Genomic DNA, 288,358 nt, shown 5'->3' with positions numbered 1-288,358 from the left:
GTGTTCATACGGGATGGATCCCCAGGTAGGGCAGTCTCTGGATGGCCTTTCCTTCAGTTTCTGCTCCACACTTTGTCCCTGTATTTCCTATAGACAAGAGTCATTCTGGGTTAAAATTTTGGAGATGGGTGGGTGGTTCTATCCTTCAACTGGGGCTTTGCCTAACCTCTAAATATGGTCTCTACAGGTTCTCCCTATCCTTTGTTGGACATTTCAGCTAATCTTATCCCATTTGGGTCCTGGGAGCCTCTTGCTTCCCTGGTATCTGGGACTTTCTGGTTGATATCTCTAGTTCCTGATTCCCCATTGCTACGCACTGTTTAATTTCCTGACCCTCTGTATATCATCCATGTCTCCTCTCACACCTAATCTTTCCTCCCCTTTCCCCTACCTCTTCCTCCCAAGCCCCTCCCACCCTGTATTTTGTTCCCCCTTCTAAGAAAGACTGAAACTTTGGTGTTCCTTCTTTTTGAGTTTCATATGTTCTGTGAGGTGATAGCCTCTTTATATCTTATTTTAATTGTTACACACTCACACACACACACACACACACACACACACACATACTCATGCACAAATATATAGATATATCTTACTAAATACATTTTTGTTGTTTATGATTATAGGAATCATTACTCTGTACTGGATAATCAATTAGGGGGTTCATCCCAGAGAGGCTAATTCTGCCTATCATAGGTTGTCTCTATTCCTTTGTTTAGGGACTGGACGCCATGGGAATTTCCTCCTTCAGTGTTAGCCTGTTCATTGATACTAGTATTATTCAGGTCTTGTTTAAAGAGCATTACTAGAAACACTATCTCACAACAGAGTTCCTTGTCATCTTGCTCTTATAGTCTTTCTTCTCCTCTTTCATAATTTTACCTGGGCCTTAGATATAGGGGTTCCATTGTAGATGTAATCATTTCCCCCACTATCAATCTCTGCATTGTATCAAGTTGTAGATTTCTGCTATAATATCCTGTATAGGGATTTAAATCCAGCAACATGACTATCCTGACAAGGAAACACAATCAAAGCCCTAGGCCTGTATGATCTGGCTGGAATACTGAATGCCAGGAACCAACCCAGCACCAGGTACTGAGGAAAAACTAGCATTGGGTAGTATCATCAGATTTCAGGGGCAAAAATGTAGTTTTTCCAGTGCTAAAATTGCTTACCTGTAATAGTATTTACCTTTCTTAACCCTTTGCTATTCAAAGACCAAAAGCAGTGGGTTTCTGGTAATAAACTCTTGCTGGCAGCAGCGGGGAGTTGAGAAGAGAAAAGGCTTCACGGCCAGTGCTCTTTTTTCTTGTCTTATAATCCTGACTTCCTCACTGGCCAGGTTAAAGGCTTGGAACTTCTTAATCATTTGAGAACCAGAGAGCAAAGAAAACGAGAATTCAAGCGCACACATAAACACATGCAAGCTTACACCCTGGTTGGGTCCAACATAGAGCCTCCCAAGCCACACTTTATTTCTTCTCTCTGTCCTTCTTATACCTTTTAAGACAAAAGTTCTTTAGAAAATTACCTCGTAGAAAAATGTTACACAAAGGGGGGTGTTACAGAAGGATGTTGATATTAAGTTCAAAGCATTGTTTTATTCTATAAACTCATTATATGTTCAAAGCAACAGTGTTAACATGACCTCCCGTTATCATGGTGCACAGCTGTGGCTTTATCCTTGGACATGACCTAGAATGAATGTGTTTTCTTGGTAGTAAATCTTTTTCAAGCCTGCTTTCTTATCCTAGAGCAATTAGTCCATGACACATAAAAGTTATAGATTCCTATTTGCAGCTTTCCCAAGAGCTGGAAATTACTTTCATAAATTTAGGAACTCTATGAAATCATTATCAGGAATTATGATATTATCAATTTTTCTACACAGCATTACTACATGATACTTCATCTTCATGGATCTGCAAAGAATCTTCCCAATAGGGTGTGGTAATGTCCAGAAATCATTAGACTATGTAAAAGTGACAAGAAAGACATATCAGTAGCAAGAAGCATTCCTGGCATAAAAAAATAGTCTCCTAAGGCTCTGCAATTAAGAGCTTTCCCGTGGAAAGTCATGCAAAGCAGTGGGTCATCTCCAGAAAACTTACTTGCATGCCTTTAGTCTTTCCTAGATGGCTCCTGACAACAGACACATCCTTAGTACTCACTTTTATTCCCAAACAATAAAAGCAAAGTTAGTTTGTAGAAGAAAGCACTCATGTTTGAAAGTAATGTCTATCTGAGGGCCAGAGAAAGTGATGAACCAGAGAAAGATTTGACAGAATGAGTCAGAAATAGGTTATGCCCAACTCTCATGAGCACCGACAGAAAAAAAGAGAAGCTATTTAAGAGAGCAGTGCAGGGAAAGGGAAAGGAATGGGGGGAGGGGTTGGGAAAGGGGGAAGAGGGAAAGGGAAGGAGGGAGGGAGGGAGGGATGAAGAGGAAGAGGAGAGGAGGAGGGATTTTACTTGGACAGTTTTACAGAGACAGGTTGCAGTTGAAGACAGAACAAGCCAGAGAATAAGGAGTCAGAATATTACAACAGATTGTCAGAGATAGCTTGAGGCCAGACATAGAAATTTAGTCAGAAGCCAAAAGAAGCCAGTTTGAATCAGACAGCTTGAAGAGGAAGTATGTACTGAGGGTGTGTCTGTTGTCCAGATTTATCTAGGAAAGACTATAGGCATGGAGGTATGTTTTCTGGAGATGGTTCACTGCTTTACATGGCTTGCAGTGGGTAAGCTCTGAATTGTAGCAGCTTCTGAGATTTTTATTCAGAGAGGAGTTTGGGCCAGAACATCTGAATTGAACCAGTAAGCCAGAGTTCAAAAAGAGCTAAAAAGTGAATTAATTCAGCAGTAAGCCTCTGAAATGATTATTAGATCTGACAAATAAAAGTTACTTTTATATCCCTGCCCCATTGCTACACAGAGATGCTTCTTTGATAAGGAGTAAGAGCTATACTTACATGTGAGTATAATGATACATTTTGGAATATAGTTAGGAATTATGCCCAAGTACTGAACTGGCAGTAATAGTTTGTGTTTTAAGGTTCATGGCTTCATTTGTAACAGGTAGTTGGCTAGGTTTTAGTACCAGGCATGCTTTCTTTTCTGTTGAGGGTGTCATATGTTCAGTTAGAAAGTTGTTGGTTACCACCAAAGTAGGAATTGTACCTTTGGAATCTCTTGCCATGGTGGTCATTGTTGTGGTTCATAGGCATCAGAGGTAGATATATAGGACTATTGATTGCATCTCTCCCTTGGCAACTCAAAGAGAGACCACATGAATGAGGATTTCAGGTTAGGTCTACTTTGAATCATCTTTGAGTCCTTTGTCTTAAGTGTACAATGTCTTCAGCAGTATGGGCTTCCATTCAACCTTTGAGAGAGAACCAAAGTCAGCAGCAACAGCCTGTATGACTTTGGAAGTCAGCTGGATTACCCTAAATGACAACTTGAATGGAGGTTCCTTACATTTAGTACTAGGAGTTTTGTTAGATTATCTATAGCTCTTGTGGGAAGTGTTTTCAGCCCAAGAGGCATAACTGTATAGTGTGTGTGTGTGTGAGTGCGCGTGCACAAGCACACATGTGTGGTGTGTGTGTACTTATGTTAAGCTCTTCTATTTATTCCATTGTTCTACATATTTGTTTTTGTGCCAACGTGTTATTAATTCTAAGTACCATAGGTCTATAATATATCTTGAGATCTGGGATGTTACTTACTCCAGTTTTCTTTATCTTAAGAATAGCTTTGGTTCTCTGGAGTCTCTTCTGCTTCCATATAAACTTTAAATTTTTTTTTCTTATTTCTGTGTGGAATGTTGAAGATATTTAGATTAGGATCACATTGACTTTGTAAATTACTTTTGGTAAGGTGGTCATTTTTGCAATAGTAATTCTACTGATCCATGAACATGGCATCTGTTTTCTAGTGCTTTCTTGATTTTGCTCCAGAGATTTTGAATTTTCATTGTAAAGATCTTTCATCTTTTTAGCTAGGCTTATTCCAGAATATTTATATATTTATTGTCTTTGTGTCTTCTATTGAAAGGAAAGTGTCTATGATCTTAGGCTGCTAAATGTTGTAAGTTGGTTTGTATACTCCCATGAACTTGTTGGCCATTTCTAGGGGTTTTCTGGTGATATCTTGGGTATCTTTTATGCCTGCAAATAGGAATAATTTGACTTTTTCTTTTCCTATTTGTATCCCATTAATTTCCTTCTTGCCTCATTGTTCCAGCTGGTGCTTTGAATACTGTATTAAAGAAGAATGAGGACTTGGGCAGTCCTATCTTGTTTCTGATTGAACTGGATTTCCTCAAGACTCTTGTCATTTAGGATAATGTTGGTTGTGAGTTTATCATAAACAATCTCTATTATGTTAATGTCTATTCTCCTATGTCAAACAATCTCTAGGACCTTTATCAGGAGAAGATGTTAGTTTGTCAAAAGCCCTTTCTGCATATCTTGAGTAACCATGTGGCTTTTTTTCTTTAGGTCCATTTCTAACACTCATTATATTTATTGACTAATGTATGTTGCATCATCTCTGCTTTTGAGATAAAATTTAATCTTCTTGGGATGTATACTAGGAATATTAGTCTAGACTTTTTTGGAATATGTATTTACCTGATTTTTTTGTAGTAGAGTAATACTGATTTCATAGAATGAGTTTAGAAGTGACTCTCTTATTTTTATTTTTGAATAATTTAAGAAGTGTTGGTTGTAGATTTTTAAAAGCCTGGTAGAATTTCGTTCTGAATACATCTATGCCTGTTTTGTTTTGTTTTGCATTTTTGTTTTGTTTGTGTTTTGTTGTTTTGGTTGCTGTTAGAAGAATTCTTATTACTGTTTTAATGTCTTTGTTATAAGTCTATTTAGGTTATTTATCTCATCTTGTTGCTTATGGATTTAATGTTGTAAATGAAGCATCTCTACCTAGAAAGGAGAGGGAAGGCAAGTGAGGAATGTATGGATCCCAGATAAGTCTCAGGAGAAGGTGGTGTTATAGGTATGGGCCAAGTCCTCCTCCTTGGAGAGGGGTTCTCCTCAAGAGTAGGGATGAATGTAGTTAATAGGCAAGTCTCATGTCTTCTAGAGTAGGGACCAAATGCATAAAGTAGGGATTGGTGGAGTTGGAGGGCATACCTAGATACCCAGACTAGGAATGGTATGAAGCAACTGTTCTCAACAGGATGGATGGAGTTAGCTTTGTGAGTTGGAGTTCCGTACACAAAGGAAGACTGCAGATACAGGATAGGCTATGTTATTCTTTTAAATTACAAGTATCTTAAATATTGCATAGTCACTGTTGAAAAGATGGGGTAAGAATGGTCTTCAGTTGATGAATTGGTTACAGATTTCATACATGGCTATGCTTCATATCCTTTTCTCATTCTACTCCTCAGATATGGATGGAAGAACAAAGGCTCAGGACTGCCATTGTTTAATGTGTCCAAAAAGCATGGCCTCATCTCACGAGACTGGCGTCCATGCTTCCTATTGGCGGCCTCTCCTTTCATTCTTCCCACTCTTTCCATTTTTTCTTCTTACCTCATGTACACCACCCTGCATAGGTTTCTAATGTAGCATCTTACCAAAAGCCATGGTGTTGGGATGCCATGTTTAACTGCCTGCATCCCTTCTTTCTCAAAGTGCAAGTTGTTACTTTGCTGGGTTCAGTCCTCTTCTCGAAATAACTGTATAAATCCTAAGGACTTCGGAAATGCTAGCAATCAATGGACACAACACTTTCTTTCCAGTAGTTGTGTTATGTCTAAGTACAAAGAACATAAACAAACCCTTTCACCTGAAATATTCATGCCAAAGCTCAATACCAGTTCCTAATCCAATCTCTGTCACCGAGACACTGTTCTATTAGGTCTGTTAGGGGAAAGGGGGAAATCTGAACTAGATATTCTAAATATAGAATATTTAGTATAATATATATGTATATATGTATAATGCAATATTTTCACTTTAAAATGTTAGTCTGAACATTCCTGTGGTAGTGCAAGCATTGGAACCCGAGTTTAGATCCTTAGCATTGAGGTAAAAGGCCAGATGCAGTAGCACATGCTGCTAAGTCCAGCACTGGGGGAGAGATGGACAGATCTTAGGGTCTTGATGACTATCCAGTCTATGCAAACAGCAAGCTCCAGGCTCAGTGAGAGACCCTGCCTTAAAATATAAAGTAGAGAGTAGAGAGGAATACTAAAGATGTTGACACCTCTGGCCTATACATTCATGTGCATACACACAAACATGTGGACATTCAGATATATCCACAAATCTCATAGGAGAGATCATAACATGTACGGCCATGTCCAAGCATACAGTACTTCATTGCTTTTTAGATATGGCATGTGGTTCTCTAGTTTCTCTGAAACAGAATAAAAGGATTGCCACAGCAGAGGGAATAGAGGTTGCTTGTTGATTGTACCATAACAGGAATAAAACCACGAGGCCCTATCCCTGAGCTCTCTTTCCGCATCTCTCCTGTTGAACCCAGCACTGTAGTATGTGTCATAAGGCAAGCAGACACCGGCAGAGAAAGTACTGTTTGATAGCACAGCAATGGAAAGAGACCTGATTTCAAGCATATGGTATGAAGACAGAAAGCAAATGCCAGAGGCAAAGGCAAGCATCACACACTTTGGAAAGTCTCAGGTCCACTTTGCCATTTTGCATTTAGATGCTCTTGTTGGTTTACCCCATTAGCCTTGGTGTTGATGAAACAACATGGCCCTCAGTTCCCTTCTGTGAGGCTCATGTGCTGTTTGTGTGTGAGCAGATTTCAGTGGAGGCTGGCCTCTTTTACCAGCCCGTATTGTTTTGGCTCAGCAGTCTGTGGCATCATAAAAGTCATTACTCAAACAACTGGTAGCTAAACCACAGGAGTGGAGTATTCACATTGCCAGTTGGAAGAGATGGTTGAGAAATTGAGTTGACACGGTTTCTAGAGGAAGTGTACTGGGCAGAATAGGGTGTCTCAGATGTATACCCCCAGTGGCATTGTGGCTGAAAATTATCAGCATCATGCAGAGGCAGTAGTTTCTGAGACAAGTTTGGTGTTCCTTTCTGGTTCCTCTGACATTACTACAGGTTAGTTTTTAGGTAGAAATACAAAGGGAAAAGACTCCAGACACGTGACAGATGCGTCCTTCCTCCAGTCTGTGAGCCACATGTGGCCCAGGATTGATATGAATGCAGACCCAAACAAAAACATAAATGTGCTTTAAATTTTCTGGTATTATTTTTACGTTTTTGTTTGTTTGTTTGTAACTAGATTGGATAGTTCTGGAGCATGAATTTTGTAGATGGAGTCTTTGCAGAACAACATCAAAGGTAGACATGTCCACGTGAGAAGTTTTTGTAACTGTATGTCAGTTTTCCAGCACGTGACTTAGGGGGTCTGTTGATGTTCAATGATGATGCTGTGAGGAAAGCATAGACCACATGAGGGGGAAACGCTTTTTAAAACTGATGGTTTTCTTTAAATTTTTGTCTTTTAATATATGTTTTTTTACAGCTGGCCCTTTTCTTCATGTTTCTGTGTTTTCCCTGATATTTTCAGTTATTAGCTTGTATATTACTACTTTATATTATGGCTGAAGCATGTTCTCTTCAGCATTAGAGACTTCAAGTACTGAATGCAAGCAAAGGCAACAGCAACATGTTATATTGCTGTGGATGTCTTAGACTTCCCTGAACAACAACTTGAAAGGTTGATTATCAGGCCTGGCATGGGGAAATTTGTTAGATAGTCTATGGCTCTTAGAAACAGGATTATCACCCTAAGTGTGTGTGTGTGTGTGTGTGTGTGTGTGTGTGTGTGTGTGTGTGTGTGTGTGTGGTGTAGATATATTTATTATATGCAATTGTAGATAAATATAAAATAATTCCTATGTCTTTTCAAGCACCCCAGTGTTGTCTGTTCTCCGAACCCCTCCTGTTGTACTGAACTCCTCCACACTCTAATTAAAGTCCCTTCCCTAATTTTCCCTTCTCCATATTACTGGTGTTCCACTACTCGGTTTGTAGAGTCCTCTTTCCCACGTGTGCCACCAGCACATGACAGTCCCAATTTTCTTCTCTGGTTTCTGTGCGTATTCCAGGTTATATCGCGTATCTGAAGATTTTGGAGCTGGGAACCACAAATGACAGGGGATGTATGTCATTTCTCTGTCTTGGTCTGGTTTACTCCACTCAATACAATCTTTTAAATCTATTTAATCTATATAATTTATTTATATCACACATATATACGTACATACATGTATATGTACATATAAATACACGCACGCACGCACACACACATCTGTCTCCACTTACTGGAAAATCTCATGGTTTTGTTTTCTTCCACAGTAGGCATGTGCTACGTTTTCATTATCTATTTGTCCGTGAATGAACATGTAGGTTACTCCTATTCCTGTTATGAGCAGAACAGCAATGAACATGGCTGGCCAAGTGTCTGTGGAGTAGGGTGCTGTGTTTTCAGCCAAGGAGTGGTCCAGCTGGATCACAGAGTAGATTTATTTTTAGCTTTTTGAAGGCTCGGATGCCAGAGTAGCCAGAGCAGTGTGCAATCCTATCAACAGAGAAGGAGGGCTTCCCTTTCCCTACATTCTTTTCATCATTTATGGTCTGTCTGTTGACCTTAGTTATTCTGACTAAGGTGAGATTAAATCTCAAAGTCACTGCCATTTGAATTTTCCTAATTGCTAAGAATGGTGAAAACATTTTGAAATGTTTGATTTATCTTTGAAGAACTCTGTGCTTAGAACAATTTTTGAATTATTTAGGTTTTTGGTTTTTTTTTTTTTTAACTTTTCATTCTTTGACTTTTTATACATTTGAATATTAATTCTCTATCAGGTGTCCATCTGGCAAAGATTCTTTCCATACTTGGGGATTCTTCTTCCCTCATTTGATTGTTTCCTTAGCTGTACAGCAGCTTTTTAGCATTATGAACTCTTTCTTGCCCATATCTTTCAGAGGACTGTCTGTTTTCTTCTAACAATTGAATGTTTCAGCTTCCAAACTGAGTTCATTGACCAATGAGGAGTTAATTTTCATGCAGAGTGATAGATATAGATTGAATTTTATTCTGCTATGTGGACATCCAGATTTTACAGAACAATTTTGTTGAAGATTCTATCTTTTCTTCACTGCATGTTCGGGCCTCTTTGTCAAATATCAGACTAAGGAAGTTACATGTAGTTGTCATTGTTCTTCAGTGTTGTCCCACTGTTCTACATATATGTATTACTGTGACCACATTATTATTGCAGCTCTATAATATATTAATATATTTTAAAATATAGCATGCTAATCCCTCCAAATCTCCTCTTTATTAGGAAAGCTTTGTCTATCATGAGTCTTTCTGGTTCCATATGAATTTTTGGAGCTCCTTTTTTTAATGTAGGGTGTTGTGGGTGATTAGGGTTGTGTTGAATATTTAAATGAGCTCCAGTAGGATGGCTATTTTCTCAATGTTAACTTTACCAAGACATCTTCTAGTGTTTTTCTCAATGTCTTTCTTCAGAGATTTGAAGTTTTCATTGTAGAGAGTTTCACCTCCTTAGTTAGGTTTATTTCAAAATATTTTATAGCCTTTGATGCTATTGTCAATGGAGGTAAATCCAGCTCTCTTTTTTAGTGTTTGTTGTTGGTGTACAGAAAGGTTATTGATTTTTATAAGCTGATTTTATATTTTCTCACTTAAGTGAAAGTATTCAGTATTTCTGGACATTTTCTGGTGAGATTTCTGGGATCTTTCTCATATATATGACAGACATATCATCTGCAAAGAGCAATCATTTGCCTTCTTCTTAGATTGTCCTTTGACCATAAGCAAGACCAATTCAGGGTGACCCAATTGTGATGCTAACTGTCCAAGTGTGTGATTGTAAGCAGCAAAGTAAATTGTCTTTCCAGCAAGGCCAAACTTTGTTTCTTGTGGCAGCTCTTTTGACACTGAGATATGAATATGTTAAGATTAAGATGTTAAGATGTAGACCACAGTTTATTAAACTAATCTTGTAGAGACTAGCTCATATAGATTTTATGCCCTTATCACATCTTTTAAAAGCATTACAATTTACAAATTAATAGCCAGAAAAGTTAGGTCACTTGATCATGGAGAAATTGCTAGGTTGGATTGGGTATGAACTTAAATCTTCTAAGGATATTTTCTACCATGTCATAGATACCAGAGGGTGGCAGCACTCAAAGACAAATCAGGCACAGATTGCCCAGAAGTAGAGTCTGGAGGTAAAATTACTGCCCATGACTCTAAAGAGAAGTTGGAAGTAGCATTGAAGAAATTTATACAAGGCACCATGAGAGATGAGGGGCAAAGCTGGCTTCTATTAGGGGTGGAAATGCCTTCACAAAGTACTGAATGAACAAAACTTTCAGGACATTTGGATTATATGGTAAGACAAAGTGAGTGGAGCATATAAACAAAGGCAGGGCTTGGGCTGAGGAGCAGTAAATGGCTTAGCTTGGCACATCGTAAATGGGTGTAGTGCACAAAATGATTGGAAAGGTCAGTTGAGGCCAGATTGTGAAGGAACTGGAATTCCAGACAAAGACATTCAAATTTATTATGGCAACTGTGATTATGGAACATAGAAACTCTTTGAGTGGACCACTGAAATTGCAGAGCCGGGGAATTGATGTGCTTGGACCATGGCCACCGCTGTAGATCCCATTTTTATCACACCAAATATGTGTGCACCTGTTTCTTTGGCTAGTATCAGGAAATCCTTTGATATTTCCCCAGGGCAATATTTTCCTTGTACACCTCAAAAAGGGAAACTGAAGATCCTCTGAGCATTTCCAAGAAATGCGCTGTCTCGGGGCAGAGAGCCATGACTTCTGCCCAACAAAACAACAGGTCTGCCTTGGGCAGAGTTTGCACTGCCCGCGTTCAATTGATACCAATGTGAAAAGCAGATATTCCATCTGTCCAATGATCAAACACATAAAATCACACAGGAATGTACAGTATGCTGGTTTGAACAACATAGGCGTTTACTTGAACCAGTGAGTAGAGACCTGCCTATTTATGTCCGCTGGTAAGGACATTAGTAGGAGAAAGCTTTGAGGTTTAAGCAGTCATATAATTGATCCCACCATTGGAACCTACAATAGAGAGTTGGTTTCAGGAGCGAACACTGAACACTTTTAACGGCACTGTGCATAAATGGGGGCACAAAGTAAGAATGTGACACTTTCTATCTTGGACTAGACAGATTGTGAACTTGGCCTGTTAAAAGACACATTGTCAGTGTTTCGGGGAGTGAGTTTTTCTATGACATCCACTTGGAAATCTTAAAAAAACACAGTTTCTCAGTTGTGCAGAGGATCATGACATTATGTACAGATTTTAATTGGATAGGGAGGGGGGACTGAGACAATTGGGGTGACCACAGGAAGATGCCTGTATTCTAGGATTTTGTAAGGAGAATTAGATCAGTCCGTGGCTCTTTGACGGCACCTTGTATTTTTGATGGATTGGCCTGCCTCCATCCTCCCAACCTTTATAAAAGTACAAACTCATTTATTCCCAGTACCAGCCGACTGTCCTCTTAGGTTGCTGTGTTTTCTGCTTTCAGATTCCTTTTCCTGTGCTCTTCAAAGTATTTCCCCTTTGCCTGCCCAGCCTGCAGCAGCTCTCTCTTTGTTATGGAGCTGCTCGCACTGCCGGCTCGCACCACCCACTGCTCTAGACGGCCATTAGAGGAAATCTTGAACAGCAGGTCCAGTTGGGTACTATCCATACTCAGTAAGTTTCTGAGTTTCTCCCTCCCCTCTTCATCTGTTGACCAATAATACACCCGCTGGCTCTCCTCAATTCCTCCTTAGTAGCTCTTTACAGGATCATTCTCACTCTCTTCGACCTTTACATTTGCAGAATGCCTTTCCTGATTTCCCTCCACCTTCCTGACTTCAACCTTGAGGTCTACACAGTATTGAGTTATATCATTGTGAATCCACCTTAGCTAGGAGTACCGTCTCCCACAGAAATTTTATATGTCCATGGGAGCAAGGGTCATCTGTGGCTCTACTTGTGACCTCGTCAGAATCTGGTAACTGTAACAAGCTATAAAAATAAGTTCTTAAAAATCATTTTAAACTTACAAATAGTTCTGTTAAACCTCACCATGTGGTGCGAAGGGGAAAAAAACGACTGGCCCACCTGGTCTACATTTCAAGGCAAACAAGCAAGAAGAAAGAAGATAGATGCCAAGAAGGGGGTTTTTAGGTAATGAGTGATGTCTTGGGAGCAGGCAACAGTCTAAGAACCAAGTCTATATCATTTAACCTACACCCCATGATGTATCATGGGAAAATTAGCAAAGTGCCCTTTAGAGAGCTCCACCATGCTCTTGGGGATCTACATAACACTTTTCTGTCAGAGATAGGTGGGGTGTGGTCAGGGTTGACTTTCAATGCTCCTTAGGATGCCTATCCCCTTTATCAATGTGCTTTGGGCTGAGACCCTTCTGAAGAAAGCAGGAGGTCGTGAATGTTCAACCTGGGCAGTGAGTTTGAGAGGGCAGACTTTCTGGTACAGCTTTATGACTTAATTCAGATCTGAATAGTTTCAGCACCATTGTCCTCTAGGGGCAGGGGCTCAGGCATAGTGGATAGCCTTGTTTACAGCAGTTTAGATGTCAAGTGCTTTGGAGACAGTACAGAAAGAAAGGGATTAATCATTTACTAGATCACTTAAGCCTCATCACTTCCATGAGACGGGGTCTTGCTACATAGCCCTGGACAGCCTGAAAAGTGCTTTGTAGCTCAGGCTGACCTGAAACAAGTGGCTACCCTCTTAGCTCTTCTTCCAGCTCACAGGACCTACAGGCCTTTGCTTCTATGTGTGGCTTAGACTGCGTCATTCTTTCAGTCTGTATGCTAGGGACAGGGACAGATTATAAAACATGATTATGGAAGTATGTTTCATCCATCAAGAAAGGCAGTACAGTTTCAACAGATAAAGTTTAAAAGACATTTAGAAATTAGACAGGGCATACTGACAAATTAGTTTTTAAAACATACTTGCTAAAAACTCTCTTCCAGCAGGGCGTGGTGGTGTAGACCTTTAATTGGATCTCTGAGTTCAAAAGACAACCAAAGCTACAGAGAGAAATCTTGTCTCAAAAGAACAAAGAAAAAACAACCAACCAAATAAATAAAAATTAAAAACCTCCCCCCATCCACTTTCCAGATTATTTACGGATTTTCCAAGAAGGAAATACGTATTACTATTAATTTATTTCAATATAACCTGAAACAATACAGAAATTACTTATTTATCATTCTCTTCCATATTTCTGACTTTTCATCTTAGGGGTAAGGGATTAACAGCACACAGGTGACATTGATAGTGGGGTGAGCTAACTCTGTGTGAGGCTGGACATAATGGAGAAGTGCTGGGTCTTCTGCTCAGTTTATTGTACTCTTAGTCCTGTCCCCCAAAAACAGAGTCTACAACAGCTTTGGATGGTTCCAGTTTGGCAGCTGTGCACTGAGGTTCTCTGGCATTTGGGTAATGCTTTGACTATAGAGCATCAAGAAAGAGTAAAACACAGATTTAATTACAGGCTTCCTTCTTAAAATAAATCTCTGCTTTCAAACATATGTATTTAGGGAAAAAACATTTTAAGATGTAACTAAAATATTATAAAATATAGATTTCCCTACAACTTCTGTGAAAAGACTACATGCAGGTTTGTTATTTTCTCTCTCTCTCTCAAGTTTTGAGAGATTCAGTTCTAGTCTGTTCATTTCATAAGTAAAACTGGGTTTAAAGGCTGGAAAGTATTTAATGGCTTATAAAAACATTTTCCCTGGGTGGTCTTCTACAACTGATCCTTTCTATTTTCCTTATCATCGATTTCTTTAAATATGATTCAACAACTGCAGGTGGGTTAAGGAAAAAGAATCCCTTAAAGACACGATGTTAAACAGGACAGGATGGCACAAAGGCTAATTAATGGTGGGTTTCCATCTTTCTCCTCAACATGTAATACAAGGGTGACTTTCACTGCTGTCTAATAAAAGAAACCAAGAGTGAAAAGTTCAAATATTACACTTTCCTGTGGAGCTGCTTTGAGGAAGGCTTAAGAGCCAACATTAGCGGCATGATAGAAGAGTGTTCACTTTTCTGTCTAGTCTGTGGTGGCCGGCTCAGATGGGTTCTTGAGGGCAAAAAAAAAATCCCCACACCAAAAGGTAATCTGCCCTTCAGAAGCCCAATGACCTAAGGTTACAAAATTTTGCTTCAAGTTTCCACCAACTTCCCTCGTTTCCCACAACCCCTCTCCCAAAATTGCCCCCTTAAAGCTAAACAAACCCAAAAAGGCAAAAAGCCACTGACTTCTCAACAAAAGACATTTTGTCTGCTACTCAGCCGTTGTGTAGACTCAAAGAAAGTAGCAGTCACTGCGGGAGGAGGAAACTTACATGAAATTAACCTTCCCCCAAACAACTTAAAATCAATGGACGTGTTTTCCTCCAGAGAAATTCATAATTACCTTGGCTTCAGCACAGCAGAAAATAACAGAGTATCACAGAGAGTTTTTTGAGTTGACTATAGTTCAGATCAAGGGCCACATGTGCTGCAAATCTCTGTAATGGCCAATAACTACAGGGGACACGGCAAGCTATGCAGCCATCCAGGCAGCATGCACTGAGATTCCAGACAGACTGAAACAAGTGCTCGCTTCTCGAGTGCCCTGAAATGACCAGCGCACAGAAGGAAAGCAGCAGCTTCATGATTTAAGCCTGTGTCCTGAGACCAGGGTTGCCAGATAAAATACAAGGCCTCCAGTAAACTCTGAGCTCCAAAAAAGTGGTAATGTTTTCAAAGTAAGTATGTTCCGAACATGGCATAGACATACTTATACTAAAAAATTATTTATTGTTCATCTGAATTTCAAATTTTACTGTGTGTTTTATAATTTGAGTTTTTGTTTGCTAAGGCTAAGTCCACCTTGGAAGTACATTTGAATGTTCAGTTTTAAAAGGTGCTGTTATACCAACAGATTGGAAAAGGATCTTTACCAATCCTACATCTGATAATGTCCAAAATATACAAACAACTCAAGAAGTTAAACTTCAGAGAATCAAATAACCCTATTAAAAAATAGGGGACAGAGATAAACAAAGAGTTCTCAGCTGTGAAATATGGAATGGCTGAGAAGCACCTAAAGAAATGCTCAGTATCCCTAGTCATCAGGGAAATACAAATCAAAACAACCCTGAGATTCCACCTCACACCAGTTAGAATGGATAAGATCAAAATCTCAGATGACAGCAGATGCTGGCAAGGATGCAGAGAAAGAGGAACACTTCTCCACTGTTGGTGGGGTTGTAAACTGGTACAACCACTCAGGAAATCAGTCTGGCCGTTCCTCAGAAAATTGGACATAGTACTACCTGAGGACCCAGCTTTACCACTCCTGGGCATATACCCCAAAGATGCTCCAACATATAACAAGGACACATGTTCTACCATGTTAATAGCAGCCTAATTCATAATAGCCAGAAGCTGGGAAGAACCCAGATGTCCTTCAACAGAGGGATGGATACAGAAATTATGGTACATTTACACAATGGATTACTACTCAGCTACTAGAAACAATGACTTCATGAAATTTCTATGCAAATGTGTGGAACTTGAAGCTATCACCCTGAGTGAGGTAACCCAGTCACAAAAGAACACACATGGTATGCACTCACTGATAAGCAGATACTAGCTGAAAAAGCTCAGAGTACCCAAGAAACAATTCATAGAACTTACGAAGCTCAAAGAGAAGGAAGGCCAGAAGGTGGATGCCTCGGTTCTTCTTAGAAGGGAGAACAAAACACTCATGGGAGGAAATAAAGGAACAGAGGAACAGGGATTGGAGAAAATATCATTCAGAGACTGCCTCACCTGGGGATCCATCCCATATGCAGCCACCAAACCCAAACACTATTGCTGATGCCAAGTAGTGCTTACTGGAAAGAGCCTGATATAGATGCCTCCTCAGAGGCTCTGCCAGAGCTATACTGATACAGAGGAGGATGCTTGCAGCCAACCATTGGACTGAACATTGGGACCCCAATGAAGGAGCTAGATAAAGGACTGAAGGAGCTGAAAGGGTTTCAACCCCATGGGAAGAACAAAATGATCAACTAACCAAACCCACCACAGCTCCCAGGGACTAAAACACCAACCAATGAGTTCTTATGGAAAGACCCATGGCTCCAGGTGCATATGCAGCAGAGGATGGCATTGTCTGGCATCAATGGGAGAAGAGGCCTTTGGTCCAGTGAAGGCTCATTTTCCCATTGTAGGGAAATGCCAAGGTACTAAGGTAGGAGAGGGTGGTTGGGAGAGGGAGCACCTTCATGGAAGCAATGGGAGGGGGAGGGGAGAAGAGATTAGGGGAAAGAAATAATATCTAAAATGTAAGTAGAGAGAATACCCATAAAAAGAAAAAATGTTTTTGTAAATATTTAAATTATAAGTTATCAACATACATGTTGATACATATTTAAAGTAACTGTGAATGTAATCTAATTGTTATTTCCTTCTTTTTTTTTTTACAAAAGGTGCTGTTATGAAACACCACAATACTTAATGACACACATATTTTGAAAATATTTAAAAACCATGCAAAAATAAGTAAAATGCAAGGGCTGAAGTGTTTGTTAGTGCAGGAAGAGTCTGCAGCATTGTAACTGAGGAATCAAAGGTAAAGATTTCTCAAGCTGAGACGTACATGTCTTACATAGCGCTCAGTTTGGTCTTATTCATGCATTATTATAACGTTTTGAGTCCTTGATAGCTACATGTTTAGAGGTGATTCAGACAGATCAGTCACTGTGCTCATCTTTGAGGTTCTCACAGGCATCAGGATAAAGTCATTCTGTGCATTCCCAAAAGTCATGGCTTTGTGTTAGGAGAGGTAGGAGATTTTGCCTTAACGACTCAATTGTTTGATTTAGAGCATCTAAGATAAGGGTGCCAGAGATGGCTAAGTTGTTGAGAATGTTTGTCCCACAGCATAAGGATCTCAGTTCAATTTCTCAGCAGCCACATGAAAAGCAGTGTGTGGCTGTATGTGCTTCTTACCCGGGCACTGGGGAACAGATAGATGATGATCATGAAAACCAGTGAACGTTCAGTTCAGTGGGAGATTCTGTCTCCAGACAACAAGATAGAGGAATATACCTGATGTCCTGCTCTGCCCATTACACATGCACACACATGTACTCAGGCACACACACACACACACACACACACACACACACACACACACCTAACTGCTATACCCAGATTTCTGTCTATAAGATGAAAAGAAGAGCCAGACTTACAACCAACTGCTGTTAAGATAAGGTGAAAATGACAGAATCTTTCATTCCTCAGGCTATTTGCTCCCAGACAGCCATATTTACTCTCCTCTGGCCGCATCCTGGCATGATAGTAGAGGAAAATTGACCATAGGTTCTTAAGTCTTTCTAACGTAAAGTAAACGTGCACCCACATCCTAGGAAATATTGTGAGGTCATTCTACATCTGAATGTGGATGGTTCAATTTCCAATGGTTTTGTTCGCTACTGAGAGTTGAATGTACATTTCTTTCTAGATTTTTCCCTTGAAAATATAGAGTAATAACCACATCAATCATGGATTTTGAAGACATTATGGGCATCTCACACGGTGTTGTTTAAAGGTTGGCACCATAAAGCTTGGGAAATATGCTTTTAAGCATTGCTACCATCCTGTGGGGTCCTACAGGTCAGAATGCCAGGTGCTGTGAGTTCCCTAGAACTATGGTTTCTCTGGGAGGCAGTGAAGACTCTTACCTGTGACTATACTTGATGGGGAAGGAAAAGCTTTTGAGGTGTGGAGTATTCCTACCTGGAATTAAAACAAATCTTATTATACATATTTATTTATTTATTTAAGTCTGTTAGAGATGAAATTTGTGCTATTAACAAAAGATGAATGCTGGGTCTCAGAATGGAAGCTGAGACTAAATTACCTTTTGGAAAAACTTCATAGGAAAAATTATGAGCTCATAACTAAAGACAGCCATGATGAGGTCCTAAAGTTAGAGAACATTGAGAGAAGGCCCCATGTATTACAGAGGTCCTAAAGGGAAAGACTCTTCACTTCTGTAAGACAAAGGGGAGTTCTGGATGGAAGGAAATGAGTACCTGTGTAATCTAAGCTATGTGAGAGAAGTCAGGAAGGCACAGCAAAGGGCCTAACTCAAGGGCATCTTTCTAAGCAGTGGGAACCCTAGGGAGTAGGGTCTGGGTGGAGGGAAGGAACTGAGCTCTGTGAGCACACCATGCTTTCTTATCAACTACTGGGAGACATGCAGCAATGGCAAGAGAAAGCAGTTAAGCAGCTAGAGGATCGGTCTGTGGTTTGACAAAGGTTGTTTCTTTTGTCCCTTTCACATTCTATAGTTTTGTGAAATACTGCAGTTATGGACCTAGTCACATTTGGAAAATTAACTAAGGGATCTATGTATGTGTGTGTGTGTGTATATATATATATAGAGGGGGAGAGGGAGGGAGGGAGGGAGGGAGGGAGGGAGAGAGACAGAGAGACAAAGAAACAGACTCAGAAGATGAGATGACATGATGTGCCATGCACGTGGTTTACAATTAGCATTTGCAACCCAGATTGGCTGTAAACACTGAAAAGAGACAGCCAGGTTTCATCAGTAGCCTATCTAAGAAGCACTGAACGGTCCTCTAAAAATCACTTGAGAAGTAGGTAACGACAGACTTCCTGAAACCCTGGAAAACGCTTATTTCATCAAAAACTGGTGGCATCTAGGGACACACCCATTATATTAAGCATCTTGGGAACTGGAAATCTTCAAGCTTTGTTTCTAATTATAATAATGAGATTTCAATCATCCAGACTGTCTGAAGGAGCCATCAGCAAGGTAAGTCTGGGTCAAAGAACTTTTCTCCTCTTAAATAATTTATGATCTCTCTTTAGTCTTTATTGTCAGAATAAACATTTGCTGTGCTGAGATGATCTAGTAGATAAGCTGGGGCTTAGGTACATTGCTGGGTATTTTTATAAACTGAGGGACAGCTTGACAGAAACTGTCAAGGAAAGGAAAGAAACTTGCTCAGGAATGGGTGGGAAGATCTTCCTGGGGAAGATGGAGTTGGTCACAGCCTCACTTAATAATAATGCAAACTTGGGAATATAGTAACCCTGAGGATAATCAGTTTATCATTTATCAAGATGCTTAATCTTGTACTTGATAGGATGAAAGAATGCTCTTGTGGCAGATGAATCTGGGAGCATTCATTTCCAAAGAATTAGCATTTGAATTGGTAATGCAGGAGAAAGGTCAACACTCACTAATATGAGTACCTTCCTGGACTCACTCAAAATTGTATTTGACTATATTGACTCTTCTTTACTAGTAATGCTTCCTTCTCCTTTGTTACTTAATTATTCACTGAATTTAATATTAGGATGTATGTTCTGAAGAGATAGTTTAATGGTTAACAGCACTAGCTGTTTTCCAGAGGTCCTATGGTCAATTTCCAGAACTCACATGGTGGCTCACAACCATATATAAGTGTATTCCAGTGCTATTTGATGCCCTCTTCTGGTGTGCAGACAGACAGGCAGAAATACATCCATTTACATAAAGTAAATAAATAAATGAATCTCAAAATATATATTCTAAAATTCTGTCAAAAGGCAAAAATATTAGGGAAAGGTTAGCAGAGACATCTATCATTTTTCTTGTTCTTGGTTTGTTTATTGTGTGTTTAAGGGTGTTTGGCTACATTTATGTCTATGTACTACACAGATGTTGTGCTTGCAGAGGCTAGAAAAGGATATTAGAGTTCCTAACACTTGAGTTACAGATTGTTGTAAACTGCCACATGGGTGCCAGGAATCAAGCCTGGGTTTCCTGGAAGAGTAGCAAATACTGAGCCATCTCTCCAATCCCTAGTCCCTGTTTCTCAAAGCTAGTTTTGAGAATACCATCAAGCATAGTGATATAGGGTGGCGTAGAGTTACCCAGGGTCAAAACAATGGGTCCTGCCAGATCAGCACAGGAAAACTAGACCAGGGTCCAGTCCACAGTAGAGACCTGGCCAAAGTCACAAACTGGAACATTGTCAGAGACAGAAAGGAAGATGCCACAGGAGCAGCCAAGAGAGCAGTCCAAGGGTAGTACATAGAGGAAGCAGAGAGGTAACAGCAGACAAGGACAGAGCTGGGTGATCACAGCTGCTTCTACAGGGTCTCTGTATGGTGACAGTGCCTTATTTCATTTCCAAGCATGAGCTCACTACAGAGTCTTAAAGGTTCACTTGTATTTCTGATGTCACAAAACCTCAGGGTAATCTACCCCTTAGAATAGAGAGTGTGAATATAGAAATGAAAATACATGGACTTCTGAGCTATCATAGTTGTTAGAAGCCTTCCTGGTTCATTTCATAGACTCACATCTGTCTGTGTTCCTTAGCCACCCATCAGAAGGGCCATCCAGAGCCTCAAAAAAATATGATCATGTCCCTAGTCTATTGTTTTGGAATTTAGAGAAATATAAACTCCAGGGTGTTGGGGAAGTATATCCATCTTGAGTCTGGAAGGATACCTAGAACAACTTTAGTACTGAAATCTCAGAACTCAGGAATGACCAAAGTGCGCTATTTATTTAGTTACTAATTGGCCAAGTAAAGGACTGTTTTATGGGATACCTTCCTTGGCTTATTACTCTGGGAACACAGTCATCTAAAAAATGGGTAGGAAGAAGGTATATAGTGTTGAACAGGTATTTTGAGTTTGTGAGAAATAAGTACCATTATATAAAACCTTGAACTATGCCAGTTGGCCCTAAAGTGGACAATATCCACAGGACATATCTTCACAGGCAATATTTTCAACAAGTAGAGTTTTAGGCTTTACTACTTTTAAGCAATAATAGAAGACCCAAACAGAAAGAAGGAAAAACATAGAAAGAAAATAATGAAAAGGGCAAAGCAAATCACTTGTAACACTTTTTTTTAATTGAACAACTTTATTTAAGAAACAAAGATAAATGTACAGATTTTAAACATTTTTGCACGAAAGTATAAAAACACATTTTTGTCAGTACTTGATTTATTTTAAGGTTTGATAGTATGTATTAAAATCTTACTAGTTACAACAAACATGAAGTACATGTAAAACAAGATGTAACCTGGAATTAGTCAAAGTTTTCTTGGTGAGTAAAGATTAAGCAAAATTGTTTTTCATTTCCACTTTTTTCTTTCTTTCTTTCTTTCTTTCTTTCTTTCTTTTTTTTTTTTTTTTTTTTTTTTTTTTTTTTTTTTTGGCCTTTGTTTTTCTTGAACATCATATAGTCTGTGAGTTGTTTCTGGGGTGTTCAGAGTTTTCTGGAGTTAGTATCCAATTATCAGTAACTGCATATTATGTCTGTTGTTTTGTGATTGGGTTATCTCACTCAGGATGATATTCCCTAGATGCACCAATTTTCTTAAGTATTTCATAAAGTCATTGTTTCTGATAGCTGAGTAGTACTCCACTGTGTAAATATACCACATTTTTTGCATCCATTCATCTACTGAAGAACATCTGGGTTCTTTTCAGCTGCTGGCTATTATAAATAGAGCTACTCTGAACATTGTGGTGCATGTGTCTTTGGTATATGTTGGAGCTTCTCTGGGGTATACGCCCAGAAGTGGAATAACTAGGTCTTCAGCTAGTACTATTTCCAATTTTCTGAGGAATCGCCAGACTGATTTCCAGAGTGTTTGTACCAGTTTACAACCCCACCAACAGTGGTGGAGTGTTCCTCTTTCAGCCAGCATCTGCTGTCATCTGAATTTTTGATCTTAGCCATTCTAATTGATGTGAGGTGTTGAATCTCAGGGTTGTTTTGATTTGAATTTCCCTGATGGCTAATGATGTCGAGCACTTCCTTAGATGCTTCTCAGCCATTTGATATTCCTCAATTGAGAACATTTTTTAAGCTCTGTACCCCATATTTTAATAGGGTTGTTTGATTCTCTGATGTCTAGCTTCTTGAGTTCTTTGTATAACTTGGATATTAGGCCTCTATCTGACGTGGGGTTGGTAAAGATCTTTTCCCACTCTGTTGGCTACCGTTTTCTTTTCTTAAAAGTGTCCTTAGCCTTACAGAAACTTTGCAATCTCATTAAGTCCCATTTGTCGATATTTGACCTCAGAGCACGAGCCATTGGTGTTCTGTTCAGGAAATTTTCTCCTGTGCCTATGTGTTCTAAGGTTTTCCCTACTTTCTCTTCTAATAATTTCAGTGTACCAGGTTTAATGTGGAGATCTTTGATCCACTTGCACTTGAGCTTTGTACAAGGAGATAAGAAAGGGTCTATTTTCATTCTTCTGCATGCTGAGTGCCAGTTGGACCAATACCATGTGTTGAAGAGGCTGTCCTTTTTTCATTGAATGTTTATAGCTCCTTTGTCAAAAATCAAGTGACCATGTATGTAAGGGCTCATTTCTGGATCTTCTATTCTATTCCATTGATCCATGTGCCTATCTTTGTACCAGTACCATGCAGTTTTTAGCACAATTGCCTTGTAATAGGGATGGTGATTTCTGCAGATATTTTCTTGTTGTTGAGGATGGATTTTGATATTCTAGGTCTTTTGTTACTCCAGATGAAATGCACATTGCTCTTTCCAACTCTATGAAGAATTGGGTTGGAATTTTGATGGGGATTGCATTGAATCTGTAGATTGCTTTTGGTAAGATGGCCATTTTTACAATGTTGATCCTTCCAATCCATGAGCATGGGAGATCTTTCCATTTTCTGAGATCTTGCTCGATTTTCTTCTCTAGAGATTTGAAGTTCTTGTCATACAGGTCCTTCACCTGCTTAGTTAGAGCCTCACCAAGGTATTTCATATTGTTTGTGACTATTGTGAAAGGTATCTTTTCCCTAATTTCTTTCTCCACATGTTTGTACTTTGAGTATAGGAAGGCTACTGATTTGAGTTAATTTTATATCCAGCCACTTTGCTGAACTTGTTTATCAGCTGTAGAAGTTCTCTGGTGGAATTTTTGGGGTCACTTACATACGCAATCATGTGATCTGCAAACAGTGATGTTTTTATTTCTTCCTTTTTAATTTGTATCCCTTTGATTTCCTTTTGCTGTCTAATTGCTCCGGCCAAGACTTCCAGTACTATGTTGAATAGGTAGGGGGAGAGTGAGCAGCCTTGTCGAGTCCCTGATTTTACTGGGATTGCTTCAAGTTTCCCACCATTAAGTTTGATATTGGCTATTGGTTTGCAGTATATTACTTTTATTTTGTTTAGGTATGGGCTTTGGATTCCTGTTCTTTCCAAGACTTTTAACATGAAGGGGTGTTGAATTTTGTCAAATGCTTTCTCAGCATCTAGTGAGATGACTACGTGTATTTTTTTTCCTTTGAGTTTGTTTATATGGTGGATTATGTAGATGGATTTTCATATATTAAACCATCCCTGCATCCCAGGGATGAAGCCTACTTCATCATGGTGAATGATCATTTTGATATGTTCTTAGATATGGTTTGCAAGGATTTTCTGGAGTATTTTTGCATCAATGTTCATAAGTGAGATTGGTCTAAAGTTCTTTTCTTGTAGGGTTTTTGTGTGGTTTAGGAACGAGGTGTTATTGTGGCCTGGAAAAAATGAGTTAGGTAGTGTTTCATCTAATTCTATTTTGTGGAATAGTTTGGAGAGTATTGGTATTAGGTCATCAATAAATGTCTGATAGAATTCTGCACTGGACCCATCTGGACTTGGGCATTTTTTTGGTTGGGAGGCTTTTGATGATGGCTTCTATTTCTTTAAGTGTTATGGAATTATTTAGATGGTTTTAGATGCATGGGAGTATTTCAATCTTCTTATATCTATTGAGGCTTGTTTGTGACCGATTATATGGTCAATTTTGGAGAAGGTGCCATGAGGTGCTTAGAAAAAGGTGTATTCTTTCATTTTAGGATGATATGTTCTGTAGATGTCTATTAATTCCAGTTGGTTCATAACCTCTGCTAGTTTTACTGTGTCCTTGTTCAGTTTCTGTTTCCATGATCTTTCCATTGATGAGAGTTGGGTGTTGAGGCCTCCCACTATTATTGTGTGGGGTGCAGTGTATTTTTTGAGCTTTAGTAGGGTTTCTTTTATGAATATGGGAACTCTTGTATTTGGATCATATATGTTGAGGATTGAGAGTTCCTCGAGACAAATGTTCCCTGTAATTAGTAAAAAGTGTTTTTCCTTATCTTTTTTGATAACTTTTGGTTGAAAATCTACTTTATTCGATATTAGAATGGCCACTCCACCTTGCTTCTTGGGGTGTTTGCTTGGAAGGTTTTTTCCCAACCCTTTACTCTGAGATAGTGTCTGCCTTTGTCTCTCAGATGAGTTTCCTGTATGCAGCTAAATGCTGGGTTCTGTTTATTTTTCCAGTCTGATAGCCTATATCTTTTTATTGTGTTATTGAGTCCATTTATGTTAACAGATATTAAAAAACAGTGGTTGCTGTTTCGTGCTATTTTTGCTTTTAGAGGTAGAATTGTGCTTGTGTGTCTTTCTTCTTTTGGTTTTCTTGCTTAGGTATTTTCTTGTTTTTACTAGGATGCAGTTTCGCTCCTTGTATTTGGTTTTTCACCTATAATTCATTGTAGTGCTGGGTTTGTGTTCAGATATTGTGTAAATTTAGTTTTGTCTTGGAATATCTTGGTCTCTCCATCTATGGTGATTGAGAGTTTTGCTGGGTACAGCAGCTTGGGCTGACACTTGTGTTCTCTTAGGGTCTGTATGATGTCTGTTCAGGATCTTCTAGCTTTCATAGTCTCTGTTGAGAAGTCGGGTGTGATTCTGATTGGTCTGCCTTTATATGTTACATGACCTTTTCCCCTGTTGCTTTTAGTATTCTTTATTTACTTTGGGCACTTGGCGTTTTGACTATTATGTGTCAGGAGAAATTTCTTTTCTGGTCCAATCTATTCGGAGTTCTGTAGACTTCTTTTATGCTCGTGGTCATCTCATTCTTAAGGGTAGGGAAGTTTTCTACAATTTTGTTGAAGATATTTACTGTGTCTCTTAGTTGATATTTTTTGCCCTCTTCTATTCCTACTATTTTTAGGTTTGGCCTTCTCATTATGTCCTGGATATCCTGGACATTTTGGGTTAGGAGTCTTTTTGCTTTTGCATCTTCTCTGACTGTTTTGTCTATGTTTTCAATGTTGTCTTTGGCTCCCGAGATTCTCTCTTCCATCTCTTGCTGTCTGTTGGAGATGCAGCTGTGACTCCTGATTTCATTTTTAGACATTCTACCTCTTGGGTTGTTTCTTTTCATGTTTTCTTTGTTGTTTCCATTTCCATTTTTAATTCCTTCTCCAATTCCTTCATCTCTTTGGTTCTGTTTTCCTCTGGTTCTTTGATTTCTTTGGGTGTTTTTCTTGTTTCCTCTTTAAAAACTTCTATTTCTTTATCCTTTTCCTCCCATTCTTGTTTAAGGATCTTTATCATCATCTTGAGGTATGATTTCAGGTCTGAGTCTTCTTTTTCTGGAGTGTTTGGCTTTCTGCTGTTTGCTGTGATTGGAGAGCTGGGTTCTAGTGTTGCCAGGTTGTCTTGGTTTCCCTGGGGTAAGTTCCTTAGCTTTCCTCTTGCCATCTTGTTGTCAGTGATTGGTTCCTGTCTCTCCAGTGTGCCTGGCCTTTTCCCCTGGATCTCCTCTGTTCCTGGTGGCAGATGTCCTGAGTGCCTGTTCTGCATGCACGCGTCCTCCAGTTGGAAACCAAGTCCCTAAGGCAGAGTTTGTTCTCCCCTGAAACAATGGGGGGGCCTTATTTTCTGAACGCTTGGCACAGACCTCTCTGCTCTCAGGCTACTCCCAGTGTAGTCTCACCAGGCCTGTTTCCGTGGATCTCTGCTGTTCCTGGTGGCAGATGGCCTGAGAGCCTATTCTGCATGCATGGGCCGGCCAGGTGGAAACAGAGACCCTAAGGCAGTCTTCCTGCTCCCCTAAACCAATTGGGGGGTGCACACTTTCCGAATGCTCAACACAAACCTCTCTGCTCCCTGGCTACTCACAGTGCAGTCTCACCATGCCTGTGTCCCTGGATCTCCGCTGTTTCTCACTTGTAACTCTTATAATGTGGCAGGGACCCACTGAATCTCTCTTTGAAGGATAAGTTGAGTACAATACAGGTAGACAGGAGGACTGAAAAGCAAAGCCCTGACCATGGTAAGTTGAAGAGTTGTTGGTTTGCTCCTCTCAAGATTCTTCTTCTAGATTCTACTTCTAAAGATGTGCAGGCTGAACCTATAAAATTCATCATGTCCAGTCTCAGGTCTCATGTCATCTATAGAGACTGGAAGAAAGGAATAGAAAACACTGCCAGGTATCCTGGCAAGGGACCCATTTCCCTTTAGAATTGAGTCTGCTCCCCACTGCTGGTGACATTTGCTGAGTCAACAGATGTGAGGAGAGTGGTCCAATATGGAAAATTGCAGTCCGTCTTCAGTATTATGGTAGAAGAAAGAGGAACACATGGTAAAGGACAAAACTGGTAGGTGTAGCTGTGTAGTTGGCATTCTAATGGAGGCAATGGGAGTCTATCTTCTGCATTGCATTTTGGAAAGTATATCTTTATTTAAAAATATAGCATTTCCCCTACTGATGGTCAGCTTCTTTTCGCCATGGTCAATACTGTCAAAATGTGTTAAGTAGAAACCTCACAGAAATAAATAATTCATTGACTTCAAAGTGCACACTATTCAGAATAGTGTGATGGCTCTAGCCATCCTCCTCCATCTTACTGTGATGTGGAGTTGTATACACCACTCACTCATTGGTCACTATGTAGCCTCATAGGAAAGCACAATCACCATGGTGGTGTCTCGGTGTTTGTATTTACGGAATCCATGTCTTATTTAATAATGATGCCAAAGCATGAGAGTAATAACGCTGGTATCTTGGGTATGCCAAAGTTAGATGCCTCGGTTAGGTGGGAAGAAGAAAGCTAATCATCCACCTATGTGTGCATCAAAGCCCATACAGGGGTTTCTGTTATCCAGGATTTCAGGCACCCACCAAGGATCTTGGAAAAATTCCTTGGAGGTAAAGGGTGACCAACTGTATTACAGCAGATACAGCAGAGTATGGCCTCCAATGTGCCACACTGTTGTATAACTATGCACCAGGGGGGTGGGAGAGAGAGAGAGAGAGAGAGAGAGAGAGAGAGAGAGAGAGAGAGAGAGAGAGAGAGAGAGAGAGAGAGAATCACCTAGGCCTTTCTTGAAAGTTAGAAATGACAAGTAATACAGCCTCCATCTTTTTCTCTGTAGCTGGTTTTGAAGGTGTGGTCCACAGTGACTCCACAGTGACTTCTACCAATGACCTGAAGAAGCTTAAAGACCCATTCTTCCTCAGCAGAAGCTGCAAGTGGGATTCCAGGTGCTTGGATGCCACGATTTCAGACTTATTAAACGCCACGTGGAGGAACCAGCCTAGAAGTACTTATACACACAGCTGTGTGCTAGTAATGTTTGCTATTGATACTGCACAGCAGAATTTGATCGAGGGGTAGCAGAGATCCACTGAGGGACAGCAGCCACAATGATGACAAGGACGCAGAAAGCAGGTTAGGAAAGCAATTAGACTCAGTCTGCTACATGGTTCTGTGATCAGACCCTATAACAGATACATATACTTATCAGTATGTGGCAAGATAGTACTTCCTTAACAAGTTGCTCATAATATGATCCCAATGAACCAGTACACGAGTGGAAATGTGTGAGTTCCCTAGTGGCTGTTTAGTTGTATATTCAAATATGAACCACTGGCATTTCTTTAAGTGGGAAATGAAGCATTGGGCAGGCAGTGGATTTATGCTTCAAAATCACAGATGTAAAAGGGCATAGAAACTGTATATTAGAAAAGACTGAGTGACTCAGCCAATCCTGGAACTACTAAACGGATTCCCATCCCCTGTCTTGTCTTCTTCTAAAAATCAGTTTAAAATTTATAATTAACATTCCTAGAGAAGGCGTTTTTCTTCTAAAATGCTGCCTGCAATTTTAGCTGCATTTATAGCATCTCGACCCACACAGCCTGAAAGTGGGTGTGGCCATCTGAACACAATTGCAGGGTGGTCTTCCTCTGCAGAGTGCTTCTTATTAAAGAATGGAGCTTGAGACAATTGTTTGTACAGTACCAAAACCACATTTATTTCAAGGATGACACTATATTCGAAGATAACTAAAAGAAATACTTCTTATGAGCATAATTTAAATCTGTGTTTGAGAGCGTGTCTAGAGTAGGTCCAGCCCTAACATGCTTGTTAGACTCTGAGAGCCCAAAGGGCCCAGGTGAGTTGACTCTGGGTCTTTCTGTGGAGTTCCTACCCCCTTCAGGGCCCTCATTCCTGCCTCCATTCTTCTATAAAAGATCCCAAGCTCCATCCACTGGTTGTATCTGCATCTGTCTGAGTCAGCTACTTGGTGAAGCCTCTCAGAGCACAGCCATGGTAGACTCCTGTCTACAAGCATAACCAAGTATCATTAATAGTGTCAGGAATTGTTGCTTGACCATGGGATGGGCCAGTTACTGGTTGGCCATTCCCTCAGGCTCTGCACCATCTCCTGTTCCTGCATTTCTTGTACACAGGATAAATGTTAGGTTGAAAGTTTGTGGGTGGGTCGGTTTCCCTATAACTCCACTGGGGTTCCTGCCGGTCTTAATTGCCATCCCCTGTGCTAATTAGTTTTAATCACCAGTTTGACACAATCTAAAGTCACCTGGGAAGAGGGATCATCTTGATAAAGTGGTTCATGGGGGTTCGTTGGGGAGCTCTTTGCATTGTGTCAATTGATATGGGAAGACACAGTCCACTGTGGGCGGCACCAGTCCCTAGGTATGCTCCTGGACTTTCTAAGGGGTGAGGAAGGTATGCTGAGAAGCAAACGTGTGGATGCATTTCTCTCTGCTCTTAACTATGGATGTGATATGACTAGTTGTTTAAGTTCCTGCCACCTTTACTTTCCTGCTAGGATGGACTTTAAACTGAATGTGGGAACTAAAATAAACCCTTCTCTTCTAAGTTGCTTTTTGTCAGATACTTTGTATGGAAATGGAAATAAAAAGTAAACAACTCTTTAAATTTTAAACTGCAAGATGAACAGATGTACCATTTCTCCTTTATCTCTCCTTTTTATTCTCAAGATCTTAGTCACCCATAATCAACCCCAACTTCGAAACACTAAACAGAGATTCCAGAAAAGAACAACATATACACTTTAAATAATTCTAGTACAGTCTATTGCTATAGCTGCTGTAACTTGCCATTACAAGTTTCCCACTATGCCTTGTTTGTGTTTCCAACAACACACAATTTATAATTCATGATTTCTTCAGTGTTTTGTTTTGTTGACTTCTGGCTATCGACTTGCCACATACTTTATTATATTTAATATAATATTATGATAATTATTATATATATTGCCAATCAAGAATCATTAAATGCCTTATATTTTTGGTCATGGGGCTTGCTACTACAGGACAGTGAAGGCCATGGCATATACTTGTTTAAAGGGTTTTTCAAATTAGTCTTCAGTTTCTTTACTCAGAAATAGCAATGGGTGAAAGTTTCTACTTACCAATATGGAGTATTGACTGAAGTAGAAAATTTCAATAGAAAGAGAATTCTAAATAAAATTTGAATTTGTCTCTTTTTCTGTTAGGGTTGTTCATTCATTTCCTCTGCTACCATACACGTTGTCCACAGACCTGCTGTCTTCAAGCAACAGAGACTTATTATCTATTGATCTGGAGAAGGGAGTTCTACTTTCTCCAGCTGGTAGACTGTTTCTTCCGGAGGCCCCTTGGTGGTGGCTGTCCTCAGCCTCTTTCCTCAGATTCTTGATTAGTTGGTACAATGATGTCATCCGTATGCCCTCTTCTCAACACCACTGTTGCCTTTCCAGGGATGCACATAATAACTTCTCTAGGGCTACCGGTCATTGTGTAGGTCCCAACTGACTCCATTATTACCCCATCTTAATCAATCACATCTGCAGAAATTCTCCTTTCAAATAGTGTCAGATCTTGATGTTTTGAATGACCATGAATTTGAGGAGGAACAGTACTTGGGACAAGGCATTTGTAACCTTTTCCTATGTCTGTTGGTCTGTATCTTTTGCCCATTGTTGTTGTTGTTGTTGTTGCCATTGGCCTTATTTGCCAACTTTGGGAGTTCTATGTTAATAAATAATATTTTTATAATATTGGTTACCAATATTTTCCCAGTTTGCTCTTTCTCTTTGATTTTTATGATGAACTTGGAGTTAATTCAGGCTCCCAGCGGCTAATATTGCAAACTCATGTGTCTGACTTCTGTTGGAATTCCTGTTGGTGTATGGTTTGAGGAGTGGATCCAGTTTTCCAGGCCGATAGTGTTGCCTATTTCTTTTTGGAAAATTCTCTTTTTCTAGTAATCTGAGGTAACTTTATTGTATGTTAGTTTCATGTGCACCTATGTATGTGAGTCAAATGTTATGTTTGTAGAGTTTTTTTTTTATTTGTCTATTACATCTTGTGTTAATTGTTACTATGCTCACACGTTGATGGGTCTCCCAGCCATTGCTTACCAAACTTTGACATTTCCTCTTTGTTTTTTTCTTGACTATTGTTCCTTATCTACTTTCACACCTGAACACTGAAATCACCTTCCCTAATTCTAAAGAAATGAAATGGATTCTAAAGACTTGGACTTGGTGCATTTAAGGACTTGGGGAGAGTTGAAACTTAAATGACTTTGACTCTTTCTGGTAAGAACATTTGTCTTTCCAAATCTTCTGATAAGCCCGTGGCTCACAGTGTTTCATGGATTCTTCCTGGAGATTTTGCATATTGCCAGGTTTGGGCCTGCTTAGTTTTACCTTTTTTTTTCCTAATGAAAATTGAATTTTCTTTTTTACTATTACCTGAAAACTGATAACTTTTATACATTTGGAAGTTGTTGGTTTTGTGCTGATTTTATTTAACAAAATCTTTTATTATTTGTAGGATGGCTTTTTTTAAATGAGTCTTCTATATATGCAATCATTTCTCCTGTAAACAAAGAGCTTAATTCTTTGCTTTGGATTATGGCTTATATTTAGTGATGTCCTTTGGATTGCTCTTCGTTTTTGTGTGAGTACCACTCAACAAATTAGGTAAGATGCTGACTTTGGCGACAACAAATAGATCTTTATAAAAATAGCAAAAGAGTCTCCGACTTTCAAATTCATATTAATTTATGATTGCCTCTCTGTCACTGATGAACTCTCCTCTGTTTGTTTCTTACTGTGGTAAACCTTATTAATGGATCTCCTAATGTCAAAACACCCACTTGCAGCATTTAGTTACTGGTAGTTTTTATTTGCAAATTATTTTAAGTAAGCTTATTTCATAATATATCCTTACTTAATAATGCACGTGTGTGTGTGTGTGTGTGTGTGTGTGTGTGTGTGTGTGTGTGTTTAACTACAAATTCATGTTTTTTCAATAATTCTGCAAACTCTCTGGCATCTTCTTTTCTACTATTACCATGGGATGGTTTCTATCTAGGACCAGATAAATTTAATACTCAGTCTGGATTTTCCATGAACACATGGGTAATAGAAATTTGAATCCTATACTTCTGTGACAATACTTTTGTGGTCTTCAATCCTCAGGGGAAATTTTTGTTATAACTGTTGCTTTTTCTTCTCTCTTTGAATCCAGAATTTCAGAAACAAGCGGATTTCCTTTGAGTTCCTGGCTGGAAGAACAGTTTTGTTTCTTTGTTTTTCTTCAGTTGGCCTGTTTAGGTAAGGTATAGGCTATTTTTGCTCTTCTTGTCTTTTTCAGTGGTTTCAGATCAGTTGGGGCAATCATTATTTACGGTCTTGCAATTGCAGCCATGGATTTCTGATTATTTCAGCCATGTATTGAAATCTATTTCATTTTCCACTCCCATGTACCCCTCCTTCCAGCTTGTAATTTGTTCATTTGATTGGTTGATTTGGTTTGACTTGATCTCAGGTAAATACTTTCATTTTTTCTATCTAGTGATTCAGGAAATCATTTTACCATAATTTAGACATGACCTCATTGTTTTATCGTTAGAAACTATCATGGAACATGCTTGTCTTAGGGTCTGATGGCTTTAAAGAAATACCATGGCCAAGGCAATTCTTATAAAGGGGCTGGCTTATGGTTTCAAAGGTTTAATCCATTATCCTCATGGCAAGAGACATAGTAGCATACAGAATTGACATGGTGCTAGGGACAGAACCCAGAGTTCTACATCATGATTCACAGGGGAGCAAGGAGAGATTGTGTGCCATGCAGAACATATGTGAGACCTCAAGCCTGCCTCCATATGACACACTTCCTTCAACAAGGCCTAACCGTACAACAAGGCCATGCCCGCTCCAACAAGGCCACACACCACTCCAACAAGGTCATACCTCAGCAATAGCTGAGAGCTCAAGTCTCAGTTTACAAACAGAAGCTAAGAGAGCAAACTCAAAATAAAGTCTTTTGATATCTCCAACCTGCCCCTAGTGGGATGCTTTCTCCAATAGCCAAACCTCTTAATTCTTCCCAACTAAGAACTAAATATTAAAATCCCAGAGACTGATGGGGGATATCTCACCCAAACACTAACTTTTCACCTTATCTGAGACAGGATCTTCTGTCCGGTACACACACTAGGCTAGCTGTTCTACCATCTTCCACTGATCCTCTTGTCTCTGCTACCCAACTCACCCTGAGCACTGGGATCATGAACACTTGCTGCCACACCCAGTTTTACAAAGGTTCCGGGGACTTGATCTCAGATCCTCCGACATATACAGCAAGCCTTCAACCTATTGAGCCATCTCCCCAGACAGCATTTGAAAACTTTCAGGATTGTGCTCTTTTTTTCCTCTCATTGGGCCAAACGTTGAGCCAGGGTTTGATGCGTCCTAGCAGGTACTTTACCACTGAACAATGTCCTAAGCAATTTCTTCATCTTAAAATATTGTGAGAAGGTTGTCATCATGCTTTTTAGGTTAGCCTTGAACATCTGATCCTCCAGATAGCTGGGGTTATAAACCTGCATCTACAGGCCTAGCTTGCTTTTAGTTTTAATCTAGACATGAGGTTCCTTATAGTAAGTAAAATATTTCTTACTTTTTTACCATGGTCATAGTCATGTGGGTTTGGCTAAACCAGTGTTTCTCAAGCTGTGGGTCATAACCCTTTTTGACAAACTTCTATCTCCAAAAACATTTACAATTAACAACAGTAGTGAAATGACAGTTATGAAATAGCAACGAAAGTAATTTTAGAGTTGGGGAGGGGTCACCACCACTCCAGGAACCGTATTAAAGGGCTGCAGCATTAGAAAGGTTGAGAACCACTGGAAACATTTTTTGTAAATGTTTTGCTTGTGTGTGGACTAGAGTTCGTGTATGATGGTAAGAGGAAAACCTGCAAGGGACTGTGTTCTCTTTCTATCACATAGATCCCAGCAATAAAATTCAGGCTGTCAGACTTAGCAGCAAGCACCTGTACCAACTAAGAAATCTTGTCATCCCAAACTTCATTTAAAAATTAAATGCCTATAAACATCTCAGGAAACATATTTAAAGAGCAGCCATCTCAGTCATAAATAGGAAATTTTGGTGAAAGAACAGGGAAGTCTTGATATCTTCTCAGTGTTTAGCAGATCCGGGGCTTCAGCACAGCCAGGCAGGCTATCGGCCAGTAGTCACATTCAGGCTCCCCCTGCCCTGTTAGGCAGGGTCCTGCAGGGTCTTCTGATGAATGTACATCTTTAAGTCGTCAGCTCTCCCCAGCCAGCCTCTGCCCCTTCCATATCCCACAATGCCTTTTTTTTTCTTTTGCCACAACCTTTATTTCTCATGATTATAAGAGTCCAGTGTCTTCATTATATATTGAAGGCAAAGTAACAACCTTTGCCAGATACCAGAAGAAAAACCTTGTCATATCGTGAACTCTGTCAGTAAATCAGCTGTAAGTGACTTTGTGGTCTTTTAACATGTATTCTGTAGACCTTCTATCATTGCAACTAAATGCACTCTTGAAAGATACTGAAATTATCATGTGCATAAGAATATTTTGGGGCTGGGATGGTTAGACTGTCAAGGGATAAAGACACTTGCCTCCAAGCCTGCTGAACTTAGTTTGAGCCCCAGGACCCACACAGTGAAAAGAGAGAACCAGCTCATGAAAGTTGTGCGCTCATGAGTCTACGCATCCGAATGCACACATGCACACAACAAATAAGTGTAATAAATCTTTGAAGGATCATTTGGTACAGAGAAACTGCTCATGTGTCAACTCCTGCTTCCTTCAGGTTGATCTGAAAGTGTTGTTTTATGATGGCACAGGTGAATCCGATGGATGGGAATTGGGGTCATCATCTCAGAAACCTCAGTGAGCACTGATCAAACAACATTGTCGGCTGAGCTTCCTGTTTCTCTTCTATGAGTGTCTGTCTCAATACTTCTGGCTCTAGGACCTGCCAGCACCCTGGTAACATACTGAACTGTGTTGTGTTTGAATTATAACTTGCTTCTCTGCTGATTACTTCCAGGCCTAGAATGATTTTGTTTTATGGTCTACATCTTTAGGATCTTTCTGACTCGGACAGTTTTCATTCTTTTCTTAATATTGAAGTTATAAATTATAGTTTTGATATTTGATAACCTTAGAGATATGGATGCCTCCTGTGCTGAAACAATCCTGCATTTTGTTTGCCAGTTTTGGGTCAGGACATTTTATCTTCCTCCTTTGGCAACCATGATGTCAAGGTCACAGGCACCTGGCATCTTCTTTGTGCCTACCCAGGATACTGGTACATATTTCATTTTGATTTTCTTTAATTACCTGATGATTCTGTGTACTCCTCCCCCACAGTATCCAATTTATAATTCCAGCACTGTCCAAATTTATCATAAGATTTAATGAACAAGATCCATTGTATGTATACTTTTGTAACCATTTTGTTACTTGTGGAGCACAATTTTATAATTTAATAGAAGTCTTTTTTGTTTTCTGTCTTGAAGTCACACTCAAAGTTTACCCTCTGTTACCAAGAAGAAGGGATCATAATTTTATTTCCATGTTTTTTCAAAAATAGAATTGAAATATAGTTTATTGTAGCAATGATGTACGAAGGTATAGGTTGAATGAACACTTGGAATGAGCAAATTATCCCTGACTACAGGCAGAACAATAATACTGCATGTCAGAGTCAGGGGTCATTCTCTTCAGTGGAGCATAGATTGAGGGCAGGTGGGAGTCATTCGTACCTCATGGTTTTATTGTTCAAAATGAAGTGTAGGGTGATGATTTGTTAGAAAAGCTCAACAGACCCTGAGAAAATTAGAGTCGCCTAAGATATTAAATCTACTGGCTTAAGATGTCATCCTGCTGTTGAGAGATGAGACACACACACACACACACACACACACACACACACACACACAAAGCTAAACATAAGCAATATGAAGCAGTGACTGCTTTCTTTGTTACAGACTGCTAGCAAATTTACCTCCTAGTGATAAGGAGAAAGAGGGCTCCCCGGGGCTTTCATGGAGCTGTCTTCGACTCACCAGTGGCCCAGCGAGGTATCCCGGAGACTGAACTGTAGGGCTCAGGCATTTGGGGCAAGATCTCTCCCTCTTGGAAACTTGTGGCTATGTGTTGGGAACCGTAGGAATTAAAGGGAAGCAGCTATGGAATCACCACAGCACAGCAGCGGGGACCGAGACTTAAGTAGAAAGGGGGGATGCATGTGGTCTTTCAGCTTTGTTTTCCTTTAGTCACATTTTCATGTCACTATATCCAATTACGACAATGCCTACTGGTGGGCTTTTTTTTTTTTTTTTTTATCAGAATGCATGATTCTTACAGTGTGTTAATTTTTTAATAAAATTATGCATGACCATTTACTTTTTCGTTCGGGTCCAAAATGTTAAAGAAAGTCATGCTTTAGTTGAATTGCATAGAAGGTATACAGGTGTTCAAGCGCCCATTCATCTTCTAGGAGCACCAGCTACTGAGGTATATCTGGTGCACTGTTCTCCTGTAAGGGAGGGACAACACTGATGACTAATCACAATGGTAGTAATCTTTCCTTCTGTGTCTGCTGTGGTAAAAACAGCACTGTCATGGAGCATCGATAGAGGAAGACGCAGTTAGGTTCATTTTAAAAACCAACATGTTAATGAATAAAATAATGTTCTAGAAGTGAGGTATTTAGGGCTGTATCTTCACCATGGTCCTTGCTAAGTCTGGCCCAATAGCACTGCCTGACACATTTAGAGTGTCTGAAATACTGCCACTTATCCATGGGGTTTCGGTGTGGTTAACAGAGGTGAAGAAGTGGGTCCTAATTTGGCGTTTGCTTTCCAAATTCTTTTCTCATTTTCTGAGATACATGATTCTACTGAGGAAAATTAGACAACACACCAAATTTACCAGTGTCTCAAATTCTGACTTATAATGGGATTCTGAGCATAATATCCAATCAGATTCATTTCTGACATCTCTGCATTATCCACAACGTATTCCCTGGATAAATGATCATTTGAAGGGATCCAGTTTCAGGGCCACAGGAAAAATAAGCAGAATCCCAATATTTCTTTTTTATTCTAGGAAGTTGTGCCTCGTTCGTAGGTAAAAATGATTAAGAGGGGAAGTGCAAAATGCAGTAGATTTTTAAAAGGTAAATTAATATCTCCATTGATTTCATGGGGTTAAGTGAGTGTGGGTCAAGGTTCTGATGGTGTCTTTGTTTTTATGGCTGTGTTTATGTGCACATGGGAGACACGGCTGAGTGAATGTATAGGTTTTCCTAATCTAGCCTCACGAACAGACAGGAGGAAGCAGGCTTCTTGGTCTCACTGTGCTTTGGGAGTTAAGGTTGATAACAGGAGTAGAGTTATCTCAGATGCCTTCACCATAAACATTTCTCTTTCATTTCCTCATTCTCTTTCCTAATGGCAAAGGAGTTGTGCATCTAAGCCTTATGGCTTTATGGATTTTTAGCTTTAGAATGTCAGGTAGTCTCTAAATGTTAATGTGATTTGCACTTTCATAATACATACTGTGGGGTGAAATAAGTATTTGAGATAAATATTTCCAAATGCTAAAATGAATGATATAGAACAACTTGGCAATGAAGTAAAATGATAGGAAATAAGTTACATTTATGGTATGTGTCCGTGTGTGTGCTTGAATGTGCATGTGTGTGTGTGCACTTGTGTGCACATCACTGTGTCTGTGGAAATCAGAGGAGCTTTGCATTGGCAACAGTTGATGTTTTTTCCTTCTGCTATGTTCATCTCAGGGATCAAACTCAGATCACCAACATTTGTGGCAAGTCCCTTTATATGCTGAGCCTTCAATTTCACCATTCCCGAGATAGTCAATTTTTTTAAAAGTAAAAAGAATGTTGAGGAGACATCTAAGGTCCTGCATATAAAATAGTCAAAGCAACCGAAATCTACAGAGAAAGACTCCTTTGAGAAAGCTCTAAGTTTCCATTCATCCCAGATCCAAAAGCATCTATAGCAGGCTCAGCCATCATTTGTGGAGAGGACAGTTATTGAATGCAGAACCAAGTATTTTGGGCTTACCATATTACTATATCAAAAAAAGGTAGGAGCTATGTTTAAGTTAATATACCTCAGTGGTGATGACCATTAAATCCCTTCTGTTAATAGTCAGAATTTCAGGGCCTTGGGGCATAAGTAGCCCATCTAGGTGTGTGAACATGCACATTTGTGCACACACATACATGCATACACACACATGTGCACACAGATGCTCACACAGGAAAACAGACACACACACACACACACACACGTGCTTTTCAGCTGATATTTAGAGGGATATAACCAAAATCAAGACACATATCAGTCTGAATGTGAAATGGGTCTAGGACAGCCCTCTGAGGATGCTGTCCCCTGACTTCAGAAGTCAAATCAGGAGCATTATTCAGGGATTCTTACTGAGCTCAGACATCAGAATTCCAAAACCTTGTGCCAAATTTCGCCCTACTGCAACTTGTTCATAGGCTAATGCGAGTGTGAATCAGTTGATTTTGGTTGTAAAAATTTAAGAATCTTAAATAAAAGCTGTTAGTAGCCTTACATTTTTTGGAGTATTCTGTGACTCTTAAAATGGGTTGTGGTAATGGGATATTTCAGAGTCACAGCTTATTGTGGGCCACAGGTCATCATGGCCTGATCCTGATTATGGTGAGATCTTATCCCTCGATGTTTAAATCAGTTCTTCTCCTATGACACCCTTCATACAAACCCTTGTCCTACAGCTGAAGTGAGTCCTGGCTTATCCCAGGCACCAACTGAAGCCATATGGAGTATTTTTTTTTTTTTAATCAAAGGATGCCACACACAAACTCTGAGAAGCCATCCCCTCTGGAAGTTCTCAAATACCATGTCCAAAACAAATTAGATACCACATGCTGTAGCTTCGGCCATGTATGTCTTAACCTGATGCCAGTGGCGTTCAAAGCAGCTGATACCTATTATCCACTCATTCTCCTGGGCTTGTTTACTGTTAGCCCCAGTAATCATGCCTCAGTTGTCTCCTTTAGAAAATAACAAATTGCCATAGTTCCTCGTAAACTATCGCTGCAAAATAAATACTTGTTTCGGTTTTGTTGCGCAATCCTGTCTACATCTGCTTGGTGGCATAAACTCTGTCAAGAATGCCATTACTCAGAGACTGTTCACTAATTCTTTATGAACTCTTTTTTCTGGTGGGGGGGGGTATTTGTATAACCCTGTAACCATTCTCTGATGGCTAATTTTATATGTCAATTTGACAGGGCTTAGGGATGCCCACATAGTTGGCAAACTGTCATTTTTCCATATGCTTGTGAGCTTTGTCAGCAGACTTAAGAAGTTCACCACCACCAAAATGATGTCATCTAATCACATGGAGAGGAGATAGATTGAGTAGCCTTTCTCTCCTCCTCCCCCTCTCCCCTCCTCCTCTTCCCTGCTCTTCTCCCCTCCCCATTTCCTTCCCCCCCCTCTCCTCCTCCCCTCTCCCCTCCCCTTCCACCCCCTCTCCACCTCTCCTCTCCCCTCCCCTTCTCCCCTTCCCCTTTCCCTTCCCTCTCCCCCTCTCTTCTCCTCCCCTCTCCAGTCTCCCCCCTCTCCTCTCCTCTTTGTATCAAGAGAATCTGGCTCCTTTCAGACTTCAGATCTCCTGCCTCCTGGGCCTTTGGTGACTAGGACCCATGTAGACAAGGCCTTTGGTTCTCAGGCTGTAAAGAGATGTATCTGGGAAAACAAAAGACTTCCATGCCCATCTTTTCTGACTGGCAAGGAAGATGCAGATGAATCTCTGAACAACTCCAAGCCTCAAGCTTTTTCACTTGTAGAAAAATAAGAAGGTGAACCAGCTGGTATCTAAGGTAGATTGAGTTCTGGCGTGAAAATGTGGTTATGATTTTCAATTGTTCCCCATGATAGAATAAAGTTGTCAGAAAGATCAGAACTTGCTAATCAAAATCAAGTTCAGAATATCAAATTGCATGTAATCAAATCAAAGTTTTAATCCAATTAGCCATAATAAAAGCAAAATAAAATGACCTGAATTTTATCAAAATGAAAATACCGAAAGTTTTTTGAAGAATTAAAGTTCCTAATAATCCTCAGATCCTTCATCCCAAGGAGGCAGCTTTGAGCTTTCTGAGGTCAGACTGTTCATAGATTTAAAGCCATCATCTGTTCAGTTCCTAACACTTTCAGATGGAATTCTTCTCAGTTTATGGATTTATTTTTATGCAAATTAAAGAAATTAGTTAGTGTGCCAAATAGTGGACTTCAGTATATTTCTACATAGTCTGTCTTGGTTAATTTAGAGATATGTTGACCAAAAACCCTAAATGCTTATTTTAAAGTAACTCAAAGACTATCTAGAAATTGTTTATTCATTAATTTTTGATACCATATTCAAAATCCAAATAATACAAGAATAATGCATAGCTGTGGCGTGGCCTAAATCCTGGTCCTTGGGAGGCAGAGCCAGGGGCATCTCTGTGAGTAGTGGGCCAGCCACAGCTACATAGTGAGACTCTGTCTTGAAAAAAGACAAAAGAAAAAAATAATAATGCAAATGGTATCCCAACATGCCTGCCAGATCATGGTTTGTGTGGAGAGAAACTTGGGTTGGAAAAACCCAAGAGCTTGAATAACCATCTGCCTGGAAGAGGGGGCAAGAGCTGCTGAAACTCTTACCTGAATAATCAATACATGCTGGTAGTAAGTAAGAGTTGGGAATATCTGAAAGGCTGTTTTCAGTGACTGGGAAAGGGACATTTATTTAAGAGAACAACATGTGAACTTGGCAGAAGACAATAAGTCCCCAAGCAGACTGAGGGACATCAGGAGGAGACAGGTTTCTACTACAGGATTTCGATGGCCTTTTGTCCTTCAACCAAGTCTGGAAATTGTTCCGAAGTACTAAGTGAGAATTTAGGCAAGAAGTGGGGAAGGGGTGTCACTGAGAGCCCCCAGTGACCACAACCGATACCCAGATTCCTTCATTTAGTCTAGATCATTCTTTCTGGTAGTTTCGACTTTTTAGCTTACAAAGAAGGAAACCAAGGCGAGACTCACCAGTGTGAGTTAATTTGCCCTAAGTACCAGAGCTAGTAGGTGGCAGAGCTGGCGCCTGAATCAGTGACTTTAAAGGTCCAAGAGCTCAGCCTTTCACCCTTGAGCCTGCAGCTTCCAGAAGGGGCGGGCATGGTAGTGGTGGGAAAAGCTGTCCTCTCTCTTGGCTCTGAGGCCACCCAACTCTCAAACTCTCCCTTCAAAAGGTTATCCCCCAGGGCACTCTGTGTGCAAGGGGGTGGGAATTTACCTCACTTGAGAATGCTGTGCCCCTCCTTATCAACAATGGCCTCAAGGAGCCTACTCGATTTTCATCCCCCTCCAGCAGGTCTGCCCAAAAGCTCATAGGCCAAAGGGACAAACTTAATTAAATTCAAGTGAGTGTTGTTACCAAGGCCTGACAGGCGCACTTGTGTACGGCTGAATAATTAAGTTGTGCAGGTTTTCCCCCCTCTTTGCCTTCTTGGTGGTAGGCTTTTGGGGGGTTTTGTTTTGTTTTCTCTGGGTTTCTAAAGATGACCCTGGCGCTTTTCATAATGCTGTTTTCTAGCAGGAACGCCCTCCATCAAAGAGATGCAGTTTGGTTGCCAGGCTACCGTGAGAAAGGGGAACTCCAAAGTGACAATGCTGATCTTTCCTTGGGATATCCTAGGTCTGTCCTTGCTCAGTACAAATGTACCTCCCAGAGACCTCACAGCTAGAGCTCCAGAGTCACTACCTGGAGCTCAGACCTGGATGCACAAAGGTTCAGCCAAGCCTGATGTAAGCCCAAGGAGACAGAAGACTGGGAAAATAAAAATATATCAATAGGCAGGAAGGAGAAGAAAAGGTCAAGTGGAACAGCTTAAAAATTCACTCATAATAAGTACAGATGAAACCAATTAACGTTTGCTGTTCTGTGGGGGCACTCCGGAGAGTCAATGCTGCTTTATTGGCAGGGTCTAAGAATATGGCTTTTGTGTACTCTTTCCGTTTTGGAGTGTGATAGATCACTTGTGCTTTACTGCTGGATTATCGCAGACTTTAGTACTTTTGACTTTCACGGGTGTGTGTGTGTGTGTGTGTGTGTGTGTGTCGGGATGGTTTGTTTTGTATTAGATGAGCTTTGTCCTTCTGCTGTGTATAAGTCTTGTAGATTGACTTACAACACTGGGGCTCCTCAGTTGCTGGCTCTCGTGGCGCAGCCAATAATCAATGAGCATTTGAATCATTCCTGTTCCCCCACTTGAAATAACATAGACTGCTCAGGAGTTCTCATCTTCTCACCCATATGTTTCCGTGGGTTTGTAGAGCGAGCATTTGGTTTGACAACGTTTAGGTCATGCTATGACCCAGTCACGGAAGCATTTCCACTAGATGTGCCCCACTCTGCCTGCGGCATCTCCCTCATTACTAAATATTTCAATCTTAGTTTCTTCCTGACAATGTGCTGTCTTTCATACAGGTTGTTTTTATAGTATTAGAGTTTCTCTAATTCCTGCGATTGTAGGTCTTTCATAGGAACTGTTGGGCATAGTTTACATTTGGATAATGGAGATTAAATGAGTATCCATAGTTCTGTATGATGTCTACTGAATGAGCCTCTAAGAGTCTCCTGATCCTTCGCTGTGGTGGTGATGGGAGTGTTTCTGGTCCTCCTAGGTTCAGGTTTGAACTTTCCTCCCTCCCTTCCTTCTTTCCTTCCTTCTTTCCTTCCTTTTCTTCTTCTCTGCTTTCTTTTTTTTTTCTTGCTTTCTTTCTTTTCAGAAATGGTTTCAGAATAGCTCCTTTGCTCCTTCACCTTACTTATGGCCATCTCTTGGAGTTCTAGTGGACTCTAAAATAGCCTATGCTACATCCACTCTATGACATTTTAAGTATCCATTGTAAAAAGTTAATTGATTACTGTGCAAACTCGTCAGGTATTGAGACAAACATACCTTGGGAATGGCAGATGTAATAAGTAGGCGTCCTGTCGAGTTAACTTAGTATATACTGATTGTGAGTTGTGTGCAGGACACTGTTCTTGCAGCTGTGACTAAGACACAGAATGCAGCATCTGCCCTCAGCTCTAAGCAAAGTATCCACCATGACTCTGGAGTCCTACTGATGTCTGAAATATGACAGGGGGCAATCAATGGAAATCAGACAACTTAACTTTCTTCAAACCATTTATAAGATTTTGAGACAAAAAAAATATTTCCTTCATGAACATCATTTGAAAAGAAAGGGTATTGAGAAATTCACAGACTCTAACACCATTTGGATATAAAACCCTGCAGGTGTGTTTCTGGGAAACCTTAAACTGAGGCAATTCTCTGTGGGGAGATGATAGTATTTGCAAGAGGGGACTTAACCTATGGATGATTTACACAGTGTGTGTGTGTGTGTGTGTGTGTGTGTGTGTGTGTGTGTGTGTGTGTGTGTGTGATACGAACCACAGAGGTCAGGAAGCAGAGGATAGCAACACTGTGAAAACTGGCTGCAGGAGACAGTTTAGCAGCCAGAGCCAAACAGCAAAACCAGGAGCAAATCAGTGTATCGAAGCTAGAGACTTGGGTGGACAAGAAACAGTCAATGTACTTGTTCTTCTTCCCCTGTCCTCCAGTATTCTATTAATGCTTCCCACTGGCCAAACGTAAGGAACCTGTAGGTAAAGGGCGTGGGAATCTGACCTCTTAGGGTGGAGAGCAAGGTTCTCAGTGCCCCAATGCTTTGACCCTTTGCTATCCTTCCTCATGCTGTGCTGGCCCCAACCGTAGCATCATTTGATTGTTACTTCAATACGGTAATTGTCCTACCGTTATAAACTATAATCTAAATATCTGCATTTTCCAATGGTCTTAGTTGACCCCTGTGAAAGGTAGTTCAATCCCCCAAAAATTGTGACCCACAGGTTGAAAATCACTCTCTGATGTAGAGGAAGGAAGAGAAGTGAATTTGATAGACATGGATCAAAAACTTTGGGATTTTTATTTTGCAATATTGACTCTGGAACCAAAGTGCTTGGGCTAAAATTCTAGCTTTGCTACTTATTCTGTGGATAATAATTTTTAATTTTTGTCTTCTTTGTCTATGAAATGAGGACCATGTGAGAAAGACACTCTATAGTCTATAGGCTTGGGGGAAGATTAGATGAATTTGTGTTTGTGCAACATTGTTGTTTTTAATGTATAACGAATGGTGGTTTTGGAGATGTGAGGAATATGATTTGACTATCTCCTCTCTCAAACTTGTGTAGTTTATCTGTGGGTGGAAACCCTGAAGAACGAAGGAAGGAATATGCTCTGCCAAGTCAGGAGTGACAACAGTGTCACCCAAACATGGAGCCACTTTGTTCAGCTTTGCAGAGTGAACATGTTGGCACATATGTGGTTACCTCTAGCATGGTTAGAGTTTAAATGTAGGAGACTCGTAGGAGAGAAATTTGCTTATGATTATTTTCCTAATTACAAGAATAATTGTTATTGTATAGAGTAAACTGCAGAAAGTTACAAAGGGGAGAGAAAAAAAACAATTGTTGATATTGTGCCTCTTAAAGGTAGCAACATACATACATCCAGACACTTACTTGTAAAATTTTAAAATGTATAACTGTATACCTATATTTAGTTGTAGTGATGTTTAAGTTATGAAATTCTATATATTGAAAGATGTGTAAGAGTAATTTACAGGACTAAGTTTATTGTTGTATAGAGTTATATATTGGAATTTTAATTCATGTCTCATATTTAGTCTTTGAGAATGGTCAGTATTTCAAGATTAGATATGATGGTGAAGTATATAGCCCTCGACTAGAGAACTCAAGGTGATGTGATGCGAAGGTGAAAGGAAGTCCCCAGAAGGAAGCTCACTGGAATAGTGAAGCTCTGTGATAAATCCTGGGGCATGTGGGACAACACCTGCCAGGGGAGGCTTCCCATCGGAGTTGCAAGCTTGAGATTTCTTGACTTGTATTATTTAAAAGACGACGACAACAACAACAAAAGGCTATAGAGCAGCCATTACAGAAGTACCTGGGGTCCACTCCTTCCTCGGGGGAGATGGTCCACTCCTTCTGGTGCTGTGATACTCCACTCTGGATGGAGCAGGTCTTTTGTCCAGAGTTGCAGGCTGGCCCTGTGATTTTCTAGGGCTCCCGGACCAGGCCATTTTCAATGTGCTAAGCTCCTGAGAGCCAAGCCTAGGTCCAAAGTATTAAATATGTTTGCATCTGGCTTCAGAAGCATATGACACAGAGGGAGAAAAATTTTCAGCATGGTGTTGAGACATCCTCATAAGTGGGAGCTAAGGGCTTCTTTTTTAAACAGCACTAGAGAGATAAAGGTTTTGGCTGCTCAGCAAGGAAAAGCTGTATAAATTTGCCTTGTTCTATTTTTTTCTTTGACCATTTCTTCTAGCATTTTTATGCTTTATTTTCATTTGCATATCTCCTTATATATTAGAGAAAATATTGATTCACTCTTTGAATAAAGCAAGTGCATATTAAACACTGTTCTTCAAATGATCTGGCTGCGTTCCGCAGCTGCTGCCGGCCTTTGGCTCCTCCTGCTCTTCTTCAAAACTCCAGGTGGCCAAATTTGTGATCTCTTCTATTATTTTGTAACTTTTATTTTACTCCTTATTTTAAATTGTGTATTTTTGAGACAGGGCCTCATGACAAGTTGGCCTGGAACTCAGTCTGCAACCCTGGCTGGCCTCAAACTTGTAAGTTGTGCTTTGGCCTCTGGAGTTCCCCTTTTCTTTATTTTAATTAAAATTGTTTTACACAATATATTTTGGTCATGTCCTCCCCTCAAATCCTCCTAGATTCTCCCCATTTTCCTCCCACCCAACTTTATGTTCTTTTTTTCAAAACAAAACAACACCCACCCCAAATGAAAATCAAAACAAGCAGGCCGAAGGTCAAGAAAACACACACACACACACACACACACAGTCTCAGAGCTCGTTTTATGTTGGCACCCAGTCCTGCATGGGTCTGTTCTGGGGTGTGATTAATGTCCCTGTGTCACCTCAGCCCCCTTCCCTGCAGATACCAACTGCAAACAGCTTCTTGGTTAGGGGTGGGAAGCCTGTGTCTATGTCTAACTTTTCAGTGCTGGGGTTCCACATGGCTGGGACCTGTGGAAGTCTGGTGTGTGTTATCATAGTCTCTGATGTCATGTGAGCCCCAGCCATGTTGTACCTGGGAGAATCTTTTCTCCAGCCTCTCACGAACTCTGTGCCTTCTTTGCTCTGTAAAGCACAGAGGGTTACACCTCCTTCTATGTGCTGTGCAGGTCTGCTCTCTAGATCTTTTTTACTTTTATTTACTTTTTAGGACTTCGACTAGTTGGCTCATCTTTTTTTTTTTCCTCTTGGACTTTGTCCTTTTTGGTCACTTCTATTCTTATGCAATATTTAACTTCTATACCCCATAAGTGATCATATATAAAATCAGTTACTTTAAAAGATTTTATTACAATTTCTAAGTTTTTGCATACTTGCTCTAACTATAAAAAAATATTACTTTTTAATTTAATAAAACACAACATTGCTGCTTTTACTCATGGCCTTGGGCTAATTTTGGGACTCAATATTAAATGCCAGTTTTATTCAGTTTAATAGGAAGCTTTTATTGTTCACTCAACAGATTATGAGGACTTTATTGGGATATTGCAATAAAATAGGAAGACTGTAGGAGAGGGAGCCAATGTGATCACAGAGATCTTACGATATAAAATGTTGCAGCAGCTATGAGAGAGATAGCAACAGTCAGAGTTAGAGACTTAAACATGCACAAAATCAAATCCAATTTGAAATATAAAAGGTTCCGGTGATAGGAGCACATTTGAGAGCAGTTTGAAGAACTGTGGTTTTGCCAGTACCAAGTGCTTCAGTTTTGTCTACATTTTTCCTTGTCTCCAGATAAAATGACTCTGATTTTCCTCTAGTGGCAACCTCTCTCCTCCCTCCCCCACGCTGCGTGATTTGCATGGGGCTGACCCATCCCCAGTTCCAACATTTGCACAAAGCCCAAGTCTAGCCAGCCTGGCAGCAACTGTTACCTTGAAGAATCCATGGCCCATGTAGTGGAAAGGAACTTTCTTTTGCTGTGGATAGCTGAATTTCAAAGTATAGTCGTGGAGTACACGGAAAGATCTGGAAGCTAAATAGAATCCACATGAAGAAAGGAGAGGTGAACAGCAAAAAAGAGTGGGAGGAGCTGGCAGGAAGGTAGGCGTGGCTGGGAGGAAGGTAGGCGTGGCTGGGAGGAGGAGGAGCGAAGAGAAAGAGAGGGAAGCCAGACGAAGATGAGGCTACATTTATAACATCATTTCAGCTACCTCGTCATTTTTTTCCAAGTTCATAACTGCATCTTTTCAGCTACCCAAGCCAGCAAAGGCCTTCTTGCTTCAGCTTTCCCAAATTAGAGTTAGGTTAATGGGAACTCAGAGAATCCTGATTGACACACAGAATGAATGACAGCTGCTCCACCAGGAAGGAGCAGTGTATGTAACCTGACAATGGTCAGGAAGAGCGTCTCACAAATAGAAACGAGTGCACAGCCTCACTGAAGTAGTGGAAACGGACTTGGGGAGATACACTGACATCAGAAGATACTACATGGTACTCTGAGGGATGGCTAGCCCAGCAGTGTCCCTAAAAACAGAAAAGGAACAATAAGTGTAATTTCAATTTTAACCTGTCATGGTGTTATAATGTAGGTGTGCCATAGTAGGAAATAAACTTAGTAAACCGAACCTACCATAGTTGGTTACTCAGGAACACAGGAGGTTGAAGGTGCTATAGCTCTCCAAGGGGTGCCCAGTACCATGAAAGACTTCTTCATTTCTTATCCTTACACTGGAAATGCTGAAATCTAAAGTCGTTTCTAATGTACGGAGGTCACTTCTATACCATTAAAGCTAAAAGCTCTTACATGAAATCTTGTAAATCAGGGAGTGTGTCTGATTTCTAAAATAGCCTTTAAATACTACATTTTAATAAGTAGCTTTGAAATGGAGAGTGGATTTTCCCCCTTCTCTTAGAAAAGTCTAGGGTGTGGGAAGAGGGATGGGGTAGCAGGAAGGGAGGCCTGCAATATGCTGAATAAGGAAGGTGTCAATCAAGTGGGATAATCCGAAGCACTGGGAGGCTGAAGAACATTGTGTCCTTGAAGGCTTTATAAAGCAGTCAATACAGCAAATTCAATCAGGAGTCTAGAGTAATATTCGTGAGGATAGTGTACAAAATTGCTTAAATCATCAACATGAAGAATAAAAAAAAGTCTATAGGTGAAAGAAGATCGATGGTTTAAGGTAAACATAACTATGACACTGGTCTGATGTTGAGCAAACCCATTTGACTCGTTAATGCTGACAGGATATCATGGATGCAGCCTCTCCAACAATTCCTTCTTAGATACACAAGGCATCTCACAGACAAGGGCTCCTTAACCAGCAAGGCCCTTGTTCACCTAGCACATTAAATTTCTCATTTGAAGACTTCTACTTTATAAAGGGCAACCTATTTGAGATAATTTATTTCACATCTTGAAGTTTTGACCCTGGCTCTAATGCTAAAGACTAGCCCCACATACTAAGGGCAGAAGGGTGGAGAGACGGAGGAGAGCCAGGTTCCTAGCTATATATCTAAATCTTTAAAAAAAATTCTATGTGTGTGTGTGTGTGTGTGTGTGTGTGTGTGTGTGTGAATATTCATGCACAAGTGCATGTGCCCATGCCTGTGGAAGCCAGAAAATGTTGTATGCCCCAGAGTTGTTGTGAGCTGTTTAGGTGGGTGCTGGGAACTGAAGTCGGGTGCTAGCAAAAGCAGAATGTGCTCTTAGGCACTGAGCCATCTCTCCAGTCCCATGGGGTAATGTTTTGGATCCCTTGCCCTGGTGTAGAGAATTTTCATGTCCATATCCCAAGTAATCTGTGTCAGAGCCACTGGACTGTTTCATCTACCAGAATCATCCTGTACTGGGACGTGCATAAACCTATTGTGTAGCTACAGGGAAGGTTTCTCAGAAAGTGAATGGAGAAGAGATTACTGATTATATCAATTCATAATCAATCAAATATGTCTACATCAAAGATAATTAACATAGACATGACTTCAGCATCTTAGCAGGACCTCAACTTCTAATTTTGGCTGAGAAACCAGTCTGTAAGGGGGGCATCAAATTTCATTGAGTGCCCCAGTTTCCTGGTCATCCTCAAGCCTGAGAGACCCTGTATCATCCGTTTCCTCCAAATGCTCTCTCTTATAATTGTACATGAGAACGTTCCATTCATTCTTTCCTCTTTACATTGGCTTCACTATGAAGAACGTCCATGTCCTTTCTGGTAATGCTATTTAACAGTGTCCCTTTACAGATGCCATGGTACCCTTTGTAAAACAATGAGCCGCTGGAATAATGTGCACTTCATGTGTAAAGTACAGTTCTGTGCATATTGTAGTAGAATGTACTACTGTTAATCTATATAGAGCAAAATGTCTTGTCTGATCCAAAGGCCTAGTGAGACGTCAGCAACACTGGAGAAAAACCACTCTTCGCAGCTGTTTTGGAAGGTTGCTCAGAGATGGCAACATGTGGAGAGGACATATACTTCCATGTGACGTTTCTTCCACTCACGGACCAAAGAGACTCTAGCAGTTTCCCAGATGTCAGTGGACAAACTGACCAGGTTTTTAACTACTGTAGAAACATTACAGCTCGAGATGCACATAAAGCAGGAAACTAAAGACTGTATCCTAGAAGGACACTAGAAGGCATGTTAGCCCTGAAGAAGAGTTATAAAAACACCCTTTATGAGCTGAAAGTGGTTGCAACCTCATGGGAAGAACAACATTATCAACCAACCAAACCCTCCAAAACTCCCATGGACTAAAACACCAACCTTTGAGCACACATTGAAAGACCTATTGATCCAGCTGCATATGTAGCTGAAGATGGCAGTGTCTGGCATCAATGTGAGAAGAGGCCTTTGGCCCAGGGAGGGCATGTTTTCCCAATGTAGGGGAATGCCAAGGCAATGAAGTGGAGAGGGTGACCAAGAGAGAGTGCACCTTTGTGAAGACAAATGGAGGGGGAGGGGGAATGGGAGCAGGGCTAGAGAAAGGGATAACATCTCAAATGTAAATACAGAGTATCTAATGAAAAAAATATGAAAAACAACAACACCCTTCATAATCAAGGGTTATGAAGTCATACCTTAGTCAGCAGGTATGAGAGAAGACAAATGCAGGGAAGAGTAAGGAGTAACTTGGATCTGTTCTATAACCCAAAACAGTGACTTTTCCAAAGGAAGAACTTGGAAGGTTTTCTATTTGCTTGAAAGAACACAATTCATATGAACAAATGGGTGACTGGCCATCTTCTGCATGCAAAGTTCAGGGAGTTTGTGCCAAGATCCTGGCTGGATCTTTTTAAGCCACCAGCTCTTTCTATTTCTCTATCATCCAAAGTCAGGGGTAGAAAGAATGTGGATTCGATGATCTGCTTCTGGGAAGCACCATTCATTTCAGGAAGCTAGGGCAAGTGGAGATGCCCAAGGTGCCATTATTTCTCTGCCTAGATGGCTCACTAGGCATGGTGTGGGGCTCTTCTTTGTGGTTCCTAACAAATACGACTGTGCCAGGCAGAGAATGTGGCCCACTTCCAGCTCATTCCTGGCTGCAGCGTGCTGTCTTTGGCTGCAAATATTTCCTTTTCCTCCCTAGGCCACTGTATGTCTGAACCAGCAAAGTATGATTACAGTAAATCTCAAATTTTCTTATTTACATGTTTGTATGCTACCACGACTTGAACAGAGATCTACACTGTCATTGGTGGCTTCTTACCACTATCATAGCTGGCTGTTGTCTAAAGAAAGTTTAAAGGTGAGTTATAAAGAATAAAAAAATAGAAAAATAAAAACTATGTAAGAGGCGGTGCAGGGAAGAGTGCTTGTCTATTACAGCAAAATTGAATTTTTAAAGTTCCAGATGCTCAGCAGTTTCCCAATTTCCAGATTCCAAATAAAGAGAAACGAAGACAAAGCCATGAACGCTGGGATAACACGGCCCAGAAGCTGGGAGCCAAGCAAACACAGTGTGGGCACCTAACAGCCAGTGACATGATTGACAAGGCAAATCCCACTGAGTTGAAGAAAGTCCGAAACTGACCACCAGACAAAATAAATAAAATAAATAAGGAGAAATTAACAGCACATGTTTAAAGGAAATAAATCAAGTTACATGTAAGCAACTCAAAGGTAAGAGAACACTTCCAGATAGCTTAGAGACTACTCAGAAAAAATCAAATTATTCTAAGTTTCCAGTAAATAACCAGTCATTTCTTTAGAAATTAAGGATCATAGATTTCTATCACTAAACATGAATGGATGAAAATAAGTCTTAAGGGATATCCGCCAAACACTCACGGGTGAGCATTCAAATTTGAGGAAAAGAGACTATAATTTATCAGTACCCAAGATCAAGTGATTTATAATGGGAAAGGACAGTATTTTGCTCAGTTTTAGCTATAGGATGGAAGCCCAGGATCTACCACTACATCTGGTAAAGCTCTTATAAAAAGTTTAGTACAGACAATGCCTGACATATACGGAAAGGAAAAAGATGAGGTGTGGCCTGGCCTTGTAACAGCCTACTCCTACAGTGACTCCAGCAGTCCCCCTCCAGAGAGGCACCCAGTGCTCCCGGACCTAAGCTTGTCGCACAGTTTGTTGTCCCTCACTGTGGCTACACTGGGACAAGATTTAATGCGTTTTGGAGGGGACAAACCACATTCACTTCGCCACATAAACTGCAGACTTAAAGATCTATACACTATCAGAAAAGCTAAAAGATTGTCCTTTAAAAAGTATAAAAGAAACACTAAATGCTAGTAAATCCAGCTAAAAGCAACAAAAAAGAGTTAGAAGACAACGGCTATAATTTTAAAACATAAGCAGTTATTACTTAGCACTACATTAATAGCAGTAAAAATGTCAGTGACGTGCTATCTTAGATGAAATATAAATTAGTAAGGTATATTTAATAACTGAAAAGATTATTTTAGTTGGTGATCAAAGAAACAATTAAAATTACATGTTGTTCTTTAAGACTTCAGTTCAAATTGTTTTGCAGGTGAATTAAAAAAACAAACAAACAAACAAACAAACAAAAACAAGCTTTCATATAAGAAAGAATGGGAAGAGGTAATGAAACCTTCCAGCTCAGTGAACAGAATCTATATAACTGCACTGGACAAGGGCAAAGTATCACACTTCCCCCTCCTGTAGGACAATATGACCATCCTAAATTAGAGACTGGCAAATTTAATACAACAGGATTTTATTGAGAAGGAATTGTACCAGGAAGTGAGAATGACTTAGTGCTGAGAATTTTTGAGGCAGGCTTCTCACTCAACCCTGCACAGGGGAAAGACTGAAATGCCAGTGTTGCCATTGTAAGCACTCCTTCTGGACCAGATGGGATACAGACAAAGGAGTAGAGCCACTGGGATGTAAGATAGAGCCACACCCTGCTCTGGGTTTAACCAGCTAAAAAAAAATAAGAGGAAAATATTGAATTCACAATAACAACAGAACCACAAATGGAATCATAATTTGTAATTGCAACAAAAGTAAAAATAAGGCTTTAAAAGTTGGGCTGGCAAGATGGTTCAGTGGGTAAAGAACTTGATAAGCCCAGAGACCCAGTTTTTACGTGGAACCCATTTAGATTCCATACAGGTGTTCTTTAATGTCCACTGCTCACTACAGAGACCCAGTAAAAACAATTTTAAAAATCAGAAGTGGATCTAGGGCAAAAATGCTCAAAGGTTCCCAAAAATTAGGTAGAAAAAAAAAAAAATCCCATGATAGGATGTAAGTGTGTTCTTGAATTGTGTAGTGATAGAATTCTTTACAAGTAATTGCTACTTTTCTTGTGCTGATGTAGTGAGGGGTGAGGTTCCTACTCTTCCTTTTGTCTTCTCTGCTTGCCTCCCTCATTCTTGTTCTTTTGGTTCATATGTTTGCTCGTTTTGAAGTATTTATAGCTAAGATGGTTTCAAGCTCCCCCGCACAAGTGAATCCTGGAAGGCATCTCAATATTATTTGAATGCTACGGAGATCAAAGCGCAAATGCTAGAAGCTCCCTTCGCCTCTCTCTTGTGTATGTACACACACATTATGTGTCTTGCTGTATTCTTAGGTATGCGATGCTATACTGTGAGGGGATAGCAATGTAAATTACTGTCTATTTAACTTTGGTTATTATAGCACTGGGATTTCTTGAGGTAGGTATTTTTCTTTGATTTTTTTTTTTTTTTTTTTTTTTTTTTTTGCAATTTGACACACCTCAGGGTTACCCTAGAGGAGGGCATTTCAATTGAGAAAGTGTCTTTAAAAAATCAGGTTGTAGGCAAGCTTGTAGGGCATTTTATTAATTGGTGATTAATAATCAATTAATCAGCCTATTGTAAATGGTGTCAGCCCTGGACTGGTGGTCCTGGGTGTTATAAGAAAGCAGGTTGAGCAAGCCACGAGGAGCAAGTCAGTAAACAGCATTTCTCCATGGCCTTTGCACTTTTATCAGCTCCTGCCTACAGGTTCCAGGTGGAGCTGAATCCCCACTTCATCTTCCCTCAATGAATTGTGATCAGGACCTGTAGCAGTGTACTAGTTAAACTGCTTTGGCTCCTGGAGAGTAAAGCAAGTGCTGTACACACACACACACACACACACACACACACACACACACACACACACACACACACACCAGACAGCTAATTTTGGCAATGTAGTGACTAGCTCAATGACTAGCTCAATGGTTGGGCACTTTTAACCCTCACCGTGACTAGCACACACTTCCCTCTGGTAATCCTTGGCTTAACATCTTCCAAATCTATATTTTATCTTTACCTTCTGGGCAGTTCCCCGGCATCCCCATAGGACAGCATTCTCTTTCTCCCCACACTGTAGGATGTTTTCTCTCCTGCAACTCTTAAATCTGATCCCTCTCCCTTTGAGTCATGGCGATTCTTCTCTTCCTTCCTCTCCCCATCCCTTGCCCAAGTAATCTAAAAGTCCCTCCCCATCTCCCTGCACAGCCATTGGCTGTATGGAGATTCTTTTTATCAGTTGAAGCCAGTTGGGGGTGGGGGCTCAGGTCTGGAAGTCCAGCTTTTGGGAACCAAAATAAGGCAAAGCGTTAGAACCAGTTCCCAACTACATGTGATCCAAATAAACCCTCCTGTCCTTCCCAAGTTGCTTCTGTTCATGGTATTTCATCACAGCAATATTAAACCTAAGACAAACTTATGAACATAATATATAAATGTGTTAGCATGGTATTATATTACTGCATGTGCATATGTGTGTGTTTATATAATATTCCATATACATTTAAAAATAAGAATACACTACACACGTGACCTCATTATTTGGTGAATGGATTTCAAGTGTAGTTAACTAACAAAGATAAGACTTCATATGACCCTCTTTTCTGCATGGGGGGAGGTAGCTGGTAGGACTGGGAAATACATGTGCTCCAAAGGGGACTGGGAGAAAGTGGGTTTGGACTAGATGCTATCTTCACAGTTCTCACGGCTTTCCTGAAAGCTCTATTCATTGAGACAAATTGATGCTGCATACCCGGATATTTTTATTACTTAGCCAGTGGATCAGCCCGTGCTTCACATGGTGTATAAGGTCATTGTTTTGTTTTCCCAGGCTCCCTGACTAGAAAGGAGCTGTATTCTCACAGCACTGTGGCCATTCGGAATGTTTTACTGACATTAACACATTTCAGAAAACTGCTTGAGATGGCTCACTCTTATACACATGGGCATTTTGGTCATTCTTAGTTTTCTCTGATTAAAACAAGTTTTTTTTAAGTGTGTGTGTGTGTGTGTGTGTGTGTGTGTGTGTGTGTGTGTGTGGTTGGTGCATATCCTCACACATTCATATATATGAGCACATGAACATGCTAATATGTCTGTATCCAGATGCATGAGTGTGGGGCCAGAGGACCTAGGGTGTAGCTCTCTCACTCTCCACCTCAGTACAGTTTGTTTGGTTGCTACCTCATCTGCCAGGCTGGCTGGCCCTCGATGTTCTGTGGGGGACTCTATACACATGTCCCCTTCTGCTGTAGGAGCAGCAGGGTTGACAGAGCTGAGCTCATGTTTAACTTCACACAAGCTCTGGAATCCAAACTCCAGGCCCTCTGCTTATGCTACAAGACCCTTTGCCCCCCCCCCAGCCCAATATTTCACATTTAAAATTGCAGACATTAAGGAGAGGGTATTTAGCAATTTACTTACTTACGTAGTCTTGTAAATCTACAATATTCCTAAGAACAAACTTGCCATCCAAGTACAGCTTGGATACATAGTTTGTGTTACAGAGATGTGCCCAGATTTCTGACTGTTTTTGTTTAGGTAAAGATTAATCTGCCACAAATATTTTCATATTCCTTTTCCTTGGGAACAATGAACTTCTGTTTATGTACTTGGTTGACATTATCAACCTGTAAAGTGCATGTGAAAGAAACACCCAGAAAGTAAGATATGTCTTGGTGGTCAGGTCTTGGTGAAAATCATTCCTTATGAACAGCGTTGGTGGTGGAGTCTCCGCTTCCCCAAAGAAAGACTTATCTTTCACCTGTGTCTCTGATCTGAAATCAACCGATGCTTCTCACAACTGGAATCCAATGTGTCCTAACTGGTTTGAGGGAAGTAGTATGCTGCAGCACTAAGTAATTTGGCTTCTTCCTCAGAAAACCAGAGCAGATAAGGAGGGAGAGAAAGAGGAAGTGGAGGGGGGAGAAGAAGAGGAGAAGAGAGAGGAGGAGAAAGAGGAAGAGGAAGAATAGCATCAGCAAAACTACTGGAATTCTAGAAAATTCATTCGGTGGTTATTTTTTTTCTCTTGTTTCCTTCCCCTATCCATGTATATTAATTGCACATATTAATGAGGTTTATTGTGATTTTCTTAGAGGTAACTATGAACGTTTACACTTATAAATAATGAAATATGTCCCTAGAGCAGTGTTAGATAGACAAGAGGAGAAACACATTCTGTGACTCACATATGTATCCAGCCAAGTCTGAAGAGTGATACAGACAAGGAAATCCAAACCCAACCAGAAGGCACCATTTTCCTAGCCAGTTTGAAGAGACTTACAGTCCCTAGTGCAAAGCAAGAGACAGCTTGTGGTTACAGTCACCAAGAGACAAAACACACCTGGATTCTCGGTCCAAGACAGATGCTTGATTTTTAAAAGCTGTAAGCCCCACCTTAGCTCCCTATTGTTATAGTAACTACTGAAGGGCACTGTGGAATAGGACCAATTTTACACTTCAAGTGAACACATTAGCATTTATCTTCCATTTGTTAAAAGCCTGAGGGTAGCCTCCCCAGGCTTGGGCAGTGCAGGTAACCATGGAGATGCTTTGTGTCTAAGCTTTTCTAGATTGTTGTGAAGCCTGTGAATACCTTGGGCTGAGGCTCCTCAGGTATCCAAGCAGCCCTCTCACTCCAGTGCCTGACTAGCCCCTCCCCCATCACATCTTCAGAAAACCTGTAGCATCAGTCTCTTCTGCCAGAGTCAGCTGCTTTCTTACCCTTAAATTCCTGGAAGACAAAAGAATAAGGACATGCTATACATAGGGCATTTATTTCTCTGGCTGCCTGAAGCAACTTGGATCCAGCATCAAACCCAAAATGAATATCTGCTGATCAAAGGCGGTTGGGTCTTCTATATATTGAGGTCTTGATAAAGGTTATACCTATCTCAGAGAGGATGAAAAAAAGTACATTATTCTAGTGTGATCAGACAGATTAATGGTACATTTTTATACATAAATCCTAAGACTTAAAGAGGCCTTATTGCATGATTATCAAAAAGTAATTAAACAAAAGCTATCTGGAACATATGCTCAGTTGGTCAGTCTATGTTGCCTACAAATATTGGTTAAACAGTTACAATTCCTTAAGAGTTACTCTTTGGACCAAAGGCCTCTCCTCTCATTGATATCTATCCTCTGCTGCATATGCACTTGGGGCCATGGGTCTCTCCATGTGAACTCATTGGTTGGTGTTTTAGTCCTTGGGAGCTGTGGTGGGTTTGGTTAGTTGGTCATTTTGTTCTTCCCATGGGGTTGCAGACCCTTTCAGCTCCTTCAGTCCTTTCTCTAGCTCCTTCATTGGGGTCCTCATATTCAGTCCAATGGTTAGCTGCAAGCATCCTCCTCTGTATCAGTATGGCTCTGGCAGAGCCTCTGAGGAGGCATCCATATCAGATTCCTGCCAGGAAACACTAGTTGGCATCAGCAATAGTGCTTGGGTTTAGTGGCTGCATATGGGGTGTATCCCCAGGTGAGGCCATCTTTGGATGATCTTTTCTCCAATCCCTGCTTCTCTCTTTGTCCCATTATTTCCTCCCGTGAGTGTTTTGTTCTCCTTTCTAAGAAGGACTGAGGCATCCACCTCCTGGCCTGCCTTCTCTTTGAGCTTCGTAAGTTCTGTGAATTATTTCTTGGGTTTTCAGAGCTTTTTGGGCTAGTATCCAATTATCAGTGAGTACATACCAGGAGTGTTCTTTTGTGACTGGGTTACCTCACTTGGGATGATAGCTTCAAGTTCCATCTATTTGCCTATGAATTTCAGGAAGTTATTATTTTTAATAGCTGAGTAGTACTCCATTGGGTAAATGTACCACAATTTCTGTATCTATTCCTCTGCAGAAGGACATCTGGTACAGCAAACGGTTATTTTTCCAGTGTAGGGGGGAAGTAGTGCTGAGGTAGGAGAGGGAGGTTGGGAGAAGGAGCACCTTCATGGTGGCAATGGGTGGGGGTGGGGGGATGAGATTGGTGGAAAGGGGATAACGCCTGAAATGTAAATACAGAGAATATCCAATAAAAAAATAATTTAAAAAAAGGTTACTTATTGGGGCTGGAGAGATGGCTCAGTGGTTAAGGGCACTGACTGCTCTTTCAGAGGTCCTGAGTTCAATTCCCAGCAACCACGTGGTGACTCACAACCATCTGTAATGGGATCTGATGCCCTCTTCTGGTGTGTCTGAAGACAGCTACAGCGTACTTATATATAAATCTATATATAAAATAAATAAATCTTAAAAAATTACTTTGTATATCAACCAAATGCTTTTATAGTTCATCTAAGTCGCTCATAATATGGAACTCACGTAGAGTCTTAGGGTTATTATTTCACTAAAAGCACCAATGAAATGGTCCTTTTGATTTCCTCTTTCTTGTATAAATGACCTCAGTCAGTCCCTTGAGCGTTAACTCACCGCTAATGGATGGACAGCAGCTTGTAGCTTAGCGCTGGAGTCAGTGGCACTTACCACCGAAGCAGCTCGAAACTGCAGCACCTGCCAGCGTGCACCATTTTGTCCTTTCAGCAACAAACATTCTTGAAGGAATTGTAGATTGCAGACTATGATGTTCTTTTTTTTTAAAAATTAATAATTAACAACTTATAAAGTGTTCACAGTGTAAAAACATACACAGCTCAGTGACTCAAAAACTAAAAAAAAAAAAAAAAAAAAAAAACCAACAAAAAAGTACAGTTTTTTAAATAACATCAGAGATGCTCTTCCAGACTCATTTCTTCACAGTGCTGAACTTTATGCTGATCACATCTCATGGGTATTTAGTAAGAGACCGGGGAAAACATTAGCTGTTATTCTAAGCAGTTCATGCTTGACTCTTAAAAATGTCAGGTGGTTCCTATTTTCTGCAATTATCTGTGAATAAGTACATCCTCTGGTCCTGCCACTCAAAGTGTTTTCTGAGGAACAGAGACATCTATCCTACTTGGGAACTTGTTGGAATTAACCCCCAGCTCACTACACCCAAATCTGCATGCATTGTAGGGTAAAACAGCACACAGGCTTGCTGGTGGGATTGGAATTGCTTGGAGCTCCAAAGGAGCTTTTACACAGGAGCCCCTACAGGCTCAACTGTTCTTATGCTTCTAGTTTTCCCTCTAATGGGAGGAAGAAAACCATACAGTAAATGGTGGCATGTTTTCAGGATGAGTGTCACAAAGCAGGCCACCGGTTCAAACACTGGAACTCTTTTTGAGTGATCAAAGTAACAATCTGAGGGTTAACTGGAGTTTATAGGTGGGCATTACGTACATAAATAAATAGTAAATGCAGGAGTTCTGTAGATAGTGGGAGTTCTTGATAAAAGCGAGTCAAACAAGAGAATAAGTTATTTTCTATACATCACCCCTGTTGGCTTAAAAGCTTCTCTACCAAGCAATTACTATACTGTTTGCCAGATGGGGGGTAGCTCTGGCATTCTTTGTTTAGTGTGACAATAGATAACAGAATTCACAGACTCTAAACATAACCCTTAGAGATTTTATTTAGTTCCTTATTGTAAGTGACCCTTTGCCATTAGGCAACTGAAGAGAAAGATTGCTGAGAATCAGCACAGATTAAAAATGGGGAACATTCTAGATCACATGGTCCAGGTTTTGATTTTTGGTTTGTTCTGTTTTTCTAAAATGCTAGATGTTAAGATTGTGGGTTATTTTCTCAGAAGACATGGTCCAGGACTGACAGTTGATTTTGTAACTGATTTTATTTTTCTTCAGTGGATTGTTTTGGGCTGCCCATCTCCTCTACGCTAATTGCGCCGAGTCCTAATCTGGGAAAAGTTCATTGCCGTCCTAAGAGAGGCTTATAATAATGTCCTAAGAACTGAAGGACTGATCTTATGTGGAAGCTTTTTTTATGAAAAAAAATTGGGGATGGCTCAATGAGATATAGTTATGGTTTTAGTAAGTTAAACTAACAACAACAATAACAATAAAAGCAACAAACTCTTCAGAGATTTAGGAAAACTTTGGATAGATGAGGCTTTGGCAAGGTGATTAAGATGTCGCCTCTTACATGTGATTTCAGTGGCTGCTGTGTGACACAGGGTGTCTCATGCAGAACTGTGCTGTATTGTATACAGTTGTTGGGCGAATCCCCTGAAGATTCCTGTCTGTCTTCTGACAGCCTGAAGAGCTGTCTTTATTATAGTCTCAGAAACCCATAGGAAATTTCATTACCCTGTTGGCACTGCTAAACAGAAACAGCCCCTCCATGAAATGACCATTTGAACTGTACTTTTCACAAGCCCTCCCAAACCCTGTCACCTTGTTTTGACTTTATTTATGTGTTTAGAACACTTGATTGCATTTCTGACTTGTGCTAACCCACACCTACCTATTGTAAAAGCAATGATGGCTGAGAGATTTTTCTCACTTTTAATTAAGTTCCTCGAATCCAATGGAAAGTTGTGGTTTCTCTTGTAGTTTCTGTGGCGGATAATGTAAAGGTTTGGAGCTTTTGAGTTATCTCCCGAATGGGATACCTCAGAGAATACAGTGTTGACTTGAGAGCTACATGAGAGGAAGAAGGCATGCAGGTTTGAATATAGTCAGTTATTTGGAGCTGGTGATTGACATATTATTTATCTTATACCTGTGGATCTAATATGTGGAAGGTCCTAAGCCGTGTCTCTGACTGAATCCATGCCTCTCTAAGGGAATATAAATACTCGTTAATTGTTCTAAATATACCTCTGTAATCGCCAGCTTTCTACTCTATTAGAGTTCCTTGAACCACTGGGAAAACCATGACATCAATCCGAGTAATCTGACAATAATTTAAATGCCTCTCCATTAACATAGTTTATGGCAATTAGACAGTGGCTCTTTCAACAAACGTTTGAAGGATTTTTAGATTTTAATTACTTTCTTGTTTCTTTTTAAACCAAGGCTGTAAGATGACTGTGATCTTCCATTACCATCCAGAATCTCCAAGAAAATAAAAAGCCATTTAGAAGGCTTAAAGAAACAGAAAGACTATAAAAACAGAAAGCAGATAGATAGCAATACCCATTCCTATAATGGACGCATAGACATGAATAGCTAGAGATTTTAATTGTTATAGAAAACCTTATCAAGGAAGGAGGGAAACGTTTGGTGCCAATCATAGCTCTGGGTGCAAGAAATAATTCCAACTCAAAAAAGAAGGTGGAGGGTAAGGAAAGTCAAGGACATGGGGAATGAACTTCTCTCTGGACTTACTCCTTTGTGGAATTATTCTAAAAGCAAGCGATTAAGAAATCTAAGACACTCAAATTTATCCTCCCAAGATACTGTTTTCCTCTAAGGAAAAGACCTCAGGGAAGCGTTGCTCAATGGCCAGCCAGAGCATGAGCTGATGACGTTACAGAGATTTCCACTGGAAGTTTCTTGATTACGGTGCTCATGAATGTTCCTGAATTTTGATTTCTAGATTTTTCAAATTAACTTTTGAAAATGTATAGAAGAGAAGCAGATTGGATGTAGCTCAGCCATTTGTACTAGAGCAAACACACTACTCATTTTACTCTGTTTAGTAGAAAAAGTTGAGAGCTACCCATTCACTCAGCAAACATCCTGCCATGATGTGCGATATTCTAGGAGTCTGCCCCTATGTAGGCGGTTCAGCATCCTAACGACTAACCAATACCAAGTAATGCCTCCGTCAGAAATACGTATTTGTTGCAGTGTACACATACTGCACACTGATTCACGAGTGAGAAGTATTTTATTAGTCAGAGAAGAAAGAAGAATGAGGGTGGATGTGGGGGGGTTGTTGTCATCTCTGTGTTCTCCTGATGCAAGGGATGCAGGAGGCAGAGTGTGATCTCAGGTGAGCACAGCTTTCCTGTGCCTGTAGTGGGGAGCCCCATGCACCTACTCTAGCACCCCTCTGTGCTAGGACCTGGAGTAGAGTTCCTCAGTTGGAAAGGGATGTGCCTCATGATAAAAACTGTTGGGTGCTGGTGATGGGAACTGAATAAAGCAGAAAGTGAATCAGGGCCCGGGGAACTTGGAATTTATAGACGCCAGACATAAATTTATAAACTTCTTTGATCAAAACTATGAGGCATCTAATGATTATTGATTGGCAATATATAATAATTATTATCATAATATTATATTGAATATAATAAAAGTGTGTGGCAAGTCCATAGCCAGAAGTCAAAAAAACAAAACACCAAAGAAATCATGAATTATAAATTGTGTGTTGTGGGAACACAAACTAGGTATAGTGGGAAACTAGTAATGACAAGTTACAGCGGCTATAGCAATAAACTGTATTAGAATTATTTGAAGTGTATAGTTGTTCTTTTCTGGAATCTCTGCTTAGTGTTTCGAAGTTGGGGTTGATTATGGGTGACTAAGATCTTGAGAATAAAAAGGAGAGATAAAGGAGAAATGGTACATCTGTTCATCTTGCAGTTTAAAATTTAAAGAGTTGTTTACTTTTTATTTCCATTTCCATACAAAGTATCTGACAAAAAGCAACTTAGAAGAGAAGGGTTTATTTTAGTTCCCACATTCAGTTTAAAGTCCATCCTAGCAGGAAAGTAAAGGTGGCAGGAACTTAAACAACTAGTCATATCACATCCATAGTTAAGAGCAGAGAGAAATGCATCCACACGTTTGCTTCTCAGCATACCTTCCTCACCCCTTAGAAAGTCCAGGAGCATACCTAGGGACTGGTGCCGCCCACAGTGGACTGTGTCTTCCCATATCAATTGACACAATGCAAAGAGCTCCCCAACGAACCCCCATGAACCACTTTATCAAGATGATCCCTCTTCCCAGGTGACTTTAGATTGTGTCAAACTGGTGATTAAAACTAATTAGCACAGGGGATGGCAATTAAGACCGGCAGGAACCCCAGTGGAGTTATAGGGAAACCGACCCACCCACAAACTTTCAACCTAACATTTATCCTGTGTACAAGAAATGCAGGAACAGGAGATGGTGCAGAGCCTGAGGGAATGGCCAACCAGTAACTGGCCCATCCCATGGTCAAGCATCAATTCCTGACACTATTAATGATACTTGGCTATGCTTGTAGACAGAAGTCTACCATGGCAGTGCTCTGAGAGGCTTCACCAAGTAGCTGACTCAGACAGATGTAGATACCCACAGCCAAATAGTGGATGGTGTTTGTGGACTCTTATGGATGCATAAGAGGAAGGACTGAGGGTCCTGAAGGGGAAAGGAACTCCATAGACAGACCAACAGAGTCAACTCAGAGACTGAAGCACCAAAGGATACGGGACTGGACCTAGGCCTCCTGCACAAATGTAGCCCATGTGCAGCTTGGTCTTTACTTGGGTCTCCCAACAACTGGAGTGGGGGCTGTCCCAAAAGCTGCTGCCTGCCATGAGATATGTTCTAGCTGGGCTGTCTGTGTGGCCTCAGTGAGAGAGCATGCACCTAGCCTCATAGGGACTTACGTGCTAGGGTGTGGAAAGGATGCACAGGAGGCCCCCACTGACTCAAAGGTGAAGAGGGGGGCATGGAGAGAAGGGTGTAGGAGCAGATGTCTGGTAAGGGGGTAGTGAGCAGGATGTAACACGAATAAGTAACAAAACAAACAGCTGTCAAAAATCTCAAGTTCCCACATACAGCTTCAAACTAGTCAGAGTAAATTAGCTCACTTCTGCTTGGAGAGTATAGCAAAGCATTCTGGATCCACCATTGGATGGAGATTATGCTAAATATTGGTGAGGCATAGGGTAACTGTTGAAATTATTCATAAATGACAAATACATTTTGAAAGAAACCATATTTCTAAGTGCTTAGTACTTTTGTGTTTTAAATATATGGCCTCCCATATACCATGCTCTTGTCTCCTTGGACGGGACAATGTGTGAGAACCAATGTTACAGCTAAGGCTGAGACTCCTGAAGGGGAAAGGGCTAATTTCAGGCTGGCTGGAGGGAGGGGCCAGTTTGTGACAGCAATTCAGGAATGTCAGTAAACCATCTGTACACATGCCCTCCTGCTACTGAATGTAGCATGTGTGTAACATGTAAGACCTTACCATGTTCTAAATAACATGCTAACATGCTAGGCAGTTCACAATAAAGCTATGTGATTTTTATGATGTCCCTAGGAAGTGAGAAATGCAAAAACTATTCATTTTCTTTTTATGCTTATTTCACAAACTTTAGTTGACTGATAGATTCTCACCATACACATACATACACACACACACACACACACACACACACACACACACACACACACCAACCAACCAGGGAATAGTTTGTGAAGCTCTGCCTTGCATTGTGTTGGGAGAACCTTGTTAATGTGAACTCACCTTAGAATCAGCTAAACAAAGACCTTGTGGTGAGCTGAAATTACAGTTGTCAGAGTGAGGGTCATTCATGACTCAGGAGGTTGTGAAATCAAGGGAGTCCCAAACAGAGCTTAGAGAAAAGAAAAATGAACAGACAGAAAATACCAGAGTTGTTTTAGGCAGAACAGGCAAAACCAAATAATGGAATTTCAAATGAGCTAGACACACACACACACACACACACACACACACACACACACACACACACACACACACAAAGTCAAGGCCAGACGTTCTGAAGCACATTTTCCTGAAAGTTCCCTATTGCTTGCCTTGTGAAAAAGGCTTTCCGTGTGAGACAAACGTCCCAGCCTTGTGTGAACAGACACAGACATGGGCAATAACATTATCTGTTAGCGCCTCAGATCAGAGAGCTTCAGAGTGGAAATACCTCAAAGGGAAGAAACAAAAACGGAGTTCTGGGACTTGGCAAAGCTTAGATAGCTGTTGGGACAGGGAAGGCTTCTAGAACCCACCTCTGTTTGTTCCCCACTATCCCTTTACCTGCCTCTTTACAATGGTCACATTTATAATTTAATGCAATGCTGAGACTTACTTGCTTTAACAGATAGAAAATTCATCCCTGGACCTCAAGTGGAGGACAGCCCACAATGCTGTAGGCTGGAGTTAAAGGGGGAAAGTCAATTTAGAGGTTCTTCAGTCTTGAGGATCTAATCCTATTTCTAAGCAATAATTAACTAATTAACCTAATACACTGTGTTGCTAGATGAGGTGTGCCCCATTTGGTCCAGCAAATGTCCTCCTTACAGGATTTTGACAAGACAGCCAACACAGCAATGACCGCACTGCCTATGTAGAAACCTGAGTATGGCCTTCCATTTAGCTCTCTAGGAATAAACAATTTATGAAGTTGTATAGTAAAATTAACTCCACCTGGACAGGATTGCCCAGGCAGAACCTGACTCCACTTCTCTATTTCCAGTTGAAGCCTTGAAAGTTTCACCTCAGCATGAGCCTCATAACTCTCTGGTCTGGTCCTGGGGGAGGGTGGTCGGTCTTTCAGGACAGGAGAACTCCCTCCTTGCCGACCCCCTCCCAGCTAAGGCCACCCTGGTCTACCCCTGTGAGGTAGGTCTGGGTTTCCAGCAACCCCAGGTCACTGTCCTTTTCGTCCCAGAAAACTGCAAACCGCAGAAGCCACTAGATAACTTCTGGGTGTAAGCAAGAGCCCCTGAGGCCTGTGTACTCTAGTGATAAACGGAAACATCCGGTTGAGTCAAGTCAAGAAAGGGAACCCGGTATCTTTGAAAACTAATATAAACGAATAAAGCATAAACAAGAGCTTTGCTGAGAGCGCCCCCCCCCCCCCCGCCCATGCAAGCGTGGGAGGGGGTGAGTGTCGGGAGGGGAAACTCCCCCGCGTCCTTGGGTCCTTGGGCTTTGGAGACTTTCCTCCGCCTGGGTGGGTGGGGGGTGGGGTGTGGACCAGAAAGGCTGGAGGAGGTGATTTCCTCCAGTCCAGGTCTGGAGAGCAGGCCCTCCCCCTCCCTCCTCCAGTCCGGCTGGGAGGCGCGCCTGGGACCCTCCCCGCCCCTCGTCCCGTCACGGAGACCAAGGGGATGCGGGGTCCAGGCGGCGCTTTCGTTGCCCCCGGGACCGTGCGAGTCCTGACCCTGCGCCGGGGGCACGGGCCCCCGCGTGACGTGGGCGCTGCGGGAGGGGCCGCCCGGAGGAGGGAGGAGGTGACTCGGTCGCCTTATTAGCGCCCGGCGGGTCGGGGGCAGAGAGCAGACGGCCCGGGGCCCGCGAGCAACCGGAGCGGGCGAGCGGCCCACTCCTCCCTCCTCCTAGGCGGCCGCCTCCTCCCCTCGTCCTCCCGCCCCCACTGCGTGTGCGGCGGAGGCTCCAGGGCTCGCGCTGCCTCTTTCTCCGGCTCGCTGGGCTCCGGCTCCCACTTCTCCCCGCCGCTGCGCTCCCGGGACGCGAGCCGTCTCCGTGCTTAGCCTCGGCGGCTCACGGTGCTCGGAGAGCCTCGCAAAAGCAGCCGTGGGACGCCCCGGTCCCTTCCCCCGCTCGGGTCAGCCTCTGCCCGGCTCGCAGCACCTCTGGCTCCCTCACAGTCGGCTTGGGAGGACAGGGTGAGGAGGTGAAGTGGAAAGGACCACAGGGCACCGGGCCAGGCTCACAGCTCAGGTTGCCTTTTCATTGAGCAAAGCCCAAGATAATTTTTTTTTTTAAAGCTCTGCACGCCCCCCATCCCTTCTTCCATTTTCTTTGCGCTTTTTAAAGGAAACTTATTTGGGGGTGCTTTGCGCTGGGGTAGCTGCTTTGCCCAGTAGTTGCGAAGTGCACTCGACTCGTGATGGTGTTCCTGTCACTTTGGTTGATAGCAACCTCTCTGGTAGAGGTTAGGACATCAGCTGATGGACAAGTAAGTGGAAAATAATAATAATAAAAAAAACCTCAAACCCAGCCTTTTCCCGACAGAGTTCTTCCCCTCCATCCCTTTCACTCTCCCTTCCTCCCCCTGGCACCCTTCTGGGGCATCTTCTGCGTTCCCGAAGGCGGCGCGTGGAGGGCCGGGCTCTGCACGCGGCTGGGGCCTGGGGGGCTCACTGCACCGGAGTTTGGACAACCCTCCCCTCGGGAGCCCGGGGTCATCACACTTGGGGATTCCTTAGCCCGCGGCGGCTAAAAGCGGTCCAGGTGTGAGACTGCTGCCAGATCTCACCCTAGCGGTGCCATCAGGCTGTCTCCGCTTTGCGCGAGGGTGCTCCGGGCGCTCTGGTCCCAGAGCCCACAGGTTTTTCCCTCCTCCTGACTCCCTGTTCCTGCGGGCAGCCTGGGACGAGAGGTTTCAAGAAGTCCCCTGGCAGGACCCGGAGCTACCCAGCAGACACGTGTCCTGGGAGGACCGCGGCTGGGCTGCAGTTTGACAGTTGGGGAGGGCCTGGGACGTTTCCTGCCCTTGCCTTTTCCGCGGGCAGCCAGAGCCCTAGGCGGCTGCCGCCTCTTCCCCTCCCCCTCCCCACAACTCCTCCTCTTTTTAAAGCTAAATTGAGTGCAGCTCTGGTGCCTTTCGGCCCTGCCCCCACCCCGTGGAAACTCAAGGTGAAGCTGATGTTCTCAGAAGAGCCCTTGAAGGAGGCTCAGGCTGGGGAGCCTTTTGTAGTAAATCACATCCACATTGGAGCGGTGGGCTCTCAGTGCTTTTTTTTTTCTTTTCTTCTGTGTAGCCTCCCTGGTTTGCTTGGTCTGACCACAGGACTTTAAGGGTGGGGTGTTCAATCAGCTGATTCTTAGGATTCAGGCCGCGCTTCTCACCTGGTGAAATGTAGATTCCCCCCCCCCCCTTCCTGAATCGTGACCTAATATTGGAGTTTTCCGAAGAGGCCATTGAGTCACTATTTTACTCGCTTCACAGATACTAAGATTAAAGCTGGCAAACAAGTCCCTTTCTGATCTAGCCATAGAATCGGCTCCTGTTCCTGTCACAAGAGCCTTCTAGGAACTAAGGGCGAGCCTTCAGGCAGCAGTTCCAGTCTCTGGGTCTCCTGATTAGCCAGTTCCCGAAAAGCACTGATGCTAGAAATAACCGCACAGCGTGATAAGATGAAACCCAGTAACTGTTTCTTTTTCTTATTCCCCACCCCTCCTTTCCAGGCTGGTACTGAAGAAGTGGTGCAAATAGGTAAGCCTCCTTCTCAGATGTCACTCTTATCCTAGCCGTGAGCCCAGAACAAAGTAAGCCAAGTGAAGGGATTGTTTCCCAAAGTTTTCTAATTAGTGATCAAAATGATGGAAAGTCTGTGATCATTTCTACTCTTATGCTTTCCGTGGGTGGGGCCTGTGTTCCGTAGGCTAGATTATAGGGGTGTCAGTACCCCCCCAGTTCCTGAGCATTAATTTCTAACTGATTTTGGTGCATGCTGCTCGTATGCACTGGGGATAATAGTGGGGCTGGAACATCAGACATGTGTCAAGTTAGACCATCAACCTGTGTAACATCAGGTGAAACACGTTTAGTTATAACTGAAGACAGTCGTCGGAATGCTCGGAAGAAGGAAAAAAGAAGAGGAGAAAATTCACACTTGTTTTTGTTGTTTGTTGTTTTATCTTAAGGTTGCTTTGTCTACACTCTTGGGGGACTTATTCCATGTGCTTGGAAATAATAATCTTCGAATATGCAAGATACTGTTAAGGCCTTTTGTACCTGGTGCTGGGGGTGGGGTGGCGTGGCTATTACTCCCATTTTATGAGTAAGGAAAGTGAAGTTCAGAGTATGTGATTTGTAAGAGGTCACCTCAAAGACACCAATCATTTCTTGAAGTTTTTCATAACGTATTGTTTGTTTTGAATGCTTGCATTGGAAAGCCAGGGTGTAATCACCATTCTTAAAATACACATACTAAACATTGTTTAATGTGTATAGCCTGCTTGTATGTTTATGTGTGTGCAGTGCCCAGGGAAGCCAGAAGAGGGAGTCAGACCCCCTAGAACTGCACTTAGAGATGGTTGTTAGCCACCACCACTATACAGTTCATTCACTGGGTACTGTGAATTGAACTTAGGTATCCTGAAAGATCATCCCATACTCCTAACCACCGCTTTAGATACGTCTCAGTTGCTGTTTAGGTATCCTAAAAGAGCACCCCATGCTCCTAACCTCTGCTTTAGATACATCTTAGTTGCTGTGAAGAGACACCAGGAACCAGGCAACTTAAGAGTTTCAGGCTTATAGCTTCAGAGGGTTAGAGACCAGTATCATCATAATCAAACCATGGCATTAGGCAGGCAGGGCAGGGTAGGCAGGCATGACGCTGGGGCAGTGGCTGAGAGCTCACATCATGAGACACAAGCACAAGGAAGAGATGGACTAAACTTGAAATGGCATGAGTCTTTTGAAACAAAAGCCCACCCTAAAATAAATAAATAAATAAAAACTTTCTCCAAAACACCCCTCCTCCAAAATGCCCATCTCCTAATCTTTTCCAAACAGTTCTACCAGCTAGGAACAGAGCGTATTCAGGCATATGAGCCTGTTGGGGGGTATTCCTATTCAAACCATACACATTTTATTGAAATTACTTTAAAAGGTAATCTCAGTTTTAGATTCCTTATGAGGAACTTATTTCTGAAGTGATCATCTGAAATAGTGCAGGCTGGCTTGGAATCAGTCTGCGGGCAAGGATGCCCTGTAACTTCTTATCTAAGTGCTAGGGTTAGAGGTGCGTGCTATCACACTAGGCTGTGAAGCTTTTTTTTTTTTTTTTAAGAGAAAAGTTATCTCTACTACTGCAAACTTGGTTACGGGTTGCTGAACACTGTTAAACTCCAGGTCTGGTGTTAATTGCTTGCTGTGCCCTGATCATCCGATGCTCACAGTTTCAGATTGGGTTAGGTGTGTCTGCTACAGAGACAAAGAACTCGAAGCTTGAGAAACCTTTGTTACAGCTACAGTTACCACCTGCTGCAGCGTACTTTACCACCTGCTGCAGCGTACAGCAAGGTCCAATGGGTGAAACCAGTATCCAGGTCCAGAGCTTTGTACTAATGGCCCTTTGACTTAGGGTGAGATTATGTTTCATAGACCCATCATGAATTGGAAATACTGAGTCAAAAATGCATTTAACACACTCAGCTTAGAGGGTGGAATAATCTGGTTCTGTAGCTCCTGGGCATGGCTGTTGGTGGGAGATGTTGTCCATAGCTGCTGCGTCTGGTTACTTCTGGTTACTGCTGCCCGCAGTGTGAGAGGGTTAGTTCTCTTGGTGCTGTCCTGAGAAGGATCAAAGTCCAAAGCTATGTATTTTCTATTGAGTCTGCCTCACTTTTGTAACACCATGGAGCTGTGAGCCATTTATACCTGCAGCATGCAGCCTGCAGCATGCGTGTGTTAACATCTTATTCAGGGCTCCAGTGTTGTGGAGGCTCCTCCCCATGTTTGGTTTTAAGTAGCAAGGGCAGAACAGAAGGGAGAATGGTGGCGGCTGCAAACTGCCTAAGAGGAGACATTAGTTTTGTGGTGATTGACTGTACTCAGCCATCTGTCTATCTCTTTTAAGGATTAAAGCAACAACAACCAACAATCCCCCAGGCAAATAGGAACAAGAACGGCCTTAGTTTTAATTACTTATTTCATCAGACACTCCAATTCAGTATGCAAAGAAAAAGATGTTTTAAGATGACCCATTCTTCCAATACATTTGATTCATGCAATAAAATGTCTTGCCCTGATGAAGTTTATCAGAGAGAATCAGGATGCTGACCTGCAGAGGCCCGGGATTGACTTTGGTCCAGACCTTTGGTTGGCATCGTTCTTTTTGCAGAACAGAAAGCCGTGCAGGTGTGCTGTAAACTGGCTCAGAGCAGATGAGTCAGCAGCTTGGCAGGGGTGCTCTTGGCTGCTCCTCGGTTGTATTTCTGGAGATTTATAGTGTTTGTCTCCCTACTCCCCCTGTTCTATGTGGTTTCTCTTTGCTGTTGTCATATTATTTACCATATTCTAGTTTAATGAAAGAAACAGCAGAAGCAACAACAAAAGGTTTTGACCCCGGAGTCTGTGCTGACAAAGTATGGCCGTCATTTATAGTCAGTAAACTGACCTGCAGAGTGTTTACAAAATGCTAGATCTCAGGAATCTTTTTCCATAGTAATGGATTCTTTGCTGTCTCCATTTCAAACTGGACTTATAGATTTGATAAAATATACTTCTATTCATATATCTATTTCTTTCAATAGCCATTTATCTGAAAGAAGGTTGTATGCAACAGGCTGGAGATGCTGTTTGATTAACGACACATTAGGAAAGATGAGCCCACTCTGTAAAATTTATCTATGTATTATTTATATCTTTTGCATTACCAATTGGCTAGAGAAATTCCATAGTTACGAATGGTTTCTGAGTATGTTTTTGGAAGAGATAAACATAATTTAGCAATAAACCACAAACCGTGAAGAAGCTGAGTTCGGAAGGAATGGAAGTTCCATGTGCTTGCTGGATAGTGTGTATTCACCCTACAGCTCGGTGTGCCTCCTGTGCTGTCACTAATGCACATGGGTCAATCGGTGGAATGTTGCCAACAGCCCCGTGACCTCTCTCCTGTCATCTTCCGGACTCTAACCCCTCACTAACTGTAGCCACACCCCTGATTTTATAGCAGGGTTACATTAATTTTGCCTGGCATTTTTTCTTTTTATAAAGGAAATCACACCATATGATACTGTAGTATATGGCTCAAGATGCCAATTGAGAAAGATCTATATGACATCTCTTAGCTCATTAGAGTAGGAGAGGGATTTTATTTAAATAGAGAGAAGGCAGTCTCTAGTGGAAGTGATGGCATGTTAGAGTACACTCATTTCTCACCTGTGTAGTGTCTCACAGTTGATATGGCTTCTCTCTTAGCCAGTGGGAAAAATACATGGTATGAGAGGAGGTTTGAGTCATTCTAGGGAAAATGAAGAAATTGATTTTGAACTCTGATCTCTTTTGGGACCTCTTTGTTAGAGAAACTACCTACCCCTTTGCCCAACCTGTGCATGTTGAAGTGGATTTGTGGAGGGATGGTCATGTGTGATTCATGTTTCTGGCATCTGTTGTGGAGCTCTTTCTTGTCTGACTCAGCACATGGTCTTAGTGGGATTCGAGGGAATAATTGTGGGCATCTGGCTGGCTGGCTTAATTGGGTTAGGAGGCTTGCTCCGTGACACACAAGGGCTAGGAAACAATTAGAGTCCTGTGGAAATCGGAAAATCTGAAAAAAAGAATCCCCAGTCTCTTTATTTTGAAACCATCCCTTTGTGATTCTCTTGAGGAAGGATCGTAGTATTGGATTAAACTGTTTTTCCTTAACAGCCCTTGTTGGAACTAGGGCCTGTTTATTTTTCTCTACTCTATTTCTGGTCTTCAGGCGCAAATTCCATTGCATTTCATCCTTTAGAGCATAGCTTATCTCTGTCCACTCAGATGCCTAGTTTACTAAGAAATAATTTGTTATTGTTGGGATGTATTGATATCTATGTGCATAGTTTTCAGAGTTTAGTGGAAGACACTTAGCTAACAGTTGACATGGAATATGGAGGCCCTGTCACTGCTGCTTATGTCATGAAAGCAAAGAGTCTCTCTCGCTTTAAGATGGTCATGTCTTGGTACATAAAGCCATGCTTGGTACCTCAGAGATATGTCACTCAATGACTAGATGTTGCAGGCAGAGCATTATTACATTGAGATCTATATTCTGAATTTCCTTAAATCATCTGTGCCTTTCTTCAGTTTTAGTGAGCCCCCAAGAAAATGGTGAATATGACAGTGGCCACCAGTTAATCATTCAGTGTTATCAAGGCATCTTGTGACAGTTTTTATACCACATAGCACAGGGGCCTTGGCTTGTTCATTCTGAGTGATTTTCTGCCCATGCTTAGAAGTATATGGCCAGTTGAGTTCGATGTGCAGCTTTGGAAGGTCTGCATAGGTTATCCCTGCAGTCGCTAGCGGTCATTGCCCGATTTGCCTACGCCCACTTGTAACTGAAGACTGCTGATGCTGTTGAGCTGAAAGTTTTCTTGCCTATGCTTCTGCTGTTCTCTTGTTACTGTCTCAAATCATCCGTTAGTGCTCAGAAATGTTAAGAAAACCCTCAAGGTCACCCCTGCCTCAGGATGACGAGCTTTAAACATTCTTTGCTTGCGAGAAGCCAACTCAGACTGCCTTGGAAATCCATTAGGGACGGTTCCAAATGGCCTGGTAAAATTTTGACTGGTTCAGAGATGAAGAATTTGGTTCTATCACTTGGACCGTTTACAGGGATAGCTTCCATGGAACTTATTTTTTTGGAGAGAGGATTGCTGTTTGTGGTGGAGCTTCTCCTTAGGAATCCTGTAATGGATTCCTCAACTTACTAAAGTTATTCCTAAACTACACTGGTGCCTCTCCCTGCAAGCTGTCAATCTTTTATTCTGATTGCAGATGTGTTTCATGTGAGCACTGTGGTTATCTTCTTTAAGGTGTCTGTGTTCTCTGGAACTCTGATAATGACCCAAAGCCTCACCAACTGACAACTCAGCAATCTTTTATGCACCACTCTTTTAACTGCGGTCTTTTAGATTTGATTCCAGAATCTGGAAGCATACATATTACAGTTCTCATAATTTTTAGATAAGGAATGGTTAACTTATACACTCAAAGCATAGTCGGTATGCGATCTGATTGGAATAACTGATGTGGTAATAGGTGTTTGTGTGAAGAGAGACTGGCTCACTGCACTTGTTTTTCTTTCTCATACCATTTCAGACTTCTTGCAAAAGTCACTGAACGTTATCATAACTGTTCACAACTTGATAATTCTTTCCTTAAGGTGTCTGCTTTCCTAGATCAATGACTGTTACCGCATGGTGTTCTATAGGTCATTACCTTCGGGTCAAATGACTCCTTAAAAAGGAAGTCCTAGAGGTTAGTTACTAAGCAGACACACTTCATCTATTTTGACTAATGGCTTTGGAAAAAAAAGTGTGAAATAAAGCCCTCGAAATTTAGGAGTAAACTGGAGTTTTAGAAAATTTACTTAGAAGTTAATTTTGGCTTTGTTTAGATAATAGGACACATTTAAAATGTTTAAGAGTCTCTGAAAGATGGTATTTATACCTGCAAGGTATTTACCATTTCTGTTGTTGCAAGTACTCAATAAACACAAGCAATTCTATAAGCATGATTTTTGACATTTTATTGATACATTGGGAAAATTTATAGACTAGCTGGAGAGAAGAGCCAAAATAAAATTCAAGACTTTCATTCTTTAGACAGGTAGCAGAGCACAGGGAGTTAGTTCCCTACACAAGGAATCTCCCATCGCACATGGAATCGATCCATCTTAATTTCCCAAGTAACTGTGCCTGAGCTTGCTGACCAGCTTTAATCCCTAAAACAGATCCTGCGGTAAAATGTCATCCTCTTGTTTATAAAAATGACTGCCACAAATTCAGAGTGATAAATCTGTGTGGACTTTAGACAAATCCCAAGCAGCTCGAGACAATGTAACCTGCTCTCCAATTGACTGTAAAACTAAAAAAGTTTTATTTTTTTGGTGGTGCTGGGGGGGGGGGGGCTTTTAGAAGCACAAATAGAACTTTATAAAAAAGTTCCTCAACCCTGTCAACTGGACATATGAACATAAACAAAAGCAATGACTCAGTTATTAATGATGGGACTTGGAATTCTTCCTTTTACAGGTAAAACCCTCTGTTTTTACATACAGAGTCTACCTTGAGGGTTCACTGGTATCCTGTAGCTTCACATTATCAAGCGGTCAGGGAACAGGCAGACAATGTCATACCTTCCCAATTGTCACTGTCCTCTGTACAACTTGGCCATTCCTTGCCACTCTTACTTTCTGAAAGTGTGTTACTTTTATGAAGATGCCTAAAATGCTGCTTCCTGGTCAGCTAGCCAAACCCACAGCTGTTAGAATCAGAATGTCTTAAAGTTGTACTTAGAAAACCATTTTTTATAAAGTGTTATTGATATGTAAAAATATGACATTCCAATGTTCTAATAAAAGCCCACACATTTACTTAAAGGGGCATTTCATTCTATTTTCTACATTTAGGTCTGGGGCCCAACACGCCTTTCCAGGATCATCAGCTTGCTGTACTTTGAAATTGTGAACTCTCCAGCTACTTAGCATATCATGTGATGGCTTTTTGAGATCTTTGGTTTCACGTGGTATCTTCCTACTTCTTTTTCAACGCAGGGTTGCTGAAGCCACTGAAGTACAGCAGCAAAGGGAGTGGAGTAAGGAACGATGATAAAAAGCCTTGCATCTGAATTTCTTACCAGCCATATTTGTGATATAAGAGTAATGTTTCTTATCTGAAATGCTCATGACCAGAAGAGTTCAGATTTGAGTTTTGGGGTGCTACACTACTTGTACAAACTTACTTTGGTGTGTTTGTTAGTTCTTAGGGAATTTATGGGTTGTGAGCATATCAGATTCAGAATATCTCACTAGGATGCTAGACCTTGCCCGGCTCAGTTCTTTCAGTCCCTACTTATTAAAATTCTTCACTTCATTAAAAATTCATATAGCAGACACAGCTATTTTAGATAAAGTGATAGGAATCTAATTCTCATAGGTTAAAAATACAAATAAACCCAGATCAATAAGGTAATCAAATCCAGGCATAGCTGAAGCTAGAGTTTGCAACCTTTCCTCCATCCCCGCTTCCTGCAGTTTCTTCCCCAACCCTGGCCCTTTTTTTCTTCCCCATCCCCTGTCTCTTTCTACTTTTCCACTCTCTGTTGTTTTGTTTCCCCCTATCAGGATTCACTTGCTGTCCCCAAGTCATGGTAAAAATTTGTCATCACTACCTCTTGGCAATTAGCCCACATTTTATTTCACAGAAGAGACATCTCTGTCTGGATAGTGTCAGTACATTTGCTGGTGATGATGACTTCACTGAGTCATAAGCTTATCCCTGGAATGGTGCCTGTGGGAGGTGGATTAGTGCCCCCTCCCCCAGTTACCTGCATCTGAACCCCTGGAGCCTGTACTTCTAGGAAAGGCAGATAGAGTTGGTAGGTAGAAGTAGGTTGCTAATCAAGAGACCTTAAAATAGATTATCCGGGATTATCTGGGTGGCAGGCTTTGTAAGGAAGGAAGGCAAAAGAGGGCTGGAGAACTGACCGCACAGGAACTCTGTCTGATGTGGCTTTGCAGGTGGAGACAGGGTCATAAACCAGGTGGATTTGCAGTTGGAGATGATGTTATAAGCCAGGTGCCCTTGAAGCTGAGGAAGGCCAGCACCAATAACTTAGCCATTTAGACTTTCAAGGTGTTTAGGGGTAGTCAGCAAGGTAACTCTATACAAATAGTGTAGCACCCCCAAACTCAAAGCTGAACATAGCTGCTCATTACACACTAGCCTGGCATGATACAGCTTAGCCCTTTGATAGCTCCTGCTGGCTATCGTCAGACTTCCATGAATCCCTCCTATCAGAAAGAGGAAACTCAGAGCTTTTGGCCACCATAAGCCAAACTATGACAGATTTTTGAAGATTTCATTGTCATAATGTCAGTTTCAAGGAGTACCCTTCAGAATTTTGTTCTGTACATTTTAGCATTATTTCCCGGGCTTTAACTCTTGCAAACAGATGTTGAGGTTCATGGATTTAAATTCTAGATCCAGTATTAATCATTAAACATATGACTGCCCCCTCCCAATAGTAAGAACTAAAGGATATTTTATTTGTCTGACATAGCTTTCAGGCTAATGGTTTCTAATAGTGACAGCTAGCCAGTTGAGTGTTTCTTCAGAATCTAAGCTAGGAATATTAAAATTTGGGCATTTGTTCCTCACTTAAAAAAAAAAAAAAACTGAAAACTAAATCTTGTCTTGTTAGCCTGTTATTATTTGGCTATTTGAAAATGTATCCCAGAAAAGTACTAACCACTTTTCCTTAAAGCAAGTATTTTCTTCTACCTGATCTAACAACATTCCTGAACACCAAAGAATGTGCTGTTTTCTCCTGGGTGACTTTATAGAACATAAACATTGTGCAGTTGCAACAAATATTTATCAAAAGGCAGATTGAAGGAGGAGGAGAAGGAGATGAAGGAGGAAGGAGGAGGAGTAAGAGGAGGAGGAATGAGGGAAGAGGAGGAGGAGGAAAGGAAAAGGAGGAGGAGGAAGAGGAGGAAGGAAGGAAGAAAGAAAGAAAGAAAGAGAAGGACCTCACAGTTCTTTATTCTTTTTTAATGAGTCCCCCACCCTCTGCCTAGTCATTTTTTCCAATAGCTTTATGAAAAATCTCCAGCTATGAAAAGAGATGTGTAGCTAAAAGCAAAGACCCTCTGAGAATAATCTGTCTGATGATGATAAGAGCCCACAGGGGTGAGTGGACAGCAAAGAAGGGGCGGGGTTTTGGCTGCATTCAGTGTGCTCATAATTGCTCTGGAGAGAATATGTGTTCCTGTCCCCATAAGTGTTTACAGCCTTGCTAAGCCCTTCGGCATTTGGTGTCCTCTTTAATGTCCACTCTTCACCCTGCTTGTCCCTTTGCTCCAACGGTTGGCTGCTGTTGCTTGCTGTGATGAAAGTTATTCCCTTAACCAGGGCTCAGGATTTGGGGGTGTTGTTGCTTGAGATGCTTCTTCAGCTGGTCTCAGAAATGCTGGATTGATTTCCCTCTTGAGTCCAGCTTACTGTGCTTCTGAGAATTTGTGCCCGATAAAGGAAATTGCCTGTGAGAGCTACCTCTCTGTAGTGCAGCGATGAGCAGTTCTTGGGAAAGAATCCCAGGTCCCTAGGTGGGATCATGGGGCAAGAATTGCTTCAGCTCGTCTGGAGTTTAGGTCCTCTGTCATCCTGGGTTTATGGTTCTTCTAGCCACACCAGACATTCCAGGCTGGAGTGGGAGGGTAGGGAAGAAGTGCTGGAGAATAGAAGGAACTTCTTCCTTTTGATGATAGGTCATTTTTCATGTGCTTGAATTGTGCTAAATGGGGCAGGTTCTTCCTTTAGCATTGCGGTTTCTATTGTACAGATTTCCCTTGGTGACCCTTCATTTTCACAATTTGCTTGCAAGATGCCAAAGCATTCAGCAGGCTAAATGAAGGCTTGTCTGACTCCAGACCTTTAGGGCTCAGGCACCACACCCAGCTCTCTTCCTTGCTTGGGGGAGGAAGGACACCAACATTAGTCTCAATTGTCTCTCTAGTCCCTGTGCCCAGGAAAACCTTGATTGGTGATAGAACACTTAAACATGTCTGGGATATTGAGAATTTACACTGCATCTCTGAGATGTGACTTTTATTGTGTACTGGGGACATTTGGTATCCTTTATTAGACATTTGTGTATCGCTCTATAACATACTTAGAAGGATAACTGTCACAGTTTCTTATTTTTAGCACCTGTGGCTAAATGTGTATAGAAAACAAGATGATCCTGGAGCGTAGTCCCTGTGTCCTACTGGGTATCTAGAGCAGCTCCACATAGAACGTTTACTCCCGAGAAACTACTCTCCCCTAAAGAGCCATCCTTCTCTTTTTCCTACTCTCCGAGAAGGAACATTAAACCCAGTTAATAACCTCTGCACTTAACATTTTGGAAGTCAAATGGCACAAACAGGTAACCAGTCTTATACTGGTGGCTTTGATTCGTGTCACATGACTTAATAGTGAGAACTGTGGAAGTGTATACAAGGAAGTTTGTTCCTTCTGCACTGGTTTTCTAGAAAGAATGGGGCTCGAGGTGAGTCTTGGGGGCCCAACTGGATTTACCTGGTTGGTGTTTTCCCTGGTGGTCCAGCAGAGTGGGCTGTGTAGGCAGGGCGAGTAAGCCAGGCCTACTGAGCACCGAAGGAGGCTAGTAGTCATGACACAGAACACATGTGGAGGGCCTTAAATCCCCGACTTAAGTTTTCACTGAGATTAAGTTGTTTTAGCTCCAGGTTACTGGTTTGTTTATGAGAATATTTGCTTAGCAGTTTGGGGGAGGGTGCGTCTAACATAAATTAAGATATCAATGTTATAAATTTTGTCAGGAAATTATGGCAAACTATTTAGAGAGAACAGCACAGTAAAATTGGTAATTACTTTGTCAGTGTTGTTAGTGTGGCGCTGAGGGTTGAACTCAGGGTGGTACCTCTACTAATACATGTATATATAGATTACTCAGTAGTAGTATATACTATCCTAATGATTGGGCCATCTCATTTTTATTTCTACTCTAATTTTTATGGATGAGTGCACATAGGGTCTTAGGTTACTAACATCACTAAGGGAGCGATACAGACCTGGGGCTTTACAGTAGTTCTCTAGACAGTGACTAAGACAGTATTTTGGTATAATTTACATAATATTTATCAAAACATCGTATGTGGGGAATTTGGGCTTGGCACTTGCAGTACTGAGTTCCAAGGTAATGAGAACTTAGATGTGACTGGAAGAAAAGAAAAGGCAGTTTTTTTTGGAGAAATCAGTAGGATTTGACCATGACTATAATGGGAAAAATCTGATATAACTTCCCAACACTGATTTATGACCATGAGCAAACTGTGAACAGATATGGTGACGTCAAAGGGGCAAGCCAAAGGTCCAGTTTTTATTTAGATAAGCTAAAGATTCTTAGCAGGAAACTGAGCCATTTTGGGTACAGTATGAGTGACCAGCTGTTTTCTCTGAGGACAGTTTGCCTTGATGGCTTATTGTGTGTACAGTGTCATGCTTAATTGCAGATGTCTCTAAAAGGGTCTAAAACCTCAGAACTGTTTTAAGTTTTGAAAGTATTAAGAAAACCTACTATTTTTGACAATCAAATCATTCTAAACATAGGCTGAGGGCTCCTATTTGAAATGCCCAGGACTGTAAATGTTTTGTGTTTTGAATTTTGGGGGATTCACATCTGCATAATGAGAAATCATAGGGATGAGACCCAACACAAACCATGAAATTCTCTTGTGCTTCATAATACCTCATAAGTCCCATAGCTTGAGGACAACGCCATACATTTTATTGTGCCTTCATTCTGACTGTGGCGTGTCACATGAGGGTAAGTTGACATCTTATGGAGCCTTAAGTCTCAGATTTTTTTAAAGAGCATTTTGGGTCTATATTTTCATGGGTATTGGCGTTGGAGTGCGCAGCCTCTATGCGGAAACAGAACATTGCTTTGGATGTAGTTGGTGTGCAATGATTAAATCTGACTACAGATTCACATATGTGTATCAGACAAGTACCTGCAAAAGGAGTTGTTTGATACAGTACAGGAAAGAAGGAAGAGAAATGGAGATTAAGGGATGAAGAAGGGAGAGAGTATGAGCAAAGGACATGTAAAAAAGTTATAAACTCATTACTTTGTATAATTAACACATTTAATAAGAAACTTCATAAAAAAAGAGGACTTTGGATATGAGAGAACTTCCTCTCCTCCTAAAAACTTACACTGTAATTAGGCTTCCAGAGAAGGTATGGTTGGACATTGCTAGAGGCAGCTTGAGTTGAGACAATGCTAAAGTGGACTCTCCCTCTTGACTGCCTAGCCTCAGAGCATGCTGGGAAACAGAAACAGCAAAGATGTTCTTTACAAAAGAGGCTGTGCAGAAGGAAGCCCAGTCTCACAGTGACAGACAAGCTGTACCATCAAATCCCATCCTGGTGCGTCAGGTTGTGCCTGGACTGCCCCTAATAAAGCAGAACGGGGGGGGGGGTGGGGTTCATAAGACTTACCCTCAGAAAGGATGGTGAGAGAGGTGCTGCCCTTTATAAACTTCTTCCATTTTCCAACTTCATAGCTGCAGGCCATCATGCTCCATCTCCAGTGAAGGGTAAGATTAGGTGGAGAGATGCCTAGTGTCTTCTGAGATCACACATTCTCATGGGAAGTAGGCTCGAGCTAATGGTGCTCTACCTGTAACTTACAGAAAGACTAGCCAAATCGACCCAAGATGCTTAGTGTGTAGGAAGAGACAAGGACCTAATGGGCTTTTAATTAAAAAAATTTTTTTTGACTGATCTACTGTGGGAACTGATTTCCTGCTGCTGAGAATGAGAGGCTCCCTGCCTGCCTTCCTGGAGGTCTGTTTTAATAATTCTGTGTCCATTATTTATTTTTGGTGGCTTAAGCTGTAAGGCATAAATGCAGTGAGGCAATTGATTTATAAGTCAGTAGGATCTGGGAGAAACATATACATGATTTGCAGACAGAATTCTGGCTCAAGGTCCAGGTCAGCTTTACAGTTTGTCCTCCTTGATGGTGTCCTGCAAACGTTACAGTTTAGGAGAGGAAGGTATGCTACTTTTAGATACTCCATAGGTTCAAACTGTTCTTATTCATTTCTTTATTCACGAGAAGCTATTGACTCAGGTTGGGTTCTGTGCAAGCGGAGAGAAAAAGCCAATCCATAGATAAGCATTTATAATACGATTTCTAAGCACTCAAAGGTGAAGAGAATTGGTAGGGAAAGGAAAGGGATAAGAGCAGAAACTGGAGCAGATGGGGGCATTTGTTGCTGTCAGGTGTGGGGACAGACAGTATGTCCACGGTACTGAGAGAGATGGATGACACACACATGTCAGGGTACTGTGGGATGATCTCTGCTCCTGCATGATGCTGAGGTCATGAGTGAGTAACAGTGGAGTTCTCTAATAGTAAGGCTTCATGGTGCTTCAAACTTTCCATACATGTTAAAGTTAAGGCCAGAGAAACTTCACAGTTAATGTTTTGGCCATTCAGCCATCACCTTTGACAATTGTATAATTTCTTTTCTTTCTTTTATTCTATTACAGATCCCTACCCCCCACTCCTCCCATACTCCTCCAAGATCCTCCCTAACTCTCCTCCAGGTCTTCTCCACCTCCCCTCATATCCCAATCCATATCCTTTCTGTCTCTCATTAGAAAACAGGCATCCAATAAGATAAATCACAAACAAATCAGAATTAGACAAAACAAACAAAAAGAGCTAAAGAAAAAGCACAAGAAACATATATAGGTGTACACACACACACACACACACACACACACACACACACACACACACACACATCCCCCCCCCACACACACGGCACACACAAGAATCCCATAAAAAATAAAACTGGACCTATGAGGTTAAAAAACATGTCTGGCTTAACATTGTGAGACAAAGATTTTCCAAAGAAAGATACTGTTGTTTGTTTTGTGTTAAGTATCTACTGATGGACTTTGGCCCTACTCTTTGCTTAAAGAAAATAATTAAGTAATTAATTTGCTTTACATCCTGACTACAATTTTTTCTTCATCTTCTCCTAACTGCTCTTCCCCTTACCCCGGCACCCATCCACTTGTCCTCCCTTTCTTTTCAGAAAAAGGGAGGACTAGGCCTACTCTTCGGAGTGGTTCCTTTTCCAGTACTAATTTTTCATTTGCAGTTGAAGATAGCTTTTGGGTCATAGATAGGGTGGTTGTCTACTTCTCTCTGCTCTCAGATCCCATCTGGTACAGCAGCATGCTGGGCTGATGTATGCTATGACATTCTCGGTGAGTTCATATCCGTGGCAGCCCTGATGTGTCAAGAAGGCCTCATTTTCCTGGTGTCCTCTATCCTCTTTGGCTCTGACATTCTTTCTGTCTCCTTTCTCCTGAGCCCCGAAGAGAGAGGTTTGATAGAGATATCCCTTTTAGGGATCACTTTCCAAGATCTCTTACTCTATGCATAGTGCCCATCGTCTGGCTGTTGGCCCTTGTCTGCTTCTGTCCTCTGTCGACGGAAGCTTCTTTGATGCTTGCTGAGCAAGGCACTGATCTATGGGTATAGCTGAATATGGTTAGGAGTCATTTTATTGCCATTTTCCTTATAACCATAGTACTTGATTTTCTTCGAGGTCCCTGGGCTTTCTAATCTTAGGTTCTTGGCCACCTGAGCAGTTGGGTACAGGCTCCATCTTATGGAGTAGGCCTTAAGTCAAATCAGATAGTGGTTGGCTATGCCCACAGTTTGCGTGCTGCCATGGAACCAGTGTATACTGCAGGAAGATCCCTCTTATAGATGAAAAGGTTTATATCTGGGTCAGTTTTTTTCCACTTCCTCTTTGGTAGCATGGAGGATGAAGGCTCTCTGTAGGCACCAGCTGTTCGACTCCATGCTCAATGAGTTGTTCAGGTGTTGCCCCAGCGAGTAGGCCTTACCATCAGTTTATGGAGAACCACTAATGGCCTTGGTTGTTTGGAGGATTCCATGGCCTTCCATTTGGCCAACAAGTCAATTAATTGTAATTCAGCCCCTGCACTGGAAGCTTTATTTGGCAATTTTATTTAGATCACCTTGGTATATGTACATATTGTAGAAAGCTTCTACTAAGTTAGGTTTCCATATGACCCATCAAATGCCCTTTTAGCATCCTTCCTGGTATTCCTTCTCTTGTCCCATATTTCCTCCCCCTCCTTGCTTGGTCCTCTTATTCCAGTCCACTCCCTCATCCATCTATAACTATCTATGCTTTTTGCCTTCTATGGAGATCTATCTTACCCTCCTACTTCCTAACCTCTACATAGCCTGTGTGGGTTACATCGATGACAGCTTGCTTGTCAATGACTTACCAGCTAACACATACCATGGTTGTCTTACTACCTCTGAGTTATGCAATTCAGGGTGATTTTTCTAGTTCTGTTCATTTAACTATGAATTTCATGCTTTAGATTTTTAAATGGCTGAATAATATTCCACTGTGTAAATGTACATTTTTATCCGTTCATCCACCAAAATACATCTCGGCTGTCTCCAATTTCTAGCTATCATGAATAGAGAAGCAATAAATATGGTTGAGCAAGTGTCTCTGTCACAGGATGGAACATCCTTTGGGTATATTCTCAAGAGTGTTATTGCTGGATCTTGAGGTAGATTTAGTAGTAGTCTCTTGAGGAACCACCGCACTGATTTCTATAGTGACTGAATAAGTTTGTATTCCTATCAGCAATGAATGAGTGTTTCTCTTTCTACCATATTCTGCAGCATGAGCTGCCATTTATTTTATTGATCTTGGCTATTCTGATTGGTGTAAGATGAAATCGCAATTTGGCTTTGATTTGCATTTTCCTGATGACTAATGATGTTAAACCTTTAAGTGTTTCTTAGCCATTGAGTTTCTTCCTTTGTGAATTCTCTGTGTAGCTTTGTGCCTTCATTTTTAAATTGAGTTATTTGTTTTCTTGATTTCCAATTGTTTTTGGTTCTTTAAAAAATTGTTTTGGGTATTACCCATCTATTGGATGTATAGTTGGTAAAAAAAAAAAAAATAATCTTTTCCCATTCTGTAGTGTACCACGTTATCTGAATGAGGGTGTACTTTGCCACAGAGAAACTTTTAACTTTTATAAAGTCTTATTTATGAATTGTTTTTTAGTACCTTTGTTATTGGTATTCTCAGAAAGTGTTTCCCTGTGCCAATGAGTTCAAGGCTATTCCCCCCTTTTTTGTTCTATTGTACACAGTGTGTACACAGTGTATCAAGCCTTATATTGAGGTCTTTGATTCACTTGGAGTTGACTTTTGTGCAGAGTGGTATGTGTGGTTCTATTTGTTTTTCTTTTTCATGAAACAATCCAATTTAACCAGCACTATTTGTTGAAGATGCTGTCTACTTTCCAATCTGTATTTCTGGCTTCTTTATTTTAAAAAAATCAAGCCTTTATATGTCTGTGCATTTACTTTTAGGTCTTCTATTTCATTGATTAGGGAGTCATATATTTCTATTTTTTAAGTTAGGTATGACATTTTCTTAATTAGTAAGTAATTATATTTATGCCTTTAGTGACTGGTATTCATGGAGTCTCTGGTTGCCATCATGTGAGCTTTTTGACAAATACATGATGTTGAACTATGTCTAATTGATAACCAAGGAGACAACACATGGATAATGAAGACCTTGATCAAGGTGGTAGTTGATTCAGTTTATTGATGTCTTGCATATGCCTTTAAAATTTAATACGTGAATATTGGACATACTTTGGTTTTTTATGTAATTATAATCTGGGATTGAAATGCTTTCGGTAGTTTCGAGTTTCTAGCCACTTTCCCCATATTTCCTTCCAAAAGTAGAATTTATAGCCCTTTCCAGGATCTACTGAAGATATGCTATGTGCTAACTTTCCTTCATAGTTCAGATCTTAAGTTAGACATTGACAGCAAGATGCTCCATCTGCACCCAAGTGGATTAGAATGTGGAGTTTGCTTTCAGAGCCCAAGTGGCCAGAGCTAAGATTTTCCTCAAGCATCTCACTTCAGAGCAGGCTTAGCTCTGCGTCCTCATTTATAGACCCAACTACACATTCCCATGTAGACCAATCTACAGAGCAAAGAAGTTTGCCAATGAATAGCAGATAGTTGGGGAGTTCCTTAGTAAGCTCCAGGGTGTGAGGGGTTGCTGAGTTCATCTTTCCCCTACTAACCTTCATTCCCAAGAGGGAACATGACTGATTCAGGGTTTTATTTCAGAAACAATTCTTATGTGTACACTTAAAAATGATTTATTATTTAGCATTGGGAAAGAGGTTTTATGTAGCATCTTTCTTTTAAATGGAAATTCAGAACACAGTCTGAACTGGAACTGTCTCAGAGGTCTAGGATGTATGGCTCACCGTGTGTTACTCTCTTTACTCTCTTGGGTGTGGAGAGGGCCTTTTTCTATTCCAATTCTCCAGTCTCTTAATCCAGGCATCAGTATGTTGTCTAGACTTTTGTGTGCATTCCATTCAGAGGAGATGAGAAATCCATACATTAAATGTAAGAATTTGGAAACAGGGAACTGAGGATTGGAGACAGAGTTATAACTGATTACTGGTGTAGAGGAGATGCTCATGGGTCCTGAGAAAAACTAGAATTCAGTGTGACTAGCATCATATACAAAGAAAAAGTTGCTTGGTTACTAAAAACTAGTACACACTGCAGAAGTCCACCTGGCTGCAGTCTGATATATAGAAAACCTTATATTAGGTTATTGTATGTTGATGTTCAGAGTGTCAAGAGAACAAAGGGTGTGTCTTCTCAGGTCTCATTCATGGGGTTGATTTGTACTGCCTGTGAACAATTCCTCCTCATGCACCTCATCACTCTGCCCCTGTAACTCTTGTGTTCATTCTTTAAATTGCCAGCTCTGTTCTCAACCAGAATTCATGGAAGTAGTTGCTATGGGTTTGGCTGTAAGGGAGACCAGTGTCATGCTCACTTAATTGCTTTAGGGATATGCAGCTGGACCTCCAGGTCAGAGCCTTTCTTTACTTTGCTATGCAGAGTTTCCACTGTTCCTCTGCCTGATGATACTTTCAGATGTGGTGCTTGCTTCATGTGCAGAACCAAGGCTGATATCGTGTTTAAGTTCATTGGTCAATGTAGGTGGCACAATATGACATACACCCTAAAACTTTCCAAATTACAGCATGCCTCATCCATCCTCTGCGATCTTCCCCTTGAGGACACAGTGATTTTAAAGACATTTATGTATACACTCTATTGGTTCATTATGGATCTTAGGTCATAAATACTTTAATGGATGTCAAAGATTCAATTTCTATAGATGATTGTTGTTTGTGACTCAGTTTTGTCAGGCGACATGAACACATTACTGGATTAGTTTTGGGTGAGAATTCTGAAAGTGGAGAGTCTTCAAATTCATTCCCACAGGTTCTCCTTCCTATGCTTGGTTTTGTTGATTCTTTGTTTTTTATTTTCTTCTTCTCATTTTCCTCCTTGTTTCTTTCTGAAGTACCTACTGTCATTTTATTTTTCCTGAGTCTGTAGAGACAAATAATCTAGGGAGCTAGTCCTGACTGGAAGATATAATTTAGTATGTAAATGGTCACCTATGTTATAAGGTGGGTTCCAAGTACATATGCAAATGGGCACCTGTCCCTCGGAAAGAATACAGTATAAAATAAAAATACCATACTCTTATGTCTCTGCGGGCCAACTTATAGACTGTTGGTTTCTTCTTTTGGTTATTCTTTTAGGTTTTTGTTTGATTTTTCTTTAACTAGGATTAACTATTGTGGCATAGTACCATAGCGTGTCAGATCAAAAAGGAGTGGTAGGATATGGAATATAATCTGGATTTGTATCCAAGCTTCACGGTTGCTGACTTTAGGATCAGGATCTTACTGAATCTAAGTTTCCTATTAGTGGTATATGATTTTCAGGGATGTTAGGTTGGGAAAGAAACCATCAACTGTACTGTTAAAATTAGTGTATAAATCCTAAGTTTGTGTTAGAAGTAGCAAAGGAAGATATTGAATGTGACAGAGACTCTAGGTATCTATGGGAAAAAATTAAAATCAAGAAAATTTAAATGATAGCATCTTTGTTAAAATTCCTTATGGGAATCCTTAGTTATTTTAGGCCTATGTCCTTATTTCAAATGAACCAGATATAGTTTATAGAACCATATTCTTGCTCTTAAATATAGTAACAATATATAAATGTTCATGATTTAATACATTATTAAAAGTAGTAATTAGATTTCCGAAGTGCATTTGAGAGATGATTTTAGTTATCCAAATGTATTAGACGTATTCTAGCTCAAAGAAGCATTTCCTTGCAGTGCGTGGCTTAGCTTTGTGATGTAGGGCCATGTTCTCCTACTATCTATTGTCTTACAAGTCTCTTTTGTACCCCTACAGATTTACCAACAAAGAGGTACAGAGAGTATGAGCTGGTGACTCCAGTTAGCACAAATCTGAAAGGACATTATCTTTCCCACATTCTTTCTGCAAATCACAAAAAGAGGTCACCCAGGCACGTGTCATCCAACTCAGAACAATTGTTCTTCAACGTCACAGCATTTGGAAGAGATTTCCATCTTCGACTAAAGCCTAACACCCACTTCATAGCTCCTGGGGCTGTGGTGGAATGGCATGAGACAGCTCCAAGGCCTGGGAATACCACTGACCCTGGAAACAGCCGTCCACACGGAAGTGCTTCAGAAGGAAGCTGGAGGTCAGAACCTTTGCAGACCAGCTGCGCATATGTTGGTGACATCATGGACATTCCAGGAACTTCTGTTGCCATTAGCAACTGTGATGGTCTGGTAAGGCTCATTTCCTTTCCTATATGAAAATGGAAGTGTACAGGTGTTGGCATTTGATTTGTCTTTAGCACTGCAAGGTAGAGATGGAGAGAAACCTCAACTCACAGGCAGCATGGTAGGTTTGGCAAGACACCTCTGCTCTGAAACTGTTTTGGCTTATGAATGCCACCTTGCAACTCTTACAACAGCCTGGGTTTCCCAATTTTTGAAATTGCAGGAGCTTGGTCCCATTTGGAGGACATGACTAGACAAAGGTGAATAATAATTCTTGACAAAGTACAATGTTGTTCTTGCAATGTCACTCTATTTTTAGGTTAGAAGCTCTGAGATGCCAGCTGCAGAATTGTCACCGCTCTCTGTCGTGTTCCAGAAAGCTGCTGCTACCGTAGACAACTCCTCCCACATTTCCCAATCAACTCTGGTCACAATTCTATCAGGGCCTTTCCAAGCTTTTTCTAAGATGACAGTGGCCCCTATCACTGCTATGGCTGTAGGTTGCATATCCAGCCTTTGATAGCCTTTGGCAGGAGGTGTTGGCCTGCTTCACCTTGCTTTCTGCTCTGGAGTGAGTTCAGGGGCAGGCAATGCCAGGTGTTTTCCACTGAGGCAGGTAGACCCTGTTGCTGGAAACCCTAAATGAAAATTGATTTTCTCCACAGAGTCCTGCCTTGTACTCAGTTATACCATTAAACTGCACCTTTGAGTAGTGACAGCTCATACTGGGTTTTGTGGCCTGTAAGTTTACCAAAACACAGGGATGTTTGATATGATCTTTATGTAATGAGTTTCACCATAGAAAGACAATACATTTTTCTAGACTTACTAATACACAGTTGCCCTGTTAATTCTCCCGATTCGTCACCAGTGGGAACTGGTTGGGAGTGGAGAAATAGAGAAGTGAGTTGCTTTTGTGGGTTACTAGAGGTCAGGGATTTTTCTTCTGGGCTGCTTTTAAGATCAAGAGAGATTACCAAGTGCTAAGGTTTTCCACATTCAGAAGAATTTTACTTCTAACTTCTGATGGAAGGACTAGGGTTTATCTAGTAAAAATAGTTAGGAAAAAGAACAAACCCGGACAAAGTCTGGCTGGAAATCCTGATGGGAGGTATTCTGTCTCTCCTTCCTTCTTTTCCTTAGAGTTTTCCTTTGTTCCCTGAGAATCAGAGCAGGGGAGCCCAGGGTTCTTAGGAGTCAACATCAACACCCTAATAATGATAGATGGATGAATGCCTTCTCTAAAATATTAGGTAGCCACATCTCATGAATATCAGAGGTATTTTATCCTTTGTCACATCTTTAAGAAAACCAATGAACTCTTTGGGCAGTTGCCAACTTCTAACAAAAACAACCTCAGGACTTCTGCTTTGAGATTCAGTCCCTTTAGAAACATGCCATTGCTGTGCTAGCTTCAGCAAGTCTGGTGACAGAGGGGCTCTTCAACCAGGTCTGTTTTGGAAAGAACAAGACAGTATGCATGTGACAGAGAACATTTGGTAATTGTAGATTCAGCTCAATCTGCTAAGTGAAATGTTTGGCGCTAAAAATAGGCAGCATCATGGTAGCACTTGCAGTTGCAGACAGATGACCTTTAAAACACCCGTGGTGGACATCTGCTTCTGGGAGCTGAAGCTGCTGTCTATGGGCCAGTATCCTCTTGCTTTTCATTCCACAGAGATAGATGCCCATGGAAGTGGCTATGTACACTGATGGATGGGGCAGAGAGGAGGATGAGGCCTTACTGGTTTACATAGTGATATAAGAGGTTGTAGAAACTCTGAGAAAAGAGGGCAGAAACCATGTTTCCAGGATGACATGAGGCTGTTTTAGGATGACAGACTCCACAGAACATGGCCTGGGAACTCTAAGACTGGTCCTATTTACTTCGTCTATGATAGCTGTGGCTCCTTGCTTGCTTGTGTGTTTTTTTTTTTATTTTCATTTTTATTATATTTACATTTTAATATCCCCTTCCCCCTCACTTCTATCCCCCTTTCCTCCCCTTGCTTCCATGAAGTTGCTCCCTCTCCCAACCACCCTTCTCCACCTCAGAGCCTTGGCATTTCCCTACACTGAAAAAACCAAAGACCTCTTTTCCCATTGATGACAGACATTGCCATTATCTGCTGCATATGCAACTGAAGCCATGAGTACTCATTGGTTGTTGTTTTAGTCCCTGGGAGTTATAGAAAGATTGGATGGTTGATAATGTTGTTCTTCCCATGTGGTTGCAAAACCTATTAGCTCCTTCAGTTCTTTCTTTAGATCCTTCATTGGGGTCCGTCCCCATGTTCAGTCTGATGGTTAGTTGTAAGGATCAACATCTGTATCTGTCTGGTTCCTGCAAGTAAGCGCTTCTTGGCATCAGCAATAGTACTTGGGTTTGGTGGCTGCATATGAGATGGATCTCCAAGTGAGGCAGTCTCTGGATGACCTTTTCTTTAATCCCTGCTTCTCTATTTGTCCCTGCATTTCCTCCTGTGGGTATTTTGTTATTCCTTCTAAGAAGGACTGAGGTATCCACATTCTGGCCATTCTTCTTTTTGAGCTTCATAAGACCTGGGAATTTTTTCGTGGGTATTCAGAGCTTCATAAGACCTGGGAATTTTTTCGTGGGTATTCAGAGGTTTCTGGGGCTACCCACTTATCAGTGAGTACATACCACATGTGTTCTTTTGTGATGACTGGGTTACCTCACTTAAGATGATAGCTTCTATTCTCAACAACAAGAAAACATCTGCAGGAATCACCATCCCTGACCTCAAGCTATATTACAAGGCAGTTGTGTTAAAAACCACATGGTACTGGTACAGAGGTAGGCAGGTAGATCAATGGAACATAATAGAAGATCCAGACATGAACTCTCACACATACGGTCACCTGATCTTTGACAAAGGAGCTATAACATTCAATGGAAAAAGAAAAGCCTTTTCAACAAATGGTGTTGGTTCAACTGGCACTCAGCATGCAGAAGAATGAAAATAGACCCTTTCTTATCTCCTTGTACAAAGCTCAAGTGCAAGTGGATCAATGATCTCCACATTAAACCAGGTACACTGAATTTATTAGAAGAGAAAGCAGGGAAAACCTTAGAACACATAGGCACAGAGGAAATTTCCTGAATAGAACACCAATGGCTTGGGCTCTAAGATCAAGGATCCATAAATGGGACTTAATGAGATTGCAAAGTTTGTGTAAGGCTAAGGACACTGTCAAGAAAACAAAACAGCAGCCAACAGATTGGGAAAAGATCTTTACCAATCCCACATCTGATAGAGGCCTAATCTCCAATGTATACAGAGAAGTCAAGAAGTTAGACGCCAGAGAATCAAACAATCCAATTAAAAATGGGGTACAGATCTAAACAAAAATTCTCATTTGAAGAATATCGAATGGCTGAGAGGCATCTAAGGAAGCGCTGGACATCCTTAGCCATCAGGGAAATGCAAATCAAAACAACCCTGAGATTCCACCTCACACCAGTTAGAATGGCTAAGAACAAAAACTCAGATGACAGCAGATGCTGGTGAGGATGTGGAGAAAAAGGAACACTCATCCATTCTTGGTGGGGTTGTAAGCTGGTACAACCACTCTGGAAATCAGTCTGGTGGTTCCTCAGAAAATTGGACATAGTCCTACCTGAAGACCCAGTTATTCCACTTTGGGGCATATACCCCAGAGAAGCTCCAATATACAACAAAAACACATGCACCACAATGTTCATTGCAGCTCTATTTATAATAGCCAGAAGCTGGAAAGAACCCAGATGTCCTTTAGCAGATGAATGGATACAAAAATTGTGGTATATTTACACAATGGAATAGTACTCAGCTGTTAGAAACAATGACTTTATAAAATTCCTAGGGAAATGGATGCATCTAGAGAATATCATCCTGAGTGAGGTAACCCAGTCACAAAAGAACAGACATAATATGCAGTCACTGATAATTGGATACTACCCCCAGAAAGCTCTGAATACCCCAGAAACAACTCACAGGCCAGATGAAGCTAAAAATAAATAAATAAATAAAAAAACAAAAAACCCAAAAACAAAACAAAAACAAAAACAAAAAAAAAAAACCCAAAACAATGTAAAAATCTGTACATGTATCTCTCTTTTTAAAATAAAGTTGTAAGAAATGGCAAAAAACAAAACAAAACAACAACAACAACAACAAGAAAGAAAAACAAAAAAATTCTAGTTCCATCCATTTGCCTAAGAATAACATGAAGTCGTCATTCTTTTCTTTTCAGAGTTTTAAAAGCATTTTGTCACAAACCTATATGAATATATTTTTGTCAGTACTTGATTCCTTTAAAGAGTTGATAGCATGCACTGAAATATACTAGTTACCATAAGCATAAATACATGTAGAACAGAATGTAACATGGAAACAGTCAAAGTTTTCTTGGTGTCTGTGGATTAAACATAATGATTTTTGAATACCAAAAATTGCCACAAGGTTATATTCTTAGCTCTTGAATTGTTATTGATTTAAGGTCTAGGTGCACCACACTCTGAGAGGATGCTATACACTTTTTTTTTTCTAAGAAGGACTGAGGCTTTCAATTATTGGCCTTTGTTTTTTTTTTTTTTTTTTTTTTTTTTCTTGAGTTTCATCTGGCCTGTGAGTTGTTTCTGGGGTATTCAGAGCTTTCTGGGGCTAGTATTCAATTATCAGTGACTGCATATAATGTCTGTTATTTTGTGACTGGGTTACCTCACTCAGGATGATATTCTCTAGATGCATCCATTTACCTAGGAATTTCATAAAGTCATTGTTCTTAATAGCTGAGTAGTAATTCACTGTGTAAATGTACCACAATTTCTGTATCCTTTCATCTACTGAAGGACATCTGGGTTCCTTCCAGTTTCTGGTTATTATAAATAAGGCTGCTATGAACATAGTAGAGCATGTGTCCTTGTTATATGTTGGAGCGTCTTTGGGGTATATGCGCAGGAGTGGTATAGTTAGGTCCTCAGGTATGTCTAATTTTCTGAGGAACTGCCAGACTGATTTCCAGAGTGGTTGTACCAGCTTCTTAATCCCACCAACAATGGAGGTATATTCCTTTTTCTCCACATTCTCACCAGCATCTGCTGTCACCTGAGTGATCTTAACCATTCTGACTGGTGTGAGGTGGAATTTTAGTGTTTTGATTTGCATTTCCCTGATCACTAGGGATGTTGAACATTTCTTTAGGTGCTTTTTAGCCATTCGGTATTCCTCAGTTGAGAATTCTTTGTTTAGCACTGAACCCATTTTTTAATAGGATTATTTGATTCTCTGGAGTCTAACTTCTTGAGTTCTTTGTATATGTTGAATATTAGCCCTCTATTGGATGTAGGATTGGTAAAGATCTTTTCCCAATCTGTTGCTTGCCATTTTGTCCTATTGACAGTGTCCTTTTTGCCTTATAGAAACTTTGCAATTTTATGAGGTCCCATTTATAGATTCTCGATCTTAGAGCAAAAGCCATTGGTGGTCTGTCCAGAAAGTTTTTCCCTGTGCCTGTGTGTTCTACCTTGCTTGTGTCTTAACCTGTAGTGTATTTGGCCTCTTGACTTAGTCAGGGTTTCTATTCCTACACAAACATCATGACCAAGAAGCAAGTTGGGGAGGAAAGGGTTTATTCAGCTTACACTTCCATATCACTGTTCATCACCAAAGGAAGTCAGAACTGGAACTCAAGCAGGTCAGGAAGCAGGAGCTGATGCAGAGGCCATGGAGGGATGTCACTTACTGGCTTGCTTCCCATGGCTTGCTCAGCCTGCTTTCTTATAGAACCCAGGTCTACCAGCCCAGGGATGGCTCCACCCACAATGGGCTGGGCCCTCCCCCTTGATCACTAATTGAGAAAATGCCTTACAGCTGGATCTCATGGAGGCATTTCCTCAAAGGAGACCCTCTTTATGATAACTCCCACTTGTGTCAAGCTGACACATAAAACCAGCCAGTACACCTCTCCATGCCCTAAAGTAGCTGATGGTATGATCCAGTCTTAAGTGACTTATGTGATCTTTTGCCTACGTCATCTACCTTGCTTCCATTTTCCATACAGCTATGTAGCCAGCTGGTACTTGCTTAGAGTAAGGAGTGATGGGTTAGCTCAGGCTTTGACCAGTATTGCATCTCATGCCACTTAATAACAGATGTAGATTCTTAAAGGTACTGAAGAAACACATGACTATGGCGTGGTCTTACACGACTTCTGGGCTATGATACTTGAAACTAGAAGAAAGAGAGCATTGTGTAAATGACACGATGCCTTGTGCTGACTGTTCTCTGAGTGCAGTCTACCCTCAAGTGTCCCTCAAGCTTGGCATTGGTTCTTCACTTAATTTGGTTGCACAAACACTGATCCAGGTTAGGACAGTACTGAAGCGCTCCTCAGTGTCAGGCTCTGTACAGTTCATGACTGAGGCATCTACTGAGGGAGGCTGGGCTTGGCCTTTCTCTTCAGTGAGAACTGGAAACTGCATGCAAAAACATAGTCAAAGAATAGGCTGATGTCAGGGACGCTGCAAGATTATCCTGGAGACACATGAGAGCTTAGATGATGGAAAAATTTTGTCTGCCTTGAATGCGGTGTTATATTTGATGGAAAAAGTTATACTTTCAGTGTGGGGTTTTTGAGAAAATGGCCATGTATGTTAACATAGTCAAGGATGGGAGAAGGGAAGGGGTGAAAAGAACAGAGACCCTCTAGGGGATTTGCGTGGCCACGAGACTGGGGAGAGCTTGGGAAACCCGATTTTATAAAGGTTGAAGCCCATTACAACACAATATAAGAGGGTCAATGTAAAGTAGGCCCCTGGTTACCTGAATGTAGGATAACAGAGAAAGAATATGAAGGGAAGAATGAAAGAGAAAGAGGACCATCTCAGAGACAAGGACATGGTTGATGCTCTCAGGCTTACCTGGATGTTCAGGATGATGACCAGGATTGACGGAGGATATTGGAGTTCCCCATAGACCATGTCCTCTGGTGGCATGGGGTCTTTGCTGCTGCTAGATGGCTTTGTACAAACAACTCCATAGCAGTTCTTTTTTCTAAAGTTCCTGGAATTTTATGTGAGAAGTACGAGACTTGGTTTTCAAGAATCAGTATTGATTTCCATAGTCTTATGCTCCCCAACATTTAAATGTGAGGACTTGAAGTCCGCTCTATAGGAAGATTTGAATGTGTATGATTCTTTCCATCTGGTGTTTCCCACTCCCACCCCTGACACACGCGTTTACTCTCTGATCAGATTTCTTCCTTCCATCTCTAAAGGGCATTTTTAATGTCTTTTAGTGGTTCTTGCTTGTTATATGCTTTTACACAGAAGTTCAAGTAAAATGTAGATGAAGATAATATAATTTTATGTAATCAATGTCACCTAACTTTTGAGAACAAGCCAGTAATCCCTCTATTAATAATGTAGTTGATATTCATTCATTCCTTATGTTGTGGTATCTATTCTATATACTTATGAGTATTTATGTTGATATATGGAATATGGATATATTTCAACTATACAGTTATGTATGATATATATATATATATAAATATATATTAAATAATGGAGACAAGTATACACAGCATTGCTTGCAATCAAGAGAAATGTAACCAAATTTAAAGATGCATTATTAAATTATAGTTGCATAGAATGAACTGAAGTGCATGTTACATACTGCCCCAGCACTTTGGAGCCATTTCCTATTGTTCTTGCAATGAAAGTTACCAGTTATATTTCTAAAAGTTGGTAGGATGCTAATTATTTCCCTTTGAGCTGCTATGATCTTCATAATCTGTAAATAACAGAAAAAAGTGTGCCGCATTAGACCCTGTCTTAAAACTTTAAAAGGAAACTTAGTTTGATGAAACAAATATACTTGCCTTATAGCATGTGTAGCCCTGGGCTTAGTTTCAGTAGTTCAGGAGAAAGAAAACTAACTCTCTGGGTTCTTGACTAATTTTTAAAATCATATTTAATATGAAATACATGGTAATTGACTGTTATTGTTAAGATTTCCAGCCATTTGAAAGCTATCAATAGTTATGTTTTATGGAACTGACGTTCTATGAGAATTCTCAGTCTCTGGCTCCCTCCCTCCTCTTTTCTTGGTCTGTCATGGCATTGAACCCAGTACCTCATACATACAAGGCAGGTACTATATCCCTGAGCCACATTCCCAGCTCCATGACACTTTTCAGTTTTAGGGGCTAACATTCCTCATCCCTGTGTTCAAGGGTCAGCTGTAGCTGTTGTTTTAATTTTCACACTCATTCTATGGCTGGCTGTTCTGTGCACCACTAAGTATGAGCTATGGATGTTTTCAACTATGAAAGTGGACCTTGGTTTGCTTCCATTCAATGCTTTCATTTCCACCTGTTGACATGGCCTGTGATTTCATATGTAAATATTTATGATGGTTAAATATATTTTAATTAGTATACATCTTCATTTGTCTCTGTAACTTGCTTTGTAAAGTCTGTTTTGCTCATTATAAATATATGATGGCTTTTCTTTCAATTAACCTTTGTCTTTGCCTCTAAAGCAATTTTCTTATAAACATGGTATGGTTGAACTATGCCTTTTGTTTTATTTTGTTATGTATGCTTTCTTTTATTCTATCTTGTCCAAGATTTTTCAAATGACCATTGATATTTTGTAATCAATGTCAGTACACACAATACTTAGGAAGGGCTCCATGATGAAGTAAAGGAAGGGTCTACCTGAGACTCTTCCTTGTTGGTTTCCAACCTTCTCTAAAGGGACTAAATGGGTTATTCTGGGTGTTCCCTGAAGAATATTAGAATTCACCCAGAGTCTGAGGTCTGCATCAAGCTTGGAGGGCACTCTGAGTGCCTAACCTTTAGCAGCAAAGAGCTCACCACGAGTGGGAATTCTTTGTCTAATAAGACAGCTCTGAGAAACAAAGAATCCTGTGAGTGTTCATATGAGTTCATTTGAGGATATGAAGAATTTAGAAGGGCAGTTCCTAAACTCTTAAACTGGTTAGAAATTTCCTGTGATATAATAAGGCCCTACAGCCCACACATTATTTTCTGGTGAATTATACATTCACCCAAATCTCTTATCCTGAAATCTTCACTTATAGTAGCCCAGAATGTGACTGTATTTGGAGAAAGGACCTTTTAGGTGATTAAGAAAAGAAATGTCATCATTGGAGTGACCCTTAAAAATATGTTCTGAAAAGGGGAAGTGATTAGGACAAAGGCAGGGGAAGACCAGGGGAGGATATGGAGAGAAGGTATCTACAAGCCAAGGAGAAAGGCCCCAGGAGAACCAACACTAGCAGCTCTGTGAGGGGGAACTTCCAGCCTCCTGAGCTGATACATATTTCTGCCACTTAAACAGCCTAGCCTATGGTATTCTGGTATAGGAACTCTTAAGTTCATGCTGTGCATGTATTAGTTGATACTCTGCTTGATCCTCCTCCTCCTCGTACTCCTCCTCGTCTTCTTCCTCCTCCTCCTTCCACCATCTCCTCCTCCTCTCTCCCCCACCCCCTTCCTTCTTCTTCTTCCTCCTCTTCCTCCTTCTCCTCATCTTATCCCCTTTCTTTCATCTTTTTAGTTAATTTGTCCTTTGACAGTTTTATTCGTGTGTGTATAATGCGTTTTGTTCCCTTTCATTGCCCTCCCTCTGTTAACCTACTGTCCATCACCTCTTGCCTCCCAATTTATTACTCTCCCATTATTGTGTGTTTTTGTTCTGTCACCAACTAAGTTTAGCCTTCAGCTCATAATATCTGCATCTACTTTTCTGAACCTATACAACAATAGGCCTGTTCATATTCAGTTATGGATTACAAGGCTGGAGGGCCATGGCTTTATTCCACCCTGATGCCTTACACTCCATCGGATAGCCCACATACACAGAATAGGCAGTTTTGGTTATTTATTTTCTTTTAAAATAACCCATTATGTTTATGTATGTTTGCCTGCATGTATAATCTGTGCTCCATTGTGCATACATTACCAGAGGAGGCTAGATAAAGGTATTGGAGCCTCTGAGACTGGAGTTATAGATGGTTGTGAGCCACCATCCCTGGGTAGAAATATAATCTGGGTCCTCTGGAAGAGCCATCTCTCCAGACCCTGCTTTCATTTTAAAAATTTGTTCTATCAATCTCTGTGTTGATTGGAGAATTTAGCCCACTTACATTTAAGTTAATTATTGTAAAGGGATGGTCTTAATTTTGATATCTCTCTCAATGTTTGATAGCTGTTACTGTCTCCCATTTCCCACATTACTATTTTATGTTTGGGAGGGGATTTTTTTTTGTCAGCAAACTATTTTAATTCCTTTATCGTCATTCTTTGGGTATGTCCTGTAGCTGTACTCTTTGTGGAGGTTACGTCTAACATCTCAAAGTTATAAGCCCTTGTTTTGAACTTATTTTAACAGTGATAAAATATAAAAAACGGTTCCTTTAGTAGTTCTTTCACTTGTGGATGTCGTAAAAATAATTATTATTAGCATTTTATGTGTAGAAATTTAGAAAAGCTAAACTCATTAATCTATTTTTAAATTGTTATATTAAATTTATAGGAATTAATATAATTTTGCATTTTTTTCTTTCCTCCAACCCCATCATGTGTCCTCCCTGGGAACCCTCTTATGTATCCCCTTAAGTTTCTTTTCAAATTGATGGCCTGTCTCTTACTATTTTTACTAACATATATTTATGTACATAAATATATAAATAAACCTGCTGAGTCTGTCTAATGTGGCCTGTGTCTATATGATTTCAAGCTGACCACTTTGTTTTTACTACCCAGAATATCCTTGGAAGAGACTAATACTCACAGCGATCATTATATGCCCACAGTTCTTTGTCTAGGGTCAGGACCATATGTGATCTATTCTGTGTTAAAATGCCTGTCGATATTACCACTGTTTGGGCCTTGTTTAAGCCACCATACTGTTAGGATATTATGAGTCAAGCTCCCCTGACACTTCTAGAAAACACATTCTCACAGCAGACTTGATGCTCCTTTATATTTTATATTCTTGATGCCCACCCAACCCCCACTTCTATCAAATCCCCTGAACCTGCAGTGTAGGAGTTCTGCTGTAGATGTATCCCTTGGTCCCAGGCTCTAGATGAGCCACAGATCTTTTTGATCTGTTGTGGTTTTTTGTAATGGTCTCCGTTTGCTGTAAAGAGGTCCTTTGATGGGGGATGAGAGCTACATTTATCTGTGGTTCCACAGGTAAGCTTTAGAAGGCAGTTAGCAATCATGTTGGGCTAGTAAAGTGACAGTAGGAGGCTTTCTTCCAAGGTCTGTGACCTCACTAGTTAGTTGGCTTGTTCTCAGTACCAGGCATGATTTTGCTCTTATTAAATGGGCCTTAAGTCCAAATTAGGCAAGTGTTGCCTACTGCTAAAATATAAGTGGCAAAGTTGCTCTCTTAGAAATATCTTGCCATTCTGGGCACTATTATAATTTTTTGGGATCACAGATGGACAGGACTACTGATTGCTTTTCTCTCTCGACTGCTTACATAGTACTTTTTGGTACTATGGGGGGAAAAACGTGTAGAAATGCTTTCAGATTAGATCACCTTGAATATTTTGAGTCCTGTGTTTGAAGTGTATGGTGTAATCATCAATAGGGTCTTACCTTCAACCTCCAAGAGGCACCTAAGGGCAACGGCAATAACCTTTGTTGCTTTGAGAGTCACTTGGGCTACCCTGATTAGCTATTGGAGCAAAGGTTGCTCATGCCTGATGTCTGTTACTGGGCTTTGTTAGATAGTACACAGTTCTTATGGAGAGCACTGTCAGCCCAGTGCCATAGTATCTGTCTGTCTGTCTGTCTGATGTGGATACACATACATTTACGTGTATTGTACCTTTTAAATTATGTTGTAAGGCAAAGTAGAATTATCTACCATTATCAAAATAATAATAGCTTCTTTGTTGAATTTATTTTTTCCGAGATCTTATTTTTTCATATGGCTTCAGCTGGATGCTTTTTATTCTTTTATTTCACCCTGTATGATGACAGTAGTTTTTGCAAATTGAATCTATTGGTAAAATGTTCTTTTTGGCTTTTGTTTATCAGATTATCTTAACTTCTTCCTTGATTTTGAAAGACAGTTTTTCTGAACATAGAACCCTTTGTTGATATTTCTATTTTCAGTGTTTTTGTCAGTACATAATTATGCACAATAATGGGCTTCATTATGGCATTTTCATATGTGTACATATATCAATTCTGTTCATCTCCCCATTGCTCTCTCTTGTCTTTACCTGACTCTTGCTAACTTCTTTTCTTTTCCCAGCCATCCCTTCTGTACTTTCATTCTTTTCTTCTTTTCTCTTCTCTTCTCTTCTCTTCTCTTCTCTTCTCTTCTCTTCTCTTCTCTTCTCTTCTCTTCTCTTCTCCCCTCCCTCCCCTCCCCTCCCCTCCCCTCCTCTCGCCTTCTCTTCTTTTCTCTTCTCTTTCCTATGTGACCCGGTGACTTTGATTGTGATTGTGGAAGAGTTGCATTGATGAGCATTTGTTCAGGGGAGTGTGGACACATTATCAGCAATTACACAGTTGTTACCCTGCAACCTTCAGCCAATTATTCAGACATTATTTTTTAAGATTTTCATGATGCATGCCCATGCCCTTTGATCTGTAAAACTTCTTATTAGAAATGAGGCTGAATAACCATACCGAGGCTGTGCTGTGTATGGTTATGTATGTATGAAGCTGTCTGCCTACCTACTTCCCGCATCTTCCCTTTGACTTGTTTACTAGATTTGCCATTGGTGCCTTTGGATAGACGACTGTTGGCTTCATTTATATCCCTTCAAATAACCAACACTTTCTGTTTCCTAGTATTCTGTGCAGTTTTTTTAATATTATATATTTCAATCTAATAATGCTGTAGTTCCAGAAATCAGATTTATTGCCTCTCTATAGTTGCCAGGTTTGCTCATTTTTACCCCCTCAAGTATACGGGTTTCTCTCTAGGAGTCACAGGCTCTGCATCCTATCTTAAGGTGGATCCTGTCATGGTCAAATGACACCTGAGCAAGCAGCAACGCAGTCTTGGCCCATACACATCCTCTGCATTCAAGGAAATCACCAGATGGAGAAATAGGCCTTCCAGAAATTGCCTCATTTTAAATTGGCATTAGAAAATCCTATTAAGTCTACAAAAGCTTCTTGCATCCCTTCAAGGCTCCGATGATGCCATTAAGTCCAAAATTGAATTCCTCAGTAGTTAGAGCTGTGTAGCCCCATTCTACCTTTCCTGACTTGGAAAGTTTAAAATTTTTGTCATCTGTTTGTTTTCTCAGTTTCTCTTTTCCTCAAGTATATATGGTGACCTTCTACTTTTCTCCACTTATGCTTTGGAACAGTCAGTGTCAGGTTCGCCACAAATGCCCAAGGTAAATTGAAATGGGGAAAAGATGTGCTTGTTTTTGTTTTGTTTTCTTTTGTTTGTTTTTGTTTTGAAGTCACTCCAGCCAGGATAGGAAGGGTACCAGGATACTCGGACAAAGAGAGGAGATCTAGGAACAGGGGCCTCCATGCCTTCTGACCCTCTGTGATCAGACCAGATTCCAAGCATTTGCAAAGGTCCTTAGTAACTTACCTGCTGTGGGTCAGCTTTGTGCAAGGCATGTCTGTCACTGCTTGGTTCAGGGCTGACTTGTAATGTCAGTTGCTCTGCTGCTAAGAGCTCAATGTGTCCCTGCTTCCTCCTGAATGTTGCTCATCTTCAAAAGAATCCCGAGTCCTGTCATCTGCATGTTTTGGTGTGTGCTTAGCATCTGAGTTTGGGAGGTGATTTCTGGCTCTCACTCCATTATCCCAGGATCCACTGCTACATCTTACACATCTGAGGACAGAATACTGTGGAGTTTTGGAGTCAGAATCAAGAAAGCAGAGAGAATGAAAAGTAGCTAAGCTTTAAAAAGTTGTGATATCTTATAGACATGTAGTTTGAATGAAATAGCATTGGTGACCCAATCATTTACGCAACAGCTGAGGGACATGAACCCTGTTGGGGGTGGTCACAATTCTGTATCAGAACCAAACAAACCTGTACTGTTTCCACAGCTTGCTATCCTCAGTACCTTCAACAAGCCAGTTAGCCTTTCCCTGTCTCTTTCCTTCAGAGCGATGGGAATGGGTGCTGTCAGATCACGGCTTTGGGAAGAATTCCAATGCAGCCCTGGGATCTAAAGACAGTTACTTGAGTCCTCTTCTTTTCTTCTCTTCTCCTTTTACTTTCTTTTCTTCTCTTTTATTTCTTTCCTTTTCTTCTCTTTTTTTCTTTGCTTAGGATTATTTATTTTAATATTTCCTGATTAATAATATTAATAATTAAGGTTGAAAAAATGAAATGCATGATAATCACCCAACTCAGTCTGTGAAAGCATTTTTAGAAAACCGACTTACATGAAGTAAAGACTTTATATTGTATGCATATATGTAAATATATATACATATATTTTCCTAAGTATAATGTGTTCAGTCTGTATAATGTTTCTTGTATGTATGTTTTCAGGGCTGACCATTGGCACTATACAACCAATGGCTGTGCTGTTCCTTAGGGACTGTCAATGAAGGAATTCTTGACCCCTCTGGATACAGTTTAAAAGCATATGGACAGAGAGGTACACAGGGTTATGTAGCTCCTACTGTTGAGGAATTCAATTTTGTACTTGAATGGAATTAACAAGGTGGACTTTGGGGAATATAGCAAGTTTATGTTGATCTAAAAAAGTTTTCTTTCTTTTTATTTGTGGGTGCAGTGGAACTTTATTGATGGTGTTCAAGAGAGTAGGCAGGGTCTCCTAAGCCCCTCCTATTATTATGGGGGTCTGGGATGGAAATTATCAGGGAGATGCTCAATGTTGGGGGCCAAGTTGAGATGGGGCTCCTCAGCAACTGAGGACCTTTCTTTGCTCTCATTGTCCTTGCTGGGGGGTGGGTGGTCCAGGGTTTCTTACTCCTTAGAGGCCATGTAGGCCATGAGGTCCACCACCCTGTTGCTGTAGCCGTATTCACTGTCATACCAGGAAATGAGCTTCACAAAGTTGTCACTGAGAGCAGTGCCAGCTCCGGCACCAAAGGTGGAAGAGTGGGAGTTGCTGTTGAAGTCACAGGAGACAACTTGGTCCTCAGTGTAGCCCAGGATGCCCTTTAGTGGGCCCTCAGTTGCCTGCTTTACCACCTTCTTGATGTCATCATACTTGGTAGGCTTCTGCAGGCAGCATGCCAGATCCACAACAGACACAGTGGGGGTAGGAACATAAAAGACCATGCCAGTGAGTTTCCCATTCAGCTCTGGGATGACCTTGCCCACAGCCTTGGCAGCACCAGTGGATGCAGGGATGATATTCTGGGCTGCCCCACGGCCATCATGCCACAGCTTTCCAGAGGGGCCATCCACAGTCTTCTGTAGGTCAATGATGGCATGGATTGTGGTCATGAGCCCTTCCACGATTCCAAAGTTGTCATGGATGACTTTAGTTAGAGGGGCTAAGCAGTTGGTGTTGCAGGATGCATTGCTGACAATCTTGAGTGAGTTGTCATATTTCTCATGGTTGACACCCATCACAAATATGGGGGTAACAGCCAATGGGGCGGAGATGATGACCCTTTTGGCCCCATACTTCACTTGGGCCCCGGCCTTCTCCATGGTGGTGAAGACGCTGCCAGTAGACTCCATGACATACTCAGCACCAGCAGCATTACCCCATTTGATGTTGGCAGGATCTCACTCCTGGAAGATGGTGATGGGCTTCCCGTTGATGAAAAGCTTCCCATTCTCAGCCTTGACTGTGCCATTGAGTTTGCCATGGGTAGAGTCATAATGGAACATGTAGACCATGTAGTTGAGGTCAATGAAAGGGTCGTTGATGGCAACAATCTCCACTTTGCCAGATCCAGAGCAGAAGGCAGCCCTGGTAACCAGGCACCCAGTACAGCCAAATCTGTTCACACCAACCTTCACCATCTTGTCTAAGGGATAAGGCTGACACTGCAGAAGAAGATGCGGCTGTCTCTTGAACAGGGAGGAGCAGAGAGCCCTAAAAGGATTTTCTAATGCCAATTTAAAATGTACGAGCAATTTCTGGAAGGCCTACTTCTCTATCTGGTGACTACCCTAAAAGTAGATGTGTATGGGACAGGAGAATTATGTTGCTTCTTCCTCGGTATCATTTGATTCTAGCAGGTCCTGTCCTATGGTAAGGTCCAGAGCACGCAACTCCTGCGGTGATATGAGCAAACGTTAGCAATGCAAGTACTGTGGGCTGCATTTTATTTAGAACTGCCTGTGAATAAATGGGCTATCTACGTGGTGGTTTGGCTTTTAGGGGAATACCTTCTTTTGAAAATCAGGATATTTGATCTTGCTTAGAGTTTGCCAGTATTTCAAGCTTTTCTGACTGGCTTTGTATAGTTCTTCAAGTTGCACATCTGGCTTTCTGATGAGGGTGTTCACTGGCTGTCAGGGTACGAGTACAGGCCTAATGTAGTGCTGTGTATCCAGATAAAGTTAAGTCACCAGAGCTCTCTATTTGGTCAGATGCACCTCACTGCTAACTTTGACTTCAGCTGTGGTACCACATCTAGTCTTAGCATATAAGGATGTGCAAAGAATTTGGGTCAGTTTGCTCCTAGCTCCTAACCACTGATATAAAGTTTTCAGGGAAGAATCTCATTTTATAATCCATGCTTAAAAAAATAGACATGTTTTAATCTAAGATAATGCCTTAAACTTGGCATAGTTTTCATCCTACCTTGCTATTTTTCTTTTATATACTTAAGACTAGGGTGTCAATTAGATTAATATATTCTTTTTTTCTTTAAGATTTATTTATTTATTATGTATATGAGTACACTGTAGCTGTCTTCAGACACAGCAGAAGAGGGCATCGAGACCCATTACAGATGGTTGTGAGCCACCACGTTGTTGCTGGGAATTGAACTTATCACCTCTAGAAGAACAGCCAGTGCTCTTAACTGCTGAGCCATCTCTCCAGCCCAATCAATATATTCTTTGTTTACTTGCTCAATCTTATGTTTTGAAACATTCCATAAGCCTGACAAATTACTGTGGTGAATCATTTTCCCTATTTGATGATGATGATGATGATGATGATGTTGAGAATGGATGTATTGACATGGTATATGTATGGGAAACTTGGTAGGATCAATTATTTTCTTCTACAATTATATGGATTCCAGGGATCAAACTCAAACACTTTACCTGTTGAGCCATCTCACTGGCCTCTATTATTTGATAATTAAACATCAAAAAAGTATAAAATTGCTGGTCAAGATCCCAATGAGTGCAGATTAGACACTGTGACTGATTGCCCTTCTTGTGAAACAGTTTATGTATTCATGGATCCCCCTGTATGCTTTGTTGGATCTCATGGATTGAGTCACAGATATTCCCAGTTTTCATGATGGACAGATCTCTACAGCTCCAAAGAAACTGCAACTTGGAGATGTAACTATCGGCTTCCCTATGTTCCATCTAGAACCAGTGTTGTGAGTCAGCAGTTAGGGTTTGTGTTCTTGGTCCTCATGGACAGCGCATTCCTGGATGAGGGAGAGATCCCAGCCTCACACTGACCCTGGCTAATGAGTAATGACCCTGGTTGTTTACTCATGGTCTGGAGTGGAAACTGGATGAATGAATGTTTATATTTCCAGACTCTGAGATATGCTTACTTTCTAACAACACACTAGCCCATGTTTAGATAGTGATTTTTAATCCACCTAAGCATGAAAAGTCCTGTGTTCTTAAAGGCTCCAAGGAACCTGACTGCTAATACAGTTCTGAGATATGTTTTAGCTTGACTTTAAATGGGATGAGGTGATATAACCATTTTAAAGCGCGCGCGCGCGCACACACACACACACACACACACACACACACAATCACTTATTATAAAGTAGAAAGAACTGTCCCTTAGATGAGCTGTTAGGGACATGCCTGTCATTCCAGGATGTCATACTCCTGGATAAAGGCATCCTTCTCACAAAGAAACTTTTCACATGTTACATTTGATGAATGTTCAGCCAGTCCACTGACTGTTCATGCTTTCGAGGGCATCAAGACTTCTTGGAAGGCATATGAAGATACAGATTTATGGACACAACCCCAGCGTGTCAGATCTACTAAGTCTGTAGAGGGTCTTGAAACTCCTAACCCTTTCTCAGACTCTAATACTTGATTGTTCCTTGTTTATAAGACATAATGCTGCATGTTGGTTTTCCTTGGCCATGTTAGTCATGGTTCTCTAGAGGAACATATGTATGTGTACAGGTTTTATTAGAATGGCACACAGTCTGTGGTCTAGCTAGTGAAGCAATGGCTGTTAACCACTGAAGTCTTGAGAATCCCGTAGCTGACCAATCCCTGAGAGTGGATGTCTTAGCTGGTCTTCAGTATACTCTGGAATCTCGAAGAAGACTTTAACACCAGTAAAGGAATGGATTTGCCAGTGAGAGCCAGAGCAAGCATGCAAAGAGAGCAAGCAAGCTTCCTTCTTCCATAATAAATGTATTTTAGAATGCATGTTCTGCCCACAGAAGGTATGGCCCAGGTTAAAGGTGGATCATCTTATTATCTCAAAAGAACAAGATTAAAAGTCATTCTTCCCACCCAGCTGCTTGGGTCTTGGTTCATTGTAGATGTAGTCAAGAATAACCATTATACCTGCTGACCTGTTTTTTTGCTTGTGGGAATGTTTTGTTTTTTGTTTTTGTTTGTCTGTAATACAGTCTTGGCCCTTGCCCACCTCTCTGTCAGCCTCAGCCTGAATTAAGTACATCTGCAGCCTCTGCTCAGACCCCTTGGCTGGAAGTTCCACATTCTTTTTTTTTTTTTTAAATACTCACTTTAATTATAATAAAATTCTAAGAAACTAAGGAGGAGCTCCTTAACTAGAGTCAGCTACAATCTGAAGTAGTGCAGTAGCATGCAAATTTAACAAAAAAAGAATTGGAAAAAAGAGTTTTGTTTTAATTAGTCTGGTTTTAAATTGTGCATTGATAGCATCTAAAATCTTATTATTTTATAATTTGAAGACTCCTTTCTCTATATGTACAAAGCAAAACAACCAAATTATTCCTGGTATTCAGTTATGCTCTTTTTTTTTTTAAACAACTTTATTTTACAAAACAAAGATAATGTTTTAAAATGTACAGATTTTAAACATTTTTTGCTTAAAATTATACATTTTTGTCAGTACTGTTTTTCCAGACATTAAAATAATTTTTACATAAAACCATGTGAATATATTTTTTAGTCAGTACTTGATTTTTTTCAAGGGCTTGACAGTAAGCATTGAAAACCTAATAGTTACAATAAGCGTAAAGTACATGCAAAACAAAACGCAACATGGAAATAGTCAAAGTCTTTTGGTTTGTAAATATATGTATTTTTTTTTTTTTTGTTTTCTTTATTTCTTGGACTTCATACAGTCTGTGAGTTGTTTCTGGGGGAGTGCAAGCCTCTGGGGTTAGCATCCCACTATCAGTGACTGCATATTATGTCTGTTCTTTTGTGACTGGGTTATCTCACTCAGGATGATATTCTCTAGATGCAGCCATTTTCTTAAGAATTTGGTTAAGTCATTGTTTCTGGTGGCTGAGTAGTATTCCATTGTGTATATGTACCACAATTTTTGTATCCATTCATCTTCTGAAGGACATCTGGGTTCCTTCCAGCTTCTGGCTATTATAAATAGAGCTGCTATGAACATTGTGGTGCATATATCTTTGTTGTGTATTAAAGTGTCTCTGGGGTATATGCCCAGAAGTGGAATAGCTGGGTCTTCAGGTAGTACTATATCCAATTTTCTGAGGTATCGCCAGACAGATTTCCAGAGTGGTTATATTAGCTTGCAACCCCACAAACAGTGGAGAAGTGTTCCTCTTTCTCCACAGCCTCGCCAGCATCTGCTGTCATCTGAGTTTTGGATCTTGGCCAATCTGACTGGTGTGAGGTGGAATCTCAGGGTTGTTTTGATTTGCATTTCCCTGATGGCTAAGGATGTCAAGCACTTCCTCAGATGTTTCTCGGCCATTCGGTGTTCCTCAACTGAAAATGTTTTGTTTAGCTCTGTAACCCATTTTTTAATAGGGTTATTTGATTCTCTGGTGTCTAGCTTTTTGAGTTCCTTGTACACCTTGGATATTAGGCCTCTATCTGATGTGGTGTTGGTAAAGATCTTTTCCCATTCTGTTGGTTGCCGTTTTGTTTTCTTGATGATGTCCTTAGCCTTACAGAAACTTTGCAATCTCATTAAGTCCCATTTGTTAATCTTTGACCTTAGAGCTTGAGCCATTGGTGTTTTGTTCAGGAAATTTTCTCCTGTGCCTATGTGTTCTAAGGTTTTCCCTACTTTCTCATCTAATAGTTTCAGTGTATCTGGTTTAATGTGGAGATCTTTGATCCACTTACACTTGAGCTTTGTACAAGGAGATAAGAACGGGTCTATTTTCATTCTTTTGCATGCTCAGTGCCAGTTGGACCAGCACCATTTGTTGAATAGGCTGTCCTTTTGCCATTGAATGTTTACTGTGCCTTTGTCAAAGATCAGGTGACCATATACATGAGGGCTCATTTCTGGATCTTCTATTCTATTCCATTGATCCACATGCCTATTTCTGTACTAGTACCATGCAGTTTTCAGCACAATTGCCTTGTAATATAGCTTGAGGTCAGGGATAGTGATTCCCGCAGATGTTTTTTTGTTGTTGAGGATGGATTTCGCTATTCTAGGTCTTTTGTTATTCCATATGAAATTGCACATTGATCTTTCCAATTCCATGAAGAACTGGGTTGGAATTTTGATGGGGATTGCATTGAATCTGTAGATTGCTTTTGGTAGGATGGCCATTTTTAAGATGTTGATTTTTCTAATCCATGAGCATGGGAGATCTTTCCATTTTCTGAGATCCTCCTCAATTTCTTTCTTTAGAGGTTTGAAGTTCTTGTCATACAGGTCCTTCACTTGCTTAGTTAGAGTCACACCAAGGTATTTCACAGTTTTTGTAACGATTGTGAAGGGTACGTTTTCCCTAATTTCTTTCTCCACATGTTTGTCCTTTGAGTACAGGAAGGCTACTCATTTGTTTGAGTTAATTTTGTATCCAGCCACTTTGCTGAACTTGTTTTCAGCTGTAGGAGTTCTCTGGTGGAATTTTTGGGGTCTCTCAAGTACACTATCATGTCATCGGCAAAGAGTGATGTTTTTATCTCTTCCTTTCCGATTTGTATCCCCTTGATCTTCTTTTGCTGTCTAATTGCTCCAGCCAGGACTTCCAGTACTATGTTGAATAGGTAGGGGGAGAGTGGGCAGCCTTGTCGAGTCCCTGATTTTAGTGGGATTGCTTCAAGTTTCTCACCATTAAGTTTGATGTTGTCTGTTGGTTTGCTGTATATAGCTTTTATTATGTTTAAGTATCGGCCATGGATTCCTGTTCTTTCCAGGACTTTTAACATGAAGGGGTGTTCGATTTTGTCGAATGCTTTCTCAGCGTCTAGTGAGATGACCATGTGATTTTGGTCTTTGAGTTTGTTTATATGGTGGATTACGTTGATGGATTTCCTTATGTTAAACCATCCCTGCATCCCAGGGATGAAGCCTACTTGGTCATGATGAATGATCGTTTTGATGTGTTCCTGGATTCGGTTTGCAAGGATTTTGTTGAGTATTTTTGCATCAATGTTCATAAGTGAGATTGGTCTGAAGTTCTCTTTCCTTGTAGGGTCTTTGTGTGGTTTAGGTACGAGGGTTATTGTAGCCTCAAAAAATGAGTTGGGTAATATTCCATCTGATTCTATCTTTTGGAATAGTTTGGCGAGTATTGGTGTTATATCCTCAATAAAAGTCTGATAAAATTCTGCACTGAACCCGTCTGAACCTGGGCTTTTTTTGGTTGGGAGGCTTTTGATAACTTCTTCTATTTCTTTAGGTGTTATAGGGTCATTTAGATGGTTTACTTGGTTCTGGTTCAACTTTGGGACCTTGTATCTGTCTAGGAATTCGTCCATTTCCTCCAGATTTTCCAATTTTGTGGAGTATAAGTTTTTGTAGTAGGATCTGATGATTTCTTGAATTTCCTCAGTTTCAGTTGTTATGTCGCCACTTTCCTTTCTGATTTTGTTAATTTGGATACTCTCTCTTTGCCCTCTAGTTAGTCTGGCTAGGGGTTTATCAATCTTGTTGATTTTCTCAAAGAACCAACTCTTGGTTTTGTTGATTTTTTTCAATGGTTCTTTTTGTTTCTATTTGGTCTATTTCTGCCCTAATTTTGATTATTTCTTGCCGTCTACTCTTTTTGGGTATATCTGCTTCCTTTTGTTCTAGGGCTGTTAGCTGTGCTGTCAGGTTGCTGATGTGAGCTCTCTCCAGTTTCTTTTTGGAAGCACTTAGGGATATGAGTTTTCCTCTCAATACTGCTTTCATTGCATCCCATAGGTTTGGGTATGTTGTGTTTTCGTTTTCGTTGAATTCTAGAAAATCCTTAATTCCTTTCTTTATTTCTTCTTTGACCCTGCTATCCTTTAACAGAGCATTGTTTAGTTTCCATGTGTATGTGGGCTTTTTGTTGTCTTTCTTGTTGTTAAAGACCAGCTGTAGACCATGGTGATCTGAGAGGATGCATGGGAGTATTTCAATCTTCTTATATCGATGGAGGCTCGTTCTGTGTCCAATTATGTGGTCAATTTTCGAGAAGGTGCCATGGGGTGGTGAGAATAGGGTGTATTCTTTTACTTTAGGATGATATGTTCTGTATATATCTATTAATTCTAGTTGGTTCAAAGTCTCTGCTAGTTTTGCAGTGTCCTTGTTCAGTTTCTGTTTTCCTGATCTGTCCATTGGTGAGAGTGTTGTATTAAAGTCTCCCACTATTATTGTGTGGGGTGAAATGTATTTTTTGAGCTTTAGTAGGGTTTCTTTTATGAATGTGGGTGATTTTTTATTTGGAGCATATATGTTAAGGATTGAGAGTTCCTTCTGAGAGATTTCCCCGGTAATGAGTAAAAAGTGTCCTTCCTTATCTTTTTTGATAACTTTTGGTTGGAAATTTACTTTATTCGATATTAGAATAGCCACTCCAGCTTGCTTCTTGGAGCTGTTTGCTTGGAAGTTTTTTTCCCACCCTTTTACTCTGAGATAGTGTCTGTCTTTGTCTCTGAGATGAGTTTCCTGTATGCAGCAAAAGGCTGGATTTTGTTTATGTATCCAGTCTGATAGTCTATGTCTCTTTATTTGGGAGTTGAGACCATTTATGTTAATAGATATCAAGGAACAGTTGTTTCTGTTTCCTGCCATTATTGCTTTTTTGGATTGAGTTGTATCTGTGTTTATTTCTTCTTTTAGTTTTCTTGTGTAGGAGTTTTCTTGTTTTTACTAGGCTGTATTTTCCCTCATTGTATTGGGTTTTTCACCTATAATTCGTTGTAGTGCTGAGTTTGTGGTCAGATATTGTGTAAATTTTTATTTGTCTTGAAATATCTTTATCTCTCCATCTCTGGTGATTGATAGTTTTGCTGGGTATAGCAGCTTGGACTGGCACTTGTGCTCCCTTAGCGTGTGCATGATGTATGAAGGCTCTTCTAGCTTTCATAGTCTCTGTTGAGAAATCGCGTGTGATTCTGATTGGCCTGCCTTTATATGTTACCTGACCTTTTTCCTTTACTGCTTTTAGTATTCTTTCTTTGGTTTGGGCACTTTGTGTTTTGACTATTATGTGTCGGGAGGTTTTTCTTTTCTGGTACAACCTATTTGGAGTTCTGAAGGCTCCTTTTATGCTCGTGGTCATCTCATTCTTGAGGGTAGGGAAGTTTTCTTCTACGATTTTGTTAAAGATATTTACTGTACCTCTTAGTTGATACTCTTCTCCCTCTTTTATTCCTATTATCCTTAGGTTCGGTTTTCTCATTGTGTCCTGGATTTTCTGGACATTTTGGGTTAGGAGCTTCTTGTTTTTTGCATCTTCTCTGGCTGTTTTGTCTATGTTTACAATGTTGTCTTCTGCTCCCGAGATTCTTTCTTCCATCTCTTGTAATCTATTGGAAATGCTTGCTTCTGTGACTCCTGATTTCTTTTTTAGGTGTTCTACCTCTAGGGTTATCTCTTTTAGTGTTTTCTTTATTGTGTCAATTTCCATTTTAAATTCCCTCTTCAATTCCTTCGTCTCTTTGGTTCTATTTTCCTCTAGTTCTTTGAGTTCTTTGAGTGTTTTTCTTGTTTCCTCTTTAAAAGCTTCTGAATCTTTTTGCTTTTCCTCCCGTTCTTGTTTAAGTATCTCTATCAGCATCTTGAGGTATGATTTCAGGTCTGTGTTTTCTTTTTCTGGAGTGTTTGGAATTCCGATGTTTGCTGCTATGGGAGAGCTGGGCTCTGGTGTTGCTAGATTGTCTTGGTTCCCTTGGGATATACTCTTTCGCTTTCCTCTTGCCATTTTGTTGTCAGTGATATGTTCTTGCCTTTCCCTTGTATCTGGTCTGTGTTTCTGGTTCTCCACTGGTTCAGGTGTCAGATGGGTCGAGCCCTGTTTTATGCCTCAGAGTTGTCGGGTGTGAGCAGAAGTTCCAATGTTCTGTTTCTGTTTGCTGGATCAGGCATGGCAGGGCAGGGCAAGGCAGGGTGTGCACTTTCCATGTGTACTCCACAGAGATCTCTCTGCTCCCCTGTAGCCCAGGTCTCCCACCTACCAGTTGCTCAGCCTCTACGAGCCTCCGTTCTGGGTGGCAGATGGGCCAGGCTCTGCTCTGTGTCCTGAAGTCGCCTCTGGGCGGAAACAGAAGTTCTAATTTTCTGTTCCCAATCGCAGTTGCTCAGCCTGTATGAGCTGCCGATCCAGGTGGCAGGTAGGCCAGGCTCTGCTCTGCGTCCGGAAGTCGCTTCCGGGTGGAAACAGAAGTTTTAATTTTCTGTTCCCAATCGCTGGATCGGGCAAGGCGGGGCAGGGCAAGTTAGGGTGTGCACTTTCCATGTGCACTCCGCAGAGATCTCTCTGTTCCCCTGCAGTCTAGGTCTCCCACTCACAAGTTGCTCAGCCTCTATGAGTCGCTGTTCCGCGTGGCAGATAGGCCAGCGAAGTTCCATATTCTTTGGATTCCCACAGGACTGCCATATTCATGGACTGTGGCCAGTTTCTGGTAGAACACAGAAACTCGGTGAACTTGGACAAGCCTTGTAACTTGTCTTGAGCCATGGTTTTCTTCCATGATTCAGGCCAGTATTTCCTGGTACTGCTGAGGTGGTTGTTTGTGTTGTTTTAGTGGCTGTGTGAGTTTCTAAGAAGTGCTTGTGAGTTTCAAAACCCTCTTTGCTCCTAGTGAGGGAGGTTGGGCTGGGCCTTGAGTGTGGCTGTTCTTGATATTGTCAGTCATTCTGTGCTTAGTGGTCTACTGCCGTCTGTCCTCTCAGATCCTTGTGCATCAAGCATGCAGTCTGCTGACATACTTGCTTTACCTTTTCCTCAGTCCTCATCTGTGTCTGTGTGTTGAATCTATACCATCCCATGAAACATGAATTGGAGCAGAGCCAGATCACAAATTGAATAGGCCATAGATTGATCTTTGATTGCCCCCTGCTGTGTACCTTTCTCTGAAAAAAAATAGAGGTACATTTTACTTAGGTCAGCAATTGGAGCTTGTTCTAGATTGTTCTTTCTTAGCTCATCTCTCTTACTAAATATATATTATATTTGATGTTTCTTTAGAAATTCTGATTTGAATCTTACTGCATCTCCAGGTTGATAGCCTTGTTAAAATCACTGTGATCTCTTCCCTGGGTGTGATAGGGACCTGCTTGCTAGCTCCTTTGGTTCATTTTTGCCTTTCTGTATCTGTCACTGTACTCAAGCCTCTTAAGATGCATGGTTGCCTCAACCCCACCCCAGTCCCAGCTCTCCAGAGAAACAGATGGATTGGCTCTGTGTTCAGGCCAGTATGAGTAGATTGAGCGCCTAGTGGATGCTTTCAGTGTGCAGCTCAGCTGGAGGCTCCTTGTTCTCCATAGGGAGCTTTGCAGGCACCAGAATTCCCTGAGTGATCACTGAGGAGGTTTGGGTCAGACTGGTCACAAGGGACCTCAGGGTTTGTACTTCTAACATGTTCTAGGGTAACACTGCAAGAGTTACCGCTAGTGTGGTTCAGTTCTTTTCTAGTTTTATTTTATGTTTATATTTGCCTGTTCTCATTTGTTTTTGTTTGTTTGTGCTTTTTAAAAAACATTCTAATTTTCACTGTCTATGGCCTGCTATTTCCTCTCAGACTAGTCTTTTCTAGAGTTCCAAGTAGAATATTTAGAAGTTAACAGACACCATTATGTGCTGAATTCAGTTTTCAAAGATGTTTTTCTTGGTTATTCTATCTAAGGTGGAACATTCAGTCTAGTGTGATGCTGATGTCAGTGGAAGTCTCTGGTGACGTTTGCTAGGACAAAATTCTTTCCTTGGATTTATGACAACTGACAATAAAGTTTCTGCTCAACAAATTAATATTAAAGTGAAATTTGGAAATAAGGATTGATTGCCACTGTGAGAAATGAGTTACAAAAACCTTTTTGTTGTCTTTAATTTTATCTGTAAATCTTCACAAACTGAAGACAGACACGTGAACATGAAATAGTTAAGAGTTGGAATTGTAGCCTTTCATATGAATGGATGTTATCCACATTAATCATATTTCAAAGCTTTTGATTTCTTTTCTTTTTCTCTTTCACCTTTCATTTCCTTTCCGACATAAGCTCCAGAGTGACCTCATCTTGACCTTAACCCCCAGTTACCGATGCTAGTAGGTAACAGCAGTGCTATTAATTGCTATAAACAATAGAAGGACAACCATGGCAACCTGTTTTTGCTTTAAGGAGAGATACTTTCATATTTGTAAGAACCTTATACTTTGGACTAATTCTTTGTAAGTAATGCAATACACTGAAATTCTAACTTCTCAATTAAGGTTGTCACTATAGCAACCTGACATTCTCATTTCTGAGTCCAGAGCATGGATATACTACTTGTTTAAAGCTGTTGTCTCATGTAGTTGATCCATAGCAAATATCACAACTATCAATTGTATTAAACCAGAGGGCACCAGTTCCTGACACTAACCTGTTCCTGGCATCCACAGAGTTTCAGCATCCTTAACTGGAGAAAATGCCCCAAGCACACAGCCCTTCTCCCTCCTTTCCCTTTGGTACATAGAACGCTGCATTTGTAACTCTTAGTTTCTTTGACCATTTCTCCTTTAAAGAACAAAGCCTCTTAAGGAAGAACAGATCTGCCTGTAGCTATTTGTCTAGGGTTCCTTGTGAGCTTCCCCCTCCACTATCCATATTAGCATGTCTATTGATGGTGTCCTTGTCCAGGTAGCCATGTTTATTCCCCTAACTGTTATCACATGGACTCACTCTTATGTGTTTTTACTTTCTCTGCTTCCTGGGAGGGTGTGAGGAGCCCTGGATCAAGTGGAACTGAATCATCCACTCAGTCTCTCTTTATTGGGTATCGAATATATGAACATTGTGGATGCATCAGGGAGCCAGAGTAGGTGTAGTCTTTCCTGCCATGGACATGAGAGGATGAGAAACATTGCCCTGCTCTTGTAGCCATTCAACACAGTGAATAAGGAAAAGGTGTCACAGTGATCTAACCAAAGGGACACTACTTTATGAAGTGAGTATCAGGTTAAGTGACCTGGGCTGGGGGATGGGGAAGGGTTATTTGGAGAAGGGCCAGTTGAGCTGTTTTAGGAGATCAGTAGGTGTTTCCTAGAAGTAGTGTCTTTGCAAAGGAAGAGAACAGATTATAGAGTCAGAGTACCAGCAATGGCTGAGGTACGTGGAGCTCTAGAGAGAACTCCTTTATTATGGCTCCTATAATGTTATTCCATTCATTCTAGCTAAAATGCCTGAGCACCATGCCAGATATCCTTGAAGAAATGGTCTTAATATTGTCAAAAATTCTGGTTTGTAGATGAGTATCTACACTCAACAGGTTAGGGTTTTATTGCTGTAAAGGGAAATTATGACCATGGTAACTCTTGTAAAGGAAACAAAATTTAACTAGGGCTGGTTTTTGGTTTCAGGTGTTGAATCCATTATCATCATGGTGGGAAGCATGGCAGCATCTAAGCAGATATTATGCTGGAGAAGGAGCATTGAGTTCTGAATCTTGATTTGAAGGCAGCAGAAGATGGTGTGTCACTCTGGGCTTGGCATAGATTGAGAATAGGAGACCACAAAGCCTGTCCCTACAGTGACACACTTCCTCCAACAAGGCCACACTTGCTAATAGTGCCTCTCTATGAGCCAGGCATTCAAACACATGAGTCTGTGGGAGCCATTCCTATTCAAACCACTACAGCGAGGAGCCCAGAGAATCAAGAATGTTATCAGGTTTCACAAAACTCCGAGCCACCTGCTTTCAGAGTCTGCACTTTTGATCATTATTGTGATGCTTGATGAAGTTTAATATTCCACTTAGGCAATTTGAATTAAACACAGATACACATATGCGTATCTCTATGCACATACATATTTCTTTTTTATACAAGTGTGCAATGCATACAAAGCTGCATGTACCATTGCATAAAATAACCCATATGGATATTTTGATACATTATGATATGTATATATATCATATATACAGTACCAGGCATTGGAGCTCTTTGCACACATTCAGTAATTCAGATAGTTACTGTGCACCGGCTACATGTGATGTGCAGCTTGACTTTATAGGTCTCTGCTCCCATTTTAAACTTAGCTCAGAGAGAGAGGGTCTGTAACCAAGCAATTTGACTTTGAACAGAATTACTCGATGGGGGAACATAGACGAGTGTTGGTAATTAGTGAATGAAGCTGAGCTGTTGCCTTTCCAAATTGAACTCCTTGTTCAGCAGGTGAGCGAATTCGCTAGCGCCTGTGAGAATTCATGCCTTTGGCCTTATTCTCCGCCTGTGAAAGCAGCTCATCTCCAGCCACAGTAGCTGCTTATAGTTTTAAATAGCACAGATGTGGCCTCCGCCAGCTTCCCGGGCCAGCTAGGGTTACGGTGGGGCCAGGGTAGCCTGGCAATGCGGTCTGTGCGGGGCCAGCGAAGGGGGTTAGTGAGTTGGCCAGCTGCCTGGGCACCGGTGCAGGAGAGGTCTGGAGCAGCACAGCAATTTCCTGCTTTGGGTGAAGCCATAGAGAGGCTAGTGCTGGCTAAGCCTTGGCCTTCATTCTTTTGTGATACTTTACTGCCCACTCCGCTCCCACCCAATGTTCCTCTCAAAGGTAATTTTCATTTGTCCTGTTCACTGGTTCATAGAGGTGACTGAAGGAGGCCAGAAAGGCCTCTCCCCTGTCCAGTTCCTACCCATTTTGCCTAGGATTTGCACTATTAGAAAGCACGTACATCACGCTCTGTCATTATGGATTCCTCTTAAACATTTTTTAGTAGATTTATTTATTAGCATATGCGGTCACACATGCCAGGCTTGCATGTTGATAACAGAGGACAACTCCTGGCAGTTGGTTCTCTTCAGGACCACATGGGTCCCTGAGTCCAATTTGGATCTTCTGGCTAAGCAAGTGCTTTCACCAGCTGAACTGTCTTCTTGCCCCAAGTCAGGGATTTCTGGCTTTGATAATGTTACCTATGCAGCTGAGTCACCTTGTTGCTGAAGACACAGAGGGTTGGTGGAGGAAACAGGAAGGCCACTGGGACTGGACCATGAGCACAGGTCAGGAAATGGGTTAGAAACTGGGATGTTCTTTGGGAAATTTCAACCTCAGATGGAGACACTTAGAAAGACCATGTGCAGTCTGTAGTCTGCTTTCCACAGCTTTCTTTAGCCTACCCTCAGCGTTGTCCATTTCTCAGCTTTGAAGGTTGAAGTTGAAAGAAGATGAACAATTGCACTTCTCAACATTCTGTCAGGGGACACCTAAGTGATTTGAAGTACTTCCTGCTGATATATGGTTATAGCTGACTTCCTGTCTGAGACACACTGGGTGTGTTGGGCATTGTTTGACTTGCTTTACTCCACATGCCTGGCTTATGGAGGACTCCTCCTTATGAACTCTTTCCTTGGTGGAGCTCAAGTGGGGAGTCTGAGGATGGGTTTTTTTTCCCAGGTTCTCTCTGCTTGACTGAACGTTTCTTTGTGAGAAAGGCATCATGTGTGGCTTGGGCTTTTATTTGACCCTGCTGGCTTACCCACAGCTTGTCTTGAAACAGGTATTTTGTCTCAGTGAAATGGAACCATGAAAAGGGAAATTGATCCATTGTGATGGGCAGGAGTGAAGACCTTTGCCTCTGGGTGCCCTTCCCTGTGTGATGCTAGGAGGCAGCTTCTGTGCTGAGTGCCTGGCTGGAGAAAGAAAGGCCTGAAATTCACCCCTAGGATTCCATTCATCTGACTCCCCTACCTTGCTCTCAGGAAGTGCAGCTTGGTACTTGTGATAATCCAACTCAGGAAGACTAACAAGGTTCATTAGCTGTTAAAGTAACTTTCTGGTTTTAAAACACAGGAAACCAATTCTGAGAGGAACTCAACCAAGTGGGGCTGCCTGAATTTCTCTGTGGCAATGCAAAAAAGAGGAACCCAGGTATAGCAGCTTCTGCCCCCAGCACCTTCCTTCCTAGCACCTGGTTATCAGTCCGGAGCACTTCGAGGAGGGCTTAGCGCTGCTTCCTGTTCTGTATGGTTCTGTGGGTTTGCTTCCTCTCAGCTCACTCAGATGCTTCAGGTAGTAAAGGAGTTATTACTCCTTTCAGCATTCCCTTCCTCTGACTCCCTCACCTAGTTTTCATGCAGTGGAGCTTCATACTGTGATAATCCAAGTCAGGAAGACTAGCAAGGCTCATTTTACATGCTACCCATACATAACAAGAGCAAAGGATCCACATTGGAAGCAGTGTTTGATTCCCGGCCTTCCCCTACTGGATGTAAATGTCAGTTTCTTTCTAGTACAATAGTGGTGGTTAAGTTTGACTCTGTCACTACCTCATAGGTTACTCTGAGCAATAAATGACTCATGCAAGCCTGCAGTACGGTGCTGGAAGTAGACACAGTTCGCCACCTCTGTAGACTTGCTCTGTGTGTTGTTTGCATGGTCTTGTCATTGCCTTAGAAGATGGCCGGTGTGAATGGGGGCAGAGTAGGGGCAGTAGATCTGTGACACTTCTGAGGACCAGGTGCATGTGTCTCACTGTCTATCCGCTCTCTCTTCCAAGTCCTTCCATTTTGCTGATACTCTAAGCTCCCCATTTATTTCCAAAAGCATTTTGGGTGACTACAGGTCAGGAGTGTGCCAGATCCTTTTGGGGCAGATCATAAACAAGACCATGTGAAGGAAGCCAAAGGAATACTTTCAAGTATATTGACTAAAACAGAAAGAAAGGCTGTGTGTGTGGAGGGGGAGAAGGGGATGGATGATGGAGGGAAGAAGGGAAGAAGGGAGGGAGGAAAAGAAAGAGTACATGGATAATGAAAATTGCCCTAAAGCTTGTGGCTCTCAAGCTTTAAAAAGCAAATAATTGGGTGGATTTCAGTTTTGGAGATAGAGAACAGGCACATGCTGTTTCAAAGCATCCTTTCCTAACAGAGCCAAACTGAAGTTAGAAGTGTGGTAGTTTAGTAAATCTTGGTCAACAAACTGTCCTTGAGAAGGTGACACCTTAACCCTTGAACTTAACAAGCTGTACCTTCTTATTCTTTTCACCAGCTGAAGTGGCCTCATTATGTTCAGATCATATGTTAAAAATATTCAGGTTATGCCTGGAAGTAATGTCACAATGAGTCACTTTTGAGTGGGCTGCGTTTTGGTAGGCTCCCTGATTTTCTGAGCCAACAGAAGCAATACACATATCCGTGTATTGATGTCCTTATGTATCCTTGTGGGTAAAATGTGATGCTTGGATTCATGGATATATAACAGGGGTCTTGGCCTAAGATGATAGGATCTAGTATGTCATGTCTGGCTGCTTGTCCCAAAGACAGAGATGATGAAAAGAAAGAAAAGAATTTTGATCAAAATGGACATTTTGGGACAATGGGAAGGAAATGTGTCCACTCATCTTCAGGGATGAGGCACGAACTTTGGCTTGAATAGAATAAGGACTTGGCCAAGGACCTAAAGGTATGTGCACAATCTTGGACTAGGTCATGGCCATTACCTTAGGTCCTATTGTGCAAGGTCACTGTGCAGATGTCCCTTTTGCTTGGACTATGGGTCATGGTCATTACCTTATAAGGTCACTGTTCTTTTTGCTTGAGGTGACAACCCAGTTTCTATGAGAAGGTTGGTCTCGTTCTGGGGTGATCTGCTAGGAAGGCTTCACTCTTCCTGGATTGGAACCCTGGATGACTAAAGGTTTATTGTTGAAAAATGGAGACCTTTAGGCATCTGAGACCTCTGGAATGTGATGTAAAGGCTGATAATAAGAAACTGTACTTGCTCTTGGCTTTCTGCTTTCAGCCTAGAAGCACCGGGTTAGATTTCTAGATGGGTTTTCCTTGAGTGAGTAATAAACCTACATGAAGAGTCAAGCTTTAATTTTTTTCCAATCAAAGGGAGACAGATGCACCATCAGCTTCTTTTCATTTATTTTGTGGGTCCAAGTGAAGAATTTGTAGCAAAAGCAGTTTTTAAGTGTGTGTGTATCCATTACTTCAACTAGTTAGCATTGTCTTGTTATGGGAACATTTAATACCATCTCCTTTAACTTTTGAAGTAGATGAAGCATTATTATTTACCCTGGCTAACACTGTATGTAGTTGAGTATTAGACTTCTTGCTAAGTGATATCTGACTGCTTTTTCCCTTGATTCTTTGTAGTGCTAGGTTCTAGCCCATGATCTCCATGCTTCCAAGGCAAATGCTGTATTATTGGCCTACATTCGTCCTCAGCCTAAAGCCTTTTGTTTTTAAAACATTAATCATATAAATAAATACCTCAACCTCTATAGCGTGTAATTTTCAGGTAAAACAATTGAGTTTCATTCCCCTGTATGAATTCTCTTATGTTTGTTAAGATATAAGGGAATTAGCATGGTATGGTTGTACATGTCTGAAGTTCTAGCTCTTGGTAGGGTAAGACTGAAGGATTGCATGTTCAGAGTCAGCTTGGACTATATAACAAGACTTATTTTCAAAACACCACACTTCCCCTTTTCCCCAAAGTGAATCCATTGTCTCAGAATTCATTAAAAGACAAAGAAAAGTCAATTTTCTGTCACTAACAAAAATCAGCTTCAAGGAGGGAACTTTAGTTTTGGCTCATGACTGGAGAGGTTTCAGTCATTGGCCACTTGAGTGTGTGTTTTTGGGCCTGTGGTGGGTAGAAAAACTTGGTGTGTGTGTTGGGGGGAGGATATGGCTGCTCACCTTACTGCCAGGAAGCAGAGAGAAGAAGAGTGAGGGCCTGGGGACAAGGTGTGTCCTCCAAAGACAGATCTCCCCAGCGACGGGCTTCACCTCAGTAGCGGGTTCAGCAATGGACTCTTCAGTGTATCTCATGAAGTCCAGGCCCAGGTCTTCTCAACACTGCCACCAGCTGGGGACAAAGCCTTCAGCACCGGAGCTTTGGGATCCTGAAATGCAGATGGAATATATGGGTACCTTTATTTTTACTTAATTTTTGGAAAAGTGAATTGCTGTCTCTTTGCTATAAACATTATTATTGGGTAATGTCCAAGTTTTTAAGACTAACATTTATTAATTTAGTAAAGGGGTGATTATCTTCTTCCATCCACTTGGATAGGTAAAACAGTCTAAAAATACACATGTGTTTTCAATTTGAGGTGTTAAGGCTGAAATTGAAGCAGTTGTTGGTATCAGGAGAAACAGTGTACTTTAATATTGACTCAATTTGATAGCCAACCCCCCAGCACTGCTTGAAGTTAACATTTTAACTTTTATAATGGTTATAACCTTTTCAAAAGTGTCTTAAGCATTGTTCATGTTGTCAGAAATGAAGATTGTTCTTTTTTGGTTATGATTCATTTTTGTATTGGATCCCAAGAAGAGGGTTATGTAAGTGAGGTGCTTGAATTGAACAGAGACTGTGTGGGAGACTTCAAAATTCCACTTGATGAGTATAATCAGCCTGCATTTAACCTAAAGTTAGTAATGAAAATGGCCTAAGTTCAGAGAATCACTTCTTAAATTCTTTCCCACAGTATCTGGGATGAAATACAGACTTGGCTGTGCAGTGACCTTAGTCCCCTCTTGGAGTGACTGACCTCAGTCCCTTCTCAGTTTCTGGCCTTTGAGTCTGCAGTGTCCTAAACTGCTCCATGAACTACTCAATAAACAAAAGCCCTGCCATCCATCAGGGGGATAAAGAGGACAATGTAGGAGGTACTGTTTAACTCATTTTGCAGAAGAGGACATCTCATGGAACTGAAACTAATTTGATTAAGACCTAATTAATGAAGCTGTAAACACAGGTGTTGGAAAGATCAAGGTCTGTTGTGATGGCTGAGGATGACGCTTGTCCCACTCCACCTACTCAGAAGGCCACTGGTGGGAGGAAGCATTCCCATTGCTGGTTTTTGATTCGAATTTGTCTGTAGGAGAGAGGATGTGCCATTTCCGATTTGACTATGTTCCTCCTTCAGTTCTGGTGCATTGCAGTGATTCAGCTGCCATCCCACTCAGCCTCCATCTCTCCAGAGATGGCCACGCCTTTCCTTAAAACCCCTGGGGTTTCCTTCCTTGCATGATTCAGAGGAAGCTTACAGCTGCATTTCCAATGGGAGGCATAGAAGCCATCTCAAATAGAAATCAAGATATTTTGACATTATTTCAAATGGGTCTGGGTAGAACATCTTGTGAACTTGTTGAAATCATCTCTTTCATGTTCTGAAAGCATTTGTTTGCATGTGGCAACCATAGTTTTCCTTATATCAGGTAAGAATCAAGATAGGAAGCCTCCCAGCCTAAATGGAAAGATGGACAGACAGGAGTTGTAGAAAATACACTGAATTCAGGGAGAGGGTTATGGTTTAGCTTAAACTTGTATTTTTCCAAAATATAGCTTTGTAGAATGTGGGGACAATTACAATTTAAATCTGGCTTTCATGATAATCTAATGCATGTTCAATATCAGGCAGGACACCAAGGGCTTTATTTATTGTATTACCCAATCTTGAAGACAGCCTCATAAGCCAGAGTAATGTCTTCACTGCTTTCAGTACTATGCTGAAACTGAGTTTAGAGGTTAGTTGCTGTTTGTATGAAAGTGTAATTGTTGTAGAAGTAAAGAAGCCACTATGAGGGGCTGGTTTTAAGGGCCAGGATTTCTTATTATCTATTCATATTTGAAATAAGGTCTTTAAGCATGAAAGCAACTATGTAAAATGTTTTGGTGAAGATGCATATTCTAAAGTATCTACTGCCCTCTTACAAACCTCATGGTCCCTTCACGCTTGCTTTTTGACAGGAATGTAGACATATTTGGGATGTAAGTGACCAAATTACTGGCAGAGTCCTGGCTAGCTGGATATCGATCATAACCTGAGAGAGAAATTACCTCAGAGAAGAAGACTAGATGCTGTGATCTTGAGTTGGTTTTGAACACCCATGGATCAGAGCAATTCTGAACATAGGAAAATATTTTCCTTTGTGTTCTTATTCAACTCCAGATCTCAAAAGATCTGTATCTGTGTGTGCATAAAAAGCTGAGAGAACCCTGCCTAATGTGTAGGAAGCCTGACTTGGAGTGTTCTAGTACTTTCAGTTCTAGCACATATGGGTTTGGGGTCCTAGATCATTACGGCATATATTAAAGGTTACAGGTGTCATTGGTGATGACAGATGGGAAAGGCCTAGCTGTGGATAGCTTACAGCAACAATGGTTAGAGAGTGGAAAATGATGCTGAGGTAGAGGGGAGGATTGACAGTGAGGGCAGAAGGAGACAAGGGGGAGGGAGAAGGAAGAGACATGAGCATGTGGAGGGCAGAATAAAAGTGAGCATCCCTACCTTAGAGCCAAAGAAGATGTTGAAGAGGAAGACTTAAATGAATTTAAGTATTCCTAGATGGGGAAAAAGGGAGGATACTCTTTAGGGATGAGACCATAGAAGTATGAGTATATACATGACAAATATAGGGAAAGAAGGGATGGCAAGAAAGAGCTTCAGCACAGCCCCTGTAGACAAACACAGAGGGGGCTGCTGCACAGCAGAGGGCTGGCCATGGCTGTACTCACTGATGTCATTAAGTTTGATGCGGAGAGAGGAACTCAGTGGTCATGGTAGAGTTTGGAAACTTAGTTGAGTGGCCATAGAGGAGCTATTCAATGAGAGGAGTGCTGAGAATCTAAGTGTTGAATCATTCTTGGGTTGAATTCAGAGGGGCCTCTGTCAGCAGCCCTCCAGAGCCACTGTAACTGAAAGAGTTAAAAGGGGGGTGCATGATCATTGGCTGCCCCAAGAATAACAAAGGATGCCATGCACAGGAGGTCTTTTGTGGACATGTGTGGTGCTTCTTAGAGATTGAGAGAGCAGGCTTGGGTGCTCTCCAACATAGGCAGATGCATATGCTCACACCTGCACACTGTTCACACTGGTTTAGGGTAGTGTCTGCTGCTTTCCCCCTTCATTTACTACTGTACAGTTGACATATTGAACATTACATTATAGACTGCCTCATTCTCCAACAAAGAAGCTAAAGTGGTGTGAGAGCTATCCCAGATGCATTATTATAGAGTATCATACATGACAGATGCCAAGGCCACTGTGGTATTGAAAATTAATTTTGGGGTGGTGATAAAGCAGCTTGCAGGGTTATTTTTTTTTTCCATGTGAAAAAATATGTTCTCACATTATGTCTGAGTGGGATTTGTATCAACTTGAATGACTATTCTTATCCATTAGCATGTGAGTGACCCACTGAAATAAGATTCTCCTGCTGGGGTACTATTTAGTTTTTGATCCAGAATTTTATTTACTATAAATAAAGACATCTACAACACTATTAAAATTCCATCTTCCCACTTGAATTTATCAGTCTGTTATTTTAGATATAGTTTTGTATCTTAATAATGCTAAGAAGTTTCTCATTGCAGTTAAGAAAAATAAAAGAGGAAAAGCACTCTGAAGTGGTTGGCAGACTCTGTAGGTCACTGCTGCTTACATTTTATTTGATGTGCATATTAGCTGGCTCCACACTCTTAGAATGAAATACCTGCTACAGTTAGCTCACAAAGGTTAAAAAGGTTGCCTAGCTTGTGCTTCTGGGGCCTGTAATTTAAAAATCAGGTATTATCTTTGGCCTCTGGCAAGCTTAGAATATCATGGCAGGGGTGCATAGAGTGGGTGCAAATATCTTGTGGGTTAGAAGGGGATGAGAAAATACAATCATGTGGTATTTATAAATAATTGATCACGCCCTGTTTAAATGTTACTACAGGTTACTAAAGGTTAATTTTTAAAAAGTAAAAATAAATTACTACCTTAAAAAAAAAGAAGGGGAAGGGAGGTTGAGGAAGGGAGGGCTGAAAAGAAAGGAAAAGAGATGTGATTTCATCGTTGCTTTCAGGATGAGGCTAAAGATCCCAGGATCTTGCAGTAAGGCCTCTGGTCACCACCAAATTTTAGCACAGTATCTAAACAATAATCACCCAAGATACACCAAAGGTGATTGGTAAAATCTCAGGCACCTAAAATGTTTATTATTAGCTCCATGTGGAAACTGACAGGCTAGAGCAACAGAACTACTCCATCTAGGTAGACACAGGTAGTCTTGGACCACACCCTGGGAAATCCTTCACTGCAAGCAATCTGACATTAATCTATTATTATCGGAGATAGTACAATTCTGTGATGTTAGTTCATGGCCACTGTGATCATTTACTGTAGAACCATCCTTTTGCCCAAAGGGACCAAAAATTGTCTTGTGGTTAAAAAAAAAAAAAAAGACGTAAACCTTACATTTTGAAATCACATTTGCATGTGAGCTACATCTCTCATATCAGCATGAGCTGATTGTGTGTGTGTGTGTGTGTGTGTGTGTGTGTGTGTGTGTGTGTGTGACAGAACTCCAGACATTCATAGATATTGTGATTCCCTTTTATTGAGATATGTTTTCATCAAAACATATTTGTCATGTATATAGCTTTTCCCCGTAAAAATAAAAAAGTATTTTTCCCTTCCAGGCTCTTGTAGTAAAAGCTTCAACCCCTTGACCTTCCTGTCTGACAGTTACCTTTGCTAAGATTGCCCAGAGTGATCTGTATCTTTGGAGTTTAGTGGCTTCCCTGCCTTTACCTCCCAGTACAAAGCTTGCTAGGGCATTGCCCCTCCCATGCTGCTTCTCTCAGCAGCAGATGGGTAGGTTCTAGTGTCTCTCTTCTTACTGAAACTTGAGAGATACTGGCATTCTATATTCTTTTACAAGTTTGGGATTTCTCTTCAACTCTAGGCTTTCAGTGAAAGAAGAAGGAGGATGAGGAGGGGGAGGAGGAGGACGAGGAAATGTTCTCCATATTTTCCAGAAGCATCTGTCTGTAGCTCTTTTGACATATGATATGAAGTTATGATTAAGCCAGAAACTAAGGGACTAAAGATATAGATACTCAGATGTCACATATTCTAGTATGAAATTCACATATTAAATATTGCGTACTTTTAACCATGACAGAGATGCACCGTCTGTGTATCTCTTTCCACAGCACATGTTTCTCAGTTTTTACTACCTTTGAGGTAGGACAGTTCCAGCAGCCTCTCCCTGCTTCTAATTGGAATGTGTGGATGCCATAGGAAGAAAGTCTTTTCTGAACTGGGGCCTGAATTTCCAATCAGGATGACATCCCTCTCTGCACAACTGGTTTACAGATTTGTAAAGCTGACAAAGATGGGGACTGAATTTATACCTGGAAGACATACAGGATAATAAAACTTATCTTTGTGAAATATGATGGGAGCCCTGTATGTTTTGAACTTTGAAAATATGATATCCCTTGTAAATTTTCCTGATGTGTGCCTGAATGCTTATTGATGTAGTTTTTAAATTTTTTTTGAGGTACCATAAGCTAAACTATATAGAGCTCTTTAGAAACTGAGGGAAAGTGTGCAAGAAAGGCCACCACGCTACATGGAGTTGAGGCCATTGTATCCCTGACCTCTCATGTACTGGACTCTAAAATGAACCTCACTGATCATTTCTCTTTAGCGGAACTACAGCACAACTAAAGCCATGATGTCTAGTGTAATCCATGATCTCTGAGACCCACTGTGTGGGCTCTGGATGTAGAGCATAAAAGTACTCCATATATAATAGTGTGTGGGGACAAGATAGATGTTGGGGTTGGGCCAGTTCAGAGCCCTGGATCTGGGCCTGAGAAGTATGTGATCGGGTCAGCCTGCTGGTTCTCCCGCTCTCATACCCTTAGGGCAGGATCACCAGAAACTCCTGAGACCATGGCCAGCTCTATCCTGTTGTTTATGCGATGAGCAGGGTACACCTTCTCAAGTGTTTTAGCTGGTGAGAGACATATTCAGTTCTACTCTTATGACCCCAGGGGCAGCTCTCCTGCCGGCCATAGGTGATGAGGGGTGAGGGAAGGCAAGAGGGCATCCATTTGTCATCCATGCCTCAACACAGCAGACAAGGGGCTGGACCAGCTCTTTTGCTTTCATGCCCTTGAGGCCTGCTCACCTGCAACGACCTTATCCAGAGCTGCTCTACTCTGCTGCCTATGTGATGGATGCTCTCCCAGATGTTGCATGGCCTGCTCTCTTGCCTGCAGTATGCATGTCTTCCTCGCCCATATCTCTGCACCCAGACAAGTGGGTGGCAAGAACAGCTCTCCCATGCTCATGCCCTCAGGGCCAGTTTACCTGCAAACCCCACATCCAGGGCCAACGCCACTGTGTTGCCCAGGTGAGGTATGCAGGGCTCACACTTCCAAGTGCTGCAGCTGGTGAGGGGCCGGGACAGATCTCTCATGTTCGAGTTGGGGCTGGTTCACTAGTAACTCTTGGGGGAAATGTTTGAGGCAATTCTGGATATGTCAGCTGGCTAGGGCTGGAGAGAGTTCTCCTGCTTCTAGACCCATGTGGCCAGCTCCCTCTTGATACCCAGGTGAGGGGTGGGGCTAGTTCTGCACAGCCTTCATTTATCAACATGTCCCTGTGCAAGCAGCCCAGACCTGGCCTTTGGTGGTGACAGACCCATCTTCTGCAGGGCCACCATTTAGACGTGGTCCATGTATTCACTGGCTACAATACTTGGGAAAGTGGGCGCTACACATTTCCTGGTCAGAGATAGAGCTGCCCATGGTTTCAGGGCTTGTTGATGAGCCTGCCCTGAGGGTTTGAGAGCATAGGCCAGGATCCCACCATAGTTGTATGTGGCACAACCAGCTGTTCATGTCAGGTTGTTCCTCGCTGCCCCTGAGTCTCCAGTCCTGTCTGTCTCCGTTGTGTCCATATCCTTATGATTCTCTTTCTCTTCCATTTTTTCACCATTTACTCAATGCACCAAGAGACTCCCATGGTCTCTGAGTGTCTGGGGTGGTCTCAGGAGTGCTTGCCCTGCTCATGAATTATGGCATTGGACAGGGTCATCTCAGACCTGTCCCTTCCCAACTTCCAGGTATACATGGCACCAGACTGGTGGTCCTTTCAGGCTTGCTCTCTGCATTGTCTCCATGGCAACAGACTGGTGGTCATCTCAGGCTAGTTCCCTTTCCAGGCCTCTGTGCTGTACTGGTGTTCATCTTAACTTGCTTTAAATTTATTTTCTTTTTGAAATTTTATTTTTACACTCAAGATTTTATTCTCCTCCGGGTCCACCCTCTTACTGTTCCACATCCCAGACCTCCTTCCTGCACCCCCCAATCTCTGAGAGAATGTCTCTACCCTACCCACCCTTCCAGACTTCTAAACTCCCTGGGGTCTCCAGTCTCTTGAGGGTTAATTGCATCTTCTCTGACCAAACCGAGATCTGAGAGACCTCTGCTATATATGTGTTGGGGGCCTCATATCAGCTGGTGTGTGCACTACCTGGTTGGTGATCCAGTGTCTGAGAGATCTCAGGGATCCAGGTTAATTGAGATGCTGGTCCTCCTACAGGGTTGCCCTCCTCCTCAGCTTCCTCCAGCTTTTTCCTAATTCAGCCACAGGGTCAGCAGCTTCTGTTGGTTGGTCGGGAGCAAATGTCTGCATCTGACTCTTTCAGCTGCCTGTTGGGTCTTTCAGAGGACAGTCATGACAGGTCCCTTTAGGTGGGTGTTCCATAGCCTCAGTGATAATATCAGACCTTGGGGCCTCCCCTTGAGCTGGATCCTCTTTTGGGCCTTTCCCTAGACCTTCTTTTCCTTAGACTCTTCTCCATTTTTGTCCCTGCAGGTTTTTTTTTCTTTCTAGACAGGAACAATTATGGGTCAGAGTTTTGACTGTGGGGTAGCAGCTCCGTCCCTCACTTGCTGCCCTGTCTTTCTGCTAAAGGTGCACTCTACAAGTTCCCTCTCTTTCTTTCAGAGACTGTTAGGCTACTTATCATTCAGATATTCACAGGTCAGAACATGGAGGTTAGACATAGCCTCTCTCTTCTCTGCCACCTCCTGATATACAGGTGACACAGAAGCCACTCCTGCAAAGCCTCTAGGGGCAGTTTAGTTGCCCATCGTACATGAACATCTTTATTCGGGTTGGCAAAGTTGCAGTTCTATTTTTAGTTTGCTTAAACATTTTTTTTTTCTTTCAAGGATATTGAAGTTTTTTAAGAGTATTCTGTGCCATCTATTGAGATGATTACCTCGATCATATTTTTAACCTTTGATTATGTTCTCATGAAACATTGCATCTTCTGGGCTTCAGCGAGGTGCCACGCCAAGTTTTCCAGAAAAGGAAAATCTCATTATCTGGCATCTTATTAAAATTATATAACCTCAGGGCCTGGTTACTAAATTACTTCCTGTATTAAATAAATTCATCTTTACATGTTGAAATAAGCTGTGGATTCTGTTTTATTGATAAGAAGTTATTACTTCACCATAAGCTAATACAGAGGGTCCGTGTAACCATTACCGATGCAATACAAGAAGGGGTCGGGAAGGTAGTTCAGTCGGCAGAGTCCTGAGGTAGCATACACACATCTCTGCATCAGCGTTATCTGGACAGGTAATTAAAATCCAGCTATGTTGGCCCATATCTCTAATTGTAGCACTGAAGAGGTGGGGGCTGGACTATCCACAGGTCCGTCTCACCCACTGCTATATAGTGAGGTAAAGTTTCAAAAAGAGAGAAAGAAAAGTAAAAAAGCCAGGTGAAGTGTTGCAACCACAATGCAGATGTTGATTTTTCTCAAGATTCAGACCAATTACATCATTTAACGATTGTTTATATGACCTTTGAGTTTGGTCTCCCTTCTTCTTATTCAGCCGCTCTTCTAGTCTCTAGAAACTGTTACTATGTCCTCTACTGGTATACTTTTACCATCTGAAGAGCATGACAAAGGTGGACAGATGGCCAATGGGTAGAGGACTCATTCAATTTTTAACAGTCCTGTTCTGAGGCTAAGAACTACTTATACCTCTAACTCCCGTTCCAGGGAATCTGATGCCCTCTTCTGGCACGCGAAGTCACACACACACACACACACACACACACACACACACACACATACCTGTACAATTTGAAATAAAATTAAGTTGGTATTTTCTTTTTTAGTTCTTATATCCACAAATAAGTGTAGTTTTTTTTTCTTACAAGTTTATTTTTAAAAAAGAGAGATACATGTACAGATTTTTAAAAGCATTTTGGCATAAAACTATATGAATATATTTTTGTCAGTACTTGATTTTCTTTAAAGGTTTGATAGTATGCATTGAAATATTACTAGTTACCATAAGCATAAAGTACATGTAAAAGAAACGTAACATGGAAATAGTCAAAGTTTTCTTGGAGTGTATAGATTAAACATGATTTTTAAATACCAAAAATTGCCACAAGGCTATCTTCTTAGCTCTTGATTAATGATTTAAGGTCTAGGTGTACCCATCTCTGAGTGGGTGCCATACACTCGTTTTTGTTGTTGTTGTTTTTCTAATAAGGACTGAGGCTTCCAGTTTTTGGCCTTTCTTTTTTTGTGCTTCATATGATCTCTGAGTTATTTCTTAGGTATTCAGATCTTTCTGGGCTAGTATCCAATTATCAGTGACTGCATATTATGTATGTTCTTTTGTGACTGGGTTCTCACTCAGGATGATATTCTCTAGATATATCCATTTTTCTAGGAGTTTCATAAAGTCACTGTTTCTAGTAGCAGAGTAGTACTCCATTGTGTAAATATACCACAATTTTTGTATCCATTCATCTAATGAAGGACATCTGGATTTTTTCCAGCTTCTGGCTATTATAAATAAGGCCAGTATGAACATGGTGGTACATGTGTCCTTATTGTATGTTGGAGCATCTCTGGAGTATATACCCAGAAGTGGAATAACTGGGTCTTCAAGTAGGACTATGTTCAACTTTCTGAGGAACCAACAGACTTATTTCCAGAGTGGTTGTACCAGCTTACAACCCCACCAACAGTGGAGGAGTCTTCCTCTTTCTCCAAATCCTCACCAGCATCTGCTGTCATCTGAGTTTGATTTTAGCTATTCTGACTGGTATGAGGAAGAGAATCTCAGGGTTTTGATTTGCATTTCCCTGATGACTAGGGATGCCAAGCATTTCCTTAGATGCTTCGCAGCCATTCTATATTCCTCAATTGAGAATCTTTGTTTAGCTCTGTATCACATGTATTAATTGTATTGTTTGATTCTCTGGAGTCTAACTTCTTGATTTCTTTGTATACATTGGATATTAGGCCTCTATCAGATGTGGGATTGGTAAAGATCTTTTCCCAATCTGTTGGCTGCGGTCTCGTTTTCTTGACAGTGTCCTTAGCCTTACAGAAACTTTGCAATCTCATTAAGTCACATTTCTAGATCCTTGGTCTTAAAGCACAAGCCAGTGGTGTTTTGTTTAGGAAATTTTACTCTGTGCCTATGTGTTCTAAGGTTTTCCCTACTTTCTCTTCTAATAGTTTCAGCATACCTGGTTTAATGTGGAGATCTTTGATCCGCTTGCACTTGAGCTTTCTACAAGGAGATAAGAATGGGTCTATTTTCATTCTTCTGCATGCTGAGTGCCAGTTGGACCAACACCATTTGTTTCCATTGAATGTTTTCAGCTCCTTTGTCAAAGATCAAGTGATCGTATGTGTAAGAGTTGATTTCTGGATCTTCTATTCTGTTCCATTGATCTACCTGCCTATCTCTGTATCAGTAGTACCATGCAGTTTTTAACACAATTGCCTTGTAATATAGCTTGAGGTCAGGAATAATGATTCCTGCAGATGTTTTCTTGTTGTTGAAGATGGATTTCGATATTCTAGGTTTTTTTGTTATTTCAGATGAACTTGCAAATTGCTTTCCAACTCTGTGAAGAATTGAGTTGGAATGTTGATGGGAATTGCATTGAATCTGGAGATTGCTTTTGGTAAGATGACCATTTTTACAATGTTGATCCTTTGAATCCATGAGCATGGGAGATCTTTCCATCTTCTGAGATCGTTTTCAATTTCCTTCTTAAGGGATTTGAAGTTTTTGTCATACAGGTCCTTCACTTGCTTAGTTAGAATCACACCAAGGTATTTTATATCGTTTGTGACTATTGTGAAGGGTATCGTTCCCCTAATTTCATTCTCAGCAAGTTTGTCTTTTGAGTAGAGTATTGGTATTAGGTTGTCAATAAATGTCTGATAGAATTCTGCACCGAACCTGTCCGGTCCTGGGCTTTTATTTGGTTGTGAGGCTTTTGATGATTGCTTCTATTTCTTTAGGTGTATGGGATTATTTAGATGGTGTACCTGGTCCTGGTTTAACTTTGGTATCTGGTATCTGTCGAGGTTTTAACCATATCCTCCAGATATTCCAGTTTTGTTGAGTATAGGCTTTTGTAGTAGGATCTCATGATTTCTTCAGTTTCCTCAGTTTCAGTGGTTATGTCTTCACTTTCATACTTTTTTTTCTGATTTTGTTAATTTGGATACTCTCTCTTTGCCCTCTAGTTAGTCTGGCTAAGGGTTTATCAATCTTAATTTTCTCAAAGAACCAGCTCTTGGTTTTGTTGATTCTTTGAATGGCTCTTTTTGATTCTACTTGGTTCATTTCTACTCTGAGTTTGATTATTTTCTGCCGTCTATTCCTCTTATGTGTATCTGCTTCTTTTTGTTGTAGAGCTTTCAACTGTGCTGTCAAGTTGCTAGTGTATGCTCTCTCCAGTTTCTTTTTGCAGGCACTCAGAGTTATGAGTTTTCCTCTTAGTATTGCTTTCATTGCATCCCATAGGTGTGGGTATGTTGTGCTTTCTTTTTCATTAAATTCTAAAAAATTTTTAATTTTTTAACATTTCTTCTTTGATTATGCTATCGTTGAGCATAGTATTGTACAGTTTCCATGTTTATGTGGAATTTTTGCTGTTTTTGTTGCTATTAAAGACCAGCCTTCAATGAAAATGAAAACACAACATACCCAAACCTATGGGATGCAATGAAAGCAGTACTGAGAGGAAAACTCATAGCTCTGAGTGCTTCCAAAAAGAAACTGGAGAGAGTATACACCAGCAACTTGACAGCACAGCTGAAAGCTCTAGAAAAAAAGGAAGCAGATACACCCAAGAGGAGTAGACAGCAAGAAATAATCAAACTTGGGGCAGGAATAGACCAAATAGAAACAAAAAGAACCATTCAAAGAATCAACAAAATCAAGAGCTGGTTCTTTGAGAAAATTAACAAGATTGATAAACCCTTAGCCAGACTAACTAGAGGTCAAAGAGACAGTATCCAAATTAATACAATCAGAAAGGAAAGTGGAGAAATAACAACTGAAACTGAGGAAATTCAAGAAATCATCAGATCCTACTACAAAAGCCTATACTCAACAAAGCTAGAAAATCTGGAAGAAATGGATGAATTCCTAGACAGATACCAGATACTAAAGTTAAACCAGGACTAGGTAAATCATCTCAGTAATCCCATAACACCTAAAGAAATAGAAGAAGTCATCAAAAGCCTCCCAACCAAAAAAAGCTCAGGTCCAAATGGGTTTGGTGCAGAATTTTATCAGACATTTATAGACGACCTAATACCAGTATTCTCCAAACTATTCCACAAAATAGAATCAAATGGAACACAACCTAGTTCATTTTTTGAGGCTACAATAACTCTCGTTCCTAAACCACACAATGACCCTACAAGGAAAAACAACTTCAGACCAATCTCACTTATGAACATTGATGCAAAAATACTCAACAAAATCCTTGTAAACCGAATCCAAGAACACATCAAAATGATCATTCACCATGATCAAGTAGGCTTCATTTCTGGGATACAGGAATGGTTTAATATACAGAAATCCATCAATGTAATCCACTATATAAAGAAACTCAAAGTAAAAAACCATATGGTCATCTCACTAGATGCTGAGAAAGCATTTGAAAAAATTCAACACCCCTTCATGTTAAAAGTCCTGGAAAGAACAGGAATCCAAGGCCCATACCTAAACATAATAAAAGCAATATACAGCAAACCAACAGCCAACATCAAACTTAAAGGTGGGAAACTTGAAGCAATCCCACTAAAATCAGGGACTCAACAAGGCTGCCCACTCTCCCCCTACCTATTCAACATAGTACTGCAAAAACTGGCTGGAGCAATTAGACAGCAAAAGGAAATCAAAGGGGTACAAACTAGAAAGAAAGAAATAAAAACATCACTCTTTGCAGATGACATGATAGTGTACTTAAGCGACCCCACAAATTCCACCAGAGAACTTCTACACCTGATAAACAAGTTCAGCAAAGTGGCTGGATATAAAATTAACTCAAACAAATCAGTAGCCTTCCTCTTCTCAAAAAACAAACATGTGAAGAAAGAAATTAGGGAAAAGATACCCTTCACAATAGTCACAACATCTATGAAATACCTTGGTGTGACTCTAACTAAGCAAGTGAAGGACCTGTATAACAAGAACTTAAACTCTCTAAAGAAGGAAATCGAGGAAGATTTCAGAAAATGGAAAGATCTCCCATGGTCATGGATTCGAAGGATCAACATTATAAAAATGTCCATCTTAACAAAAGCAATCTACAGATTCAATGCAATCCCCATCAAAATACCAACCCAGTCCTTTATAGAGCTGGAAATAGCAATGTATAATTTCATCTGGAATAACAAAAGACCTAGAAGAGTAAAATCCATCCTCAACAACAAGAAAACATCTGCAGAAGTCACCATCCCTGACCTCAAGCTACATTATAAGGAAATTGTGCTAAAAACTGCATGGTACTGGTACAGAAATAGGCACGTGGATCAATGGAATAGAATAGAAGATCCAGAAATGAGCCCTCACATACATGGTCACTTGATTTTTGAAAAAGGAGCTGTAAACATTCAATGGAAAAAGCACAGCCTATTCAACAAATGCTGTTGGTCCACCTGGCACTCAGAATGTAGAAGAATGAAAATAGACCCTTTCTTATCTCCTTGTACAAAGCTCAAGTGCAAGTGGATCAAATATCTCCACATTAAACCAGGTACACTGAAACTATTAGATGAGAAAGTAGGGAAAACCTTAGAACACATAGGCACAGGAGAAAATTTCCTGAACAGAATACCAATGGCTCGTGCTCTAAGGTCAAAGATTGACAAATGTGACTTAATGTGATTGCAAAGTTTCTCTAAGGTTAAGGATAGTGTCAAGCAAACAAAATGGCAGCCAACAGAGTGGGAGAAGATCTTTACCAACCCTACATCAGATAGAGGCTTTATATCCAAGGTATACAAAGAACTCAAGAAGTTAGACACCAGAGAATCAAACAATCCTATTAAAAAATGGGGTACAGAGCTAAACAAAAAGTTCTCAATTGAGGAATATCGAATGGCTGAGAAGCATCTAAGGAAGGGCTTGGCATCATTACCCACCAGGGAAATGCAAATCAAAACAACCCTGTGATTCTACCTCATATCAGTCAGATTGGCCAAGATCAAAAATTCAGATGACAGTAGATGCTGGCGAGGTTGTGGAGAAAGAGGAACACTTCTCCACTGTGGGTGTTGTTGTAAACTGGTAAAACCACTCTGGAAATCAGTCTGGCGATTCCTCAGAAAACTGGACATAGTACTACCTGAAGACCCAGTTATTCCACTTCTGGGCATTTGCCCCAGAGAAGCTCCAACATACCACAAAGACACATGCACCACAATGTTCATAGCAGCTGTATTTATAGTATCCAGAAGCTTGAAAGAACCCAGATGTCCTTTAGTAGATGAATGGATACAAAAATTGTGGTACATTTACACAATGGAATACTACTCAGCTATCAGAAACAATGAGTTTATGAAATTCTTAAGAAAATGAATACATCTAGAGAATATCATCCTGAGTGAGATAACCCAGTCACAAAAGAACAGAAATAATATGCAGTCACTGATAATTGGATACTAATCCCAGAGAGCTCTGAACACCCAAGAAAGAACTCTTAGACTGTGTGAAGTTAAAGAAAAGAAAAAAACATTATGTTTACTCCTTACACACTAAGAAAACTTTTACTAATTCCAGGGTACATCCTGTTTTATATGTACTTTATGCTTATTGTAACTAATAAGATCTTAATGCACACTATCAAACCTTAAAAAAAAGCCAAGCAATAACAAAAATGTATTCGTATACTTTTATGCAAAAATGCTTAAAATTTGTACATTTGTCTTTGTTTTTTAACATAACGTTCTTCAATAAAAAAAAAAAAAAAAAGAAAAGAAAAGACCAGCCTCAGTCTATGGTGATCTGATAGGATGCATGGGAGTATTTCAATCTTCTTATATCTATTGAGGTTTGTTTTGTGACTGAGTATATGGTCCATTTTGGAGAAGGTGCCATGAGGTGCTGAGAAGAAGGTGTATTCTATTGTGTTAGGATGAAATGTTCTGTAGAAGTCTGTTAATTTCAACTGGTTCATAACATCTGCTAGTTTCACTCATCCTTTTTCAGTTTCTGTTTCCATGATCTGTCCGTTGATGGGAGTGGAGTTTTGAAGTCTCCCACTATTATTGTGTGTGGTGCAATGTATATTTTGAACTTTAGTAGGGTTTCTTTTGTGAATATGGGTGCTCTTGTATTTGGAGCATATATGTTAAAGATTGAGAATTCTTCTTGATCAATTTTTCCTGTAATGAGTAAAAAGTGTCCTTCCTCATATTTTTGGTAACTTTTGGTTGACAATCTACTTTATTTGATATTAGAATGGCTACTCTAGCTTGTTTCTTGTTGCTGTTTGCTTGGAAGGTTTTTCCCCCAGCTTTTTACTCTGAGATAGTGTATGTCTTTGTCTCTGAAATGTTTTTCATATGCAGCAAAATCCTGGATTCTGTTTATGTATCCAGTCTGATAGTCTATGTCTCTTTGTTGGGGAATTGAGTTCCTTTATGTTAACAGATATTAAGGAAGAGTGATTGTTGTTTTCTGCCATTTTTGCTGTTAGAGGTAGATTTTTTTTTTTTTTTTTTTTTTTTTTGCTTTTTCTAGGATTTATTTGTTCTCCTTGTATTGGGTTTTCCATCTATTCATCTTTGTAGGGCTGGATTTGTGCTCAGATATTGTATATATTTAGTTTTGTCCTGGAATATCTTGGTCTCTCCATCCATGGTGATTGAAAGTTTTGCTAGATATAGTAACCTGGGGTGACATTTGTATTCTCTTAGAGTCTGTATGATGTCTATCCAGGATCTTCTAGCTTTCATAGTCTTTATTGAGAAGTCAGGTGTAATTCTGATTGGTCTGCCTTTATATCTTACATGCCCTTTTTCCCTTACTGCTTTTAGTATTCTTAATTTGTTTTGAACACTTGCTGTTTTGAATATTATGTGTCGGGAAGAGTTTCTCTTCTGGTTCAATCTATTTGGGGTTTTGTAGGCTTCTTTTATTCTCATGATCATCTCACTCTTAAGGGTGGGGAAGTTTTCTTCTTCAATTTTCTTGAAGATATTTACTGTGCCTTTTAGTTAATATTCTTTGCCCTCTTCTATGCCTATTATTCTTAGGTTTGGTCTTCCCATTGTGTCCTGGATCTCCTATACATTTTGGGTTAAGAGCTTTTTGGTTTTTAAATCTTCTCTGACTGTTTTGTCTATGTTTTCTCTGTTGTCTTTGTCTCCTGAGATTCCCCCTTCCATTTCTTGTAGTCTATTGGTGATGCTTGCATTTGTGACTCCTGATTGCTCTTTTAGGTTTTCCTTCTCCAGCATTTTCTCTTCTGTGTTTTCTTCATTGTTTCTATTTCCATTTTCAATACCTTCATCTCTTTGGTTGTGTTTTCTTATAGTTCTCTGAGTGATTTTTGTGTTTCCCCTTTAAGAGCTTCTATTTGTTTATGTTTGTCCTCCTGTGATTGTTTAAGAGATTTATTCATGCGCTTCTCTGAGATCTCTATCATCATCATGAAATATGATTTCAAGTCTGAGTCTTCTTTTTCTGGACTGTTTGGCAATCTACTGCTTGCTGTGGTGGGAGAGCTGGATTCTGATGTTGCCAGGCTGTCTTGGTTTCCATTGCTTAAGTTCCTTCGTTTTCCTCTTGCCATCTTGTTATCTGTGATTATACACGGTCTTGGTGTAAGTGACTGGCACCTGTCTCTCCTCTGGATCTGAGGGCCCATGGGCACAGGAAGATAATTGGTTCTGAGTTTTCAGGGTTTGTGGGCAAGTAGTGAGTTCTGGTGGCAGTGACTCAGCTCTGTCTTTGTGGACTCAGGTGTGGTGCTCTTGTGAGGCTGTTCTAGGAGCTCAGCTCTCTGCCCTCAGGTCCTGAGGACTACTGGCGGGGGCCTGGCTCTTTCTCTAGGCCAAAACCCACCATTTACCAGAGAGCACAGTACTTTCTGCTCTCTGAGACCTTCCGGTGTGCTCTCCCTAGGCTTATGTGCCAGGCTCACTTCTGGTCCAGGTATAAGAGGGCCTGTGGAGCTGATCTTTAAGCACTGCCTTTCCCAGGCAGACCCCAGTTTCCTCTGACAAAGGCCTGGGTTTTACTGTGGGCTGGAAAGGGACCTTTTTCATAAGTACTGCCAAGCACTCTCTGTGCTCTGGTTACTCACGGTGCAACCTCACCAGGCCTGTGCTCCAGGATCTCTGCTGGTTCAGGTGGAAAAGAGCCTGTGCGTTTATTCGAAAGCACAGACTTTCTGGGCAGATCCCGAGTTCCTCTCGATAAGTGTGGTTCTTACCAGCTTCATTAATGAAGATTCTCTTTGCAACAGGCATATACCATTACAGAATACTACAGCCAATCAAAATGCAGTTGTTGATCCCAGTCTCATCATACCTATTTTCAGTGCATTTTTCACACCTAACCCTCAGGAGTCATTGTGGAAGATGGGATGCAAAGAGTGTAAAAGGGATGAGGGAATTTTCTGTGAGAATGTCTCCCAGAAACATCAGAGGCTGCACCCATGAAGTTTCACCACATATGACCTGAAAAAAGACAAAGCAATAGACATATGAAAGTTGATAGGGGAAGGCCAATGGAAACTAAATCCTGTAAGGAAGGCCAGGAACAAAAAAATAAGTCTTCCCCTGGGAAGACCCCACTAATTGGTTATGCAATATAAAGTGGCCGACCCTGAAAATAGACACATTATACACTAGACTGAGAAGACTGTACTTCTGTATTTAGAAATCAGTATATATATTATATATGTATGTGTACATATATGTATGTAGCAACATTAATGAAAAAGAGTATTGTGAATTTTAAAGAAAGGAAAGAAGTGTATATGTGTGAGTTTTGAGAGAGGATAGAGATGGAATAAGTAATACATACATTGTGCCTTCAAGTCCAAGTTAAGTAATGGAGTACATTGAAGAAGAAATAATTGAATGTTAAATTGCAAAAACAATTACAGCAAAAACACCCCCAGAAAATTAAATGCATGAAATTATTTTCATTGAGGGGCTGGGTCCATTGGTAGTTTGCCTGTTTCTGTGCCAAATCATCTCTTGAGAGAGATGTGTTTGTATCTATCTATGTATCTGTCTGTCTGTCTGTCTGTCTGTCTGTCTGTCTGTCTGTCTGTCTGTCTGTATTTATGTCTCTATCATCTACCTACTTTATCTATCTATCTATCTATCATCTATCTATCTATCTATCTATCTATCTATCTATGTCTCTATTATCTACCTACTTATCTATCTATCTATCTATCTATCTATCTATCTATCTATCGATGTCTCTATTATCTACCTACTTATCTATCTATCTATCTATCTCTCTATCTATCTATCTATCTATCTATGTCTCTATCATCTACCTACTTATCTGTCTATCTGTCTGTCTATCTATATCTATCATCTATCATCTATCATCTACCTACTTATCTATCTATGTCTCTATCTATCTATCTATCTATCATCTACCTATTTATCTGTCTGTCTGTCTATCTACTCACCTGTTCTGTCTTCTGACTGTCCATCCATCTATCTATTTGTTGTTTTTGTTGGTTGTTCTGAAAGACCTACCTTCAAAATAGTTTTATTTTTTTTAAAGAATGTAATTCTTTCAATCCTTAGTGTTTCTACTACAGAACAAGATTACTGGTTACATTTTTTGTCTCTCTAGTTTAGAAGTCAGCCCAATCTCCTCCAAGAAGGGTGTTGTACTTTACAGGGACTTGACAAATCCTTGGCATGTATGTGAATGTTCTCTCTACCATTGAGTGATGCTGTCTCTGGACAGCCCTTCTGATAGGAGTAAGATGGCCCTCTGTTCTTTCTGTTTGGATTTCTCTGGTGACAATTGGCCTTGCCCATGCATATTTCACAGCCATAGCTCCTCCAGACATGTAAAAATGTGTTCATGACTTGTTCTGCTTTCTGATTGTATTTTTTCTTACCACCTCTTCTGTTTTAAAAAAGACTGTGATTTGTTGAAACACTTCACCCACACACATTTATTTTCGAGTGTTTATCAGATGACCCTAGTCATCTTAGTGTCAGAATGCATTTTCTTTTTTAGTTTAGTTTGATATTTTCCAGACTTTTACGGTGATAAATGATTTTTTTAATTGAAATTTGGATTTTTTTCATGTGTTATGATAGTTTGGATCTTTCCAAAGTCTGTTCTAACTGACTCTTCTTTCCTTCTTTCTGACATTGCTGTGACAGATGGAGTGAGGGAAAGGGTTACCCTGGTGCAGCCAGATGAATCACTTGGCTGCTAGTCATACCTAAGGGTAGTTGCTGCTCCTTCTGCTGAAGGAGCCGGAGTGCGGATGTGACTCTCCGTACCTTCCTATAATCATGTTGAGTTGATCTCCACTGAGAGCTGACCTCATTGTGCAACAGTGAAAGTCTTATTAACTCATGTGCCATGGCCACCCCAGTGGGGAGAAGGAACCTAATTATCACGAGTAGGCAGGCATGAGACTGTTCATCTTCTACGTGACCCTACCGACAACACAGAAGAGTCAGGAAGGGCTGGTTACTAACTGGTATGAAACTCCTCTCTCACCACTTAAGGTTTTTACTCAAATAGAAATGTTGAAAAAGACTGTAAACCCCCTCCTGAGAAAGTGGGAGTCTAAACTCTGGGGTGAACATGGCTGTGTTGGTCTAGAATATTCCTTTGTCTTTGACTGAACCACAGCCCTTATTATCTAAAAGTCTTTTGTCTTCCTTATCTGACCTGTTGTTGGTACTTTGTCTAAAAGAGCATACACTTGCTGGGTTTTTATTTAATTTATTTATTTTTAAATGTGTACCTATTGATATCTCAGATGCTAGAAATGTTAGATTTCTTTTCTATATCATATTTGCAATGCATAAGACACAAAAAACTGGGACCTCCTCTGTGTCTGGAAGCTTCAGGCCTCCTCTAAATTTCTTTTGTGTTTTGTCCTTCATTTTCCTTGGTGTATGTGTGGCATATTTAATTTTTCCTATTTGAGCACTTCCTGTCACAGTTCTGATATTTCTGTTATATGTGTTTTATGATAATTGAATAGGGATCTCTCCCTTATTACTTAGTTATAACGATTACAGGTGGGGATTTGAGGTATGTCAAACTGACTTCTGTCTTTCAGTTTATTGGTGTGTTTTTTATTTTATTTTATTTTTCATGCAACTTCTTATGATGTAATGCAGACATTGGACTAAGGCCCTTGGCAAAGTGGTTTCCATACATGTTTGTAGTAAATGGTAATCATTTTTACCCTGATTGCCTTCTCTTACCACCCCTCGCCTCTCCACTCATGGTATTCTTCTTCCCAATGAGTCTGTCTTCTATTTTCATGTACTGTGTGAGTGTGTGTGTGTGAGCATGTACACGCACACATGCATATGTGTGTCTGTACATGCATGCATATATATACATGCATGTGTGTATATATATATATATCACAAGATTTACATGTATCAGAGGCTCTAGCACTAAAGAAAGTGACATCCTATCTCCTAGTCACCTTGATCAATACAATAGTCCCTTGGGGAGGGCCAGAACCTTGTAAGTTTCTGATACTTCCAGGATGAAATGTTGAAGAGCCCAGTACTGTGCAAGTTTTATGCAGGTAACTACAGCTGTTGTGAGCTTATGAGTGTGATGACCATGCCATAGCTAAAAGATGTCTTTTTATGGCACACCTTTCCAACTACTTGCTCAACAGTTTTCTTTGTCCACTCTTCTTCAGTGCTCTTTGATCCTTGGATAGGGAACCTTTGATGGCAACCCATTTTGGTCAGAGAAATTCACCATCATTCATTCTCAGCATTTTGAAAATGTAACGAGTGTCTACTGCATTAAGGAGCTTCTCTGATGGATACATAGAGTTGCTGTGGTCTGTGGCTGTAAATATGCAAATAGATTTAGATGGCAATTTGACTACAGACCCATTTAGAAAAGCAAGCTCTTGACTAGGTTTATAGTAAAAGGCATGAGGTCTGTCCCCTGGAGCTGGCATCAAATCCAAGCAGAAAGTCATTGGTACCCTCATAGGGTTTGTGTCATTGTTGTCCCAGCGAGTGCATCTTGCCTGACAAGTCAAGATTATACATGGCATTGTATTAAACAGCGTGCACATCTGGGGAAGACTGTTGATGATGCGTATTTCCCAGCAGTCTGCATAACACCTTCTGGTACTCTGAAAGTGAGCCAGCAGGGAAGAAGCTTCCAACTCAGTTCCAGCTTAATTTTTCCATATCCTGCAACCAAAATGTATGATGTCTTCAGCAATAATGACTCATTTTTTAACATGAAACAAATTATTACTGGACTTCGTGAGGTACTTAACTTACGATAACTGTTGTAGAAGAATTTATTAGTGGATAAAGAATTAAATTTCACCCATCATTCTCACTGTTTTATGTGTGGCATATCCAATATTTATTCCAATTTGATCACTTTTTTGTTATACATTTTTCTGTTATACATTTCAGTCATCCAAACTTCACAGTAAAAGGGGGAAAAACCAGTGGTTATCTCAAATAGAATTTATTTTGTTTTTATATTTTTCTCCAAGTGAATATTGAGGTTGGGACAAGATAACATTATTAGGTAGCCAACTTTAAAGCAGTTTATAATATGCCCTGTAGATTAGTTTGCCCCTTTACTGATGAAAGTAAGACCTCACCTCCCCATTTTTGAAGTAGAATTGAGTTATGTCTATGTTCAAAAGTTCTTTGTAGGTACCTTAGTGTGTTTTATAAACCCAAGTAAATAGTTCTGCATGTTTTTGAAAGATATTTGCCATGGCTCTTTCTGTACTTGGCATACAGTCTACAGTAACAAAGGTTGAATTTCACTTTCAGAAGAAAAATGATTACTATGTAGTTTTCTTTTCTTTCTTTCTTTTTTTTTTTTATAGGCTTCTTTTCTTCTATGGAGCATAGAATATTTGGCCTTAGATGCCGTGGAAGTGAGAATGTATGAATATCAGAACATTTATAAAAACAGTATTGCTCCTTATATTTGCCATGTATATTGTGGCATTCTTTTTCCATTTCCAGACCAAGTTTTCCAGATGTGGAAGTCCACTCTTGTTTCTAGGCTTTCCTTGCACTTATCTCAGGAATCCCAAGTATTTGTTTTAGTTACATGGCTCTCCATACCTTGGCTTAAGACTAGGGAGTTGTCTCCTGTTTTACATTCTTCCATGAAAGAGCTCAGTGTAGGGACCCTTCTAATTTACAAATGTATTGATGACTGGGAGGGAGTTTGTTTATGTCACCTCTATCTATCCTTACATTACAAACCCAAAGCTGATAAAAACTTAGTACATTGATCTCTTAATTTATTTTAAAATAGCAATAGTAAAAGAATTAAAAAAATTAACCTAGTATATATGAATATGAATAACTTTTTATAAACAATATCTGTATTTTCACAAACATCCATCAATACATCTTTAGCTTTCCAGTAACCTCTTAAGATTATTGAGTTTAATGGAACATTAAGAAAACCTTGTCTTCTAGTTAGGTCTCTATTAAGATGTGATGAAACATCATGACTAAAAACAGCTTGGGAAAGACATGGTTTTTATGATCATGTATCCCACTGTCAGTTTATCATTCCGGGAAACTGAGGCAGGGATTCAAGCCAAGCAGGAACTGGTGGTAGGAACTGAAGTAGAGATGAGGGAGGGGTGTTACTTATTGGTTTGCTCCCCATGGTGTGCTCAGCCCACTTTCTTATAGGATTAAGGATCAACCAGCCCAGGGGAGGTACCTTTCTCAGTGCCTTGGGCCTTCATACATCAACCATCAATCATGGTCAAGCTGATGGAGGCCATTTTCTAAACCAAGATTCCTCTTTCTAGATGACTCTATCTTGTGTCAAGCCGAACAAGAACAAACAAAACAAAAAAACAAAATAAAAGCCAAAATCAAACCAAACCAAACCAAACAAACAAAAAGGCCAAAAAACTAATCAGGACATCTCAATGTGTTGCAATTGAAAGAGAATTGTTTATATTAGTAATTTTAAATATAACATACTCTTTTCATATAAGGGTAAACAGAGTTTGGATGTCAAAAAGTACCTTTAAAAAACGAGTTTCAGGTGTCCCTAGGAGTTCACCAATTCTGGAGTACAGAATCATTTTGCTATATAGTACTTACTTAAGGAGCTGGATATAATTTTAAACACTTCTTGTTTCATGTGACTTTATTTGTGCTTTGAAATGCAATCTAAAACAGAGAACACTGGGGGGAAGTCTTTAGTGCTGGGGCTAGAGAGGTAGCTTGGTGATTAAGAGCACTTCTCCCTTTTGCCTAGGACACACAGCTCAGTTCTCAGGACCCACAGTCTCTCTTGCTTCAGTGGGCATGTATGTGGCACACATGCATTCATATAGGCATGCACATACACATAAATTCTGTGTTTCTAGGGGGCTAAGGGTCAGATCCCAGGGAGATGGGGGTGGGGGGGAGCTGGTTTTATTGATTGTCAGTGCCAGGTGATGTGCAAGGCCCTAAGTGTACACTATCTTATTTAGTCCCACAAGTCCCATAAGTTACTACTGTCAGCCTTGAGGAAAAGAAAAGGGGGTATCTGCTGCTGGGAACTAGCCTTACCACATTATTTCTTCGGGTTGGTGTTGTGATCCAAAATATTTCATTATAGTATAATATCTTTGTGTCAGGTTTCACAAGTCTCTTTGGCTACATTGTTGGCTGATTAGCTGTTCTGTGTCTTTTTTTTTTTAAATTAAAAAATAGATGTCTTTCATATGACATATTCTAGTTATGGTGTCCCCTCTCCCAACACTGCCAAGATCCTTTCCACCTCCCACCCAAATCCACATCCTCTCTCTCTTACACACTAGAAAATAGACTGGTATTTACAAAATAATGATCAAGATAAAATAAAATAAAGTAAAAGGCAACAAATTAGAATAGGACAAAATAAAGACACAGGAGGAGAAAAGAGTCAAAGAAAAAGCACAAGAGACATGTATAGATAGAGAGTTACACACATTCACACACAGAAAAAAAAAACACACCAACAAAATCAGAAACCAGACTATATAAGCAAAAGACCTGTAAGGTTAAAAAAAAAATTAAGACAAAGCATTATAAGACAAAAACAAACAACCCCCCCCCAAAAAAAACCCAAATGAAACAAAACACCTTCAAATACCATTGAGTTCATTTTGAGTTTGCAGTCTGCTGCTGAGCATGGGGCCTGCCTTTAAGTGTGGTTTGTATACCCAGTGACACTCAGTGGGAAAAAACCAACTTTTCACATGTAAGCAGTTATCAGTTGGAGACAGCTCTGGGATTAGGGGTGGGGCTTGGGTCTACTTCCTCTCTCAGTGCCAGGGACCCCACCTGGCTTAGAGCCCTGCAGGTCCTGTGCACAGTGCCACAGTCATTTCCCTGGTGCCCTCCATCCCCACTGGCTGTTAGAATCTTCACAGAGTTCGCTCCGCCCCAAGGGGAGGGATCTTATGGACCTCCAGTTTAGAACTTAGTGTTTCACGGTCTCTCACTCTGCATATTGTTCAATTGTCTCTGCATTTATTCCCCTCCACTGCAGGAGGAGGCTTCTTTGATGTCTGAACAAGGCACTGATCTATCAATACCACAGAATGTTGTGAGGCTCATTCTGTTTCCACGTTCCACCGGCAGAATGGTAGTATGGGGTTCTTCCCTAGGTCCAGGCTACTGTGTCTTTTAATTATATCCAAACATCTATGTTTTAACCTTTATTGAGAAAACAAACACAATATTCATTCATGCTTCCACTAGGGGGCAGAAGAGTGCTAACCTGTTAAGTACATAATGATCTATAATTGATTATGATTGTAGTGTGATTTATAATTATACGTAAGCAAGTTGTATATGGGACATTCTGAACAACTCATCGGTTATTATTCCTGGACAGAAAGATGCTATGTGATCTTTTTCCTAAAACTCAGGAAGGAGAATCTTCCTTAAATATGAAGAATGAGATCAAATATGGCTGGCAAATTGAGGTACGAATTACGTGATATGCATTGGCAAAAGCTTAGCCAAATCAAGGAGGTTATAGTATTTGAATGTTGGTTTTCTCAAATGTGTTTCAATTTTAACAGTATTAGATTAATGTGCTTTGATCTCTTTGAAGCATTAATCTTTGAAGGCCTTATACCTCCCTGTGGTATTATGGAAGCTTTTGCGGTATACTTTATTAGGGTTTTTGTATTTACATAATGACTTTATAAATGACTACTTATCCCATACCTATCACTTCAATATGGAGAGACATGAGGAGAGCCCTTAATATAATTGATCCAGTGAGATCACAGTATAGATGAGGACCATGGGAAGAATGTTTAGTGAAGTTGTAAATCATAATTACTTATATATTTAAAGATATTTGTATTTGAGCAGACATTTGGGGTATCGTGATTTATTGTTCTTAGGAGTCCTGCAGCTTTGGCCTTTAAAGGGGTCACGTGCAGGTTCTCCAGGCATGTAACTGCAGCATGTGGAGGGCACAGAGCTGAGAGGTGAGTGTGAATTCACAGCTGCTGATCTAGCAGTTAGCCATTGAGTCTGAAGAGGCTAGAGTGGCTAAGGATGACTCTTCTGGGCTAGGTGATTACAAAAAATCGAAGAGAGAAGCAAGAGTTATTGAAGGTTTTTTTTAATTGTTTTTTTTTTTTCTGGAGAGAGAAAGATGAAAACAAAATAAAATACAATTTCGCCTTGAAATGGCATTTGAGAAATTATTCACCTTTAATTTATATTACATCATTACATAAATCAAATCCTTCAGAGATAGATAAGGAGAAGCCATTGGAGATGAGGGGTTGTAAAATAAAGTTATTACATCCAAGGAAAGGAAAATTTGTCCGCTTTGGATCTTACTCTGTCTAGAAATTAGTCACCGGATGCATCAAACACTGAGCATGGGGACTAAGTTGTTTTGATACACATATGTATAATGTCATGTTCACTGTCAGCATAATAATAGTTGCTGTTATAATAAGAACTTTCAAATTCTTTCTAACCTCTGGAAGCCATCCAGAACCACCCTGTTTTGCAGTAGAGATGGAAGTTCTTTGTCACGTCTCTTAGCAGCCAGTGATAGCTTGTTTCTCTCTCCACCTCTGATCTCATCACTATTAGAAGAAAACCTGACTCTTCATAGCTGTTGCAAGGCAATGTCTGAGAGCAGCCTTTGGCCCACCTTCCCTACCTGGCTGACTGTTGTTTCTGACCTGGTAAATTGTGTCTTTGCCCCTGACCTGGTTGGCTATGTTTAACCTCATTGGTTTTGTTCTTTTTGGAATTAACAAACTCGTTTTCTCTTCTTTCTGTTCCCACGACTAGTGTTTTCTTCTACAAGATTGGCTCCTTCTAAGCCTTCAGATCTTTACTGCAAGTCTTTCATAGGTAGAGAATACTCTGGAGACCACTCTTACATCTTCTGGGGTCAGGATCTCTTCAGGACCTTCGCTGTCATGAACACAAACATCTGTTCGTTTACTAACTCTTTTTCTTCTGAATGAGATTGAAGACTTCTTGAGGGCCTGTGATTTTTCTGTCTGATATGCATGCTATCACCTCCCAGCACCTCTGTGGGGCACGTGGCATGCTTCGAAAGCCCTGTGCTTCGAGGACACCGGTGACTCTTCCTGTGTACATGGCTCCTTGAAAACTCTTGGTCATACCTGTTTACACACACACCTAAAATCCCAAGGATAAAGGTCACACAGTTTAAATTCTACTAAGTTGTAAGACTTCCTTTTTCAGCTGGAGCTGGCCCATGGGTTGCTGGCTTGTCACTTCAACAGAGCCTTGTTTTGTTCCTGTGCTGTTGTAGGAATCCACATCTCACAAACTGTCAGGTTGATAGTTTTTGCTCTTCGTCATTGCCAACAGTTTAGACTGAATTAGTTGGTAGAGCATTACAGATCTCTCATTCCTAGTGCTTTGCCTGAATAAGTTAATGTCAGTTAATAAATCCAGTACAATGTCAATGCCCAATAATGTTACTGGTGATTTAAATTTTACAGTCAAAACATGGGCATCTTATAAAATATTTTTAGTTTTTATAGGTTTCAAAACTGACCCTATCTCTCCCACCCACATGCCCACAAATTTCAACCCTTAAGAAATGTTTAGTTGCTGACAGACTAGGCTAGAAATGAGGGAGTGGCATTGTAATACTGAATTTAAAATTTAAATACCAGGTTGAAGAAACAGAGCTTACGCCTTTGACCCCTACAACTCCTCTGGATTTGGGTGGGGCTGGGGCTGGAGCTGGGGCAGAGGCAGGGACCGGCTCTGGGGTCCAGCATCTCCCTTTACCCTTACTTTTATTTGATAAAGCAGCCAGTGTTCCATGTGGCCTCCAACGTTTTGGTTTGGGGATTGAGAGGGCGAGCAACAGGTAGCTATGACGCAGGTTTGCACAGTCCTGAGCTGCACACACCTTAAGCCAACAGAACCAGTGAAAGGCTGCAGTGTATGACTTGAATCTGCGCTGTTTAGATGGAACTGGCCCCGAGCAATAAAAGCACGTTTATACCAAGTCCTTAAGAAGTTTAGACTGGAGGGCTGTCTCCAGAAACTGGCCCCTCCTTGCACCAAGACCCATGTGTTTGTCTTGGCTGGCTGGCTGCCTCTACTTGGCCAGGGCGAAGGCCTGAATGTTAAATTGATGAAACACAGGGCCGTTGATACTTCTCAGTGAGGCTTCTATTTGGTTAATGGTAGGGTAGCTCTCTTTGCTGCTAGCCACCTGTAAGTGGGCAAGTAGAAAAAGCTAAATGCAGAGATGTGGAAGAGGAAATTTTTCTTCAAAACAACAACAACAAAACCCCCTTACAAATGTATCATTTATATTTGCCTGTCTTAATATCTAAAATAAGTTTAAGTGCACTGGAAAAGAGGTAAATAGAATCAGCCCAGTCAGTCCTACCTCAACAGGATTTGAGCAGATAATGCTGACAGGAGAGACGGGCCCTCTTTTAATATGGTGAGAGATTTGAGAGCTGTGGGAAACATTATTAGAACAACAAGCCCTGGAAAGGTTCTAGAAAAAGACCATTTCTCCAGGTGATAATGCCTATTTCTGTTTGCCGTAAATACCCAACTGTAGATAAACTGGAAAAGATGTTAAGGGTTTTTGTTTGTTTGTTTGTTTGTTTTTTTAAATGTTTAAGCATCTGAAAACTTCAAACAGCTTCACTCCCGAGAAAGGGACTTTTGTTTGGTGGCATGGGTCACACTCCAGGCAGCTATCAGTCAGTCTGCAGGTCTCTAGTGGTTTTGGCAGCCATGGGCTCTCCCAGGACTTTCCAGAGTCATCAGCACAGAACTGAAGGAAATGCAGACAATGATTTTCTTTCTGATTTTTTTCCAGAAGGGCGTTATAGTATTGCTTGGGTTCCATAATCCATGGCTTTCTCAACCTCCCATTTCATTCAACCATCTGCTCAATGATCCCAAACAACTCCCTCCCCCCACACACCATAGATGACACATCTGATTTATTGCTTTTATTCAACAGTTACTATGGGCTGAATCACACATATATTTGATACTTTCTCAGGGGGAGTGTGAAGGATTCCAGGGCCTTAATCCTCTGTGCTAAGAATACTGTCTAGGATATAACCAATTCTTATCAGAAAGAACTGAATGGTCTTTGTAAATAATGAAAGGAACAGTAAAAGCAGAAGGGGGTAGAAGATGTAATGATTTCTTCCAAGGTACTCATATTCACCATACAGCTTGGCAAAGTAATGGCATTCTTCAGTTTAGTACATGTGGAATATTTATTGGTATTTTAAAAAAATTGTTTTCTAAAGCAGGCCAGTCACTGATACCAAGTACATGGAACCATGAAAGTAGTCACAGATCAGGGCACACGGAGAGAATCCACTGTACGTTAGACAGGAATTGAGCAGAGAAATTGTATTTGTTTTAATAAAAGTATAGAGTATTGCCTTATCATTGGCCCCTAATACTATATTGAATTTTTTTCTGCTTACCATATCTTTTGTTGTCCAAGGGGAAGGGCTTCTCAACTTCATAATCTTCATTAGTTGTTTCTGTGTGTTCTCAGAGTACATTTGCATTCCTGGTGCTATAGCACACCTTACCATAAACAGATAGTATTCAATGAAGAAAATGGCTCATCTCCACGAAGGGAGAATCTTGAAAGAACGTTCTGACATGACAGATGGGCTGAGAAATAGCCTGTCAACTTAAGATGGGTGGTAATGGACCAGTGAGTACCCTGTAATGAGCTGTATTGATTCTTTCAAGGTTTACAGTCTCTCCTATATGATGTTGACTTTCTGTATGCCTCATATCAAAGCACATTTTCCATTTCATATTTTTTTAAATATTTATATGACTTTTTCTTTTTTTAAACGACTTTATTTTACAAAACAAAGATAAATGTACAGATTTTAAACATTTTTTGCTTAAAATTATACATTTTTGTCAGTACTGTTTTTTCAGATATTAAAATAATTTTTACATAAAACTATGTGAATATATTTTTTAGTCAGTACTTGATTTTTTCAAGGGCTTGACAGTATGCATTGAAAACCTAATAGTTACAATGAGCGTGAAGTACATGCAAAACAAAGCGCAACATGGAAATAGTCAAAGTCCTCTTGTTTTGTAAATATTTTTTTTTTTTTGTTTTCTTTATTTCTTGGACTTCATACAGTCTGTGAGTTGTTTCTGGGGGAGTGCAAGCCTCTGGGGTTAGCATCCCAATATCAGTGACTGCATATTATGTCTGTTCTTTTGTGACTGGGTTATCTCACTCAGGATGATATTCTCTAGATGCAGCCATTTTCAAAAATATGGAACGCTTCACGAATTTGCGTGTCATCCTTGCGCAGGGGCCATGCTAATCTTCTCTGTATCGTTCCAATTTTAGTATATGTGCTGCCGAAGCGAGCACTCCATTTCATATTTTATGAGTTAACTTCAGTGGCACAGGCACATGTATCTGAAGCTTTCTAATGGTCATTTTGTGAATGAGATAGTTATGAATACGATTGTCCATGTTTCAGAAGTTGCATCTGATGAATGGAACATACTCAGTTCATGCCTGTTGAATTTGATCATCGGGTATTCTGAAGGCATTGAAGCTTTGTTTTATGTGTGGGCTTTGCCCTCTGTGTAGTTTACTGGTAGGAGGTAATGTGGTGTCTGTCTAAGCATCTGCAGTTTGTTGGTTCTTGTGACTAGTCTTAGGATAAATTCCCACAGAGAGACAGTGAAGAACATTTTTATAGTTCTTGACTTATGAATGTATGGTAATATTTTTATGTTGATATCTTCAATGCCCCCAAATTTTTGGTCTTTCAAAATAAGGAAAGGTTTTATTTTTAGGCCTGTTTAGCATTTGTTGTGTTGAACTTGTTTTCCCATATATTTTTTTGAAAAAAAAAAAGGATTTTCTAAATTTTAAAGTAAGTGATAATTGGTTATAAGTTTCATTCTGGTGTCTCTAATGTGTGGTTCTTGACAGTTTTCTTCTTAGTGATCAATTAGTTTTCATAAATTTCACATCTATTTTTTTCAGGAAATGTAGAAATCTTCATGCTTGTATACCACTTAAAACTAAATTGCTCTATTTCCATGTTCTTACTTCATGCGAGGGCTCTGTAGTTTATCATATCTGAGGTCTTTGATTATCTCCCCTCTGAAGTGATTGTGGTGCTGACATTGTTTTACGTTTTAACATTTGTTTCCTACATTATGAACTGCACAATCATCTCCTCAGCATCTCCATGATGTTGCAGAAGAACCAAGGAAACACCGAGTTCAAGTGCAGCAGCTCCAATAACCACAACAGGAGAACTGTGGTTCTTTAATAACAGCCAAATTCAAGGCCTGAACTTGGTACTGACTGGTACAAAATAAGGAGATTTTCTCAAGTACCAGAATCTCCTTAATTAGTTAAATCCAAGACGGTGGTGTTTCTGTTGATGTTAGGATGATGACTGTTAGTCATGGTAAGAGGTATTGCATGTGCACGGAACGAGAATTCCATTACACACTTGACACAGACTGGGAGAGTTTAGGCTCTCAGAGATATCTGGCTCTAGAGGTGTTCACAGCATTCACATGTGTGTCCATGTAGCACGAATGTACTGTGTTTTTAGCAGTTTCACACCATGTGCCTTTCAAAAAATAATTTGCTTATTTCCAACTACTTTTTTTAAAAAAAATTTTTTATTTTTGATTGTATACATGTGTCTGAGTATCAAAATGTTTTTAAATTTTTATCCAAGTTACTTTTTAAAAATATTTTGAAATTTTACCTTTATTTTTCTGTACAGTATGTAAGTTCAGGGGTGCATGCATGATGGATTGGGGAGTCAGTTCTTGCCTTTTGGCTTGTTGAAGGGGGGTCTTTCTTATTGTTCTGCTGTCCTAGTGTACTCCAGTAAGCTTCACACTTCTACACAACTCTCCTTTCTCTGTCTCTGTATTGCCTTAGGGTTTCATCTCATGCAATCGTCCTTAAGCTGCTCCCAGAAGTTTTGTGCCATTGTTTCATTCGACATTTTGTAGGCAGGTAATCATGTGGATCAAAGGATTTGTAGTTCAGTTGGTGTTTCCCTTCCTCTTCTGGTAGCATGCAGAGTACTTCTAGTACCAAGAACAGCACAGTAGAGCTGAAAGCTCTAGGTAGGTTCAAGCTCCGCCTCTCTGTGTTTGGTTAGTTGTGCTGGTGTTGTCTCCAGCAATGGGGCCTTACTGTCAATTTGGGGTGAGTAATCAGTAATATTGGCAATACCCTGGGTTGTTTGAGGGTTTGTATGGGGGCCCCCTTTGCCTAACAACTCCATCGGATAAAACCTATTCCAAGAACTGCTAGTTTTACTTGATGACAAAAGATAACCAGTTGGGGTCTCCAACTCCCCCATTATTCGAGAATTCCCTTTTACATCACCCTCATATGTATATATGGTAGGAAGCATATACTCTTTCCATATAACCTGTCAAATGGCAGGCACTTCGTTTTAGGTGCCTCTCCCTGTATCTTTTCCATAACACATCTCTTTCTTCACCCACCCTGTTTGACCTCCCAGTTCTAGTCTCCTGGCCTGCACTCCATCCACAGCTATCTAGTCGATTTTCCTTCCTAGGGAGAGCCACCACTTTCCCCTAGTCCCGTACTTAACTGCTGTGGTTGTATGGATTGTACCTGCTTATTGAAGACTTAACAGCTAACATCTACAATAAATGAATAAATGTCATATTTGTTTATTTGAGTTTGGGTTTCCAGGAGTGGATTTTTTTCTAGTTTCCTCCATTCACAGGTGAATTTCACAGTTTCAGGGGTTTTGTCTTGTTTTTATTTTGTCTTTGCATCTGAATAATAATTCATTGTGTAAATGTCCCACATGTTTGTCTATTCATCTATTGACATATATAGGTTTCAAATTTCTGGGTATTTTGAACTGCAGTGAACATGGTTTAGCAAGTGTCTGTAAAGTAGGATAAAGTGTCCTTGGGTATAAGCCCAAGAGTAGTCTACTGGATAGTTTGATGTCAACTAGACACCAACTAGAGTCATAAGAGAGAAGAAAGTTTCAGTTGAAAAAAAAAATGCCTCCTGGGATCCAATTGAAAGATTTTTTTAAAATTAGTGATCATTGGGGGAGGACCCAATACATCATGAGTGGTGCCACCCCTGGGCTGGTGGTACTCGATTCTATAAGAAAGCAGGTGGACCAAGCCAGTGAGCAGCACCTTTTTTTATGGCCTCTTCATCAGTTCCTATTTCCAGGTTCCTGCCATTTTTGAGTTTCTGTCTTGGTTTCCTTCAGTGATGGACCACAGTGGGGAAGTCTGAGAACAATAAACCCCTCCCTCCATCACTTGCTTTCTGGTCATGGTGTTTTCCTGCAGCCACAGAAACGGTAAGGCAGGCAGCACAGGTGGATCAATCCCCTGCTTCCTGAGAAACTGTCACACTGATTTTCAAAGTGGTTGTGCACACGTTTGTGCTCTCACTGGAAATGGATGAAGGTTCTCCTTATCCCACACCCTCAGCAGCACGAGCTGTCGTTTGTCTTCACTGACCCTGGCTGTGCTTACTGGTGTCAGATGAAATCCCAATGGAGTTTTGATTTGCAGTTCCATGGTGTCGAAGGAGGATGTTTCTCAGCCATGTGTTTGTTTGATTTCTTGTTTTCTCTTTTGAGAATTCCCTCTTGAGAGCCATACCCCATTATTATTTGTCTTATTTTTTGGATATTTTAGATATTAGCATTCTATTGGATGTAAATTGGATAAAAAAAAATCTCATTCTGTAGGCTCCCACTTTGTCCAAAATAATGGCAAAATTTTTTTTCAGAAACTCGGAGTTTCATGAGATCCTATTAATTAATTTTTCTTAGTGCTATCAGTGTTCTGTTCAGAACATCATCTCCTGTGTTCAAGCTAACTCCCATTTTCTCTTCTATCAGTTTAAGTGTATCTGGTCTTATGTTGAAGTCTTTGATCCATCCGGAGTTGAGTTTTCTGCAGAGTGATAAGTATGGATCTATTTGCATTTTTCTACATGCTGACATCCAGTTTGATCAGTACCATTCTTTGAAGATGCTGTCTTGTTTTTTTTTTTTTTTCAGTATGTATTTCTGGCGTCTTTATCAAAAGTCAGGTTTTCATCTGTCTGTGGGCTTATTTATGTATCTTTACGTTTATTCCATTGATCAATGTGTTTGTTTTTATGCCATTGACATAGTGTTTTTGTTATTATTGCCCTGCATTTCACAATTTGAGATATGGGATGGTGGTATTTCCAGCAATTCCTTTACTATTAAAGACTGTAGCTACACTGGGCTTTTATGTTTCAACACAATGCAGAAAATTGTGCTTTCAGTGTCTTTGGAGAATTGTGTTAGAACTATGATGGGGACTGCATTGAATCTATGTATTGTTTTTGGTAGAATAGCCATTTATATTGTATTAATTCTACTGAACCATGAACAAGGAATTTATTAATTCTTCAATATCTTAAATTTTTTAATTTAGGTTTTTTACTTTCTTGTTTAGAGAAATCAAGATTGATTGTTTGATGCCTTCTTTCTCTTCCTTCCCTTCCTTCTTTCCTTCCTTCCTTCCTTCCTTCCTTCCTTCCTTCCTTCCTTCCTTCCTTCCTTTCTTGCTTCCTTCCTTCCTTCCTTCCTTCCTTTCTAGGTAATTTTGAAAAGTGTTATTTCCCAATTTCTTTCTTAGTCTGTAATCAGCATATAGGAAGCCTACTGATTTTTAAATTTGTATCCTGCGACTTTGCTGTGTTTATCAGCTGTAGGAGTTTCCTAGTGGCTTTTTTAGGGTCACTTGTATACACAATCATATTACCTGGAGTAAAGATACTTTGGCCTCTTTCCTCCCTATTTGTGCTGTGACAGCTTTCCCATGGCTTCAATACCACAGGAGCTAACACAGCAGAGATGTGCCCCTTTGTACACTTTCTCATTTTCTAAGAAAGCCAGCTGGGTTTTTACCATGACGGATCTAACTTTCTGACCAATCTAAACTGAAGCCCACTTCTAAAACTGTGCTTCTGTCCCTCTTAATGCATCACACTAGTGATTATGATTCAATCCACGAAGCCTTGAGAGACACTTAGAGAGTCAACATTGACATCTCCATTGATCCTGACTTCCCCGAAGAAAACTAAGCTCACAGAAAGTTAAAACATTTCCATTTTCAAAACGATGATTGATGTTTCTTTAGCCACTCACACTTAAATACACAGACGTTTTAGAGACCTGAGCACCGCCGCTTCACCCTTTGCCAGTACCTGGTGTTTGGATCTGAGCTTTATCTGTTTGCCACACTCCTTGTTTTTTAAGTGAGAACCTCGGGGCTTATAGTTTTGTTTTAATTAACGTTGTCATCTTTGTGTTTGTCATCTGTGTTTGTGAGCTCGGGAGAAGCTAGTTAGGGCACGGCCAGTTGGTCTGGAGTCACAGTTTTACAGTATCTCCCAAGTTTGCTGTTGCTTTGGGCTTGAGGTGAGACTGAATTTCAATGTGGTGCTGTGAAGGTGGGTGACCACCTAATGGGAGCCAGGAAGCAGAGAGCTGGAGAAGGGAAAGCCAGGGCAGCAGTGCAGTTGAAAGGCATATCTTCTGCTACCTACATTCTACAGCTAGTTCCTACCATCTCCACTTGCCAGTCTATGGATAGTTCATTCAACTATAAATTCATCAATTTATTAGTCTACTGCATAGACTTGGGATCCACTCGCTTCCCCAGAGTCAGCCTGTGAACACTGCATTGGGGGGTCAAACCTTCAGCACTGTGTTTTCATGCGGGGCATTTCATATTCAGTTTACAATAATCTTTCACATGCAAAGAGAATGTATTCTTAGGGTTTTTCAGTGACTGTCTGTTGAGCCTATATCATTGCTCAAAAGTTTGCTGTCTTGATGCTCAGAATAGTGCAGGTTTCATGTAAAAGCAGCAAAGCCAAAGATACAAACACGTGTCAATACTGCATCAACACGAGGAACTGTCCAAAGTTTTACCACTGCTCTTCAGATGCCTGCTCCAGGGGTAGATAGGACCTTAAGGAGATGAATACTGGAGAATTGAGTAGGTTGCTGTGTAAGTACCTACATCTCTTTAGAGGTGAAAGTACTTGCAGAAATCACTGAAAATGATTCATATGCATTTCTCCTTTGACTGTAGAATTTAATACCTATTTAAAGAAGCTCATTTATAGATGTGTCTCAGCAATAACGCTAACTTCAGGAGTCGATGTGTTCGGATTTGTGGGGCTAGAAACTTGTACCATTTTGCAGACAAGATTCTAGAAGAATGAAAATAACATTATAAATAAAGACTGGGTAAAATTATAAATATTGAGTGTGAGAGAAAGATGAAAAATTTGATTAAGCAGGCAAGTTTCACTGACAGCCTAGAATCTGGAGATATACTATTTTATTAAAATAAAATGTCATCGTTTGACATTGCTCTTCATGTTTTCCTCTGAACTTTGGTTCTGGCACTTTCTATGCCTCCTTTGTTACAAGTGATTTTAGAATACAATTTTTACAAAAAGAAGAGAAAGTTGTCACTTCTTCCCTTCTAGCATGGCTGACTAAATTTTCTTCAACTAGAACTTGAGAATCCTGTGGCCATCTTTTTCGTAGCTATTATTTCTGTTTCTTTGTTTGTAGTACTGCCATTCTTTGGTTTGTGTTTATTACTGAGGTTTGGATGGATATCTTCAAAGGCTAATTTAAGGCTTGGTTCCTAGCCTAAGGGGCTGTGGGGCAGAACCTTTAAGAGGTAGACCTATGCCATCCTTGAAACAGCCCTCAGAAAGGCTGCTGGAACCCCAGACTATCTTCTTACTCTCTCCTGCCTTCCTGTCATAAGTGAAAGATTTTGTTCTGGGGTATGCTCTCTAATGTGTATCCATGTGGAATGAACTGATTTATCCTTTCACAGTGTGGGTATCAGTTACAGATACCTTCTTGGTTAAGGGCAGGAACTCTTGTTCATTTTTCATGTGCATTGCTTAGACCCCATCTGGTTTAAAACCGGGCTTTGTGCATGCTGCCGGTACTGGACGGTTCTATGTCAACTTGACACAAGATGGAGGTATCACAGAGAAAGAAGCCTCAGTTGAGGAAATGCCTCCATGAAATTTAGCTGTAAGGCATTTTCTCAACTAGTGATCAAGGGGGAAGGGCCCAGTCCATTGTGGGCGGTGCCATCCCTGGGCTGGTAGACCTGGGTTCTATAAGAAAGCAGGCTGAGCAAGCCAGGGGAAGCAAGACAGTAAGTGACATCCCTCCATGGCCTCTGCATCAGCTCCTGCCTCCTGACCTGCTTGAGTTCCAGTCCTGATTTCCTCTGGTGATGAACAGCAATGTTGAAGTGTCAGCTGAATAAACCCTTTCCTCCCCAACTTGCTTCTTGGTCATGATGCTTTGTGCAGGAATAGAAACCCTGGCAGAAACACTGCCACAGTCTCTTTGACTTTTGTGCACCATTACCTAATTATACTGGAAGAGTTTCATTGGTGTCCTTCATCTCTGCTGGCTCCTACCTGCTTTCTTCTTCCTCTTCTGCATGGATACCTTAGCCCTAAAGGGGTACTTTGATCACAATTTCTATTTGGGACTCAGTGGTCCAAGGTTTCTGACTTCCTGTACATTGTTCAGTTGTGAGTCTCTGCACTAGTTCCAATCTATGGCAAGAAGCTTCTTTGATGAGAGCTGAGGGAGACACTAAATTGTTTGTATAGTAGTATGTCATTGGGAGGCATTTTATGGCTATATTTCTTTAGCCAAATAATATCAGTATGTTTTCCCCTAAGCCCGTGGTTTATCTAGTCTCATGGTCTAGGTCACATGAACAATCCCATCTCTTGAAGTGATGCTTAAGTCCAAAGAACAAAGCAGTTGGTTCCTCACATGCCTTCTGTGCCCACCTTGCACCAGTGTACCTCTCAGGTCAGTCACAGCTGCAGGGTTTGTAGCTGGTAATACTGATGATTCCTTTCCTCATTTGGTAGCATGCAGGGTGCCTTCTAATATGAATGCTGATCAGTAGGAGTGAGGCACCAGCTTGACTTCCCCATGTTCAGCAAAATAAATAAGCACGGTCTTTAGCAATAAAGCCTTAGCATCAGTGTGTGGAGGACATATGCCTTGGCGTAACCTGTGATGTTTGTGGGTTCCCATGGGGCCTTTTTGGCACATGACTCAATGAGATATAACCCATCTCTGACACCAGAGGTTTTACTTAATAGCATAGTTGTCTAATAGGGGCATTATATCCCTTATCGTTTAGTGTCTCCATTTAGATTTCACACATGCACGTGCACACACACAGGAAACTTCTATTTATATTCCATATATATGGACATGTACATAAAGACATAGAAGAAGCTTTCTACAATAGCAGGCTTCTACATGGGACTTCAAATGCTCTCTAACATGAATTGTCACCCCTTATTCCTTTCTTGGCCCTTTTCTTCCTTCCCACCCCCTATTAAATCTTTCTAATTTCACTTTGTCTGCCCATAACAGTGTATTCTATTACCCTTCCTTGAGACGTCCCTCTTCCTCCCTAGTCCCTTACCAGGTACATGACCTTTGTGGCTGTTCTGATTATAGCACACAGAATGAAGACTAGTATCTATATCTAAGAGAAACCATTCAATATTTTCTTTACCTTGCTCAGGGTGGTCCCCCCCCCCCCCCCCCCCCGCTTCATCCACTTACTCGAGTCTAGTCTTTCATAATTTCACCTTTTGTCTTTTGTAATTTCATTTTTAGCAGCTGCTTAACAATCCATTGTGAAAGTGTAGCACATTTTGCTATCCATTCGTCTGTCGAGGGACATCTAGGCTGTTTCTGATTTCTAAGCATAATGACTAGAGCCGCAAAGGGCACAGATGAGCATGTGACTCTATAACAGGATGTAGAGTCTTTTGGGCATATGGCCAAGAGCGTTATAGCTGGATCTTGGGGTACATTGATTCCCATCTTTCTGAGGAACCCCAGACTGATTTCCATAATGGTTACACAAATATGCATGTCCAAGATCAATAGATTAGTGTTTCTTCCCCAAGTCCTCACTAGCACGAGCTGTTACTTGCTTTATTGATCTTGGCCATTCTGACTGTTACAGGATTAAATCTCAAAGTAGTTTTAATTTGAGGTGATGCATTTTAGTACAACAAAGCTTATACTTCATTTAAAACACTACAGTAGATTAAGATGTACACACCTGTCAGATATATATGTCAATCAGCATTGATGCTCATTGTTCTTTTTTTCCCTCTTGTGTTTGTGAATGCTTGCCTATGTATATATGGATACACTCTCATGTGTAGAGGTTCACATCAAATTTCTTCTTTAACTGTTTCCTCAAATTGTTTTTTCATTCTTGTAAATGTTTATGGAAATACTATTTTGCTTATTTTAATTAGACATATTCAGAATAGTGTCTATTCATGTTTGTGCATGTGTGTGTGTGTGTGTGTGTGTGTGTGTGTGTGTGTGTAAATGCATGCTCTCCTTTAAACTGGAATAGTTAATATAATTATAAGGTCAGACTTTATCTGATATTTCACTGCTCTCCACATTAAATAGGGAGTTTCCTGCTTGGGGGAGGGGCTGAGAAGTCACTCAGCTTTGATACAAAAATATTTCAGATTCTAGCCCTAGAAGTAGCAGAAGTAATTACAGTTGGAGAAATAATCCTGGCACCTCCCAGTTCTTAGTAGTAGCACAGTCTACGTTCTGGGGGAAAAAGCAGCTAATATTTATTTAAGAGATAGTGTCATGCTCACCTCATAAACATTTTCCCGATGTCAATGCAAATAAGTCCCCGGCAACCTGTTCAGTAGATGAGAAAACAGGTGGCATGAAATGGGGCTGGAAGGACAAAAGAGGGCACATACATGTAGGAAAAATGGTTAAGTTGTATTAGGGAGAATGGGGACCTGCCCCCTGCAGCATCCTCCCACCCTGGCACATAAAGTCTCTGCAGTGCCAGGTTTATCTTCTGCCACCAAGACCAACAAAGCAGCACAGTTGGGGCAGTGGGAGCCAGAAAAGCAACAGCTTTAGGGACAGTCCTCACTCCATTTGTTAGGGGTCCCACATGAAGACCAAGCTGTACAACTGCTACCTATGTAGGAGAGCCCTAGGTCTAGTCTGTGTATACTCTTTGGTTGGTAGTTCAGTCTCTGAGAGCTCCCAAGGGTCCAGGTTTGTTGACTCTGTTGGTCTCCCTGTGAAATTCCAATCTCTTCCAAGTCCCTCAGTCTTTCTCCCAACGCTTCCATAAGACTCTCTATGCTCTTCCCAATATTTGGCTGTGGGCTTCTGCATCTGGTTCTGTCAGCTGCTGTGTGAAGAGGATGGTTATAGCAGGCTCCTGATCTTCAAGCCTAACATAGCATCTCGCCAGGGGTGGTGTTTTCCTATGGGATGGGTCTCAAGTTGTGCCAGTTATCGATTAGCCAATCTCTTAATCTCTGCTCCATCTTTGTTCCTGCATTTCTTATAAACAGACTAAATTCAGAGCCAAAAGTTTTCTGGGTGGATTGGTGTCCTTATCCTTCCACCAGGGATCCTGCCTGACTATGGGGTGACCACTTCAGGCTCCATATTCTCGCTGCCAGGAGTCTCAGTTAAGGTCACCCCTGAGATGTAAAGTGAATACATAAATTAATTAATGGAAAAAGTTCTATTAGATAAGCTTAAAGCATCCAAGTAGGGACGACCAGGTTGCCTGGATGCAAATCCCAGCTTCATTCATGCCACACTCTGAGCTTTGTGCCTGATCCCAAGCAGCACCCAATGCTGTTCATTCAGTAGGCTAACTCTGAGACAGGAGCTGGTTGCTGAGGAGATTCCCAAAGGCTGGTCCTCCTTGCTACTGCAGTCAAGTCACCTGGCCAGGCAGTGGTGGCTTGAGTTGATAGCAACATTGATTGCTTATCTCCCAAATATCTAGTTTGCATTTCCCTGAGACACTTGGAATGCTTCCCTTGATAAGAAAGATAAACAGCACCCTGTGCTTCTTCACAGGGGTGGCTTTTAGAATTCACTTTTGTGTTGATTGCATTAATAAAGTACAAACACGCATATTATATTGGGTGAGGCTCTGCTGTGATGTCGATCTTAGGGTATAAAACAAACCTATACCTGGTTAATGCTTTGAAAGATTTCTGTGAAATACAGTTCTTATTTTTGTTGTCAGATTCCATGATTCTAACTGTAACACGGTGAATAAAAGAACTACCCCAATACTTTAAGGATGCTGTTTCATTGTCTAGTATTTCATACCATGCCTCATTCACATATAAGTACAATAGGTAAAGTGTATTTCCTTCATCTACGTAGTTTATAATTGACTTATGAAAAGCCTTATTCAAAACACAACTGTGATTTGGCTTTGGTTTTGTTCCTTCAAATTTTAGAAAACTCTTTTGGATGGCGTACAATAACAAACTCTTTTTCCTTTCAGTGCTGTTCTTCTGTGTCTGTCATTACAAAGTTCTGGGTCTGAAAATGTTCTATTTACGTCATGAAGCAGTGTTGGCCCTCGTTCCAAGTGTGCTGGCTTCAGACCAGGGCTAGCTTTTCCACTGTGCCTCCACGCCTATCTTTTGAAATTTAGCTTTCACATACTTTTCTTTGATTGCTAATCTATTACACTCATGGTGTGCTACCATTTTGGAATCTGCTAGGAGTAAATGGCCTCAGATGTTATTGAGAAATCTGTCATTTTTTTCATTACTCCCCCCACCCCATCTGCTCTGTGTAGCTCTAGCTCACTCTGGCCAGGCGCTTACTTTGTGCTAGGTACTTGACTGCAGGAATTTGTAAATCCAGCCAGGATTGGGTCAGACTTGATTCTCTGCAGTTCCAGACACCTAGCCAACTTCTCTGGCTAGCAAGAGGCGTTGACCCTCTGAAAGGGCTGTAGATGCCTCCAAAGAACAGTGTGCTATCCTTTCTCTTGCCTGTAGCCCATCTCTACAGGCAAGTAAGGGTATCCCTGTGTGAGCCTGACTATTTCTCTTAAGCATCTCATCTGATAAACTCTCTCTCCCCTATGCTCCCTCCCCCTTTCACCTCTCCATTCACATCTTTCATTTCCTTTTCTTTCCTTCATATCCTTTCTTCCAGTCATTACTTCCATCTTTTCCCTGCTGCCCCTCCTCCTCCTCTCTTTTTTTCTTCTGGGTAGCAATCCATAAGGCCATTCACATCTTGGCTTTCAATCTACCTACTTTCTCTGACAAAACTGTCACCATTTTTTTTCCAGCCAAGCAGATAAGAGGGAGTGTTGGATGGTAGAACCTGCTTAGCCTGAGTGGATCTGTCTGTCATACCAACTGAGAGAAACCGTGTAGGATCTATGCATTTGCAACAATAGACCATTGACCATGGATTCTAGTTTACCACAGACATTCTTAAGTGGCGTAATCACAGCAAACCTTATGAAGACTTACAGTATTGGTACCATCGAAAACATGGGCGATCATTCTCTGGACTGTAAAGGGTTGCCTTTAAACGGGCATGGTGTAGCCAAGTGTGGGGGAGCAAGTTCTGGTGATTTGGGAAGAGTCATGTAGTCACTTAAATAGTGGCTTTTGTCACTTCAGTGTCATTTTTACAACCATAGTCAGCCAGGATGACCTGAAACACAAAATGGGACATCTGTTGGGACTGTGAGTGTTCTGCTGTTATGCCTGTTCTGGTACCCTCCTCTCTCCTCTTCCCTCCCTGTTCTGCTCCTCTGTGATGCCAGAGCCTGGTGTAGGGCTTCCTGGAACATTTTTGTGGTACATAAACTTGGTTATACTGATCACTGTGTCTATGAAGTTCAAATGTGTTTATCTAAGCAAGGTCTCACGAAGAAAGGCATGGAATTCCTTTGTTTACCATCTTCAGACCAAACACTTTACCATAACAATTTAAATTCCAGGCTTGGAATCATATTTACCAAGGTTATTGGTATTATTTTCCAGAAAAAAATATACTGAGGACTAGGGAAAGTATTCTAGGTTGCTTTTCTGGGTGAACAGACTCTCATGGTAAAGACAACATTTGAAAGTGAGACCGATATAAAACCAATAAGTAGCCAAGAGCATCATACCATTGGCAGAGGATGATGGCATGTCCATAAAGCTGATCTGATCTAGAATGGCCAGGTCTTATTCAGGATGTTGCAAGAAAGAAATGACACAGAGGTTGAGAGCTGAAGGTAAAGTGTCACGTGTGTAGAAAGTCAAGAGAATTAGGAAGCAAAGCCTTTCAGCTAGAGGAAACCCTGAGATTTGTGTATACTGTGAAGGTATTAGAATACAAAGTCAGATGCACAGAGAAAGGTCAAAGCTGCATTGGAAGGTGAACCAGACTCATTAACTGTTGCAGAAGTTATATGAGGTTGTGTGACCTGCTTTGGAAGGAAGGACCTTCTTGCTCATAGAAAAGAAAAGACAAACCCTCTAAGGCAGTCCTGGGCTCCCAGGCATGTCATGATAGGAATAAATCTACATTAGGACTGAGGAGGGTTGGAACTGAGAGGTGTGCTTAGAGTACTCCAGAGTAACTGGGCAGCACTTGCTGGTGATCTCACCACTTCATGGAGTGACTGAAGGCAAGGAAGCAGAGCTAACATGACTTTTCTCTCTAAAAGATTCATTGTATCCACCACAAAGCTAAATGTAGACAACTCTTAGTTCCGCCAGGAACAAATCTCAAAACAGCTTCCCAGTGTGTCCCCAAACCAGGCACATGTGATAGAAGGAAAACCAGAGTGAAGACCACAGCCATCTGAAGCAACTACAAATATCTTATCTTTGCAAACATAAGCATATAATAAACTTCATAGCACAGGGATATTGGCAGTGCCCTCCATGGGGCTTAGAAGGAGCCTCTACAAATACAGAGCCTGAACGACCTTCTCCTCTAAAGCCACTTCTAAAAGAAGAGTGCAACTTCACTCTTTCCTTTCTGACTCCTACTCATTGTTATTGATCAAATGTGACAAAACATTAGATGAAAAAAATTCAGATATAATTAATATTAAACAATATTTGCTACAGTGTACTGTTAAAACCACTGTTTTATTATTACATTATTGTACATAATTTACACATTAAGCTTTATTTTCAGTGTGTATGTTAAGAAGACACACATGCATGCATATACAGTTTATGATTTCACACATTCACTGTGGGCCTGGGAGCACAGCCTTGTGGGTAAGTGAGAGCCACAGGACAGCGTAGGTGAAAGAGGAAGAGAGGTCCTGTCCTGACTGACATTTTCCTAAACTTATTTAGTATAAAACATTGGTCCAGGTGTTTGTTGGAAAGTTGTGTTTAACTAGTAATGAGATATGTTTGGTGGACACTAAGGTAGAATCTCGTGGGACCTAGCGATAACTGGTACATTGTCAGGTATGGTCTACATAGAGTGTCCCTCTGCCTTGCATCTAGAAGCAAAGGCATAGTAGTATTTTCACACCTGCTATTTTAGGTCATCAGTTTTGCCTTTTATCAATTTGCTGCAAAACACATAGACAAAAAGCTCCAGATGGTTAACGTGGAATGGAGCCGTCATGGACTCCAAATCGAGATTCGTTCATTCTCACTGTTCAGAGCTTCCCTTAGTTCTGAGCTCAAGAGAAACCTGAGAGCTATCACACGCACATCATTAATGTGACTTTTCTAATGTGCTGGCATTGAGAGAACGCCTGACTTGCATGCTGCTGACATTGCATAAAAGCTTTATAACCATGCTTGGAGCTGACAGAAATTCTGTTTAGAGAGTCGGGTACCGTTAAGTTGAGACTGTATCTGTCTGGGTAGTCTTTAATACTAGTAACTGCATAAAAATAGGCCAGGAGGGAAATGAGAGAAAAAAGTTGGCTGTGATTGGGTGTTACTGGTCTTTCCCACATCTCTATTTTGCACCACCATCTTCAGCTTGGTCCCTTTGTTCATGTTGCCCTTAGAAGAACGGAAAAAACAAACAAACACCACTAGGCATTCTCAGTTACCGGTATGCATTTGGTAAAGTCTGGCTGGATCTAGAGTCCCAGTCTGAACTGCAGTCTGTTCTCCTACTTAGACCGAGGAACATTTGCATGCATTGATGAGAGTGGGGGCCGGGCAGGAGTAAGAAATATGAGAGAAACAGAAGCCAACACTCGTTTCGAATGACTTTAGACTGCATTTATTCTTTCACTACGTTGTGTGAGCCATGAAATGGCTCTTTTCACTTACAAAAATTATTGTTTGTTTCTTTTTTTAGTATGTAAAAACATTAATTGTAGGTTTTAAATTTGACTTGGCAGATTGGCTAAGGAGAAGGGAGGAGTTTATGGGCAGGTTCTCTACATGTGTGATTCAGCCAAACTTGAGAAGAAGGAATATACAGAATTTTAGATTAGTTAGTTCAATACTCTAACCAAATAGCTTCTAACCAAACACAGAAGGTGTTCCAGCCTTTTCTGAATAGTGTAATTACAGCTGTGTTGTGAGTTTGTCTAGAACATGGTGTTTGAGAGCTACAGTTTTCCTGACTTTAGGGTCAGTAATTAAACAGAGGTACCTTCGATGTTCCAAAGCCTCCTTCAGTGTTCCATTCTTCAGTTAACCTGAGGAGATGGCCTGTCTTATCCAGCTCTACAGGAAAACAAGGTGCAGCATGACATTGGGTAGAACACATTTTCAAAGGCTTCTCTTTGATTACAAAGACAAATTGGGGATCATCCTTTTAACCCTCTTCACTTCTTTGCACATGCGAACATGCACACACACACACACACACACACACACATCTATGCACATGCCACAAACACATACACACACATACACACACACACATATATAATACAAGACATATATACATATACTATTTGTATACATGTATACACATATACAAGAATGAAAGTACATGTCAGTACACATAAATTTTTAGATTTAAAGGGCTTGAAAAATTTACATGGGATTACAATACCTTGTAAGCAGATTGTAAAGTATAAACCCAGGTTCAGGTGGAAATAGGAAGAGTCCATGAGGTGTTGATGATCATCTTTTAATGTGTGGAAGACCACTATGACAACTAGAAAATTTGTGTTTATGATTTTGGAAGTCATGAGAGGAATACAATTTTATAATACTTCACACACTGTGACTCTTGTGTCCTTCTAGTCACCACCGAGACATCCAAGAAGGTAACAGTGAGCAGTTTAAATTTGTTTAGAAATAGACTAAGGAACTGAAGTTGTGTGTGTGTGTGTGTGTGTGTGTGTGTGTGTGTGTGAGTGTGTGTGTGAGTGTGTTTTCTCCTTAGAAGAGGAGTCAGCACTTATTTTAATTTTGCTCAGACACACATATAGGATCTTACATAGGGAGTATTTTCCCTCATTGACTTCCTGTTGTCAATACTGAGCTGGGTCTTATGTTTACTACAGGATGTGGTAATGAACTCACAGCCTAATTCATGAGGTTGATGTTTGTTCCGGTTCCTTAAAGATGTGGAGGTCTCGAGTTCCCCATTCTGCAGCCCATTGGCCTCGGTCTCAGTGTCATCCAACAATTCACAGGTTATTGTGTGATCACAAATGATCACAAATGACTGGTATTATTGTTCTCTGTTTTCAGGATATTGAGGAATTATTGATAAAATAAACAGTATTAATTCAGTGAGGAATATGCATGAATAAGGTTTCTGGATTCCCTCTCCTTTCCATCTTTATGTTCTTTCTCTACGAGTGTGCATATGCATATATGTATGTATAAGGCTGTATATGTAAATATGTGTGTGTATTTTTCTTCCTTTTTATTTATTCTTCTTTCTCTTATCTCTCTCTTTCTCCCTATATTTCTCTCCCCCTTTCCCCTTTTTCTTTCCTCCTCTCTCACTTTAGTGTCTTTGAGATTTCACATTCCTACAAATGAAAATGTTATCTGTGAAAATTATGTTAATTTATTTAAAACATGTTTTTTTCATTAATGTCTAACCGTGATGCAGTTATGAACAAGAGGCTTTACCTACTATGTCATTTGTGAAATATTGTTTAAACATACTTGGGAACTTCTGAAAATCACTTATCATGGTGCTGAATAAGATAAAAATGACTGTTAATTGGATCAATGTTTTGCTACAGATAGATAATTTGATCTCTAGGTAGGAAGCTTCATAATTCTAGCAACCTAGTCCCTAGCAGAGTATTTACACATGACAGCAATGCACCAAAGTGGTTTCTTCTTCTCTTTTTGCTTTGTTTTTGAGTGGATGAAGACAAAATAATGTGATGGTATTGAAAGGCCATAAGGCATAGAGAGGACAGACTTCTAGAAGGGGGATAGTCTCTGTGTCTGTAGACATTTTGTGTCTGGCTTGTGGTGACTGAGGGGAATCAGTAGGCTGAGTTCTGTGGGGAAGTGAATGACGGAAATGACTCTCCATGTTCCAGCTCAGAGCTAATATATTAAATAATATTTCATATTTTAACCAAACAAAGTATGTTATCGCTCCACTGTAAAACAACAAGGATGGGTCCAGATGAATGCTGGTGTATCCCTCCCTTCCCTCCTTCTCTTCTCCTTTCCCCTTTCCTTTTTCTGACAAATGAATCTTTGTCAACTATTTAAAGAAATTATATAGATCATAAATAAGAATACAAAGGTCCTAATCTTATAAGTGGGTAAAAGATTAAACTGTTACTTTATAAAGAAGATATAGAAAATGTCAGTAAAACTGTGAAACATGTTCTGTTTATACAGTGGGGTGCTATTCTGAAGGAAGAAGAGATGGGTGACCTCTATATAACCTGAGGTAGGAGGCCATCAAGCCAAGGCTACACAAGAAGTCTGCACATTCTTTGATTTGATTATTATAAGGTCTAAAAATAGACAAAATAATCTATGACATTAGAAACTCAGGAAACAGTTTTCTGGTCAAGAGAGAAAGAAACTTATTTGGAGATGTTAAAGATAATTTTATGCTCTCCTGCTGTCTTTAGCAGTGGCCACCTAAACATTTACAATTGTGAAAATTCTCTAATGCCTAAGAGCTATACATCATTTTCTCTTCTGTTAAAAATAAAAAGAGACAAATGTCATTTTCCTAGAGTTCTAGTTAAGGTTGAAATCTAAATTTGAAACTTTTCCTTCTCTTTGAGACTTCATGGAATTATTTTGTTCTTTACTGTAGTGGAGACTGTGCACAGGCTCGACTTGTTTGAATTCACATTGTGTGCCTCTTTGGCCCACCGTGTTCTGTCTAGATTGCCCCAGCAGAAGCAGACACATGTCCAAAAGGGGAGGTGGCTTGAGGTGATGTAGATGGTGGACGCGGGACTCTGTTGCAGGTAGGCACAGAACGCGTGCCCAGCAAACTTCTAGAACAATGACTTTGCAGGACATCAGTGGCATTGGACCGAGGGAACAGACTCTGCAGAACTAAAATGTTCAGACTCCATTTTTCAAAGAGTGAAGTGTCTTTCTTCAAGAACTTCACTGCCTTGTGAAGAGTGAAATATGTGAAACTGGTGGTGTGTGGGTGTGGTGTCCCTGCATTAGATCAGTCACCCCAAAATAGCATTTAGGGACTACTACTTTATCAGCCTTTGGTACATAATGATACAGATATTTTTTTCCTCACTTGCAATTAGTTTGAAAATGCTTTCATTTGCTTGTTTTTGTTCCTTTTACATTCTTGTCACCTAATTGCTCATCTGGACAATTACTAGCAGCCTTTATCCAAACTGAGAAGCTCATAATATTCATAAAAGTATTTTATTGCACAACATTTTGCATTGTTTGTTTAAGTTAGAGAAACTTCTCAGTATTATACCGAATTCTGAAATTGCATAGATGCTACTGGACATATTCCTTTCAAATTCACAAGGGTTCTTTTTAGTGAACTTGTTGATGGTTGCAGAGCAAAGGTAGACTGGTGAGATATCTCAGTGGGTAAAGAACCTACTGTGCAAATATAAGGACCTAATTTTGATTCCAGCACTCAACAGAAGACCTGTATGGAACCACGGGGCTTGTTGGCCAGCCAGTCTAGTTAAAGTGGTCAGGTCCAGGCGCAGTGAGAGACCTTGTCTAAACAGTAAGTTAGAAAACAATTTAGGAAGACACCTGACATAAACCTTTGACACACATACACAGGCACACATACATGTGTGTGCGCGCACGTGCACAAACACACACACACACACAAACACACACAGACACCCCACAAGTAAAAATATAACCCAAACAGGAAAACTGCACATAAAAGGCACATTTCTTTTTCTTGTAGGAATTATTGCTTTTGGAAATATATTTTAAGGTTTCGGCAAACATCTTTGCAGAAAGTGATTTATTTAAACAATATTACTATGCCAAGGTAAAGATCATGCTGGTAACATAGCAACTGTAGGTACACATTTAATTTTGTGAGAAAAATGGTAAGAAAAATGTTTTGAACTTGAACTGTATGTCTGTTGCCAACTTAATAATCTTGAGTTGTTGCACTAAGAAAAAACATTGGTTACAATGGTAATTTCTTAATATATTTTAATATACATAATATGTTTTTGATTCTAGGAATTTTAAGATCAGACTAGAGATTGTTGTGACACACACACACACATACACACACACAACATTTATGTAATATTTCATCTCAAAGAAGGAAAATTCAGGAAACAGATGACGCTTTACTTGACTAATGACTTAGTCATACCTAGTTTCAGTTGGAAGGAACCAAAGAGATGGGGAAACATGTGGTTTGGCACTTGAGCATCAGAAAGCAGAGTTAATATACTTTTCCTCAGTAAAGCTTTGAATAATGTTATTTTGCAGGAAACTAAATACTGTTAGTTGTTGCACAAGACAATGAATTACTGTGAATTTTACTTTGTGAAAAAAAATACGTAATGAAATGCTGTGTATTACTTTTCTTTTAAAAATAATGTTTCAATGGCTACTTATTAAGTTACATTGGCTTGATCCTAATGTCCTAAATAACAAAACATTAAATATAGCTTAATTTTGAATACCCAATGTAACATCAAGCCTTTACTTTGAGTGCTTAAGTGTATCTGATTATGTCCCATTGGCTTCAAACTAATATATTCCTATTGAATATTTTGTAGTTGGGGCATAGGGTACCTTGTGATCCCTGAAGGCACAGCAACTGTTTGTGGACATTGGGATTTTAATCAGCTGATAGATTAATCATGATTTTAACACAATGATTCTTAAAATAGGATGCAGAGTAGATGATGCATTCTTAAGGTTTGCCTTGGCTTGCTTGGAGCTTTGGGCATTCACAGCAGGATAGTCCCAGGCCAACCTGGGAGGTGGACTATCCTGTGTCTACAAGAATCTTTCAGGGTCTGTTTCCCTGAACAGTGTTTCTGTCATTTCTACTGTTAGCATGCCATAACTGTTAATATTAATGAACACTGACACATTATATATCACCACCTAATGGTTGAGAGATTAGAAAGGATTCTGTTTGTCTTCCATTCTGGATTGCATTGTTGTTAATGTCATTAATAAAGAAGCATGTCTTTACAAAGTTAACCTGAAACTAGTATAGCTTTCCTCATGACCAGGGAGATTGGTTCATAGTGGGCCAGTGTAGATCTTTTTTTGACCTTTTTTTGACTACACAGCTCCTACACAGAATCATCTGCATTAGGCACTCAACTTAAGTACTTATATGAGAGTCAGTTGTGGTGAAAATTACAAAATTTATTTCAGTGAAGGGTGAAACATAATCGAAGGTGTTCAATCTATAGACTATGGGTCACATATATCCTAGAACAGATGGGAACAACAGCCCAACACATTTGTAGGTGATGATATGTTCATGTCACAATATCTAACAGTTGGACATGTGATAAAGTCCATGGATGGAAATTTGCTCTGTAATCATATTTGTGTCCCATTAAATTGGTGTGCAGTTTCTTTGCAAATATTTTAGGAAGTTAGGTTGGCAAACCTTTGATGTAAGAGTGGCCTTGGTAACATAGCCACCATTCATGCTGGTTCTTTTCCAAGAGACTAATTTTTTTCCCTGAAGACTTGCCTTTCCTCATGAGATTTAGTGGTAAGTCAGCATTGCTTTATGAGGATTTCAAACATTCATGTTAGAGTTTCATATCTACTTTATACCTATATTGAAAAATATTCCATAATGTGAGGGTGGTGGCAAACTCAATATTGGAGGGATGTCATCTCTTTATTCTGTATTTTTTAGTATCCTCTAAGTATCATGTATTGTCTTGAAGTGCTGCCAATTAGGAGCTGTTAATTATTAATTAATGAGGAAGTATAAAAACTATGCTGAGTTTATATAGATACCTGTAAGTCAAACAGAAAGCATAGAATATTCTGCCTAAATTGTCAAATGTGATGTATTTTATGTAAAGTACATATTTGATATTTAAAAAATCAAGACATAATAAATATAACAGTTACGTTGAAATACAGCTATCTTGACAATTTATGGATTCCAGATTTTAATGTGTTTGCTTGGCAGACTTTATATGTAACCCCATAATGCATGAATGCTCGTGGATCTTCTGTGGTCACACTGAGCCACAAGAAACTTAAATCACTTAACCACATATGTTCATACCTGAATTCAAACAAAGTGGTGACCTGTTTTTCTCTTTGGGTTCTTGTGTTGAAAACAACTACCCTTCCTAAAGTCCATTTACGGAGAGACCCATTTTTTCAGGATTTTGTTAGTGGTTTACTTGTTTAAAGGGCCCCTGTGTGTAGCGCTGAAGTGTTCTCTCGTGTCCTTAAAACACATTATAGAAGCTTTACCCTGTCTTGATTTGCAGATTTAGGCATGGTCTTCAAAATAAGTGGTCTTTAAATTGGCATACTCAAACCAAAATTAGATATTGGTGCATTGAAGTTGTGATGTGAGTCTTGAACAAACCGTGCACTTTACCCCAGGAGCAGTGGTCTTTGCCCATGTGGTTTCTGTGGCAATTTATAGAACAAAATTACTACAAATAATAAATATTAGCAATTTTTATCTTTTAAATAATTTTGCTAATCTGTATTCACATGAGTTTTCAAACTTAAGTAAAATAGAATCCAAACTATTTGTCTCCTTGTTAGACATGAGAGATCAGAATATTTGAATGGTGGTAATTGTGTACCAACAATTGTGTTTAGTGTGGCTGTACATGGCTGATTTATTTTAGCCATACTTAGTTTATTCCCACTTGCCCTAGTTTTAGAAATGCCTTATTAAGTGGTCATCTTTAAAACATGTAATTTCAAATTCCTAGGAGAAATATACCATTTGACCCATATCCTGATGCCAGAAGGCATATTTTGCTATGTACAATAGTAACATTTTTGTTGTTTTAGAACAACCCAGTATCTGTGTGACATTTTCTCTTCATACAGTAAAAGTATAGAGAAATGATATTGGGAGAGTATGGGGTGTGGAATGCACTGTCACACAGTAATCAACAGATTAGCTATTCCAAATAGCAAGTACTTCAGTCTCCCAGTGACTTTGCTAGGGCCAAGGCTTGCTTTGTGAGAAGGTATACTTGTTTTTGATAATTGGGACCTGTCTTAGACTACTATAGTTAGAGTACAAGGAACAGAGTCATTGTTAATGAACATATTACAACAGGATATTATTAAATTAGCCTACATGATATGGGCTGGATAGTCCAACAGTGACTATTTTCATGCCTGACTGAGAATCTGGCCCCCCAGTCAGTCTATAAAGCTGGATTATGATGTTTTGTAGAGAGTCCGAAGGCCACAGTGGAAGGCTGAAGAAGCTGGGTTCTGGTGGTAACAGGGGCTGCTGCAACAGCTGTGGTACAGATACACTCAAGCAGCAAGAAACCAAAATGGGCAGGCAAACAGTACTGATTAGCCCTTGGACCTAGTTCTCTTCGTTGATTTTAAACCCAAACAAAGTAACAGTCAATATTGATCATTTGTGTGTGTGAGAGTGTGAGTGAGTGTGTGTGTGTGAGTGTGTGTGTGTGTGTATGAGAGTGTGAGTGTGTGTGTGTGTGTGAGGGTGTGAGTGTGTGAGTGTGTGAGTATGTGTGTGTGTCTGTGAGTGTGTGTATGTGAGTGTGTGTGTGAGTGTGAATGTGTGTGTGAGTATGTGTGTGTCTGTGAGTGTGTATGTGAGTGTATGTGTATGTTAGTGTGAGTGTGTGTGAGAGTGTGAATGTGTGTGTGTGAGAGAGTGTGAGTGTGTGTGAGGGTGAGTGTGTGTGTGAGTGTGTGTGAGAGTATGAGTGTATGTGAGAGTGTGTGTATGTGAGTGTATGTGTGTGTGTCTGTGAGTGTGTGTGTGTGTGTATGTGTATGTGTGAGTGTGTGTGTGAGTGTGTGTGTGTCACATAACAAGAATACTAGTAGAAACTCAATATATGAGATGGTTAGTACAAAGCTAGGGCAAATAGGAAAAAGGGGCAAAGGGGAGAATATTTAAGTATTTAAGGTTTTTTGTTTGTTCGTTTTGCATTTATTCTGAGTGCTTGATAATGAAAAATGGCTTCTGCTGCTGAATCCTGTGACTTGCATACATAGTGTGACTGTTGATCAGGAAGTGAGAGTAGTGATCCAGGATCAGCTTTGGTTAAACTGACCCTGGGCCTAGACTAGCCATTTGATAGGCTTGATTATAAATAGATGTAGGTTTCATTGAAATAACAAGAAATGAGTGTCTTCCAACTTAGGTTGTTGTAGATCCAAAGTAGAACTGGTATCAGGAGATTACTCTTAAGAATTATTATTCCTTTTTCTTAATATATTCTAATTATTACAAAATAATTTTCTTAAGCACACAGAGAGTTCTGCAGACAGTGTACCACTTTTTTATGTATGAACTCAATACTCTGGTTATGTATAAAATCTACAAGGAAAAGGACATCAATTTGACTATTGATCCCTGGTACCATTTGTAGAATGATAAAAAAGAGCTAAGAAAGATGTCCAAGAACACTGCTAGTCCTGAAGTCCCATCATCTGTATTGATTGCTTTTAGTATTTAAGCATTATCATTGGTTATGTTGTTAAAAATCAATTAGTTAATATACCTTTTAATCTTCATGTGTGTATATGTTTGTGTGTGTATACCACAGTGCACATGTGGAGGTCAGAAGACAACCTCAAAGGCCATGCCAAGGTCTCTACAGTTTGCTGTTGTGTACATCAGACTAGCTCTCTTGAGAGCTTCTGGGATTCTCTTGGTCAGCCACACACCTCAGTGTAAGAGTCCTGGGATTACAGATGCGGCCTCCATGCCTGGAATTTCAAACTCAGATGTTGACACACTTGTGTGTAATGTTTTCTAGAGGAACAGAACTGATATAATGACTACAAATATTAAAGAGGATTCATGAAATTGTTTATATGGTATGATCTAAGTAGTCCAATGATGGCTGTCTCACATAGGAGAAGCCAAGAATCTGATAGTTTTTATTTCAAGAACTGAATGTCTCAAATGTCTCAGGTGGATATGCCTGAGGATGTACTTAATTCAGTGTGCTGTCCTAGAATGAGACTCAGTTATATTACTTTGGAATTTGTTAGAAACATTGAATCTCAGAGCTGGGAAGATGGCTCAGTAGGTAAAAAAAAAAAAAAAGCATGTGTTATAAAAAGTCAGAGAACCTGAATGCAAATTCTCAAATTGCCTAGTGTTGGGGAGCAAAAACAGGTAGGTCCTCAGAGTGCTCAAAACAAGAGTTCACTATTTAGTGAGAGAACCTGTTTCAAAAAATAAGGTAGAAAGTGGTGGAGAAAGATACAGAGGTTCCCCTTGGGCTTCAGCATGTGTGGTGTGTGTGTGTGTGTGTGTGTGTGTGTGTGTGTGTGTGTGTGTGTGTGTGTGTGAGAGAGAGAGAGAGAGAGAGAGAGAGAGAGAGAGAGAGAGAGAGAGAGAGAATGAGTATGAGTGTGTGTGTGTGTGTGTCCATCCAGTACATATACACTACACATGCAATTTTTAAATTAAGAATAAATATAGAAACTTAGGCCATGAATTAGAATCTGTACCCAGAAAAGAGCTCCAAGTGAATAATTTTTATTTTAACCCACTTGAAAACACCAAGAAAAATATTGACCCCATTGTGTGGGGTTTAGCAGAAGGAAAATAGCAAGCTGTATGAGGAGTTAATCTGATCCAGAATGTTTTCTTACTTACAAATGGAACTTCCATACTGTCAAATATATCTACTATTTTACTGCCAGTGCTGACTGTACTCTAACTTGTTTTTTAGGCACAATGACCATAGCTGTTGTGTTTCCACGGGGACTATATATTTCAACTGTAGGCTTAATAGTTACTCATTACTAATATATGTGATCAATAAGGTTTGGAATGGGTCCTGAAAGTGAACATTAACATAGTACCATATCTACATACATGAAAATATCATGACAAAGCTCACTCGATATATTTAGTATATACTAATAAAGTTCTACAATGGAATTTGCTTTGGTATGCATATGAATGTTGTTTTAAATAGTATCTGAAGTAAAATTTGAGATTGATTTAGATTTTAAGTTGTCTTTATATTACTTCATGTATTAGAATATATAAAATATATTTTCTATGACAGCTGTTGATAGACATTTTCCCATTGCATAAAATGACTATTATTTTTTTCTTGTAGCTATTAATTTAAGACACTGAGTCATTCTAATAGTTAAGCTCCTCAGAAATACACATAGTATTACATATTTAGTAGATAACTATTACATATATAATTACTACCTTGACTTTAATTCATAGATTCCATTTATTTATATTTCCTCTGAGTCATCTTCAGATTTGTTTTTACATCTTTGGGAATGCCAGGAATGGTACATGAATGGCAATCGCTCTACCACCGAGCTGAATTCCTGGCCCTGAATTGAGGAGAGTATATGTCTAAAATTCATTTTGATTGGCATATGATTTTTAGGCAGTTTTTTTCCTTAAGCTGTAATTTTCAGACCACCACCGTTGGCAAAGTTTTGCTTAAAACTGCAGCTGTCTGATGCCTGGCGCAGCCCTTCTGAATCAGACTGAGTGTGGAACACAGAAACGTCTCTGAGGTTGAGACCTAGATTCTTTGGCATGTTAACATTTGTGACCTACTTTAGGAGTTAATTATATTAGTTTTATGGTCATATTTCAGTTATTTATTATGGGAATAAGTGGATCTTGGGATATTGGCAAGGGCAGTTTTCCAATTTCATGTGTTTCCTAGGAGCTTGAATACTGGAATATAATTTGAATAACAGAGTAATTGAATTGGAAGCTATTTTAGAGATTACACAGGCAAATCCTCATGATTTTTCTCAAATTGTGGAACAGTCTAAAAGGGCTTAAATAACATTTTTCTTTGTAGAAATGCTGTGACCAGAATTTAATTTCTTGGTCACACATACACACATACATACACACACTCACACACACATAAACATGCATTCAAACACTTATACATATACACACACTCACACACACAATCATTCACATACATACACATACACACACATAAACACACTCACACACATATACACACCTACACACACAAATACACATATGCACACTCACACACATACACACATACAGATACACACACACACACACACACACACACACACACACACACACACACACAAATATGCTCATGCAAGCCCAGGTGCACACACACATGTACTGAGAAATGGGCTCACTGTGGAGCCTTGGCATGTCTGGAACATGCTCTGTAGAGCAGGCTGGCCTCAAACTCAGAGATCCACCTGCTTCTGCCTTTTAGGTGCTAGGATTAACTTGTGTTCTTCTTGGATTCTTCTTTTAAGCATTCAATGACAATGAACCTCGATGGCTTGTTGAATTGGCTATATTGATAAAATTAATGTACATTGGGCTTTAATAATCTAAATTAAGGCCTATTTTGAGACTTATGTCTCAAAAGACAGCTGAGGAAAATGGCTTTTAATGAATAACACACGCATTTTCCATATGAGAGGAGTTTAATTTTCATTGAGTAGCTTATATCTGAAATTTTATATTGTATATTGTATATTTTGTATTGTATATTTATGAAAACCATTTCACTAAAGATTTTTTAGGACCCTCTGAAATGAATATAACCAAAACCTGCAGTAGTACCTTCCTCTGACTTCTGTTCCCTCCACAGCCTTCCTGCTCTTTTTTATCTGTCCCTTTGTAACTCTGCAGTCATGACAGGCCCTAGCATGTCAGAGTGATCATAACTCATTTGGACATTCAGTTAATGAGACTGACTTTCAAATGTCCCAATGTTCTAAGAGTTACTGCATGACGTGGTTTTTAACCTTCTATCTATATATCTATCTGTCTGTCTGTCCATCTATCTATCTCTATCATCCGCCATCTATCTATCTGTCTATCTATCTGTCTGTCTGTCTGTCTATCTATCTATCTATGTATCTATCTATCTATCTATCTATCTATCTATCTATCTATCTATCTCTCTATCTATCTCTCTCTCTATCGATCTATCTGTCTATCTATCTGTCTGTCTGTCTATCTATCTATCTATCTATCTATCTCTCTATCGATCTATCTATCATCTGTTATCTATCTGTCTATCATCTGTTATCTGTCTGCCAATCTATCTATCTGTCTGTCTGTCTGTCTATCTATCTATCTATCTATCTATCTGTCTGTCATCTGTTATCTATCTGTCTGTCTATCTATCTATGGCGTTTTCTTGTGCAGCAGAAGCAGGAAGCTCTCTTTCGTGTATCGCATCTCTCCCTCCTGTGCTTATGCATTGGCTTGGGTTTTCCATCACTACAACTACCACCGGTGCCAACTCCTCTACCTCTTCCTTGGCTCCTATCTCCTCCCCTTGCTTCCCCCATTTCTTATCTCACTGTATTCTATAACTTTAAACTGCAGGTTGGTTTTCTTGACGAGCCTCACTGTTTATGCGATGCTATGGTAGAATCCTGGCAGATTCCTTAGGATCTCATTTGGCATGGGATGGAGAAGGGCTTCTCAGCTCCTGCCATAGCCATGAAGCACTGCCCACAGCTGTCTGTGTTTGCCAGCAACGGAGGCTTGGCAAGAGCGATTGACAAGGAGGCGGGACTATTGCTGTAGTTCTCATCCTCTGCTCACATCAAATATGCTCTTTGTCTCTTTTCAGTTCTATTGGAATGGGAAGTGAGAAATGCGGAGAGGTGGGTGGGGAAGTAGAGTGGGGCGATGAAGCCAACCCGTCCAGGGCTGTGGGAGTGGCCTCGGCTAGCCACTCAGTCCCAGTTAGAATTCCCATCCGCAGAACATACATGGAACAAGCTGTGCTGTCTGCAGCCTTTCATTTGTCAGGATTTGTTACAGCTGCAACAGAGAACAACACAAGGCCCAGTCTGTTCTCAGGCACCTAATGCATGGTTAGCAAGAGTCAAAGGAAAGGAAGTAGCGTGGACGTCTGATGTGATGCTGTGGCTTATATGCCCCTCCTTGGGCTTTACAAAGAGGGAAGAAGCCTGTTTGGTCAACATTGGCCTTTTTCTCCATGACTACCGAGGTTGTACTTGGATGTGCTTTCATTAACATAGATGAAGGCTCCTTTGTCGTAGAACCAAGCACTCAATAGCACCTTATACATTTTACAGTTGTTGGTCAGTATAGAGTGTCAATTAATAGGAAGTAAAAAGCAAACCAGTATTTGTGGTTACAGATCCATATTTTGCTAATAGGTATAGTCATGATTAATTGTGTCATCAGAAACATAATTGTGTCATTTGAAATATTGGATGATGCTAAATATTGTTAAGACATTTAATCCTATAATTTCTACATTTTTAGAAAATTAACTTTTTTCCTTTCAGGTGACATAGTGATCTGAGAGTTTCAATGGGAAACACCAGCTATGTAGGGAGACTGTTCAGTATAAATACAGCCACATGAGAAGACAGTGAAAGCAAAATGGGATGCTATCTAGTGTAAGGAACAGAACCAATCAGATGTCAGAGACCACAGAGGAGGGCAGCAGACAAGAAAATGGCTTTGAACAAAGGAAAATGACACATGCATATGCATAATGCTAGAATAAAACCCATGCTAATTTAATTTTTAAAAAAGATAAAACATTAAGAAGATAAAGGAAGTGAGTCCTGTGGGATTCATGGCCAAAGCTGGGCCTGTAAGGAGGGGACAGATTTGCCTCTGAGTTTTCTTACAGGTAATGTTTACATAAAATATAGCACCTATAAGGGAAAACTAGTCAGTCTGTCAAGAGGAGAAAACTTTGTGTTACCAACATCAGGGTGACGCTCTCCTTCCTGTTCTCACATAGCAACCACTATGACATGGAGATCCCCTAGTACCCAACTTCCTGGGAGTTTTAAAAAATATTCTACTCGTTCTCAGAGTAAGTTTGTGAATAATGTGGCCAAGTGGACACAGGTCATGCTATATCAAGTGTAGCTGTGGTGGGTACAGGCTGGCAGTGAAGAGAAGGGATGTGGAACAGTTAAACCAGCTGTACAGAAAGCCCTTCCACCTTTACAAACTCCCCCCAGATGTTTGATGGGAATCAGTTAGAGGTTGTGCTTTTACCTAATTAAGAAACTGAAATGCTCATCTCTCAAAGTCACTGGTCAGAGGGCTCCTCATTTTAGCATTTAATTGTATTGTGGGGTAAGATGGATTCTTTTATTTTTATTTTCTAGGTTCTGTTCACTCCCTTCATAGAAGGGATTTTGCAAACACACTTAGATTGTATAAACTTAAAGATTTTTAGATGCTGTTGAAATAAGAGCATTTTAAGATTTGCTTCTCTCTCACTCTCTGAATGTGTGTGTGTTTCTGTCTGTTTGTCTGTGTGTCTTTCTGTATGAGAGTATTACAGACAGCCTTCTAAGCCACACTACACTATGTTTTCTGTCTTTTCAGCTATACCACCATCTTCATAACATTTTCTGGATTTGGTGATGCCACTGAAACACCTCTTAAAATTCAGGAAACTTTAGGAAGCTATCTATGTTTAATCAAATGCGTACTGTCTATTGTACTGGTGAAGTAGGAACCAGGTATGCATGCACTTATGAACTGGAACACCAGAAGAAGGAACACAGGGTATATTTAACCCTTGCTGTAGCTTCCTATAGCCTTTGTGATATAAAATGCCACTGCCGTGCTATAGTTCCAATGACAGCCCTGGCAGAACATTGTATTTGCCTTATCCCTTCCCACACATCCTCAGCACACCTTCCCATGAGCCATCCTAAGCATTCGGATCCTATTGCTGCCTTATATGGCTGTACCCTAGTAATATACTGCTGTGCCTAATTCAGCAGAAGTGGTATTTAGTCTTAATAACATCCACATTTTATTTGGGACATATTTCATGAAATTTCTAGGGAAAATTTACAGATCCACACTCTGACTTTAATAGAACAAAAGAATGGCGTTCCTATACAGTAAGTGAAACAGGACATGAGGGTTTTAGAATATCTGACACAGAATTTCTGAGGAGAGATTAGTAAATTTTGATGAAACTTTTAAGAACCATCTTTGAGGCTGATTTTCATCATAAATTGAGCTAAGTACAAGTTAATCATCCCTTGGTGACTGGCTTTTATTGCTGTGACCTATAAAGAATTGTGTTTTACATTTCTTGTATAACTTTATAGTTTATAAAATAAATTCATAGACATTATCTCATCGAACCACCCTGTGCTCCACACCCTCCATTCCCCTTCTAACTGAGTGAGGAAACCATCTGATCATTAGAGCTGGTGTCAGGTATGACTTTGAAGACGCTACCCAGTGAGATAGGCGTGGCCCTGGTGATTGGCTGCTTCTGATGTAGGCAGCTCTCGGATTTAGGTCTGGACTGTTGGCACCATGTGAAATGAGTGGCGCAGCTGGAAGAGTTGCCCAGATGTGAAGGGGATGCCAAGTTTCTTGGCATTCATGATTCTGTTATTCCCTTCAAAGGGTGGTCAAGGAACCTATGTCAGAATTCAAACAAAAAATGAACCTCTCATTATTTAATACCAGATTAAATATAATAACATTTTAAAAAACATTAATTTATAAAAATAGCTTGAGAAACATGGCAAATATTTTGTTTTGTTGTATGAGATTAAAATGGCAAAATGGAGTTCTTTGGAGAAGAAGAAACACAGGGTATGTAAGAGTTCTAAACTCTTACAAAAATAGCATTTAAATGGCAAATTAAACTGGTTGTTTGAATAGAGTCCCTCAGGAGCATATATAACTTTATGTGTGGCATTTTTAAAAACATCTAGGCTTATAATTTTCACGTTGTACATTTCTGGCAGGATTATGAGTATTATTAATACCTAGCAGGTCATCCCTGGGCTAGGCTTTTAAAATGTTATACACATTGGGTTTTCCTCTTGGATGTCATAAGTATATTATATACAAAGGAGACCAGGGAGCTGACAGGAGTATGATCTAATTAATGTTAAGGCATGACAACACATGTTTTGAGCTTCCAAAAATGTTTTTGAGTGCTTCACTATGTAAATAAATATGTTCATACATAAAAAGTTCTTCAGTGTTTAATAATTAAAACTGATGATTTTTCCTCCATTAAGTATGCATGGGCAAGTTTTTCCCCCCTGAAAATACAGGCACCTTTTAAATAGTCTCTCCAGTTTTGTGTCACCACTAAAGAAGAAAAATCAATATAGTGTGGTGGGAAGATATGCATCAGAACCCTACAACAGCTAAGAATATTCTAGACCTTAAAATACATGCTGTTTTATGACCTGCTGTCTCTGTAGCTCTTTGTAATGTGTTTCCAGTTCCTGCCACTCTAGTTAAACAGTACAGTGTGTCCAGGTTGCTTCTCACAGGTTTCATTCTTTGCACACGTCAGCTCCTTTCTTGGGGACCCAGACTCTTCTTTCATATTTTCCTCTGTCTCTTGCCAGTCCTTCAACCTCCCCCACCCAAGATGCTTGGTTCTATTTGTGGTAATGTTTTCTCCCTCTGTTCCTAAATAGAAGGCATCTACCTTAAACCAGCCTTTATCCTGCTACCCTGGGATGTAATAAAATGGCAAATGTTGCAAAGTTTGTGTAGAGTTGGAACTTGGTGTTCCAAAGGTTCACAGAGGGCTATCAAGAGACTTCTGGAGGACTGGTGTGGAAGAGGATTGGCAAGTCAGTGTGGGCTAGTGTGGGTCTGCTAGAGAAACTGCCAGTGGGTCTAGAGCCCTTGTAGATAGACCAGGCACAGCAGTGGGAAAAGACAGAGGAATCCAAAATGCCAGTCATGCAGGCTATGGGCCATTGTCTAGAGTATAAGCTTTAGAGATTTTTCTTTTCTTTTTTATACACTGAAGGTTTTACTCTCATATAAAGAAATCATAAAGGGCAACATGTTACCACACAGACTACAAATATAGGTTTCTCTGCAGTATGACTTTTTTCATATTTGAGAATACTGCTACATGCTAATGATCTTCCATTTGTGTGTTTATAGAACTCCAATCCATTTTGTGTAAGGTATTTATAGATAACTGAGTTGTAACAAAAGGTTTTTATTATAATAATTACATTGGTAGGATATTGTTCATTTGTGGTTTTTTTCCTTCTTTATTCAAAAATGACTGTCAGGCAAATATTGTGTATAGTAGTATTTGTTTGATCTGCTGTACTTCCTGTAGTATTTGTTTGATCTGCTGTACTTCCTGTAGTATTTGTTTGATCTGCTGTACTTCCTGTAGTATTTGTTTGATCTGCTGTACTTCCTGTAGTATTTGTTTGATCTTGCTGTACTTCCTGTAGTATTTGTTTGATCTGCTGTACTTCCTGTAGTATTTGTTTGATCTGCTGTACTTCCTATAGTATTTGTTTGATCTGCTGTACTTCCTGTGGTATTCATTTTATCTGCTGTACTTCCTGGCAGAACTTGCTACCAATCCAATTGCTTTGGAAACATGGATGAAAGACACACAAACATACATTCAGACTTATATTTAGTATGCCTAAATAAGCAAATGACTGGGTCACTTCCAAACTCCTACGTTGCTAATGCCTCCTCTCTGATACTCCTGAATCTAAACTCACTAAATCTATATCTTTTCTTTGCCCCAAACAAAATAAAACAAAAAACAACAAAGAACCAATATGGGAAGGCACATGCCAACTTAAGGTCCTTTGAGAATTTTGTAATTATTGTTTTCTATTGACCTTAAATGTATTTGCAAACTTTCTGTTCAGTTTTCAGAAGATTTCTTTACTGTATATGACAAGATATATCTGAAATCCAGTGCAGATGTGCTTTTAGTTCTGAAAAACATTCGTGAATTCCTCCATTAAATGTTAGCAATTACTCCTATTACCTTAGGAGAATACAGATATAACATTCTCTACCATTAGCCTTTCCAAATCCTCTGCCTCCACTATATACGTGCTGGGATTTCAGGTAGGTGGGTATCCCTGTCCCCAGGTTGCTTTTCTGTATCTGTGAATAAAAGTGTTAATTTCTTAATCACTCAACTTTAAGATTTAGGAGAAATCTTACGTTATACCTTATTCTAGGTTTTCTTTCTTGTCAATTTTTTTCCCATTCAAAAAATACTCATGGATTTGAGCCAAGCACCCTGTAGGAGCATGTGGGGTACAGAGTGAAGGATGCGGGCTGAGAGGAGCTCCTGGCCAGTGAGCAATGGGAAAGGGGAGTAGCGAGAAGTAGGACCAGATGAGCACTTGATTATGTGTCAGGTTCCAACAAAATAGTGGAGCAGGAAGAAGATGCTGGCTGCTGTGAGAAGAGCTGATGGGAAGCTAGAACATGCTGGCCTGAGAGGTCACACTGCAGAACTTAAAAGGGATGGAATTCTAGGGGGAGGACAGTTCAAAGTACAGAGCTAGCACAAGGGCCTTAAGGAGATATTGTGCCCACCTGTGGGGCTTGGGAATTGGCAGGGTGCCTTTGAGGTTGGCATGGAACTCCTAGGGCAGTATAAGAAGATAGAACCTGTGACAAGGACAGGGAAGAGACAAAAGTCAAAGAGGGAAGGAGCTGTGGTTAGCAGTCTGAGTAAGGAGAAGATATGTGTCAGCTCTGATACGTTTCTCTGTGCCTCCAGCATACCATTCTCCCATCTTTTGAAAATTGCCCTAAACCTGTAAAATTTCTGCACCCTCTGTAATGGTTAATTCTGATTGTCAATGGCTGGACTGATTAATGTCCAGGAGATTGGTGAAGAGCACCTCCAGTGTCTGAGGACGTTTTCTGAGGCAGTTGAATTATGAGGGTTTCAGGGTTTTAACTTAGTGAATGCCTAAATCCCTGGATGATGTTAAAGTCTGCATAGATCACTAGCAGGTGACACAACTGTGGCAGGTGAAATCCCCTGGGACAAAGAAGGTAGCAGGGATTGTCCCTGCAGGCTGCTGTCTTCTCTTCACTTGAGGTTGCTCTGCTTCTCTTCTATGAGACCACAAACTCCCACCACCATGACGATCCACCAAAGCATACAGGGACAGCAGTTCCAGACTGGTGCTCCAAATATTTCCCCGGTGAATTTCTTCTTGTGTGCATTTTTCCTCCAGCACACAGCTGTAACTATGATTTATGCCTTTATCTCTAGAGTTTATTTATATAGTTATTCATTATAAAACTGAATGCAAATTGTGTGCCAGATGTTGCAGCAGAGCTTAAGGATTAAAAAGGCTAATTAAGATAGACATGGCTGCCTTGGGAGCCAACAAATCAGCAGAGGAGAAAGAATGATAAATAGTCACAAGCATGCAAGCACAACGCGATAACTTGTAAGGAACGCCGTAAGAGGGAAAGACGACAGAAGCAACATATGTCTATGTCAGAAGATGGAGCGCCAACTTTCTGTGGGGTGAACGTATAAGAAAATCACTTTTAAGGAGGTAACATTTCTTTTTGGATGAAGCAGAGACTATAAAAAGGCAATGTGCATGTGTAGAGTGGGCTTTCGAAGAGTAACAACATTTCCCTTTTGACTGGAGCCTCAGGACAGCAGTAAGGTGGTTCCTTGAGAGTAGAAAACAGAGCAAGACCTTGGGACTGTAGTAGTGAGTGTCATTTTAAGTGCAAGAACAAGCAATGGAAAAGTAAGCAAAGAAATGACATTAGTTCATTTGAGGTTGCCACCTCCATCTGCTCATCAAAATCTGACTCTGCTCCCTGAACACAGGGCAAGGTTACGTTTTCTGGCTCTTTTCACATTTGGCTGTGATCCGTTTAACTGTCCTGTGGGGAGGTAGGGAAATGGTGAACACTGACAAGGCTTTCCACTGCTCCCTGGACAGACTTTTAGACTGCCAGAGTCATTGTCAATCTAGACCCTAGGGTGGCTTTCCGGGGCACACTCCCCTTCCGCAAGGCATGGACTGCCATGAGGAAGCGCCTGGTCTTTTGTGCCTTTTCATGGTCAGGCCATTTGAAGTCCATCACCATTTGTCCAGAAGAACATGATTGTCTGAGAAAGCAGGTTTGCCCTCTGTGCTACTTGAAATTGAGATGCTGTGAATACTTTGTTGGGATGTATGCTGAGGTGTGTCCACAGAAGTCTGTATTGGATAATTTGGATTTCAAAGTCATTAGTCTATGATATTATCTGGAGAAACAGTCTTGTAGCACACTCCATGATCTTCTGGCTCCTTGAACCTCTCTATGGTTGCCTTCTATGAAAATGTTGATCCAGGTATGTTTCGTAGATGTATCCACTGGGATTGTGAACCACAGAGCTGCATTTTGATTGGTGTGGCTGTCTGTAATTGTTTTAGTCTGTTGCAAAGAGACGTTTTCTTGATGAGGAATAAGGTCTATATTTATATACATATAGATATATGTATGTAATAACAAGAAATGCAACGGGCCAATCATTTGAAAAAGAGTAAAGAGGAGCATTTGAGTGGCTTTTTAGGGAGCAAAGGGAAAGGGGAAATGATGTAACTATATCATGATATCAAAAATAAAAGAAACTTAAAAAAACCAGTTAGCCTTTGACTTTATTGTGTTGTATACAGTGAGGTTATGGAAGGGGCACTATGCTAATTTTATTTCACGCTAATCGACCATGTCACTTAACTTTCAGTAAGAAACTTCCTTGAATCCTTTTAAGACTGCATGTTTCACTTTGCTAGACTGAATCTAGAGGGTAGATGAGGCATGTCTTTGGCAATGTATTTTCTGTGGATTTTTCTGAACTGTACTTTAGGATAATGTTTCCATTACTTTTTAATTAATGGCAGTTCAGACTCTACATTAGGGGTCATGTGTGCTAGAAGTTTCTCTCCATTGTGTTGTTTTAGCAAATGCCTCAGCCCCAGACTTTACAAAGGAAAGGCATTTATTTAGTTCATGATTCTGGTGGCTAGAATCTAATCCAAAGAACAGGATCCTTGCACTTGGCAAGGTCCCTTACATGTTACCACATTGCAGGCAAGCAGAAGGGAGAAACAGCTGAATGCAGAAGGCACCAAGCACATGGTGCCCAACTTGAAAACACTGCTTTCTCCCGAACTTGGTTCCTTACAGACTACATTGATTTCTTCTGAAGGTGCTGTGGTCAACCCTGCTGGCTTCTGCTAGGCCTTCCCTCCTAAACCCCATCGCCTGTCAGTATTATTTTGTGTGATGGAACTTCCAGCGCAGGAGTCTATAGGACTCCCATTCAGCTGATGGCTAAGCCTCGATCCCCCTCTCCTTGCCACTGATGCTGTCCCAACCTCACACGAATGCACCTTGTTTTCTAAGGGAGATGTTCAGTCTGAAATTTGAGTTCTTCCTTGCACTTTACTGGGGGAAAAGTAGTACCATGGTGCCTGGTATTTAAATGTTTGCCTGCAATACATCGAAAAATGTTTTTTAAAAAGCAAATGGGATTAATTCTTGTCATTCCCTTCCTTCTTAGTTTCAAGTGGCCCAGTGCTCACAGTCCTGACCCGCTTCCTTCAGTCACAGGCTTACCTGGGTCAATCACTGAGACAATCTTTCATGGGTGGGGTCTGGAGGAAGCATGGCCATTTATTTTCAGTTGTGTGCCCAGGGAGTAGACCAGCAGTCTTCAATGGATACACAAATGATGCTGGTTAAATTCAGAAGCTTCGAAAGAAAGGAGAGAGAGAGAGAGAGAGACAGACAGAGACAGAGACAGAGAGAGACACAGAGAGAGACAGAGAGAGACAGACAGTCAGTCAGACAGAGACAGACAGAGAGATACAGAGAGAGAGACAGAGACAGACAGAGACAGACAGACAGAGACAGAGAGACAGGTAAGAGGTAGACTAGAGAAGGTAAGATTTTAATTGCTATAGTTTTGAGACTGGATATGTCTGTATGGCCCTGGTTGTCCTTGAACTCACTGTGTAGACCAGGATGGCCTCAAACTCATAAAATTGTCAGCCTCTGCTTCCTCAGTGCTGGAACTGAAGCCATCTGCTACTGCCAGCCAGGTGAGATTTGTACTCACAATGCACTCTACATATATCAAAAATTATAAAAAGAAATGTAAATAAGTTTTTAAAAAATTTACATAATTTGGTAATTTAATGAATTGGAGGCAAATCAAAGACCAAGATAAAGATGAACAATGGAACTCCAACTTATAAATTGTGTGTGTATTTATACACACATATGTGTTTTATACACACACACACACACACACACACACACACACACACACACACATACATACATACACACAGTCAGAGTACAGTAGATTAATGTATAAAATTTAGCCAGTCAACAATACTTTCTCATACTCATTGATACTGCTAATGACAAACTGGACATTTTCGCAATGAATTTGTTTGAGTTCTCTAGGCTAACAAATATTAGAAGTAGGGGATTCCCATCAAAGCCAGTTAAGGGTAAAGATGGGGTGTGCTTTGGAACCCACATCTCTCATACAGTAACGATGACTTGGGACATAAAAATGAATTACAGAAGTAATAGAGCAGGCTTTATAAAGGATCCATACTGTCCTCAGGGAAAATCAGGGAATTTTTTGTGTTCCCGAGCCATATAAGATTCTTTTGCTGAGAAATATGAAATAGGACATACCCTTTTTGATGCTCTGGTGAAATGGATGTATCATAGGATTTTATTTTTACACTGCTTAAACTTGATATTTTTTACCTCTTATGGAGTTTTCATTCCTGGCATTATTTTTTTTAAAGATGGATGTGTGACTGTGCCTGGGTGTACGTATTTGTACAATATATGTGTGCATATGCTCCTGCACACCAGAAGATGGCATTCAGCCCCCTGGAACTGAAGTTATAAGGGGTTTTAAACCACAATGTGGGGACTAAGACCAAACCTGGGTACTCTGCAGAAGATCGGTAAATACCCTTAACTGCTGAGCTATCTCACCAGCTTACACATGAATTTTTTTGTATGTGTATATATATAATGTTATAATATATGGGTTTCTGATATATAAGAATGCCTAGCATAATTTAAATGCTTTTAATTTATAATCAAACAGAAAAATTAAAAATATTTAATTTTAAAAACACATTTTTTGAATACATTCTGTGCTTTCTTTAGGCTGGAATGATAAAGAGCGATACTGAAGAATACTTCATTGAGCCCTTGGAGAGAGGGAAGCAGATGGATGAAGAAAATGGAAGGATTCACATTGTCTACAAGAGATCAGCCATGGAGCAGGCTCCCACAGATGTGTCTGAAGATGTCTACTACAGGGGTAGGAATGCTAACTAACCCTAATTTGACATGACAACTTTTAAAGGAAATCAGAAAGTATACTGACGTGGAATAGTCCCTGATATAAAATACTTCCAACGTGAAAAATAAAGAAAACTTGATGATTAAACGTCCATTCAACTTCCACATTTAATAAGAGCACATGCCAATGATTATTTTTCTTTTGATTGACGTATGGGTTGTTTTCATCTTCTCTTAAATCTATAATCATTAAGCCTTTTTAAAAGTTTATTTGGCATAGGATAGATAGACAAACATTATCTTTTTTGTTTGATATAAATTCTGTAGGGTTTTATTTTAAATGAATTAGAGGTGTAAAAGTTACGGCATCTGAAGTTTTTCTAATTTTGTTTGGTGTAGTGAAGCCTGGGCACAAGTTGATATCAACAGAAGAATTTAACTTATATCTCTTTCAAACAGGAAAGCATCTTACAGCTGTGTCTGATCACTCCATTACACATTTCCCTAGAGTATCAATTTCTATAAATGTTAGTGACTGTTCCTTCCATTGTTGTTAATATTTACATTCTGTAATATATGAGTCTCATAACCAAAATTTTGGTAGTGTCTTGTATGGATTTTTCAGAATGCACAGATCAGTTAAGGATGAAATTTGCTTCTTGTTTGAACAGATGAAAGATAACTGTTTTTTTTAATGAGTTGATTTTATCAATAACCAATCATAATGATTCTTCATTCATGCCATGTGAAGGATGACACAGTGAATCTTAAAGATTTCACAACCAACAAGATTTATTGTCTAATTTTAGCTGAAGTTTTGACTAGAGACATTTTTATGTCTAATCTAGTTATTGGGCTCTTCCCATGTTAAAGAATCAGCAAATCAAGTTGCCTGTCCTGTTAGATTTTCTTCAAATCTTTCTTTTCTGTAGCCAAGATCTTCAGGGGTCTTCCCTGTTATATCTGATCCATATCACTCTAGAAGTGGTCCATAGTCTTTTCTCCCTTTCCTGTCACTATAAATATAGAGCCTCTCTCCCAAAATTTTACCTTCTTGGTCCAGTAACTGGAAGTCATTAAAGGTGTAGCTTGGCCTCTCTCCCAGAGGAATTTTAAAATCATAAATGCTACTGAACATATAATCATCTTTATTTTGATAATTGAAACAACTCAAAGCGATGAAAGCAATCTAAACAAATATTATCTGATGAGATAGTGCTCCTCCACAATGCCCCGTTTGTAAGTTTTTCTGTCTGAGGTAGGCTAAGCCACCCATTGCCTGCTTTTCAACCTGAAATTTAAGATCAAAACCCTAGCTCATTTACTTATCTAAGTATACTTATATCCTTCTTTCTACAGAGACTAATCTATCTATGAGTACATATGTCCCTTTAGATAACTTGAATTAACATAAGCTTATGCTATCTGTCTGAGGTAAATTTTTCTACTTATACCCTGCCCTTTGATCAAAAGCCTCAAGGTAGTCATTTATTTATGTATACACACTTAAGGGCATTTAAACAGTCATCATTATACTCCCTTCTATCCTTAAAAACAAATCAAATTTTATATATCTCTATCCTTTATTTATCTGGCTGTAGGAGGCAGGCAGCTTCTAGTGTCTGCCTCTCTCTGCCTTCCTTTGTGCAGCCAGCAGGGATTCAAAGCATCTCTGAGCCCAAACTCTTTGTACTAGTGAACCATGGGAAGAAATCTCCTTGTGGCTCAGGCAAAATCTGTAGCCTATTAAGAAGCCAGTTCTTTGCTCCTCCTAATTTTTTATCATGGCATGTATGTATTCTATTCCAAGAATCTCTAAATAATTTTTAACAATGAGTTCTTGCCTGCCACATTGTATATCATCTATAGTAGTGAATTAGTTAAACTACTTTGGTTCCTGGTGGGTCATACACAAGTACCCACCCAAGTGCTAATTAAAGACACACACACACACACTAGCTAATTTTGATATGCCTTGACTAGCTAAATGGTTGGGTATTTCTAATTTTCCCCATGACTAGCAAACACTCCCCTCTGGTATTCCTGTGTTAACATCTTTTAAAATCTATATTTTATCTCTGCTACCCAAGATCCAATCAGGGAAGTGGCCCATTCTGTCTCTCCTCTCTCTACTAGCTTCTCAGCTATGAAATTTAAATGTCCCACCAGCCAATGGCTATTCTGCAATTCCTTATCATCAATTAAAGCCAGTTAGGGGCAGGGCAGGGACCCTGAGGTCTGTGACATGGCTTTTTGGGATCCAAAGTAAGACAAGAAATTGAATCATTCCTACACAGTGTAGTAGAATGAAAATAAGGTAGGGATGTAGTTAAGACACAGAACACATTCTTTAAAGAATATGTAACTATTTGTATCAAAAAAATTAACTTTTTTTCTAGCTCAAGAAGAGTTCAGATTTATAACTTAGACATCAAACTATAGCCTCCCAATTCTCTTCTAGTCAAAGAATGAAGGTATTAGTATTTTTTTATAGATGAAGTATAGTTTAAGTATAAATAATGAATATATTTTGTAACATTTATTCAATTACGATATACTGAATTAGGAAGGTATATTGATTTATAAGTGAATATTAAAGTTCTATATAAAAGGAAGCATTTTTGGATCTAGTCAAGAGTCTAACTTAGAAGATGTGTTGAGGAGTTACAATAAGAGAAATACAATAGAGAAGCTAAGGTGTAGATAGGAAGAAACAGACTTTACGACCATGTCTTTGTCATTTTTCTGACATCAAGTTATCAGGGAGAAGTACTGGTTCAAAAGTGGTTACCTGTGACCCTGCAGAGCTTATCAGTGGAGCCTGTAGAAACATTTCACCCATTTTTACTTATTCCAATAATTCCTTGGTTACTTTTTAAAGCGTTTTGTAGTTCAGCTACACAGATGTGCCAAATGTCTGTTAGAGGTTTGTGTAACTGTTCTATATAAAACATATTAGGACTGGACAGCAGTGATGGGTAACAAGAACACATATGAGATGGAGCCCCGGAGCCAGATGGGAGTGGAGATTGGAGTGAAAGGGATGGGGTTTTCTGATAGAGCAGATCTCGTGGGTTGGGAGAGGGGGAGGGGGAAGGATCCGACATATTTCAGAATTCTTATTTGAGATCTGAGAAATCCCTGCATTAGGGAATGTGAATGTGAGTAGAATAAGTCTTGGTGAAGATGATGTGGGATAATTTGACTAAAACTTGGAAGATCCACTGCAAACAGTAAGGACATTTTACAATGCCTTTGTGGGTGACAGTCTCTGGAGAAGCCAGAAGCAGTATCTTCATGGCACTGCCCTTTGCTAAGCACCTACTCTCACTGCCTTCTTGCCCGTATTTAAACCTGTATTAAAACAGCATCTATTAAACTGCTGCTTCACTCCAAACATGCAATATATATTCTTACAATTACCTGATGGGGCATTTCACCGATGCTAGAGAAATGGGAACTCATTGGCCATCCTGCCCAGCCAAAACAGCTAGCTCCAGGTTCAGTGAGGAACCCCATGTCAAAATCCGAGATGGGGAGCAATAGTGGAAGACATTTAAAGCTGATGTCTTGTCTCACATGCATAGGCATGTACCACCTGCTGGACATACACATAGTCTGAGACTTCCATTAACGCTGTCACTGTGAGTTAATGGTCAGTGCAGAGGTGTCAGTTTGAGTAAGCTATTGTTCTTCCTGTACCTGTCAGGGTTGAGTGTTACCTGTCTAGGTGGTGACAAACAAAAGCTTGGCATGCTTGTGGTAGACAATATTTTTCCATTGTCACAATTTTTTTTTGGGGGGGGACAAAGACTTTTTATTTCATCATAGGGATGTGGAAGGAAGTTTTTTTGTTCACCTAGGACTTTAGTCACATTAGGGGTTTGACTCGATCCAAGTGTCCAAGCAAGCTTCCATAGCCCCACGCATCCTAAGGAGGTGATGGGATAGGGCCCTTTGCCCATCTCTGAAGCATCTCTCAGCTTTAAGCAGAGGTCACAGAAAACTCAAATAACCTTTCTGTGACACATCTGTCAGAACCAGGTCCTATTTCATTTTTTCCTAGAGGACAGGCTTAGAAATAAGCAGCTGATGCCAGGGTTGGCCCTGTGGTGACAGTGTTGCCTCCCACACACCTTGGCCTCTGCTGTCAACAAGTCTCTTGCTGCCTAGCAGGTCACAAGCAGCCAGGACACAGCCCTCCAGCTCCATACCTGCTCTCTCATTCCAGAGCGTCAGGGAAAACCACTACCATTAGGCTTAAGAGAAACACAAGTTTCATGAGGTTGGGTCACAGTGTTCAAAAGCCCTTGGAAAGGAGAAGCTGGGGGAAGAAGGGCAAGTGAATGGAGGTGTGTGGGAGCGTGTGTGTGCACAAACAGTCAATCAAACTGTTCTCACCGTGGCTAGGAAGATGCTTGACCTTAAGTGGTAAAGAAAGTCAAGACAAAGGGAAGTTACAAGTGCCACCCACGTGCTCCTCTCACTGCTCCGAGGCTCTCAGGGATTGGACACTCAGGCATCTTGATTCTTGGAGCACTGGGGCTTCTGCGAAGGGGAACTTCAAACCTTTTTGCTCAGGCAGTGAACATGGCTCTGAGGGACTCCAGACCACAGGCTCTCTGGGTCAAGGTCCCATTTCAACCTGTACCTGTCTCATCTCCAACAGCAGTGAGTGTGCTAAATGTCTTGATAGAGGAGGTCCTATTTGGGTACATTCTTGTGATCAATAGGACTCTGGACAAGACGTTTTCCCCTCATGGCTTCTCGGAAGATGACTTCAATCAAATCTATAAAGTCTTGTTTAGTTTTGAAGCTTTCTACAAATTTAGTGTGATCTGGAGACCCATAATCCACTTTGATGTGCTACCATTGAAGATAGATACAGTAGACGGAATATAACTAATGTCAAAATACTGTGTAGAGACTGGACTGAGGTCAACGTCCACCAGGTAAATAGCAACAATTTTACCCAGGTCAGCTGAGGACTTTGAAAGAATATCATCCAATCGCAGACAGACAGGGTCCTCATCCCTCCCTAACCTTCTCCACAGTGCTTCTGATCGCCTGGTCTACTTCTTCCTTGCTGGTGAGCTTGGGCAAGAGAAAGCTCATCTTGAAAGAGTCCAGTGCTAGTGTGCACTGTCAATGCTGCAATGTCTACAGGCTGCTCAGATGGAGTGCATGAGTCTTGGGCTGTTGCTTAGAAAGGCTTCCTCTGACCTGAAATCCTTGCAAGTGGCCCATCACTACAATCTTTATGTCTTCCCAGTCTCTGCATCTGTGGGAGTTTGATGCACTTCTCTCTGATTTGAGAATGATTCATTTTTTGATGTCTGTAGTCTGTATAAACTGATTTTTCTGTGTGACTCTATATGAATTGTAATTAATAATGTTACAAATTCAAAATTTGGACAACCATTTGTCCAAACTCAGATTAAAGAGACACACAAACAAACACCATGCTCAGCCCTTAGGACTGCTCACACTTCAGAGGTTTGCTTCAGGCAGTTCGTGAGTGAGGGGGTTGTTTACATGGCATTCTTAAGCTTTCATATGTTGTACTGAGTCTCTAGGCCCTTAAGCTTTTCTCCTCACATTACAAGCTATTCATTCACCAGTAGCTCTGCATTAAAGTAATTTTTGTAATTACTTCCTACCAGTGTGAAACAAGCCTTTATCTGCTGGCTTTCTTTCAGAGTTTCTCATTTTCCTATAGGAACCCAAGTGTTTGTGTTGCTAGTGTGGTTGTCATGGTGCCCTGAAGGAGTGTCTTTGTCACAGGTGGGAAACATGGAGTAGTCGGAAATGATTTTGGAGTTGCTCCTGGTTACTGGGGAGTGAAACCACAGAACAAGCAGGAGTTATGGGAAGACTTAGTCTTGGTGAGGCTAGGGACTGGGTAGATGCAGAGTCTTCTTTGGCTTTAGACATGTGAATAGGTGCCCCAATCCTTTGCTTTGGGAGATTCTCATGACCTGTGCATGTATCAAAGAGAATTCTTGATGGGCCAGGTTAAAGGAAATTATAAAATGATATAAATTAATTTTAGCAGATATTTTATTAGTAAGTGATTTCTCAAAGGTATTACTATTATAGGAAGCTATGTTGCTGAGCAAACATTCTTTTAAGTAATGCAGATTATAAATTTTCTCAGCTAATGGTTTATAATCTAATCTGAGAATCATTTGTTGAGCTACTTCTATTGAACTCATATGGAAATATTAGTAATCATACATGTGTGATTTTTTTGCTCTATTTTTCTGTGTGTTTATAATAATTATAGAGAAAATGAATTTAATATGGAGACTGTCTTATTCCATGAAGTAATATGAAAGCAGAGCCAATGATATTTAAGTGATTTTCACATGCTAAATATAAAATAAAATAAGTAGTTTTCTTGAATTAGTATATATAACTTCTCAGCTATGAGTATTAACAATATAAAGCATCTGTGAACTTGTACAGGCACTTACTTTAATGTTGCCTTTCAAGAACGAAACCTATGTAGTTCTTGAAATGTTTTCCAAGTTTGGTCCTCAGTTTCAGAACTCCCATGTAGTTTTTTTTCTATATGTCTGATGCTATCTACTTTTATGTATTTGTACTGTCTTAATTTCCTTATGAGCTGGTGACTGCTAAAAATTTATGTTTATTTTTGAAAATTATGGTTTTATTAGTATCTTTTACAATATATCTGTATTGATATAATGTCATCAAACAGACATGTAAGCAACAAGAAGCTGGAATATTAGAACTAATATTACTCTCTTAAGCACTTGAGCTCTTCACTTATAATTTTGGATGACATGTTAGCAGAACCAGCGAGAGGTTTTGATGGTGATGTCCACTCTTCTTCCTCACTGCTTGAACTTGGCTGCAGCATTTCGTCTAGTATCATGAAAGTCATCGTCAGTATTAAAGACTGGCTTGTCTATTATTGTTTAAAAGGGAGAATTCAGCTAAGCAGAATGGGGAAACTACACTGCTATAAACTATTATTAACATCCCATTCTCTTTCAGAACTACCCAGCATTTGATAAACAAGTGTGGTTCAGATGGGGCTGCCATGATCTATATTCCCTGGACTACTTTGAATCTCTTCCTCACATCTCTCCTTAAATTCAAGGAGAAACATTCCAAAAGGCTGCCTTAGAACAACATATATGGCACGTGTGTGTGTGTGTGTGTGTGTGTGTGTGTGTGTGTGTGTGTGTGTGTGTGAGTATGTGTGTACAATGTGATATCGCACAAAATAATCATAGTAGTAATTATTTTGATTGTTTTTAATTAGAATTCCCATCTTTTAAGGTTATATCATCATTTTTACATCCCGGTCACAGCTGCCCCTCCTTCCTTCTCTTCCAGTCCCTACATCCAATTTTGCCTCTCTCTCTTCATGCCCGTCAACTCCCCTCTTTTTCTTTTCTGAAAACAGCAATCCTTTCCCATGGATATCAACCAAACATGGCGTATCAAGTTGCAGTACAATAGGCACCTCCCTCATTGTAAAGGTGGATAAGACAACCCAGTATGAACAAAATGGCTCCACAGCCATTAAAATAGTTAGCTCCCAGTTAGGAGTTCCACAGGAAGACCAAGTTACACAACTGTAACATATAGGTGGAGGGCCTAGGTTGGTCCCATGTAGACTCCCTGGTAACCCTCCCATCTTTGAGTGTTCAAAATCTTTCTTAGTTATTGTTCAGATCACCAGTGTGCTCGAGTAGCACTGAACTCCTTTTCTTCCCGTTATAATCTTATGACATTTATGATACAACAGCTCAGGAAACTACATTTAACATCATGTTTTACCTCTTAGGAATTAAGTAACGGTGAAATGAAGAGATTAAGTAGCAATAGTTTTTAAATGAACATTCCTTTTGGTTCACAGTGATTATTACAGTGAATGCAGTACAGTCAGGTACCTCAGACTCCTAGCTTTGATTTCCCTGGTAGAATACCTCTGAACTCTAAGCAGAAATAAACCATTTCTCCCTAAGTTTCTTTTGTCTGAATAATTTTATCAACACATCAGGAAAATCAACTATCATCCCACATCATTATATCTGTTTTTGTTGTCTATCAATTTAAAGTTTCATTTCTCAAGTTAAAGTCTTTGGTACTTCCTGTAGGTCCATTTAGGTTCTCTATGGTTCATAGAAATAACTGACCATTTAGGCTTTGATAGGGATTGAATGAAATGTGTAGAATTTTTTCTTAGTGTGGATATTCTCACAGTATTTACTTTCTGAGACAGTGAACACTAATGGCTTTCCATTTGTTTCTATTCTCTTTGATGCAGCTCCCTTACATGGAATGATTTCCTTCCTCCTCCCCTTTTCTATTTTCACTCAAGACTTCTCAGCTAGAACTTTGGAATGACTATTAAGCATGTGACCTTTGCACAAAGACATGGAAGACTGACATTCTATTTTTCCAAGATATTTTCATTGCCAAAGCAGGGTACTTTCTCTGTTCAGTAGAGAAGTTACTCAGCACATTAGCTTCATGTTTGCATAGACACACAAGATATGTATATACATTGCAAGAATCATTGTGAGAACACTTTGGGAAGGGGATTGGTTGGCTTAAAGCAAGTTTTTTCATCCAAAGCTTAATCACTTTTTAACCTATGATTTGTTGCTTAAAGGATCACAGACCTTCTGTCTAGTGGCATGGTCTGCTTGCCCCACAGGTGTTTTATCCTTGAGGCTGTTTTTCTTTGCCCCATTAGAGGTGGGGGGTTATATTCACGATTTGTGGGTTGTATGGTCATTCCACATGGGTGTGAATGCACACCAATAAATTGCTACCATCTCTCTATTGTGGAACATGAACATTACATATTACAGTACATACCCAGATGTAAGAATTACAGGGAACACAGTAAAGTATATAAAGCCATATTATTTCTCTGTGTTCTGGTGAATGCTGTTATGCATGGTTATAAAGTACATGATCTGCTTTGGAGACTTCTCTGGAGATTTATTGTGGGTGTGGGTGACCATTGTGAATTATGATATTTTATGCTATCATCTAGATTAAAACTGCCTGTTGAATGAAATATAATCTTTTTAAAATCATGTCCTGAATTCTTCCATTTCCGACCTTAGTATTCTTTAGTGACTCTCATTTCCTACTAGATTTTGGGTATACTAAACTGTCTCCAAGCATTTTTTTTTCTTAACCCAGACTTACACATTTTCTAATTGTATCGCTAGACTGTCTATCTGTTCTTCCAGAACAGTAAAATATATCCTTGTATCTTAAATTCCGTGGAAAACACTAGAAACTCCATGAAAAAGAAGTTAGCTATCTGCCATAGATTCTGTAGGATCTGAAGGAAGAAGACTGTCTCACAGCTGAGAACTGAGATAGTATATCAAAGTCCGAAGTGCGTGTGGTTTTTCTACTTTAATTTGTAATTATCTTTTTCTTTAATTCACTTAGCTTTCCTTTATGTGCATGGATATTTTTGTTTGTATGTGCATCTGTGCACTGTGCAGTGCTTGGGAAAGTCACGAGACAGCATCAGAAGTTCTGGAACTAGAGTTGTTGGCGGTTTATGGCTACACTATAGGTGCTGGGAACTGAGCCTTGTCCTTTACAAGAATTAAAAAATGCCCTTTCTCCAGGCCCTCATGTTTTGTTTTTTTTCTTCTGCCAAACAAATTAAGGGAGGTCATTTTTCATGTGCAGTAATATATAAAATCAAAGAAGAATATACTATAAATCAGATTATAGGAGAAATTAAAGTGTTTTGAGAAAGTCAGAGCTCTTAAGGAAAATCATTACCTAAATTATGGGGCTCAGACAAAAGCTTGCTTTTGAACTGTAGCTGTGTCCTGTGCAGCAGGCTTCCCTAGTGTCATGAGACCTCTGTCATATGTGTGCAGTGTGCTCAGTATGTAGTGACTCCTTCAAGCCTTCTCTCCCAGAAACTTTCCATCGTTTCTCAAATATTTTTAGAATAGTTTATGGCATAAAAACTGTTAGTGACAACCTACTCTCAATGTTCTTGAACAATTCAACTTGCTCCTAAAAGCCTTATTTGTTATGTTATATTCATAAATTCATAGATTTCTGTTATTCTCAAGGTTACTAGATGGGGAGTTGCTGCTTATGTAATGACATATCTCCTACCAAATTCTGAATGTTGATTTAACAACATACCTGTCCCTTATAAAGAGCATGATCTTTTGTGCCACTTTAAGTTTATGAATAAACTGTTCCATTCAGGGACAGTGTTACCCACTCACCAAACTCAAGAGGCTGTGGTTAGTGAGAGGGAAACGTGCCCTGTGAGGATTTCTTTCTACTAGCTCAGAAGATGAAGAAAAACACACCGCCCCTTCCGCTGAATAGAGGTTTGGGGTATTGGGAAGTTTAGGAAGTCTGTACTGAAGCAATGGTAATGCCTCTGGCTGAGAGGTCTTCATTATCTCAGCTCACAGCGCTAGGCAGCGATGACATCATCGTGGCTTCTCTCACCTCACAATCCAGGCAGGAGACACTTAGTGTCTTTGTCAGAAGTGTGCAGAAAAGAGCACACAAAAAAAGAGCTTCCTGCAGAGCTGGGGGAGGCTTTGCGACTCCTTTTTGGTTCTTTGTGAAAGCACATGACTGGACTTGTAGAAGATTAACCCCCTTCACCTTCAGAGGAAGAAGAGAACAAGTTAAATAGATGCAAAGCAACGCTGCCACTTTCTTCCTCTGTGAACCCCGAAGTCTGGTGGGCAGTGAATTATTTTGAATTCCCTAAGAGGGGCCATGGCAGTCAATGGGGGCTGTGAATGAGAGCCCTCTGAAGGGCTGGCTTGTGGGTTTTCACCATTCTTTATGGCATTATTCCTCTGAAAGAGTCCCCTCTAAGAGTGGGGTCAGCCTAGAGACCTTTATAGTGCCTGAAGTAATCCTTCCTTTAATCTCTTCCTTCCTGTGGGAAAATCAGCCCAGGGGAATGAAAGGGGTGGGGGTGAGCTCATACATGCATTCCCTACACAGTCTTGTTAGACCACTTCTGTTTTGTTTTCTGCTGTCCTCTGCATGATGGTGGGGGTATTTTCAAATTTGGTTCTTTCATAAAGAACTTCTGAAAAACTTAATTCTGTGCTGATAATCTTGTCTGGCTTAAGAACACTTTCCTCTGCCCTTGGGGCTAGTGTTTTATCAGCCTGGCAGAAGTTACTTAGTGAAGAAAATAGTATATATCTGATCATTGTTACAGTGTGGCATCCGTGCTATTTCCAGTCCCTGTGTCTGGGCTTTATTTTCATACCATTTATGCATTGCTATGTGCTCTTACATATAGATCTAGATTCTACATAGGGCAACCAGATTAACTTAATGACAAAACTAATACCTAGAGGACAAATGGCTGCTGACTCTGGGGTTGCTATAGTGACTGGGAGATGGTATGGTGAGGGAAAGTTTGTTTGTTAGGTTATTATTTTTAAAACAGGTTCTCCAGTTGCAACTGATACAGGCCTACGACTGCCTTTCATCCCTTTGCCTCTGCTTCCCAAGGGCGTCCCATTTTACAGATGTGCACTACCACACCTGCCTGACAGAAGACTTTGGTTTACACTTTATTGTATGGTTGTCAAAATCCACACGTTTTCACATGTCACATTTATTTAAAAGCCTTTAAAAACATATTAGTCTGAGAAAAGTTGTGGGCATTTTAGACCAGGTTCTTATGTGTTTCGATTTGGGGCTATAGTCTGGAAAGATAGCTTCTCATAACACATTCCAGGTGTAATTTATAAACTTAAGTTCATAAAAGGGGGGAGGGAGAAACAGTAACTAATATTTTACTAGAAAATATATGAATGACCAAGAGTGTATTTTACATGTAATCATCTAAAGGTATGGAGCGTAAATTTCTTTCATAGTTTCTGGTTATTAGAACTAAAAGTTAACTGCCTTTGGTTGTCCTTGATACAGATATACAGAATTGTGGGTTGATGTTAAGGCAATATATGATTGGATAGTGGAGAGGTAAGCAGGTGAAAAGGCTAGAAGAGCAGAAGGGGTGGGGGTGGGTGATTCTGGAGGCAACATGGAAGCCAATGTGCATGTTTCTCTCGGCACATCTCTAGTTTGATGAGGTTGTTATGATTATTTGTAAGGGTTTCTATGGGTCTAATTTATCTTTTCTGGATGGGCAGTTTATATCTTTGTTCACTGGTTGTGAGTTCATTGTGTGGAGAGTTTGTGGGTTGGGAATTTAACATATAAACCTGTTTGATAAGTAAATGGATGTGGAGTTATGTTTGTGCCAGGCGGTGGAAAAAGGAACATGCCAGGGTTGTCGTATCCACCCAGGACAGAAACAATACGGGTGGTGGAGTGAACTGGGCCTGAATTAATAGAGGCAGCATAGAACACCAAGATAGAAATTCCTCCAGTGCCAGATGACCCGGAGGGAGAAATGGTAGCTGAAGTTCCAGACTAAAAGAGAAACAGCTGAGAGAGGGCAGTGTGGGGACCAGGTAGTAGAGATAGAGCCTGGGTGCTGGCACGGGTGTGGGATAATAGGTTTACACTTTTTAATATTTACCCCGCACAGAATTAAACAGAGAAGTACGGTGGCCTTGGGAGAGGAGCCCAGTGAAAGAATTGATCCCTGTATCATTGTAGCATCTTTTCTTTTCCCCATTTAGAACTAAACTAGGGGAAAATAAGTATTGTGCTTACAATCCCCACCCCCCCAAACTTCACCATGGAACTATACTTGGGGGCAGGTAGACAAGGAAAACCATCAGCATACCACGGAGCCATGAATTTTTTTAGAACAAATGAAGGATACATAGGAAGCAGTGGAGCCTTCTCTACTTTGTATTAAAGGCGTGTGTGTGTGTGTGTGTGTGTGTGTGTGTGTGTGTGTATCTAAGACATAAGAAGTAGGTTATGGTGGGCTAGAATAGCATTAGAACAGCCAATAGCTATGAGAACCCAAAGCCACTTCTCCTTTGTGTGTGAATCCACTGTAGCATGGATAAGTTCAGTCTGGGGATTTTTATTTTTCTTTTAGAGATGGGATCTAATGGGACTCAGGCTGCCCTCAGCCTCCCTGTGTAGTGAGGGTGACCTTGCACCTTTGACCTTTATGGTATGCACTATCAAGCCCCTGGGTTAGCATCCCAGGGCTTTATTCACTCTACCCCCTGCCTGGTATTCAAGCCTTTTGAAGCTTCTTTATACTCACTGTACCACAGACGGTGTATTTTCAAAGTAGAAGTATGAAAATACATTTTTTTAATCTATAGAAATTAGGTATGAATGAAGACAGACATTGCTTTGAAAAGGTTCCTTTGGGCCATGACAGCAAGAGCAGAATTCATCTTGTAATGTTTTCACCTGAGAACATTCTCTTAAACCCATTCTGGTTTCCCACACATCACTCTTCTTCCCAGCAGTGAATGTGTTTGTTATTTTGCTGGCATTACTTCTTCCTGGGTCCCAACAGTATTTCCAAAGGGCACAGCTTATCCATTCCCTCTCCCAGCCTGGGAATCCTAGTCCCAGCTTTAACCATTCATTACCCCCTCATTTTCCTACCCAGCCTCTGAGTCCTGGTGTCATCTGGAGTCCTTCCTGCTGGGGGTTTTCCATCTCTTTCACTATCTACCCTGACACCCCAGTCTCTGGAAGTTAAGCTTTCCTCTCAGTGCACACTTCACAAGGAAGAAAAGCTTTTTCCTTCTTGAAGCCTTCTCTTGCTTGGGCTGGATCAGTCTACTAGCAGTTTTTCAAGTCAGTTGTCTCTTATGTCCTAGGTTGCCCAGCACATAAAGGGAGCTTTAAACATTTAACCAGAGTTTCTTTCACTCCTACTGACTCTGTGTGTGTGTGTGTGTGTGTGTGTGTGAGAGAGAGAGAGAGAGAGAGAGAGAGAGAGAGAGAGAGAGAGAGAGAGAGAGAAGAAGAAGAAGAAGAAGGAGGAGGAGGAGGAGGAGGAGGAGGAGGAGGAGGAGGAGGTGGAGAAGAAGGAGGAGGAAAGAGAAATACTGTGATACCCGTTATGCTTGCATGTGCCTGTTGTGAGAGCACATGTGTCACAGTCTGTACATAAAAGTCAGAGGTCACCCTTGGATACTGGTTTTTATGCTCCATCTTGTTTGAGGTTCATATCCCAGGCTACTAGCCTGTGAGCTTCTAGGACTTGCCTCATCTCCACTTTTCATCTCACCATGGATGCAGTGGGATCACAGATGTGAACTACAGCACTGATCCTTACATGGTTCTGTGGATTTGAACTTAAGTCTTCACACATGTTCTGAAATATTCCTGTTGTTGTTTTCACCATGAATTAAAGATTCAGAAAAGAAGCCATGTTGTGCACTGAACTTACTTCCAAAGTCCATTTATGATTTCAGCCATTGTGGAAAGGTTGGAATACTGCAAGACCTAAGCTCAATTACAAGGTGTCTCAGGTCACCTCTCTCCTTCCTCCTTTGAGGAGTCAATTACTCCTCACTCCTTCCTTCTGTCCACCCACCCCTTTACCACTTGTCCTTTTCTTCCTTGTTCCTTTCATTTAAAACACCATTTGGAGTGGCTTCATGCCAGCTTCAAATGAGATCATCTTTGTGTATGAAAGAGTTATTTAGAGCCTACCCCATGAGTGTCACTTGAACAGCAGTTTGCCTGGGTGTTCTGTATGTCATTTCTATTCAGTTCAGCAATAGGAATACGTGAGTATTTGAGATTGAGATTATATATATATATATATATATATATATATATATATATATATATATATATATATATATATATATTTGAGATGCACACACAAACACACACACACACACTCAGTTGAATGACTTACTTATTTAGCAGTGAATTATGTTTTCAGTTATTTTCTGTCTCACTGACAAGGATCAGCAATCACATGATAACTACCCAGACTTATGTTTTTGTACTTTGATGTTAGAAAATTGCATCTTTAATGTCTGATGCCACCAAATAACATTCCTTAGAAACTTGCCAAAAAAAAAAAAAAAAAAAAAGCCCACCTTTTTTATCTGTTGTTAATTATATACTATAAGGCAGAAATAAGTAGCATTCTTAAAGTCTAAGCCTTTTAATCAACTAGGAAGTGACCGACCCTTTGTGTTTTGAATAACACTATTTATGTTCCTCTAGGCACAGATTCACATTGATGGGGGATTCTGATAATACAGTATTTGATATAGCAAGTTTGCCCCAAATTATAGATGTGTTTCTTGCTAATTGGCCTTGTGTTTGTACACCCAAAGTGACAGGAGACTCTTCTGTGGTAAGCTCCGAATATGCCTCCTGTCAGAGGTAAGTAAAGCCACAGCCTGTTGGTCCTTTGACACCCCAGGAAGGAGGCAAGCCCAGGATGTAAAGCAAAGGTGTAATCAGTAGTAATTAGTAGTGTTAACTACCTGGAACCTTAAGCTTCCCTTTCCCAAATGCCTTAATAGTTAGAAATCAGTAGCTTTGGGAGGACTTTAGGCTACGATTCCTTTCCATAAAGATTGGAAGACAGATTTAAAAAAAAAAAAACCATTAAAATAAAAGCCCAGCAAAGTTATACACTAATGATATGTTAGAAGTAAGAATGTGAAAGAAGTTTAGCTTTTTTAAAGTAAACATAAGTTGTTATCTATAGAAACAGCAACTAAGGTAGGACTCGAGAAAAACAGTTCAACTTGGAGATTTCATGATTAAAAAAAAACATAATTTTAGAAAGATTTATTTGTTTATGTGCATGGGTGTTTGTGGTTTTTTTTGTTGTTGTTGTTTGTTTGCATTCGCATGTATCTCTGAGCACTGCGTGTATGTCTGGTGCCCTGGGAGACCAGAAGATGGTATGAGATCCCCTGGAAGCAGAGTTGCCCATCATTTTGAGCTGGGTGCTGGGAACTGAGCCCAGGACCTCTGGAGAAGAAAGAGCTCTCTTAGCTGCTGGGCCATCTCTTCAATTCTCATTTGAAACCAACTGTAAAATACAATGTAAAGCCTTAATAAGGTAAGGAGCTGAAAAAGAGCCTTTAAATTCCAGGGAAAATTAACACCAGAAGGAAGTAGTAGGCTAAGCTTGCTTTTAAGTAGGAGGATCAGCAGGGAAGATCTCTGCTGCACTTTCAAATTGGGGTTGCCAAGACCTGGTGTTGGATGCTGAGGTTCAGTGCATTTGCAGGGCAGGCTCTTAAGCAAAACTGCAGGCATGTGGATCCTCAAGCACAGATGTTATCATGGTTGCTCCATGAAATGCTTGCCATGGTGCCCGAGGTTTCTCATCACTTTCTTCCTGCCAAGAACCCTCCCTCCCCGACCCCTTCTCCCTCCTTCCCCCACCCCTGCACCCTCAGTCTTTGGTCTTTCTTCTAGATCCCTTCCTCCCTTTCTCCTTCTTGTAAGAAACATTTTTTTAAAGTTGTAACTTTTCCAAATTAAAGGCATTTGAAGGAAATCAGATGCTGCCCTGCCTCACATTGCATTAATCATATAATTAACCGGAAGAGCCTCAAATAAGCTTGAAATCCTTGTAAGCTTTCGGTTGCTTGCTTTGTCTTTGCTTTGTCTTTCAGGCTCCTTACCTTTAAACTTCAGTGCTGTTAGAGTAGTGCAGGTGACTGGAATGTGCTTTCAAAGAAACAAGTGTGTAAATATAAAAGCTCCTGCCCACACAGATGATGCACACACAAACACAAAAGTATGATTAGGTGGGAAAAATTGAAAGGAAAATGAAACATTACTTCAATTACTGCCTTTGGGATATAATTGAGTAGAGAAAGGTTGCACCGTAGGGAGTTTACCAAGAGTGTTATATTCTGAAAGTGCAGACTTCTGGGGAGATGGGAGTTTATTGGCCTGGTTACATACCTTCCTAACTACTAGACAGCCATCTGATGCTGGCTAGAAATCAGAAATAGCACATCAGAAACATGAACCCTGTGGACATAGGCAATGAGTGAGAAGGTATGGTTATTGTACTTGTTGGGCACCAGCATTCTTAGGAAGCATTTCATTTAAAGTCCATGAACATTGCTTTACTAAATGGTTTAGTGTAGTTGGTACTCAGTAGTCAATCGCTGTGCTCTTCCCACAGGAACAGTATTTCCTCTCTCCATATTCCACAGCTGCCTGTTGTGTAGGGTTGAGGTCTCACTTTACATTCTTTACCAGATTCCAGATATATGTACATTATATTTTTTGATGTGGTTCTATAGACACACACATATGCATAGATATACACACACATACACATGCACACACACATATATATATATTCATTCATATTCAGCTTCACTAATTTTTCTAAATTTCATTTTTAATCTATGCCCAATCTATCCCCTAGATTTCTGTAAATACTTTTGGGATTCAGTGTTTTTTATTTAAATTCACAATTGAGGTTCTCCCTTGTTTCATTAAGACCAAATCCTTTGCATCATTGAGCAAGAGAATTTTATTCCTAATAACTGGGTCATCTCAAATTCAGTTTCAATTATTGCTTCTTCTCTCAATAGTGCATTGTGCATTCATATTTCCCCTCATCTCTAATAGTAATGTATCTATGGTGCTCTGAATGAAACCGTGTACATTCAGACTTTCAATTTTAGAGAATTCCTGGGTGAATTAATTCTTTACCATTTTGCTTGTTTGTCTCAGGCCAATTCTAAAATTATAACCACCTCTTCCATAAATCTTAGATAGTCTTCTTAGAACAGCCTCAAAGGCTATTTCACACAGTCAGAGATTTGAACAGAGTCCTTTGGAGGAATCTGGATAACCTTCCCTTCCTTCAGGGAGATCCTCCCATTCCCCTTAGCACACCTGCTCTAATCACTGCATCCCCTAGCACACCTGCTCTAATCACTGCATCCCATGCACACCTGCTCTAATCACTGCATTCCATGCACACCTGCTCTAATCACTGCATCCCCCAGCACACCTGCTTTAATCACTGCATCCCACGCACACCTGCTTTAATCACTACATCCCATGCACACCTGCTCTAATCACTGCATCCCATGCACACCTGCTCTAATTACTGCATCCCCCAGCACACCTGCTTTAATCACTGCATCCCATGCACACCTGCTCTAATCACTGCATCCCCTAGCACACCTGTTCTAATCACTGCATCCCCTAGCACACCTGCTCTAATCACTGCATCCCCTATGCACACCTGCTCTAATCACTGCATCCCCTAGCACACCTGTTCTAATCACTGCATCCCCTAGCACACCTGCTCTAATCACTGCATCCCCCTATGCATACCTGCTCTAATCACTGCATCCCATGCATACCTGCTCTAATCACTGCATCCCATGCACACCTGCTTTAATCACTGCATCCCCCTATGCACACCTACTCTAATCACTGCATCCCCCTAACACACCTGCTCTAATCAATGCATCCCCCTATGCACACCTGCTCTAATCACTGCATCCCCCTATGCACACCTGCTCTTTAAGCACTATCATCCTCAAACTTGGTGCTCTGATCCTTCTACTCAGTACATCTAAAGTCTCTACATGTTACCATTTGCCCCCTCTGTAGTCTGACCTCAGGGAGGAAAACATGCCATCAGAAAACTACACTGTGTGATGCTTCTATCCTTTGAGTATTAGGTCTTCCAGTTCCTCCTGACTATGATTGCTGTTTGGGAGTAATGGTTAAAACTGTTAAATTAAGTTAAAACTGTCTTAATTCCTGTTTACTTTGATATTTAGTTGTTATCTATAACAGGGTTGGTTGGTGAACTATTGTTATTTTGAATTTGGAGGGTGCCACCTGCAATAAATAAAAGGAGTGGTTCCTTCTTGAACTTCAGTATTGTTCCTGGTCCCAAAATTCTCTGTAAAGCTATGATGTTTGGTTCAGAGTAGACTCTTTGCAGCAAGAGACCACTGAAATGAAAGGAAACTACACTAAATTTTACTGTAAATCCAAGGGGTTCAGTAAAGCAGCTGCTTGGAAAGAAATATGTTATCTGGTAGTCATCCCCTTTGGAGGCTTCTTTATATCCAAACCTATAAATACAGAGTATTTGCATTTTTGGCACTTAGCAAAGTACACATCACAGTTCTTCATGTTTGTATGCCTTTAGTATGTGGTTAGTAGAAGGGAGAGGAGAGAGACGTGTGCATGGGAGACACAAATTAGGCAATTGGAAAGCGTTTGAGCTTGAACAATGTATGTGTGTAACAGAAGGGAGACAGAAGAGAAACAAGTGGATTAGAAACAGAATGTAGATGAAATCAGTGAATTCGTGAATAATAGTTATGAAAAATTACTGTTACTTTGAACTCACTTTGTGCTGCTGTTTCTTTAATAGTGAAAGAGCATTTTAGTTGGAACCCTCAGATTTATTACCCTATCTTCTACATTTACCATGACTACAAATTTCTATGAATTTAAAGATTTGGTAAAAGAAATCATGTATAAGATACAAAAATACCCTTCCAGAAGCACTTAACAACTCAAAGGGTGGAGCCAGGTTCCTGCACCTCCCTTCCCTCCTCTCCCCTATCCTTCCCTTCCTCCTCTCCCCTTCTTTTCCCTTCCCCTCCCCTCCCCTCCCCTCCTCTCCCTTCTCCCAATTCCCTTCCCTCCCCTTCCCCTCCCTTCCCCTTTGTTCCCTTCATTTCCTTTTCCTTCCCCTCCCCTCCTTTCACCTCCCCTTCCTTTCCTTTTCTTCTCCTTCCCTTCCCTTCCCTTCCCTTCCCTTCCCTTCCATTTCCTTTCCCTCCCTTCCCCTTTCCTCTTTCCCCTCCCCACCCATTCTCCTTCCCTTTTCCTTCCCTTCTCCTTCCCCCAACTTTCCCCCCTTTTTTCCCCTTCCCTTCACACACACACACACACACACACACACACACACACACACACACACACACACATACACACACACACACACAGGATCGTGATTGACTTGACCTCATTTTTTTTTCTAAACTATGAATAATGAATGCTACAGGAGACTTGGATGACTGATTTCTACATGCTAGATCTGGTCTATAACATTTAGAGAACTTTAAAATTTACCTATTATCTGCCTAAGAGAATTTCTGTACTGGGAAATCTACTGTAGAAAGAGGATGGAGCTAGAAGATTCCTTTTCACAGGCTCAGCTGTTGGCTACATTCTGCTCACCTGGTCTCTGGGAAGAGCTTTATTCAACACCAGTAAGTGTTCATGGCATACAGTTTCTTGGAAGCTGGTAACTAAGGTGGGACCAAGTTTGCCATTCTTAGTTTACATGTGCTGTATAATTAGCAAATATGATGTGTTATAGAAGATATTATCTTGAGTGGGTTTGACCTAATAAGGGGTCTCACTGAAAAGAAGGTGAATTAAAGAGACGTGCTTCTGGCAGACTGCAAGGAAGCCAGCAGCCATGTTGCAAACTACTGGTGGAGGACCTCATGTCAAGGAACCACCAGGAAGCTGCAGTAGCTTTAGGGTCTTTGTCTGAACAATGTCAAGGAAACTGAGGCCTGAATCATGTGCAGTCATAAAGGGATGAATCCTGTCGCCAAATGCAGATGGGGAAGAGGGGCTCCAACTTAACCTGAGAACATGAACTTTGAAGACATGGAGAAGCCGGTAATAGCAAGTAGCTGACCTCTGCCAGGGTCTGACCTTCACAGCTACAAAGGGGCTAAAATAAAGCTGTTAATGATTCAATAGAAGGTAAGGCAGGTGTCTTGCTGCCACTTCTAATTTTTTAACTACACATAGAATCTTGAGCCAGGAGATTGGTGGACTGCAAGCCTCATCCTCAATTGTGTGGATGTAGGCAATTGCAATTTTATGTTCCTGTGTGAAATGCAGGGTAACTGCTTGGTGCTGCCAAGAAGTAGAAATGGAAATTTCCACTAAGAAGAACTAAGAATGACATGATAGTAGATAGAGAGAGTACTATTCTTTGCTTACTATATGATCAAAAACACTCTTTTGGAAAGAATTAGCTTATAGTGGGGAAATAAAGCACTCAAACCCACCTTAAGCTTGTTCAGTTCAAAAAAGATGGCCATACTTGACTGGAGGCAAAATGTGATTGGAACATTCTTATCTTACTTGAGGAAAGAGGATTAATTTTCCTAAAGAACTAAACAAGGGGGAAGGAGTCTTGGGTACATAAAAGGTACAAAATACATAGGGTAGTTCCCTACAAGACTCTGAGAAAGTAACTGAGCTCTTGAGATTCTTGCTGCAAGAAAATCCTTTTTGGACACCAAGGTAAATAGTGAACTCTATTTCCTACCAGCAAAGATCTAAAAGGACAATTCCGTAGAACTAATGATAGAGGAAGAGAGCTAGCACAGGTCCCAGCTTTCAGAATTGGCTGAAACCATGGAGCAAGGCTTGACTACCACAATTTTATTAGACTGGAGAGAGATAATACTCAACCACAGCTAGAAACAGCTATGTCTGCTGTGTACTAGGCTCAATAATAAGCCTGTTTCTTGTGTAACTCTTTGTGCTCCTTAGAATAGAACCTGTTCATTCGCTGCAGTCCCCAGACACATGCTGTAACACCCAGCATGTTGTACCTTTTTTTAATCTTAGTATCTGTTATGCACTTAGAGTAAATTTTATATGCCGGTTCAAGAAAACTTGATTCCAATCTTTATAGAATTTTATTTACAGTCTATGGACTAATAACTGGTCAAAAGAGTAATGGATGATATGCTTATTTTACTAATAAATTTTCAGTGAAATTAAAGTACTTAGAAAGTAGGTGGGCTGGTGTTTTGTTTGTTTGTTCTTCTGTACTTTTTTTGTCAACTTAATACAAATTAGCTTCACCTGAGAGGAGGGAGCCTCCACTGAGAAACTCTCTCCATCTGATTAGCAGGGGCATATCTTTGAGGCATTTTTAAATTATTGCTGGAATGGGAGGGGCCAACCCATTGTAGGTGGCTCCACCCCTGGCTAGGTGATTCTGGTTTGTAAAAGAAAACAGGTTGAACAAGTCATGGAGATCAAGCCAGTTTTCCTCCTGGAATTGCTTCAGTTCCTGCCTTGAGCTTGGGCCCTGGACCCCCTGGAGGATGTTCTGTACCCTGAAAGTTGATGTAAATTCTTCCTTCCTATGAGCAAACTGTTTCAGTGAAACTGATACAGCAAGAGAAAAACAAACTAGAACAAGAGAGCCAAACAGAGAACCCACAAGTTTCCCTGGCACATTTTATGTGAATATGGGGTGGGAGGGCTAGCCATTTGACTTTACACTGAATTGAAACTGTTAAATTTAAAGATGCTGAATTTGCTAAATGCTTCGTTCATTATGCCCAAGTGTTTTATGCTTACTGTTGGGGGAACATTGCATTTTCTATGAAAATGAAGGGGAATTTTAGAAAAAAAAATATATCATTTGCTCATGAGGGGTTTGTATGGACTTACATGGGTTTAGTGTGAACTTTTCATAGGGATTTTTATAAATGAGATGGTATTTGAGGTTATGGTCTTTGGACAGTGATTAGATCAAGAACTCTCTACCTTCCATGAATGAGATTAGTGCTCTTATAAAACATATACACACTTCCATCATGTGAGGGCACAGAGTGCCATCTGTGAGGAGTGACCCTCAATAGGGACTTGGATCTTATACCCTGTGGCCTTCAGTATTATGAGCAAGGCATGTTTGCATTTTATGTTACTGAGGTCATGGCATTTAATATAATAGGCCAAATAGTCCCCAATGATTATTTCTGACATTTGACTTACCAGGACAGTGTTCACACACATCATAGCTGAGAATTGGTACCTGGGGACTCGAAACTCAAGATGAAATTGCCAGGTAGTCCTCAGCATTTGTCTTAACTCTGTTCTACTTTTCTTCTAGGTTGTGTCTCTCTTTTCTCTTTCTTTTCTGGGTTGTATCTGTGTTTTATGATGTTATGTCTTTTCCATCTTTCTGCCCATATAAATTGTATCATCTATATTCCTTTGTATCATCTATATTTTCTTACATAAACTTAAGCCATCTTGTGCTATAATCATAATTCTTGGTCCCCTTTTGTTTTTGTTTTTTGTTTTTGGAGACATGAGAGATACTTTAATATAAGATTTCTTCTTTGAAAGGATATAATTCCTGCACAGGAGTAAATCTTAATTTTCTTCCCACTGTCAGAAGTTCATAGTTTTCTCTATTCTAGCCCCTTGCCTAATGATCTGATAATTTTGCAATATGGATGACCTCTCCTTTGCGGACACAAATTTTTGTCCTGCTGTGTGTATGCTGCCTAATGGATTCCATTCTTTAGAAACTAGATGAACAACCCCCTTGTGGAAATCTTTTCTGACCCATTTTCTGACCCAACAAACTGGGTCAGGCCAAGCATTTTGTTCTCTCAGAGTAGCATGGACTTCCCCATCCCAGGAGCGATCATAATCGGTAATCATCCACCAGGGCGGCTGGCTGTTCACTTAGGCTCTGCCTTTTTCATTGATATCTAAGCTCTCAAAGGGCCAGGAGCTTCTCTGCTTTACTCATCAGCTGCTTTCTTGAGTCTGGTAGAGGGCTAAGGCACATAGTAGGCAATCAGGAAATATTCATTGGATTGAATGAACTGCAACATCCAGAAATGCTTAACCACCTGTGGCCCTTCCCTGTGGTAGAATCAAGAGCCAAGCCAATTCAACTGCCTCGCAGGGATGAAGTTGGACCCATACTCAGGACTGCCAGAGGCCAGTTGGCTGAGTCATAGTGGAGAGGAAGGGAGATGGTACCTTGAATAAAGTCTTAAGGGTGAGATGATTCTGGAAACAGTGTAGAGAAACTGGTAATAAAATGGGCAGCCAGGAGATGGAGATCAAGAAGAAGCAATGAGGGAGGAAACATTGACAGGTCAACAGTTCAGAGCTAACACCAAGAAAGAACAGTTGCGTCTTTGCTGTAGTCACTGGTGAGATATGGGAGGCATTTTTCTGGCCAGAATCAGGGAAAGTCCAAACCAGAGAGCCTGGGCGTGGTCTCTGTGGTGCTGCAGAAGTGCCTTGCTTATCTCAGAGAGGACTGCTTGTGTCAGAGGCAGGAAGACTGAGGTCATTCTCATTTCATTCCTACCATTCAAGGTGTTGGGAGCGCTTGCTCCCAAACTATCCATTTCTGTTGTCATTCTTTTTTTCGATGTCATAGTAACAAGTTCCATGGTTAAAAATAAATTCCTTTCACAGCATTTTAAACCGAGAAACTATGCAAAAATATAATCAGTCACCTCATTCCCTTGAAATATATAACCGAAATAGCAATAAATAATCCACCAGTGTGGATAGGATGGAAGAAACAGAAGTGGAAGAAAATTTAGTGTAAGGAAAAAATATAAAAATCTATTTATGGAAGGGTTTATTTTCATATTGCCTAGTTAATAATTAGTGACATCTTTTACTTTCTTCTATTTATAACCCCCTTCTTCCTTTTGCCATATAAAGCTGTTCAGTTTTCTCTTTTTAAATAATTCACATGTGTAATAATTCTGCTGCAGTTCTGAATGAGACAATCCCCTGTGATCGGCTTCCTTTGCTTCTGAGTTAGCTGCTCAATTCTAAAAATGACTCTTGGCTCACTTGGTTCCAAACATAGCAAGGAGATAATAATAGGGGATCCCGTAGCAGCAGAAATTGGGATCAGTTTCCAAACACATGGTACAGCACATAGGTTGGCACTTGGATTTTTTTTAATGAAATAAAAACATGTTTTTATAGTTGAAAAGAGAAACAGGATAGAACAACTTAGAAAGTTTATACTTTTCCTTTACACTGCTCTAGCCACAGACTTTGGCAAACAAAAAATCAAAAACAAAAAAGTGTTCTTAGCTTTTTGAGCCAAGGTCTTGAATGTGGTCTTGGCTGGCCTGGAACTTGCACTACAGAGCTAGTTGCTTTCAGCTTTTAGTCATTCTCCTGCCTCTGCCTCCTGATTGCTGGGATGATGTATGCAGCCGTAGGCCTGACTACGCTTCGACAACTTTGCTTTCAGATTCTCCATTCTACACTCTCTCTGGGAAGTGAAGAAATGGGCCACATCTTTATCCTAGCATATTATTCATTTTACTGGGCAGATAGTCTGCAAAATTCCTCACACGGCTGCATATTTTTCTGGAGTGCCTCCGCCCTAGTCAAGACATAGGACATCACTGATGGCCCCATATTTCCTTCACCACTGTTTATAACCTTCACACAGTAAGACAGTTTGGGATGCTTTTGAGTGTTAATTAAGTGGAATTGTATGCCCAGTTCTTGGCCAGCCTTATTCACTTGAAGTTATGTTTATGAAATTCACTCTTGTGGATGAGGTAAATGAGGTAAATTCACTCATTTACCCTGTTTCCAACCAGCCACGTGGATTTGCCACATTTTCATATTGACTTCCTGTCAAGGACTGCTGTGTTTCACTTTTAGTTATATTCATCGGGCTGCTAGAGAGGGGCTCATTCTCATTTGGGGGGTCCATATGCATTTCTAATCCAGTCTCTGTCTGTGTGTGAAAGTCTGTGTCAGGATGAGCAACTAATGACTTTGGAGCGAGGGGTCAGCCTCTCCTAGAGATGGGCCTATAAGTGGTTATGCAATGCACAGGGGCCATCACCAGAACTATAGACACACAGACAGCAGAAACACACAGCAGGTTGTTTTCTACATTTCGGGAACATGGACACACACATGTGCACACACACACAGGCACACACGTGTGCACACACACCAATAGTAAGTAAAACAGGCTATTAACATAAAGGTTCAGGGTCACATTGAAGAACTGGAAGGATGTGAGAGGGCTGTTAGGGAAGAAAGTGAAGGGAAAAAGTAATGTAATTCCATTTTAATAAAAATGTATAAGAAATAACCTGTGGCAGAATTGATGTTGAGATGCTTCCAGTGTCTAGAGTAGTATTATCAAAATATTTTATCCCTAAAGTGTCTCCTGGTGCTTACTGATGTGCTGCCCACTGTTGCTGCATTACAGAGTGTGTGGCAGTGTTGTGGTGGATTTTTGGGTACTATTTCTTCAGTCAACATTGAAGTTCAGCATCTTATATTTTTGTGTAACAATTTCAGTGCATTGCCTATTCTAGACTTACTCTGGTTCCCCCCTAGGATGACTATTTTGTTACTGAATTGTGGACCAGGAATTCTTCATTCAATTATGAACATTTTTTCAGGTGTCTGTATACTCTCGCAAATGGTGTCTTTCAATTAGTTTCTTCTAATGCTTCTAGGTAACTAGGTATTATAAAGAAAGTTTTGGATTCCTTTAACAGTTGAACTTTTCATGGCCTTTAAAAATAGTGTGCTATCTTGTCATGAGGATAACTCCTGTATTCAATTAAATATGCATCTGTGTTTCCTCCCTGTTTAGAGTTATAAATGGTTTATCCTCTACTGATGTTTGTGTTTGGTGGGAGATAGCCAAATGACCCAGGCTGCTTGACTAAAAGCTAATTCTTTCTCCATGGTACTGTGTTCAGGTCATTCCATGTGCCTCTCTTCAGTCTTTGTACCAGTGTAGGACCATTTTAATTATTTGACTTTTGTGATAGATTTTGTCCTGTGTAGATGTAACCTGTTTAAATATATGCTACTGTTGCATAACTTTCGTTAGTTCTACTGGTGCCTATTTAGTTTTGATGTTCTTATGCATTCTATAAGGTATTCTTTGTAGAGTACATGACAATATTTATCTTGATTTTCTGTCCATTTCCTATACTAAATTCATTTCCTTATTATTGTAGTCATGCTTGCTTATATTGCATTTCTGGAAAGATTTTAATCAAAATCCCCAAAGCCTCCTACACAAGTTTTCAGTTTGTCATTCCAGGGATCATCCTTTTAAAAGAACATTGTTACTTTGTGGCAAATTTTAAGACATTGACTGATGTTTTCATGTGGCCTCTGAATTAAGAAGCTTGCTTTTTGATCATTATGCGTAACGAGACTCCCTCTCCTGCTTTCTTTCTAACTACCTTTCTCTAATTAGGCTTCATATCTGTCTTTCTAAAGATTCTCATTTTTCTAGTTAATGTCTTTCTTTTTGTCTTTTTTTTTCTTGATATGAATAGAAGGTGGTGGATACCAGTTCCTTGTTTCCTAACATAGGCATCCAAACCTGTACAATTAATTACTCTCTAAATGCACTCCACAACTGTTACTATGCGAGCATCCATTCCAAACCATCTTCAGTGTTTGAGTCATTCCCCTGTTGCTGATTTCTTTACACGTTTCATTATGGCAATGGTGCTTAGTTTCCTTGTATCGTGCATGAAGATTTTCAAATTGCCCTTTTGTATTTGAATTTTTTCCATCCTTCTACTGTGGTAGGAGGACATAGAGTGACCTCCCAAATTTGTCCAGACTTACATCATGGCCTACCATAAAATATTATGATCCAGTAACAGGCAAACATTCCATGCTCACTTGAGAAGAATGTGAGGTTTTGTCATCATTGCAGGCAGGGTGACTTTTACCAGGAGACTTTTTTTTTTCTTTTTGAGATAGGGTTTCTTCCTCCAGCTCTGGCTCTAGCCATCCTAGAACTCACTCTGTAGACCAGGCTGGCCTTGAACTCAGAGAGCCACCTGTCCCTGCCTCCCAAGTGCTGAGATTAAAGGTGAGCACCATCACAAAGATACCAGGTCACTCACTGTATTGGTTGTATTATCTTGACATACACTGATTTTTAAAGAGCTTTTCTTCTTTGGCATTAGTTAAGATTTCCCAGTATAACTGCAGAGTGTGTTACCTCATTTTAATTGTGTCAGTTTGCACTTACATGTTATACACTTATATAGCTATATATTTGAGATTTTAGAACTTATATATTTTCCAAGTAAATTGAGTGTTAAGTGTTACTAGTATTATCATTTTAAAAAAAAGTAATGTTTTGACTTAATGTCTGGTAGGTCTCACCTACTTACCTTTATTCCTTCCTTCCTTTTTTTGTTCTTTTTGAAACTTGCTTTGTAGACCAGGTTGGTTTATAAAACTCAGATACACAGAGTTCTGCCTCCCAAGTGTGAGGATTAAAGGCATGTGCTACTACATCCAGCTATGGTCTTTACTTCTGTAGCCATGTCTGCTTTAAGGTTTACTCAGTACATCTTTTTCTAGTTACTTTATTTATGTATTTGTTTGTTTACATCCCAAACACTGCCCCTCCCAGGTCCATCCTCCCAGAGACCCTCCCCCATCCCCTCTCCTCTAAAAGGGTGGGACCCCACCCCTGAGTACCCCCTACCCTGGCACATCAAATCTCTGTAGGATTAGTTGCATCCTTTCCCACTGAGGCCAGACAAGTCAGCCCTGTTGGGGAATGGATACCACAGTAAGGCTTCAGCTTTAGGGAGAGCCTCCACTCACAGTTCTTGGGGAACCCACATGGAAATTGAGCTGCACATCTGCTACATATGTGCTGGGAGCCTCAGTCCAGCCCATGTATGCTCTTTGGTGGGCGAGTCTTTGAGAGTTCCCAGGGGTCCAGGTTAGTTGAATTTATTGGTCCTTTTGTGCGGTTCTTATCCCCTTTAGTGACTTTAGTTCTTTCTCCAACTCTTCCGTAAGGAACCCTGACCTCGGTCCAGTGTTTTCTGTATGTACCTGCATCTGTTTCATTCAGCTGCTAGGTAGGTAGAGCCTCACAGAGGACAGTTATACTAGGCTGTTATCTGCAAGCAAAACAGAGTATCATTAATCGTGTCTAGAATTGGTGCTGGCCCATGGAATTGATCTCAAGTTGGGCCAGTTATTGGTTGGGCATTCCTTCAGTCTTTGCTCAGTCTTTGTCCCCACATTTCTTATAGACAGGACAAATTTTGGGTCAAAAGTTTTATGGGGGTTGGTGTCCTTATCCCTTCACTGGGAATTATGCCTGGCTACAGGAGGTGGCCTCTTCAGGTTCCACATCCTCACTGTTAGGCATCCCTTATACAAATGATAAACAGATTAAGAAAGAAATTAGGAAACAACTCCCTTCACAATAGCCACAAATAATATAAAATATCTTGGTGTAACTCTACTAACAAGTGAAAGATATGAATAACAAGCCTTCAAGTGCCTGAAGAAATAAATTGAAAAAAATATTAGAAGATGGAAAGATCTCCCATTCTCATGGATCAGTAGGATTAATACAGAGAAAATGGCCATCTTACCAAAAGCAACCTACAGATTCAATGCAATTCCCATCTAAATTACAAGACTGTGTTTTTACCGACCTTGAAAGAGCAATGATCAACTTAAAATTAAAACAAACAAACAAACCCCAGGATAGGCAAAACAATCCTAAAAAACAACAAAAGAATTTCTGAAAGAATCACCATCCCTGACCTCAAACTATATACTACAGATCAATTTAAAACTGCATGGTATTGGTACAGACAGGATGATCAGTGGAATAAAATAAAAGACACAGAAATAAACCCATATACCTATGGACACTTGATTTTTGACATGCCAAAATCATACAGTGGAAAGCATTGTCAGCAAATGGTGCTGGCATAACTGGATGTCTGCATGTAGAACACAAATAGATCCATATCTATCAAACTGAACAAAACTCAAGTCCAAGGACTTCAACATAAAATTGGATACAATAAATTTAATAAAAGAGAAAGTGGGAAATATCCTTAAATGCTTTGATAGAGGAGATAATTTCCTGAACAAAACACTAATGGCTCAGGTTCTGAGATCAACAATTGATAAATGACACATCCTAAAACTGAAAAGCTTCTGTAAGGCAAAAGACACTGTCAGCAGGACTAAAGAACAGCCTACAGATTGTGAGAGGGATCTTCAGTAACTCTACATCCAATAGAGGACTAATATTCAAATATATAAAGAACTCAAGAAGTTAGATTCCAACAAATCAAATAACCCAGTTAAAACATGGAGCCTTGTTACTCTTTTTAGCCTTTCTGATTTTGATATTTAAGATGTGTCTATTATAAGCTGTGTATTGATATTTTTATTTTTTTTAAACAGGAAAATCATGTTTTTCTTTTAATTCAGATACACAATCAGTTTCTATTTAGTGCAGTCCTATTTGTTTTTAGACCCACATAGCAAGCATATCTAAGAACAGCAGAGAACTGTCTGTTCTGATGGAACCCTGAGGAGCACAGTGTCAGAACCTGAGATACGTCTAATTCCATATGCTGTTTCTCTTTAACATTCGCATCGTTGCTGTGCCATGGTTCTCTTCTGTATTTTGAAATGTATATATTTAAGACTGTTAAAATCATCCAGGTTTTCCCCCACTTTCATGCTAGATTTTTGACACAGGTGCAAAAGCCTGAGAAAAAGAGAAAAGGCCATGTTTACATGGATTTCACTCTCTTAGGTGCCATACTTGGCATCCAAAGCCAACGAGGAAGAAAATCAATCAATAGTTAGACCCAGCTCTAAAGCCTATGAGCTGAAACTCTGAGTGCCTCAATATCTGTTCAGTAGTTGGGACTTCATGCCTTGTGCTCTACCTATAGGTAGAGAAGTCACAGATCCAACAGAAGAACCTACTCCTGAGAGGTTTTAAAGCCAATATACATGTTAACTGTTCTAAACTCTTCGCCTAATAACTACAAAGAAGTGTAGTTCTCAGCCCTCACCAATGAAGCTTCTTCTTGCAGAAGACAGTGGCTATTTCAGGATCTACGACTCAAATACAAAAATAAGCGACAGATGGTGGTAAGCATCCATCTTAGGTACAATCCTTACACCTAAGGCATAGGAAGAGTGTAAGAACCCAAGGACCAGGGTACCTGTCACTAGATGGTGTCTTGTATCTGGAAAATCTCAACAATATGGTTGCCTAAACAAGAGATCACAAGGACAATGCCAGTTGGCATACCAGTCATGCCAGTGTACAGGGCAGAAATTTCACAAGGCTGCAGCCTTGATGAAGAGCTACAGGTAATCAGTGACTGCTAAGAGAGAGTTTCCTTTAGAGATGAACCAAATGGATAAGTGATTGATTATCCAATGCAAGTGATCAGCTTTTAACACACCTACAGGTAAACAACAGTAGATGGAGCTTATTGCCATCTTTCATATATAATCCATGTGTATGGATACATATAATTAGTATAAATTAATAATTCAACTCATTGAATAATTTATAGTAGTTAAATACAAAAATTAAGAAATCATACTTTATAGCATATGTTAGATACAAATAAAATTTACTAAGACAAACCTTTAAAACATGTAAGCACAATCACACGTGTATTCATGACTATTTAAGATACGTGTTGACCCTTATATTCAAATCATAGTGCAGCTGACTCCTGGATTGAGGTACCTTGTACCCCTGGCAACATGGAGTTTAAACATCCTTTCATCTGGTTTAGTGTCTTCCACATAATCCCCAATAATGAATCAGGAACAGTCCAAAGCTACCACTTTTCTCAAGAAGCTCAATGCCATGGATTCACCCTGAGAACACTGTAATCAGCACGAGGTTTATACCACAGCACATGCTCCAAACATCCCCTTCTCACTTACAGTCTGTTAAACACGTAAAAATCTGAAAGTAAAAACCTTCATTCATTCGTGGTGGAGTGTTTATTGTGTTCAGTGACATTAACAAGCATAAACAACAGTCTGGGCATCACAAGTCCCTTCGCTGGCCTTATGACATGGTAGTTTTAATAAGCTTGGACATATAACAACCAGTTTAACATTTTTTTCCTAAAAGTAATTTATTTTGTGTGTCCTCAAACGATAAAATCCACCATTATTTGTTGCCAAAAAATCTTAACTTCATCATACTTTATCTATATTATCTGCATGTGGATTTTATATTTCCCATATACATATGACAAACCTTTGGCTCTCTGGGCACTGCCAGTTCAAATAGGTGTGAAAGGGGTTAGTTTCTCAACATCTTTTTTAATAGGAAAGAAAACAAATTCAAAGTACAATATAAAGGGCGTGCGTTAGGGATGTTTTTAGCCCTTCCTGCCACAAAACTTACTAGGTAGACAAGGATTGACTCAAGCATAACAAGAGCAGCTACCTAAGTCTCCAGAGCTCTCGGTTAAAGGCATGCATGAGCACATATGTACCAGCACAGGTGCATCAGCACACATGTACCACCACACGTGCACCGACACACGTGCACTGCCACACGTGGCTGGCACTGTTATTTTCACAAAGCTTCCTGAAAGTGGCACAGATTCTTTTAATCTATATACAATCATTCTTTCATTGTTTTAGTATTATGTATCCAATATGTACATAATTAATATTAATAATTACTATTAATACTTGTTATATCTTATGTAAAACATTTTCCTATGGTTATTAAATCTCCATTCATTGAAAAGTCCAAATTTCTCCTTGTTCTTCATGTTTCGAGTTCCAGCCTGGATAGCCTACAATCATTTCTGAAGAGTTACTTATCTTCCCTTTTCCTATTTTTGGTGGGGGGGGGGCATATATTAAATACAGTATATACATGAAATTTTAAATAAATTCAATTTAATAAAAGACAAAATTAGAAAGTTGAAATATAAGGTGGTATGTTATTCTAATAGATGATGCTCTAATCTTTTGATTTTGAAATATTTCATATTTTTGAGTCTTCTGTTTATTGGTCACCAAGAGTCAAATAAATCCTAGGTCTTCTGGCTTTTCAAGTTTGCCAAAATTGTATTGTGATGAGCACATTTTCCTGCAAATAATGGTTTTAGGTGTTAAGTAAGCAATACCAAAAATATTTCAATGGGATGTTTTCAAGGTCATCACCATTATCATCTCTGCCAAACTTTCTCTGTATTAATTACATTACAGAAACTACTAACTTCACCAAATACCACAGGGATCATATTTATCCCTATGCTTTGAGAGTTCTGACTTTAGGATTCACATATGTTCCTCTTCTAGTTCTTTTTTTTTTTTTTTTCATTTTAGACTTTGAATAATGCCCTTCCTTATGTTTCATACTAAGTTATACTCCTTCTGTGTTTACTAACCTATTTTAGCATACAGCTGTCTTGCTCCTTGATTTGTATCTGGGCTTTCAAGATCATCCCTTTGATCTTTGAACACAAAGCAAACACCAAATTAAATGCTTACTTAAAAGTAAATGCATTTTGTTAAAATGTGTATGTTGCTGCTTGTGTGTGCCTGGGTGTAGGGGCCATCACCTAGAGCATAGGAACCCCTACCAGTGGCCACATTCTCCCTGCTACTATCAATGGCCAATAGCACCCCAGTACAGGGCAATCATCTACCTGGAAATCATTTACTTCATAATGTGAGGATTTGGACCTGCTTGATTGTGCATAGGTCTTGTGCAAGTAACTACAGCTGCTGTCAGTTTATGAATGAGATAGCAGTATAACGCCCAGAAGACAGCATTTCACACCATTTCTCCCTATCCTCCAGCCCTTCTATGTCTTCTTTGTCTTCTCTTCCACTAGGTCTTTACTCTTCATACACTTTTCTTTTTGGATATCGCCAGGTAGACACCCAATTCAGAGAAAGGGTCCAAATAGCAGACAAAAGATCTGTCAGTTCTTGGGTTTGGACACTGTGCAGTTTAATAGTATTAAGATCTGTCATTCAGCAAAATTAATACCACAGAATAACTCAGTCAGAGCTATAGAACATGTATATATCTGAAAATGGCTCGTCTGTACAACAGTGTAGGGTAGTTGTTCAACTTAACATCAGTATCTCCCAGAATAATTATGAAAATGCAGGTTCTAGAAGACCTCTTTCATCTTAGTGTGATGAGGCATTTGGGTGTGGACCCTAAGAACTCAATGATTTGGACACAAAAAAATATTAAAGAGACACCATTTTACTTTAATTTTTTCCTTTAGTGTTGGCAATCATAACAGCTGCTTTTACTTAAGTAGCAAGATTATCCACTGACTGACTGACTCTGTAGCATGTATAAATATCTAGCAACATAGTTTTTACCATGTCAATATGAAGGGGGACCTTTAGGAGAAGAATGAGCTCATGGACATCTTTTTTTTTTTGAGGGGGGGGGTATTCAGCTTACACTTCTGCATTGCTTTTCATCACCAAAGGAAGTCAGGACTGGAACTCAAGCAGGTCAGGAAGCAGAAGCTGATTCAGAGGCCATGGAGGGGTGTTACTTACTGGCTTGCTTCCCCTGGCTTTCTCATCCTGCTTTCTTATAGAACCCAGGACCACCAGCCCAGGGATGGCACCACCCACAATGGGCTGGGCCCTCCCCCCTTGATCACTAGTTGAGAAAATACCTTAAAGCTGGATCTCATGGAGGCATTTCCTCAACGGAGGCTCCTTTCTCTGTGATAACTCCAGCTTGTCTCAAATTGACACAAAACCAGTCAGTACAATTGACCCTTTGTCAACTTGACACAAACACATCACTATTAATTCTCAACCTTCACTTTCTTATTCACCCACAAGATCTAAATAGCATTAAGTGTCCAAGTCTTTGCAAAATCTTACATATTAAAATTTCAATCCCTTTAAAATATCCAATCTCTTTTAAAATTTAAAGTCTTTACAATTCAAAGTCTCTTAACTGTGGGCTCCACTAAAATACTTTCTTCCTTCAAGAGGGAAAAGTATCAGGGCACAGTCACAATCAAAAGCAAAATCAAACTCTAACCATCCAGTGTCTAGGATCTATTCATGATCTTCTGGGCTCCTCCAAGGGCTTGGGTCACTTCTCCATCTCTGCCCTTTGTAGCACACACCTTGTCTTCTAGGCTCCAGCTGCCTGTTCTCTACTGCTGCTGCTGCTCTTGGTGGTCACTCCATGGCACTGGCATCTCCAAAACACTGCTGTCCTCTGCTCCAAACTAGGCTTCACCAATAGCCTCTCATAGGCTCTCTTCATGGTGCTAAGCCTCAACTTCTTTGCATGACCCCTTCAGTCCTGGGGTATTAATTGCAACTGGGGCTGCACCTTCCCCAATGACCTTCCATGGCCTCTCACAGTGCCGCCCCAGCTGCTCTCCATGACCCCTTCATGCCTTCAAACCCAGTACCACCTGGTGACTCTTACACATTACCAAATGCAGCCATAGCACGAGGTACAACCTTGGCTATCTCTGGAACACAGCTTCTTTGTGCTCTCAGAAAACACTTTCCAGAAGATTTCACCTCAATGATGCTGGTCTCTTCTTAATCATCACTACTTTCTTAGCTCCAGCCTCAATAGTCCCAGTAATGCAAAGCTTTCAATTCAGTAGTTCTGGTATCTTGTTAATCACAGCTGGTTCTTCAGCCCCAGCTAACCAAAACCACAGAATCTTTACAATCAAAACAGCAACACCCCTGATAAGAGTATTTAATCTTCCCTCTGAAATTTTACAAGTCAGGCATTCAGGCCTCCATCTGTTCTTAACATTAACTTCCAAGCTCCTGTAGAAGATCTCATACAGCTCTTAGTATTCCATTGGCTATTCTAGCTCAAAATTCCAAAGTCCTTCCACAGTCCTCCCAAAAACATGGTCAGGTTGTCACAGGAATACTCTACTCCTGGTACCAATTTGCCTCAGTCAGGGTTTCTATTCCTGCACAAATCATCATGACCAAGAAGCAAGTTGGGGAGGAAAGGGTTTATTCAGCTTACACTTCCACATCTGTTTATCACCAAAGGAAGTCAGGACTGGAACTCAAGCAGGTCAGGAAGCAGGAGCTGATGCAGAGTCTATGGAGGGATGTTACTTACTGGCTTGCTTGCTCATGGACATCTTGAGGAAATTTCTGCACACCTTCTGTGTATGGTAGTAGGGGTTACGGTATCCAGATGTCAAACCCTAGGAAGTAACTTCTTTGATTTGATTTTGTTGTTTAGTTGTTAAATGGCTTTTTTGAGAAGTGATATCATATGTGTATGTATTTTAACCAATCATTTTTTATCAATTGAATGTATACTTAATGCTCTCTGGGATTTTAATGTTCTATGCAGTATCATATTTGTCTACCTTTGTGTCACAATTGTAGAATACTTGTTTTAAATTCTATGGAGAGACTGTAGTTTGGCTTTTCTCAAACTATATATATATATATATATATATATATATATATATATATATATATATGAATAAAATGATACAGTATGCACTGTTTATTTGGATAGTCAATATATTCTTTCATATAATAACAATAAATTCCTCTTGCTTTATGAAATGTCATAACTTATTCATGCAACCCAATTTTCAGTTTTGGGTCGCGTGCACCATTTCTGTGAATATTCTTGTTATATATAGGTTTACATATGGGTTCATTTCTGTTCTGTTTATATATGAGAGTAGAGCTGATGTCTCATAAAAGGTGTTTGTGTGTGTGTGTGTGTGTGTGTGTGTGTGTTCAACATGTATGTAACATTAGGTAGCTTTCAGTATCTTGTCCCTGTTTTTGTTCCTATACACGAAGTATGAATTTTTACTTGAAGATTCTTTTGTGCTGAAGTTTTTGCTTTATAAGCTTTAGTTGTGTGCTCTGGAACTGATGATAAGAGATATGGGGAAATTAGATGGGGAAAACTTTGAATTGTTCTGTAAGGATGTTTTGAGATATCATTTTGTTCAGGCAAACAACTGTATAGGATAATGAGATTAAGTACTGGTGATGGTGGTGGTGATGGTGATGATGGTGATGACAATAATGGTGACGATAATGGTGGTTTTGGTGGTTGTGGTAGCGGTGAAGCTGATGGCGGTGATAAAAAACAGATTAACATTTCTAAATAAATCATAAAACTAGTGAACAATAGATAATACAGAATATAGTTACATGGTTAAATTTTTGGTCAACTCCAAAAGGTTTATGCTCATTGATAAAAGAATTATTTAAACTTATTGTGGTAGCACATAAAGAAAATACTTTAAATAAACAAAACTCAGATGGTTATAGAAGGCAGGAAAGTGAAAGAGTCACAATTCTTGGCACCTAGAATATATTACTGGATTTAGAAGTGCTGGTATGATATCAAGTCTAAAAACAATGTGCCTAAAGAATTACTGGAGTTGGACACTGACCTGACAAGTCAAACATCCTACCTGGAGATATACAGGAGGATTGTTGAGTAGTTAATCCTGTGAGATAAATTCTTTGATAAAGTAGTAGAAGGCCATTGTAGAAGATGGTGTCCTGTAACACAGCAAACAAAGGGCATCAATTCTATTACTGAAAAACTTGTGTAAGAGACTTCCTAAAATATGAAGGGCCCTGGATGGTTCTCAGCTAATGGATGAAGCTGAACAGCATCTTACGAGAAAGAACTACCCCAAAGCATCCCAAGAAAACCAGGGGTCATGAGGTATAGAATTAAATGTCTGCATGAGTAAAGGGATGTGTGAAGATCCCTCCTGCCAAAGAAGGCAAGATAGACAGGAAGCAAGATGGACCAGGAAGCAGGATGATAGACGAGGAAGCAAGATGGATCAGGAAGCAAGATGGATCAGGAAGCAAGATGGGCCAGGAAGCAAGATGGGCCAGGAAGCAAGATGGACCAGGAAGCAAGATGGACCAGGAAGCAAGATGGACCAGGAAGCAAGATGGATCAGGAAGGCAAGAAGTCATGATTTGCCTCATGTCTGTGCAGAAGCAGCTCTACTCACTAGACTCCAAATTGAATGGGGGTGGGAATGAGTTTTCCATAGGTGGGACGTGGAATTTATTATAATGTAGACCAGTCAAAATATATGCTCTTCTAGGACAGTCTAAGCAGGTGCTTGAAATAACTGACAATGTATAAAATGTTACTTGTTTTATCTGGCACATAGTAGGTGTTCAGTATACTACTATCTTTGTCTTGTCCACATCCTATATCTTTAGATATAGTTACTGAATGTGTATTCATAGGTGCTCATAATAAAAGAGATATAGAGCCTGGGACTGCTAGCCAAATTACAGATATCCCTGAAGGACACAGCAGGAGAAAAATAGAGGTTCCCGGAAACTCTGTAAAAGCAAGGAATTATAAAAACAGAATTCCAAAGGTAGGCAGAACTTGCTACTGAGAAACCCAAACCTCTTCTTTCATGGACGTGCATTCAAGAGCCAGTTTTGTTAAATAACTTACCATATATATATGTCAAGATTCCATTCCAGGAAATTCAAACCACACTAGCTATTTTAAGCACGAAAGGATTTAATGTACAGAATTAAGTGTGCATTACATTTTTTTGGAAAGGTTGGAGGAGTAGCTACTAGTCTTTGGATCTAGGACTGCTGCCCAGAAGGGGAGAGCAAATTGGCCCACCCATGTGATGGTAATGCTACAAAACTCAGAGAGGGAGAGAAAGATGATGCCTGTAATTACTTTCCCTCACGATGTTGTCCAAGGTTAATAAAGTGCTGCTACAGCTTCTCTCCTCCCTTCTAGGAGCCACTCCGCCAGTAACTGAACTAGGACCCCAAGAGAAGTGACTGATGAGTTATCCTGTTGCAAGTAGTCAACCCTAGGCACATGTACATAAGAACAAATGGAAATGGTCTGAATAGGGAGAGAGGGAAGGGGTGTGTGTGAGTGTGTGTAGCAATACTATTAAGAAGGGTGCTCATAGATTTGATAGAGAGTTGGAGGAATATTGAAGGGGTTGGAGGTGGGAGAGAAAGTGTTGCAAATGTGTAACCCTACCACTCACATATAAAATTTCTATAAGTAAAGATATTAAAGTTAATAATGTCAGAAATCTTTTAAATTATAAAAGAAAGACTCGTGTCATGAATCATTGTTCAAATCTTATCTCAGGAAAGTTGATTCTGAGTTGCTTCTTGCTCTCCTTGATTTTTGAGAGAGGCTCACCTTAATTTTCCATCATCTGAATATGATTTTACAGGTCTGTTTCTTTAAAAAGCTGAGAGCCAAACATTGTCAGTGGATACCTGAAATATGACATTCCTTTGACTAGGAGGATACGTGTTTGTAATGGTTGACATTTGTTGAATGGCCTCCACGTTTGTGCTCTGCCACCTCTAAGCATGTTGTCCTACTCCTAACTTTTGGAAATCCGAGCACTTTTATAATACCTCTTGGCTCAGATAGTCTTTAATCAACCACGAAATCCCCATTCAATTATGAGAAAAATGAATGTCAATCTTTGAGGTTCACCGAGTGCCACTCAACCATAAGCTTTGTGTTTTCTAAGCCAGGTTGTCATTGTTACCACATGCTCAGGAATATTTTATGTCTGGAGAAACATGGTTTTTACTATAAGAATTTTGGCAGGGCTTATGCTGAACATTCAACTGGTACCTGACTTCCACAGATCTGAATAGATATGTGTATGCAGTCACTTGAAAGATGAGGGATGCACATTCTAAGCCATATCACTGATATAAAGAAGGCCAGTACCCCTAAACTACATACACTGGTAGCAAAGCCAATTTCAATGGACTTCTAGTCCTGCCCAAGATGGAGTCACACATTCCTGCTTGCATCAACCAGAAATGGACAAATACACGAAGAAGCAATTGGCATGATAGTGGGTATCAAACAGTGACAAGGAATGCCCCCAAGAGATGAAGGCTGGAAGAACTGCGGTCAGGGAAGCTTCAGGAAAACCCAGACTTACTGTCCTGAGTGTTCCCAGTCTGATCTTAGGAAATGAGAATGCAGGTAGAGTCTGAAAGATTTCCAGAACTGAGAAGTCAGAGCTGAGAGCCGCACGACTGAGTGAAGTCCTGGAAGAGGGAGGATGGATGCACACAGAGGTAAAATTCTACAGATCTCTGCAGGACTTTGCTCTTCTGCAGCTGAGCCTTGGTTGGTGCATACATGTGGGGAAATAGGCAAAGCTAGAAAATCTCCACCCGAATGGAGTACTGGCGACAGTATGGGCATACACAAGGAGCCACTGCAGGTCATACTGTGTCGTCTACTGACTCATACAGCATGGAGGACACCCAGAAGGGCATTCCTCAGTAGTAGCAATTACCCTTAGAGAGATGCTACGCTGGCCTGGCCTAATAAATCCTACACACAGCACCCAAAAGGAACAAACTGTTTTCATGTCACTTAACTGCATCCAAGGGGGAAGCTCAAGAATATTTATAGGAAGATAAATATATCCAACAGCCAAAAGTATAAATTTTACAAATTTGGCTCTCTTAATCAAAAATTACTACGTGCATAAAGAAGCAGAAACAAGGCAAGTCACCATGATGACGAAATGCAGTCTTTCTGAAACCAGCCCTGACTGTACAGGAAGTTTAAAATTAGCAGGAAGAAAACAAAACATTGAAAACCTAGGAAGCTAAATTCCAGGTACTTTTCAAAGCATGGAAGGTATTTAGATAAAAACAAAACAACAACAACAAAACAAACAAAAGTAATAACTCACTCACCCCTCCCACCATTCCCCTCCCTTTCTTCTTCTTCTTCTTCTTCTTCTTCTTCTTCTTCTTCTTCTTCTTCTTCTTCTTCTTCTTCTTCTTCTTCTTCCTCCTCCTCTTCCTCCTCTTCTTCCTCCTCTTCCTCCTCTTCCTCCTCTTCCTCCTCTTCCTCCTCTTCTTCCTCTTCCTCTTCTTCTTCCTCCACTTCCTCTTCTTCCTCCTCTTCTTCTTCCTCCTCTTCTCCTCTTCCTCCTCCTCCTCCTTCTCCTACTCCTCCTCTTCCTCCTCCTCCTCCTCCTCCTCCCTCTCTGTCTCTCTCTCTCTCTCTCTCTCTCTCTCTCTCTCTCTCTCTCTCTCTCTCTCTCTCTTTCTTGGTTTATGTGGTTTTCACCAAATCACACACTGGCAAGCAGCACTGCCAAACTGGGAGCTTATTTATAACCTGTTCAGTTTTCTCTCGATGCCACCACTGTGTAATCACTTGTCACAGGCCTTAGAGGCTTAAGACAATACCCACCATTTTTGGTTTTGTAGGTCAGACATCTTAGGTCCTAGACTAGTTCTGTGATTAGCATGTGGCACAACCAAATTTAACACTTAGCCAAGTAGACTCAGTGTATGTGTGTATATTATTAAAGATCAGACCTTTACCAATGAGCTGTATCTCCAGTCCTTTCTTTTTAGTTTGAGAGAAGCTCTTACTAAATTTCCCACACTTTTTTTTCTTACAACTTTATTTAAAAAAAAAAAAAAAAAACAGGGATATATATATATATACAGACTTTAAAGGCATTTTGGCATAACATTACATGAATATTTTTGTCAGTACTTACTTAATTCTTTTAGAGGTTTGATAACATGCAATGAAATCCCACTAGTTACTATAAGATGAAGTACATGTAGGACAGAACATAACATGGAAACAGATTTCTTGTTGAGTATAGATTAAGCATAATGATCTGTGAATACCAAAAAATGCCACAAGGCTCTTATCTTAGCTCTTGGATTACTAACAAATAAGGTCCAGGTGTACCACACTCTGAAAGGGTGCTATACATTTATTTTTTTCCTAAGAAGGACTGAGGCTTTCATTTTTTTGACCTTTGTTTTTCTTGAGCTTCATATAGCCTGTGAGTTGTTTTGGAAGGTGTTCAGAGCTTTTTGAGGTTAGTATCCAATTTTCAGTGACTGCATATTATGTCTGTTTTTCTGTGACTGGGTTACTTCACTCAGGATGATATTTTCTAGATGCATCCATTTTCTTAGGAATTTCATAAAGTCATTGTTTCTGATAGCTGAGTAGTACTCCATTGTGTAAATATACCACAATTTTTGTATCCATTCATCTACTGAAGGACATCTGGGTTCTTTCCAGCTTCTGGCTATTATAGATAGGGCTGCTAGGAACATTGTGGTACATGTGTCTTTATTGTATGTTGGAGTGTCTCTAGGGTATATGCCCAGAAGTAGAATAACTGGGTCTTCAGGTAGTACTATGTCTAATTTTCTGAGGAATCACCAGACTGATTTCCAGAGTGGTTGTACCAGTTTACAACCCCACCAACAGTGGAGAAGTGTTTCACTTTCTCCACATCCTCGCCAGCATCTGCTGTCATCTGAATTTTTGATCTTAGCCATTATGGTTGGTGTGAGGTGTAATCTCAGGTTTTCTTTGATTTGCATTTCCCTGATGGATAAGGATGTCGAGCACTTCCTTAGATGCTTCTCAGCCATTCGATATTCCTCAATTGAGAACTTTTTGTTTAGCTCTGTACCCCATTTTTTAATAGGATTGTTTGATTCTCTGGTGTCTAACTTCTTGAGTTCTTTGTATACCTTGGATATTAGGCCTCTATCAGATGTGGAGTTGGTAAAGATCTTTTCCCAATCTGTTGGCTGCCGTTTTGTTTTCTTAACAGTGTCCTTAGCCTTACAGAAAAATTGCAGTCTCATTAAGTCCCATTTGTTGACCTTTGACCTTCAAGCACAAGCCATTGGTGTTCTGTTCAGGAAATTTTCTCCTGTGCCTATTCTAAGGTTTTTCCTACTTCCTCTTCTAATACTTTCAGTGTACCTGGTTTAATATGGAGATCTTTTATCCACTTGCATTTGAGCTTTGTACAAGGAGATAAGAAAGGGTCTATTTTCATTCTTTTGCATGCTGAGTGCCAGTTGAACCAACACCATTTGTTGAAGAGGCTGTCCTTTTTCCATTGAATGTTTACAGCTCCTTTGTCAAAAATCAAGTGACCATATATGTGAGGGTTCATTTCTGGATCTTTTATTCTATTCTATTGATCCACGTGCCTATCTCTGTACTACTACCCTGCAGTTTTTAACACAATTGCCTTGTAATATAGTTTGAGGTCAGGGATGGTGATTCACACAGATGTTTTCTTGTTGTTGAGGATGGATTTTGATATTCTAGGTTTTTTGCTATTCCAGATGAATTTGCACATTGTTCTTTCCAGCTCTATGAAGAATTGGGTTGGAATTTTGATCGGGATTGCATTGAATCTGTAGATTGCTTTTGGTAAGATGGCTATTTTTACAATGTTGATCCCTCCAATCCATGAGTATGGGAGATCTTTCCATTTTCTGAGATCTTCCTCTATTTCCTTCTTCAGAGATTTGAAGTTCTTGTCATACAGGTTGTTCACTTGCTTAGTTAGAATCACAGCAAGGTATTTTATATTGTTTGTGACTATTCTGAAGGGTATCTTTTCCCTAATTTCTTTCTCCACATGTTTGTCCTTTGAGTAGAGGAAGACTACTGATTTCTTTGAGTTAATTTTATACCCACATTGCTGAATTTGTTTATCAGCAGTAGAAGTTCTTTGGTGGAATTTTTGGAGTCACTTACATATACTATCATGTCATCTGCAAATAGTGATATTTTTACTTCTTCCTTTCCGATTTGTGTCCCTTTGATTTCTTTTTCTTTCAAATGTTCCAGCCAGGACTTCCAGTACTATGTTGAATAGGTAAGGGGGAGAGTGGGCAGCCTTGACGAGTCCCTGATTTTAGTGGGATTGCTTCAAGTTTCTCACTGTTAAGTTTGATGTTGGCTATTGGTTTGTTGTATATTGCTTTTTTTATGTTTAGGTACGTTGAAGATATTTACTGTGCCTTTTAGTTGATATTCTTCCTTGTCTTCTATTCCTATTATCCTTAGATTTGGTCTTCTCATTGTGTCCTGGATCTCCTGGAGATTTTGGGTTAGGAGATTTTTGGTGTTTCCATCTTCTCTGACTGTTTTGTCTATGTTTTCAATGTTGTCTTCGGCTCCTGAGATTCTCTCTTCCATCTCTTGTAGTCTGTTGGAGATGCTTGCATCTGTGACTCCTGATTTCTTTCTTTTTTTTTTTTTTTTTTTTTGGTTTTCCACCTCCAGGGTTGTCTCTTTTAGTGTTTTCTTTATTGTTTCTATTTTTATTTTCAATTCCTTCATCTCTTTGGTTCTGTTTTCCTGTATTTCTTTGAGTATTTTTCTTGTTTTCTCTTTAAAAGCTTCTATTTGTTTATAATTGTCCTCCCATACTTGTTTAAGGGAGTAATTCATGCTCTTCTCAAAGATCTCCATCATTGTCTTGAGGTGTTATTTCAGGTGTGAGTCTTCTTTTTCTGAAGTGTTTAGCATTCTGGTGCTTGCTGTGATGGTAGAGCTGGGTTCTGATGCTGCCTGGTTGTCTTGGTTTCCATTGCTTAGGTTCTTTCGCTTTCTTCTTACCATCTTGTTGCCTGTGATTATATGCGGTCTTGTCAGTGATTGTTACCTATCTCTCCCATGAATCTGAGGTCAGCGCAGTCTTACCAGACCTACGTTCCTGGATCTCCTCTCTTCCAGGTTGCAAATGGCCTGAGCATTTTGTCTGTGCACAAGGACTTTCTGGGGAAATACTGAGTCCCTATGGCAGAGTTCCTACTCCCCTGAACCAACCATAAGGCTGTGTTTTCCCTGTGCTCAGCCTTGGCCTCTCTGTCTTTTGGCTACTCACAGCACAGTCTCACCAGGCCTGTGTCCCTGGATCTCTGCTGTTTTAGGTGGCAAAATCCACACACTTGTTATAAACTCACCCTGTAGCTTGCCTAAGCTTTGGACTTTCTTGTATCCTTTTTACATCAGCTTCCCTAGTACCTGGAATTATAGGCCTGCCTTTATGTCTGATCTGGAGGCAGAAGTTAATAATTTTCTTATATATTATTCTTATAGGCTCACTCCAGATGTTGTCACAATTCTGGTTCTTGTTCTTATAGGCCTGGGATATCTGTTTCCTGGCTGGTTATTGACAACTCAGGTCTACCATTAGCCTTTCTCTGATCCATTGGGCCTCTCTTCAGAGCCAGCAGGAGTACTTCAAATTTCTAAATGCCTCTTTGGCCACTAGGCAGAGAAAGCTTTCTATTCTTTGAGGCTCAGGTTGAAGCAGAGCCCCTGGATTATGTGTCTCTTCTGATTTTTGGTGACTTCATAGCCAGGTTAATAGGAACATACTCCCTATGTTCTGTACATTGAAGCTTTGATGAAACAATTCTTGAATTGCTTCAATTCACTCACTACACACTTGAATCTATTCTTATTTCATTTAGAATTGCAAGCCCCTTCTGGAAGAGGTCTATAAGATAGATATTAGTGTACTTACTTAGATTTTGTTACTTAAATACTCAAAACAAGCTGCTCAGGAAAGAAGTTTACTTAACTCACAGTTTTGGTGTTTTAAGGGTGTGGCATGTGATAGGACTATTTCTGTGCATAGGTCATGGTAGATGCCAGCTGATGAGCCTAAGCCATGACATCTTGAGACTGGAAGACATAGAGCAGCTCTGTTCGCACAATCCTTTCTCAGGCCCATGGCTTCAATAAACCTCCCACTGGGCCCCACCTCTTAAAGATTCTAAACCTGTTAATACCACAGTTAAGAGCCAGGCTTCCAACACACAAACATGTTAGAGACAGACCACATATAATCTCAGTGCTCAGTACATGTAAGTAGTCAACCTGTGTCTCATGCAAATATAGCATAGACATTCACATGCCACATTCCTTCACTTTTCGAGGTCTCTGCCTATTCCCTCCCTTCTTTGGAAAACCCTATATAAAACCACACCCCCTTTCCTTTGCTCCTCTTGTTCTTTTCATACTATTTGTTTTTTAAATTCTTGCTGTATGTCATTCTTCTTAGGACTGTAGAACGGGTCCTATGAAGGAAGACTTTTGGCCTGTTTGGCCTGTCTACTGGTGCTTAGAACAGTGGTCCAGAGAAAGGTCCTGGATTCCTTACATATTTATCTCAAAGAATAAATAGAAATGTTAATAGTTAATAGTTCAGTTATGGTTACTTTGTAAACATGTTTTTATCATTCTCTACACATTTAGAGAAAATAATCTATATGACTCTTGAAGACTAGTGGTATTTGAGATAAAGGGACTCTTTGATTCTCAGTGAGGAAACAGAGGAGGTTATTAGGGCATCAGCTTTGTACCTGACATCTGTGAAAGGAAATCCCATCTCTCTATACAGTTGGGTCAAAACTTTCTAGTGGTGCAGGATGGTCAGAATGTAAAAGTAAATGGGCTGTGACTACCTCTCCCCTTGTCTGTCATCGTCACCTGGATTTAATAGAACTCATCTGCAGAAGCCATAAATATGGAAAAAACAGAATTCAGTGACCAGGAAGAGAAATGCTGGATTGCTGTGAAATATATAAAAGTAAAATATGAAGATCATAAACTGTGCTGCCTTTGAAAAGTAACCTTAAGATTTTAGTGAGGATATGTATTAATATACAGAATATATCAACAAAAAGAAATGACTTAATAATGAAGCCTTTAAAATACAGAGAAAATCATCAGTTCCTGAGGTAAAGCATAACATAGAATCCCTTTTAAAGGGCTGCAACCGAATAAGTGTTTTCTAAAGAATATTGGAAAAGGAAAGACTGTTATTGGTGGTGGTGTGAGGAAGGAGCTTCATGCTGGTCCTGTTCGGATCACATCAAACTGCTTTCAGCAAAGGTAAAACAAGAAAATGAGGGGTCACCAATCAGTTCATTAAACGGAACAGACCTAGAGGGGTCACTTGAGGAAGGCCAATGTGTGACCAAATGCATTGCTTAGAAAGTGTCCTCACACCTCCATTCCGGATTGGCAAATAACACTGTGCTGTTTTCGTTTCATGTTTCACCTCAGAAAAATAAAGAATATATTTCCAGTATGCCTGCTGTGACAGTAGGGCACATGTAAAGCTATTATTGATCTTACATTTAACTTTATAGGGAATGCGTCGGAACTCCAGGGAAGAGGCTAGGGATGGCTAAAATGATGGCACATTTTTTATGTGCATGGAGTTTAGAAAGCGCAGAAATGACGGCCACCTGGCTGAATAAGAAACAGTGATAAAAACCTATAAGTACTCACCAGTGAAGGACCGGCTTTCCGAGGATACTGGGGGGGGGGGGCACAGAGGAACGCAAAGCTGAATCTAGGTAAACAGATGTGAAATTACACATAAAATGTGCAAATGCCAACAGGTTCTGTCAAAGCCCGTTCCCCTGTCCTCTTTTTTGTGCATGATGTCTCCCATATCTGAGCATATGCTACAGGGAAGCCTGGCACCAGGCACCAGGCTGGATTTTCTGCCCTTGCCAGAGACAGACTGAAGCATCTGTTCTTATCTACCAGGGATGGTTTTAAATGTGTGCAGTTGGACTCTGGCCATTAAAACCGTTAACTATGCCCAAAACTTCTCCAGCCTTTTTACCTGCTCCCAAGACACATAGGGAGGCAGAGTCTGCTGGACCTGACTCCGACTCTAGAATTGGTGACACTCTAGATGTCATTAACCTGATGAGGAACTTTATACATAAACAGTACCGGATATCTGAAAATGGAAAGGCCTGGGTGCTTGATAATCTGCTGATGGGATTCCCTAGGAACCCCTCCTTCTGATCCTCTGTGCCATACAATTCATAGAATCCCAAACTCCTTACAATGTTTCAAGTAAAGGGGGGCTTTAAAATTAGTGATAACCGAAAATAAATCTAACTGGCATGCAATGATATTCCATTAAAAGGCAGTTCATGGTTTGGATATTGAAGTGACTTTTACATTTTTTGTTTGCTAAATGAGTATTAAAATCCAAAGCATGCAAGCACCATATTTGCCTGTTCAAAGAGAGAATCTGGAGGTAAAGATGCTGTACGTTATACCTTGAAGGGAGGTAGTAACAGTGAAACAAATGCACTGTTTACAGTTAAAACTTTGGAGACAGGGGACCTTTGACAGTCTTATTCATTAAAGGGAAACAGCACATAGTTTGAAAGCAGAAATTCTTTAAGGCAACTTTAGACCAGACATATTAAGTTAGCCTAGATATTGGTTTTGAGTCATCATTATACAATTTCCCTGCTGGGTCCAGCATTTTACTGTCATATGTTATAACTCACCCTGGTACTTTTGGAGACTGGCACTTTACCTATGATAAACAAGATGCTGGAGGAAAAATCACCATAGGACAATACTAACGGCTTAACATGATGAAGTTGACTTCCCTCTGATTCTGATGCTGGCAGGTGACATCTGTTGGATTTTACATCTATTTTGGCTCTGATCGTAGGCTCTCCACTTACTCTTGGGAAAGCAGCTTGTGGTATTCAAGTGATTTCATTTTCAACACAGTATTCTACTCACGAGGAATGCCACACCTCTACATAGACTCACTTTGTGTTTCTTATTACTGCATGACAGTACGTTTCGCTCCCATTTTTTGATGTCACTATAAAGAAATGTTATGTGATTTATTGCGGTTATTTATTTATTTAGACATTTTTATCATTCACATTATCGGAGTGAAATGTAACTTGCATTCCCACAGAGTAAATGGTATAGGAGAAATATAGGCAACAATTATATGGGGTTCGTGCTACATATGTTAGGATTAGACTCTGAAGAACATTAAAAAAAAAGAAAGGACAATCAGGACAATGGCCTAAACATGATAAAAGAGTTGTTCCTCTTTTATTAGTTTAATCTGGAGTCATTCCAGTGTTCTTGTGGAACCCTACGCTCATCAAATGCATTCCTTTTCCATAACCACACCGCTAGCCTTGGTACTGCCTTCATTCCGAGCCTCCTCCTCCAGTCCTGATCTCATGCTTCAGTAGCATAAGGGAACGCTGCATGGAAAACCAGGAATGCGGCTACAGAGTCTAATCACTTTCCTTTGCAACGTCTTTGGGAAAGCCTCCTGTGGATGCTTGTATGGGTCTTCTGTGTAAGTCGCCAGTGTAAGCAATGTTTCTATTTAAGTTTATCATATCTTCAGTAATGTGAACCCCTTAATCACCTTACAGATGGGAACATTTAGCTGAGCTTATTTCTGAGCCCATTTCAAATAGAATGAGCATTCTGCTCTTTGTAAGGAGCAGCCAGATGAGAAGAGGATGCTGTCACCATATCGAACACAAGGTGGCGCTTGTCTTAAACCTGCAGCTATTTGTATCTGATTCATAACTCAGTCAAAACATTCACCTTTCCAACCTTAGCTGTCTCCTTCAGACAATAGGGACCTCTGAGGAGAGAAACAAAGTATGATAAGCATACTTTGATTTCCCATGAGTATGATTAGGCTTAAAACATGTCAATTCCTTCTTAAAAATCCTTTTCAGACCAAGTGTTCAGAGTGAGTAGTAACATAAGTTATACCATATTTAGTAAGTTCAAAATTGTACTTCAGCACCAAAAAGAAAATCCTCATTTAACACTAAAAGTCGCCGAAGATGTTATGACTGAATTGTTCAATTATATCTTGCCTCAAAATTCACTCCAAGAAGTGCAGAGAAGAGTAGTCATGTTTATTATTGCTGTCAGCAAACTAGTGGGAGTAAAAAAGTTAGCAATCAAAATCTGCTTTATATGTGAATATATTCATTAATGGATGTCAAGATAAATTTCAAGAATTTACTGTTTCCCAAAAGGAAAAATCAATTTTTTTCCAAAAGGTAAAAATCATATTTGATATTCTGAGAACACATCATTGATATAAAGTTCCTTGTTGTGGAATACTTTTGACCGTTAACCTCATCAGTCTTACTGTTCAAGGTCACACCAACTGCCCTCAGACTCACATTTGCTATATGCATATTACTTCCTATACCTCAGCCCTAACAAAAATACATGTAGGGGTCCTATTTATTATATTAGCTACATTCAGCCAGACAATCTACTCCAACACATGATCAAGATGAACATCAAACCCTAAATATGGAATACATGAAGCCATATGCACTGTGGCACAAATAATTTCATACAAAGTAACTAGAGCCATTGTTCTCTGACAGCCATACCCAAGACTGGCCATTGGTTCTATCAACACATGGGCATCATACATGTGCTCCACATTCAGGCAGCCACACTACTGTGAGATTGATCATGCTTGCTATGTGGTGTCCAGAAGTAGCATTTCACAGCCTTTTTTCAGATCTTACATTCTTTCTACCCACTGAAATCCAGCTGTCAGTGGAGAGCCATACATTTTTCCATACATTACACTTTGTAAATTGTTTATAAGATAGTTTATTTCTATATGGGTTTTCTATAACCCCTTCAGTTTGCGTGGCTCGTCTACTTACCTCCTGTCACCCACACTCTACCACTCCTTCTTTGCTTGTACCTTTCTACCTCAGTTATCCCTATCTTTATAATTCATATTACCTGTATCTTACTGTACCATCACATCTAGGGCATCCCCTTCCTAGTGGCCTCTTTATAGATTTCTGGCCTCTACAGGAACTCTTAAGTTGAGTACACAAAGTTAGGGATGCAAATCTAAGAGCCACATAGGAGACAGCATATTTTCAAGAAGCTTGGAGGGGAAAGTTGTGAATACTGTGTGTGTGTGTGTGTGTGTGTGTGTGTGTATACACACTCACGCACGTACATTCAGAGACCATGGAAGAATATCAAGTGTCCTGTGATGTTACTTGACCTATTTCCTTGAGGCAGAACCTCTAAGTGAACCTTGAGCTAGCCTGGAAGTCTGGTTTCCTTCTGTGTATCATTCTGCAATTCTCTTGCAACAGAATCTCTGTATACCTGGGGTTATTCTATCAGTCCTCACCTATCTTCCTGTTCCCTCCTCACACATACTCAGAGCACTGTGATTCTAGGCTTGCAGGAATCTATGCCTAGTTTTAGCACATACATGCTGAGGTTGGAGTCAGGTCTTTGTGCTTGTCCAAAAAACATTCTCACCAGCAGAGCCATCTCCCAATCCCAGAGTATAAGGACCATTCCATTTCATAAACGAAGTAGCCAAGGATCAAAGAGGTTTGTCATCTTATGTAAAACTACAGCGGGATGGGTCATTATTAAGATTTGAAAATGAATCTGTTTGAGTATAACGTCTGTTAGTTGGCGGTGATGGTACACACCTTATTCTTAGTTTCCCAGGAGACCTAACTGCAAGTTTGAGTCTAGCCTAAAGAACATAATGATATCCTGTCTGGGGGGGGTGGGTGGGAACTATGCTACTAATCACTGGGATATTACTTTTATAAGTAACATACTAAGGCAAAGTAATTATGAATAGATATACTTCGTGGCCCCAGAGATGACCAGAATTATGATATGCATAAGCAAAAACTGCCTGAAGTTGTCCTAATGTTTGACCCTGCCCACATTCAGAATCATGGGAATTAAGATTGCACAGCACAGAGTAAAAGGCACGTGGTGGTGGTGGGGGGGGGAGCTGTAGTTTTAAAGAGTTTGTTTCTTTTTCCCATGTTACATTTTGTGCCATAAATGTCTTCTCCATTTCCATTCATTTAAGGAGTAATGCAAAAGCCAGACTGGGGGGTGTCAGGGCAAAACGAACTGTCTCGCCACAATCAACCCTCACCCCTGTTCATTTATCAGGCTTAATGATACAACAACACTGTTAGAGTATTTCCATCGAACATGGCTTCTGACAACTCTGCCAAACAAGAGATTTTTAGAAGGGAGAGCTAATCCATCAGAGTTTTATCTGTAGACTAGCTGCCACAACCTCTCACTCTCTCAAGTGTGTGCAGAGACTTGAGGTTGAATACTAAAGTTCTGTGCAGGTATCCTTTCCAGGCCCCAGTATGGGTCTGCAGCTCTTGAAAAGCAACTTTTGAGGGGAGCTTTCTGTTTTATGTGGATGATGGTAAGAGCTATTTTTACACTGTGGAGCCAGTGAGTTCTCAATGAGAGAAAATTCCCAGCTAATGAGTTAGGAACTGGGCTTGGGTCAAAATGAAGTACAGTATATCTCTTAAACCAAGTAGTCATAAGTGTAGCTTGTGCCAGTACATGTTGGGCAGGAATAGGTATTTCTCTATATTTGGGAGGGGTTGAGGAGGTGTGAGCAGGGTATGTGTTTCCATTGCTCTAATCCCATGTGGTTAAAGCTTGGTCAGCAGCCTTCTTAGCCAAGAGACATCCTTTCCTGCAACTTCACTAAGACCACAAAGGTAGGGAGGAAAATGCCTATTCATTAATGTCAAGACTCTGATTCAGATGGCTCATAGGTCTCAATGCAGCATTCAATAAACCTCTCTATAAAATGTGAGTCAGACTTGGTCCTCTCAAGTTTGTTTAACATCAAGGCACTTTATAGAATAAATTCCTTTCTGGGTTTTATAGACTTGAAATGGAAATGAACATACCTTCAGTGTGTTTTTAATGCCAGAAGTTGAATGATATTAGTGTCCAACTTATTTCATGTTTTAATTCACCAACTTGGATATGAAAAATTTAGGTTATGAAATCCAAAGAGTATCTGCCTCATCCCGTCCCTACATCTCTCTCTGTGTTTGTATCTATATATGAAATGCCCATTGGAAGAATGAGAATAGTTCTTTGATAAAAATAAACATGAATTGTACTTACAATTGTATTTTAATCTGTTAGGCATCTTCCAGTTGGTTCCTTACTTTTGCTGCCTTATGATTTTAGACACACAACAACAGATTTTACTTGCTGTTGGATGAGAGGCCAGCCAAATGTGGAGAACTACAGTATCAAGGGTTGTGCCCACGTGATGCTCACTTTTTCCCTAGCAACATTTCCCATTCAACCCTAAGCCAACATTGTAAAGTAATACATTAAATGTGCCACTCTAGCAACATGACCAGTAATAGTTGTCATAAAACATAGCTGTGTTGATATGACAAAAGTTTGTTTTTAAGCTAAGACCACTGGGAAGGTGACTTAAATTTATATAGTATAAATTCTATACCCCATGTCAGAGAATTATGGCTTACCATGGTAACTGTTGTAATTGATCTCTTCTGGGTTTCTGATGCCTGATGATTTCCCCCTGTTCTAGGATGGAGCTAGGAAGAGACTACTGCTTATCTTCATGAACATTCAATCTGGCACAGTGGTCCACCTTCCTGGACAATAGTATAATCCTATTGTATAAAACTGCTAGTGTTGACTGTGTAAGGAGTCATTCTGAGCATATGTATGTGCCTAGTATTTACTAGACAAACTGAAAATAGTATGTTAACAATTCAGATTACAAGAAAAGCTCCCTGAGAAGATATACTTTTTAAAGTACCACAAGACCCATTGGGGAAACTGAAATGCCTGGGTTCCTTTTGTCTCTTATTAGAGTCGGATCTGGAAGGTCTTGATGATCTAGGTACAGTTTACAGCAACATTGGCCAGCAGCTGAATGAGACAATGCGGCGCCGCAGACATGCAGGGGAGAACGATTACAACATCGAGGTGCTTCTGGGAGTGGATGACTCTGTGGTCCGTTTCCATGGCAAAGAACATGTCCAAAACTACCTCCTCACCCTGATGAACATTGTAAGTAACTACTCCAGTCTGAGGCTTTGGGTCATTTCCATCACACTTCTTGCTTCGTTAGTATCCTCCAGACATTGACATAAGAACCTCACCCACAGCCTGAGCCTCACAAAGCTTAATTCAAATTCTGATCTATACCTCTTAAGTGTAAGATGACAGCCAAAGGAAACATGAAGTACAAGTTCCTCTTGATCAATCTACTGGTTTCTTTTCATTACCAAATGAAAATGACCTGTTCTAGAAGCCATATTGGAAGGAATTATATCATGATTTTGAGTTTCGTTTTGGGGAACAGTGATACTCTGCAGACTGTTAGGACTGCCTCAGTGTGTGCTCTAGCCAGTTGAATATTTCTTCCCATGATTGTTCTGTACCAGAGAAGCTAGAAGACTTTCAAAGATGTATAAGAATGTTCAGACAAATGCAATAGTTTGGAAATTTAGATAGAAATGAGCATACTTACAAAGCATGTAGCTCCTGGTTCAGCAATTGCTAATGTGCCTTTCAAGTAATGCACACTTTATTTTTCTTTTATGAGCCTTAATCAGATTCAGAGGCAATTTTGGCATCGTTTCTAATCGATGTTCTTGATGTTCTTTTAATCTTTGTAACTGGCACAGAGAAATTGCTGAGAAGTAAACAACAACAGTACATTCAAGCCACCTACTTCTTAGAGATAGCTGGGGTGTTGGCCTCCTCCCCTTTAATGCATTCTATCTCATGTCATTCTATAAGACATGACATATTGATCTTGTAGCTTTGTTGCCAACATCTCTTCTCTCTTTCTGTTTATGCATGCTTTGTTTTATTTCTGTGGGAGTCTATACCATTCACTTTTCTCCCCATGTGTAGTATATTTCATACAACTATGATGATATATGTTAGAAACAAAATTTCTTAATTTCATTTACAAGTATTTTATGTACACCAGTATTTAAGCTTATTGAGTATATTTATGTTTGCTGAGTTTATAACATTACACATACTGTACAACTCTATGAGGTTCTGAAGGTATGCTGTGTACAGACTGACCAAGCTCATGATCAATGCAGTAGCATCAGGGATGCTATTTGAATTCATAAGCCTTCCTTTAACACCTAACATGCAGAACTTCCTGGAGGGGAGAGGGAAACAAGCCTATTTATGGTAAGTTGGTTGAATTATGGGTCCTAAAATGCTATGTCAGAGAGCATGTATGAATTCCACAATAGACCAAAGAGCACAGATTAGATCTTAGCATCAGAATTTCAATGGCTCCTTGGTGGGGCATTTGGACAGAAAAGCAAGAATGCTGTTCCATGGTGCATGAGGAGAGATTTGAGAAGGGATGCACAGGGGTGAAAATAGCAGAATGGGAAGAAAGTGAAAACCATGGAAATTTAGTTTAAAACAAATGTATTTCCTGCTCCTATATTGTTAGGACTGATGGCTTAAAATTCTAGAGATTTTAAGCAAATAAATTCTATTATGTTAACTACATACAGAAATATTAGCAATTATAATTAGTTCAGTTGGAAATATTCTGTGAATTCATTCAAGTTAGGAAAGATAAACAAATAACCCACAATGATTAAAGTGTTTTTCAAAGACACCCCAAAGTTAGTGTGTGATTCATGACATTTATTACAAACATGCCCACTGTTATAATGGAGAAGCCTTGACTTATCTCCCAGAGGGTGTGGCTGTAGAGTCTGCTATTCCGAGTGGAGGGAAATTGTTTTTAAATAGATTGAAAAGTTGTGAGATGCATGTCTGAGATATATTTCCTGCTGTACCATTCACACAGCACTAAGAGAAGACCTAGCAATGGGTAGACATTGCTCTTAGAAAGATTTTTGTTGTAAAACTTTCTACACAGAGAGTAGGTGAAATCCTCTGCTAATTTTAATGAAGGTAGGGAAGAACAAACCCTTTAAATAGAAAGACTGACTATATAGTCAGTTAACTATGATTGCAAATAGATGTTGAAAGGGGAATTTTAATTTAGAATAGTATGTTAAGGTATGAATGTATTTGGAAGTCTTTTAGTTAAAAGTTTGGAACAGAAAGTAGCATTCTAGGGTTTGCTTTTTGTTGACAAAGTTTTTAGTTTACCCTGAAGTCACATAAAGCCTTCTACATGATTTCGTCTAGTAGGATATTGGCACTCCCATTCCTAGCAGGTTAGGAAGAGGAAGCAAGAAAGGCAATGAAAGAAAGACAAATTTCTGTAAGGGTGAAGGGCAGGTGTGCAGGTAGTGTCACCTGGGCTTGTAGAATCATATTGTTTTATTTTATTTGAACCTGTGAACATTTTATCCAGTTATTAAGAGGAGACTAATTGAAAGAATATATAAATTATAGATTTCATCCATTTTGGAAGCTAGAGTTTCTCTTGGTCTCCATATCTGTGTGTACCATCAGTAACCTGACATCTGAGTCTCTGGTACCTTTTTCTTTGCATGTTGAGGCTCATGCTGGATGGCAGTATTACTAGATGTTGCTCTTTCCTGGTCTTTGCCTTTCTAATGCCTTCCTGCCTAACATTCGCTTATAAAAGAATAAAAGGAAGCAAGACAGATACCTACAAGATTCCCAGACTGGTTAAAAGAAACCTATCCACCTTGCTTTCTAGAGTAATACTCCAAAAGGAAAGTCAGTATGCACTATCATTGGCAGTTGCTATGAAGATTTGAGTGATTTTTCCAGGGTTGTGATAATATACTGTGACAAAATGAAACTCACGAAAGAATTTATTTTGGCTGATGGTTTCAGGGGGAAAGTCCATGACAGCTAGAAGAAATGCTAACAAGCAGGCATGGCAGTGAGTGATCACAGAATCAGAGTACATACAACGCAGAGGGAGTGGACTGGAAGCAGGGCAATGCTAGGGGTTCTCAAAGGCACACCCAATCCACACTAGCCCCTCAAACATCATAAGCAATGGAGAACTAAATATTCAAACACTTGAACCTATGACAGGGTATTATCATGCAAACCACACCATATATGTAGAATATAGGTTCTAATGTTACTTGTATAAAAGTAAATGTAAGTGTTCAACATTTATTGGAACACTGATATAGTATCCTGTATCCTCTAGATGCTTATAGTGCACATGAAAAACTAAGAATCCTAGGCATTTACATTTGGGATAACATAGAAGGCTTGCTAATCCAACCTCTGCATTGTAGAGATGGGAAGGTTTTGTTTGTGTTGTTGTTGATTCGTTGACTCCTGCCATCCAGTATGGGGTCAAGGTTGTACTGGGTACCATCCTGTCCCGTTCTTTTTGCTCTATCATATAAAATAACATCCTTTACTTTTCATCTATAGTTTGGTCTTTTCTAGAGCCATTTCATTTATCAAGACCAGGATCAACTAACAGATCCCATGAGTCCCTTGCATGTTATTTCCTCCGTAATACAACTTGCTTTCATTTTTTAAGAGTGGTTTTTGGATAAGCTGTTTGTTCCTCGAATGCAGTTACTGTGTACTTTAAACTTCATATGAGGAATGTTGAAAGCTGCCTGTCATGTACATATAAATAAAACTGCAGTAAATCACTACTAAAACATTGTTTTAATAAGGCATGGGCAGCAATGCAGCCTAGAATCCCAAAACTTGAGGTCAGAGGTAGAGGGGTCCTGGGAGCTCACTGGCTACCCAGTTTAGCCTATTGCTAAGATGCTGGTCCAGTGAGATGGACCTCAGAAAATAAGAAGGGATAAATAGAAGAAGACACTCCAGGCATTTAACATTTATGTACACATGCACACACACATACACATACACTTGCACATGCACACATGGGAAAAGACAAAGCACCACTCTAACAACCTTGTACTTTCAAGAAATCTTAACTAAGGGAGAATTCACTCTTCTGTTTGTTGAAACTGGCTGTTCATGAGTGAGAAACAACTGACAGATAATGCCAGCTGCTTCCCTATTCAGCATGTTATAAAAAAGACACTCCTTCCCCATATCCAGGCTCTTACATGGGGTATCAGAGACTGGGTAGGAAGCTGCAGCTAATGTCGGGAAAATGTAATGGGCATTTCTTGCTAATAAGAAGCTATGCAGGAGCTGTGGGCTTAGAGGCAAATTCTGGTCGCAGGAGGATGATGAGGATGCTCTTCCTCTTCTTTACCTCCTTCCTCAGTCGAGTTTCAGTTCAGGGCCTGTTTCCTTCAGGAACTTGCTTTTCCCTCTTTCTTTAATAGTCTCTCAAACCCAGAGACTCATGCATTCTACACAAGCTGTTTGACCGACTGCCATCTACCAACCTGTTCATTTCTTCCCATGTTTGTATTCCCTAGGCTTTAAGCCTGTGTTTCTTCCCATTAGAATACATGTCTGATCAGATATAAATTCAAACTCATTTACTCTTCTGTTCCCCACTCCTTGGATGTTGGGGCACTTATCAAAGTCTGACGAGGATATTGTAGACAACTAGAGTATTTCAGAGCATTATAGCTACTAGCCATGTTAGGTTGGAGCTGAGAGAAAAACAGACTGGGTGGAAGGACACCTGTCTATTCTGAGTGTTAGGATGCTCCGGAAATGAGCCGCTGAAGAAAACTGGGAGTGTGTTTGTTTGGTATGTTTAGCTTCATGAGACACAATTGCAGAGAATGATGATTTTTCATAGATCAATTCAGAATTCTATGTCTGGCCAGAAGTACCCTGGCTGTCTTGACACCCAAAGGTCTCTTTAAAAATTCACGTTTGTACTGTTTATCTGCTTCTCTGAGCATATGGCAATAATTATGCCTAACAGTTTTTTTTTTTTTTTTTTTTTTTTTTTTACGTTTATGAAAGCCAAGCACCATCTTAGTCACTGTTCTCACATGGATTCATGAACTTTTTCAATAACTCTGAACACAGTACCATGGCATCTTATCTTTACCGATGTGGAAACTGAGGCACAGTTGGTAAAAGAACATGCTCGAGGTCATATAGCTCAAACCCTAACTAGACAGGCAGGTTCAGGGCCCATGTTCCTAATCATTATACCACACTGCCTCTCAAGACCCATTCACCTGAAAGAAAAATGAGTGTCTCTTTGTTGAAGCCAGACAAAGCTGTTCATCAGCTAGTCAGACAAAGGTCAGGCTGTCCTGCCAGGGGAATGCCCTGGAGAAATTGCCCTGACCGGGAACAAACCTGGAAGAGAAAATTTTTTTTCAAGGAAAAAGATACTCGGTTGGATTTTTGCCTTTTTATATCATTGGCAACTTCATCAAAGCCAAGGCCATCTGAAAATTGAATTACTCTTCTGTTTACCTTTTCTTCAGGTCATTTATTGAGAACTCTGGGCTCAACCCTGAACTCCTCTTTGAACCTGTCCAGAGCCCAGTAGGTTGGCACTATGGGTGACATTTTTCATCAGCATTACGTGTGTCAAATGCATGCTTATAACAGCATCTATATTTAGTGCTTCTTTTTTATGTCCCACATGGACTGCATGCCCCACTCTGCTTTACTCCTTCACCTTTTCTGGGCTTTAAATTCCCAGTAACTTTAGTGCACCATTGTTCTGATGAAAAGAGAAATTGTTATTTATAATAACTCTATCCTCTTTTTTTAAAAAAATTCACCTTGAAGAAGATAACCAAAACAAATTAATGTTGAGTTGCCTCTCCCCGTATAATCCCATGCCATATTTGTAAACTCAGAGGTACAAATTGCTGTCACTCTCAGGTGAAATCTGTTCTGTGGTGCCATGATTTGTGTGTTGTAGAGTATGGTAAAATGATTCAATCTATTGAGTGGAGAGTCAAACCGCCACTGACACCCTCTGCTTGTTCTGTGGTTGTGGCGTGGGAAAATGAACAACTCTGAGGCTCAGTTTTCTTAGCTGTAAAGTGAAGATGGTATCTGTGAGTGTTTCGGGGATTGTGTTTTAGCCCAGGCTGACATAAATACAACCAGCTCTGGCATCTGGAAAGGTGCACATGGTGTTACATGTTCAGAGTAGATCCTGATGGCATTGCTTTTACTTGAGGACATACACTTTCTTTGTCGCTCAAAGTTCTAAAACTGTTGTCTTTACAAGCATTAGTTTACACCATTCTGACTGGGTGAAGTTGGGAAATCAGTATTTGTTCTTTCTATACTGTGTTTCTTGCATGGTGAGAATCAGACGCTCATGGGGCCAGCCTCGTACTGACTACTTCAAGCAGATGACACACAAGCTCCAAGTACGAGTTTCCCAATATTTTTGCTTTGCTTTTCAGATTCAAATAAGTGGTCATCCAAAACAAGGTTTTCCTCATGCTATTTTAAATTTTCTGTTGCACTTAGTGGGAGCTGCTTTATTTGTGGGTAAACATGGGAAAGCCCCCAAGCCAGCTTGGGATGGAAGTGCTTTGGAGGTGTAGGAAGCAGACAACTGGTCCTTCCCTTGTCTCAAGAGTGCACAGTGCCATCTGCTGACAGATCTCTACCACCTCTGAAACAAACTACACTACAATGATTTTTTTCTAGTAATTTTCTGATAATTATGAATTTCATCTTAACAAATTTAAATTAAATCCTCTTGAAATTCCCTTAGAAGTTCAATGGGCCACTTGTTTTATTTTTATTTTTGTTTTTTGAGAAAAGATGGGTTGTGACCATGGGTTTTCATGAAAGCTCCCTATATACAAGTAGATGGGTATGAAAGGATTTAGCATGTGGCAGAGGATAGAGGGGTGTCACCTTGCTTGATTTGAACCACCTGTCTACGATGTAGGCAGAACCAACGTGGTTACAGTTTTTCACCGAGAAATTTGAGGTCTAGAGTGGTTAGGTAACCACTCGAAAGTCTCTTAGCTTACCTTGGGAAAGCTGGGACCAGAATCCGGGACTTTGAACATGTGACCCCAGAGAGCTTGGCTCCTTCTTCCTCCAATTGTTTCCATCCTGTGTGTGTCTCGGTGCGACCACACTGTACCTGTAGCCATGATGGGCACTAAGAGATGGAGAGTTGATATATTGCTGAACATATATTAAAAGTGAATTGCATATAGGAGTTAACTTTCTTGATCCTTGAGATCCTAGAGACTGCTATTGTTGGTGTTTCTTATTGGAAGACTAGTTTCTGCTATTGTGAAAATACTGCTCCTCTTTTGATTAATTCTTTACAAAAAACCTTTTATATTGGTTCTTTGTGAATTTCACTTCAGACACTGAAATCTAACTCCCTTCCCCCTCCCCAAACCTGCTGTCCACCCTTGCAACCTCACAGGACCCAACCCCAACGAAGGATAGAAATCTTGTGTGTAGCAGTATGCGCCACCATATATCTTTCTGTTCACAAGCCTGTACCTGCAAATATTCATTGCAATGACTTGTTGGTCTAGTACAAGGCACCTTGCTCCTGGAACTCATCTCAGACATGCTGTTGTTGCCCTGTGTAATGGAGATCCTGTAGTTTTGGATCTGCAGGACTGGCTTCTTTGTGCTCACCAGAAGTTCATTGATGAGGTAGGCCAATTCAAGGCTGTGGACCTGGGCTTGAGGAGGTATGTGAGCTGGTCAGATTTCTGGCTCTCCTACTTGAAAACCCTCAGGACAGGCTCACCAGTAGCCCTTAAAACCAAGGCCAGCTCTATCCTGCCCAGGTGAGGTGCAGGGCCCACTCTCCCGAATGTTGTAGCCAGTGAGGGACAGGGACAGTTCTCATGCCCCAGGGAGCTAGCTCTTCTGCCTGCCATAGATGTTGAGGGACAAGGGAATGGAGGAGGGCATCAAACCCTGGGCCAGCTCACCTGCAGCCCCTACACCCAGGGGCACTCTACTGCCTGCTAGAGATGGCAAGGGGTGAGATGGGGGTACATCTCTCTCTCACCCATGTCACCATACTATGGTAGACAAGTGGTGGGGCCAGCTCTCCCATGTTCTCCCATGCTCTCATCCTCATTCCAGCTTGTCCACACCCCCATGGTCAGGGTCAGCTCTACTGTGCTGCTCAGGCAGGGTGCAGGAATATATATATATATATATATATATATATATATATATATATATATATGAGTATATATATATATATATATATGTATGTATACACACATATATACACATATATACACATACATACAACCATATATGTATATATGTGTGTATACACATATATACATATATATATTTCATATATACACTCATATATATGTACTCATATATAGTTCATATATTCATTCATATATAAAACTTCATCATAAAGTTTATAATAAAATATATTATTACATGTTAAAAATAAAACAATATGCCCCTAGAGGTGTTACATGTGTGGCTGCTCTGTCAAGTGTGCATCAGGAGGTGGCAAAGAGTATTGAGACTATGTCTACATTCTGTGTTCTGACCTGTGAACATCTGAATAATTAGTGGTTTAACATTCCTTCAGCAAGCTCGAGACAACCACCAGTCATGCACCAGGGGGCCTGAAAGGGTAGCAAGCTAGTAACTAGAAGAACCCTGCCTGGGAACGAGCTTGAAACAGACAGATGCCCCTTGCAAGGGCCATTCGGGCAGGCTGGGTGAAGAATGACAACCATCAGACTGGCACCATGGGGTCCGAACAGGAAACCAGCCTGAGATGACTACCATTCTGGTACCAAGAATGCCTGGGGGTGCAGACCTTACCCAAGATGACCCCTGCTGGGCAACATAGTGCATTGCACTCCTGAGACAACCCCAGAGACCATGAGTACCACTAAGAGGAGGGAGTGGGGGGGAGGGGGCAGGGGATCGGAGGAAGAAAACTAGAAGTGAAAGAGGAATAGCAGGATGTAGAAAGAACTAGAGACCTGAGGGTGGCAAGGAACAGCCTAAGGTGATGATGGCAGCAATGCCACTAGGGACCATGGTGGGATCCTAGCCTGTACTGCCACCAGGAACTACATCTGGGTCTGTGGCCCTGCAGCAGCAGGGGTCTGTTACCACCAAAGGCTAAATTGACATCCCTAGTCTAGGATGCTGCCCTGGAGATATGTGGATGTCTGAGGGCTGTGCAGAACTGGCCCCACCCCTGACCTGGGCATCATGGGAGAGCTGGCGGTGTGGGCAGGAGAGCAAACAAGCCTCCCCTCCCCGAACTCCAGAAGTTTCAGGTGAGCCAGCCCCAAGGTTAGAAGATATGAACATTGGAGAGCTGGCCCTACCCCTTGTCCCCCCCTGCAGTGGTATGGATGAGGGAGAGATATCCTCCTCCTGCCTTTCTCTTCACTGCCCGCTGTAAGCAGCAGACTTGGCCCTGGGGTCATGAGAACTGGAGCTGCAGCACTGGGCAGACTGGGTCCTGTACCCTGCCTGAGCAGCACAGTAGAGCTGACCCTGACTGTGCGGGTGTGGACCAGCTAGAGTGAGGGTGAGAACATGGGAGAGCTGCTGCTGAGTGTGGGGGCTGCAGGTGAGCTGGCCCAGGGCTTGATGTCCTCCTGCATTCCCTTGTCCTACATCACAGTTATTAAGCCTTTATGGATTTTTCTTCCTACTTCTATTAGTGTGGTACCCTTTATAGATCCTCTCTCATTTTTGTGCTAAGACCGAGTAATTTGCTGCGGTGAGTTAAGTCTTTCAGTTCTTTCCATGGGACTCTGAGAGTGTATCTTCTATACTACTCATTTGATTGAGGTTCATAGAGATGCAGAGTTGCTAGGCATTGCGGGGCTTTGAAGCAATGTGATCATTTAAGGTGTGGGGTCTTTCGTCAATCCATCTCTCAAGTCATTCTGTACATGACACATTTTCTGGGCTCCTTGGTCTCTTTTATTTCTTAAATGTCACTGTGCTTGTTGACTACTCTCTTATAAGTCAGTATACAATGAGTTCAATGCTGTGGGTGTCCTTTAGCCAAGGTGAGCCAAGGTGGCAATGGGTCACCTCTCTGTATTCCTAGGCTATGCAAGAGTTCATCACAGAGTCTTTTTTTTTTCTTTTCTTTTTTTTTTTTTTTTTTTTTTTTTTACTTAGCTTATCTTCTATAACTACCAAGCTGTACCTTTCTAATTTAGGAATATGAATATATGTATTAACATTAATATATATGTTTAGTGTATATGTTTAATACACACACACACACACTCATATGCATTTTCCATTGAAAGGGATCTTGTTAGAACATGCTTCACTTTTTAAAGTATTTTCTACCTTAGAATGACCTTTTACATCTGTCTTTTGTAGCTTTGTAAATACTGTGTACAATCTGACTATGTAATGTACCATCCATCAATTTAAGGTCTACAATGTTGAAATTATTCCATGCACTCATGCTAGAATCTTGAAACACCTAACTAGAGATTTTTTGGACTGTTTCTTAGTAGGTGTGGCCAGTCTAACGTGGCAAACCAGAGTCCCCTAATGCATGAGTTTCATTCTGTGATGATTGAATGTTCTGTATTTTCTGGCAGTTTAGTCTTCTCTGAAGCTTTTAGCTTTGCTAAGCCTGCCATCCAGACCTCCTGGATCTCAAGTGAAATTGTGGTTAGTTTTCATCTCTCTCTTGGTTTCTGTTAGAAGTTTGAGTCCTTGTTCTGAGGAATAACTCGTACCTGGAACCTCGCCAGGTAACGCTGTCTTTGTCATTCCTGCTAGTGTTTGCCAAGTTGGACAGACTTTCTTTGCACTCACTTTGCAGTAGCTTAATCAGAAGGTATAATTACAGTGTGCTTTAGATTCCTGACTGCCAATAACATACTGTGTGGTTTAGCTGGTTGCTGACGGTCTACAGGCTTCATTGTCCTCCCTGTACGAAATGTAGTTGAGCTGCGACCTTAAGTTGCTCTAATTCCAACAACTGTACTATTAAAGTACACAAAACCATTTCTGGGAAACTCTAGCCTAACTTGACAAATGAGCTAATGATAGGGACTCAGCCAAGTTCTTCAGAGTTAGTCCAGAACTGACATCTCTGATAAGCACTCTTATGGTCTCCTTAAAAATGCATATTCTGAAAGGTATCTGCACTGCTGTATCCCACAGTAGTTCTAAAAGAGCATTGCCCCAGCTGCTCTGTCCTGGGAGATGCTGGGAAAGCTACCTACTTGCTTACTCACAGATAGATTCCCAGAGCGTCTATACAGAAATCCCTAAACCAAGTTAGTACTCCTGCTAGCTACGTGAGCAGACATGCTATTGTCTGTCTTCTTCCGTTGTCTCATGGCCACTCACAGGAGGACAGAAAATCATCAGAGGTGTATTTTTTATTTGTTTTAGGTGAGTGTTGTGTTGTGTGTAGGCACACACAGAACTGTGAACCCGTGACACTCACACGCACACCCAATGCTCATGCGCGCACACAAACAATGTGTTTAATGAGTCTCTTCCTAACATGTCTATGTTCATTTTTCTCTGTAGTTTACAAAAACTCAATAATTCATGTAACTGAAGATTTCTCCAAATCAAAAGATAATTTCCTTCATTTTGGAGATCGGCTTAGGCTAAATTTAAAAACAATGTAAGGTGCCCAATCTGACTAGAGGACTTGTGACTGGCGTGGCTGATCTTTTAAATGTTGTATGTATCTTGAACTCTTTTGTGTTGCCTTTCTTGTAGCAACTGTCTCTTTTGTCTCCAGGTAAATGAAATCTACCATGATGAGTCCCTCGGAGTGCACATCAATGTGGTCCTGGTGCGAATGATCATGCTCGGTTATGCAAAGGTAAAATACCTTAAAACACGTGGGCTGTGAACAGTAAGGCTAGAGTAGCCAGTAAAATATTGGGTGGCAAAACTATGTTCAATTTCAGATAGACTCATGGCTATACAGCTGGCAAGGAAAATCCTCCAGAATAAGAAGAGAATGCTAAATTAGAGCAACGTTTTGTTAGAGGCAGGTCTCATATATTCAGGTTGGCCTCAGACTTGCTATGATGCTGATCCTCCCACCTCTGCCTTCTAAATGCTGGGATAATGAGCATGTGCTAACATGCCCAACTCGATCTTGCACGCTAGACAAACACTGTGAACTGAGCTACATCCGAGCCCCAGTTTTCAAGGGCTTTTGATGTGACTGAATAAGTAAGTGAAGTTGGACAGATGCCATTAAGGAAAAAAAAATATCCTTAGCCAATTAGCATTTGCTGAAATTTATCAAAACTCTAGGTACCTTAGACAATTAGGATCTCATTTGGGATTCCAAATTCAATTTCTCTTTCTGTTAGAAACACTTTGGAAATGTGTTTTTAAGAGATGAATTCATTTTTTTTAATCCCTCAACATTTTAACTCCAGACTTCAATGTATAAAAGTATATACACACATATATGCATGCGTATGTGTGTATGTATATATATTGTATGTATCCATCCACGAATGATATACATACATACATACATATATATAAAACATACATACATATATATGAAACAGCCACGAACGTTACCAGATAAGAGACCAAACCCTGTCATTATCATAAGGTTAAAAAGCTATTTCTCCCCAATTGAAGCTAATGTTATTTGACTCTTATCTATATAGTATAAGGTTTGACTGGTTTTGCCAAATCTTTAAAGAACTTTCTTTTCCTCTACATACAGATTATTTTTGGAACAAAAAATACACACACACACACACCACACACAAATGTTAACTAAGATCTTTGACTTTCATGTCTCTAGGAAAAGTCTCATGCAAGGATGTTTACCAGTATTTCAAATACACTTATGAAACATTTTAGATGCCTAAAAATTCTCCTCCAAATGATTACCAATCCTGAGTCACTGCACAGTAGTGAACCCTGAGCTCCAAAACTGCTCTGTGTATGTTGCATTCCCACAGGTGGCATGCAACCTCCTCACAAGGTTTTGTGTAGGTTTTTAGAATTCCTAAATCAAAATTGATCTCAAATAATTTCTGGATCATTGATGAAATATCCCCAAATCCAAATCACAAGATGTGTGTTTTCTATTCTCTCCTTCTAGTCCATCAGCCTCATTGAAAGGGGAAACCCATCCAGGAGCCTGGAGAACGTGTGCCGCTGGGCTTGCCAGCAACAAAAACCTGATCCCAACCATGCTGAGCACCATGATCATGCAATTTTTTTAACCAGGCAAGACTTTGGGCCTGCCGGAATGCAAGGTATTATTCTCACTGTGTAGAGGAAAAAAATCAAGGGCCTGGGTTTTCAAGCGAAATCCCAAGTCAAGTGAACTATGCAAATGTTCAAATCTCTACACCACTTCCCACCGTCCACCAGCCAAGGGCACATTTTTCCCTGTTTCTTCCAGTGACTTTTGTAGAATCCACAAAGTTAAATGTCACTTGAACAACATAATAAATTCTACTTGTCTTTAAAATAATGATTATCCATTTGGGGTACACGTGGGGGAGGGGGTGTAACAAACATACAGTGTGATTTCCACTAACTGTTCAGATTGGGAGGAGACCCTGCCAACAGTCCTTTCAGAGTTGGGTTACATTTATCTAGTGAACTTGGATGGGGAGCGCAGAGACAGACTTATAACTTTCTTTTCCACATTGGTAGGATTTCTGGTCCTTCTGTTAGCACCAAGATATGAAGGGCCATTTAGTAAAACACAAAGACAAACTGAGATGGTAACAGAATGGTAACCCAGCAGTCCCTTCTCACTTTCCAAAGAACTCACTGCTAACAGGGAAGTAATGTCACCCCTACTTACAGGAACACTGCTGCTTCTTCTGTTTCTCAGCAAAGACCCAGTACTCATTATGACCCAGTATACACAATGAAAATAAAATGATTGTCGTTATCCGCAGGATACGCTCCTGTCACAGGCATGTGTCACCCAGTGAGAAGTTGCACCCTGAATCACGAAGATGGTTTTTCATCTGCTTTTGTAGTAGCCCATGAGACTGGCCATGTGTAAGTCACTGTTGACAGCTTTTCCCGTTCTTCATACTTTGAGCAAAAACAAATGCCAGTATGCTTTCTCATCCGTTGCCAAGTGTGAGGAGCTTAAAACAGGGAAGGGTCACGGTCTGAAACTCAATGATTAACTCTGTCTGGCTGAGCCCTCCCACGCCTTTGACAGTGACAGAATAAGAAATGCATTTCATTAGATGGCTCTCAGTTTTAGTGTCCATGGTGTCTCCAAGGAAGCCATGTAGGCTTGAAAAAAAATCTTTCCAAGCATGTGTTGTGAGAAAGGGAAGTTTGAGCCAGGGGTCTGTGACTCTTACCCATGAGGTCTCATTTGTGTTCTAGGTTGGGCATGGAGCATGACGGGCAAGGCAACCGGTGTGGCGATGAGACCGCCATGGGCAGCGTCATGGCGCCCCTGGTGCAGGCTGCCTTCCATCGCTACCACTGGTCCAGATGCAGTGGTCAGGAACTAAAACGATACATCCAGTATGTACCGCGCTGCATGTCATGCCTTGCTGCAGAGGCCATACACATGACCTCAGAGGTGTTGACCCAAAAGATTCTCCAACGTCATAAAATGGGTTGAGCCTAGAATTTAAGTGTGCTTTTAACTGGTATAGGACTTCCTTGGGGAAGATGCCCTTAGACTGGTGGTCAGACTTGTGTTTTTATGGTTCCTTCTTTTAACCCTCTGTATACCATGCAGTCATATGGTGTAGGGTCAGGATCTGCCCTGCCACACTTCGTATAGGGTCACTTGGTGGCAAGACTAAGGCTGCCACAGCACCACCACATCCCTGAGGTGTGCTTGGCTCCCTTCCCAAGAACTAGTAAACATGGAAGATGAGTGGAATACCAAAATCCTGGAAGTCCATGTTTCTGGGAACCTGCCCTATGTGCTGACAAGACCCCAGAAAATTGAGAGTCTTCTCCTTTTAAGCTCTGATTTGGACGATGAGAGTTTAAGCACACTTACTGTTTCCCTCCTGCAGTTCCTATGACTGTCTTCTTGATGACCCCTTTGAACACGATTGGCCCAAACTCCCAGAACTTCCGGGAATTAATTATTCCATGGATGAGCAATGCCGTTTTGATTTTGGTGTTGGCTACAAAATGTGCACTGCGGTATGTGACCCACTGTTAAGTTAGACGACTTATCTTGAAATCTGTCTGCGTTGCTCCCATTGGGTGGGCTTTGCAAACTCAACTGGTACAAGTGTAAAAACACCTATGGTTATCTTGTGTTTGTTATGTTGATGTAGCTCAACTAGATGCTTTGGGAAATGGCCCAAATTAATCCTCATGAGAGATAAAAAAGGAGACAGAGAGATCAAAGGCTTTTATAATTATTTATTTTTTGAGATTACAATATTATTCTATCATTGCCTCCTCCCTGGAAGCCTGTCAGATACCCCTCCCCAAATACATAGCTTTTAAAATTTTAGCTGTTGTTACAGATATATACATTAATGTGTTATACATGTGCATGTGAATGTATGTGTGTGTCTGTATATATATACATTTTGCAGAAGTGGTGACAGAAAGATTGCAAGTCTTTTACCTTTAGGATGAAAAAAACCTAGGTTGCAGAGCTTTTCAGGGTACTTAGTCACACCTCGTAAGACAGGGAGCAGGCTGCTTGTTGCCCAAGGCTCTCGGGCTCAGACACTCGCTCCCCATTCCTCCCCAAAGCTTTCCCAACTTCAGAGATGACACGGAGCTTCTCTGCAGCATGATGGCCAGTATTCTATATGTTTGGGGCTATAGAAAATGATTGTCCTAATATATTAGAAGAAACTCAAATGGCATAGCATGAAAAGTGTGTGAGTGCATGCCTGCAAACACAACACATGTGAGACTGAGGCAGGAGGATGAGGAGTTTGAAGCCAGGCTTCATTCCACTATTGTGTATTCCTGTATTGTACACAGGACCAGCCTAGGCTATAAAATGAAGCCCTGTTTTGTGAGGTTTCAGTTTGTTTTTTCTACTTTTCAGTAGGCAGACATTATAGTAATGTCTGCCAGACAGAGTACGTCAGATCTGACACTCAATTCATGAACCTGAGCACAATCTGGCTTGGTTGTCTTGTATCTGAACTGTAGGTGAAGATGGTATTCATCTCTTACAGTTTATGTGTGGATGAAATGTGATGAAGTAATTAATGTACTTAGCACAGTGTGGGCATCTTACACTTGTCATGATGGCTTCAGCTCAGAGTGTGCAGACTCAGAACCCTATGCCAGTGCTTGCTTCATGACATGTTAACACTTTGGCTATCAATTTGAAATATAAACACCCTTCCACTGAATACTGTGACATGAAGAAGGCATGTATGAAATACGGTTGGCCAAGGTCCTGCTGTCTGAAGGGTTACCTGTCGTTTGCTTCTCTTTCGTCTAGTTCCGAACCTTTGACCCGTGCAAACAGCTGTGGTGCAGCCACCCTGATAACCCATACTTCTGTAAAACCAAGAAGGGGCCCCCACTCGATGGAACTGAGTGTGCTGCTGGGAAGGTGAGTGTGTTTGCTGGTTAAGGTTCAGGGGTGCTGTGGAGGAACCTTTAAAAATCTAGCAAATGACAGTCACTGCTGGCCTGCCACCCTTATGAGGAATGCAGTGCCCTCAGGCTCCTTATGGTAAGTCACTGAGATAGTGTACTACCCCCATGGCTGCTCCCACACATTGCTACAAAGTTGACGGTTTAAAACCCTAGACGTTTGTCCTACAATAGCCCTTGAGGGCAGGAATTGGTTGTGCATCAGAGAAGTCTGTGTGAATACGAGACTAGTGACCATTTATTCCACTCCTTTCCTGGTTGCTACCTTCCTCCCACATCATGGCTGCACCCTTCTGACAGTGGGTGCATATTTCTTCTGTCGCTTTCTGAATCTTCTCATGGTGTTTGAGCCTACCTCAATACCTCAGGATCATCTTCTGAACTTAAAATCTTTAACTGAATTGTGCTTGCAAAGACTATTTTACTGAATAAGGCCACTTTCACCAGACCAGACATTAGATGCTGTTGGGCCTCGGGGAGTGGGGACCAGACCGTTTGGCTCTCTGTGGCCAAGAGGAAAGGCAGTAGAGACAAGCAGATCTCTGGCCCTCGTTACTGGGGTCTGATTTACTTGCTGGCATGCCCTCCTTTGTGAAAGCTGTCCAGAAATAAAGGCATGTGAATTTATACAGAAGATTTGGCCTCACTCCTTGGGGAAAGATGCCCAAAGGTTTTAAATCCCAGAGTTTGTGGTTGAATGCTTAGAAACTGGCCGGATGCCAAGGTGTGTTTCTCTTAAGGGCAAAGAGCCCAAAACAAAGGCATGCTAAGAATGCAAGTCGAAGAGCCTTGACTAGTCTAGAAATAATATATCATAGATAGGACCAAGTGCTGACAGAAAAGATTAATGCAACGTTTACCTTTTAAAGGTTGATTACAAACATACATGAACTGTTCTCATATGAAGTATGCATACTAATAAAAACCTGCTAATACCAGCCCCTGCATTCTGTCAGACACTATATTATATATGTGTCTTACATTGGGAAGAGTTAATAAATATGTTTTCTGCTAAAAAATAAGAGTAAAAATGAATAGAATCACTTTTGGCATATTAAAAAGTTACATTACAATCATTTTTAATATTTTAACTCCTCTACATATACTTATGCCCTCTCTAAAGTTTCTCTTTTTAACATTTTTCCTATAGAATACAAAAAGGCATTTGAAGTTTTTGGAAAGAATCCTCCAAGTACTTATCTGCCCAATGTCAGGCATTATCAAGGAGTCTCACAAGTAGCATTGTGGCTGCATTAACCCCTTTGTCCATACACTCACGTGGCTCCTAAACAATCCATGAACTTTTATACACTTTGATTTTGCTCATCTAAATGGTAATTAACATTATATAACCCATGCGTTTCTCAGATTCATAAATTAATACCATTTCAAATTAATACCATTTCAAAATGTATCGGAGTAAATGTTCTTTTCGTTTTATTTAAAAAAATCTTTTTTAAATAATGTCTAAGAATATGCCTATACATAATGTGCATATAAATGTGACTGAGTGCCCAGTGTCTGTCTGGTGCCCACAGAGGCCAGCAAAGGGTGTCTGATCTCCTGGACTTGGAATTACAGATGGTTGTGAACTACTCGGTATGGAGAACATGAAGAATACCCAAGCCCTCTGCCAAAGAGCAGCAAGCACTCTTAACCAGCCCCAAATTTAGCTCTTGAATTTTATTCTCAAAATGCTGGATCTTAGTCATCCTTTGGATGGGATACCGTTGTGTGGCAAACTCGTATGGATACTTTAAATCGGTATTTACTGGAGGGAGAATAAGAGTTGGAAGACCTTTCAGTAATCAGCTCCTGAATAACAAATGCCTTTAGCAACTCTCACAAGTACCTTCTTTCATTTCCCCAAGTGGTGTTATAAAGGACACTGCATGTGGAAGAATGCTAACCAACAAAAGCAAGATGGCAACTGGGGCTCATGGACCAAATTTGGCTCCTGTTCTAGGACATGTGGAACTGGTGTTCGTTTTAGAACACGCCAGTGCAATAATCCCACGTGAGTATGACCACATAATTCCTGCTGCTTTCTGGTGCACCAGACAGCGATTCATTGCTGTTACTAGTGTATTCTTCTGTCATTCCATATGACTCACAAAACAGAGGCTATGAAAAGTAATGCTCACCACCACAGTGGTGGAGAGAAGGTAGTGATGAGCAAGACGCAAGCAAACAAAGGTAGAGGAGTTTTTTTGTTTTTTTGTTTTTTTTTTTAAGAACATGACATATGGAACTATTAGGGAGTTAACCAGAGAGAGTAGATAGTATGTGTCCTGTAAGCTGAGACATGTCCATGAAGAAACAGAGACATTGGACGGAAGTACCAATAACTTCACTTGAGTTCTAGAAGGTCAGTCCAGCTGCACAGAAAGGTGGGGGCAGTCTGGCAGGGACTATGAGAAGAAAAGGCATTCATTTACTCAACCAGACAAAATTCATGCGAACCTAGGAACATGTGATGGAATTATCCAACGCTGATATGCTCACCCGTCTGGCTGGGGGTAGCATATGAGCAGCCCTCTCTCTGTGCCGGAAAAACAATGGCTCTGAGCATGACTTCCATAAAGACCACTGATGTCTGCACACTGTCTTCACAAGTAGCTTTAGAAGTAGCAGTAACACTCCAAAGCATGGCCGTGTGAGTTATACATTCACCTCAAGCCATGGCCTATCCTAAGTGCATTCAGACTGTCACACTGTCGAATCCTTCCCATTTCCTTGTTGGGGAAATCATTCTGTTTTGCATTTTCCATAAAAGGAAGTAGAGACATGGGATTATACGCTCAGCTTTTCTTTGAGTTGCCCCTGTATGTTTTATACATGGTTGGAAATACCATTTTCTTGAGTACATGTACATGATTTCCATCTTTCATAAATAAAACAAACCATTTGAAAGCTAATTTAGGTTGTGTTTGGGGGTTTTTACCCCTCAGCACAGTGAGAAGGGTACATTTGGAAAGACCCTAGACACTGGGAATACAGCATCATTCAGCCTGTGCTAGTGGCTCAGACACTTGGCTCTCTGCCCGGCAGCACTGCTTCTGTGGGCCTGAGCTGCTGGGCTGATGCCAGTGCCTTTGAAATGTTGTCTTTTCTCTAGGCCCATCAATGGTGGGCAGGACTGCCCTGGTGTTAATTTTGAGTACCAGCTTTGTAATACAGAAGAATGCCAAAAGCACTTTGAGGACTTCAGGGCCCAGCAGTGCCAACAGCGTAACTCACACTTTGACTACCAGAATACCAAACACCACTGGCTGCCGCATGAACATCCTGACTGTGAGTGCATACCATTCTTTTGCCTGCTGTGTGGATGGTCACTTAGTGTTTAAGCTTTGCTGACACCAAGCCCTTGCACTCTTGAGTCCTGCCTTTGTGGTAGCATAAGAAGCTAGGGACTTACAGAGGCCAGGCATTCCAAGTTCCCAAGAATCAGGCTGAAGAATGCCTTTCTCCTTCGAGGTAGGTATTGTGACAGACATGATATCTGGCCAATAGCCCTGTCACTATCTCCATGGGAAATGACATGGAATCAGGGGATTCAGTGAAATCCTCAACTAAGGAATAATCACAGCACAGGGGAAACAGTCCATGTACGGCCAAGTCAGGATGAAAGGAGAATAGGGAAAACAAGGTGCCACTTATTAAAGACCTCATAGCCTTGTCTAAGCTAGTGACTAAAAATACTTCGGGAAATTTTCTTTCTAATGCTTGGCTCCCGGCTAAAAAGTGAAATCTCTTATTTCTGTGTGGCTGATCAATATGTCTATACCATGGAATTCAACTGGGTGCTCTTGTATAGAAAATGCAAGACTGGAGAGGTCAAAATTGAATAATGTTGAATAAATGCATTGTTTTATAATTTACTTTTAAGTGTATCATGTAAATTATCAATTATGTAGATGCTACAAAGGGCACAGATACCAGCTGAGTGATAGGGTGAGACAGGCATTCAGAGTTTACAATGTTGCTAAAGTAAAATTGGTTTCCAGCCAAAGCTTACTAAAAAACTCATGTAGGTTAAATCAGGGTTTCCCAACATAACCTGCCTGGGGTAGCCTCAGTCTACATCTGACTGATGTCCCTACCAAGTTAATATCTCTTATTATCCCAACAGTGGTCTAGGTTAGATGACATAAAATTCACATTAATACAAATATGTGTGGTAGCATTCCTGCACTTTTGTATTTATCTAATATTTCATTTGCTTTTCAGGAACCCATATTGAAATGTTATATCTTAAACTGTGCTGGTCAAACATCCTATTTTGTAAAAATCATTAACTTAAGCCCACCTCTTATGCAGCCAAGAAAAGATGCCACCTTTACTGTCAGTCCAAAGAAACTGGGGACGTTGCTTACATGAAACAGCTGGTGCATGACGGAACACGCTGCTCTTACAAAGACCCGTATAGCATATGTGTGCGAGGAGAGTGTGTGGTGAGTTCAAACTGCTGCCCCCACGGCATCCCCCAGCATCTCCCAGCATCCCTCAGAGTCCCAGCATTTCCCAACATCCCTCAGAGTCCCCTAGCATCTCCTAGCATCCCAAAATAGCCCCAGCATCTCCCAATATCCCCCACAGTCCCCCAGCATCCCACAGAGTCCCCCAACACCCCCCTTAATTGGTGACTGAGAGAGGTATTGATCCCCCCCATTATAAAAGAACTATATTTAGGATCCTTTGACATATGTATGTGTATTACATTTTGATTTAAATATTATTTTAATTAAAACATAATTCCAAATTTGTTTTAAAAATTAATACTTTTCTTTTACCATATCTTCCAAATGGTTCTAAACTTAATGCTGAATTGTATGTCAGACCTGAAATTGTAGGCAATGGAAAAGCTTTCTTGTCTCGTTTAGTTATTTTATAATAGTTTATTTTCTTGTTATATATACATGTATGTGTGTGTGTATATGTACATGCACATGTACACACACACTAAGCAAAACTGAAGCAATTCATTGTGTTGCTATAACAGAATACCACAGACTAGGTAGCTGAGAAAGCAAGTTAAATGGGTTTAGGTGCTTTGGCTGACCCAATGTGGTGATGGTGTCCTTCTGTTGAGTCATCCACCTTAGAAGGCAGAAGGGGAAGAGAGACTAGGAAATGAAGACAGAGACAGTCACTCCTACGATCACACCCGCTCTCTTGCTAACTATCCCATCTCTGTGACAAGAACATTAAAAATTCCTTCATGAAGGCAGAAGCCTCATGATCTACTCCTGGCAGCTTTTTATTTAAGTTCGTCTTGTCTTGAGATAACATCTCACTCTATAGCCAAGCTGGTTCTAAACTTAATGTAATCCTTCCTCCTGCCTCAGCTAAGATTAGAGACCTGTTGGCCCACGCCTGTCAAGCCCACACAGCCTTCTTTTGACTGTGAAAATGTCATCTCATCAAACCTTCGTGGCCTTGCCCAGCCTGGGCCAGGTCAACCCTTCCCCATCGTGGTGCATTCACCCTCTCCTGGATTCTGGCCCTGTATAAATAATGATCTCCAATGCTTCTCTCTGTGAATGTAAAGTTTCATAATTATCTGAACTTTTCCACTTATCAAATGTCTTTTAACTTTGTTCCTTCGGGGCTCTGTGAGAGAGTCTCTTCTATTTTGGAGGGAACTTTATTTCATATCCCAAGTCACCTTTAAAAGATAACACCATTTTACAGCTTGCAACATTACCATTTGCCTTTGTGAACATGTGAATAATTTGGTGAGCACCATACTCTCGGTTTGACATTTTCTACTGAGGACCAACCTGCTTCTTTGCTTATAAACCTTGTTTGATGACAAGGACAACTATTTTGAGAATCTCATCCTAGAAAATACTTTATTTGGGCAAAGGCATTTGTCACTTATCAACAAGACTATGGTTCATTTTGTCATTTGATTTCACACTAATTTAAAATCCTGGGGCCTGAGAAATCATGGCAACGGTGAAAGTGTGTAAGCTGGCTATGCACCATCGCTAATGAAGGGCTCATCGTCCTGGGGAGGTAGTTTGCTCTTTGCCACATTAAAATTAGCTATGTTTAACTTCTCTTCACAGAAAGTGGGCTGTGATAAAGAAATTGGCTCCAACAAGGTTGAGGATAAGTGTGGGGTCTGTGGAGGGGACAATTCCCACTGTCGAACTGTGAAAGGGACGTTCACCAGAACACCCAGGAAACTTGGTAAGATGAGTCTTCTCCTGAATTGAGACTCTTTTCTGCTGTTTGTCACTTTGAGACATCTTTTAGAATTTGGGGATTTGTTTTCAACGTGTCTCATAGAAATCAACAGATATTTTTAATATTTATTCAAACTACTTTTAAAAACCTAAGACTTTGAATTCGTATTTCATAGCATTTCTGAGGAAGATAATTACTAGGTTTACATAAGGCATACTGTAGTACTTTTGCTGCTTAGGGGAAACAAATCTGTGCTATGTTATTCTGAATTTAATCAAGTGTGTATAGAACTGAAGGTTAATTTCAAGTATATGTGGCACATAACTTATTGACTGGAAATGTAAAATGTATTTTACAAAATTTACTTTTTAAATGTGTATCATTCTCACTTAATTTAAAAGTGACAGTTTAATCTTATTGGTATATTTATGTAGCTAGCATTCATAAAGCATAACCTTTAACAGTTTATTTTAAACAAAATAGAGATACAATCAAAAATCATCTGAGGTATGATTGCTCACATGTGTGATCTGTTGTACCCTCACAACCATGAACCTGAACTTTTATACACATTAAGGGCCCAAAAGATGGATTAGAAGCTATCCTCATGCCATAGATAATAGGTAAAAATATTTACAGTTGCATAAATTATGTTAGAGTTTCCACAATATTTGTACACAAACATTTATATGGTATAACATATAATCATCTATTTGATGAGAATTTATTGGAAAGATGTTTTATGAAACTTAGCAGCTAAGGGCAAACATATGATATTGTCATGAAGATTCCCTTGAATATCCTTTGACATTATCAACATAGTTTCTGACTTGATGAGAGAACACAGAGGAATTTGGGGCTGGGAATTGCGTCACAGGTTAATAGCACTGGCCACTCTTCCAGAGGAGCCAGGCTGTTTCCAGCACCCTGTGGTGGCTCACAACCATCTGTAACTCCAACGCCCTCTTCTCACCTCTGCAGATACCAGGCACACAGGTGCTGCACAGACATACATGGAGGCAAAACACACATATGCATAAAATAAACAAATCATTTAAAAATTGGTTTACTTTAAGCAATTATAAGTTAATAGAGGAATGCATAAAACGGTACGTTAATCTTCATCTAATGGAAGCAACCCACGTTGTCCCCTTTTATACAAATTATAGCTTGGCTACCTGACTTTGGGGGAATTTTAATATCAGATTTATTCTGGGATGTGGTTTGGGTGGCAGAGCTAGGTAGCCCTTTTTCAAGTGTGGTTTATGATCCTTAATGTCTTTGTATTTCCTTCATGATGAATCACCATGGTTTATACTTTGAAATTTATTCGGATGCAAATAATCCCACTTCTGGCTGGATGTTTGCATTATTTTAACAAAGCAGATAGAACTGAAGTACAAATCTGACACCTTTGTTAACATCAGCTGTAATTTATTCTGCATTCCAATGAGAGAGTGAAATGTGCTTACTTAAAATGAAGCCACATTTTGTTTTCTATTTGGGTGTGGAATAATTGATTTTATTTTCAGGATGAATTGATGTAAGGAAACCTCTTCTTTTACTGTGATCATTCTTTCTGCATCTTATAAAATGTAAAGGCATGATACTGTTTTTCAGGCCACCTCAAAAAATCACACTAAGCAAGAGTCAAGGTCAAAAGAACATGTGACATGTTCCCTGAGTCACTCAGAATCAAAGGGGTCAGAGCTTGCCTGGCCTCCATTTCTTTTCGTGAATGTCGTCACAGCCATGCAATAGACTAATTAACCTTTTCCAACAGGCAAACATTTAAGCAAGAGGTGCCATAAAGAACTCACGTTTCTGGAAAGTGAAATCTGCAAGTATTCAAGTTCAAATCACCTCTATCATTCTGCATTTATGCTCCGTCTTAACTTTCATTGACTACTAACAGTCTGTCAGCATTTGCTAACTACTGTAAACGCATTTTGATTTGTACATTTTTAAAGTTTCAGGACATACTTATTTATGTCCTTCCCAATAAAATCTGTTATGGCTTATGGGGTAGTCAATGAAACAGCAAGACTCTGACAAACATGAAACCTCCACTAATTAACAACATTCTATTTAAGGGAAGACGAGAGGCGCGTTCGTTTTACCCAGAGGAGCTCGTAATATTTCTCTTGCTGAAACAAGAGAAACTAAAAATGTACTGGGTAAGTCGTAGCACGCTGCAGAAAGACGGGCATCCAAAAATGACCTCACACTCTTGTGCACTCCGACGCATCTGAAGCATGTGCACTCTGAGGCATCTTAAGCATCAGGCAAACACTACAGCTCCTGTGTTGGGTTGTACCGCAGGTTAAGGCCTGAAAACCCTGATCCTAGGCAACTAATACATTTACTTTGGACCCAAATAAATAAAGAGTTTGGTAAGTCTACCTATAGATAAATATTAACTATACTTAATATAATTTAATATTAAATATAAAATTACAACCATTTTCTCTTTTGACCAGCAATTATATCTTCCTGTCTGGATTTCTTTTTACATGTGTCCTGCCTTTTATAAACTAGATACTCCATAATAAAGTTTAGATTTTATAATTTCTAATATTCATTCTTATTTGAGACAGCATCTTCCTAAACAGATGATTTCAAACTCAATATCATTTGCCTCAGTGTCAAAACTACTGGGTTATAGGCATGCATTGCCTCACCGGGATCTGACTTTTTATTTTTACAGAACATGAGATATAGCATCTCTACCTCTCAATTTGTTTTATTGTTGATTTATAGTTATGGAAAGAACTGTAAGTGGTTTTTAATATAATTATAAGGCTTATGATTAATATCAAGTTCCAATAGTCAATATAAGACTATTAATTTATATTTCCTGGCTTAGAAGACTGCGGTTGAAGTATTTGTAAAAGCATTATACCATGCACACCTTGTGTTCAGTCTTTCTTTAAGTATTTCTTTAAAGTGGGTTTCTAATTCTCAAAACATTTCAATATATAGAAGCCTTTTATAACAATATCTAGGCAAAAGGAATATCTCCAGTTCACCACCTAACAACTTCTATGAAAACACTTAGACCCACACAGGGCAGCTCCGGAAAGCAAAGCTGTTTGCCTGAATTATTGATGCAATTCATAGGTCAACACAACCTATGAATTTTCCTCATGCAAGACGTCTCCAAGCTGTGGAGTTAGTTTCTGAGATCCCTTCCATTTCTGGATGCCCTCTTCTGCATGCAGGAGCAGGTTAAGGATATAATGCTGGACTAACTATAGTGTTGCTTTTGTTTTCTCTGCTTCCTCCAACATTCACTACATATGCTAAGGGTACCTTAAGATGTTTGATATACCCCCTGGGGCTAGACATGTGTTAATCCAAGAAGACGAGGCTTCTCCTCATGTTCTTGGTAAGTGTTTCTGTATGCTGGCAATGCCTCTCCGTGCACTTCAACATTAAATGTCAAAGACACTGCACATGGAATCTATGTATGGATACTCTTAATATATATAGAGAGAGTATATATATTTATATATACTCTTAATATATATGTACTATTCATACATATACATGTGATGATAAAGATTATAAAGTCATTAGTTAAATATTATGTGAAATTTAATGATTTCTCTCAACTATCCTTACATGAAAACAAATGTTTAAAACTGAGACTTCAATTTTTTTTGGTAGAAAAATAGATTGCTTCATAACTCCTGAGAAAACAATTTCACAACTTTATGTCTACTGATCATATTTTGCTCTAAGATGATAAAATTACAATGTATTCAATTGAAGGAAGTTAATAGAGAAATGGTTTTTGTGTTGAAGATGGCTGAATGTTAGCCATCAGCTCTAGGAAATTCTGTAGCAAATTAGATTTTTAATCCCATGGTTTGGTGGTTCTAGAACTATTTAAATTATATTTATTGTCAGATGGTATAACACTCTAGCACTTTCTCATAGTTCTTTTGCTAGTTGGTACAGTCTATTCTTCACCCTAGAATTCAGATTATTTCTGGAATAATTATTTTAAAACCTTAAGAAAAATAAATATAAAAGTGGTTTAGATGAAATGTTTTTAGTGATTAAAAACTGAAAGGTTTTCTCACTGACTGATAATAGATTAAATTTACAGGTTGGAATTATTTATTTTTCCTACTAGAAAAGTATTATGCATTATAATAACAGTAGATCTGTAATGCATTAAGATCTATTAATAATAAACATCCTTTTCTAACAATACCAGTTTCTGAGTGGTCTGACAATTTTACTCTCATTACAAAAATTATTGGCCTGGAAACCAGATCTGCTTTTAGGGGTGGCTATCAATATGTATCAATCTTTAAATAGATAGTTTGTATTAACAAACAAAGTATCTATTATATCCAAAGTGGTCCTACCTTGCAGGGAAATACTTGATGAGTGTGTCAGAATCTGCTCATCTCTTTGACAAACATATCTTTGACAATGTTTTCAAATGGGGATATTTGCAAACATTAGTTTTTACACATTTTATCTATTTAACTCAGTGGCTGCTCAATGGCTTAAATGCCTAATAAAGGGAAGGAGAAACAGCTGAACTAACGTCCATTTTGACTGCTTGATGCTAATATCTAAGAGGAGTCATTGATCTACTATTAACGGGGGAGACATGCTATGAGTCATGAACACTGTCATTGATAAATGTGTGCCCATCACTCTGTCCTTCATTTAGCCATTAAGAACCAAGCCACAGGGCACTACATTTTAAATGGCAAAGGGGAGGAAGCCAAATCACGGACCTTCATAGATCTTGGCGTGGAGTGGGATTACAACATTGAAGATGACATTGAAACTCTCCACACGGATGGGCCGCTGCATGACCCAGTTATTGTTCTGGTATGTGCCATGCAGCATGTCACATGCTTGGTTTTGTTTATAATTTTACAATTTAACTTACCTGACAACACACTTAGCTAAAATATCTAACTGGATATTGCCTGTGTCCTTTTGTAATTCTATTGATTTCTCCCTGTTCTGTGTAAAACATTCTCATATAGTTTAACAGGTGTTACATTGTTCTTGAATGACAAGGTAAAGGCAACAGAAATAAAAAGTAGGTTTTTATAAAACACGGGTTTAGCATTTTTGATGTGCGCTTTAATCCATATTCTTTGCCTTCTGTATGGAGAACTTCCTTTGGCAGAGTTTGGGGTATGAGTGTATTATCAATGAGTTCTTTCAGCAGCTTTCAAATTATCCAAAGTGCCAGATAACCTTAAAAGGATATCTGCAAGAAGTGTAGAACTGGGTTATTACCAGTTCTGTAATTTGATTTAGCAATGTCTCTATCTTTATACTTACTTCTTGCATTAGCATATTATTTGTAATACACAATGAATATCTAGAATCAAGAATTCCATATCTACAGTTTTTGACCTATAAACGTAGGAAATGTGGTCTGAGAAATGTACCAGAACTTAACCAGAAAAGCCAGTGGCATGAAAATCTGTTATTTAGGACTGTCAGTGTCTTGGCAATGTTGAAGAGATACACTATAAAGAAGTCATTGTTCGTATGCAGACTATATTAATGATGGGAGATGTATCCAGCAGGGAGTTGAGAGTTGAGACCTGGCCGCCTGCAGTGGAAGTACACTGGCGCTCATTTGGTGGATGTTTATAAGTGTGCTCACAGCCCTGTCTAACCTGGCTAGGAGACACACTTAGGGGCATCTGCTCTAAGAACTTCTGTGTGAAACAGTGGAAGATTCCTTATAGCCATGGGTCTTGTGCAGATACAACTAACTGATGGGGGTGCTTTTTCATTAAATATAAGGAGCAAGTAGCCTCTAAGTGAGACTGAACAGTCTACAAATGTCCACATAATTGCAAAAAGTGTGATGGAAACAAATGAGCAATCATGTTCAAACCTTGTGAAGAGATGGTTATGTCCATCTTCTGAAGGTTTTGTTTCTGCTACACTTGAAACAATTAAAAGTATAAAAGCTGTCCAAAGAGTTAGAAAGCTGTGGAGTTCTCAGGTCCAGACTCCTCTGAAGACTGTGACTAAGGGGTTCCATAAAAAAGAAGTGGGTTTCTATGAGGTGGCTGAAGCTTTGTCTACTAGACTTCATTATTTATGGTGAGGGTCTCATTTGTGTGAGAACTCTGAATGCATTGTGCGAGTTTTCTTAAAGGGTTTTAATCAGTGTGAGGAAGAATCAGTTTCATTGTGATTTTATAAGCCATTGTGTGTTGTTTGTGTCCACCCTACTACCCTTCCTCACTTCTTCCCATGTCTGATCCCTTCCTGCTGTAGCATTCTGTGTTCGGATTACAGATATACATCCGTTTTGAGTCTAGACATGCAGTATTTGATGTCCATTCCCTACCAACCACACTGACCTTGTTCCCCCTTCCTTCTGGAAACTTCACCCCTCATCTTTCTGCTCTACTTCCATATGATAATTTCACTGCATGGGAGAAATGAGAAATATGTATGCAATTTTTTTCCTAAGGATTGCTTACTTCACTGAGCATGCTCGCTTCTACACATTCTTCTGAAAATGCTATAAGCTTGTTTATATATACATATATATGTATAGTTACATTTCATTTCATGTAAGGAACATAGTCATTATAAGAAAGCAGTGTATTATAAAGAACTTTACAATAGACTACACTGACTAGATGGTACAATTTTAAGGTAACTTATAGAAAACAACAATTATTTTGATGATACAAATTTTTACTCTTCATCATGTGTCTTATATCTTTATATTCCAAGTCCTATATGTTTATATTTTTCTTAATACTGCACTCAACCACATGAGTTAATAGGAACAGTAGAATTCTAAGAACTACCTTAAATATGTTCCAGCTTTGAAAGTATCAATAATCTGAGATGCATACAGTCATCCTGAAGTCTCCAGTTGTTTATGTGTTGATTACATATCTCACATATGTATTAGATCATACCTCAGGAGAATGACACACGATCTAGCCTGACATATAAGTACATCATCCATGAAGACTCTGTGCCAATGATCAACAGCAACAACGTCATCCAGGAGGAGCTGGATACCTTCGAGTGGGCGTTGAAGAGCTGGTCTCAGTGCTCGAAGCCCTGTGGTGGAGGTAACTGCTGCATTCCTGTTTAAGGCAGTTTATCCTATATTGCTACTTCATCATTGTAATTTTGCTACCGTTATGAATCATAATGTAAACATCTGGGTTTCTGAGTTCTTAGACAACCCTTATGGCATGGGTCATGACCCCACATGTTAAGAACCTCTTACTTAAACCAATGGAGGACCTAACATCCCCATGCCCCTTTTCATGGCCGCTTCCTCCTCCTTTCCTGTCTTCTTTTTACTTCTTCCTCCTCCTCTTCCTTCTCCCTGTATTCCTTCTCCTCCTCCTCCTCTTCCTCCTCCTCTTCCTCCTCCTCTTCCCTACCCGTGCGCCCCTCCCCGCCTGGTAATCAAAACCCTGCCTACCTCAGTTCTCTCTAGTAATTGGCTGTAGCTTCTTTTTTTTTTTAACCAGTTGGAAAAGATTGTCAACCAAAGTTTATACTTTACCATCTGTTGTGTGAGAATGTGCCCATGGAACTGAAAGCAGATCTTGGGGACCGGTATTCAGCATTTGAATACATATTAGCACCAAGCCTACCCCAACACAGTAGCATCTTCTTCTCCATCTTGCTTGCTGTCCATGTGTATGCTCATCTTTTCTGTCTGTGCTAGCAAGAGTACAGTTACTTACATTCATCTATATACCTAATGATGCTGTGTTTTAGATGCTACTGCCATACTGAATGCTTTGTATATTTATGTGTCAATACAAATGGATTTATGATGTCAGTACTATTTCTAATCTTTATTATAATGATAGTGAGATTGAAACAGAGGGGTGGTAAGTGGTTCTTCCAAAAGCATAGGATCCAGACCTGGTTAGCTAAGTACCGTGCTGCCTTACTGTACTGAATCTTTTCTCTTTTGTTCCCAGAACAGATCCACAAGATAGATCCCATTTTTTTTATTAATCTCTTTGTCTCATTAAGCACAATAAATACTCTAGTATTAAACAGGCAACCACAGAATTCACCCCAACAAGCAGAATAGTTACAGTAATCACTATCTAATTAAGTTCAGAATAATAAACAGAAAAAATATTCATAGTAGAGAATTCTGGCTAAACAAAATTTAATTAATGTTCAGACTGTTTCTCTACCGTGTTTCTGGAAAGGACATAACATGTTTGGGGCTTTTAAGAATGGCACTTTGTTCCCATTGCAACATAGATATTGATTTAATTTGGATCCTCAATTTTTTATATGTTCCACATAGACATGGTCCTCAGGGTTATCAGTGACATTTTAATATGCATGACATCTGTGCCTGCCTCACCGAGCTTCCTTCTCTGTTTTGAAAGAGAAGATTATTGTGATTCCTCCTCTACTGATTTTATTCTCTCTTTACATGATAATGTGTTTAACTTAATGGATGACTAGAATTATATTGTTCTTGCAATTAAAATCCTTCAGGCATCTGATGTGTGGCCCTGAAGACACACAGCCATTCAAGTCATGTTCTTGTAGAGAGTTAATAAGCTGAGTCTCATCATTAGGGATTATTAAAGAAAGCGTATTGCAATTGTACAAAACAACTGGCTATATTTCAAGAATAGTAAAGACTTAACGATGGAGTTTGGGAGATTATTTCTGCTGGCAGAAGCTGAGGAGACAGATATTAGATGAACCACATGGCCCCTGACTGGTAAAGCCTTGCTGGAAGGAACTTTACAAGGACAGTGTCAAGTTTTTAATATTGTCTGCATAGTATCTTCTATAACTTAGAAAACATGCATGTGTCACAAACTATAATTTGGACAGTAAATGAGATGATTAATCATTTAGATACTCAGATTTCTTACAACTTTTTATGGGCTATAAAGTTTCCAATTTATTTATTTTTACACTCAAGATTTTATTCCCCTCCCGGTCCACCCTCCTACTGTTACACATCCCATACCTCCTTCCTACCACGCCTGTCTCCAGGAGAATGTCCCTACTCTACCCTCCTGCCACCCATGCCAGAACTCTAAACTTCCTGGGGCCTCCAGTCTCTTGAGGGTTAGGTGTATCTTCTCAGACTGAACCCAGAACCAAGAGATCTCTGCTGTACATGAGTTAGGGACCTCATATCAGCTGCCTGGTTGGTGATCCAGTGTTTGAGAGATCTCAGGTCCAGGTCAGTTGAGACTGCTGGTCTACTTCTAGGGTCACCCTTCTCCTCAGCTTCCTTCAGCTTCTCCCTAATTCAACCACAAGGTCAGCAGCTTCTGTCCATTGGTTGGGTGCAGATATCTGCATCTGAGTCTTTCAGCTGCGTGTGGTGTTTTTCAGGGCAGTCATGATAAGTCCCTTTTGTGACCTCAGTAATGGTGTCAGGCCTTGGGCCCTCCCTTTAAGCTGCAGAGCTGATAGTCTCTCCTATGTGTGTGTTTCTGCCCCTGCAGAAAGTTTCTCACTGAGCTCCATAAACACTCGTGCTAGTCACTTCTGATCACCACTGTGGTTATTTAAGCTATTCTCACATGGCAGTATGAGCATTTTCTCACCCCTACCCCACAAATTCACGGGTACTGCTTAACAGGTTTTAGTATTTATTACACATAAGTTCTGAGAAAATAGGCCTCTCTATTCACTTTTAAATGGTAACACCTATTATGGTGCCTGGCACATCGTGCATGTGCAGATGTTTATTAAAGGAATGCACTAGTGAATATTCAGATGCCTACCATTAGTAAGTGGCTAAACAAAATTCGTCTTCTGATCCAGGATTCCAGTATACAAAATATGGATGCCGAAGAAAAAGCGACAGCAAGATGGTTCACCGCAGCTTCTGTGAGGTCAATAAAAAGCCGAAACCTATCCGACGCATGTGCAACATTCAGGAGTGCACACACCCGCTGTAAGCGAGTAATCACACGGCCCTGCTGCCACGGTGGGGAAGGGGATGCCTGTAAAGTTCTGTGTAATCCAAAGCTTTTGATTTACCTGTTTAGTCAATCATATGGCTAGGGCAAGGATTGTTTAAAGCTGTGGTCCTCTGCTTTTCTCTACATTCCTACTCCTAAAATACAAACATTTTTTTAGCTGTTTTGTTTATTTTGGTATCTGATTATCACCCATTTTCATCTAAGTGCTGCCATCTTAGTGTTGACTGTCCAGAGAGTGGCAGGCTACATTTTAATGTTGAGTTCTTCCAAAGATCGAGCATTCCACTACACTCTCTATAGACCACACTCAACTTTTTTTCTCTTGGTTTTAACAACACAGACTTAATTCACTGACAGTGGCATCTAGGGTGATTGTCACATGTGTCACAGCAGGTGAGTCATACTGTAAGAGCAGACTATAGCTACCTTTCTTATAAAACCGTTTGTCTTGAAGACCAATCACATCAATATTAAACACTCTAACTTACTGGTTTCAGAGTTCTGCCTCAGCCCGCCTTTCACAGACCTTTCTTCCTGGGTGTCCCGAGTCAGTCACATCTTATTCTTGGTTCATTCATCCATTGCAAGAGGTGGTGGTCTCTGTAGGAACTTAAAGAAGGACAAAGAAAAGTGTATATCGATATGACCGTAGATACTTAGGAAAAGCATCTGAGAGGTTAGTGTACAATTCTGACACACGCCTTGTTTCTACTTTAACCTGTGAATTCTGGGAGATACACATATAGGTAGGCATTTCTCTTTTCCCCCAGAATTTGAAGTATCTGTTCATTTTTTTGGCTAGACTCCAGAATTATTGAAAACTAATGGTCATTTTGATTATCAGTTCTATAGGACATATTTTTCTTATCTTTCTAAGTTCTTAAAGCCTTGTTGTCATCAGAAGGCAACTTCCCAGTGATGAAAGGGTCCAGCAGAAACATCATTTCTAGTGTACTGTGTACTTATAGGCTCAACTGAATGGCAAGTAACTGCACTCAGGGTGCACAAACACCTGTTGATGATGTTCAATGGAGGTGATTACTATATATTTACACTCAGGCACTTGGCTCTTCTGCATGGTGCTCACTTGTAAATGTCTTCCCAGTTTTGAAATGCATGCTGACTGCACTGTTGTTAGCTACATGAATTATGTTTCTTGGTAGGTCAGTCAACCAGTTTCTCTCAAGGCAGCTGAGGGAGTCCTACAAAGGACTACATCTCCACATACTGTTCTGTCCACTACCGCCCTTGCCCCTTACATGCTGTTTATAGGCCATGTGCTTCTTGGGTTTTTCTTTCAGGCTTTTCTCTCTTCCATCTGGTTAGTCTGTATGGGTACACTAGAGGCATACAGACTATTTGACCCTTCTATTATTACGAAGTCCCAACTCCAAGCATATTGATACCTTAGTATGCTTTGCTATTAGTAGTTTAAGAATGACCTAGTCTGTCAAAATGAAACATGTTGCTTAGAATAAGGAATTGTTTGTTTTTAATTTTGGATATTTTGAATGTATTTTTTTTTCTGATTTTACTAGATATATTTTATCTTGTGCACATCTGTGAAGGCCTCCATTGTAACTTTAATGAAAGAGACATGTCTTATGAGATAATGTAACCATGGCATTAACCCACTGTCGGTGACGTTAGATTTGGGAATGTTCCATGGGGCAGGGGTAGGTTTGAACATTAGTCTCAGGAAATGTGTTCTTATTAGGTGCATTTAAAGAGGTGCTTCTATTAAGGTCTGCATATATGAACTTTCTCTCAAACTCACTAAGCTACAGTAATAGTGAAAGCTAGAATGTGGAAGCAGTGATGTTAATCCCTGTGGTGTTCAAAACCAAAGCTTCGGGAGGCGGGAAGGATGCTCTCCGTCTCCTCCACTGCTCCCTCTTGCTCCCACAGCTGGGCAGCTGAAGAATGGGAACACTGCAGCAGAAGCTGCGGCAGCTCTGGGTACCAGCTGCGCACCGTGCGCTGCCTCCAGCCACTCCAGGATGGTACCAACCGCTCGGTGCACAGCAAGTACTGCCTGGGAGACCGTCCTGAGAGCCGGCGGCCCTGTAACAGAATTCCCTGCCCAGCCCAGTGGAAAACGGGGCCCTGGAATGAGGTGAGGTGTTTGTTAGTATGCAGCGTGTGTAAAGGGGTTAGGGAAAAATTCATACTTTAAGAATAGGTGGTAGGGACAAACTGTGATTAGGTGTGTGGTAACCACAGAGACATCTGAAAGGCCCTGAATCTTCTGAGAACATAGTGACTTCCTCTTACATAAGCTGTACCCCACCCTAGACATCAGTAACCCTGCCCACCCACCCATCCCCCATCCCTTTTAATCTATCCTCATCCTAGCTGGTAAAGCAAACTTTCTGTGTTCCAAAGCATGCTAGTTTGAGACTGTTCCTTCTTGTTCTTCCCTGCCTCTGGTCCAACCATATCTTTCTCCCTCACCAAGGCTCACCACCACCATCCAAACTCCTCACTCACTACCTTGTGATCCCCTCTACCAAGGTTTTAAAGGACAGGGACCAGGCTCTCTCTAGACGCTTACTCGGGACAGAGCATTGTGAAGCCCGTCTTAGTCTGTTCCTGCTCTCAGTCCAATGACAGTGTGCCTTGCTTCCTCAGCGCATAGTCACAGCCTAGAGCCAAATGGAATTTGGTGACTTGCTGGATCTTTGTTTCGTTGTCTACATTACCACCTCTTCTTGATATTTCTAAGGACTCAAAATAAGGTGGCTTATAGAAAGACAAAACATCAAAAAGGCAGGGACAGAGGACCAGTTGTCCACAGGGGATAATAATGGAGAAATACCCATTCCCCTTAGACACCTGGACCTGAGCTTCCCCCAATCTCAACACTACAGAAGCTTCTCAGCTTAGTTTGGAGGTTCTTGTCAGTAAATTGTGCTCTGTCAGAAAATTGGGGGCTGCCTACCTGGCAAAGAAGCCAAGTTATAAGTTCAGGATTATCTGGTCTCAGAATCTCTGTGCAGATCTCTCCTATAGAGAGTTCCAGAGTTGGCAAGTGGTGTATGTGTTGGGGGTGGGGTGAGATTCTGGGAGCAAGCATTTGCCTCGGCTCTGTAAAATCAACATCTGTAATTGCAGCCTTTGTCTCTGTAGTGTTCAGTGACCTGCGGTGAGGGGACAGAGGTGAGACAGGTTCTCTGTAGGACTGGAGACCACTGTGATGGTGAAAAGCCTGAGTCCATCAGAGCCTGCCAGCTGCCTCCCTGTAATGGTAAGAGCAGTACTAATCATTCTTAACATTGTAATATTGTTGAATCTCAGAAATTCCTCTCAGCATAAGGTCTGGAATTTGCATTTGCTTACCAAGAAATAGTCAAATGAAGACATCTTTGGAAATAATAGTCTGAGCATGCTATTTGAAATAGGGCCAGCATCACTGAGTTACAAAAAAAACAGTACATTGGGGATACTGGGCGGGGCTGTGTCAGACATAGGTAGCTTCATCCAATGTGAGTTTCTGTCGGAGGCTACATTTTTCTCTATCCTTTACTTTTATAACTTGCAGAACTATAGTTAGATTATTACAGCAGGCTTTGAGATACTTTACTGGAATTATTTAGACATACAGAAATTAAATGTGACTTTAACAAAACCTTAAGATCCTTTCTAATAACTGTCCATGCATATAAAGTTTGATTCCAAAATAGACACCTTGTACATAGGGTGACTTCTGACTTCAAAACAGACATCTTGTACATATGCCAAAATCCAGCAGTTGCCGGAGTAACCAAACTAGATGTATTTTGAAAGTAGAATGTTTGTTGATTGATTTAAAATCTGAGCTGGGGAGCTGACTCATTGGGTAAGGTACATGCTGCAGGAGTGTGTGGACCTGAGTTCAGGCCCTGGGCACCCCTGATGGCAGCACATACCTGTAGTCATAGCTCTGGGGAGGCAAAGACCCTGTTCCACCTGATAGGACAATGGGGAAAGACGCCTGGCATTTGCTTATCTCCTGGCCACTGCCCCTCTCTCCTTACCCTCATTGCTGTGCATCTGGTGAAACTCGAGACTAAAGAGATGGGATTTTTTTCCTCTGCATCTAAACCCAAAAGTGATATTAAACTCTGAAATTCTCCCTCTCTTTTCCTAAGAAACTTGGCAAGTTCTTCAAATAGCTTTGTATTTTTGACATTTTGGACTTCCAGATTTTAGGTATTGTAAACAGCTATATCTGAAATGGCAAAACCTGGAGAGCAAGTTTGGAGGTTTGAAAGGGGGAGCACACATACCCGCATACCCTTGACTAGAGACCACTCCTCCTTTGTTTGGGAAACCTCATCCTCTTTGACCAAGAGTGCACCTATAGGAGGCATTCACATGGAGTGGTGAGGGAGGAAGGGGGAGACCTACCTAGACAGTCAGATCAGCCACATGAGCCTGGTGATCAATGGGGTGACAGACATCGAAGCCAGTTCCCCTCACACCCCTTCTCTTGGGCTTTCTTTCTCAACCTAAGTTGTCCAATTTATGTTATAGTTTTTGTTTCATTTTATTATTATTTTTTTTAATGAATGAACAAGTGAATTGGTGAATGTGAATGAATGCAACCCTAGCCACTAGTGTAGTAGAATTCAAGTAACTCTACTCAAATCATCCTGCCGGTGGCGCTTTCCTTGTTACCACCCCAGTGTTCTGGGTTCCTGAATGAAACCGCAGAGCCAGGCCTCCTCCTAACCTCCACATGGCTGATGTACTTTCAAATGATCCCAGCTCATCCCTTACTAAAACCTGTATTTCATTTTGGCTACCCCAGACCTGTAGCCCTCCTGGGCCGTGATCTCCAACTCTTACATGATGGCTAGGTTCTCTCTTCTGCACCTCTCAGACCCAGTGCATCCTTCCTCCTCCCTAGCTCCTGGGATCCTAAAAGTCCCACCTCTGTCTCCCTGCCCAGCCATTGGCCAATCAAAAACAACTGTGGAGGCAGGGACCTGTGAAGTCTGTCGTAATTTTTCAGACCCAATATAATATAATACAAGCATTAGCCCAAACCACAACACACTAGGGTAAAGGTTAACAGGTAAATTGTTACTTATACCTACCAAAAGAGGAAAAATTAATAAACTACTCAAGGACAGCCTCTCGTTCAGGAGTAGTTGACCATCATATGATGGTCTCCACAGTCATTTTCTTGTTGGGGTGTGTGTGTGTGTGTGTGTGTGTGTGTGTGTGTGTGTGTGTGTGTGTGTTTGTGTGTGTCCGTCCAAGCACAGGGTTACACTTGGTGGATTTTTTTTTTTCTTAAGTTTGTTTGTAAGTTTACTTTATTTTCTTGGTTTGGGGGAGTTTTTGTGTTGTATTGGGTTTTGTTTCTTTTTGAGAAAGAACTTAAAGTTGCATTGGAAAGACTTGGGAAAGGGGGAAGATTATGAACATGATATATATAAATTTAAAAACTGTTTTAAATAATAAAAGAGAATAAGATAAAAATAATAAAAAGTGAAAAGTTAATATTTGCCATAGATTTTTATCACTAATTAATGTTGAATATTTTCTGTAACTATTAATACAACTGCTTTTCTCTTGTACAATAATTATAGTAATTAATTTTAAAATAATTTTTTTAATGAAAAAGAGAAAGAAGAAATTCTAAAAACCAAAATGGACACAAGAGGGAGACATAGGACTTCTCTATTCAGCTGTTTCCTTTGGAGCATGATAGTCAATCTAGAACTCAAAGGGAGAAAATAGGAAGGAGCAAACCATGCCCAACTAGATGCTCTAAACTTCCTGTTACTGCATTAATTTGCCCATATGTGCTTATCACTGTCAGAGCAGAATACCTAGGTAAACTCTGTTGATTTTCCCAGCTCGAATAGGTACATATGGCTACCTGTCAGCACACATCTACTTGTTCCTTTTTGGTGATAGTGTGTGAGATACTATAAAACCAATGTACTAAGGAGACATTATTTGTGTTGTTGGTGTGCCTGTGATTGTTTCAGGAGCTTCACTGACCTGAGTTCTATGTCTAAAGCCAACTTTGGGAATTCTAGTTTGACAATTTTCTATGTTATTTCAGCCAAACCAGGAGGGTAGCCCTCAGTCACAAACTACAGACTCAAATGGATCACCGTGTGAGGTCTGACATAAAGTTCCTTTCCCATAGTCCTTAGAAACGGCATGAGAAGGCGGCAGAGTTCCCATTACCTTAATGACTGATTTTGTCACATGATTATATATGGCTATAATACTCACTTGCCTTTAAGGACTGCTCATCTGTGACTATAAAAGTATCTTTCACTCCTTCTGAGGGGCCGTCAGTCACTCTGCAGTGACAGGTGCTTCCATTAGAATAAAAGTTTCCTCTCTGCCTTTCTCTCATGCACAGAGGATGTCAGTAGCAGGTTAATGTGTGATGGAGAAAACGAATGTCTGTGAGGAAGACTCCCTCAGCAGAGGTCATAGCCTCAGCCAGTCAGAGCAGCTTGTTTATTGTTAGATAGGCAGACAAAAATACAGTTCGCAAGCAAACAACTGAAATGTTGACGTTAAAAGAAAAATCTCACAAATCTTCAGTCACCAGTGACACCACCTCGCTTATCAAGCACATGCTGTTTAAACTCCATGTAATGCAGTCGGCGCATATGTGTCAAGACAGCATGACTAGTGGCTTGGGAGGTGGACATGGAATGACATGTGAAACAAGAAAGTAGCTTGCTGTTGACGTCACCAGCTGACCCTCTTAAAAACTCTCAAACATCCTTTAGAGTTACAGAACAGATCCGTTACCTTGGAGAGTGTTAATGCATAATGATGGCCTATGAGTGCCATAATTCTTCACTTCCTAAATACCCAGGACCACATTTGTCTCTATAAATATCCCGGTCCATATGTATAAACATAAAATACTGTCAGTTCCATAAAATTAAATGTAAAACATATGACTTACTTAGGACAAGGTTGACATATTTTATAGAGCTGTTCTGTTTTCTTTTTTCCTCTTTTTTAAAAACTTGGATATATTTTATTTATATTTCAAATGTCATCCCCTCTCCTGCTTTCCCCTCCATAAACTCCCTATCCCAACCCACCCCATCTCTGCTTCTATAAGAGTGTTCCGCACCCACCCACCCACTCATTCCCCACCTTGACAGTCCCCTACACTGGGGCACTAAACCTTGGCAACACTAATGGTTTCTCCTCCCATTAATGCCCAACGAAGCCATCCTCTGCTACATATGCAGCTGGAACCACTGGTCTGTCCATGTGAACTCTGGTTGGTGGTTTAGTCCCTGGGAGCTCTGGTTGGTTGGTATTGTTGTTCTTATGGGTCTGTCAACTCCTTCAGTCCTTTCTCTAACTCCTCCATAGTGGTTGGCTGTGAGCATCTGCCTCTGTATTTGTCATGATCTGGCAGAGCCTCTCAGGAGACAGCCAAGGAATATCCAGTAGTAAACATGAAACTTGCTTTCACACCAGCAAAAAAATTGCACTTTATTCAAAGGGATCATTGTTTTCTTTGCTAAAATGTTATGATTTAATTGTTTATAAACGCAGTGTTTAATATTTATTTTAATTGTGCATTGAGAACCATTGTAGAGGCAAATTATTAGAAAGGCAAACTTCAATATTACACAATTAAAAATGCTTCCCCCCCCACCCTGTCTTCAGAATAAACCCAATTTTTCTCTGTCAGTAATCAGATAGACATCTCAGTTTTGTCTCAGAGAAGACAGCATTGACCTCAGGGGTCTGACAGCTTCTGTTGGAGGCAGTAAGACAGTCATCATCCAAGTGTGCTGTAGACACGGGGCTGCTTAGTTTAACCAGTGCAGTGGGACTTGCTTAGAATCTCAGCCCTACAGAGGCAAACCCGGATAATGCAGCAAAGTCTTGCCTTAAAAAATTAAAAGTCAAAACAAAATCCATTACAGTATATCCATCCTGCTGTTGATATTAATCTTTATTTTTAATTTATGTTTTTGCAGATGAGCCATGTTTGGGTGACAAGTCCATATTCTGTCAAATGGAGGTGCTAGCAAGATACTGCTCCATACCAGGGTATAACAAGTTGTGCTGTGAGTCATGTAGCAAGCGCAGTGGTACCCTGCCACCACCATACCTTCAAGAAGCTGCTGAGATCCACAGTGATGCTATCTTTGGCCCTAGTGACCTCCCGAGGTCCCTGGTGATGCCTACAGCCTTCCTCCCTTACAACTCAGGGACCCGTGCCGAGAAGAAATCTTTGAGTAGCATCTCTTCCATGGCAAATTCCAATGCATATGCTGCTTTCAGACCCAGCAGCAGCGCTAGGGCCGACTCCCCCCGGAAGAAAGCACAAGAGGACGGAAGAAAGACTCTGGTGTCAGTACCATCCTCCTCATCCTCAAAGACTGATCAGCTTCAGTCCCCCTCCCCTGCTCTCAGTGATTCAGGTGCTTCTCCCCAGACAAGAATCCCAAAGAGAGATGGAAAGAGTATTAGCAGGAGACATCCGATCAGGTCAGCCGCCTCAGAGAGATGAGGAAGCAGACTAGTGGAGCCAGAAGTCGAAGGGAAACCTGGACAGCCTCCCTCCCTGCATGGTGCATACAGCTTGTTAAAAGGCAGTACTCTCCACAAAAGGTTTACTCGTGCCCTCTGTACATGGAAGGTCAGGAAGTGCTGGTTCACTTTTTAGTTACTTCCATCCTCCTCCTGTTCCTCATCAACTTGTTTACCAGAATCCTTTGGAAGAAAGCACCAAAGACTGTTTTCAGAAGGAAAGAGCCCAGCTGCAGTGGCCCCTGGCTGCCAGCAGGCTGGAAACTAAGGCAAGAGGCTGTCTGCCAGTTCCAGGACGGCCAGGAACATCTCTCCCCAAAACACAGAGAAAGAAACAGAAAGGGTCTCTTTCTTAGGAAGAGACTGGAGCCAATTGCGCATATCAGCTGATTTTTTAAAAAAGTTACAATACGAATAAACTAAGCAAATGCCAGTGGTTTATGCTTCAGGAAATTTTGGAAATAATTCTTAGACTTGCATTCCTATTTATCTGTATTAGAAATACTGTATGAGCAAATTCACAACTGTTGTGTAAATACTGTACATTGCAGAAATCAGTATTATTTTAAAAGATGTTCTCAAATGATTGTTTACCGTCTTACATTTCTGGATGTTCTAGGGTGCCTGTCACTGAGTATTGCCTTACGTGACATTCCATGAGTTGGTTTCAAAGCAGAATAGGATGAAGTTGGGGTTACAGCTCCTGACACCATAAAGAGGGTTTGCCATTTGTTATCTGTCAACACTGCAGATGTGCAGGTGACTCGTTTAATCTACTTCCCTCCATTCTTTCAACGAAGGGAACAGGACGGGTGTCCTCTGTGCATTTGTGCACACGGGCTGCAGTGGCTAAGCGTGTACAAGACGGAGCCCAGCCTTCTTGCCATCACATCAGAGGGCAGTGTGGTGAGGCTCGGCTCCCCATGGTGCTATGGGTTGTACTTGATAGACGGTGATCCTCACAGATGTGTGTTCCTTCGCAGCTGAGAAGAGTTTCATCCGGCTAGAACCGACACGTGAGGACATCCGTGCTTTGAAAGCAAGTCCGAGGAAGAGTCTTTGTCATGGTTGAGTTATTTATTTTCTGCATGGTCCATATCTAAACGTTCCCAGTCACAATGCGTTGGACTGCAGCGTCACGCTGGTTATTTTGTCAGGGACCAACGTGCTCACACAAAGCCAGAGGTGCTCCCTCCAGGGACTGGATGTATAGTACTTGTACATAGGACACAGATCTGAAGATATTTATTTTAAGAGTTGATTTTTCCCTCAATAGTCTTTTTATTGTCTTTAATATTGACACTAATATCAACAACATTTTAGTGAACTAGAGGAACAGGATTAGAGGTGTGTGCTATGTTTTGTGCAGGAAGGACAATTTAAACTGAGCACACAGACAACTCAATGAAGTAAAGTTGAACATATTCCTACTTTAAAAAAAGAACAAATTTGGCAGTACTGAATTGACTCCGGGATCTCTCACATGCAAAGCCAACACTCCATCTCTGAGCTACATCTCTCGTCCCTTTTTTATTTTCAATGCAGAATCTCCCTAAGTTGCTCAGGCAGGCTTTGACCTTTTGATTCATTTGCCACAGCCTCCCAAGAAGCTGGGATTACAGGCGAAGCTTGTGTTAAATATTTACATTTTTAAAAAGTGGTTATACAGAGTTAATGACCGGTTCCCCTTCAAGGACACATGAAATAGTCAGCTAGCTGTCATCCCAGCATTCAGAGGCAGGAGGATGACTGTGAGTGTGCAGCCAGCCTGGGCCATGTAGCAAGACTCTGCTTCAAACAAAACCTATTTTAAGTATGTCATGAGTACTTCCTGAATTGCACTTAAAGACAAAAGTGTTGTGAGCATGCTTTTGAAGTCATCTTCTAAACATGTCTAGAGACCCATTACGCAGACTAAAGTAGAGATGTGCTATGCTTTCAAAGTACAGACTGGGAAGGCCTTTTGTGTTATAACCATCATAAATGAACAGCCTACGCTATGACTCAATACCTCGAAACAATTGCTGCTACTTCATGCAAGAATTTTAAATGTCGAGTTAGGTGACTTCCTGAGAGTTCATTTATCCCCGAGCCTTAAAAAGTTCTCTCCCCCCTCTCCCTTGAAAACTTCACCAGAATAAAATCCTCTTTAGTTTGCTTGGGTGTACACACATCCGGTCCACAGGGGATCTGAAGGTGGCCATACACGTACACCTTCCACAAGATGTACATATTCCTTCTACTTTCTACCTATGCGCTTTTTGTTTTCTACTAAGCTGAAAGTTCCTTTTTATCAAGGTGTACACTACTGATGCTGTTTGTTGTATTGGGAACACATAGCAATAAAAAAAAGTGAAAGAGGACACGTGGCCTGACCTTGATTTCCTTGCTAGTTTCTCTGGTGCTTGTGGGAATATATCCCTTCTTCCAATCAAGTGAAACAATAACCTTTCACTGAAGATGCTAGAGAGAGTCTCTTGCATTCACCTCAAGATACACCTGCAGTTTTAAAGATGCTAAGAATCCATGGGAGGTGGACTTGCTGAAGTCTTCCCCTTAGAAGCATGTAAGAAAAGAACAGTAAGGCTGGTGATAAAATGAAGAGAAGCAAGCTTTCTCCCCCACCCTACTCCCATGTGAAATCTCAGAGTAGCTGAGATACCCAGCAGCTTTGTACCTTGAATACCTGAGGTCCAGTGGGGCTTTCACACTAGACTCAGGAGCAGGAGGAGGAGGAGGAGGAATAGAACCCCACAGTGAGTGGATGCCTTCTATTATCCAAAGACTGGAGTGCAGAAGCGAGTTTAACCTCCACCTGCCTCGCTTCACACTCATGCAGCCTCAGGTGTCTTCTCTGGTGACGTGGCCAACAGAGCTCTACATTACAGTGACGATACAGTGACACATGCAGTCAGCACAGGGCCTAACACGTAGTGCCTCCCAGTGAACATCAAACCACTGTCGTCCTCATTGGGAAATCTCAAGGAATAAATGACTTTAAAGGCTGAGATAGCGAACTCATAAATGCTCCCCAGTTAAAGATTTTTAGCTTCTTCTATCCATCTGCCTTTTCCAAACTAGGGTCAAACTAAGTGGCCAGCTACCATTGTTCCTGGGAACTTGGCTGATGGGGCCTCAATGCTTTGGGCAGCTTAGGTTCTCATACATTTATGTCACCAGTATATAAATGTATGTTTCTTCTAGACACACTTTGTAGTTTCTTTAAGAAGAAGCCTTTTAAATTTAGGTTATGTAAGAAAAAAATCAGTAGGTGGGAGATAAAGTCTGCTGAGCCAGAGACTACACCACTTGCTAAAGAAGTGTTCGAGCAAAGGAACCGTTGAAAGTACTCACAGTCAAGCAGATTAGAAAAGCCATTCAGTGCACACAGACATCAACTGAAACGATCCTCTTTGGTCACAGGTGCTTTGAATTATTTCAACCAGAGCTGAAGGTGAGCTTTTTAAAGACCCATTATATTATCTATGATGCAAAGAAAACTTAATTCACTAACACAGACCCAAGATCCCTGGATTCCCAGAACAAAGACACTACACCTTGCTGTAATTTTATCAGTCACTTCACCCAGGAATTACCTCATCAGCTGGCTCCATCCCTTTAAGTTTGAAGTGAGCAAAACTGTGCTCTGGACATCACTAACTAACATGGTATTAAATCCGCCGCTTCAAAAAGTTAGTATTTTCCAGACATTTCTGTTTTGAAGAGCCATCACTCCCCAAGCTGAAAGGAGCTGCTTTTATTGTCACTACTTAAAAAAAATAGATACACATAACACATGCATCCACACAGAGAACAGCTCTTGAACACCGTGCCTGGATACTACATAGAAAAAGGCTCATACTAGCTCAAAAAATTTAGTAGTGGGGAAACAATTTCTCAGGAATAGGAAATAAGGGCATGACAACATCCTTGCTCCAGAAAAGAGCACCGGTGTAAAGTCAGACTGCTGGCCAGCCTGTGGTCAGCTCTCTCTAACCTGGATGAGTAACTTCACACATCTGCTCCTCAGTTCTTTCATCTGTGAAATCTAACGGCCTAGACCTCATAGAAATGTTTAGACAAAATATTGATAACCCAGAAAAAAATGATCATATCTGATAGGCATTACATGTTTTGCAACTATAATTTTTTTTCTCTACAGTAAAAGTCTTTGGGATGATCAAGAGCTTGGATTATTTAGTTTAGTTATTTTACAACCAAAGTTATGACTCCATGAATAATCTACGCCCGGGAGCCTAGGGACAGCCTGTGAGCAGGGGTGTGGGAAGAGAACAGGCAGTGTAGGTTAATCTTTACTTATCTTTCCATACGAACTGGTAGATCACTAGAAACCTCAAGGCAGCTTTACCTTGCTTGTTATTGACACATTGTGCCCAAGTTTAATGTCACCAAATTGTTTTTAGGGGTGACATGCTTTTCCTTGACATGCAGAAAGAGAGACCTGGCTGTTTATATTCTCAAGAAAAAAAGTTTACCTAACTTGAAACTTTCGAC

At 40.4% G+C, this 288,358-nt stretch overlaps 1 protein-coding gene and 1 pseudogene across 3 annotated transcripts; one reads left to right on the top strand and one right to left on the bottom strand.

Annotated features, from left to right (window-relative positions):
* Positions 1-66,279: 66,279 nt before the first annotated feature.
* ADAMTS3 (ADAM metallopeptidase with thrombospondin type 1 motif 3) lies at positions 66,280-283,823 on the top strand (the record flags this gene model as incomplete). Of its 2 annotated transcripts, none has more annotated exons than XM_080920591.1 (22): positions 66,280-66,348; positions 67,581-67,608; positions 87,060-87,466; positions 189,554-189,710; positions 242,602-242,801; positions 254,338-254,421; positions 255,679-255,835; positions 256,493-256,598; positions 256,941-257,084; positions 257,591-257,723; positions 259,000-259,113; positions 261,029-261,174; positions 262,276-262,451; positions 263,478-263,611; positions 265,232-265,355; positions 268,660-268,740; positions 270,046-270,209; positions 272,284-272,449; positions 275,157-275,289; positions 277,226-277,433; positions 278,447-278,564; positions 283,288-283,823. In XM_080920591.1, 22 exons carry the CDS (start codon positions 66,280-66,282, stop codon positions 283,821-283,823), a joined length of 3,585 nt encoding a protein of 1,194 aa, XP_080776717.1. The 2 variants fall into 2 exon arrangements, with proteins under 2 accessions (XP_080776717.1, XP_080776716.1); XM_080920590.1 differs by lacking the exon at positions 268,660-268,740 and adding an exon at positions 267,446-267,529.
* On the bottom strand, positions 194,372-194,806 carry LOC308423836 (thioredoxin-like protein 4B; annotated as a pseudogene). Its single transcript has one exon. The product of its transcript is annotated as a thioredoxin-like protein 4B (transcript).
* Positions 283,824-288,358: the final 4,535 nt, after the last annotated feature.

Source organism: Micromys minutus, assembly GCF_963924665.1.
Source record: "Micromys minutus genome assembly, chromosome: 1".
Classification (NCBI taxonomy): Eukaryota; Metazoa; Chordata; class Mammalia; order Rodentia; family Muridae; genus Micromys; species Micromys minutus.
The sequence above is the reverse complement of the archived record's forward strand: the minus strand, read 5'-3'. Positions and strand labels throughout refer to the sequence as shown.